This window comes from Erythrolamprus reginae, chromosome 3, assembly GCF_031021105.1.
Source record: "Erythrolamprus reginae isolate rEryReg1 chromosome 3, rEryReg1.hap1, whole genome shotgun sequence".
NCBI lineage: Eukaryota > Metazoa > Chordata > Lepidosauria > Squamata > Dipsadidae > Erythrolamprus > Erythrolamprus reginae.
In genome coordinates, this window is record NC_091952.1 from 156,455,424 (window position 1) to 156,743,781 (window position 288,358).

The following is a 288,358-nucleotide window of genomic DNA, read 5'->3' on the forward strand; positions in this document are numbered from 1 at the left end:
AATCAAATATGGACTTTTGATCTCTATTTGCTCTTGAATTTTAAAAATAAAATGCCTCTTGCTTCAACTCTAGTATTATAGTAGTATTCCATAAAGGTTCAGATTATTACTTTCCATTAAATATCTACCAAATCTTCCATATAGATTGGATGAATAAAGTCCTATTTTGTCTATTAAATTTGGCAAATCTCCTGTGTTATTTGAATTTTGTACACAAGCAAACAAGATGGCCTTTGTAGATATCTCCCTGGGAAATCTTTGTACATGAAGATAAAGTATGGCATCTAGGTTAACATGCCCTGACAAAATATCGCTGTAATAATGCCCCAGTGGCCTGTGTCAGATTTGTCTCTTTTCAAGAAATGACTTTTTGAGGAGACTAATACAGATGTCTATAAAGTTGTTTATGTCTAAAATAAATGAAAAAACTAAAGTTACCTCTCATGCTGTCAAAAACAGAGTAATATATGTTTTGATTGGTAAAATATATTGTAAAGATAATAATAAAATAATCACTAGGCAGATTTGCCCAAGGATAATATTATTTTCATAGATGGGGAGGAGATATTGCAAGACAGAGTTATTCTAAGTAGCTGCTCTCCCACCCAAAACATCTGAGGGACTTTGAGGCTTTGAAACCTGTTTCTCCAGGTGATTTTAGGCTTTGATTACATAGAAAGAGTACATGGACAGATTCCCTATGGCCTTAGCATTTATGGATGTTGGGAGGAAAACAACAGCATTTTGATCTGGATCCAAAGAGAATTGGTGCCAATAAAGATGGCTCTGCCACTAGACTTATCTGCCCAGAGCATTCAGATCTGCCATGTATTATGCTAATGGAAGTTTCTGGATAGTCATCAAAGGTGATAATGAAGAGAACATGATGGAATAATCTGAGTCTGCTCTAAAGTTGCAAGCAGTGAAGCAGTGCATTTCTTTTCAAAATCAAATTTCTTAAGACCAACAAAAATTAAATTATTTTCATACCAACCAGTTAAATTTACTGTTTGGTTTTGCTATTAGGTTGGAAACAAGGTATAAAATAGCCCCATTTGATGTAGGTGATGATCACCAGGTGCACTTAGTCAATTTTGAAGTGCTTCTTTGCAGTTTCTTTACATCAGTCATCCATTGTAATGGTTTTCTTAAGCATCTTTATAGTACTTAATTTATGATCTATGCTTATATATTCCATGGTAACCTTTTGTCAGTTCAGGAAGGTAAGTCTGTTATTACCTTTGAAATTGGTGGGTGTGGGAATGGCTGAGCTTGAAAGGAATAATTTTCAAGATATCCTGAAGAACAGAGGAAGTCATACTTATTACTTCAACTATCTAAATAGGGTTTTTTGTCAGGAAAGAATCCATAAAATGATATCATATCAATGAAATAACCAGTGTATTGTTATTTATTTATATTTCTGCAAGCTCTACAGATTTCGCAACAAAATAACCTATGATGCCAGCTCAAACAAAATCCAACAAGGCAACATGCCCAACTTGAGTATCTAGGGAGATTCTTAGTCATCCAGGTGAGGGTTGTCCCAGAGGTGCTTTTTCAAGATGCAACTGCACTTTTTTTGTTTTTCTTTGAAGATGTTTAACTTCTCATCCAAGAAATGTCTTCAGAGATGAATAAGCTTCTTGGATGAGAAGCAAAACATCTTCAGAACCAAGAAAGTCCAGCTGTCTCTTGAAGAAGCTCCTTTGGGATGCCCATCTTGAGCTACTCATATTTGCTATCATAACAAATATATGTTTACCTAGTATAAATAAGATCAAAACAATCATATCCCATCTCTCCCCATTTTGGGGGGAGTGGTGATGATAGTGATATGATTGTTACCTAAACATTCTTGATGGGATTGGATATGAAGCAGAATATTACATTTTCTGTGGATCACATTCTTGCAGTCATATTTTTTAGCAGTGATATTCACCAGCTGTGAATCAAGGCTATCGTGTAGCTCATTGCCTTATAATTTGAGAAACTGTCATGCTGAGGCTGCTCATATGGATTTTAATTCCATATCAAAGGTTGTATGTGTGTTATAAAAGCAGGTACCTACTATAATTCAGATTTCTGCATGCAATACAATTAGCTCTGATAAAAAGGCAATTCGCTCATACACAACAGAGAGCAAAGAGATAGTTCACCTTGGTTCAAAATGCAAATCATTATTGTAGTTATTGTTATTAGTCATTCTTCATCTTCAACCTGGTACCCCACAGATGTGTTAGGAATGCAATGAGCAGAGATATAGGAGTTGTAATCTGATTGGAACCAAATTAGGAAGATTTACAGGATAATCCCCGCTAATGAATCTTATTTCAGAACAGCACAAATTATCACTAAATTCTCAAGTCCAAATTTTTAAACTGTTAAACAAAACAAAATAAAATCACCATATAATTTTGTAGTCCCCAAAAATAATCCCCTATATTCTCCAAGGCAAGATTACTTTATGGCCTCTTTCACAATGTTTCTTGATTCTTTCTGTTCATTTCATTCAGATTTTAGGTGAACTTCATTCCATAATTTTATTGAAACTAAATAAATCAGGATACAGAACCTTTCCAACTACATCCCCCCTCCTCATCCTTTCAAAGAAATCCTCCATTCATTTTGTGAGTATCTCACTTATTGCTTCATCTCATAGCAAAACTACTCATAACATACAAGTTCTTGTAGAATCCCAAAACAGTAGATGCTTTAACCGGATAAACCAGTTCTGGAAGATGCTGGAATAAATAATTTGGAGCAAGAAAACAGCAAGAATATGAGTCTAAATGGTTTTCGCAATATTGATGACAGGCGTAATAACATCAAGCAATTTAAACTGATTTTTTTTCCCTCTTGAGAAAACCCAAAATCTGTTCATGTTACTTTGCAATTGAATTGGTTAAGAAAGCTTAACTTACTTTTTAAATCTGGGTTTTTGGGGTACATTTATATTCTCTTGTTAAACCTCCCTTGATCTGTTCTTTGTCTCAGTTATTTTATTTCTAAAGGTATAACATCTGATGAATTCTTAATTCAATGGATTCCATTTACTAGGTCAGAAGTACTTTGTAACAATGTTCTGCAGAAATCCTCTAGGCTGGAGCATGAAAGGAAAGTAGATTTTTGCAAGAATAATCTGGCCTTTGGATACTTTATTCTGATTTTTTCAAGTCATTATTTCTTTTTAACTAACCATATATTATCACTGAATATTCAGGATAACTTTCTGTATGTTAAATTTCTTGATAAAATTTTACATTTTCATTCAAGGGGCCTATCTGATTGAGATTCCATATCTGGACGGCCTGCCTGCTATAATGATATGGGGGCCCACTTCCATAATTACAATTATTCTTTCACATCAAAACCAGACATTGTAATTGTGTCATGGTAGGGGCAAGAAGTGACCAAAAAAACCCCTGGAATATGTACTGTATATAATCACTGAACATGATGAAAAGATTCTTGATGTTATTTCCATTGGGCATTTGTTTCAATCAGTTTTCACTATTTTTCCCCCTGTTGATGGTAAAGAAGGTACATTTTGTCCAATCCAAACTTTCTTTCTTTTCTTCTTTTTTTCTTTACTTAGTTACTTACCGTATTTTCCGGCGTATAAGACGACTGGGTGTATAAGACGACCCCCTAACTTTTCCAGTTAAAATATAGAATTTGAGATATACTCGCCGTATAAGACTACCCCTCTTCTGACTGTCAAAAACTGAGTCTAGGTCTATGATGTACTTGCATTGAGAAAAAAATCATTTCTGAACATGATAACACAATATTTTAATTACTAATGTTGAAGATCTTATTGTTAAAATTATGAATGAATTATTTAGAGAGAGAGAGCCAAGTGGGAGCACTCTTCTGTCTATCTCTCCATATGTCTCTGTCTATCTGTCTTGTCTGCATCTCATATTTCTCCTCACCACAATTAAGTTTATTATTATAACTCATCATAATTTGTCAACACAAAAAGGTGAACCTGGCTATTTTTCTTTCTCCTACCATCTATTCTGTAGGTATCTTTCAGTCTAACATGCAGCATGCTGACACCTATGGGAGAATCTATTATGGAATGAGAATCTGTATGTGATATCATGATATGGCAATCCAAACAGCCCATCCATTTTTTCCTCTTTCCGCACTTTCTGTCTTTATCCTCTTGCAATGTCACTTAAACAGATTTTAACTTGTCGGGTTTAATTAGTGACCCTGCCAATTTTCAGTACTGTGCAGTGTGCTATGATACAGAGCAGGGTGAATAATATGACCTCAGCTTTTAAAGTTATTTTAAAATGTTGCCTAAGAAATATGGAAAGATGATTCTTTTTGGAGGAAAAGTACATTTTCAATGGTTAAACATAAGAACAAATACAAACAGGCAGAAATAAATGCATCCAGTTTAACATTCAATCATTTCCCTGGCTCTTTTTATTGAAATGAACAAGTTCATACATTCAATTTTGCAACCACTAATAATGTTGGTCAAGTAGGTACAAAAATACCTGGGGAAATGATCAAAGTCTTTCTCTCTGCCCCTCTCTCTCCCTCTCTTTCTCTCTTGCTATCTCTCTTTCTCTCTCTTTTTTTTTGCTTTCTCTCTTTCTCTCCCCCTCTCTCTCCTTCTCTTACTATCTCTTTCTCTCTCTTTCTGTCTCCCCTCTCTCTCTCCCTCTCTCTCTCTCTCCCTCTCTCTCCCTCTCTTGCCATCTCTTTCTCTCCCTCTCTCTTTCTCTCTCTCCCTCTCTTGCTATCTCTTTCTCTCTTTCTTTCCCCCTCTCTCCCTCTCTCTTTCTCTCTCTCTCCCTCTGTTGCTATCCCCCTCTCTCTTTCTCTCTCTCCCTCTCTTGCTATCTCTTTCTCTCTTTCTTTCTTTCCCCCCTCTCTCCCTCTCTCTTTCTCTCTCTCCCTCTGTTGCTATCCCCCCTCTCTTTCTCTCTGTCCCTCTCTTGCTAAACCCCTGTCTCCCTCTCTTGCTATCTCTTTCTCTCCCCCCCTCTCCCTCTCTCTCCCTCTCTTGCTATCTCTTTCTCTCCCCCTCTCTCCATCTCTCTTTCTCTCTCTCCCTCTCTTGCTATCTCTTTCTTTCTCTTTCTGCCCCCCCTCTCCCTCTCTCTTTCTCTCTCTCTCCTTCTCTTTCTCCCTCTGTTGCTATCCCCCCTCTCTCTCCCTCTCTTGCTATCTCTTTCTCTCCCCCCCTCTCTCCCTCTCTTTTTCTCTCAGCAGCGGCAGCAGGGTGATCAGCTGTGAGGCGGAGCTACGTAACCGAGGCACAGACGGCGGCGGCTAGACATGTCGCGTGTGGGCGAGCCTGCGCTCTGCGCAGCCGCGCCCAGCTAGGAGGCGGTGTTCTCCCCCCCCCCCAGCTGAAACTGACGTCCGGACGGGGCGATTCTTCCCCGGCCGGACAGGCACGCTTGTGCTGCCAAAGGCAGCGTGTGGGTGAGCCTGCGCTCCGCTCAGGCTTGCCCAGCTGGGAGGCGGTGTTCTCGCCCCCCCCCCCAGCTGAAACTGATGTCCGGCCGGGGCGATTCTTCCCCGGCCGGACAGGCACGCTTGTGCTGCCAAAGGCAGCGTGTGGGCGAGCCTGCGCTCCGCTCAGGCTCACCCAGCTGGGAGGCGGTGTTCTCGCCCCTCCCAGCCATAGCAAATATCGGCGCCACTGTCCTATATCCGGCGTATAAGACGACCCCCCCACTTTGGAAAAGATTTTCAGGGGTTAAAAAGTCGTCTTATACGCCGGAAAATACGGTACTTACTTATTTGTCAAAATGTGTGCAAGATAATAGGTATGGTATAATTACAGGGGTGGGCTGCAGCCTGGACGGGTGGGGGGACACAGTGGGGTAGCGAAAATGGAGCTCCACACCAGAGCACCCATTTTGCACTAAAAGATGTTGAAAGAAAATGCAAGGCATCCTGCATAAGCCATGCCCACAGTGTGGTAATAAAAATTTTGGTAGCCCTTCACTGGGTATAAACATTAACAAAAGCAAAGTAGGTATAATTAAATTTGGACAGTAGGACAGGAAGGTAGGCACAGTGGTGCGTTTATGCACACCCCTTACAGACCTCTTAGGAATGGCGTGAGGTTGACTGTAGACAGTCTAAGCTTAAAGTTTTGGGGGTTTGGAGAAGAAACCAGAGTCAGGTAGTGCATTCCACGCATTGACCACTCAGTTGCTAAAGTCGTATTTTCTGCAGTTGAATTTAAAGTGGTTTACATTGATTTTGAATCTATGTTGTGCGTGTGTGTTGTTTTGGTTGAAGCTGAAGTATTCATTGACCAGTAGGACATTGTGATAGATGGTTTTATGAACTACATTTAGATCAGATAGAAGGCAACATAGCTCTAGGTTTTCTAAGCCCAACATTTCGTCTGGTGGAATAAGGTATTCTGTTGCAAGCAGAGGAGTGGAGGACTCTTCTTTTGAAATATTTCTGCACTCTCTCAATTGTATTAATGTCCAATATGCAGTATGGGTTCCAGACGGGTGAGCTATATTCGAGAATTGGTCTTGCAAATGTTTTGTATGCTCTGGTTAGAAGTTTAATATTGGCCAGAGAAGAAGCTATACAAGATTAAATTAACAACTTTTAGTACCTTTTTGGCAATGTTGTTACAATGGGTTCTGACACTTATGTCATTAGATAATAATTTATTAGATTTGTATGCCGCCCCTCTCCAAAGTCCTTAACAGAGTGAGAGTTGTCTACAGGATTGTGTCCTCCAAGTTTGTATTTTGTAAGGAAGAGCATTTATTGGTTGAAATTTGAAGTTGCCAGTTATTCTTCTTTTGATATTAACCCTTCCAGGTCTATCATCACTGAACAAAAACTGTGCCATAGATCTTTCCATAAAGTTTCTGATGTTTCTACTGACTGCTATTATTTTTAGGCACTTGGTTATGCAATCCTGGCTGGAGATAAAATGTTGTTTTATAATCTGGATAATCTGGATATAATCTCGATAATCAATCCACCTTTGAGTTGATCTTACTTCTCTTGCACTTTTCCAGAATCATTTTGTCAATTAGAAGCCATTTTTTATTTCTTTGTTGCTTGGGCAGTTTCCTTTCTGCTCAGGTGGAAAGAATTTGTTTTCAGTTAGATGCTGTTGGTCTGCATCAATTACCACATCAGTGATAATTTGAAAGCTGCTGGTAAGTATGGTGGTGGCACCCCTCTCGCTGGGTCTTTGCTGGCTTCAACTGACAGTTTCCCTTGGTTTGCCTCTAAAGTCTAAGTTACTTCTGGAAAGACTTTGATTTCTTTATCCTGGATAGACATTTGTAGTTCTTCCTATTCTACTTTTATGAATACTTTATTTCATATTTAAAATTGGCATTAATCTGCTCTTCTCGGTTTGGTTATTTCTGGATGCTGTTCTTTCCAGAACTGAAATATTCTCTTCAGTTAGCCCCTCCTACTTGGAGTTTATTTGTAGTAACAGTACAGTAAAATATTTATTTGTTTTTAATTTTTGATGAGTAACAACATTTCTTCCAGAAGTCTTGCATTGCTGGCTTTGGTTGGTCAGAAGAGCAGTCCTAAGTCCTATAGTTCATTTATCACCAGATGTTCAGGAACTCCAACATCTAGCATGCTTTTTGTTGACCTAGGCCAGGGGTCAGCAACCTGCAGCTCCAGAGCCATATGCAGCTCTTTGGGCCCTCTGCCACGGCTCCCCTTGTCATGCTGTCATGGCAGTGGCATGGTCAGAGCTTTAGTGCAGAAGCAAAACACCCCTGCACTTGCCTTTGCATGACAACAGATTTGACGTGGTACATCTGTTATTATCATGAGCAAAGATTGCTGGGAGAGAATGGCAGGAGTGGATCTTGCAGAGTGGGATTCATTCCCCAAGCCTGGCCTTCATCTTCCCTTGTTGGTGAGATCAAGAGAAAGAAGGGGGCGGCATGAGGAAGTGCTCTCCTGCCCTGCTGACCAAAACAGCCCAGCAGGGGGGAGATGGCCTGGCAGAAGTGCCCCCATTGGTGCGTTGGATGGCTGAGAGGTGTGGTCCGGCTCTCACAGCGTAACATACCGCTTTCTGTTTCCTGTGTCTTCCCCAATCTCAGCTCTTTCAGCAAGAGCTATCTTTCTGTTTGCTTTTGTTTCCCTGGGCAATGATGGCTGGAGTCATGGGGGAGAGCAGAGATATCAGGGCTGCTCCCACCCCCAGCAAGATGGGCCTGGAAGAGCATGGAGAGTTGCAGGTGAGTGCTGGAGGATCAGAAGATGCACTCTGATGTCACCCCAACATGCATTTCCAGCACATGTTCCTCTGTCTCAAGATCGGATTGAACAGGGAGAAGGAAGGACAAGTCCAGTTGGCTTTCCTTTGGTTTGGGGCGTGGGAGAGAGAGACTATGGCCTGCAGCGAAAGCATGCTTTACAATGTGGGAAACCTCCTCCTCCTGGTGCCCATTCCCTGCCCTATTCAGCCCTGGTAACATTCTCCTCCCCTATCTCTCCCTCCCTCTCTCTCTCTGTTCTCTCTCTCTGTCTCTCTCTCTCTCTCTCTCTCTCTGTCTCTCTCTCTCTCTGTCTCTCTCTCTCTCTCTGTCTCTCTCTCTGTCTCTGTCTCTCTGTCTCTCTCTCTGTCTCTCTCTCTCTGTCTCTCTCCTCTGTCTCTCTCTCTCTGTGTCTCTCTGTCTCTGTGTCTCTCTGTCTCTGTCTCTCTCTCTCTCTCTGTCTCTGTCTCTCTGTCTCTGTCTCTCTCTGTCTCTGTCTCTCTCTCTGTCTCTCTCTCTCTGTGTCTCTCTGTCTCTGTCTCTCTCTGTCTCTGTCTCTCTCTCTCTCTGTCTCTGTCTCTCTGTCTCTGTCTCTGTCTCTCTCTGTCTCTGTCTCTCTCTCTCTGTCTCTCTCTCAACAAAAAGCAAACCCAGAAATACCCACCTGTCATTTTCCTGCCAGTCAGGCAGAGAGAGAGAAGGAGAGAGAGAGGGAGAGAGAGAAGGGGCGGAAAGATTCAGCTCAATTCAGCCCTCACCAAAGACACTTACCCATCAGCCATTCTCCCTCACTGTGTGTCTCTCTGTCTGTGAGTGAATGAGTGTGTGTGTGTGTGTGTGTGTGTGTGTGTGTGTCACTCTGTCACTCCATGCCTCTGTGTCTCACTCTTGGAAAGCCCTGGATGCTCTCTGGGGCTTTCTGCCAGCTGTTTTTCTTTCTTCTTTTTGGAAAGCTAGGCTGGTGGAGGAATGTGTGGCAGAGGCTTTCCTCTCCCTCCCCCTCCTCCTCCTCTTCTGTGCACCCTCACAGCCCCACCACAGCTGGCCAGGGTGTCACAAGAGAAGGAGGGGGAGGGGGAGGAAAGTGTCTCCTCCCCCTCCTTCTCTCACAGATTGCCCTCTGTTAAATCCAGAAGTTTCTGTTACCAGGGAAATTAGTTAAAGAGTTATTGTTAAGCAAAAGTCATTAGAGTCAGACAGGACTGTTTACTTACCTCTGATTGCCCGCTAGGGTTTACCGACACCAGTTTTCCCGCACGGCCCAAGCCGAAGGGGAAACAATTAACCAGTTCGCAACTCGCCTCAGGACCATATTGGCAAAATGTCAATTTGATAACCCTGAGGCGAGGTTGACAGATGCCATTATCTTCGGAATGAAGAATGTCTCCATCCGAAATAAGCTATTAGCAACGGAAGATTCTACCCTGCAAGATGTGATCAAAGCTGCCCAGACGGCTGAAGTGGCAGAGTCTGCTGCCGCTGAATTGAAATCGAATGACAAGCTGTCAACGGTATGCAAACTCACTGCACATCCTCGCGCACAAGTCAACTCTTCGTTGGACTACTACACCGCTGATTTTGATGCCCAGGACGACGAGTGCTGCCTGATTCGGGGACCCCCTAACCGGCAACTCCGCCAAAACTTCCCTGCTTGTGCTGGCTGCCGAGGTCAACATGCACGTTCGAGATGTCCCTTCAAGGACGCCTTCTGCCGCCGCTGCGACAAACGAGGCCACATCGCTGCTGTATGCCGTGCCGCCCTGCCTGATGACAACTCAGGGAACCAAGACCTGCTGCCAACGTTCCCTGCCCAGCGTTCCTACCGGCCATTCCGACAACAAGGACGGGGAAATAGGAGACCGTGGTCCAACAGAGGTAACCTTGCAAGCCCTGCTTCTGCAGCTACTCCTTCTCCCCTTAATAAAATCGTTGTCCCTCTCCTATTAAATCAACATCCCTGCCACATGGAGCTGGATACGGGCTCCAAATATACTTTGATGCCGTGGCACAAACTAAGACTTTATTTACCTGATGTGTCTCGAGACTCTTTGCTGCCATCAGATATTGTTATCAAAGACTTTCAGGGACACCCAATTAGTGTGTTGGGTACTACTAGCGTCCCTATCACTTTTAAAAATGTGCACCATAGGTTGCCCCTATTAATCGTGGACGGGGCCAATCATTCTTTGTTGGGTTTGAATTGGATGGCTCCCCTAGGATTAGCCATCACCGGTGTCCACAAAATTTTTGCACCTAACACACCTGATTTTGTGAAGGAATTTCCAGATGTCTTTAAACCAGGGTTGGGAACATATAAGGGACCCCCAATCTCCTTCTCCTTAGACCCAGCCATTCCCCCCTTGAGATTGAAGCCTCGGAGGGTACCTCTGCCCTTGCTTGACAAATTAGATGCCCAATTGGACAAACTCCAATCCCAAGGCATTTTGGTTCCTATTGAGCACGCTCCCTGGGAGACACCTATTGTAACCCCCCTTAAACCTGATGGATCTCTGCGTGTGTGTGCTGATTACAAATCCACTTTGAATAAGGCATTACAGCACAACTCTTATCCAATTCCAGTTGTGCAGCACTTGCTGCACACTTTAGGGTCTGGGAAGGTCTTTGCAAGGCTGGACCTTGCCCAGGCATACCTACAGCTTCCTGTAGATGAAGCCACTTCTTTAGCCCAGACAATAGTTACCCACAGAGGTGCCTTCAGGTGCACACGCCTGCAATTTGGCATTAGTGTAGCCCCAGGTATTTTCCAGAGACTAATGGAACGCTTGTTATGGGGGCTTAAAGGGGTGGTCCCTTACTTCGATGATATTCTAATTTGTGGGGACACTAGGGACCAATTACACTCTAGAATCCGACAGGTGTTGACCAGGTTACAATCAAAAGGGCTGAGGCTGAACCCTGACAAGTGTGTATGGGGAACTCCATCTGTAGATTTCCTAGGATTCAAAATCGATGCAGCAGGAATTCATCCCACAGATGACAAAATTAGGGCCATTAGAGATGCACCTGCCCCCACTTGTAAAGCAGAGCTGCAAGCCTTTTTAGGGTTATTGAATTTCTACTCAGTTTTTCTGAAGCATAAAGCCTCTGCAGCTGAGCCGCTTCATAGACTTCTCCACAAGGGGGCGCAATGGCAATGGGGAGATACTGAACAGGCATCTTTCACTGCTGTCAAACAACTCCTGACTTCCCAAAGTGTAGTCGTGCAATATAGTCCCACATTACCCCTCAGACTCACATGCGACGCTTCGCCATACGGGGTGGGATCTGTCCTAGCCCATTTATTACCAAATGGTCAGGAGGCACCTATAGCTTACTTTTCAAGGACCTTATCCCAGGCTGAACGAAATTATGCCCAAATTGATAGAGAAGCTTTAGCTTTGGTTGCCGGCGTTAAAAAATTCCATAATTATTTGTTGGGCCGCCCTTTCCAATTGATTACTGACCACAAACCGTTGCTGGGATTATTAGCCACTGGGAAACCTACCCCTCCATTCATGTCCCCCCGCATGTCCAGGTGGGCTATATTTTTAGCTGGCTATGATTATATTCTAGTGCATAAAGGTGGCTCTCAAATTAATCATGCCGATGCCTTGAGCCGCTGCCCCTTGGGTCAGCAGGTGGTAGACCCAGCCCCTGCTGGAGATGTCCTCTTAATAGACTTAGGCAATCCATCCCTCGTGACAGCAGAAGAGGTAGCCAAAGAAACAAAACTTGACCCTGTCTTAGGAAGAGTCCTTCACTATATTCTAAAAGGATGGCCAGCCAATGGGGATGACCCAATAGTAGGTGAGTTTAAGACAAAATGGCTAGAACTGTCGGTTATGCATGAATGTGTGTTGTGGGGTGATAGGGTAGTCATCCCCCATTCCCTAAGGCCTCAAGTGATGCAGCTGCTGCATCAAGGACACCCCGGGGTGGTCAGGATGAAGGCCTTGGCTAGGGGGTATTTATGGTGGCCAGGGCTGGACAGGGCTATAGAGGACTGGGTTGCTACATGTAAGTCCTGTCAGGAGACCAGACCAAATCCTCCCAAAACCACCCCTGCACAGTGGGACACCCCTAGGGGCCCTTGGTCAAGGATACATATCGACCTAGCGGGGCCAGTGAACAATAACATGTTCTTAATAGTGGTGGATGCATACTCCAAGTGGTTGGAGATACTGTTACTAGGGTCCACTACAACAACATCAGTGTCAAAGGTGTTACGGAAATTGTTTGCGACACATGGGTGTCCAGATGTTCTGGTATCGGATAATGGGCCCCAATTTACTTCCAGGGAGTTTGAAATGTTCCTCGCCGGGTTGGGGGTGAAACATGCTTTGGTCTCAGTCCACGCAGCGTGGGCTAATGGGATGGCTGAAAGGTATGTCCGAGTGGCCAAAGAGGCCATCAAAAGATCATCCCCAGGGGAAATTCAAGGCAGACTGGACACTTTCCTTCTAATGCAACATATCACACCAAGTATGACTACAAATAGAAGCCCGGCTGAATTACTGATGGGGAGGAAGTTAAGGTCACCTTTGGATAGGCTGCACCCAGCCTATGTCCAGTTAAAAACGGTAAATGTCACCACTCCGGAACGCTCGGTATGTATCGGTCAAAATGTGTATGTTAAAAATTTTGATAAGGGCACATTGTGGGAGAGTGGAATAGTCACAGAACAAACCGGTCCAAAAACATATACAATTGCCCTAAGTGATGGCCGCCTCTGGAAGAGGCACATAGATCACATTAGAGGGAGATTGGCATCTGCCAGTATAAGGGACAATATGGCTGCCATAAGTAATGGGGCCTCTCCTCCTTCACACCCCACAGGAAATTACTCAAGACCTACTAGGAACCAGGAACAAATAGACTGGGACTTACCTGGATTTACTAGTCAAACCAGCGCAGCTGCAGCTCCGCAAGGCTCCAGCCATGGGGGTGCTGGACAGTCTCATCCGGAAGAGCCATCTTCATCGGTGGATACCCAGGTCCTCCAAGACCCACGAAGGTCTGAGCGGGCACCCAGAAGACCAGCCCGTTTGGACGAATTTATTACATATTTATCGGAGTGAACATCTGTAATAAATCAACCAGAAGGGGGAGGGATGTTAAATCCAGAAGTTTCTGTTACCAGGGAAATTAGTTAAAGAGTTATTGTTAAGCAAAAGTCATTAGAGTCAGACAGGACTGTTTACTTACCTCTGATTGGCCGCTGGGCTTTGGGCGCCAAACTAAAAGAGCTGTCAGGCGTCGCTTGTTGCCGGGCGAAAGTTTTCCTGTGCTACCGGGCTTACGCGTCTCCTGTCAGATTGCATTCGGCAGTGAAAGTAAGCCGCGGCTGTTGTTTCTCTGTGAAAGAATAAAGCCGTTTACTCGGATTATTTCACCCTCATTGCTCCACCAGCCCAGCTTTCCAAAAGGAAGGAAGAAAACAGTTGGTGAAAAGCCTGAAAGAGCACACACAAGGCTGTAGGGCTTTCTGAGAGTGGGAAGAGACAGAGAGGTAGGCAGTGAGAGAGAGCGATACACACACGCTCACTCACAGACATAGAGGGAGAGACACACACACACACACAGAGGGGGGGAGAGACAGAGAAGGAGTTGCCCATTCCCCATAGAAAACACTAAGCTGCACAACCTGGATAGGTGTGGCTGGAGGGTTTATGTCACTGTGTGGGAGTAAGTGACATCAAGTTGGCTATGCCCACCCAGGTTTTGTGGCTCTGGGTATTTTGTTTTCTCTGGGAAATGGGCCCAAGTGGCTCTTGGCATGTTAAAGGTTGCTGACCCCTGACTTGGGCAATGAGTGATCTGATATGGGTTTTTGTAAATTATATTTCACCATATTCTTTACAGGAGGGATATTCTTTAGCTGGCTCCTCTGATGAGATTATATTTGAACCTCTGTCTTCATCCTCAGAGTATGCTATCTCTACAACCACATCAAGGTAGTGCTTCATTGGGCATTGTTTTTAATTATTTCCCACCTTATTTTATACAACTCAAGGCAACATATATAAATGTAATCTGTGCACCTCCATTTTTTTTTTACAGATACACTAAACTAATTACACCAATTACAGATACAGACTTGTAAAGTGGATTGGGCCATGAGAGAGTGGTTGGCTCAAAATCACTCAGCTGGCTTTCATACTTAAGAGATGACGAACTCATAGTTTTCTGTAATTGGTGTAATTAGTTTAGTGTTTTAAACACATTGATCACTAAACCAGTCTAGCCTTTCAGAGATACAGTATTTGAATGCAAAGGTGCCTTGCATTTAACAAGCTTTTTCAGAAGAAATTTTGGAAGAGAGGGAAAGAGTCAGATCTATATTATAACCAATTGGCAATCTCAAAACCAGGATGCCATAATTAATGAAACGATGCTCCAAATATTTATTTTGTCCTCCATCAAGGACATTTTAACTCATATTTTAAATTATCAAATAGTTTCTCACAGCCAATATGGTTTGGGAAGCAAACCTACAAAGAAATTATTCAAGAATCAAGAGCTATAAAATTATTCGAGATAAAATATAGCCATTTGTCAATTGCACAAAAATCATGAATATTTATTCCATTAGTAAAAAATTGGATAGCACTTGTGTCACAATGGATCGTCAGATGCCAGTCGGTAACCATGGAAACCAATGGGCAGCATCAGTTAGTCACCTTTGTGTGCAACCTGAAACATTCTCAGGTGGAATCTAATGTGAAAATCTGTTTTCTGCTGTTCCAACAGGCTGTAAGCAAAGACGGTTTCTTAATTAGGATGTATGTTAAGAGCGGAATCATACCTTACTAGTTTCCATTCCTGGGCATTAGGTCACAAAGGCAAATTGCAAGAAGAATGGCCACTACAAAGGTGCAAAGCATAGCTTTGACATGACTCAAGCAATTCATCACCAAGTAATACGTAAACTAGTTAGTTGCGTTCCAATGACCAGTCTACAAATGATTCATATTGGTAATGTATCTTTCATTTCATATATAACTTTTATTAAAGAAGATTTTCCAGAGTGTAAAAACAATGCACATTTTAATTAAAGGTAACAGAAAAAGAGAAAATAGAAAAAGAAAAACAGAAAAACAGAAAGGGGGGGAGAATAAGAACAAATAATAAAGAAACAACTTACAACAGTTTATATTTTATCCCCTTTCTCTAGTTACATTGAAGTTTCCTTCTTTGCATAATGTACCCTATTTAATCACCAATTGACAATAAACCACAGTATTTTTCGGAGTATAGGACGCACCTTACCTCCACCACCCCAAAAAAGAGGGTGAGAATATTGGTGCGTCTTGTACACCAAATATAGCAATTTTTGGCCTCCTGAAGCCCCGGCACTACACCCCATTTTTGCGAAAAAGTGGGCCATTTTTTGCAAAAGTTGATCCCTTTTTGCCTTCCCCCAGTCCCCAGGACCTCTCTGCAGGCCTCCCAAACAACCCCAAAAAAACAACTTTTTTTCTTATTTATCTCCATGAAATCTTGGCACGTCTTACATACCAGAGAATCTTATAGTTTGAAAAATATGGTATATTTACACATCTTTCAAAAGAGGCAATGAAAGGTTAAGAAGGACACAAAAAGAACAAAGCACATCCTTTCCAGCAACCAACTCCCAGATAGGGATTAACACTTGTCCAAAAATTAAGCAAAAAATAATACTCTAATCAGGAAACTACCAAGAAGAAAACCACACCCATACTAACATGGATAAAGATGGGCAACCTTTATATAATTTCAATAACATTGATTTAAAAAATACATCTTTAAATTGTCTGTCATTATGATGTTTCCATTTTGTATTTCAAAGATGGGTTTTTTTCTTTTTCTTTCTTCAATTTATATGCCAATGTTATATTCATTTTTTTCATCTATCTAACCATAGTCTTTCTCATATACATCTTCATGATTAAATTTCAATAATAGTTTGTACATTTTTGCAATAAAATGATCACCATTGGTAGATAAGTTTTTTTTTCAAAGTCAGTCTGTTGATCTACAAAATCAAATTCCTTTTTATCTCACTTAAAATCTTTAAAATAATTGTACATGAGGAATACAGTGGCAAATATAACTCTCTTTTTCCAATTCCTCTCTTGTTTAAAGTCTAAAATCCTGTTTCACTAAACATCAATAAAATAGCATAAGTCAGCCAAGCTTGTTTGGTTGTCATTTTTCTTCTTTAAAAAAATGGAAATGATACCCATAAAATCAATTTAGAATAGAATAGAATATGTGTTTGATTTGTATTTCTTTCATATTTTCAGAATGTGTAACAAAATGATTCTTAAACTACATTAATTTTCATAGTCTCGTGCCATAAATAACAGTACTAATAACCTTTGATTTTATAGGTGTTTCATTACCCAAACTAGGTAACATCATAAGTGCCAGGCTACTCACATTGATAATGTTACCTAGTTTGAGTAATGAAACCTCTGCAAGAAAACAACGAAGCTCAGAGAGCACCAAGGACCCTTCCTTTCAACCTTCAGCTATAAATATTCACTGTTATTTTTTAGAGTTACCCACTGTTTCATCCACAAGCAACATGATTTAAAGTATAATTTCAAATCAAATCAGGCTAACCCAATCCTTTATTTAGTATCCTAAAATAATTCATATTTAATTCTTAGTTTTTGCTTTGGCACACAAATTTAGAAATATATTTTTGCATTTGTTTAAAAAATAAATTAGTTGCCATTATTAGTACAGTGGTACCTCGAGATACGAGTTTAATTCGTTCCAGACCTGGGCTCTTAAGTCGAGCAGCTCTTATCTCGAACGACTTTTCCCCATAGGAATTAATGTAAATAATTTTAATTGGTTCCAGCCCTCAAAAAACTCACAAAGTTAGTCTAAATTATGCAGAAAGACATGTTTTTAATGAAGAAATGTACATGTACATATAAATGAATAATGAAGTTTCTTTCACTTAACTTGTAAACTTTCTTAAACTTTTAAATTTACATATGTTCAACTTCTCTGCCACCCAATCCTGTAGGACAGAGGTCCCCAACCCTTTTTGCACCAGGGACCGGCTTTAAGCGATCAAGAGAGGAATGGGTGAATGAATGGACGGAGGGTGGGAAGGAAGGAAGGAAAGAGGGAAGGGACAGGAACAGAGGAAGGAAGCAAGGAAACTTATGAAAGGGGAGAGTAAGAGAGGAATGAGTGAAGGGAGGGAGGGAGGGAAGAAGGTGGGAAGGAGAAAGAAAAGAAGAAATAGAGGAAGGGAAGGTAAAAGAGAGAAAGAAAAAGAGCAAGAAAGAAAGAAAGAAAGAAAGAAAGAAAGAAAGAAAGGGGGAAGGGACAGGAACAGAGGAAGGAAGCAAGGAAACTTATGAAAGGGGAGAGTAAGAGAGGAATGAGTGGAGGGAGGGAGGGAGGGAAGAAGGTGGGAAGGAGAAAGAAAAGAAGAAATAGAGGAAGGGAAGGTAAAAGAGAGAAAGAAAAAGAGCAAGAAAGAAAGCTGCAAGCACCCCCCCGAGCCCCCCAGGCCGGCTGCAACCTTTTAAAACACGCGCGCCGCTTCGCAGCTGTCTCCTGAAGCCGAACGCGGAAGTTAGCGTTTGGCTTCAGGAGACAGCTCCTTGGCGCTTGTATCTCGAATTTGGGCTTGTAAGTAGAACAAAAATATCTCTCCCCTCCCAGCTCTTATCTCGAGTTGCTCTTAAGTAGAGCAGCTCTTATGTCGGGGTTCCACTGTATTGTTTAAAATAAATACATCCTTGATTTAAAAAAAGTCAATTTTATAACTGAAATTCTACTTAACAAGGACATTTTGATGTATTACAACTTGTTTTACATATAATTTTGATTGTTCAATGCTACTCCTAAACATTTAACCTTCTTTTCAATTTTAAAATCAATCTTTTCCATTAATTTATCTTGGTCTTGTGTATTCATATTTTAACCAAATTCTTTGGCTCCTGTTTATTAACCTTGAAAACCAGCTTTAAAAAACCTTTAACGTCTTCATCAAGCATTTTATATCATAGAAGTTTTTGCAAAGTCATAACTAAGTCAACTGCAAAAGGTGTCACATCTCAAGGTTTTAGAATTACAGTAGAACCTCTGGTCATGACTATAATTAATTCTATAACTGTGGTTACAAAACGATTTTATTGTGACCTGAACCTAATTTTGGAAATGTGCCACTTAGAAAAAAAAAAAATTGCATGGAAAGAGAAATTGGCCACAAAAAAGTGTGAATTTTTTGGTCAGAACCCAATTTGGTATTGGGCAGAAGTGTTTGTGACCAGGGGTTCTACTGTATCTCCATTTTGCAAACATGAGTAACCACATTCTTAGCTATCCAAAATATATCAATTCTTGGGGGTGGGGAATGTATGTCTTTTAGAAATGTAAGTGTATCTTTTTGCAAGTGCATTTTTATATCTCCATGCACCCATAGGCATTAAATTATCTATCATATTAAAGTAAATATTTTTGTAATCCACCTTGCATCATTTAGTTGTCTTTCTCAGAAACTCTATCCCTTTGAGGACAAATTATTCCAATCTTCCATGAAACACCAACTTTCATGCTATAAGTTAGTAATGTATCTTTTATTTATGAACAGTGTGTCATGTTAACACTGGATACAAAAGAGAAACCCAATTAAACACAAAATGAAACATTCGTCTCCCACTTTTTTTTTTAATGATGACACTTTAAATCCCCCTTGTCCAAGATGAGCACCTCTAATGCCTTCTTAAATGAGCAGATCCTGCTGAACGGCAACTAGAGCATAAAATGCTTCATGCTGAAAAAAACTTTGCAGCCATTGCTGTAATATAAAAATAGAGATGAAGTTTAAAAGAAAATAAGCCTATTAGTGGTGACCAGTCATGAAGGTTACCTCTAGAATAAGTGGTAATAAGTTTCTAAATGCAAACTTCTTGAAGAATATGTATGGCAGGGAACTATTATGATCATAACCTGCTGGTGGACATCTCAAAGGTTGAAATGTTGATTGAATAAGATCTAGATCTTTTACAAATACTTAGCTTTTCCTAGAGTACAGCACTTGCACATTTCCATGCATAAAGATGTTACTGCATATCAAAATGTTGTGTGTCAAAGGACCTTTAGATTATACTTTTTTCTGAAATTTATTTATTTATTTATTTATTTTGTCCAATACACAGTAATACACAATGAAGGTTATAGAGGATATACTCGAGTGAAATGTATTAGAGAAAGAATAGAAGAGAAAATATAAGAATAAAATCTATCTATGAGAAAATAGCAGAAAGGATATAGGGATAGAAGAGAAGATACATGAGATATAGGAGAGACTATAGGACAGGGGACGGAAGGCACTCTAGTGCACTTATGTACACCCCTTACTGACCTCTTAGGAATCTGGAGAGGTCAACCATGAATAGTCTAAGGGTAAAGTGTTGGGGGTTAGGGGATGATACTACGGAGTCCGGTAATGAGTTCCATGCTTTGACAACTCGATTACTAAAGTTGTATTTTTGTACAGTCAAGTTTGGAGCGGTTAATATTAAACTTGAATCTGTTGTGTGCTCTTGTGTTGTTGTGGTTGAAGCTGAAGTAGTCTTTGACAGGCAGGACATTGCAGCATATGATCTTGTGGGCAATATTTAGATCATATTTAAGGCATCGTAGTTTTAAGCTTTCTAGACCCAGGATTGTAAGTCTAGTTTCGTAGGGTATTCTGTTTTGGGTAGAGAAGTGAAGGGCTCTTCTGGTGAAGTATCTTTGGACATTTTTGAGGGTATTAATGTCAGAAATGTGGTATGGGTTCCAAACAGATGAGCTGTATTCTAGGATGGGTCTGGCAAAAGTTTTGTAAGCTCTGGTAAATAGTGTGAGATTTCCAGAGCAGTAGCTACGTAGGATTAGATTAACAAATCTTGAAGCCTTCTTGGCGATGTTGTTGCAGTAGGCTTTGGCACTTAGATCTTTAGTTATTAATACTCCAAGGTCCTTGACCAAGTGAGGATTATCTGTGTTTATTCAGTTTGTATTTCGAGTTCTGGTTCTTTTTGCCGATGTGTAGGACAGAGCATTTGCTGGTTGAGATTTGGAGTTGCCATGTGTTAGACCAGTCAGAAACTGAGTCTAGGTCTTTTTGGAGAGTAGTTGTGTTATCGGTGGTGTTGAAGAATTTTAAATCATCTGCAAAAAGAACACAGTTGCTTGTGATGAGATCACAAAGGTCATTGATGTAGAGAATGAAGAACGTTGGTCCTAGTACGCTACCTTGGGAGACACCACTTTTAACAGGGACAGGTGTTGATATGGAGCTTCCTATTTTGACCACTTGTCTGTTTGACAGGAATGCTGTAATCCAGCTGTGGAGGGATCCCGAGATGCCATAGGATTTGAGTTTTAAAAGTAGTTTGTCGTGGACCACTGAATCAAAGGCTTTGCAAAAGTCAATATAAATTGCATCTATAGATTTTCCTTGATCAAGATAAATTGTCCATATATTTTTGCAGTGGAGGGGCTTCAGGTTGCAGGATAGTTTTCTTTTGAATCCAAATTGTTTGTTAGAGAACAGATTAATAGTTTCTAGGTGGAGAGTAATTGATTGGTTTATAATTGATTTCATGACTTTGCATGGGACGCAGCATAGTGATATTGGTCTGTAGTTATTGACAAGAGAGGGCTCTCCTTTTTTGAGGATGGGGATGACCAAACATTTTCTGAAATATTTTCAGAAAATGATGATGATGATGATGATGATGATGATGATGATGATGAAAAAGAAAAGGAAGAGGAAGAAGAAGAAGTAGAAGGAGGAGGAGGAGGACACACTTCCCTCATTTTTAATAAGGTGTCAATCTTACTCTCAATGGAATTGATAGTTGGTAGCCTTGTCCACTGTCAATAAGAATATTGTTTTAGTCCTTACAAAGTAAGGACTCTGGTAATATAAACATCAGTGTTTGATAAAGTGGACTAAGAATTTTGGTTATAATATACAGATGGATCAAAATGTAGTTAAAAGAGTTGAGGTTTGTATTAATTATGATCTCAAAAAGTATTTTTATAAAATGGGTGCTCCATCACTGGAGGTTTTTGTTTAGCCATTTGTCCGGAATGGTACATGGTCTCCTACAAGAAAGAAAGAAAGAAAGAAAGAAAGAAAGAAAGAAAGAAAGAAAGAAAGAAAGAAAGAAAGAAAGAAAGAAAGAAAGAAAGAAAGAAAGAAAGAAAGAAAGAAAGAAAGAAAGAAAGAAAGAAGGATGGGAGGGAGGGAGGGAGGGAGGGAGGAAGCCAGCCAGCCAGCCAGCCAGCCAGCCAGCCAGCCAGCCAGCCAGCCAGCCAGCCAGCCAGCAAACAAGCAAGCAAGGACTCTATTGGTTTCCTTTGTAAAAACAGCTGCAGGATTCCAAGAACATGTCTTCTCAGTTGTGTTCTCCTTCATTGGAATAACATTTGTTCAGTGAAATTTCCTGATAATATTTTGAAAGCACACTAACATTGATAGTAGCTTTTCCAAAACACTTGTGGAGTGGAGGAAAGGGGAAGAAGGAGGCCTTCTGCTCTATGACATATGACGTTTATTTCATGCTCACATAAAAGCTTTTGAGATTTTGTTTTTGTTTTATTTCATTCATCCAGGACCATAGCAATCAGGTATTTGCAATTTTTTCAACATAATATTGGGCTATATTGCTATACAGTTTAAAATTCATAAAGAGCTTCATTAAATTATTTGGGCAGATGGAACTTCAGCTGTGACTAATGCAGAACTAACTGAACATTATATTGCTACAATCTTTGCAAAATATAATATCAACATAGCTTTTACAGTCTCCAGTATTTAAATACTGTTACTAGTGGACTTCTGTAAACATTTAATTGTAGATAAATTTCATTTTGTAAAACTTTGTATGTAAAATGTATCTCTTACTATTTATGGCTACAAATTGGATTCTTCTTGTGAGCATCGTATTTCATTTACACATAAGATGTTCATTTTTTCCTTTAAATTTATTTATATTCAATTTGTCTCTATATATTTTTTTCAAGATTAAAAATAATTAAGACATTGCCACTCAAAAATACACAAGCAGGGCATGAGAAGGGAGAGAAGAAATTCCTAACCTATTAAGTTCTTGACTTCCTCATTTGCAACCTCAAAATCTTTACAGTAGCTTTAAATTCCCCATGTAGTAATAGACAAGAAGGCCCTTTCACCTTCTGCCTATTGCTTCACCAGTCCAGTCAATAGCTGACATCCCTTTGCTTCTGCATTCTGGATACTGTAGCAGAGAAGGATATGAAGACAAAATGAACAGATGAGCCCCAGTTGTCTTGACTTACACTGTATTAAAAAATGTCGAAGTAGAGAAGAATTCCCAAGTCACAACCTGGCAACTTGCTAACTTGTTACAGAATTATTTAAAACATAATTGAAACAACATCATCATGATTAATTTGCTTAAAGGCCCTGCAATGCCAATATGAGCAGATGGAAGCTGATAAATATAAAGGTAAAACTGTCAAAAAGCTTTAACTAATAATTCCTTATTAATGGGGAATAACTACCTTGGTTCTCTTTTCCTTTCTTATTTAAACAGCTCTGCGGGCATTAAGTAACTCAAGGCCTAGAAACGATAGAATTAGATGCTGCTATAAGCCTAAAATAATTAGCAGGCATATACAGTGGAACTGTTCGTGCTTTGAAAATGATTCAGAAGTGCTTTGAAATGTCCACAAACATATCACTTCTCTGCTGGTTATTAAAGAACATGCTTTTTGTTCATGTTTAGCACAAGCACAAGGAAAAAAAGATGCATTTCCTTCAAGAGTTGCTTTAATGAGTCAGCATCCATTCTTAATATTTTGAAGAACTTAACAGTTGTCTCTAATGTACCCAATGCTGCCGAAAAACTGTTAATTAAATCCAATGAATTAAATCCAATAGAGCTGATACAATAAACACCCCCGAATTGGTGGTGGGGTATGAATGTTTGTCTGGTAGTGGGCACAATACAGAAAACACTTGTTTTATGTTGTGTGAGTCTTTATATTGTAAAAAAATCAATTCAAATGTTTTTTGTAAAAAAAGAGCTGACTTCTCAGGATGGTATCTAGCTGATGGACCCTATCTCTCTCTCTCTCTCTCTCTCTCTCCCCCTCTCCCTCTCTCCCTCTCTCTTTCTCTCTCCCTCCGTCCCTCCCTCCCACACACTTACACAGCTAACGGCAGTTAGGATGCTATGGAAGTCCAATACCGCTGGCTACTTAGGAGGGCAGAGAGTTTTATTTCAATTATGCCACTACATTCTCTGCACATTAATCATGATGACATCTACAAACAAATAAAGTCATGAAGCTACCTCACCATTTGTCTGAATTCCCTGGACCTAAGAATAAAGGAGAAATTTCCTTACTCTGAGAATCATCAACCAGTGGAAAGGTTTGCCTTCAGAAGTTGTGGAAGGATTTTCAGAAGTTGTGGGAGGATTTTCAGAAGAGATTGGGCAGCCACTTGTCTAGAATGGTATAGGGCCGTGATGGTGAACCTATGGCATGCATGCCATAGGTGGCACGCAGAGCATATCATAGGGCATGCGCCGTATTGCCCTAGGTCAGCTCCAGCACACATGCTCATGCTAGCTGGCTGATTTTTGGCCTTCGGGAAGGCTGTTTCACCCTCCAGGGCTTCAATTGGAAGTTTAGAAAATGAATTTCTGGTGTGCCTGTTTTCCCATTTTTTCACTGTCCCATGCTTCAGTGAGGCCTGTGTGCATGTGCAGGGATGGGAGGGATTGGCCACATGCACAGGGGCAGTACCAGGATGTGTGTGTGCATGTGTGAGAAGGGAGGCAATGGGTGTGCACATGTGTACGCATGCTAGCACACTCGCACGCCCCCTTTTGGCACACGAACCAAAAAAGGTTCACCATCACTGGTATAGGGTCTCCTGCTTGAGCAGAGAATTGGATTAGTAGACCTCCAAGGTCCCTTCCAACTCTGTTATTCTGTAAATGAGACCAAAACTGTATGAATCCAACAAAAAAGTTACCATAATCTGACATAACAATGTCTTCCAGATAAGAGGTGTCCAATAGCTAGCTTTGTAAAATTAAGTAATATAATTACTTCATACTTCATAGTCATAAAATGATAGTCAGAAGCAACCGCTTTACTGCTATTAAGTATTATTGATGCCTAAATTCATGAAGAGAATATTAAGAGTACACATACTGGTCCCTTATTTAGCCTTCAATAGTTTCTTAACCTAGTTGTAAAATGCTAGAACTATGGATTAACTAATTCCCTATAGTCCTTTTGGTCAGAAAAAATAATGAAGAAAATATCAGGGAAAGGTTATCAGACACTTGTTTGTCTTTCTGGTAGAAAATCAATGCCTCTTGTTCATCCCCTGAATTTGAGCCCTAAACATTATAAAGTGTATAGAAAAGTGTCTACTAGGTATTGTAAATTTCCAAATGTCCTTAACTGTTATCATGTGGCAATTCATATAACTGGAGCACAGCAGAGAAAAACCTTGATTAAACTTGCTTTTCATACATATTATTAATAATTTTGCCACCAAAGCTCACTTGTTTCAAAAAACAAAGCAACATCTAAGTGGGTGGCAGATCCTCTTTGCGAAATTAAGCAATTCTGTCTAAAGAGTCATTCACATTTTAGTGTTTTGTTTTTCCAAAATGTGTCCTTTCTAGTGGAACATATGGTTAGCTTTTCCCTAACCTTAATGGGTTGTTTATTTTGCTCTGTCTGAAAAGCTTCTTTTACTTTCTCTTCAAGCAATGTCATGCTCTGAGAGTTTAGTTTGCTGTGTCTGCTTTTTTATCCTTCTGCAATAGGGCTTTAAAAACAAAAGTTGTTGGCCAACAAACTATGTTTAAACCATCTTGGTTCCTTTTCATTGTGTCATACTCTACAATCAAAAGATACATTGATGCATAAAAACTATTAAATGCAACACATATGTTGGAATATTTTATGTGGCTACTAATTAAAATCCATAGTATTTGTGCTCTACATTCATTCCTTTATTTCTTCAAACCTGAAAAAAAGTACCATTGATAGTGGGAAGACTTTTTTGAAATCATGCGCTGCCTTATTCTGTCTTGCGCATGCATAAAATATGCAAGAATCACATTAAAGATTCCGTGTTCATGGTTTGTCCAGAAGTTTAAGTAGGTATATAAGAAGAATTTTCAAATAAGTTCAACAAGTCATTTTGATTTTGCATATGTTTCCATCGTTTATTAAAAATGAACAAGACTGGATTCTCCTGATGCTGCCTGAAGACATTAATACTACTGAGTAAAAGCTGTGAAAAGCTTATTATTGGGGAGTAATAGGTCAAAGCAGGGTTTTGATGAAGTCATATAAATTCTGAGGTTAGCTTTGTCCTTGGCCTGAGCAGTGAGAAACTCTGTCTGAGCCTTCTCAGATCTCTGCCTTGTTAAGCTTCAGTCTTTTTTCAAACAATCTTGTGGTAATGTAAGATTTAGGAATACATGTTAGAAGTTAGCAGAAGTTACAAGCAGTTTCTAGTTCAGAGCACACAGAGTATGGAGTGGGCTGAGCCACGCCCAGCCTTCTAGCTTAAGTTTCAGTTTAAATTTTCTGCACAGACTCAGATCTACGTTTAAACTCCCATTGGCTGACTTAGTTGAAATGATTATTCACTGGCTGACCTTGTTATCATGTCTCTCCCATTTCATGACTATTTTAACACATACAATGAACAACCATCAGTTCCCCTTTCCTGCCTGTGAAGTGATTTACTAAGACACCAAATTTGTTATTTCAATGTTCCTGGTTTTGTTTCTATTTTTAAAGAGATGATGAAAAATATAATTTCTTGGTTAGAATAACATTTTTGACCTATATCTAATGAAAAGTGAGCTTTTTAAACTTGGAATTGGAAGAAACCTGATGAAATTTAGAATTTCTTTAAAGATCATTGACCATCGGTACAGCTTTAAAAAGAAAAGTTGAATGATGTTAATGACACAGGAAAGATGGAAGTAGAAGGATCTTCTGTTCTACATTATTGTGCCATTCATCGAGTTAAACAATAGGTGAACATTTCCTGTCCATTTTGTCCATTACTCAGCATTTTGCATTCCTTGTACTATGAGAACCAGGCTTAGATCTTAAACAAAGGATAGTTGTTCCAATGGAAGTGCTAACAAGCACGTACAGAAATGAATATGCAAAGTACAATTGTGTTGGATTTATGTTTACTGACAAAGAAATTAAAGGGAGACTAGTCTAGATCTAGTTCAAGCTATTTAGCTCTCAAAAGCTAGTCATACCCTTCTGGTATTCTAATGTAAACTTAGGTATCAATAGTTGCTGATAATGGTGCTAATTTTGTTTTGCATAATGGTCAGAAAGCATGAGCCTTTTCATAATAGTATCTCTCTCATCTATCTTTCTGTGTTTCTTTATTGCACAGGATGAATTCCCACCTAATATTCCTAAGAGCTGTAGTAAGACTGTTGACCTAAGGTCTCCCCTTCAGAGAAATTGTTAGAGCATGACTTCATCTCACATTTTCTTCTTTTCTTTTTCACTTTTTTGAGCTGTACTTCTCATAAAATTGCAGATACAATGACCCGGTAGCCTTTCCTTTATCTTCATTGTCTTGTCAGGGTCAGCACTTGCTTTTGCAGCTTAGGGTAATTTACTACAGTTTAAAAACATAGCCGGTGCTACTCTCCACATTAAAGGTCAGGAAGTTCACATCACTTGGGAAACAACAACTTTTTCCTGTGTTATTAAAGGCCCATTGATGTTGGTAACCTTGATCAAGAAATTCTACTTTACCCTAAGCATGATACCTTTAATGCTAGATCATGGATGTCAAACTCGATAACGTCTTTTGCCTTTACAGAGCTGGGGTGTGCATGGCCTGTGCATGATGCATCCAGGTTGCTGGTTTGACAGGCCTGTGCTAGATTTCTATCATTTGCTCATTTCATGTTCTGTTTGCAATTTCTTTCTAAAGTCAACTTGAATAGCCATACTTGTTTCTTTTCATTCAAGTCTAGTTTTCTAATGATGCATTTTTGCAGCTGCTTTTAATATGATACATTGGAGTGCTTTTTCTGTTTATAGATTAACATAACCAACAAAAAGTAATGAAGCATTCTGGAACATTTGAATATGGAAGAATTTGTGTTTTAGTTTATACAGTATATTGATTCAGTTCTTCTTCTGCTGTCAGGTATTGTTGTGGCATGCCAGCAGCCCATGCAACTGATAGCAGATCCCGTTTGAGAGAAAAACAACCTGGTGATGCACCAGCAGTCTCTAGAGCTGGCATTTGAATCGGACAGTGAGGAGGCTGGTGAGGATTTGGTGCCAGAGGCAGAGGTTCAGCCAGGGCCTTTAGAACCTCTAGCACCACATATAAGTGATGAGAAAGAAGAGGCTTCTCCTCTTCTTAATTCACAATCACACAGAGCTGCCAAAAGGCAGGAATGGTTACTCCAGAGGAGGTCTTCCTGGGAGTAAGACTTGGGGGTAATTGATCACTCCCCTAGTCTACTTAAGGAAAGCCGGGGCAGTTGAATCTCTGCAGGAAACAATGTTTGAAATTTGTGTGTTTTGTCATGTCTGGAAAATCTCTGCTCTGCTTATTGTTTTATGAAGACAACTCCTGGGCATTTTGCCAAACTTCATGAGCTATCAAAGACTAATTGCTATTGTATGATTTAAGACTTTCTGGATTTATGCCAATTGTTAATGAGAAATTAACATTTGGATTTTTGCAAGAAAATACTGCTTTGAGGTTCATGTGTGTGAGAGATCTCTACTAAGACAATTATTAGTAGTTGGTTATTGATTAAAATAAATTTGAACAAACCGTGTGTTTGCTACATTCTTAGCTGGGGCAGAACAGGTACTGTATATGACATTCCATCATGTAGAAATGGGAATGCAAATATATTATGCTTTACATATGCTTTTTTCCAAGCCAGTGCTATTCACAGTATTACTAAATACTAGACAACCCATGATCCATTGGAATATTGTTTCTGAGATATTTCCTTAATGAAGCAGAGAAAAGCATATGGGCAGAAAAGCAGTGGGAACAGAAGCAACTTGAATTGTGTTTCTTTGTGGGAAGTTGCCAGGGAACATTATAATCCTTCCTTCATCTCTCTCTTTCTTTCTTTCTTTCTTTCTTTCTTTCCATCCATCCCTCCCTCCTTTCTTCACTCCCCACCCCACCCTAGAATTCCTGCAGGTTTCCCCATTTACTTTGCTTGTGAGAAGCTTGCAGGCAGAAAGTCACTGGGAAAGCCACCAGGAAGTTGCAAGCCCAACGTCAGTAGGCAGGTAAGTGGTTGTTGATGGGTCAGAAAGGGAGTGAATGTGTGTAAGATTGCAAAAGGATATGGATTGAATGGAGGTGCATGAGAGGTGCCACAGGAGTTGGGGAGGGTGTGTGGGATGTAACATCAGTTGAAAGGTACACAGGGGTATGGAGACGTATGTGAGTTGCAAAGGGTGTGCAGCAGAGGTGAAATTTGACCAGCTTGCTCCAGCTTCACTGAGCTGGTAAGGATGATTTAAATCCATTTGCTGAGCTGGTAAAAAAAAAACCCAGTTGGTCCCGCCCTTGGTCGCCCAGTTGCTCACCTGCTCACCACTCACCTATTCCAGCCAATACACCCAAATGTGGTGTATGTCCTGAAGTAGTACTGAGTGAGGGGAAGGGTAGGTGGGAAGGAGAAACCCAGCTGGCTTTCCTTTGATGGGATGGGGGGAGAACTAATACCCCCTCAATGGCCTGCCTGCTGCTCTGTCAGTGCCTTGCAGCACAGTGAAAGCACAATGAGGGAGACTGGTTCCCCTCCTCCTTCTGGAGCCCATTCCTTGCCCCTGTTTTATCCTGAGCTTTTCAGATTGAACAGCTTTGAACTACACTCTTGATTTGAAAAAGGAGCATTTACAGGCACAAAGCAGTTCTCAAATGTTCAGGGAATATTTTTTCTCTGCTGCGAGGTTATCAGATAAGCTTCCAGGAAAGGCACCAGTTTCAGGCCTAATTGCATTCCAGCAAAATAAGACAGGGAATGAATTATAGAGTATAAAATACAGTTCACCATTTCAGACAGACGTGCAGTTTCTAGCATAGGACTTTTGCAAAGCAGAATTCAGATCTTTAGGCAGTATTTTCTAGAACCCCAGCTCTAACACAGCATCCATGAAATTAAAATTAAAACTCCACCCAGAATTTCCCAAGATTCTTTGCTTTTATACCTGCTGGGAGTGATCAGAAACCCCCTAGAGTTAAAGCTACAAAATTACTTTCTTTTACCATACAAGTGTTATCTGCTTTGTAAGCTCCTGAATCTAACATCTAACAGTGGCTCATCCACTCTAACATCTCCTTCATCATCTGATTCAGACCAATCCCCCATTGACATATCTGCCACCTCTGGTGGTTCCTCTGGTTCATCCAGGTCTATTTCTCCATCACTCTCACTCTCTGCATCAGCTGGCAACCCCACTGGCCCAGGGTATCCAGAGGGGCCTGGCTCATCCACCTCAGAATCTAACATTACCAGAGATGGACGAGGAATGCTCACAACACTCCCCTCACCCCTAGAAATCCCCCCCGAGAGCAAACCTGGAAGTAGCCACCCCACCAATCAGACAGCAAGAGAGGGTGGAGACAAATTTGGTCAATTCAGCTCTTGCTAAGATGCTCAGCCATCAGCCGGTCTCCCTCTGGGTGTGTGTAAGTGTGTGTCTGAGAGAGAGTGTGTGTGTTTGTGTGTATGCGGATGTGTCTTTCTCTCTCTCTCTCTCACTCTCTCTGTGTGTATGTCACTCTCTCTTGCTCCCTGTTTCTGTGTCTTTTGTCACTCAATCAGAAAGCCCTGCAGCCCTGCATGCTCTCTTTGGGGCTACCCATTTTGCTACCCATTTTTCTTTCTTCCTTTTGGAAATCTGGACTGGTGGAGGAATGAGTGGTAGAGGGTTCCCTTCTCCCCCTCCCCCTCCTTCTCTCATGCACACCCACCAGGCCCTGCCACAGCCAGCCAGGGGATTGCAAGAGCAGGAGGGGGAGGGGAGGGAAACTTCCTCTGCAGGTTGCACTAACATGACCACCAAGCCATGCCCACCACAACATACCCAGAGAACCAGTAGGAGAAAATTTTGAATTTCACCTCTGCAGGTGGGCTTCATAGCTTGGGAAGGTTCACATGGATGTAAAAGAGGTGCCTTGTAGGTCAGATAATGCATACGGGGTGTTGCAAGTCATGTTGCATGAGTCAGGGAAAGTGTGTGCATGCTTCAAGGGTCAAGGAGGATGCATAAGAAGTGACATATGGGCCTGGAAGGGGCCATGTAGAGCAACATGGGTTAGGAAGTGTTTGCAGGGTATGCAAGAGCTGCCCTGTGGGTCAAGGAAAGTATATTGAAGTGTGGTGCATGGTGAGGTGAGACGGTTGGGGAGGCCATGCAGGAGATGGGTTGGGGAGGGGTGCATGGGGAGGCACAAGAGGTTCTGCAAAGATTTGAAGGAGTATGGGGGGATAATATGGTCAGTGGGGGGGGTGAGAGGTGCTATGCAGGACAGAAAAAGTGCAGGGGGAGGCATTGCAGGTCAGGTGACTCCAACATTGTGAGGATACCATATCAATTGGGAGGGATGCACAGAGTAAGAACATAAGAACCTAAGAAGGGCCATGCTGAATCAGGCCAAAGCCCATCGAGTCCAGCATTCTGTGTCACACAGTGGCCCACCAATTGTCCTTGTGGATCTTGAGCAGAAAGAGAAGGCAAGACCCTCCCTTTTCCCAGGGTGCATGAGAGGTGCCACATAAATCAGGTAAGACACCTGGGGTTCTATAGGAATGTGCCAGAATTACTGCATAAGTTGGGGAGGGTGCAGGGAAGACAGTGTGGCCTGGGAAAGATATATGAGTGCTTCTACTTTCCCTTCCGTTTCCAACAGGTAAGTAAGTGGCTCCTGCTGGGTGGGGGGTAGGGGTGGGCTACTGTCCGGATGGGGGGGAACGCAGTAAGTTAGCAAAAATGGAGCTCCACCCCAGAGCACCCAATTTGCACTGAAAGATTTTATTTATTTATTTATTTATTTATTTATTTATTTATTTATTTATTTTATTCATTTTTCCAATACACAATACATATGGGAGAGAATAGACATGAAGTAATATATATAAAGATAATATGTAAAAATAGAGGAGAAGATATATGAAAGGAAGAAAATATATATGATATATGAGATAAAAGGAAAGACAATTGGACAGGGGACGAAAGGCACACTAGTGCACTTATGTACGCCCCTTACTGACCTCTTAGGAACCTGGAGAGGTCAATCATGGACAGTCTAAGGGAGAAATGTTGGGGGTTAGGGGTTGACACTATTGAGTCCGGTAATGAGTTCCACGCTGTTGAAAGAAAATGCAGGGCGTCCTGCATAAAGCACGCCCACAGTGTGGTAGTAAAAATTTTGGTAGCCCTTCACTGGTGGGGTGTGAAAGTGAGGGATTGCTTGAGGGGCCAGGAAGTGGAAAGGGAATATTTAAAATGAAGATCATGTGACCACAGCTGCTAAAGGAGCACCAAAGCAATGGCAACCCAGCAACATTGAAAAAGACAGAACTTCTCAAAAACTTTATTTGCCTGGGTATGATGGGGCCTATTTGTCAAGGGTTACACTATCCTAGGTAATATTCCATTTAAGGTAAAAGGTTGTGAGTATGCAAAGCAGTCATACTGCTGAGTCATACTGACTAAGCTGTAAGACGATTGGACTAAAACGTTATAAGAAGCAATGCACCTTTGCAATGATTGTTTTGGTTGTTGTGGTTGCTTGCTTGGTTGCTTGGTTGGTTAGTTAGTTCTGGTGTGTGGTTAGTCTTGTGGGAGGATTGATTTTACTGTATTGTGGTTTATACTTGTAGTAAAGTACTTTCTGTAAATAAAAGAATAGGAGAGATTCTATTTTTGATACATTGAAGAGTAAAACGTCTTCAACCAGTTCCTGCTGAATTGTCTTCATTCTTCATCGGCTTAAGTTCCTGGGTTCCTGTGTCACACATCCCTGTGTGTTAGAAAATATTTTCTTACACTGTGCCTAGCCAGTAGCTTTCGAACACAACTCGGACACTATTATTCTATAAAATAGTCCAACTGAGTTCAATAATTATTGCCCTATACTTCCAATTTTGCTCAATTGAAGATTACAAAGCAGTTTTACTAGTATATAGATGTTATCATTTTTTTCAGTAAAGGTTCATTTTACACCTTACTGCAAGCTAAATAAATTATTATTTTATCTATATTTTAAAGTCCAAGTGTGATTTTTTTAAAAAATGACAATAGCTTCTATTGTCTGTAGAAAATTGAGTTTTGGAAGCAATAAAGGGGAAAAGGTAACTTTTCTATACGAGAAGTGCTTGCCATTGCTGTCTTAGTTAAATTTATGTTCTTTTTACTGCTGTTTAAATGTAGGAATCTGGAATGAAATAATAAAGCTTGCAGGTTAATCATTATAGTATATGATTAAATTATACTGAAGAAGACACAAAGCAGGCACAAAGGCAAAACACCCATTAGAAAGCCAAATCTTTCTCCAGTTAGGCTAAACTAAGAAGATATCGATACTGCTGAAAAGTTTCTACAAGGCTGAATCTGAAAAGGACTTAATTTTAGTCTTAGTCATGCAACAGTGGCAGGCTTGATACTGCTGCCACCAAGTGGTGAATTTACAAATTTTGTATACACACAATATGAAATCACAGCTGCTAATTCTTTAGCTACTGTTAGCTTTCATACCCAACTAGTTCTTTCCAAGAACCTAGGATATCGTAATGTATTGATGTAGTAATGTATTGATGTCATATATGTGCGGATCCAAGCACTGTGGCTTCTTGCAATTGTCAGATGGAAATTTTGTTAACCCACAGATTTTCTAACTCTGTCGAACATTTTTGGGTGTGGCACTCACTGAATACACCCCCTCACACACACACACACACACACACACACACAATGGTTGGTTTGAGCCATAATCTTTCAAGTTGTTTTCAGATCTTGACGTTTTGTGCTATTCTCCTACTCTTTTATCATCTATTCTATAATACCCTGGTATTGCAATTATCAGCATTTTCTTCTTTTCAATTGTTGTGTGTTATGAATAAAGATTGTATCTGTATTCAGAAATTCCACAATATTTTAATGTTTTCTATTTTTAAATTTTATATTCCACCAATCTTTATACAACAACAAGTATATGATTTTTTGCAAGATGTTATAGTGAATCCTTTTGGCAGTTCTGTTATGTCATTTATTATCAGTTTGGACAAACTTCTTGCAGTTTTTTCTGCTTCTTTTGCACAAGCTACATACTGCATTGTTTGATTTTTAAATTCTGGCTTTGATTACATTAGTATGAACAGTTCAAATCACTTGTTCTTGAGCAGCCCCTCCTTTTCTTTTCTTTTTTTAATGTTCCAGTTCTAGCCCATTGTCAGATATTATCTTTATCTACTTTTCCCTTGATCTTTTAAACTTCCTATTTTTTAACTTGCATCAATACTTGTTCTTGGCTATCTTTTATATATAATCAGCCAATGCACACTTTTCTACTTTGACAGTTCATTTGACCTGGACTAAATCTCTGCTCCCTTTTCTGCAGAGCAGGTATAATTTATCAATATCACTATAGGGATGCAATACATAATGAATAATCATGTTTTCTTGGTTTTTTTGGTTCAGACTTCTTAGTTCAGCTTGTGTCCAGGTAAATCCAGCAGTGTATCATACTGTATAAGGATATGGCCCAGTTCAAATGAGCACTTGAAACTATGAGCAAACTATTGCTTCTGTTAAACATTTCTTTTCTTCACTTCTGTTCAGTTTCTGTTTTCCATTCAATTAATTTAGATTCAATTAACCGAAAGGTATATTTCCAGGGAAATACCCAGAAGGAATCAGTGACAGGCAGCACAGTGGATTTTATAAGAACATTTTTAAAACCAAGAATGTTTATAAATAGTGGGTATATACTATATTATACGCCTTAGAATAATTTGGTTTCAGTATGTAGTCACAATTACCAACATGTTGGATGGAAATTAGCTATAATATGAAGCTAGTCTTTCATGTACTATGATTTGGAAAAAAATCTTTAGACTTCAACAAGTATAACACCCCTCTACTATTGGTGGGTCAGAAGCTTGTGAATAATGTGGAACAAATAAAAAGTATACTATCAATGGAGACCTGCACTCAAATCCTTCAAGTCTGATCAAGTCACCTGATCAAATGAGATTAAGTTGTTTAAATGATTCCTAAAGACGAATACATGTGGGCTAATAAACAATAGAATAGAATAGAATAGAATAGAATTCTTTATTGGCCAAGTGTGATTGGACACACAAGGAATTTGTCTTGGTTTCATTTTATTGTATTACAAAATATGGGAGAATTAATGCCAGCACATGTCATATTTAAAACCAATTGTCTTGATTTAGAATGCTAATTAATTGCTGCTAATTTTTATGTTGGCAATATAGGATCACCCATATAAGGTAGATGTCAGAAATTTCTGTGTTCTCTTGATGTTTGCAAAATGCATATTAAATTGATGGGGGGGAAATACTCACTGATATATGTATATCCACACCAGCCATAGGTGAGGAAGCTAACTTTGGAATGAAGATTGAAAATTAAGTGGATAGGAATAGATAATTTAGAGATGATTATCAAGAACACTGAACTGAAGAATTCCAATTTTGCAGCATCTTGTTCCAGGTCCTGCTTATATGTTATTATTTTAAACCATCATCACCACCATTCTCTGAAAATCTACTGACACTGAAGCTTCTTTAATCTGACAAGAAAAATATCTTCTTTGTAAATTAGGTAACAACTGTCTAGTCTCTGTAAATTTAAGGTAGAGCAAGGCACTTTTAAAGAGGGAATCATACAACCAGGTCTAAATTTATATTACATCAATTGATGAAGTACTCAATTAATGATCAACAGAACTTAAAAGTTGTAAAAGACGGTAGTAAAAACTACTCCCAATAGAAACCAAGAATTCCAATCTGGACTTAGCTCACAAAATGAGTTGTAGTTAGTAGTTGGGTAGTTAGAAATAACTCAAGGGGGTGAACATATCTAACACAACTTCCTCCTCATAATTTCCTCACAACAAGCCCGTGAGGTAATTGGGCTAAAAAAGAATGACTGGCCCAAAATCACCCATCTGGCTTTCATGGTTATGATGGGACTTGAATTCATAGTCTCCTGCTTTCTAGCCTGGTATCTTAACCACAAGACCAAATTGAATCAGGATATCCAATGGATACCAGTTCAATGAAAATTGCCTTTAAACACTAAGATTACAACCTACAATTATGTCTCACTAACAAAAACAACAAACATAATCAAACTAAGCCGTCACAATCCAAATGCCTGCTAGCTTGCAGGTACTACTCCTCTCTCTTTCTCTCCCTTCTCTCTCCCTTCTTTTCTTTCTTCCCTCTTTCCTTTTCTATCCCTTTTCTTTCCACGTTATTCTTGGACTATTAAATATTACAGCCATAAGATTATCCAAATAAGAATATTGAATACAAAATATTTACATATAGACAAATACTCGGAATGTGTATACAATAATATATATAAGCCATTGTATAATAATACTGTTTACCCCCTCCCCCTCCCACATCTCTTTTTTGTATTCCCATCTCCCCTTTCCCCTGTTTTCTTTCTTTTTTTATAAACTAATAAAGTATATTTAAAAAAGAAAAAGAAAAAAGAAAATTGCCTTTAATCTAAATTACCTGAATCCAAAAGTTCATGTTTGCTGCTACGTCTTTAGAGGGGAGGTGCTCCTTATCATTCTTGATATTGACGTGCAAACATATCTCTGAAATGCCTCTTCTTTTCTTGACTTCTTGGTTTCTTAGACCAGTGTTTCCCAACCTTGGCAACCTGAAGATATTTAGACTTCAACTCCCAGAATTCCCCAGCCAGCAAATGCTGGCTGGGGAATTCTGGGAGCTGAAGTCCAGATATCTTCAAGTTGCCAAGGTTGGGAAACACTGCCTTAGACACTTCTCCCAGCTACCTCTGTCAGTGGAAAATCTTGTAGTTGGAGACTTTTATTTCACAAACACATTTCTCTATCTTGGTTACTCCATATTATTTAAAGGAATCTATATCTTTCTTTGCCTTTCCTTTTCTTCTGCAGAATTATCATTGAAAGAAATGAAGGAATAACAAGAATAAGGAAACATTTACTGATCCAGACCATTTTTCTTTACCATAACCGCATGATGAGTGATTAAAACATTTTATTAACTTCTATATAGAGCAGAAATACAGTTGGAAGAAGGCAAGGACAGAAGTGTACAGTTAGCCTTTTCAAGATATCTTTGGGTAACAGGAGCAGTTATTTCTTTATTTCTTCTGGCCTTTAGAATCTCCTTTCATGTATACGCTAGCGCACCGCTGTAAAATTACCATGATAAACAAGATATTGTTCATAACTTGGAAATGAATTTTCCTCAATTCATACACAGTTAAATGACAACAATTCACGTGAAGTTAGCAGGCCTTGTGTTGTGGTTGGCTCTGGCCCAGCTCCTGCCCCAGGGAATGTGGAGGTGGATGCAGGGGAAACTTCAACATGTCATAGGCCTGTTTTATTGTCGACAGAGTCAGGTAGTTCAGTTTCCTAGGACGAAGAAGAAGGTGGGAGTGACTTGGAAGAGAGGGGCTTGGCACACAGCCCAGGAAGTCAATCTCCATTATCTTTGGTCGATTCGGATGCTGGAGTCTTCGACCCAAGCAGGCGCAGAGTTATGCGTAGAAGAGACTAATTGAGGTCACATTACAGGAGATAAGAGAGGCCACCGGTGTTTGGGTGGGGCTCAGTAATTAGTGCTGCTGATATAAATAGCAGCATGTGGGTTTGGCCGTTGTGGAAGATTATCTGTTCTTCAGCACTGCCTTGCTGTTTCCAGACTTTGTTTGTTGATTTTTCACGACTTTGAGAGCAAAGTGTGTGTGTTTCACTTCGTGGAAGAAGAAGGGCTGTGACGTTTCTTCACAGCTGCAAGCTAAGTACTTAAGGACTGATTAAGGGAATTGTACAGACTGCCAGGTTGTTCTGGGACGAGTGCTCTTTGTAATACAAAAAGAGTGCTTAGTTTATTTTGAATTTTGTGATAAAGAACATTGTTTTGAATTTTGAAACGGGTTTGTGTCTGAAATTTGTACCCTTGAATTTTCGGGAGCCTCATACCAGAGAGCCCGGCAGTACACCTTGAAACAAGTTATTTACTTTTTCCAGGTATTTACAAATCAAAACTAGCTGGCTGTTGTATGTATGATGCATGCAACAGTGTTTGTGATCACATGAACAAAATCTCACAAGTAGAGGTGGGTTCCTCCCTGTTTAGACCAATTCGCCTGAACCGGTAGCGATCCACTGGTGATGTCATAATGATGTCATGGAACTGGTTTGGCTGGTGCTGGTCTATGGGCACTGCCATCACTTTTAATTTATTTTTTTCTTCTGAGCATGTGCAGAAGCTGAGTTTCTGACACTGTGCATGCTGTCGCCATCTAGTTTTTGGCTTTTGGGGGGGGGGCTTGTGAGGGTTGGCACTGCACATCTGCATGTGCACAAAGCATGTGCGTGCCCACGAGGCATGACCATGCAGCGCAGGAGGAAGCAAACTGGCAGTGAGGTAAGTTAGAACCCACCCCGCTCACAAGACATATTTATGTAACAATCATTGAAGTAATTGAAACTGTGCAGGAAAGGGAACCTATTTACTACTCAATTAAGTGTTTGATGAAATAATACTCTGAAGAGAAAATTTAAGTAGGCAGAAAATTAAACTTTTCTTGGCCCATCTGATCTGGAGTTGGGGGGGGGGGATGTTTTATCCTGAAATGGTCGTTCAAGCAGTAATTTCTTCCATTACCATTTCCTTATTGTCTGAGTATTTGCACATTCTTCCCTCTTGAGATGTATTTTCCAGTATTATGCTAACCGGTGAAGTTTTGCACTCAGACCTAAGGAAAAAGAGAACTTGTGCTGAAACTATTTAAGATGGGAAATAAAGCCAAAAGAGGCAAAAGGGAGTAGGAAAAAAAGAGACCTTGTGGCTGCAATAATTCTGTTTGTAGATCTAAGTCTGTATAACTGACCATAAACTGTAGCTCTTTCCCATTGCTTACACTAACTTTGTAAATGGGGCTCTAAGGACAGTCATATTAAACTTAGTCCTAGGTTCCCAACCCTCCAGGGCAGAGGCATCAAACTGAAGACCTCTGCGCCAGATCCAGCCCATGGAGTGCTTAAATCTGGCCCATGGAGTCCACCTGGAAATAGCAAAGGAACAGTGCGTCTGCCAGCCAAAATGCAGCATGGGGTGTATGTGCACCCCCCCCCAGTGCCCCAATTTTGGGCTGGGTGGCCTCCTGTAACACTCTACTGGCCAGAACAAGGCATTGGGACTTTATGTGGTCCTCCCACACCCTATTTTGATTGGCAAAGTGCTGCAGAAAGCCATCCAGGCCAAAAATGGGACATGGGGTGGGGACTTGTACAGCTCCCTGTGCCCTGTTTTTTGTGGCAGAGTGCTGCTGGAGGTGTCTAGCCCATCTCCCAGCCCTCCCTCCCCCCGCCAGCCCATGGAGATCAGCTACAATGCTGATCCAGCCCTTGAAGAAATCCAGTTTGACATCCCTGCTCTAGGGTTACTCTAAATGTATATTCCCACATTTCCCCCTCCGCTAAAAAAGACATGTAAGGTAGGATTGTAGCATCAGAACAAACAATGAAGATATACACAGCTTTCAACAGATCTCCTTATCTTCAACAGGACAAAATGAAGTCTTAGCATTATGTCTGTCTATATTTGACTGAGATATTACTTTTATTCCAAAACCGCCAGGGGTTTTTATTTTTTCGAGATCAGATCTGAAAGAAAGGATTAATATTGAAATGCAACAATGTGGCTATGACATCATCATAAATGTGAGAAAAGCAATTCCAGTCAGGAAAGAAAAAGCTATTGTGGAAGGAATTAGTGACTTCACCCTGAAGAGTTTTGTTTGCAGACAGCCCACCCACATAGATGGATATCAGCCTTCTTTCTCTTTATCAGCAAAAGAAAAACACCATCTGGGTTCTGTTTTCTCACATTACTCACTGCTTACCATGATTCTGTGACTAGTCATGAATCTCATGAATAAAGAGTTAAAAACCAGAAGAAATATCAAGCAGCGTCTCATCCCTTTCCCTCCTCTGCCCCTTCCTTTGCCGGCTTTGGAAGAAGTGATGAATGCTCATTAAACTCATCTCCCTGTTTATGGACATATGAATAAATTAGTTGTTAGCAGAAGTGTTGCATTGCTACCTGGTCACTTATATAGACCCTTTGCTAATAAAAACATTCTCCTTTTTTGCTTCTTTTTGCACAGTATTACAGTGTTCCCTCGATTTTTGTGGGTGCAAACTTTGTGAAAAGTCTATACCACAGTTTTTCAAAAATATTAATTAAAAAATACTTCATGGGTTTTTTCCCTATGCCACGGTTTTTCCCGCCTGATGATGTCATATGTCATTGCCAAACTTTTGTTTGCCTTTAATAAACATTTTTTAAAATAAACTTTAATAAATAAACAGGGTGAGTAATAATCTAAATGGTTGCTAACGGAATGGGAAATTGCAATTTAGGGGTTTAAAGTGCTAATGGAAGGCTTGTGATACTGTTCATAGCCAAAAATAGTGTATTTACTTCCACATCTCTACTTCGCGGAAATTCGACTTTCGCGGGCGGTCTCGGAACGCATCCCCCTCGAAAATCGAGGGAACACTGTATTTGTTTTACGCTTGTCTTTTATGCTTTTCTGTGGGATATTTTTGTTTTGAGCGGAAGAATGATTAAATTCAGAAAATCAGTTTCAGTCAATTATTTAAGTAAACTGATTTACTTTGGATGCCTAAATCAAATTGATAAATCAATTTGAAGTCTTTTCATTTCCAATTGTATTCAGAAAGTCAATCAGGCTGTCTGTGAACTGACTCTGACTAGACGTTTTGTACACCACCTAGCAGAAATACATCCTGTAATTACTGTTCTATATGTGAATAACAGACAATGATAGTAGTTTAACAATTTTCACTGTGTAAATGCTGTTCATTTTACTATGAATGTTGTAGTGATAGACAGTGTACCTCACAAATATACTTTCAGTATGATTGAGAGGGGGTGGGGCCAACATTGCTACAGGTGTCTCCCACATCCCGCAGCAAACCCCAAATCCCAGCTGTTGGAGACCTGAAACCAGATTGGAACCAGGTCAGATCCACATTGGAGAGGCACCAGTTAGTGGTCTGGAGTGACTTGCAAACACACACACACACACACCAGGGAGCCGGTACCAGCCTCTCAGCTTGCAGCTGTGGATGATGACTCTGTTGCCATTAGCTGGAATGACCACCATTGGAACAATTGAAATGGAGAGATCATGGATTGCCTGGATGACAGTATCTACAAGTTTGTGCTGGAGAGAGACAAAGAAGTGCTAAATCTGGGTGAGTGTTTGGCCGATTTAATGATAAAAAGAAGAAATTTTAAATTTAAAAGGAGACGAGACTCTAAAATGGAGTAAGCAGCTATCTAGCAATTGGAAACACCACAGCGAGAGTTAAGGTAACAAGTATAAAAGCCCAAATTTGAGGATATCTTTATCACTGGACTTGATGGAAGTTAAAGAGACTGGAAAAAAATAAAGAATTTGAAGAATTCTATCTTATAAGTGCTAAGTGCATTTAAAATGCTTTGGAAACTTTTATAAAAGAGTTGTTTTGTTATATTGGGAAACTGGCAATGCCATCTGCTGGTTAAAAGAATATATTGCGACAGACTGTGGAAAGCTTGAATTTGCTGACATTGAAGACTGACCTTGCTTATAAGAAGATAATTAGGAATTTGAAAGGACTTGAAAGCAGTGTGTGTTTGATGATGCACTGTTTTGATGATAAGATGATAAGAGGTTTTTTAATTGGATTGGACTGGTCTACAAAAATAATATATGGACTGAAGTTGCAAATTTTGTGAATTGTGAACTTGATAATATGGAGGCGTGTATCTATGAAGAATTGACTTAGATGTTAAAATACATCTATGAAGATATAAAAACTTACCTTTTGGAAATCAGAGGTGAAAAGAAAATAGAAATGAAGCTGGATCATAAAGAATTTACAATGGTAAAAAAAGAAAATGAAGAAAAAGAAGAATCACACAGATGAAAAAGGGACTGAAAATAAAAAATAGATTGATGGGATTTACAGTGATACGAAAAGAGTAAGAATGGAGCATTGGTATCAGAAGAAGCAATTATAAAATAGGGGGTGTAATAGGGAGAAGAGAATTGAGAGCAGACGCTCAAAAGGAAAAGGATTTGGAAAAAAGAAGTTATTGGCATAAAAATAAAAGAAAAAGAAAAACGTGAGAAGGGGTTTGAAGGGAAAAACCTACAAGAAGTGGAATTTTTGAGATATCAAAAGAGAATGGATGAAAAGGGAAAGATCAATAAAAAGGAAAAGGGTTTAGATAATTGTGTATAATTAAGTAGGGTATAAAGATTGGTAGTGGAATCTTATATAAAAATTTAGAATTATTTTACATTTAATCATGTCAACATTAGTTGTGTATAAGCATGTATAATTAATCAGCATAATTACCTTATTAAAATATTTTTGATAAGTTAATAAATCTATTAGATTGGTACGTGATGATTTGAATTAAATTTTGATGATGAAAGGGAATAAAGAATAAAGTAAAGAAGGGAAATAATTTAGACTATAGTAGGTGAATGGTTGGAAGGTTGTAAAAATTGAGTAATTACTACTTTTCTTTATAAGATTTGTTTTTATATAAAATTTGTATAATTTATAAATTTGATTTAATGCTGAAAAAGATTTAGATAATTACTGAAATTGTTGGAATGTTATAAGATCTGTATGATTATCATTTTTAAAGGTCTATATATAAGATTATATAATTTAGAAATTGGATTTTTTTTTGTTGTAGAGGTTTTAGATAATTAGGGGTTTTTCCTTTAATATTGTATATTGGGAAGTTGGTAATGTTATTAATGGATAGAAGTGTAGTGATAAGATTAGAATTTGTTTAAATATGGAAAATAATTTAAAATAAAACATTGAGTTAATAAAGTTGAAAGGGAGATAGGAAATGGGAAAAGAGATCGGAAATTCAGGGGATTTAGAAATGACAGATTTAAAAAAATATATAAATTGAGGAAAGGGAAGAGTGTGGCCTAAAATTAAAAGGTACAAGAGACAATGAATATGTCTGGAAGATAAGCTATAATGATTAATCTGGAAGAACATTGACAAAGGTGGTAGACCCAGGCAACAAAAATAGAAAGCATGGAGACAGCATTAGAATAACAGTAGGTATACCTAGAAGAATACAATACAATATTATAATATAATATAATATAATTAACATAATATATAATATAGTATAGTATAATATAGTATAATATAATATAATATAATATAACATAATATAATATAATATGAATGTTTATATAAAGTTGGTGAAAAAAATAAAAAAATCTTCTTTAGAAAACATACTTTTAGCATCTTAGCATTCATACATTTTAGGACCATAATTGCTAAATGGCACTTAAACATTATTCACTCACCTGAATCTTAATCTGAGCCACTTGATAATCCAAATATTCTATTGCAAGAAATACAGTAGGTTGATTCTATTGTTACATTTTAACCTGTTTCCCATTGTGTGGTGTAAAAGTTCTATTAAAGTGACAGAATCTAAACCCCAATAGAAATAGGAAAGTATGGGAGAGCATGCATAAAGAAAAAGAGTTTCTTCTCAAAATGAAACATATGTTTTAACACAAAGGCCATGTTATGTTAATCTGAGTTGAGATAAAGTGGAGATTTTGAATCATGGGCAAATGTGTTTTCAGAAGGAATGAACATTCAATCTCCACAGGAAGGAACTCTTATTTAAACAAACTGAATATTAATGCATTAGATTGCAGGCATTGTCAAATATTTTATGAGCATTACTAAATTATTTAGTATCAACTACTGAATTATTACCTAATTGCGAAATATTTGATCCAAATGTCTGTTGCAGAGAGTGCTTTTGATAAATGTGGAAGTTCAAACGGCTATAGTATCTCACTTCATGTGCTTTTTAATGGCTGCTCTTTAATTCTGGAGGTTAAGTGATCACCAAGATTTTACTTACTTGAAAGAGATGTGCAAAATATTCCAAGCTTGAAACAATTCAGGCTTAAACTAACTGACTGAGCTTGGAAGCTCAAAACAGAACTTGGCCATTTTGAGTGGTATTTTAACTGGTCCAGATGCTGCAGTTAATTAGTATTATAGCTTGTGACTAGATTGAATAAATTTGGGCGCATCATTTCATTGGCAATTCTTGTGCAAATGGACTCAAAGTTTTATAAGACTTTGGAAACACAACTGTCCCCAGATTCTGAACACAAATAAGGAGGCCATTTTGACTCCTGCCAACAAGAATGGAGAATTTCTTATCAGGAAAGTCTCCCTCCCTGGATTCTCAAGATAGAAAATAAATTATTTCTCTTTTTTCTGAAATGAATAATCTCTCTCAAAATCCTAATAACAAATGAAAAAATATCTTTGGTTTTTTGTTCAGATGTGAGAAAGGTCCCTTCTAATAGATTCTAAATTTTTGGCTAAGTGATTTCCTACTTACTCCAGATGGTTAGTCAGCAAATATTGCCTTTCTCACAGTTTGAACTTCCAATATTCTATGTTTCTTCCAACAGGCCATAGAACACTTAAGCCATTTTGAATTTTCTCTCATAAGATCTCAGGCAACACAAAATGTTTTGCTGAAATACTTGTAGCAGGACTCTTTTTTTCCCCAGCTTCAAATTAAAACACATGTTCCATTTTACCCTTATTCCTCGGGGAATTAAATTACTGTTGATAATATCTGGTCATTCTTAAATTCTTGAAATTAATTTGGAGGGAGGGATTTCCATGGGATAAAACTAACCACAAATCATGGAAAACGTGGCAAACTAAATTAAACAAAAATATGGTTTATTTTAGACAAATGAATCAAGGTGATAAAACTGAGGAAAAGATGCAAAAAGGAAAGAAAGACGCTAATAAAGCAAATGCACTATGCAAATTATCTTCCTGTTTGAATGCAAGGTTTGTATTTATATATTGCATAAGAAAAGGAATAGTTTCTATAGATAGCTTTAAAAAGTTAATTTCCTCTTAATCGTTCAATACTATGAAGGAAGCGATATAAAAATGTAGAAATCATGAGTTCACTTTGTATCGTTCTGTTTTCATTTTGTATTATTTTCTTTACATTTAAAGCTGGGTGATTTTAATAAGGTTACAATTGATACTCAAAGCATCAAAAAGTTGAGGCCAACAAAATCATGTCAGACCTGCACGATGTTGATATGTAGTTAGGGTTTGGGATTAAATTATAAAATGGATTAGAGGTACTCAGGGAAGGATGAGGGAGGAAAAGGAAGGAGAAAGTAAGGGGAAGGAGGGAAGGAGGAAAGAGGGAGAAAGAAGGTGGAAGGAAGAGAGGGAGATTTATTTATTTGTTTTATTTTTATTTATTTATTTTGTCCAATACACAATGAGGGTTTTAGTGGGTATATATCTATATACACATAGTAAAATACATGATGACGGTTATAGAGGAGATACTCATAGTAAAATATATCTAAGAAATAATAGAAAAGAAGATATAGTAATAGAACATATCAATGAAAGAATAGAAGAAGAGATATAGGAATAGAAGAAAGGTATAGGAGATATAAGAGAGCAATAGGACAGGGGACGGAAGGCACTCTAGTGCACTTGTACTCGCCCCTTACTGACCTCTTAGGAATCTGGATAGGTCAACCGTAGATAATCTAAGGGTAAAATGTTGGGGGTTTGGGGATGAAACTATGGAGTCCAGTAATGAGTTCCACGCTTCGACAACTCGGTTACTGAAGTCATATTTTTTACAGTCAAGTTTGGAGCGGTTAATATTAAGTTTAAATCTGTTGTGTGCTCTTGTGTTGTTGTGGTTGAAGCTGCAGTAGTCGCTGACAGGCAGGACGTTGCAGCATATGATCTTGTGGGCAATACTTAGATCTTGTTTAAGGCGTCTTAGTTCTAAACTTTCTAGGCCCAGGATTGAAAGTCTAGTCTCGTAAGGTATTCTATTTCGAGTGGAGGAGTGAAGGGCTCTTCTGGTGAAGTATCTTTGGACATTTTCAAGGGTGTTAATATCTGAGATGCGATATGGGTTCCAAACAGATGAGCTGTATTCGAGGATGGGTCTGGCAGTTTAAATATAGAGCAGTTTAAATATAGAGGGAAAACAGAAATGTGCAAATTTAGGGTATTTATTTATGGCATTTTGGACAGAAGTATATAATTATGTTTGTTTTGATATTATGGTATATCTATGGATGTTTATGTAAAGATGATGAAAAGTAAATAATTCTTTAAAATTTGGAGGGAAGGAAAACTTTTAGAAATTATCAAATATTGGTATAGTTGGAAGTCATAAAATGCCAGTTATACAGTAATTCAATTACCATGATTGTTAAAATCATATTAAAATTACATAAAAATCACAATTATGTATACATACACATACAAATTAACCTATGCGACCCAGCTAGATTCTTATTATGCCTACATAAAAGTTATAACAAAAGGCTATTCTAAAAAAAAACTAGTAGGAAATTAAGCCAGCATGCAGGTATTCTCTAAGCATTACTTGACATCACATAATAAAGCAACGCCTCGTAATATCCAATGTTCAGGTGGTTGGGTAGTCCGTAGGTCCACTGCAGCAATGTAATTCAGATCTGTCCGAAGTGGTTTTTTGTAGATTGGACATGAGTACAGGCGCGGATCTTTCGAGGCTAACAAGAGGCAAACAAGAAAAAAATCATTTTTATAAGGTTATGAAGGACCTCAAATAAAATTTCAATCAATATAACTTAAGTTGAAATGTTAAACAAGAGTTTAATAAGGGTCCATGGTGGTGCAGTGGTTGTAGTATTATAGAGTAACTCTGCTGACTCCCAACTGCTAGCAGTTAGTTAGTTAGTTAGTTAGTTAGTTAGTTAGTTAGTTAGTTAGTTAGTTAGTTAGTTAGTTTGTTTGTTTGTTTGTTTGTTTGTTTTGTAAAGTCCGTATTGGTGGTATACAAAGATATAACAATATTTGTATACATGATACCAGTAAGAGAGAAACATTAGGACAGGGGAAGGAAGGCATGCTAGTACACTTATGCACGCCCCTTAGTTCAGCAAGCAGTTCCGATTCTCACAAGCTCAAACTTTATTCAGCCTTCCATCTTTCCGAGCTTGGTAAAACGAGGATCCAGATTGTTGGGGAAAATATGCTGACTTTGCAAGATGGCTAAACGGGGGCTCAGTGGTGGGTTGCTGGCAGTTCAGACCAGTTCTTTAGAACAGGTAGCGGGAATTTACCAACCCTCACCGAACCGGCAGCAACGCGGCAGTTCATGCTCCCAAACTGGGCCTCTGGTTGCTACAGCTTGCAAAAAAACCCCTCTGTGCATGTGCAAACCCTTCCATCACTATGCAATACGGAAGGTTAGTGGAACCCACTCTAGCAAGGGCTGTAAAGCACTTGAAGGAATATAAAGTCTCAGTGCTATTGCTAAGTTATGAAATCTTAGTTCAGCCAAGGATAGGTTGTGAAAACCACTTATGAAAAGACATTTGGGAAGAAAAAAGAAAGGGAAATTTTTGATCAATTGACAATACAGAATAAGGTGGGGAGAGCTTTCTGGAAGACTTGAAATGGAATATTGTATATAAGGAATCTTAATAAGCATTTTTACTGTGCCAAAAGTATAACATATAGCATTTTTGCATGTTACAAGCAAGTGAAAGGACATAGCAATGACAAAATGCTTTCCAACGTGCCAGTGGTGAAATCCAGCAGGTTCTGACAGGTTCTGGAAAACCAATAGCAGAAATGTTGAGTAGTTCAGAGAAACGGCAAATACCACCTCTGGCTAACCACAGAGTGGGGTGGGAATGGAGATTTTGCAATATCCTTCCCCCAGGAGTGGGGAGGGAATAGTAATTTTGCAGTATCCCTCCCCTGGAGTGTGGGGGAGATGGAGATTTTGCAGTATCCTTCCCCTGCCATGCCCACCAAGCTATGTCCACAGAACCAGTAGTAAAAAAATTGGATTTCACCACTGCAATATGCTGATGTCCTTAGTGAATAAGCAATAAAATATACATAAAAGTTTTTTAAAGTATTGCCTAACTAGATTTTAATCAAAAGATTTGTATGTTTGAGTGAATAAAAACCGTTTAAACCTCCATGTCACTCCCTCCATCACTTCAACAGTTTCACTTCACAAGGAAGAAAGCATCAGACAATAACCTTAACACTCCGGGGAGACAGACAGAGAAGCAGATGCTCCTCCAGGAAATTGTACATCAAAGCATATGGGAGTTTAAATATTAAAAGCAGCATGTTGAATTGAGTCCAGCATGTAATGCACAGGCATAATATGCTCTTCAAGTAGCTCAACTCTAGTCAACCTTTCAGGATAATTAAAATTTCTAGGCCATTTTAAAAAAGAAACATTTATACTGCGATACAGAAATTCAGTTGGGAGAGCACCAGAATGTATATATTGTCAGGATATCTTTGTCCAAGAAAGTTAATTATCAGTGCATCAGACCAAAGGCCCAGCCATACTGCAGTGATAATATAGAAACATAGAAGACTGACAGCAGAAAAAGACCTCATGGTCCATCTAGTCTGCCCTTATACTATTTCTTGTGCTTTATCTTAGGATGGATATATGTTTATCCCAGGCATGTTTAAATTCAGTTACTGTGGATTTACCAACCACGTCTGCTGGAAGTTTGTTCCAAGGATCTACTACTCTTTCAGTGAAATAATATTTTCTCACGTTGCTTTTGATCTTTCCCCCAACTAACTTCAGATTGTGTCCCCTTGTTCTTGTGTTCACTTTCCTATTAAAAACACTTCCCTCCTGAACCTTATTTAACCCCTTAACATATTTAAATGTTTCGATCATGTCCCCCCTTTTCCTTCTGTCCTCCAGACTATACAGATTGAGTTCATTAAGTCTTTCCTGATACATCTTATGCTTAAGACCTTCCACCATTCTTGTAGCCCATCTTTGGACCCGTTCAATTTTGTCAATATCTTTTTGTAGGTGAGGTCTCCAGAACTGAACACAGTATTCCAAATGTGGTCTCACCAGCACTCTATATAAGGGGATCACAATCTCCCTCTTCCTGCTTGTTATACCTCTAGCTATGCAGCCAAGCATCCTACTTGCTTTTCCTACTGCCCGACCACACTGCTCACCCATTTTGAGACTGTCAGAAATCACTACCCCTAAATCCTTCTCTTCTGAAGTTTTTGCTAACACAGAACTGCCAATGCAATACTCTTAATATGCTTCCAGCGATGGAAAAAAAAGAGTTCCAACGGGATGGGGGGGGATGCTATTTCCCAACCTATCTTTTATCACACCTCTAAGAGGACAATAAATATTGCTGTCTCCAAAGAAAGTTATATGTATTTCTTTCAGGACAGGAATTGGTTTTACTCTTCCAAGCCAGATAACTGACCTCCAGTGATTCCTTCTTAACACACCGGATTGTCAAGGCATGTGGTCTTCTGTCACAATAGCACAGGTGGGTCTCCGTCGGTTCAGAACAGATTTCCCGAACCAGTAGTGACCCATTGGTGATGTCACAATGGTGTCACAGATCCAATTCAGTCAGTGCCAGTCCATGAGTTCCGCGATCTTTTTTCAGATTTTTTTTGGGGGGAATATTTTTACTGTTTCGAGGTTTTTTCCTTTGCTGCTGCTTGAAAAAGGGCCTTCCTGCCCGCCCTCGGGTTTATACATACTGTTATTCCTTTGCCCGAAGCACAGCTGATCAGCTCCTCAGCTGTGTTTCAGGCTGATTATAGCTATTGAGCATTCGTGAAAGCAGAATTGCTTGAGAGGTTGTGTGAATGCACAAACCATCACGATGCAAATGGTGGCAAAGGTAAGTGGAACCCACTCCTGCACTATAGCTGGGAAAACACTACTTTCTGCCAAAACTCAATGAACTGATCTTTGGACCCAAATTGACAGAGTTGGAAGGGACCTTGCAGGTCATCTAGTCCAACCCCCTGCCCAAGCAGGAGACCCTACATCTGTCTCTACCTAGGATTGAACTCACAACCTCCTGATTATGAGGCAAGAACTCTACCTCTAGAGCTGGGTCTAGGAGATAGAAGCCACAGATAGAATCATTAAATAATTGACATGTGGTGTCTATGGAGAGTCTCAATTGTTCAGTTGTCCCAAGGGTGCTTTTCCAAAAGGCAATCAGACTTTCTTGGTATTTTCCTTGAAAACATTTCACTTCTCATCCAAGAAACGTCTGCAGTTCAGAAGTTGCCTTTTGGAAAAGCACCTCTGGAACAATTGACATACTGTGTCTATCCAGCTGGGGGAATAAGCTCCAAGTTGATAACAGATGTTGGAATCAGAATGCTCACTTGGGCCTGTAGTGGCAATGATGAAATACAAACCAACCAATGTTATTTGGAACAAATCTGGTTCCCTGAATCAAGAATGGACCCCACTCTCCCTATCAACGTTGCTGATAACCAAGTGTCATCAGCATAATCAGTGGCAATGAATACTGAAAGTTATAATCAGTATCTGAAGCGTCATGCATTACCCACCCCCAATTTAGAGAGAGGGCAGTTATGTTAAGACTAGAATATCATTGAACATGCCATAAGAACCAAGAAAACTGGAGGCAAGATGGGTGGCAACCAAATTTACTAAACAAATAAATAAATAAATAAAAACTTTTGCTTGACAGAGTTTCAGATTTCTCTCTCTCTCTCTCTCTCTTATCTTTTCTGTTAATGTTAATTTCACTTGGTAGAACAGACCAAGAAGCAACTTCACAGGAAGGCTAAGATTACTTTTATTAAGAGTGGTTTTAATAACAGAATTTTGCAAGTCTAATTGTGCCAGGAGTGGGCAGCAGGCAGGACGGGGTGGAACACAGTTCCACCGGCGGAAATGAAGCTGTGTGCCCAGCTCCCCTCCCATTCTCCTCCTCCTCCTCACAAAGGGGGCTGGGAGACCAGCACCGGCAGGCGTTGCAGGGGGGCCATTTGCTCCCCCCTTTTTTCTCAACAGCTGATCGGCACCCATTCACCTAACTACCCAGCCTAAGGCACGGGGTGACCCATGAAAGCGAGCACCGGAAACGCAAAGCAAATTGTCACCCCAGAGAGCGACACTAGTGAGGTTGTAAATCAAGGACTTAACAGTTCACTTGAATGATGATGATCGTTCAAGCCACTCCCACCTGGTCACATGGCCGGCAAGCCACTCCTACCCAGTCACATGACCATCAAGTCACACCCACAAAATAAGCTACACCCACAGTGTGGCAGTAAAATTTTGGCTGCCCATTACTGCGTACCACCACCACCCCTGCAAAAACCATATGAATGGGGGGGGGGGGGGTATTTGTTTGGGCCACTTCCGCATACTTTCTGCTTGCTTTGAACTTAACCTATGGGGTTTTTTCATCACTTTAGTAACAGATCTGGCCTATCCTGCAATAGTCATTTTTCTTACTCTCTACGATTACCTAATTTCAAGATGAGGTCCTTATCTGGATATTAGTGATATTTCAACCAATATTATTGGACATGCTATTCCTGCATTTTTACCTCAATTTTACAACAGAACCCATTTAGAGACTGTACACTCATCCCATAGAGATCCTTAGTATTAACACAAAAGCATTTCTCACAATTGACTTAAGTAGGAGCAAGACCGCGGCAGGTTTTCCTTAAAGTCTCTGACATGAATAGTCTTGTGGGAAGCAACACCTGTGCTCGTCTTAGTTCTTTCCTGGCACTGATCATCCATAGGATGGCAATTTTAAATGTCATCCTTAGAATCCAAGTAAAAAAGACCCCTTCATATTTGGGGCCATGCATGACATTCTCAACTGAGAATGACATTTATACAGGCCTACAATATTACTCCTTCATATATCTGCAAATCAGCTTGATAGGCACTGCATATAGGCAGTCCTCGACTAGCAACTAAATTGAGCCCAACATTTCTGATGTTAAGTGAAATGTTTGTTAAGTGAACTTTGCCCCATTTTATGACATTTCTTGCCATTGTTGTTAAGTGAATCACTGCAGTCAAGTTAGTGAATGAATCTAGCTTCCTCGCTGACTTTGCTTTGTAAGAAAGTTGCAAAAGGTCATTGCAGGATCTGGGGACATTGCAACCAACATAAATATGAATCAGTTGCCAAGCATCCAAATTTTGGTCACACGACTGTGAGGATGCTACAATGGTCATTAAATGTGAAAAACTGCCATAAGTCACTTTATGCGTGTCATTGTAACTTTGAATGGTAACTAAATGAACTGTTGTACTCTCTGCATAGCTATCCAGAAGAAGATGCTTTGCTTCTCATCCAAGAAGCTTGAAGAAGCTCTGAAGAAGCTTCTTGGTTGAGAAATGAAATGTCTTCAAAGAAAAAATCAGAAAGTCCAGTTGCCTCTTGAAGAAACATCTTTGGGACAACCTGGATGACTGAGAATCTCCATAGACATTTTCCTGTACAGCTATATCTTACCAAAAGGTAACCAAACAGATTTAACCAAGTAGCTTCACAAATTACTGAAAGAAAAAGGGAGGACTACAAAACTTTGGGTTTTATTGCAGTTGCGTTTATTTCTTATGGGATTTCGTTTCTTGAAAGAAAAAGCTGTCTATTTTCGGGCCAACATTCTGAACCAAATTTCAGAAAGCAGTCTGTCTCTCCAGCCCATGGTTGATTCTGACAGCTGTTTTCCCCCTTCACAGATCCCAGAGCTTCTTCCCTTCATTTTTGAAGTTGCACTTTCAGTCTTTTGACTTGTTTGCTCAAGCAGATCCAAACTCTATACATTCAGCTGTCAACAAGAGCACCTACATACCAAGTAACAATTGTAGCCTTGTTTAAAAAAATCCTCACAAGTGTAAAAAGCTGGGTTTAAGCTGTTTGATACTTTTAAAAACAACAACAATAATTTAAGTGGAAAGAAATCCTTTGCCACTGTGTTGATTTTTCCCAGATGAACAAATGTGTTTTTTATTCTCTTCACTCATAAGTTTCATTTGGTTTTACACAGCAGGTCTGATCTAGCTTAAATTGAAGTAGAAATTCATATTTTTTTACAGTCTTCTCTTTATTACTTCTGAGAATATAGTTAGGGAGGGGAGGAAGCAGCATTCTTCTTTTTTACATATTATTTAGCCACTTTTATTCTGCCTAGAATGTATCCATTGCAAACTCAATCCTAAACCTGGCAAATGGTAAAGTAGTTTCTATTGGTTTGTTTAAATATAGGCATTGTTTCTATTCAGAAAAGAAATAAAAATGTGGGATTCAGAAAGCTGAGTTCTATGTCTTGTGAAACTCTTTTTTCTCATTTTCCTTATTGTGCAAGTGCATTCTAAACCCAATCAACAACAATTCAAAGCACAAAGGGCACATAGATGTAGCAGAACCAGCTTAATTTAGAAGTTGGACCTGGTGAAGGTTTTTTTAACATGCTTTTTTCATAGAATAACTTAAGATCACATTGCAGAATCCAAGAACTGTGCCAAAAAACCTTGCTTCCTGTGTTTCCAAATGATGATCATGACTTAGCAGAGATCATTTCAAATTAAATTCACACCCTTTTTTGAACACAATTCATCATTCTCTAACACTTGTACTGTAGTGAATACACTTCATGTACTATTGAGTATACACATTCAGTAAGGAGTCTTTTAATATCTCTGCTCCCAAAAGAGCAACGAGGAATAAAGCTTTTCAGGACCCTATATAAAAAAATAGCAGTGTTTGCCTTCAGGGATTGACGAGCAAGCATTTTCATTTTATATCCAAACATTTTTTTTTCATGCCACAAAATGTGTAGAATCCATAGGCAATTTTAAACTGTGAAATACTCTCATTTAAGCAGTGAAATACTGCACCACAAATCGACAGAACATAAAACCCCTAAAAACGAACTCATACCTTCCTCAGAAATACCTAAAATGAATACAAATATAGTATTCAGAATTAAAGGAAATAAATAAACAATTCCACACCCTAGACATAAATACTCAACATCAGGTTGCTCGACAGTGATAGTCAACGACATGGTTGATGATTTATGCCTTTACTATTGAAACCTAATGTCTTATATGCTTTAAGCACATCTGTCTGTCCATTCTTCATTCTTTTTCCCTTTTTTTCTATGTATGTTTTGTTTGTTTTGACTGTTTTTATATGTAGAAAATTAATAAAGATTATTTTTTAAAAAAAATAAACTGTGAAATACTGTATTCATCAAAATCACATTCAATTTAATACTCACTGTTGTTTTCTGCATATATTCTTATCACAGGCATTGGTTCAAACAGCACTTTAGGTTTAGATTCAATAAGTTTCATGTTCCTTTTATCCCATCCAGCTCCTTCTAGATAGAGGCCATATACATAGACTCCTTCAGAAGGGGGAGTTGAGATGTCATCGTTCATCCACTTTGTGACCTCACTGCACAGAACTACACTGTCAAGTGCCCATCCTTTGTTTGCTCTTGTTATTTCCTGTTTCAAAGGAAAGGAACAGTTAGATCAGAATTTCTGCCACCAAAGAACCAATGTAAGAGGAAACGAACCAGCAGCGAGGTTAGTTAGAACCCTGGCTGTAAGGTATATTAAAGCACAGAAAGTCCAATATATGCTAGTTACCAAAAGTATCAAAAAGATGGGACTAATTTAGAAAGATATTTTAAAAAGGAGTCAAAAATTAATTCAAATTCAGAAGTCACAACTTTCTCTGAAAAACTACCAGTTAGAAGAGGTTTTAAAGTTTTGATTTCTAGAATATTTCCTTGTAATTTCTTTCACTCTCCTTGTGGCCACCTGTTAGCCAGTTAATGTCTACATCCTCTTGTTAGCAAATTCCCTTTTCCCTTCCTAGAAATAACAAATCAGCAGGTTCTCTGTTTCTTATTATTTTAATCTACCACAGAGGCAGCGAAAATACCATGCAAAGGAGACTTCTGAACAAAAGAAAGATTTACAACTTGGACAATATTTTTAGCAGTGGAGTCCTCCCTGCAGAATAGGAGTTAGGCCAGAGCCATGCACACAAAAACACACAGTTGAACAGAACAACTGGCTGACTGCTGGGAAGCACAGAATACCAAATTAGGGAAGCTCTCTTTCCCTAGCATGATAGGAGTCATTGGCAGCTGCCAGGAATCAGCTGGTTGCTGTGTTCCATTGTGAGCTATATAGACAGCTGGCGAGAGCTATGATAACCAGTTGCCCAAGTACAACAGGCAGTTTTATATATTTGATTTAGAAATGTCGGCTTGTCAAAATCACGGGTAGTAATAAATTCTGAAATTTAAGATTTACAGTGGAATATTTTCCCTAACAATTGTTCTAGGACTTCCAAAACTTTCTCAAGCCTAGTACAATATTTGCAGGGTAGGAGACTGGAACATCCTATGCCTTATCACAATCATGAAAATGAAACAAAAATAATTAAAGAAAAGTGAGGTCTAATTATACCAGCTCTAGTTTCTCCGAGAAGACAAAGGCAATTCCATTTCCTGAAAATAGATGATATCTCCACATGTATTCATTTCAGATAAAAAGCAAAACAAATGTATAGAATTGTAGAGCAATCAGATATTTTACCTGTCTCATTGCAGTTAAAAAGCCCTGGGGATTGAAGAATCCTGTCATCCAAAAGCAATTGGGTCGTTTCTCAAAAATCCATGAATGAAATTGTCGGTTTCTTTCAAGAAGTTCAGTAAACCAAAAACCAAGTGTGCTGGAAGCCCAAGATGCCTAGAAACAGAGAAATAATATGGTGCAAGAAACTAGGATGTACAATGCTTCAAAACCTGGGGGTTGAAGAAGTAAAAGTATCTGGGTTGTATACTGCATTTGTTTTGGAAGATTCATATGATGGACTACTCCTCTACGTTAAGGACAAGATGTCAAAGAAAAAGAGTAACCAGAATCATCCTCCTTGTATGAAGGAACATTCAATCAAGTTAGCTTCTAGTCCTTTCCCACCCAAATCTGTAGTAGTACATGGCAAGTGGATCAAGCTACTGTTATAAAACATTACCGTTTTAACCCAAGGTTAAAATGTGGATTCAAAGGCTGGCCTGACAGGATGCAGATAATTATGCTGCTCATGAGTAAATGGCTTTTTTTAAAAAAAAAAAGAGAAATCCCAGTAGACTGTGCAGTACAGTTAATCCTCAACTTACAACAGTTCATTTAGTGACTGTTCAAAGTTACTACAACACTGAAAAAGGGACTTATGATCGTTTCTCACACTTACGACCTTTGCAGCAGCCCCAAATCTGATCCAAATTCAGACACTTGGAAACTGATTCATATTTATGATGGTTGCAGCATCCCAGGATCAGGTAATCAGGTAATTGCAACCTTCTCACAAGCAAAGTCAATGGGGAAGTCAGATTCATTTAGCAACTGCGTTACTAACTTAACAACTGCAGTGATTCACTTAACAGCTGCAGCAAGACAGGTCGTAAAATGGGGCAAAATATATTTAACAAATGACTCACTTAGTAACAGAAATTTGGGGCTCTATTGTGGTCATAAATCGAGGACTACCTGTATTAAATTGATAAGACAGAAATGGCATGGAGAAATTACTACATGAAACATTCTTCCTTTGCATATGGGCTAGAAACTTCCCACTGGAATGGCATGTAATACAAACAGAACTTTCAACAACAACAACAACAACAACAACAACAATAATAATTTATTAGATTTGTATGCCGCCCCTCTCCGCAGACTCGGGGCGGCTCACAACAATAATAAAACAATGTACAATGTGACAAATCTAATGTTTAAAAGAAAACACATTAAAAATCCAACTTTTAAAAACCATGCAACACAAGCATACCATACATAAAACTATATAAGCCTGGGGGAGATGTCTCAATTCTCCCATGCCTGGCGATATAGGTGGGTCTTAAGCAATTTACGAAAGACAAGGAGGGTGGGGGCAGTTCTAATCTCTGGGGGGAGTTGATTCCAGAGGGCCGGGGCTGCCATAGAGAAGGCTCTTCCCCTGGGGCCCGCCAGACGACATTGTTTAGTCGACGGGACCCAGAGAAGGCCAACTCTGTGGGACCTTATCGGCCGTTGGGATTCAAGTAAATGAATGACAACAAGAATCACTTAATTAACAGTGACTATGTACGTGTGTTTAGAAGCTTTGAAAATGTCATAATTAGTTTGGGGGAGTTAATTCAGAAGAATGATGCTCTAACTTTATTTTCCTTCTAATGAAACAACAATACCAACCTTTCTCCAGCGCTCTGGGATCCGTGCATCATACATACAATCCAGAGCATCCCTGAGATTCTCATTCATGATTATGGTTCCATCAATGGCCAGTTTAAGATCTGTCAAAGTGTTTCGCAGCAGAGCAATAATCCTTTGCATTCTGTCAATTTCCTGTCGCAGAAAGATGTTCATTGGCTGAAATGGCCCCATCTGCTGAAGCCTTTCCTTTACCTAACATGAGACAGATAATATTTAAATACAATGCCAGTTAGTATGTTGACCGCTATGTCCACAATGCATTAGCTACTGACTTCTATAAAATTCTAAGCGGAGGAAATTAAATGGGAGGATATATATTTTTTTTTCAAAGAGGAATGGAGCATGAATTCCTTGAACACTAGAATTATGTACCAGAAGCTTGTCTTTAAAAAAATCTCTGAATCAGTTATTTCATAGGTGATAAAAGTATTTGAAAATAAATGCAAATATAAAAATGGTATTATATTTAGAGAGTTAATGTATCCATAATTCTCTATGGAAAAAGTAAAAACAAAAATGCAGAAAGCTTTGAAATGTAAAGATAGCATAAATCTAATTGTAAACATCAAGTTAAACCAAATAAGTGATCAAATATACATGAGTGTATTTGCATGCAAGAGCCAGATTGGTGTAGCTAGAAACTAGGAGAATGTGCGCTCAAGTTTTAGGTACAAAGCTAGTTGGGTAACCTTGGTCCAGGTTCTCCACTCTGTCCTAGGAAGAAGGCAGTGGCAAACCCCTTCTGAATAACCTTGCCATTAAAACTACAGGGACATGTCCAGGAAGCCTCCAAGAATCAGAAATGAATGGGGGAGAAATACTCCATATGCAGTAGATCATGTTAATCAGAAAGGTTGATCTAAGTGCTCATTTTGTTATTAATTTGAATTTATTTTTGTTTTATTCGCTGTGTAAAAATGTAGTCAACATGTATTTAGCTTAATTTTTGAATAATACTTATTTTTTTAATAAGGAAATATCTTTCATTTGCCCTTTTTTCTTGATTTTGTTATTTGGCTATCAATATACTTTATCATTTATGTCCGCCAATTAAAACAAATAACTGTAACGGGCTGTTTCTCTCCATTTTGTCATGCCTCTTTGTTATTTGGTTTTACACAGTTCATTTCTTAATATCTTGGTTATAAGTATACTGAAAATATTATTTTTTTTAAAGTGGGATCAAGATTTTTGCAGTTACACAACGTGAAAAACAATTCCATTGCAGCTGATTGTTCCTATCTCAAGATTTTGTGAACTTACTTCAAAAGGCACATAATCTGCAGGTAGTTTCTCCAGCATATCATCAGCTAGCCTGGCCACTACAGCTTCTCGAGTTTCACCACTTCCGCTAGAGCTATCTTTGGGCTGAATGCTGAGGATGGTGTCTAGCACATCTTTTGCCAGTTTGCTCTGGTAAGTAATATCAGCATTGGGATGCAGCCCAAAAACTTCTGGAGTATCATAAGCAGGCAAGCCCTGTACAAGCCAACATAAAGCAGATATAACAGATATCACCTTGTGGTCAGAGGGGCGGTCAGTATACTTTATTAATAAATCTAGCAGTGTTATATTTTCTAAAGTGCTGGTGGAAATGAATATTTAAAAAACTGAGTGGGAACAGCAAACATTAAAAAAAGAAATCAGCATCAGAGAGCGCAGCAAAAACTGAGAGGGATAAAAATCCCTGTTTTAATGCATTATTGATTGAGGGTTTAACATTAAAACACTAAAAAAAATAACAGCACACTGGAATCTAAAATTCACAGTACTGTATATGTGTCTATATGTGCATGCATGCATATAGTATGTGTGTCTGTGCGTATAGTATATGTAAATATAGTGTACACACACGTACACACACACACACACACACACAAATATATAAAATATTTATAAATGTGCCCATATATGTATATTTAAAGTATAATATCAACAAATAGTAAAATTTCAGAGATGTTTTCATTTACACAATACTTTTCAGGAAATTATTTCATAAGATGGAAGAATAATTACCTAACTTAATCCTTGTACAGTGCTTTGAAGTACAGATAATAGTTCAGTTTTATTGTAACCCTAATACAGTGATCCCTCTATTATCGCGAGGGTTCCGTTCCAGGACCCCTTGCGATAATCGATTTTTCGCGAAGTAGCGGTGTGGAAGTAAAAACACCATCTGCGCATGCGCAGATGGTGTTTTTACTTCCACCGCCGCCCGCCCTTCGCCCGCCCACCCCGTTGCTCGCGCCTGGGATTTCCCCGTGCGCGCACCGCCCGCCCGCCCACGCCATTGCTGGGGCCGCTTCCCAGCTGGGAAGCGGAGCTGGGGTTTCCCCAAGCGCGCGCGCACCGCCCGCCCACGCCATTGCTGGGGCCGCTTCCCAGCTGGGAAGCGGAGCTGGGATGTCCCCAAGCGTCCGCGCGTTGCTGGGGCCGCTTCCCAGCTGGGAAGCGGAGCTGGGGTTTCCCCAAGCGCGCACGCACCGCCCGCCTGCCCACGCCGTTGCTGGGGCCGCTTCCCAGCTGGGAAGCGGAGCTGGGGTGTCCCCGCGTGTGCCGCCCGCCTGCCCACGCCGTTGCTCGCGCCGCCGCTGGGGTCTTACCGGGGCAAGAGGGGGAAGACCCAGGGAAGCCGCCCAGCAGCTTATCTGCCCGGCGGGAAACTCCACCATCTACGCATGCGTGGCCATAGAAAAAAGGCACGCATGCGCAGATGGTGGAGTTTACTTCCGGGTTGAAAACTAGCGATATAGCCCTTTCGCGATGCTCGAGGACGCGAAACTCGAGGGATCACTGTATACCCATTATTATATATCTACATACATACATATATATATATATAACTGTTCATCAGCAATATTCTTCTTTGTCATGGTAACAGCATCATTCTCCCACCCACTTTACATTTTTATGATTTTAGTATTAAAAAGAAATTCATTGTTACTGACATCAAAACAAAGACAATTTTCAAATCAAGAATTTCTAGATGCTCACAAATACCTTAATCACTAGTATTTCTAAGGCAGTAGTTCCATCTACCTACTTAGCACAGTTCCTTCTATATTTTTGTATTAATTTCTTTACACTAAAAGTATCCTTCATATATATCTTTAGAGTTCTTGACAGCAAATTTTATACAGGAAGTTTGATTAAGGAGGAAGAATACTAGTACAATGACCTTGTAGATGAAGAAAGCTTTAGATTTATTAACTTCAGCCTAGCCTTAATTTTTCCTTTTATTTGCTTATGATAACCTACCTGTATGTAGTGCAGGTACTGATCCACTGCAGTACACTTGGGTATATTGTATCCTTTATAAAATGAAAAGTCTTGGCTGAACATGTTTTCACTGAACCACACTTTAGCAAATGTGTTAAGAAGCCTTTTGTCATAGTCATCTGTAACCCTTCCACCATACTGAATTTCCCCAATCATATAACGAACAGTGTTCCAGGACACACCCTGAAAAAGATTTTTAAAAATATGGTATGTTCATGCAACTGTGAACAAAAATAAATGTATGTCAATCAATCAATCTGAACAGAAGTGGAAGGGACCTTGGAGATCTTCTAGTCCAGAGGTCCCCAACCGCCGGTCCGCGGACCAGGACCGGGCCGTTGGGGGTTTTCAGCCGGTCCGCGGCGCCGCTGCCCTCCCGGCAGAGAACATGCAGGACGGGGTGGGGCGTCGGGCGGTGACGCAGCCCTCCACACTTCTCCACAGGGCGGGGAGAATCAGGAGGCTCCTTTGGCGGCTGGGGGCTGCCTGGCTTTGTGATTTTGGCTGGGGGGGGGGAGTTAGGAAGGTCCTACTTCTCCTCCCCCAGCCAAAAATTCAAAGCCTATCTGCTGGATACGGGCGATGAGTGGGACAGAGCGGCGCAGAAGCCTCTTGCAGCAGCTGCCACAGCCACTGGCTTCGGCGCCGCTCGTCCCGCCCATCGCCCGTATCCAGCAGAAGCTACTACCCGAGTGCTCTTGGCCGGCGGGATTCAAAGTGCTGGGGTGGGGGGTGTCCTGACAGCCCCCCCACCCCAGTGCTTCGCCTCCCGCTGGGCGGGCTAGAGGCGGGCAGCGGCGGGGGGCGCGATGGATGAAGGTGCGCCGCTCCCCCGAGAAGCGCATTCGGCAGAGGAAGACTCCGTGAATCCCTCGCGGCTCTGTCGCGAGCGCGTCCTCCTGAGGAGGAAATGGAAGCGAGGGCAACGGAACGGCTGTTCGTCGCGGCCCCTGGTGAGTTATGCAGGGCAGGTCAGGGGCGTCGTTTGCCCGCAGTAAAGATGGTGGTGTTTCCTGTTTCGGGTTTTTTCCCCTCACTCATGAGAGAGAGGAGTCCCACGATTCTGGCCGCTCTTTACTCGCCGGCTTTTTGCCTGTCCCTGATCTCTCTCTCTCTCACACACACACATACACCCCTTGCAGTGTCTTTGGGACACCTCCGTCTCTCCTTCCCCGAGCTGCTTCTCCTCCCCCCCCCAAACCTGCTGCGTCACTAAGCTCCACCCCTCCATAACCCCACCCCCATATGACCAAAGCCCCCCCCCCCCCCCCCCCCCACCGGGCCGTGGAAAACTGGTTTAACTTAAAGCCGGTCCCTGGTGTAAAAAAGGTTGGGGACCTCTGTTCTAGTCCATGTGCATATAAAAGAGCCGAAAATTCCTGTGCATATATTATCTTATTCTGAACTAGAGTGAGTCGAAAATAGTTCCATTATTAAACTGGAATCCTCCCACAATTTACTTTGCTATCTATCTCTCTTGTTTTAGCTATCTTCTTTCTATTCCAACAGCATATTATAGCCATCTAATATATATTACATCTGGTATCAGGACATCCATCCTCACCTCTAAATCTAATCTAGTTAATGTAATGTCTGTTTAACATTAAAGGTTAATTGAGTATATTACATTGAGTGAATACTGGTTGACAACATTGTAAATTATTTCAAGTTTCATATATGCTGCTAGAGATTTATTTCCAGCCAATTAATGCCAATTAACCTTTTTGATGTCCATGTCATCCAAATGGTTCTGAACAAACTGTACTGTGGCATTGAAATCAGCTTGGTTGAATTCATAGGGAATATTCCATCCTAGCGGTCCAAATTTCCTTCTCTCTTGAACAGTGGAGTGGAGGAAGGCCACAGCATACAACATTGGCTTCCACTGTACCATATTGCTGATGTCTAAAAGATCTTGATTCACACCTGCAACAAAGTCATTGACCATTATAAACAAACTTTCCTATAAAGCCCTTAATGAAAAGCTTTCTTCTTTTGTTTTGGCTTTCTGGAACTTCATTTTCCCTCTGCAAATTCTGTTTAATCATCACTTCTACAAGACAGTTGCTTACACAAGAACATAAGAAGAGCCATGCTGAATCAGGCCAAGGCCCATCGAGTCCAGCATTCTATGTCACACAATGGCCCACCAATTGTCCATGGGGATCTTGAACAGAAAGAGAAGGCAAGACCCTCCCTTTCCCCTGACCCCCAACAAATGGTACTCAAGGGAATCCTGCCTGCCTCAACCAACATAGAGGTGGCACATGGACATCCGTTTCAATAACCACCGATACACCTGGCGTCCATGAATCTGTCTAATCCTGCCTTGAAGTATCAAGGCTGACAGCTGTCACAACCTCTTCTGGAAGTGCATTCCATAAACCAACGACCCTCTGGGTGAAGAAATATTTCCCTTGATTTGTCCTCACTTTCTTAAGTTAAAAAGTTAGCCTATTTCTCTCTTATATGTTACACTTGAAAAAAATAACCATACATAAGTATCAAACCAAATTCTCGAAACCAATCACAAATCTTGAAGCAATAGAGATGTGGTGATGCAGTGGTTAGAATGAAGAATAGCAGTCTAATTCTGCTGATTGCCTAGCGTTCAATCCTGGCCAGCTCAAGATTGACTCATCAATCGATCCGTCCATAAAATGAAGACCCAGTATAAATTGACTTTTTAAAATTGCTTAGAGAGGGCTGTAAAGCACTGTGAAACAGTATATAAGTCTAAGTGCTATTGCTAATAATATACATGAATGAAAACACAGTGAAAAATCGTAATGTTCTCCTGGTAATCATTTTCAATAGTTGGTCAGACATGCCTGACTCAATAATTAGCAAATGATTATCCAGCTATTTATAGGCATGCCTAGAGCCATTTCTCTTATATTTAATATATGTTTAAAATTCATTATACCATATTGCTGAGAAAAACCAGTACAAACTGACTGATCAAAATACTCCAGGCACTGTTAAAGATCATTCAAGCTACATGATTTTGTGTTGCTCAAACTGAATAAAACATTCCATTTTATGCGGAAAAAAATTATCAAATGTTTGTATGACACCTGAGGTTAAGTCACTCACCTCCATATGTTCTCTTTAGGCCAGCTTTAAGTCCCTGGGGAGGTTCATTAGTGAATTTTATAGACATCTGTAGAAGGGTAATAGGAAAATTTTTGTGGACTTCTGTAGTCATCCACAAGCGAAAGGCCTCATGAACGATCTCTGTTTCCACAATAGTGTCCATCAGTTCATCCATAAAGTCAAGACCCAAGTGGCAATTCTGCAAAAGGGCCCATCCACCCTAAGAGAATAAGATGTTAAGAGACATATAGCTGGGTTTATTATTTGTTTTGGAAATTAACACCATGCATTCAATAATACTCAATTCACAACTCCTCAATGCTGACATAGTATTTCGCAAATACTGCACATCATAAGTAACTGAGATATAGCCAATAAAGTAAAAATATGAAAGAATTCCATAAATCCTATTTAGAACAGATTTGATTTTTAGTGGAAGGATGAACGCTTGTCCTTATCCAACTAGAATAATCTTTCACTCAAAATCACCAACAATGATCAATTTTATTTTGCAAATGAAATTCAACAAAGTAACAATTTAATTTATCTGCAATATAAATTTGTGTCACCCAAGCAATATATATATTCCTGTCTGCTCCCAAATATAAACATGTATTAGATTGTGCCTAGAATTTAGCAACATTTTTGAATCAAAATATATGGAGCAACTGATTTAAAAACATAATAGATTTTCATTTTCAGAACGCTACAGGCTGGAAATAATCCTATTTTGTTCTTTAGAAATAAAAAGAGAAATTCTATTCCATAAACAATATTAGTTATGCTATATTCATGCTTAGCTAAATCACACTAGTAATTTGTAATGTTCTATTTTTTAAAAAATAAATACTCTGTGCCAAATTAGCATGGAAAAGTTGCCTTACATGAGCCATAGTTTGTTGCAGGAGTTTACGTGCATGGACTTCTTGCCCCTGACCCATGGAAACGCAGCGTGTCTCAATTTTCAACCTTTTCCCCAAAGCAAAGATTGAATCAGTTGGATCAGAGCCCATTGACAGGAAGCAGATGAGAGGGGTTCGTGGATCAGATTCTTCCCAAGTCTTCTCCAAATCTAAAATGACCCCTTCCACATATTTTTCTCCCATGGTATCCATAATGTACTTCCTAGCCTATTTTTTTTAAAAAAGATATATATATATTAATGTTTCACTTGTATTTAATAGGAAAAATGCAGGGACTTTGGAGACAAAGAATTTAGGGATAGTTGATAAGGTCAAACATTGAGGTACAATCAAACCATTAGAACATTTCAGAAGTATGGTGTAAATCTTATTATACTGGGTGAGTGGTGGTATTTTGTATATCTAACTACTAAATGTTCCTATTATTTAAAATAATGTCTGTGGGATTCTTGCTAAACTTTAATAGGCACAAGTTGCCTATAGCAGTATTTGCATTTCAGCATTCTCATTGAAAACAACAGGACAAATATCCAATTTTGGGGGTTGAAGTCACTTGGTGATATTAGAAGAACAATTTCAATCCTTTCATCACAAATAACACTAAAGTTTACTAGAAAGCAATGTACAATTACTGCTTTCCCCAAAGCTAGCATTGTACAATGCCCTTTTAAGCCTTCCTCTTGGTTCATTCATTTCTTAGCAATTTTCCACGTGTATACACTACTGTAAGTTTAAGGAAAAGCCTAGACCAAAAATCCCCCATCCTTCCCATCCATAAAATCAAGAGCTGGTTTTTGAAATGCAGCCCTGGGGAAATATTAACACAGCTACTCTCCAAAAAGACCTTGATTTTGTGTCTGAATGGTCAAACATCTGGCAACTCCAAATCTCAACCAAAAATGCTCTGTCCTACACATTGGCAAAAAGAATCTGAACACCAAATACAAGTTGAACAAACAAGACCTTACAGACAATCCTCACTCCATAAAAGACCTTGCAATACTCATATCAAATGGTGTAAGTGCCAAAGCCTACTGCAGCAACGTTGCCAAAAAGGCTTCAAAAGTTGTTAATCTAATCCTACATAGCTTCTGCTCTGGTAATCTCACAATACTAACCAGAGTATACAAAACTTTCGCCAGACCAATCCAGCTCATCTGTCTGGAACCCACACCACATTTTGGACATAAACACTCTAGAAAATGTCCAGAGATACTTTACTGGAAGAGTGCTCCACTCCCCTACTCGCAACAGAATACCCTACACAAGTAGACTTAGAATCCTAGATTAGAAAGCTTAGAACTGTGTTGCCTTAAACACGACCTAAGCATAGACCACAAAATAATCTGCTACAACATCCTTCCTGTCAACAACTACTTCAGCTTCAACCACAGCAACACACAAGCACAGAACAGATACAAACTTAAAGTAAACCACTCTAAACTCGACTGCAGGAAATACGACTTTAGTAACCGAGTAGTTGATGCATGGAAATCACTAACAGACTCTGTAGTATCATCACCTAACCCCCAAAACTTTACCCTTAGACTACCCACTGTTGACCTTTCCCGATTCCTAAGAGGTCAGTAAGGGGCATGCATAAGTGCACCAGAGTGCCCTCCGTCCCCTGACCTAATGTTTCTCTTTTACTAGTATCATGTACTGTATATAAACATTATTATATCTTGTATACCATCAATACATACTTGACAAAATAAATAAATATATAAATAAATAAATATAAATAAATAAATATTAGATATCTCACCAGTATTCAATGCCATTGATTATAGAATCTTTCTGTACTCTGAACTGGTTGGGAGTTCAAAGAACCATTTTACAGTGATATCATCATAGTTAAAAGATGTAACTGATGTTAATGGGTGCTGAGCAATTGAACCCTTGATCACTTCTTTATGGGATGCCAGTAGTCTTCATATGTCCCTTCACTTCATTAAATGCCCATGTGAAATTTACGGGTGAGTCCAAGCATGAGACTGGGATGAGGTATCAACAATATCCTCATGATATCTACTTGTATGTCTCCCATCATGGAGTTGGCTAAGACTACAAGTTTATGATTGAGCTTGAAATTGAATCTTGGGTAAATTGAAATAGAATTGTAGTAGAGTAACAGAAACTATTAGATTGGGCAGAGACTCACCCACCCCAACATGCTGACTCTGGACAAGATTACAAGATTCTCACTGAAGAAGCAGATCTATTACTTGAGAATTATCCTGGATTCATGGGTTCTACTTGATTAGCGAATGGAGATTACAGCCGGGCAAAACTTTTTCTGCTCTTGGCTGCTGTACCAATTGTGACTCTTTTCTGGAATGGGAGCAGGGATGGGCTGCTGGGGTTTTGGGAGAACTTCTAGCTAAGATTCTGTGCAGTTTGAAGAACCCCCAAATCCCACTACTGATCCCACCCACCCCACTCCTCCCAAGAATTCCCCCGTGGCCCATTTGGGATGCAGGTAAATACAGGGCGCATGTGGAGGCTCGCGGAGGAAGAAAAATGGCCCTACTGGAAGTTCAGGAAGGGCCTCCAAACCCTAGGGAGGCCATTTTCGCCCTGCTGGAGGCTCAAGGAAAGCCTCCAGAGACCAGGGAGGGCAAAAATGCCCCTTCATGCCATGATGCAGGAAGCCAACTAGGCCATGCCCACTATGGCCACACCAACCTAGCAACTAGGCAGAGAACCCCCTACTAAAATTTTTGAAGTCCACCCTTGAATGGGAGGTACTCATATCTTCATTACCTTAAGATTGATTTATTGCCATATACTTTATTTGAAGCTACTTTTGAACTACTAGGAAAGTTTATTTTGTACACATTGCTACAGTCTATCGTATATACTGGTAGGTGAAAACCATTTCAACAATGCAACATCAATACTGTAGATACTGCATTGTTATCAGTGTGCTTCTAAATACAATCTGAAATCATGGCTTTGATCTCTAAAAGTTTGTATATTTTAGATCCATGTTGGTTTGTCTTCTCCAGAGTCTGGAAGAACTAAAATGTATTTTACAAAGTGCTGCTTCTGTGGTAATAGAAGAAGAATGAAATAAAATGATAGCCTCATGAATGTACATTTGAGAAACATGAAGCAGTTCTCCCTTCAAATGACTCAGCTAGAGATATTCTTGGAATTGTGTTAGTGTATGTGTAGAACTGTATATGTGATGCATAATGACAAAAATATTCTTCACCATATTCTATTATTAAAACTTTCATACATTACCTGAGCAATAGTTCTATCAGGACACCAAGATCTAATAAGGAGGAGACGTCTGAAGCAATCCAGAGCTTGACCATAGCCACTGGGAACAAGTTCTTCTTCTGGATTTTCCTTATCAAACCAAATTTTCCACTGTCTTTCTGTCTGTGATATCTGATAATGTAATATTGAGAGTATCATATTCCATAGGAGTCATCAATACAGTCCCCTTTTCCTCAAAGACAGACTGCTTAACATCTGTTGAGGACATCTCTCATGTTCGAGTGACCATCTTCAGGCCAGTCTTCTATTGAGTTGAATCAAGGTGATCTGACAATGTTTTCCATAGGAAAATGGAAGAAAACCACTACATGAACATTCTGTGCCACACAGAAGTGTCTTTGGATAGACAGTGATCTGTTAAGTTTCAACTAGCCAGTGAAGGACCACCCACTCCCACCAGTCAGAGACATCTGTGCTCCTTGGCTATATTAACAGTAGTTGCAAAACAAACTTGGCTTGTGTAGCATCTTTTCCTTTCATGGGCTGAGGGTGTTGGACTGTCAATATTAACTTAATGATAGACCAATATACACCTTCGAGGTTGCTATTCCTATCAGTAAACTCTGTCAGCTTAACGGTACTATGCAGGCCTTTATCACAAGACAAAGCCATCCCTTCTGCTGCCCTTGCATTAATTCTGTGCTTTATTAGAGAGCACCATCACCACCAGTACAGCAACAGCAGCCTCTCTCCTGTGAGGGCAACAGTTTTTGTGGCCTCCTGAGGAAAAATAAGAGGAACTCTGAGAGAGCAGCGATTTTGAGAATAGATTTTCTTCCCACCTTGAAGACTGGGAGAATAGCATAGTCTATATGGCTATATGGATGTACTTTCAAAGAATGTGACTTTAATTTCAGACAGCTTAATGAGTGATTCTGTGTGCCTTTCTGAAAGAACCACCATCTTTCTTAGTGGTACTGGTCCTTATTCACTACTATAGTTCTGAACTATAAGCATTAATATCCAGTGCAGTTTTATCTTCTCCAAAATGTAAATATGGAACTTTTATCCTAGGTATACTTCAACAAGAATTTTATCAGCAAGTTCTCACGCTGGATTTAAAGAACTGGTTTAACTTTAAAGCATTAGCTCCATGCAAATAGGTTATTTAAAGAAATATGCTTTATATGCCCTTATGCTTTTGGATTTGAACCAAGGCTGGCTGAATGGCTGGCTTGTTTATGGGTACTCTCACCACTAGAGAGGAACGTGAAATTGAATATGTAGTAAAGTGTGTTCCATAATGATCTCAGAACATTTGTTTCTGAAACATCAATGCTTCAAGTTTTACGTTTGCCACATAATATATAACTGAGGCAGATTAACACATTGAAATTGAAATCCATTAAACTGTCAATTGAAATAAACTGTAAAAACAAAATATACCAACTCCTACTGACACCTACTTGATCAAGAACATCTGAAAATTGTCTCAGCTTGCTGAGCTCCACCAAATTCAACCAAGTCATATCCAGAATCCATTTTGCTGGTTTAGGAGGACAAGCTTTCAGGTCCAAAGAAGCACCACCTGGAAATATATGTTTAAAAATTTAAAGCTTAAAAAATAAAGTTTTTTAAGAAGTAGAAAACATTACCAATACCTCCACACACATACACACGTATGCATACTCTTCCTTATTTAAAGGGGGTTCAAACACCTATGCTGGAATTTAAGAATACGTTGCCCACTCTACCTGAAGTTGAATATCATACGATAAATTTCAGTAAGAAACCTAAAACAGAAAGTCACAAAATTTGCAGATTGCAGTGTACAAGGCTTATCAGATCAATAGATTCGGCATTCAATCAAGTGATGGACAAGGCCCACCCCGTGAAGCACCAAGTTGGTTATCTCTAATTACTGTTTTCTACAGGCAAGGAGAAAAATGGCACAGGACCATACACTAAGGATGTGATGTAGTTGCTATGACCTTTAATCAGAGTTAGAAACTCCTCGTGTTTGACTTTGCCGCACTGCAAATCAATCTTCAAGGTAAGCAGCAACGTGAACAGAAACTTATGCTCCTCATAAAGCCCTCGTGCAGCATATTTATACACTTCATAGGTCATATGCTCAATGATATTTGCTATTCTTTTGCTTGTAATTGGGCTCTTGACAGACCTATTCAAAAGAAAGGGAGAGGATAAGAGAGCAATATAATGCCTTTAGGGCAAAGACTTTAGAAAGGGTAAAAGTATACACGAATAAAGCATTTTCAAAGCTGTACTTAATAATACCGAGTTAGTGCAAAAGCAAACAGAGTTGCTGAGGCAAATTCAACATGACATTAAATACTGTTCGATCAATATGAGCCAACTGGCTAGGACTGTTTGGACTGCTGAGAGTTCAGTCTTCTTTCAGACAGATTGAAAGGTGTTTTAGCTTCATACAATTGACTCCCTTGATCTTTATCCCTAATAGTTCTCCCTCCATCCCTCCCTTACTTTCATAATGCAGTGACCACTAAAGGGAGGCTCTACCCCAGACTGCCATCATTTCATATGAGGGTGGGATCTTCAGCAGACGCTTATTAAATGAACAGAGAGGATAGGCAGAATTGTTATAGATAAGGCATCCCTAAGATATTACTCTAAGCAATTTGAAAAGCCAGGGATCCATTGTCCCTGCTAGGACAGCAGATAGCAACTGTGGCTAGGAGAACTTTGCACAAAGTTTTGTGCACCAATTGCACACCTTCCATGATCTGGATGCTCAACTTGCTGCCATTCACATCTTAGCAACTTCTCAATTGGATTACTGCAATGTACTCTATACAGGACTGTCCTTGAAGATCATCCAGAAGCTACAATTGGTCCAGAAGGCATCAGTATAAGTTAGTTGGGGGATATAGTTTGGTATGTTTATGAACATAATTCTTTCCTGAGCTACTCTGCACCCCAAAAGTTTCTGATTGCAGTTCAAATTCTAGATGGCACAAAAATTGGGTTCTTTGCAGGATTGCCTGTCTCTAGTGCTATCTGCAATTTCACATCCTAGAGTACAATGGGCACGCTTAGGGTCATCTTGTGTCATTGGGTAGGCTTGTGTCATTGAGTGGACTTGATAACAGAATAACAGAGTTGTAAGGGACCTTGGAAGTCTTCTGGTCCAACCCCCTGTTCAAGCAGGAAAACCTATACCATTTCAGACATATGATTGTCCAATTCTTCTTAAAAAGCTCTTTTGTTGAAGCACCCACAACTTCTAGAGACAAGTTTTTCCACTGATTAATTGTCCTCACTGCCAAGAAATTAGATCTTACTCTTGCAGCCCCAAATGCATCAAGAAAACTCTTAAAGTGAATTGCAGAGGAATTCTGTTTGCAAGCATTAGCACAACTAGGAAGGTTTCAGAAAGCATTACATGTTACATAAATTAAATCTCTTTCTCCATAGGCTAAAGCTAGGATAGGAAGACAATTCATTCAATAATTGAAACTTGGAGTCTCTGTTGCTTACATTGCACAGCCACATAATTTTTCACAAATAAATAAAATCATACTAACACTAAAAGAGGTGTTTGCAATCTTAGAAATCAGATTGTTAGTAATTCCTGGTCTCTCACCCTTTCACTTACTTGCTTGTAAGTTACTGGAAATGTTATGCGAAGCACAGTTCTCTAATATACCACAGACAGACCTAGTGTCTATGTTCCAAGCCCACATTAAATGGGAATTTATGAGAATTGTAGTCCAAAGTATGGGGCAAGGCTATATGTCCAATACATTAGACTGCATGCTATGCATTAGACTGACACATCCTCTTCAGCTTTATTGGAGATATATGCCTCAAAGTGAAGGAAGTAACATGCTCAGCCTCAGCATCTAGACATCTCATTGCAAAGGCAAAAGCAGTTACTTCTGCCCGCTTTTGCATACAGGAAGAACTTGCTCTTTCTCCCGGGAAATTATTTCTGACTTGATGCTTTCCAAACTCTTTTAATGTCCAATCCCTCTAGAGTACTTATTAGATATTCCGCTTCCTCTGAATTATTCTCTCTTTCTCGGGCCCTTTTAGAGAATGCAAGCTGAAGTTTTTGAACGCAGATCAGTGCTCGCTATGTCAACACATAACAAAAGAGAGTATTTCAATTCTGCATAGGATTTTTATTTATTAAGCCTCCTCGTCTCTGAGAATAAATCCTTGGAGAGGCTTAAGAATGATAATCAGTAATATATTTAAAATGAGATCTCATTAGAAATCACGAAAGAAAAGGCTGCACTGTCTGGTACTTTTTTCTTCTCGTATTCCCCAGGGCCGGATATTCTTTCTTTCTCCATCAGATTTCTTAAGGCTATTGGAAGGCTATGTTCCTTAGCGCCAAGAAAGAAAGACTGAAATGGTGCTATGTGTGACATAGAAGAGCTTTAAGGCAGGGATAGGCAAAGTTGGCTCTTCTATGATATGTGAACTTCAACTCCCAGAATTCATGATTGGCTCAGGAATTCTGGAAGTTAAAGTCCGCAAGTCACAGAAGAGCCAACTTTGCCTATCCCTGCTTTAAGGCATCAGAAAGGAAAAATTAGACCCGAGACATGCATGATCCCATCGAGTGGGCAGAAAAGGAATTGCTGCTTCAATGTTTACTTTCTTCTTCGATATTCTTCCTTTCAGTTTCATTCAAAGCCAAGATTGTTACACTGGGAAGCTGCAAGGGACTTTACAATGTTTAGAAAAATTGAGGCAGTTATGAATATTAAATCATAAATAAAGAAATGAACCCATGGCTAAAAATTAAAATGAAGAAAGATGCTGGACGTATTTAAGGAAATTTGCTGTGTAGACCAATTTTGTGGAGCCAAAAATAAAGTAAGAGGCATTCTGGATCACCTTTTTTGCACATTCTTCCATTCCCACTGTCATTTATGATCAAACTTTTTTATGCCTTAAGTAATGTAGGACATGTTCTCAAACTATGATATTAATGACATGGGTTTGCAGATTCTACAGAAAGATGGCTATATCACATCTTTTCAGCTGTCTGAAAGCTGTGCCAATTTTTGTTAATCCAGAATGTGAAAAATGTGAGATAATCAAAGTTACCTTGCAAGCGAAAGATCAAACAGGCCCAAAAACTGTCGAAGTGAAGTTTGATACATGACATTTACCATACTCATCTCCGTTATCAGAAAATAGAGAATGCTGCCTCTGGTAGCAACTGAACAAAAGAAGATTGGATTGGATCAAGAGAAATCTAAAACCACAGCAATGATTATATCTGTAATTATAAATCCTCATAATGACAATTGATAATAAATAGTTAAACAGGTTTTGTGCAGTTGAACCATTTTCTACTTAAATAAGAAAAACAGGTATCTTCCTCCCCTTGTGTTTTTGTTTTTAACTACATCACTGTACTGTATACATCTGCATATTCAAAAAACTGCAATATCAGTTACAAATGACATCTCTTTCACTGTTATTATTTACTGCTCAATAATAGCCGTTCTTCACTTACAGAAGAACTTTCTTTTTTGGAAAATTTTAGATGTTTGAGATTTATTTCCCTGCACAGGTAGTTCTTGACCACAAATCTACCCAAAATTTCTGTTTCTAAGCAAGACAGTTCTTAAGTGAGTTTTGCCTCATTTTACAACTTTTCTTGACACAGTTGTTAAATGAAGCACTGCATTTGTTAAGTGAATCTTGCTTCCATCATTGACTTTGCTTGTCAAAGGAAGGCTGAGAAGGTTACAAATGATAATTACATGACCCTGGGACAGTGAACTATCATAAATGCATGCCAGTTGCCAAGTACCTGAATCTTGACCATGTCATCATGAGGATGCTGCAATGGTCATAAGTCACTTTTTTCAGTGTTTTTGTAACTTCAACAAGTCACTAAATGAAAGGTTGTAAGTTGAGGACTATCTATCTTTACTCTGCTAGTGACAACAGATGAATATTGAAGGTTAAGAGCTTCTATTCTCCTTGTCACTTAATTTCTGTGGATAAGGAAAGTTCCAAGGAAATTGTCATTAGCCCTTAAAACTCTCAAATCTTCCTCAATACAGTGGTACCTCGACATACGAGTCTAATTCGTTCCAGACCCGAGCTCGTATGTCGATCAACTCGCATCTCGAATGAATGCCTTTAGACTTTGTTTTTCGCGCCGAGATAACTGGAAGCAAGGAATTCTTGCGCCATCTAGTGGAAGCTCGGCTCATATCCTGAATTTGAGCTCGGGTGTCGAACAGAAATTTTGCTCGCGTCTCAGCTCGTAACTTGGAATACTCACATGTGGAGCAGCTCGTATCTAGAGGTACTACTGTATAGGTTTGAGGCCTGGCTAATTTTGACTTTAATATACTACAGTCCAAGCAATAACTACAATTTTGATCTTTAGTTCGGGAGAGGGAGAGTCATCGCACCTGGCCTGTATTCCTCCCGAGCTGAGTTAATCTGCACTTCAGTCTCAACTGATGTTTGAAGTTTCTGGGTCACCTCTTCTGCTGTTCTTTTTGTGTTACTAAGTACAACGATGAGACTCTCATCTTCCACCAGAGAGCCATGTGTGCTTGTCAGCCGATACAGCAAGTTATCTTCTAGTTCTTTCATCTTCCTTTTGTTAGCTGTCACATCTTCTATAAGATCAGTTCGCTCTTTCTCCAACTCCTGTTAAAGCATTTCATAAAGTCATACTTCAGTGTAATGTATCATTGAAAGCGGGCCAATACATGCATCTACAGTATAGTACCAATGCATTGCCAAATTGGTAGCCAAGGTATTATTACCAAGAGACATTCATTCATTCATTCATTCATTCATTATCGTATGTCAATTTCCTGTGCAGTTCTCTGCCCTTGATTGCTTATCCTGACCTCCACTCACAGGAGGGGAGAGAGGAAATCATTCTGAACTACACCCAACTACATTAAGATTATCCAAGGGAGCACAATTAGATTCTTCCTATTCAGACTGCAGCACCCAGGCTGTCATCACCATAACTTTGATGAAAGAGCTAGGATGGGTAGAAACCAGGGTGGGTAGAAAGATGTTTGGAATTAATTGATGAAATGGATTGAAAGCACACTCAGCATGGGGCCTGTAAGTATCCCATGGAACCCACTACCACATGAATTTTTCATTCCACATATACTGTAGATCACAGGATACAACATTGATTACTACATTAAGCGGATTTAAAGATGAATAATTCAACATTGTTCATGTTTAATGTTTTATACGTAGTGTCTCCCCAGATGGCATGCATAACACTGGTGCTATCATTAGGAAGAATAAGGTGAGAGCTTTAGCCAGGGATTGTGAATGTTTTAAAAGGTTGGGATTCAGCAACTTATATTATGCTGTATTTATGTCTATAAATACTGCAGGTAGTGTAGCCCGGATAAAAATAGTTAATTTATCCCAGGTTTTGCTATCAAAATTAACATTAGTTTATATCTAATTCTAAAGCTCTTCTATTGTGCAGAATATAAATTGAATATAAGCTAAAATGCCTTCTCTGTATAAAGAGTGATCCATGGCAGTCTGTAAAAACAAATGTAATTGGAGATTATGAAAGTAATTTAGAAGAAATGTGAGATTTTCTTTGGACAAGTAGTTATAAGAAAATTTGAGCATTAGCTTTGAAGCAAAAAAAAAAAAGCCCAGCAAACAATGAAAGAGCATTCTATTTGTTTTAATTGGTTTCTATTTCAAACTGGAATGAAAATAGTGGAGAAGAAGACATTTTCCACATATAAATACATATAATTACAAAGTTCCTCTATGTGATCTTATGTCTAAAAGTTTTTCCTCTCTGGACAATAGAAACTAATTTCACCTACAGTATGAACACTGAATACCACCATACTCATCTTATCTCACTATGTAATATTCCTTACTAAATGAGATACCTAAAGGAAGAATAAAAACTAGAAAAATGGATTTAGCCTTTTGCTGGCAGGAATGACATCCTGATAATTACCTAAACACATTATCACCTAGAATGTATTATTATATGTAGTCATTTGCTTTTAACTCACTGCAAAGTTCTTACACAATTTGAAGCTATTTAAATTTCTGTGAAAAAGAATCTGTCAACTTTACAGCCAATCTAAGCAAGACAATAAATAGATGTTATGTTTAACTTGCACATTTTTTTTTCAAGTAAAAACATCACTCGCTTGGGGAAATGTGATAATTTTGAGCTCTCAGCAGGCACCGAGAGAGAATTTAACTTCATCCTCATTGGCTAATAAAAATCACATTTTAAAGCAAACCTTCAAAGTTGCTGTTTACATTAGGAGGAAATAAGCCATTGGCAGAAACTGTTTTTACTTTACAAAATAGGAATTCGGATGAATTTAAAAAAAAAAAAATAGGAACATTACAGAGAAATAAATGATCAAGTTCTCCAGCTAGCTTTCCTCAAATGTTCATAAATTATCCTAGTTTTTCTCATGCCTTCTAAGTACCAAATTGAAATATCAGTTTGAAATCATGACAAATTTGTTCTCTAACAGCCTCAGGAAAGCAATTCAGATCAGACATATTAGTCTGATTTGCGCTAATAACTAAATATCATGTTATGTACGAGATTCAAAGCTCAAGGCAACATACTATCCTTTGACCTTCTGATTAGTGAATTCAACACAAATCACAAATACAAATGAGAAGAGTATAATCTGTTTTTATCTTCAAATCTGAATAATAAACTTTTTATGAATTAGATGGTTTGAGTTAGAGCGTCAGGATGATGTAAACAACCTCGGCTTATCATGTTTTTTTTAAAAAAATATAATTTTTATTGAACAACTTTTCAACAAGTTAAAACAATACAAATATTAGAAAAAAAGAAATAAAGAAAATAAGGAAGAATAGTGATGTGGCTTTTTTGCATCCATCATGAATGATAAAATGACCCTCCATGTAATCCACATCTGAGGCAATTTTATACATTCTAGACATTATGTTTGAAAGTCTTATACCATTTTATATAATATAACTTTTAAGTTATATTTTTTAAGTACATCATTTTATAAAATATACCTTTTAAGTTATAGCAATGCTTTTAACCACATCTTTTCCCATTGATCTATCAGTATAGTGTGTCCAAAGCTCTTAGCCCATTTTATCACATAATATTTCACTTGCTTTTCTTAGGTTTCAAATTTCAATAAAAGTTAAATGTCCATCATTTGTACTTAGTTCAAATACTGTCTTCTGCTTTTCAATTTCAAATGTCCTATCTATCTATCTTAAATATTTTTTTAAAAAAATTGTGCATTATAAATTAAATTATTCTGCAGTCAATTTCTCTTTTGATTTCCAGTTATATTCTCAATGTTCCTGTTCTAACAATTCTGAATAAGTTAACCATATTGCTTTATCTAGCTTTTCTTTCCTATAAAATGCTTCTGTGCTGAGAAACGTAAAGGCATTTTTGGGCAGTCTGGCTTTATATCTGTTCCATAGTCTCAATATGGCACTTGTGACATAATTCCTAAAATTTACATTACCCTTCATATTATCTACCATGAAAACTATGTCATCTGAACCTCAGATCATGCCCTTCTAAGATCTTTTTATTCCTCATCAGAATCTAGTTTACCCTCCAGACTATGTAGCAGGTTGCAGAGTGCAATCTCAAGTTAGGCAGATCTAATTCTTCTCATTCCTTTATATACTGCTCAAAAAAATAAAGGGAACACTAAAATAACACATCCTAGATCTGAATGAATGAAATTTTCTCATTGAATATTCCATTTGCACAACAGCATGTGAAATTGATTGTCAATCAGTGTTGCTTCCTAAGTGGACAGTTTGATTTCACAGACGTTTGATTTACTTGGAGTTATACTCTGTTGTTTAAGTGTTCCCTTTAATTTTTTTGAGCAGTGTATTTTGAAGTATTTTATATTTAAACCCTTGATTTTTTTCCCTTGCCATATAAACTTAGATATATTTTTCTCCTAATGTTTAAATGGTACATCATTCCATGTCTTTACATAATTATTTTAGTATAATATACAATTCATAATAATCATAATGATACACTTTTTTCTCAGTGTTCTTTCCATCAATTCAATTTATTTCTGATGTTAATCACTGTATAAGATGCACCTTTTTACTCCCCAAAACAGGGTGAAAACTTGGGTGAGTCTTATACACCGAATGTAGCCCCACCCAGCCACTCCCACCATTTGGTCTCACTCTTGCAAATTTACCTCCTTGCATTAAACAGCACAGCACAGAGTCTTATTAGCATAAGCAATTGACTATCAGCCTCTGACACACAGCTGATTCAGAAACAGGCACGCCACGTGATAGAATTGAATATGAAACTACCTGCAAGGAGTCAAATTGCTCAGAGGTGAACTACTGGCAATGTTGGGCTGCTGAAACTGCTAGGAGGTAAGTCAATAACTATAAATGTTGATAGAATGTTCAAATTGTTAGACTTAATTTTTAAAAACTGCTTTATTGCTGTCCCAGTCATAGAAACATAGAAACATAGAAGTCTGACGGCAGGAAAAGACCATCTAGTCTGCCCTTATACTATTTTCTGTATTTTATCTTAGGATGGATATATGTTTATCCCAGGCATGTTTAAATTCAGTTACTGTGGATTTATCTACCACGTCTGCTGGAAGTTTGTTCCAAGGATCTACTACTCTTTCAGTAGTATGCTTGATAAATGCTTGATCTGAAGAGGCCCAATGCTATGGTATCTTTTTTTTAATAGCAGAGAATAACTATACTTCCAGAAAGCCATATCAAATTTAAAGATTTGTTAGAAGTATAATATGAAATGTAACAGTGTCCCTTTTAGTATATTAAGAGAAGGCAGCTGAGTTAAACTCTGAGTTAGTCATGTTTGGAGTAAGGAGGAGTTAGTGCTATATATATTCCTTTCCCTTCCTTTTAATTATCAGAAAAATATGTTATATATATGTGCGTGTGTGTGTGTGTGTGTGTGTGTGTTATACATACATACATACATACATACATACATACATACATACATACATACATACATATATACATGCACACAACTTCTATGCTGCCCAGTGAAGGGCTACCAAAAGTTTTACTACCACACTGTGGGCGTGGCTTATGCAGCACGCCCTGCATTTTCTTTCAACATCTTTCAGTGCAAATTGGGTATTATGTGGTAGAGTTCCATTTTCGCTATCCCGCTGCGTTCCCCCCTGCCCCATCCAGGCAGTAGCCCACTCCTGATGCTGCCCTTCTCAACTCAGGGTGGCATATGACATATAAATGCAATACAATATAGTGTTATAAATCTAATTTTAAAAATGCTATAAAGCTAAAAAAATTCTTTTAAAACCCCATCTATCCAACAATCATCCAGTTCAGTCACTCATAACATTGGCTGGAGACAAACTCAACATTCACAACCCCCACGCCCACCGGCAAAGATAGGCCTTCAGAACTTTTTGAAAGACCAGGAGGGAGGGGGCGGTACACAGAGAAGGCTCTTTTCCTAGGTCCTGCCAGATGATATTGTCTGGTCGATAGGGCTTGAAAAAGGTCGACTCTGTGGGACCCTAAGCAGCCTCTGGGATGCATGAGGCAGAAGACGGTCCTGCAGGTAATCTGATCCTAAGCCATGTAGGGCTTTATAAGTCACAACCAATACTTTGAATTGTGCCTGGAGACCAATCAGCAACCAATGCAGCTCATGGAGTGATGTTGAAATGTGGGCAAATTTTGGGAGCCCCACAATGGTTCGAGCGGCTGCCTTTTGGACAATTTGCAGTCCTCGAACACTCTTCAAAGGCAGCCCCATGTGTTCTGGTTTCTGGTAGAACTTTAGCTATTACAAATAACTCTTACTAAATGCAGTATTTCATAAACAAAGAAACTCCATCTTTATTTCTCTTCCCTTCCGTATTCAAAATACAGTTCATACTAGCACATTCCTCTTCCTCCCGTTATCTTTCTTAATTGCATTCCTCATACATTCCTCCCAGCTTCTCCGTTTAACAAGATTTATGTACTCACAGCATGATTCAGAAACAGTAGAAATGACTATAAAATAACACAGAATGCATTTGCTTGCTTGGGAGCTGAACAAAATACCTTTCATTTTAGCCCTACAACATTGAAACTCCACCCTTCTTCCCCACTGACCCCCTGACATACCAAATACATCACTCCAGTATTTAACCCATTCCTCCCCTTAATATCTTCTTCCAAACACCTGTTCCTTACTTTTTTGGACCCTTCTGAATTTAGGATTGACCCAGCGAACGCCTGATTCTTCCTCGCTAGATTGTGGACTCACAGCCACATCCTGTGCTGGCCTTCCACCTGTTCTACTACCTGTAACCCCGGGCCCTCCACTAATTCATAAACACTATCTGTATCAGAGTCCTCAATTTCTTCATCATCCTCCAACAGACCAGAAGTATGTACAACACCATGTAGACAGCATTGAAGTTGTCAAACCTCGAGGTGATAAGGGTATGAGTGACTGTGAGAAGTGACTCCCTGTCCAAATAGGGCCGCCACTGGCACACCAGGCATACCCATCCAAACGCCACCCTTGTCACAGCTGAGAGATGGTCTTCTAAGCTCAGTGTGGATCAAGGAGAATGCCCAAGTTGCGGACCCTCTCTGAGGGGGAAAAAGACTCCCCTCCGAGGGTGATGGATGGACAGATGGGATTGTCCTTGGGAGGCAAAACCCACAGCCACTCCGTCTTGTCGGGGTTGACAGCTTATTAATGCCCATCCAAACCTTGACATCCTCCAGATACATTACTTCCACTGCTTCACTGAGTTGACATGGAGTGGAAATGTATGTATCGTCAGCATGCTGATGATAACTCACACCGTGCTGTTGGATAATCTCACCCAGGGGTTTCATGTAGATATTAAACAGCAGCAGTGAGGGGACCGACCCCTGAGGAACCCCACAAGGAAAGGACCTAGGAGTCGATGAAGTTTTAATGGCATGTGGAAGGAATAGTCCATAATCAGTCACACTAGTCCAATTGAGAATAATATGTATATTATTCCTGACATTTATATTCTGCATAGACGTTACTGGTTATTGGGGATCAAATATATTCAAGTATCTTTAATCACTTAGGAATATGGAAAAAACTTAACTTCATATTTGTAAATTCCTTTTATTGACTTGATTATATTTCTATACTGATTTTTCTTATACAAATATAAATATCAATAATGGGAGGGGGGAGAAAATAATCTGAGAGATCTTGGGGAGTAGGGTAGAGACGTTGATTATTCTATGCCTACAACAAGTGTAACAAAAATCTTTCCTCAGGGGTTTCCTATTTATTTTAAATGAATGGATGATTTCCCCTAAAAGCAAACAGCAGTTCTGAAGGTGTGCTTTTATTAGCTTTTTATTAGTTAAAATTCCCCTCAGAGTCCAATATGAATTTGTTAGCTGTCATCTCTTCCTACAATCTGTATTTAACAAGGAATGTGCCAGCTAAACATAAAAGTGCTTTTATTATTTAGCACCTATTGTTTATGTTTTATTTTTTCAGCAGATTTATATGGCCACCTATATGGAACTCTGGACAGTGAGCAGAAAATTTAAAAAGTAGTACAGTACACAAAATCAATTAAAAGAACTATTTGGAGATGTTGTAAGAAACACCTTTTAAATATATTGATTGCTTTTCTCATAGAAACATAAATGGTTTTAATTTGTAGGAAAAAATCGTTAGAGCTAAAAGAGAGAGAGGGAGAGAGGGGGAGAAAGAGAGAGAGAGAGAGATAACGTATCCACATAATTGCTTGTTTTATCCATCCCTGTAATAAAAGAGTCTGCGGAGAGGGGCGGCATACAAATCTAAATAAATAAAATAAATAAATAAAAAATAAAAATATACTTCAATAAACAGTCACAGATTTACTCACAAATTTCTTTCTATATACCTGTTTTTCTGTTAGAATGACTCTCCCTAGAAGCTGATCTTCTAGGCCTTTCATGGTGACAGTAAAATCAATTATTGAGGTGCGAGCACTAATCTCAGGGGTGTAAGCTGGATTTGGAATCTTGGTGGTGATATAAAGTCTGAAGCCATTCATTACATCCATTTCTTTATCCCCAACTTTTACCTAATTAAGAAAAAACAATTCCAAAATGGATGCATATAAGATGAATTGGATTCCTTCAAACAACTGGTAGCTATTCATTAAGTATTATTTTAATTTTGTATATGTAAAATACAATTAACATAATAAGTAAGTAAACTTGCACTTTAGCATAAAACACATAAAACCAATTCATTTTATATAAATTTCTGTATCTTTATCTGGTTTATAAATGGTAAGATTGTTGCTAATCTTTTTTTGTCTCTGCTGCTTATAGATTAAAGCTTAGAAAACTCTTAATAATCATACAGATTTAAGCTTAGATCCTACATCTTAAAGATGCCTTACTTTAAATTGTAACCATAAAAATTAATTGAAAAATAAGGTGATGAAGTACAAGTCAATGTATGGAAGAAAGATAAAAGGAAAATACTTATGTCTAGAATGAAAAGGCTGCAGGCATTTAAGATGTCTCACAAGCTTGTTTTACTATCCTTTTAGTATCCCACTAAAGAAGAGAAGGAAGAGAAATATTCTGCTAAAGTTCCAGAATAAAAAGTTTTTATCAAAATATTTTTTTCATTGCACTGTGTAGCAATCATAAAAAGTATAGTGGAGCACACAAAATAAATGTAACAGATCATTTATCAAGAGAGAATAAAAATTAAAGACCACTGCTATAATCTATTTTCTTGAAGACTTCTTGGTGACACCAGTCAAGAAAAAGAATTGTACTTAAAAATAGAAACTAGAATTATATATGCAACTAATTTTTTAACATTTGGAATATGTTATTTTTCTCACTTTGTATGTAGAACCTGTTTTGATGAAGTTTTTTTCCAATACATGGTCCAAAGCTGGATCCAACTCTTCACCAACGTCTTCAATCAAGAGTGGTCTTCCAAGAGAGAGACTATCCTCCAAGTGGTTTCTAAAATACTTGTGATTCAGAGAAGTGATCTTAAAAAGAAGAATCATAATGTTCATAAATTATGAAAATGGATCACCAGCTTGAAGGAAGGGGAATGGCATTGGACTTCAGTTGAAAGAAGTAGCTGCCGAGTCTGTGGAGAGGGGTGGCATACAAATCTAATAAATAAATAAAATAAATAAAACCTTTGTTTATTTACCAGGTTAAAAAGATGAGTTTTAATCTCCAGGATTCAATCATAGCTATATTACAACATTGTTTTTTTATGATGTGTTTAGGAAAGTTATATTCCCCATTATCGCTCTTTCTTAATAATTTCAAAGCAGAAATGTAATATAATTAGGTTTTAAAATATGGAGCTTTTTTAAAAGTTAGAAACAACAACAATTCCTATGCAAAAACCCAGTCTAAAAAAAAAATCAATATTTCTGGTTTCCAAATGAACCAAAGCTAATGTTGGCAAGTAAAGTCATCATTACAGTGTATTGTTCTGGAATATTTTCAAGTACTCCACTGTTTTGCTGCCATCCTGAACATGTTTACTTCCAAATATGAGTATAATGGACTAGAATTTAATTCACCTGCAGCTCATTCCGGGTTTCTTTGTTCTTAATCCAAATCTTGCCCTGAGTTTGTGGATCAATCAGGAGAGGGTAACGAGCTGCCTTTGTGACAATGATGCCATTCTGAATTGACAGATCATCATTTGGCAGCCCTTGAAGGTTCCATTCACTGACAGTTGGAGCATCAATCAGCATCTCTGTGAGATTGAGATGGTTTTCAAATGGGATTTTCCGAGTGCTCATTTCTTTTTGCCAGCTGGTTAACAAACGATTACGGAACTCTTGATTGAAAGGACCAGAATAGGACAGAAAGGCTGTGGCCAGAAGTACATCCCCTAAATTGATACAAAGAAAAACCACATTAGATGGTGGTTGAATACATTTGCAGTGAATATAAAAGCAAACATTCAAGCTAAGCTTAAAAGGTCTTATTTCAACATGAAACAGACTGCTGGGGAAAGTCTTGTTCTTTAAATATTTGATAACTGTTTATACAGAAGAGAAAGCAGAAGAGGGGTGTATATGATGTGGATATTCTGACCAGTGAATTATGACATGCTCTCTCCGTGAGCAACTTTCAGCTTAATGTGCTAAATCACACAGAGATTTCTTGCACCAGGACAAAGTGGGGCCAATTTCTTCTATCTTATTTTACTATAGCCATATTTTATGCAAGCAAGAGCATGCGTGCAACCAACAATCCCATTACTTGTATGCACCTCAAAGGGGGGGAAAGCTGTGGCATTGGGGAAGGTATTTGTTTTTGTTACAGAAAAGAAGAAAAGAGGCAAACTTCACCTGGATTAAAAAACTCAGGATTAAAAATAAAAAAGCAACACTAATAACAATAAAACAGAAACCAACTGAAAACTCCTTACTTCCCACCAAAGGAAAAACAAATACAACAAAAACATAGACCAAATACAAACTAGATTTTATGCCTGAGTTCAATTCTCCTGATTACTATCTATAAATTACTAACAATGCAACGTACAACTATTCTCAATATACTCACCCACTGCCATAACATAACACTATAATTTAACAATATGTCGTTAAACTACATATGCCTGCTATACTGCAGATACCACACCCTTCCTTTTCCTCACCCAAATCCCACCCTATCTTATCTAACCATACTAATATATTTTTAAGTAAATCTATAGATACGAAACCATAAAACGTTAATTATTAAGTATAACATGAAAATGCACAGTTGAATGTTTACAACTGATAAGTTATATATCTCATGTTGAAACATGTCTACTGCTTTGTATCCCCCTTACTTTTTGTATCCCTATTCCCCCCCTTTTTTTTTTTCTTTTTTCTTTTCTCAAAAAACCAATAAACTATTTATTTATTTATTTATTTTAAAAAGCAAACTAGCCTCTGGCTTAAATACACTTCCCTCTGGAATCTGCAATTTCCTACATAGGTGATTGTATATGACAGTGATGGTGAATCTTTGGCACATATGCCACAAATGGCTCGCAGCGTCATATCTAAGAGCACATGAGGCATTGCCCTATGCCAGCTCCAGTGTACACATGTCTTCTTTTTGGCCTTTTTTGCTCTCCCCAGGCTTCAGGAAAGCCTACTGAAGCCTGGGGATGGCGAAAAATGGCCCAACAGGCCAACCAGATGTACATTGATCCATTTGGTTGTTTTTTGCTCTCCCTAGGTTTCAGGAGGCTTCCCTGAACCTTGGGAATAGCTAAAATGGCCCTAAGACCCAACCAGAAGTTCATTTCCAAACTTCGAGTTAACCAGTTGGGCCATTTTTTGCTCTCTGCAGGCTTCATGAGTCTTTTCTGAACCCTGGGAAGAGCAAAAAACAGCCAACGGGCTTACTGGAAGTCCAGAGGCTTCAGTGAGGCCTATGCGCATGCACAGTCAGGGAAGCAGCATGGGGGTTGTGTGCATGCGCAGGGGGATAACAGGGTGGTTCTGCAGATGTGGGGGGAGAGGGCATCATATTATGGGTGTAGGCATGTACGTGCATGTTATCGCACACATGTGCTCCCTTTTGGGACCCAAGCCAAAAAAGGTTCGCCATCACTGGTCTATGGAGATTCTCAGTCATCCAGGTCATGGTTGTCCCAAAGATGTTTTTTCAAAAGGCAACTGAAGTTTCTTTATCTTTCCTTGAAGACTTTATTTTCTCATTCAAGAACCTTCTTCGGTTCTTACTAAAGAAGCTTTTCAGATGAGTAGGAAACATCTTCAAGGAAAAACCAAGTCCAATTGTCTTTTGAAAAAGCAACTCCATGTATAAAGCAAGATGCTTTATTTTTTTGTATGTTATATGTATATACTGTTGTTTTGTTGTCTCTTTGTTATCTTTGTTTTAATGTATATATTTAATAAAGTATTTTTTTAAAAGAAAAAGAAAAAGCAACTCTGATACATCAGTGATTCTTAGCGCTGATCAGTGATCATTGGTCAATGACACCCTTTCAGGGTTCTGCAAAATCAAAATTATTTGCCAGCCAATGTTGAAAAATAATACCACAATAAAATTCTATCAAAAAATGGTTAAATACAGTAGCAGCAGCAAATGCATAGGTTTCAATTTTTAATATGGTAAATATCAATAAATATAACCTATATAAATAAAAGCTTTTTGGGGACATTGTAAGTGTGAGTGTTGTAAGACAGGACTGAAACTACCTAGAACTTGTTAAAAACACAACCATTTTTAGAAAAACAATGTTTGATTTCTTACTTGTTTTACCATAATGTTGGCAAATTGATAGTGACATGTTATTTCACAACTTGGAGTAAATCTCACCCTTCAAGACCTAATTTTAGCAAACAAAAGTTCCTACCAACACAATGTCATTATTTATCAAAATAACAGAGGATTCCCTGCTGCTTTTAACACAAGGGAGTAAAAATAAACAGGAACACGATAAACAGGAACACGATTTACATGCATGCAGTCTATACTCAATGAAAAATACTCAATGTAGCTTATAGCTTTGTAGAAAGGACAGTCCCTTCAGCTTACCCACAAGCCTTTTTGTTTGGGCTGCAAACTCTTTACTTTGTTCAGTCCATCTCTCCTTTTCACCAGCCAACCCACTAATAAGACTGGAAGCGGTTTGCATTTTATGCCTGCAGCGTTCTGCATCTTCAAGCAATATCTGTTCAAAATAAAAATTCACATACACAAAAGCAACCTGAGCAAAAAACTATTGTTAATAGTGCTTGAAAAGATAAGTACAAACAATACCTATTGTACTTCCAGTAAATATAAATAACCTATTGTTTCTATTAACATTGTCAGTGCACCTGGACTTAAATAATTGGGACACAGATTTTATACTTTCAGAAGTGTGACTGACGAAAGACATATAAAATAGATCTATTATGAATCCATAATTGCATTAAGATAGTACAGTGATACCTTGTCTTACAAACTTAATTGGTTCCAGAGCAAGATTCTTAAGGTGAAAAGTTCGTAAGACGAAACAATGTTTCCCATAGGAATTAATGGAAAAGCGATTAATGCGTGCAAGCCCAAAATTCACCCCTTTTGCCAGCTGAAGCGCCCGTTTTCGTGCTGGTGGGATTCCCCTGCTGGGATTCCCCTGCAGCATCGCAAAATCCGGAGGTGGGGTTTCCCATGGAGGGGAGCCTCAGGGGAATCCCACCAGTGTGAAAGCGGGTGCTTTGGCTGGCAACGGAAGTCCGGAGGCATGGCATCCCAGCGGCGGCAGCAGGTTCGTAAGGTGAAAATAATTCGGAAGAAGAGGCAAAAAAATCTTAAGCCCTGGGTTCGTATCTCGAAAAGTTTGTATCATAAGATGAGGTGTCACTGTATTTGACCAAGATCCAGATCACCCCAATCCTATTAGTCTTTTGAGGCTTTTGTAAGGCTCTAAAAACCTGGGCATTCCCCCAGGAATTTGGGCGTGTTAAATGAGCTCTCTAAGTTACGTGTCTTTTTCTTTAGGGGGTGTTGTGTTGCTTTAACTAGGTAAATACAGTGTTCCCTCGATTTTTGCGGGGGATGCGTTCAGAGACCGCCCACAAAAGTCGAATTTCCGCAAAGTAGAGATGCAGAAGTAAAAACACCATTTTTGGCTGTGCACAGTATCACAAGCCATCCCTTAACACTTTAAACCCCTAAATTACCATTTCCCATTCCCTTACCATTATTACTGGTACTCACCATTGAATAAAACAGTGATCCTGCTATTTATAAACATAATTATTTATTAACAATAATTAATTTTTTGTTATTTATTTGCAAAAATTATTAACATAACTAAGGATCTTCTTCAATCACCACTTCATCGGGCACTTCTACAATGGACGCTGAAGGTGATGGCGTGACAGTCCTCTTGGTTTTCGTGATGAACATAGTTATGGGTAGTTATTGGCACAGTTTCTTTTTCTGGGCTAACATGGCTCTTTCTGGGCCTTAAAACCAGAGGCTTTGGCTTCGTCTTTCATTAAGAAAGTGCACGATGGCATCCTCTTCCAGAACAGGCCTGTTTCATCCATGTTGAACACCTGTTCTGGAAGGTAGGCCCCTTCTTCATTTATCTCCTTAAACGTGCCATGAACATACTCCTCGGCTGCACCTGTATCTGCTGAGGCAGCTTCTCCGTGCAATGACACATTCCTCAGGCCATAGCACTGTTGAAACTTATCAAACCAGCCCTTACTTGCCATGAATGTGAATGGGGTTAGAGAAGCAGTTGATGTTGATGGCTGGGGGTCTTCTAAGTCATCGGCACTTTCATCAACATCTTCTTCTCCCTCAGCTGCATCACCTCCTTCTTTGTTCGCCAGACGGGTGTAGAGTTGTTGTGCCTTTGTCTGTATCATATTGGTATCCAATGCAATGCTCTTCTTATGGCAGTCTTGTATTCACATGAACAAAGCAGCTTCCATTTTCATAAGCTGTTTATTTCTAGGCGTTACCATCCTTTTTGCTTCCTTGTTGAATGTAATCATAGCTGTTTGTCTTATCTTCTTTTCATCTTTTCGAATGTATCTCACACTCGATTTGTTTATTCCATAATGATGCCCAACTTCCGCATATGAGCGACCCCCTTTTAGCATATCTAACAGTTCAATCTTTCCTTTAATCATCAGCATCTTCCTATTCTTTTTACTATTGTTGCCGCCACTCCACATGGGACGTTTAGGAGGCATCTTGGGTATGTCTTCTAATAAGTTTTAATAATTGTAAAAGTACTAATGCATGCCAGGTTAATTCTGCTGATTGGCTGAGATTTCGGGCCATCAGCGATGACGGACAAAATTTTTGTGATAACAACGCTGACTGGCCATGATTTCAGCCAATGAGCAATGGTAGGCAAAAGTTTGGCGATGACATATGATGTCATCAGGTGGGAAAAACCGTGGTATAGAAAAAATCCGTGAAGTATTTTTTAATTAATATTTTTTGAAAAACCGTGGTATAGGCCATTCGCAAAGTTCGAACCTGCGAAAATCGAGGGAACACTGTAGGAAGAAGGAATAACCTCGAGGAACCAGAAGAAAAGCCACAACTAAGCCAAAAGTCAAATAACAGAAATCTGATTTCGAGTCAGAATTGCAACCCGAGAAAAAAAACTCAGATGACACCCTCTCTGTTTCTTATAATAAAATGAGGGAAGAGGAAAGAATACTCAGACTTGCAAAATGTTGTTACTATAACCTGATAAGAGCCGAAGTGGCGCAGCAGGTAGAGTGCAGTACTACAGGCCACTAAAACTGACTGTAGATCTGCAGGTCAGTGGTTCAAATCTCATCACCGGCTCAAGGTTGACTCAGCCTTCCATCCTTCCAAGTTGGGTAAAAGGAGGACCCAGATTGTGGGGGCAATATGCTGGCTCTGTTAAAAAGTGCCATTGCTAACATGTTGTAAGCCGCCCTGAGTCTAAGGAGAAGGGTGGCATAAAAAACATCAAATCAAATCAAAAGATAATAAAAGGAGTATTAACATGACTAGCTTTCGTTTCTTAGTTTGAAGAGTTGACATCAGGGTATCATAGATTATATACCATTACGGTGGTTTTTGTATGCCACCCAGATTCATTGCTGGGAATTGGGCAGATAAACACATAAATTATTAGAATATTCAGAAGCTAGATAGATGAACTACCGTATTTTCCCAAATTACCAGAAAATCAATTTCCTTGCACTCTTGAATAACAACATGAACTCATTGTGGTAATATTTTCTTTACTTTTTGACAAAATAGCCAAAGGGAATCTCTAAAGAAAAGAATTGCCTGTACCCTACAGGAATTTACCTGTTTTTCCAATGTGGCCTTTTCGTATTGAGCCTGCACAGTATCCAGCTCAGCTTGCTTGGCATCCAATTCAGCTTGGGCTGTCTCAAGATCTAACATGGCTGTAGTCAGACGATTCTCCTGAATGGCCAGATTTGCCTTAAAATATCAACCCACCAAGTTTAAATAAAGGAACTTTGATGCATATTGTGTATTTCTTCAATAACATCAACCAAAGAAATATGAACAACAGCTTGTAATGAAGTACATTAGTCATACAGAGAGTTGTTGAATTCGTATTGCTACAACAAAATATTTATCATTTTTATATGCCATACTAATGCAGACAAAGATATCGGGATCAGGGCTGTTATATGCCCGAAGATGGAAACAGGAAAATATACCCACAATGGAAGAATGGATTTTGAAACTAATGGAACTAGATGAGATGGCTAAATTTCTTGCAATTTGGAGCCCACTGCTTGATTTCTTTACGTGTGTGTGTGTGTGTGTGTGTGTGTGTGTGTGTGTGTGTATCAATATACAGTATATATCTCTATATCTACCTACCTACCTACCTACCTACCTATCTATCTATCTATCTATCTTTGTATCCAGCCATGCCTTGCTGTGGCTGAGTCTGGTTAAGTGTAAAAGAAAGTGCACGTTTAAATTTTTGAACTCTCTACTCAATTTATTCAGAATAACAAGTGATCTTGGAGGTGTTCTAGTCCAACCCCCTGCTCAATTATATCATACAGTTTGAAGGGATTAACATTAGAGAGCAGAGTGACATTTGGACATTTCTCTCTCCCTCCCTCCCTGCCCCCCCCCCACCCCGATTTAATAGATTGACCTGACCAATCTGCCCAAATATGATAAGACCGGCCCACCTTCCAGGGTTCTTAGTTCCACTCAAACATGGGTGGTAAACCCCACAGTTTGCAGCCACACCTGGTTCCTTTATTTTCTGAGGTTACTTTCCTGTGGCAGTTGATCAGCATGACAGTTGATCAGCAGCCTGTGGCAGTCTCCATGCAAAACAACTACCTGTCTTTTCACCAGCCAATCAAAACACCCCTCCTATGTTTTCACCAGGGAATTCTATGTTTTGGCCAGTTTTTACCTGTCACATATGCAATATATATATATATAACATAGGTATATCTTAAGGGCTGTGTTCAAATGGAACACTGTGTCAAAATTTCAAAGCAGTCGGTGAAGTACTTTTCAAGATTAGCCCTGCCTAACAAAGATACATTCATATATGTGTGTGTGTGTGTGTATTTACATAATCTACGAAAACAAATCTACGAAAACAAATACACACATACACACTTTAATATCTGTTAAAGTTAAGAGATGAATATTTTATGAATATTGTTATTTTAAATTGTTGACTAGTAGAATTTTAGGAGATTGGTATATCTGTTATAAAGGGTTTGTTCTATTTTCTTCAGATTAAAAGGGAGAGGGGAGAGAAGGAGAGAAGGAGAGAGAGGGGGAGTTTAACAATATAAACAGGATTGATAAATATGCTTCTCTTCCTGCAGACCAAATTTATAGTCCTTTTATTATAATTTAAATCCCTCTCTACTACATAAACAAAACAATTTCTAACATTATGGCAGGATTGCCTTATCAGTGGAAGCTAGAAAATCTAGACTTTTCAGTTGAAAATGCAGGCTTTTTGTTTATTTGATTTGCTCTCCAGGAAGTGGGGAAAGAAAAGACAGAGATCACAGAAGAATCATTTGGACATAAGTTTTAAGTGCCTCTTTCACCTATTAAAATATTCTCAAAAGCAAGACCAAACATGTTTATGGACTGCATTTGGCCAAAGGGGAGCACATCAAAACCAAACAAATCTCATTTCAGCTTAGTCCATCACATAATCCCCGTTTAAAATTGTAAATTTATTTGTTTGTTTGTTTATTTGTTTATTTATTTATTTAATTTATGCACGGGCCCTCTCCGAGGACTCAAATTGCTGTTGATATAATTTTACTCTGCCTTGCCAGCTAGATTGGACTTACCTTTAAAGGTAGAACTTCCTTATTTATAGCAAAGAACGAAGACATTGCTTTGGTCCATGAGCAAAGGCCAGCCACATTTCCACAAACTCTCTTAGCTGTCTCAATATTGTAATCTGCCATTTCAAAATAAGGACTCAAGAGCTCCACTGCTTCTTCATTAATTGTATCTTTTGGAAATTGCTAGAAATATCAAGAAAGATACATTTTTTCATTTAACCAAAATCAAATAAAATTAAAAATCCAGCTGTTTAATTTTACCCCTTCTTTTCTAAGCCACGTTTTCTACAGAATTTGCATTCAAAATGTTATTAATGTTTAATTAATAATTTTAACTCTGCTAAACAAGTAATTCCCACAACAGTTAAATAATTTGCTAAAACTGTATTACTACTATTCTTTTCATCCTTCCTAGTACCTATCTCTTTCCACTTATGACTATAATCATGTTGCTTGTATCTTTACAATTTACAGTGGTACCTCGGTTCTCGACCACAATTCGTTCCAGAAGTGTGGTCAAGAACCGATTTGGTCGAGTACCGAATTAATTTATCCCATAGGAAATAATGGAAATGTGTTTAATTGGTTTCCAGCCCCTATTTCCTTTATTTTTTGTGGGATAAAGATCTGAGGAGCTCTATAGTAAGCACTCCAAGCTGTAGGAAGGGTGAGGGCAGCTGCAATACCGGCAGTTTTGGGGGGGGGCTCCTTTCCTCAGTGGTTCGTCTTGTAGCTGTAGGCAGCTACACCAACTTTCTCCTTCCCGGCGGTGGCGACGGCAGCGGCGGCTTTCCCTCGAGCAGCAGCAGCGCCAGGAGCATCACATGAGAAAGGGAAGCCACTGACTTTCCCAGCGCTGCTGCTGCTTGAAGGAAAGCCGCCGCCACCGTCAGGAAGGAGAAAGTTGGTGTAGCTGCTTAAAGGGAACAAGACGAACCACTGAGGAAAGGAGGGCCCCCAAAGCTGCTGGTATTGCAGCCGCCCCCACCCTTCCTACAGCTTGGAGCGCTTAGACTAGAGACTGGGAGGCTTTTTAGTGCGCGGCCAGGATGGGTGTGTCGGATTCCGACTCCCATTCCATCTCACCCCATCCCCTCAGATCTTGTAGCATTTCAGATAATAAACAAAATTTTCTGTGGCTGTTCGGCATCCGAATTTTTGTTCATATACCGAAGCAAATTTTTGCCAAAAATTTTGTTCGGTATCCGAAATGTACGAGAACCAAAGCGTTCGAGAACCGAGGTACCACTGTATATTGTTTTATTTGTTCCCTGGTACGATTTGATTGATTATTAGTAACCTATGACTATCACTAAGTCAGTACTTCTCAATTATTTTCTGTTACACACACACACACACACACCAGGAAGAAGTAAACATTTGATGCCCCCTCCCAACTCTCCAATCTGGGCCCCAATGGAATTTTAGTGTTAATATTTATTATTTTGCTTATTATAAGCTGCAAGCAAACTACTGGCTGGGAAAGGCTGCACTACCCACTTACCTGGGAGTAAGTCCCATAGAATTCAGTGGAGCCTGTTTTCAGTCAGGGGAATCAATTTAGAGGGACCACACATATTCCCTGGGTACATACACGCCCCCCAGCATCACTCTATGCCACCCAGGGGATCCCACCCCACTATTTGGGAAGCACTGCACTAAGTGTTGTATCTTATGATTCTTGATGAATGTATTTTATTTTTCTTTATGTACACTGAGAACTGGTTTGCCCAGGTTCGCTTGGTGCACCAGTTGTGGTCCTATTTGGACAGGGAGTCACTACTCACAGTCACTCATACCCTCATCACCTTGAGGTTCGACTACTGCAATGCTCTCTACATGGGGCTACCTTTGAAAAGTGTTCAGAAACTTCAGATCATGCAGAATGCGGCTGCGAGAGCAATCATGGGCTTTCCCAGATATGCCCATGTCTCATCAACACTCCGCAGTCTGCACTGGCTGCCAATCAGTTTCCGGTCACAATTAAAAGTGTTGGTTATGACCTATAAAGCCCTATATGGCACCGGACCAGATTATCTCAGTGACCGCCTTCTGCCGCACGAATCCCAGCGACCGATTAGGTCCCATAGAGTTGGCCTTCTCCGGGTCCCGTCAACAAAACAATGTCATCTGGCGGGACCCACGGGAAGAGCCTTCTCTGCAGCCCTCTGGAATCAACTCCCCCCGGAGATTAGGACTGCCCCCACCCTCCTTGCTTTTCGTAAACTCTTGAAAGCCCACCTTTGTCGCCAGGCATAGGGAAATTGACATACCCCTTATCTGTCTCGGTTTATGTACGGTTTGTTTGGGTTGTATGATTGTTTTTTAATAAGGGTTTTTAAAATTGTTTTAATATTGGATTTGTGTATGATGTATTGCCTGTTGTGAGCCGCCCCGAGTCTTCAGAGAGGGGCGGCATACAAATCTAATAAATTATTATTATTATTATTATTATGTTATTATTATTCTATTATTATTACTATTTGTGCTTATAAATGCTTGTCTGTTTAATTTGTACTTTCCTGATCTTTACTGTGCCTGGATTTAAAGTGGTGCTTGTTTATACTACTGCCATTTTTATTAAGTGCTGGATTTTTCTACAAGAATTTTTGGTCAGCAAAATCTTTATGAACACTTACCCTGAAGGGACAGAGACAGAAATAAGAACAATCTTTGAATTTTTTTCTCTCTCTCAGAACTTCTCCAGGTCCTGTTGACCAGACAATGTCATCTGGCAGGGCCTAGGGGAAGAGCCTTCTCTGTGGTGGCCCCGGCCCTCTGGAATCAGCTCCCTCTGGAGATTTGCACTGCCCCCACCCTCCTCACTTTTCACAAGACTCTTAAGACCCATCTATGTCACCAGGCATGGGGCAGCTAGATCACACACCCTTCTTCTCTGACCGTTGAATGTTATGTGTGGATGTGATTGAATAGACTGTTTTTTACATAATGGGATTTCAGCTTACTGTTTTAACTATTAGATTTGTATACATATTGTTTGTATTGCATGTTGTGAGCCGCTCCGGGTCTGCGGCATACAAGTGTAAATAATAATAATAATAATAATAATAATAATAATAATAATAATAATAATAATAAATATCAACAACAACAAAACAATAATAATAATAATAATAATAATAATAATAATAATAATAATAATAATAATAATAATAATAAAAAAAAATAGGTAATCAGTCTGTTCTGTATAATTTCCAACTGCTAATTGTCAAGCTGCAGAAGGCAGCAGTGCAGTGTCTCAATCCTAAACATACTAAATCCAGACTAAAACTCTTTTGGTATACCTGCAAGTTCTGTAAGAAGTTTCCTGCTGTCATCAGTTTCAAGGACTCTTGCCACGATGGCATAATGCAGTTTTTCTCTGGGTCTACCTTAGTAACATTTACTTTCCTCTGGAATAGCAGCAACACACAGTCCATGATACGCATGATAAGGTGAGGTGGCCGACCCAGCGTACGGACAGTGGCAATGTCTGCCGGCTTGATTGTCTACATTATTGAAAGGATGGACAGCATTAGGAATTATAACAGCATTTTTTAAGTGACTGAATAAAATCAGCAGGCTTTTTATTTAAAGGCGTTCCACGGTGGGTTCAATATCAGTAGATTACTGTATACCAAATTACTGTATATTTAGAAATTAAAGTAATTAACATTTCATAGTTAAGTCAGGACCTCGATGAGCAGCATATTTTGGTATGCAGTTGTAGGTTAAACAGTGCAAATCATATTATTTGTTGCTTCCAATAACATTACCCATGTTATTGCATTACATGCCCATGTAATAAGGAAGTTTTTGCCTTATTAAAATTCCTTGTTTGTCAAATCACACTTGGCCAATGAAATTCTATTCTATTCTATTCTATTCTACAATAGTTAATATATGAACATGGGCATGTGCTTCTGCATAAGTGCGCACACAGAAAAACATTTGAAGTCTGCTTATGAGATTAGCTGTTACAAATTGATAAAATAGAATAATAGTTTCAACTTCTGCCTTCAGCCGCTCTGAAGTTAAGGGATTATTGTGGTTAATATGGTTGCTGGAGAACAAAACATATTTGGAATCGGTAAATAATGTTAGATGCTATTCCCCATACCACAATCATAATGTACGGTATGTATCACATCATTTCTCCATGTTTCTGCATCAGATAGTACTGTAGTTCTATTTCTGTCAAATTAAACAGGCAGTGGTTATTTGAATTGATGTGGCCTGCAGTTAATTCGTCTAATGCTTTCTGCCAAATGGTTGGCTCACATTGTAAATTGTGAATGCAAATCAGTCATTTTACCTATGTATTGACAGTGATTCCTTGGAAGTTTATATTTAATAACATTAATTGCATTGTAGGACCTACAGGAGACTGCCTGATATATGAAAATCCTGACAATCTTTAATATTGGCAGACCTTGAAAGAAGCAGACGATGCAGCATTTGGATTCAGAAGCATGTGATTAATTTCTTCTAATAAATGAAGTTCATTTGGTACTCTGTGTAGATTTTAGTAACTGTAAGGATGCTATGGCAGGAGGTGGGTTTTTTTTTTTAATTCTTTGACATGTTTTCACAAATAATAGATACCTTTCCTGTTAAATTGGAGATTGCAGGATTTATCACCAATGCTATGTGTTAGATATTTGCCTGGGTGACCTACCCAGATAGGGTAAAAGTCAAAAGTTCAGATTTGTTTATTGCATGTTGATTGCTTGCCTTCTTTTGGTGCTTAAAATGTATCTTTGTAAAACTGCCCTGTTGCTGGGCTAGATTGTATAAATAGGAGAACTGTCATTGTATAGAGCTCTCAATACTGTACTCCATTGCTTCTTGACTGAATTGACTTCCTTGTCCTGTTAGCGAAATAAACCTTGCTTGATTCAACCTTGCTTTGAGAGTTATTACACTATGTGTTGTCTTCTTTTTGTAAATTGTTTTCATACTCAAAGTTTATTCTCTGTGTGAAAAGTATGTTTTACACAAAGAGACTAAACCCCAAGTATGGGGTGGGGAACCTGAACTGCTATTGACATAATTTCACCCATGATGGGAAAGGGAAAGGAGGAAGCCCACACATTAATTTCCAATCTGGGGTATATTTCTGAGAGGATAGCATATCTGTGCGAGGCAGACAGTGGATTAGCCTTTCATTCTTCATTAACCTGTAAAGCAGCTTCAGCCTCTTCTAAGGCAGGTTTAGCAGCCTCTAATTTTCTCTCAGCTATAGCCTTGTCTGCTGAAATTATGTCTACAATAGCCTGGGCTTTGTCCTTCACTTTCTGAACTTCGGCTTTCACATTTTCAGCAGCCTGAGCTTTCACAGTGACTTCTTTTAACACCTATGGAGGACATTAAAAAAGAAAGGAAATAAATGAAAAAACAAGCAATTATGGTTGCAGAAAATATTTCTTTGCCAACAGTTTACGTTATACTCAAGAGTTAGCAAAGTGCTTTGGTTTTAGTAAACAAGCAAAGTGAGATCCCATAGGCCAGAGGCAACCTAATGTTTTGTTACCCAACATTTACACTTATTATTTCAGGCTGGCTGAACTCCATGTAAGCAAGGCTATGATTTTTTGTGGGTTCTTAATTTTTTAAAGAAATTATAGGACTTATAGTGCAATTTTCTTCTTGTTTCAAAATAGCCAGGTATTCTGGCATCCAGAGGCAGAAGAACTAAAGATGGAGGAGTCCTAATAGCTGCATGTTATATGATGTTGCCTTTTAATGACCAATACCAAGAATCTTCAGATTATCATAACTTAAATTTACATGTGTAGAAGGGCATCAATTAGGAGAAGTCCACTAACTAATTTTCTTCCAGGTTTTCCCATTGGTAAAAAAGTTGAAATAAACACACTGGACTTTACCATATCAGCTTTTTCATTGGCAATCTGAAGTTCTTTCTCTTTGGCTTCCAGCTCTTTACTCAAAGCTGCCACAGATTCAGAAGCTTCTTTCAGTTTCTCCAATCCAGTATTCATTCTGAAATGTATAAAATCATTATATTCATATAATATTTCACTTTGTGTAAAGTGAAGTTCTATGCTTTGAGATGTGTGTGTGCGTGTGTGTTTCTGTCGAATCACCCTGGTATACCCAAATATGGGAGGGAGCATACTAATTCCTTTTTGGCTCTCGGCCCCTCCAGGGGCCATATCCAAGGCAGTTAAATTTTTGTAGCCGACAAACTATATTCTATATGTGTAACATATTTTTGCTGATAATGAAAAGAAAGGAAGACTAGTATAGGTCTATTTCAAGCTGTTTTGCTCTCATCAGATGGCCATTCCCTTTCAGGATTTGAACCTGGGGAGTCTGCCTATAAGTCAGTAGCTTTAACCTCTAGACCAGTGATGGCGAACCTTTTTTTCCTCCAGTGCCGAAAGAGTGTGGGGTGTGTGCTATCACCCATGTGCAAGTGCCCAAACTCATAATTCAATGCCTGGGGAGGATGAAAACAGCTTCCCACACCCCACCCCTGGAGGCCCTCTGAAGGCCAAAAATGGCTTGTTTCCCGACTTCTGGTGGGCCCAGTAGGCTCGTGTATCACCCTCCCCAGGCTCCAAAGGCTTCCCTGGAGCTGGGGGAGGGTAAAAACACTCTCTCCCATCCCCTCTGAGACCCTTCAGAAGCTGAAAACGCCCTCCCAGAGCCTCTGTGTGAGCCAAAACTCAGCTGGCCAGCACATACATTCTTATTGGCGCTGAGCTAGGGCAATGGCTCGCGTGCCAGTACATATGGCTCCGTGTGCCACCTGTGGCACCTGTGCCATAGGCTCGCCATCACTGCTCTAGACCATGAGTTCTCCTCCTCTCAACTTATACCAGAGAAGAGTTATATGCTTTTTTCTGTTGAAACAGTTTTCTTTAAAGAAATTTTTTTTCGACATAATTATGTTTAAGACATAATTCAGATGTCTAAAACATATATCACTCCCTTAGTAGTACTAAGACTAGTTACTGAGTTTAGCTATAACTGACTATATAAGAGTATCAAAACACCTCACCTGTGGGCTAAGGTCTGCACCTCAGCATGTTTTTCTTTGTATATAGCTTTATATCCTTGAATAAAGGACAAATAAGACTTGGGAGTCACATGGGTGGATCGACGATATCTTTGAAAATAGTCAACACATTGTTCAGCAACTCCATCTTGGAAGGAGCCCATACACTGTACCATCTGTTTTTTGATATCTTCAGTGCAATCAATTTCATATGAAGACAAGAAATGCTCCGATACTAAAATGAGATTTAATGCCTATCAGTATACTGGCAGGAGAAATTTAAGATGTCTTCTGACCTATTTCTTATTCTTCTTCCCCACCCCTCCATCTCATTCATTGTCATGGACTTCTCCTCTTCCTTGAAAGAAGCAAAACCAACTTTCTAAGCTCCTCTGACATGCATAGTTGACAGGTAAGAATGAATTAGGTGATATTCAGAGGAATTCCAGTGGGCAGTAGGTTGACATGGTACTTATAACTTCATGACTTGAAACCTGCCCACTTTTTATATTTTGTGTTTATACAGAAGAAGCAGGCTTCAACTGCATGAGCATCTTGATTTTTTGGTGTGCCTCTTAACTGCAGATACCCTTGATGGTCTCAAATTTAGACCCATGACCTCAAACACTATAATATATTGATATATGCAATAACATTAAACTATTGCTAACTATCTGACTTTCAAGGCATGTAAATTATAGGCAAAGGAAGCTGTATGGTTTTAATTGCCAAAGTAATTGCAGTCTTGACATATTTTTCTTTTCTTTTGATGCAGGAGGTTTGACATTATTATTCCTGCTTTTTCTCATTTGTACATCACAGGATCTCTGCTTATCATCTCAGGAGTGAAATCAGCTTATTTCTTTTTACTGATGGGTAATCCTCCTCCTGTAATTATTGGGAGCAAAGCTGGTATTCTTGTCTTGATGGAATTAAGAATCCCCTTGCTTTAGGTATAAATAAATGGGCTTCATTTAATTTTGTCATTTGCATTTCTCACATCAAATTATCTGTTTCAAAGAAAGACATTCCACTGCAATATGTTTTCTCAATCACTAACGCTTCACATGTAGAGACAGAAAAGTCTCTATTAGCAACACTGAAATGCTGTCAACACAGTAATTTCCTTGTACTGCCTTATTCTAAGGCTACTTTAATTTATCCAAAACATTTCAAAGTCTTTCCAAAATGTAAAAATAATGCATTTAAATTTTGTAGATAATATTCTAAATTTATTTTTTTCTCTGGAATAGGAGAGGAAGATATAATCAATGAGTATGCATCAAAGCAACCCCCAAAATAGCTTTTGTTACCATTTTGAATTCAACAACGTTTCTATTCTACTCAAAGTTTTTATTTTTTTAAAAACTGACCCCAGAGTAAATGAGTACAGAAGAGATTTTCACCATGTTAAAATTACAATCGAGTTGTCGAAGCATGGAACTCATTACTGGACTCAATAGTGTCAACCCCTAACCCCCAACATTTCTCCCTTAGACTATCCATGATTGACCTCTCCAGGTTCCTAAGAGGTCAGTAAGGGGCGTACATAAGTGCACTAGTGTGCCTTTCGTCCCCTGTCCAACTGTCTTTTCTTTATCTCATATATCATATATATTTTCTTCCTTTCATATATCTTCTCCTCTATTTTTACATATTATCTTTATATATATTACTTCATGTCTATTCTCTTCCATATGTATTGTGTATTGGACAAATGAATAAATAAATAAAATAAAATAAATAAATACTGACAATATTATAAACATCAAACATGTCAAACCTGCAACTAGGGCATCTTTGGGCCAGCGGCTAAACCAGTCTATAGTGCAACCAGAAATGAGTGCAGGGAACTTCAAAGCTCTGTTTCGGAATTTTTCACCCACTGGTGAAAAACAAAGAACCACATGCAGGTTCTGGCGAACTCTAGTCATGAAGTAATCATATACATTCTCATTGGTGGGAGGACGTCGTGGATGCTCCCTCTTCATAACTGGAATGAGATCGCCAATGATTTCATCCATTTCATCACGAGCAAACAAGTTGGAAACCTAAACGGGAAGTACAGTTTTATTGTACCCCACATACAGTCAGCTGTTATTTTTTTAAAGCATTTAGCTACCTTTATATGAATAGTTCATTCATACATTACCAAAAGTTGATTGTATTCATTTGAAATGTTGAAGTTAAAGAGCTCATCGCTAGAGTGTTTCATGACTTTATAATTGATAATTAAAGTATGTTAATTATAATCCATTCATTGCAATTTTATTGTCAACTACTTTGAATAGTAGTTTATGGGGGAAAGTAGGATACGCCAATAAAATATTCACATTTAGTTTTCATTTCTCTTCCCTTTTTATTCCTGTGGCCATCCAGATGTTACTGAATTACAACTCCTAATCTGCCTTGCTAGCTAAGGCTTCTGGGAGATGATTATCAGTAATATTTGGAAAGTGACAACTGGCAAGCCCTGTGTTTTTGCCCTAGAAATAAAATATACTCAATCTGCGTGATTCTACTAAAGATTTTCTCTGTCGGTCTTTACCGATTTATTGTACTTCAGTAGTAAATTAACTAAATACTAAGAGCTTGATCTGCTCTATATTTAGACAAAAATCAGTATTCAGTGGTTAAATTTTTTCATCAGCCATAAACGCAAGTACAGAACTTTACAGAATCAGTCTGCCACTACAGCTTTATCAGCCAAACTCTCTTTTTCAGAAAACCCAGGGCTAACTCAATGCCAAGACAAAAAGCCTACTTCTCCTGATGATAACACATTGTTCATATACTCCAGGAAAGCTTCATCTTTTATTTCATTATCTGTAAAAATGAAACTGATTCCTTTTCCTTGCTGACCAGCAGTCTTATACAAATGTTTCAAGTCTTCCATCAAATTAGATGCACTGTAGGATCTAGAAAAAAGAAAAATAAAATTGTCACGAACATTCCAAGCTTCCTAGCCTACAAATAATTTTGATTGAAACTAGGTGCTTTAAAAATGAGAACAATTTGTTTTGACCTTTCTGCTCAGTGCCTGTTCTAATGGTTGTTTCTTTTAGAAATATGTAGTATATCTATAGATAGTTATATCTATGCATTTTAATTTTCTCCACTATTTAAATTTATTCCTACCCATTTTATCCTTCATTTTTGTTTCATTGTTCTAAGCTGTATAATATTTTGATAATATACAATGTAAACATAATTAACAACCCAAGCCAAACTGTTTTGATAAATAAAAGTCCTATCACTTACTCAAATACTATATTTACTTCTTTTAAATGGAATATACTTGAAACGCCAGAAGAGACGTCTAGAGAAATGATGGAGAAAGAGTAAGTCCGAATCCTATCGAACACTTGTAAGAGCTCATATGAAGACTTACAAAGTGGCGCTCAAGACGGCAAGATGCACGTATCATGCCGCCTTGATTTCATCAGCGGAATCCCGCCCGGCCACTCTGTTTAGGGTGACCCGCTCCTTTCTTAACCAGGGGGGAGTTGGGGAGCCCTTGCAGAATAGTGCCGAGGATTTTAACATGTTTTTCGCTGATAAAATCGCTCAGATCCGGGCGGACCTCGACTCCAATTGGATAACAGAGTCGACTGACAACGAGTCAGTTGAGGTGACTGGGGCCTGTACTTGTCCATCTGTCTGGGAAGAGTTTGATCTGGCGACACTTGATGAAGTGGACAAGGCCATTGGAGCTGTGAGTTCCGCCACCTGCTTACTGGATCTGTGTCCCTCCTGGCTGGTCTCGGCCAGCAGGGAGTTGACATGGAGCTGGGTCCAGGAGATTGTCAACGCATCTTTGGGGAGGGGGTCCTTTCCGGATCCCTACAAGGAGGCATTTGTGCGCCCCCTCCTCAAGAAGCCTTCCCTGGACCCAGCCATTCTCAACAACTATCAGGCAGACTCCAACCTTCCATTTATGGGGAAAGTTGTCGAGAAGGTGGTGGTGCTTCAGCTCCAACGGTCCTTGGAAGAAGCCAATTATCTAGGCCCTCAGCAGTCAGGATTCAGGCCCAGCTACAGCACGGAAACTGCTTTGGTTGCGTTGATGGATGATCTCTGGTGGGCCCAGGACAGGGATTTATCCTCTGTCCTGGTGCTTTTCAACCTCTCAGTGGCTTTCAATACCATCAACCATGGTATCCTTCTGCGCCAGCTGGAGTGGTTGGGAGTGGGAGGCACTGTTCTTCAGTGGTTCTCCTCCTACCTCTCCGGTCGGTCGCAGTCGGTGTTAGTGGGGGGTCAGAGGTCGACCTCAAGGCTTCTCCCTTGTGGGGTACCTCAGGGGTCAGCCCTCTCCCCCCTGCTATTTAATATCTACATGAAATCGCTGGGTGAGATCATCCAAGGGCGTGGGTTGAGATATCATCAGTACGTGGATGATACCCAGTTGTACATCTCCACCCCATGTCCAGTCAACGAAGCAGTGGATGTGATGTGCCAGTGCTTGGAGGCTGTTGGGGACTGGATGGGTGTCAACAGACTCAAAATCAACCCTGATAAGACGGAGTGGCTGTGGGTTATATAAATCTGCACTTCTTAACATTGGAACTAGCGCAATAATATGTTTTACATATTAATTATTTGATTAATTATTATTTTATAAAAGAAATTGTTTTATTGTTATATTTTTATTGCTTTTTACTGCTTTTGTATTTATGATTGCTGTTAGCCGCTCTGAGTCAGTTTTGGAGTGAGCAGCATATAAATTCAATCAATAAATAAATAAATAAAACATCCATTTTGATGCTGTGCTTTATTCAGCAGTTTACCTTGTTAATGTGATCTGGAATATAGCATAGCCTGCAATGAATGATGCCAGTTTTGTCAAGATTTGCTTTCCAGATCCTCCAACTCCAACAAGCAAGGCATTTCCCCGGGGAGTGCGAATCACACGAGAGATCTACAAAGCACAGCACAATTTCGTTGGCTGTATATTCATAACAACACAATATTAAGCAGATACTTGATAAGTTCCTGCATTGCACCACGTCTTTAACATTGGTGTTACAATGATGATCCCAGGCTTTGCATTAATCGTTCCATAAACTCTTTCCAACAACATAAACTCCAGGTTTGGCCACAGACAATTTGCTTCCTAGTATTCAAGGATGAAGTGGTGCTTGTCCTATTTATTAACAGAACTCTTATAGATTAGCATTTGAACCCGCAGCATCTTCTATCACATCCAACGTAGAGAGTCTAGTTTAAAATAATATGATCAAGTACCTGGTATAAGCTGGACTGATTAATTGCTAATGGGAATCTTTTCACAAAGCTCATCTGGGATAATTGTTCAGGCAACTAACACCAAAAAAATGTCACTACTAATGAGTCATTGCAACGATAGAGATACCAATTACTGCTTTAATACATTTTTCTGATAAGGAGGATCATTTGGGTTTGGAAGTATATTTTGAGTTTTTATTTGCATTCTCAGAAAAGTATCTTCTGTTCTATCGGGATTGCATTAATATACTCATATTCTGAGGACTCAGGCACCCGCCTGCTACCGCACGAATCCCAATGACCGATAAGGTCCCACAGAGTTGGCCTTCTTCGACTAAACAATGTCGTTTGGCAGGCGCCGGGGAAGAGCCTTCTTTGTGGCAGCCCCGGCCCTCTGGAATCAACTCCCCCCGGAGATTAGAACTGTCCCCACCCTCCCTGTCTTTCGTAAACTACTCAAGACTCACTTATACCGCCAGACATGGGGGAGTTGAGACACCTTTCCCCCAGGCTCTTTTATATTTTGTTTTATGTTTGGTATGAATGTGTTGTTTGGTTTTTTTTTTAATATGATAGGATTTTATATGCTTTTTAATATTAGATTTGTTCTACTATATTATTGTTTTTATTATTGTTGTGAGCTGCCCCGAGTCTTCGGAGAGGGGTGGCATACAAATCTAATAAATTATTATTATTATTATTATTATTATTATTATTATTATTATTATTATTTATCTCTTCAAAATGTTATAGTTTCTACACATTGATCATGCTGTACCGTCAAACAGAAGAAGCCTGATTAAATATAGTGCCAGTGGTAAGCTAAAGCATCACTAAAACAATATCACAATCTATTGGTTACTAAAACAATGATTTATTTCTACTTAACTGAGAAATCTCTTTTTTGACTACCTCACTCCAACTATCTTTAAAAGAAAAATAAAGCTCTGCCTCACAGAGATTAGACCAGGACCGCTGACTGAAGCAGAACCCTACAGGGATGACAGGTGAATAAGAGACAATACTGACTATTCTTGCCATCAAGATAGCTGTCATATGCCTGATAGTAGGGTTGGTGCTAGTTAACCTTCCTCCCCATCCTTAGTAGAATTAGTATTTGACACAAATGAATGAATCAATTTCTCACTGATATCACTTCTACGTAGTTATACCCACAATATTGTTATTCTCAAAAGCTGCCTTTAAAAAAAATGGCAGTCTCAGGTTACCAGCTCTTTTGTTTAGCATTTCTACAAAATCTAGAACAGTATCCAGCATCAGCCTTGCTCACTCCTGTAGGTGACTGAGTGCAGGATGGAATTTTTTTTAATTACAAATGAATTTACAATAATTTTGCAAGACATATTTTATTAGAAGAATGGGAATTAAATAATAGATAAAAATTTTGTTTCCTTTTATTGTCAAAAAAATATTATAGATGTTCATCTTTACAGTTTTTTATCATATAGAAACATCAAAACATAGAAGACTGACGGCAGAAAAAGACCTCATGGTCCATCGAGTCTGCCCTTATACTATTTCCTGTATTTTATCTTACAATGGATATATGTTTATCCCAGGCATGTCTAAATTCAGTTACTGTGGATTTACCAACCACGTCTGCTGGAAGTTTGTTCCAAGGATCTACTACTCTTTCAGTAAAATAATATTTTCTTATGTTGCCTTTGATCATTCCCCCAACTAACTTCAGATTGTGTTCCCTTGTTCTTGTGTTCACTTTCCTATTAAAAACACTTCCCTCCTGAACCTTATTTAACCCTTGAACATATTTAAATGTTTCGATCATGTCCCCCCTTTTCCTTCTGTCCTCCAGACTATACAGATTGAGTTCATTAAGTCTTTCCTGATACGTTTTATGCTTAAGACCTTCCACCATTCTTGTAGCCCGTCTTTGGACCCGTTCAATTTTGTCAATATCTTTTTGTAGGTGAGGTCTCCAGAACTGAACACAGTACTCCAAATGTGGTCTCACCAGCGCTCTATATAGCGGGATCACAATCTCCCTCTTCCTGCTTGGTCTCTAGTGCCAACACTCTGATCAGTATTTTCTGAAACTTTTTAGAGTACACATGGGTAAGTCTTCATTCAAGAAAGTTTCATTAAATACATCTGAATATTGTTAGAATTTGTGCAGATAAAATTAATGGATCATCAAAGGTTCAACTCATGCATCTGAAATCACCAAAACTCCACTGCTACCTTAATTAAGTGAATCATGGCATCAGTAAAAAACACCAAATCCATCCCTGCCCCACGGATACTCTCATTATATATTTGCAAAAACATGTTCAAACGGTCCTTCAGGATGCCAAAAGATTCAATGGGTTCATATATTTTAGGCATGTCAGCTTCCACTTCCTCTGGTTCCTCTCCTATAAGAAAATAACACTTCCAATTAGTATCAATTTGTGTATCATTCCTGTGTGTCTTTTAACTTTCGTCTACTTGCTCCTGAAAAATGAAGAAGGGCATTAAAATGCATGAATATTAATGACTACAAATGCAACAGGTGACAACAATGAGAAGCAGTGCAGAAGCAGGGATTTAGCAGACTTCCAACTTAATGGCCTACCTAATTAGTGAGAAGAAATAGAAATTTTAAAAGCTGTCATTTTGGCTGTTTGTGCAGTGATGTGGCTGGTGAGCTCCTAGGTACTTTGCTGACCCAATTGGATGAAGAAATATTCTTCCTCTTTTTCGGGGCTTTAAACAAATACACTGAAAATTTGTGTGATTTAACAAGGAATTGTGTTCTTAATTAAATACAGGCATCTCAAATTTTTCACATTTAAAATTTTTGAGTTCAGAACCTCCTAGACTGGTCCAGCCTTGAAATTAGCACTTTTTAAAGTCTGGGATTTTTCAGTAGTTGGAAAGAATGTCTGTTTTGAAATTGTAATGGAAATTTGTTTATTTCAACTCTGAAGCATTTTGAAGACTTGTATTAATTAGTTATACAAGTTTATAATACTGTACTTCCTGAAAAAATTTCCCCGCATCCAATCACTGAAGGTATACACATTCTTCTCCCAATCCAATTATGCATAGCAGTGCACAAACAAATTAACCAAACTATTTCTTCCTTGCAGTCTCTCCAATTTGTCCCAGTTGGATGCTTTCTCTAGAAAATATATAATTTAATATTATATGCTGAAATCTTAAATGCCAAAATATGTGTTCCAGAGTCCCAATTAATCACAACTCTTTTGTAATACAATTCTTTTCACAGCATGGTATTACTTCTCAGCTTAGAGTTTACTGAATTTACTGAGAAGAAATTATAAGAGGCTAAATATGAAGAGAAGAGATAAACTAAAGCTGGATAACATAATGCAGTAGGGAAACCAAGAACAGAAACAACAAGATGTGTAGATCAGTGATCCCCAACATTACTGGCTTTATAGATTGGGAGGGAGGAGAGAGGGATTGGGAGGGGAGGAGGAGAGGGAGAGGGAATGGATACGCGTGATCGCGAGCAAGCACATGTCTGTGCAGCTTCATTTGCATAAGTGGCGGACAGACGCACCTACTGCTTACACAAATGGAGCTGCAAGCACACACCCATTGCTCGCCCAAGTGGAGCTGCATGCACATGCCAGTTCCAAATGGGCTGCAGCCCGGTAGTGGCTTGTGGCCTGGGGATTGGGGATCTCTGGTATAGATGACTTGCTAGGAGTGGAAAAATACCTGCAGCACTTATGAAGAAACTGGAAACTACACATGCTGAGTTGTATATTGTAACCATTATGTCTATAAAAGTGGGCCATTAAAAAAACATAGAAAAAACATAGAAAGCAAGACTTTACATACAACAATTATTTCCATGCATTCAGATCATGTTCTTATAACTCCCTCTTAAAGTGAAGATTTGGCCAATTAATTTCCCGTCTTTATGAGAAAATGTCAATACATCTTGAACATTGATGTAACGCTTAGCAATATGAATGCTAGTGTAAGAAAAAAGCTTTCAAAGCATATTTGCAAGTTCAAAGAAGGATATCCCCAAGGTGACATTCAACCATTTTTTCAAAATGTCATACTTGCATATTACATCAACCAAAATTAATTTAAATAAAAGATACTTTGCACTAAAAGTTTTTGAACCATGCAAAACAAAATGCTAGTACTACAGTTAATTGCTCGAAGTAAATTCATCTCAAAAGCTGAATCGAGCATTAAAGCACCTTCAATAAAATTATGCAGTGCTTTTTCTGACAATGGAAAGGGTTTTTTTAAAAAAAAATGCCAGTTGTAGACCATTTCAAGTCTTTTAGGAATTTGTTTATGTATTATGACAACTGGCTTTACCAACTTTTTCATCATATGTTGAGAATATATTTTTCCTACATTGTTTATATGGCTGAAATATTTATATTTGCTCAACAACATGTCAATGCTTAGTTTCAGCTTTATCGGATTGCTGGCTCAACTATTGAGAAGCATGCTATATATCTAAGAAATAATTCCCCATTAGACTATGTATTAAAGCAAATTAGAAATAAAAATCATTATCTTGTCTACAACTAGCCGTGCTTGGTACGTCGACGTGTATGAAATCTAAGAGGAACTTCTAAGTGCAGAACTCAATTTTTTAGAAGAAATGAGGCAAATCTGACAAGATCAGAAGCCTCTAGCTTACCTTTCAGAGATTTTTCCTTCAGACCTAGCATGAAATAAAATGTGTTTCCATTTAAAGAAAATATATAACTTATTTCTTATAAAGGATTGTTTATTGGCTTTCCTACTTATTTCTTGAAGATACATATTTGTCACATGGTGTGGAAGACACTGTATCACAAATCTTTCTCATGATTCATATCAGCGAGAATCCATACATGCTCTCCTAGAAGTTACTTCCTTTCTATTTAATGGCAGCCATTTAAAAACATCATGTACAATTATTAAAATTCCAAGCATACTCTGATCACAAGTTTTGATTCGCTAGAAGTCTATTCTAAGTTAGTATCCTTGGAATTATACATTCTGAATTAAGTGGTGGTGATATCTTGCCTTCTGAAACTGGAATGTAAAATAGACTGAAGACAGACTTAGTTTGAAGCTCAAACTGTCAGCAACTCATGCAAATCAACCTGCTTTTACTTCTTCTGTCCCTTCTAATAATCTAACTGCCAGACATAACAATCATCCATAAAGTCTCTGGGCAAATGCTTCTTCTAATATTCACACTTTAAAGGTACTGAGGAAATGGGTATAATTAAGCAGATCTTTATGGAATGGTGCTTATCACATCAGTAAATAACTTCGGAGGATTTCTGAAAAATTGTATATAATTCCTTCATACTAACTGGGAGCTACCTGGGACTTCCTCTACTGAGAAAGTATTGGTTTATCCAGTCTTATGTGAACCAGGCTTGGAGAACACCTTAGCTTGTTCCTGTTTTGTAGGATCAGCAGTAGCTGTTTTCATGCCATGCATATGCAAGTAGATTCTACAGACATTAACAAAGACAATTTTAGAGCCTAGATTCTAGGCATGGAGATTACAAAATATTTGGTTGCAGCATGGAAGAAAGGATATACTTCCTGCTAAAGCTGCAACCTCTCCTGCAAACAATTCTCTCTCCTCCACCATCTCCTTAATTAAATTTTATAAATAGCTATGAGGTTTTGAAAGTATAATTGTTCAGCACTTCCAAGCCTAAATCTTTTATGGTATGGTACTAATATCAGGCATTTTTTTTTCATTTTAGATTAAGTTTACCTGTTGCTTCAGGTGCATCTCTTAAGAAATCAACAAAGAAAGCTTCCTTGTTAAGTGCCACTAGTGCTGCCTTATCACTGCCAAGTTCTCCCTCAATTAGCTTTGCCAATGCCAGATCAAACCACTTCACGTCCTCGGGAGTTGTGAAACGATCAGCGATAACACGCTTACATTCATGTTTCCATAGCTTAATGAGCACCTGTTCAGAGAGAGAAGAGAAAAACAACTGTGTGTAGCTTCACTACGTTGGAATTTGCAACATTCAAATTAGTTGATTCTCATACATATTTATTTTGAAGGAGATGCTGCATGTGATTATTTTGTTATTGAGTGCTGCCCATATTCGCCATTCATTATTAAATATGAGAAAGAACCTCAACTACATTATTTAGAACAGTAAACTCCACACTTAAAATGCTTTTTAAAATATATATGATATAGGCACAAGTCTTGCATCTAACTATGTTTCTATTTGCCTCTGCATGTGTATATTTTTTCAACTAAGAACTGGAGAAGGAAAAGAAGACAAGGGACTCCAGAATTTCTTTTTAATTGGTTTCTATTTGTTTTTCCCTAAAAAAAGTATGTTTATATTCTAAACTACCTGCTTTGAGGCTGAGCAAGGGCAATTCAGAATCAAGTTACAAATGATACCCACAGCTCACTAATGATCTAGCAAGTGTCTTTATGCAGCATGTCAAGCTTAGTCTTGTAGCTTGGTGAATTGTTCAAACCCAGCTCACTTCATTAGTTTACAATTCAATGTACTGTATGAATCCATTAACTGGAGTTAATTCCAGAGTCAATGTAAACAGATGAGAAAAGGGAACATAATCTTAGTGGTACAAAAATTCAACACATTCGCCTTTCTTTCCTTTCAAAAATCACTTATAGACTGCCTTTTGCAACAAAAAAAATTGTTGACAGTGTGCTTCTTTACATTTCAATTTACTTTGTTGCTCTCTCCTGCTCTGGTGAACTGTCACAAACACCTGTGAGAATATCTAAAAGCAGACCTCTGCTCAAGCTCCTCTCTGCTGCTAAATGCAGTACAATTGCATTTGCTCTGTGCCTCTCTAGTCTGAAATAAGGAAATAACCTCCCTAAAATGCTTGGCATATTTTCTATGTGTAAAAGCTTTCTGCAGGTAGTCCTCAGTTAACAATTACTGCTTGGATAAGGAATTGTTAGAAAAATCCATACTAAGATAAAAGTCAAACAATAATAATTTTAGAAGCAGCAAATTATTTCCAAATGTTGCCCCAAAATATTATGAAATAAGGAAATTGTGCCTTTAAAAAATTTAATCTATGAATTAAAAATGTAATTTAGTCTATGAACTAAAAAAGGACATTAATAAAGAAAAAGTAAATACTGTATATTAAATCAGCCTATGATAATAGTTTGCCCTGTTTCCTTCCTGGAGAATAGTATTTAACCTTTCTGTCAATTTTCATAACTCATCTCTTCTTCTGTTGGTTTCAATTCCATAAATATCTAGGCTTGGTCCAATAGTGATGAGATTATGACTAATAATCTAATTTTCTGGTAATTTTCAACGAGCATAGCTGGCTGGAGAATTCTAGGAGTTGAAGTCCACAAGTCTTAACTCTAGATGACTCTAAAGTGTGCAATAGGGTTGATATTCCTGGATGCGTCTATAATATGGCAAATAATTTAGCTTTACTAGATAAATGGTCAAAGCAATGGAAACTGCAATTTAATGTTTCCAAATGTAAAATAATGCACTTGGGGAAAAGGAATCCTCAATCTGACTATTGTATTGGCAGTTCTGTGCTAACAAAAACTTCAGACGAGAAGGATTTAGGGGTAGTGATTTCTGACAGTCTCAAAATGGGTGAACAGTGCAGTCAGGCGGTAGGGAAAGCAAGTAGAATGCTTGGCTGCATAGCTAGAGTATAACAAGCAGGAAGAGGGAGATTTTGATCCCGCTGTGTAGAGCGCTGGTGAGACCACATTTGGAATACTGTGCTCAGTTCTGGAGACCTCATCTACAAAACGATATTGAACGGGTCCAAAGACAGGCTACAAAAATGGTGGGTCTTAATCATAAATCTTATCAGGAAAGACTTTATGAACTCAATCTGTATAGTGTGGAGGACAGAAGGGAAAGGGGGGACATGATCGAAACATTTAAATATGTTAAACGGTTAAATAAGGTTCAGGAGAGAAGTGTTTTTAATAGGAAAGTGAACACAAGAACAAGGAGGCACAATCTGAGGTTAGTTGGGGGAAAGATTAGAAGTAACGTGAGAAAATATTATTTTACTGATAGAGTAGTAGATGCTTGGAACAAACTTCCAGCAGACGTGGTTGGTAAATCCACAGTAATGAAATTTAAATATGCTTGCGATAAACATATATCCATCCCAAGATAAAATACAAGAAATAGTATAAGGGCAGACTAGATGGACCATGAGGTCTATTTCTGCCGTCAATCTTCTATGTTTCTATGTTAAAGTTGCCAAGTTTGGGGAGCCCTGCTCTAATTGAACCAAATCACTAGAATTCTAGAAAGCCGGTTCTGATTGGCTCTGTCCAGGTGAATGTTTAATTAACCTAATTTGAAGAAGTTCCAATGAAGCTAATTTTTAATGGTCTGTCTTTGAAACATGCTATAGGTAGTCCTCAAATTATAACAGCAATTGAGTCCAGAATTTTCATTACTGAGTAACGTAGTTCCAATTACCACCGTTAACCAAATCCTATGGTTTTTAGGCAGACAATGTCAGTGGGGAAGACAACAAAAAATTGCAGATCTCAGGCCAGAGACAGGTAAGTGGCTTCTGCTAAGTGAGGGAGTGAGAAGGTGCAAGAGTTTGGGGGGAAGTCAGGGAGGGTGTTTAAGGGTGCACTAGACATACAACATACTGTATGTTGGAGAGGGTGGATAAAGTTGTAGTGTGGGTTGAGAAGAGAATATGGGCGTGTGTGGCGACTGAAAGTGCAGTAAAAGAGCAGAGACAAAAAGTGGATGGATGGGTGAGTGCGTGAGACTTATCCCAGTGACTTGCAATTTCTTTTGCAGGCTTTTCCTTTCTGGAGAAGCCAGCACCAAAGGCTGGAAATGGTGATCATGTGACTGTAAGGTGCTGCAACTGGTCGTAAGTGCGACTCAATTGATAATCTCCCAGGTAGCAATCACAAGATTGCAGGACTGCTGTGAAGGTCAGAACTCTGAGGATCAGTCATAAACACTATTTGTTCAGCACTACTATATCTTTAAGGCCTACTGTATTAATTTAAGGCCTGTATTATTTGATCTGATGTAGAACCAATCAGAAACTGGCTGTCTTAAATTCTAGTGACGTGGTGGTGTATGTATCTGCACTAATACATTTAGACTTAGTGTTTGTGATTAAATTGTGATTCTTATTTAGTAATTATGGGACTATCTATAATTCTGTTCCTGTAACTCTTACAGTATAATGTTTATAATCTAATATAAAAATGCATCCAATATTTTAAAAAATGTGAATTTAATATATGAAAATGACATACGCATTACTTACATTGGAATCATTGATTACTTCTGAAATAGTATTAAGCATTCCTTGCCAGATCCTGGAAAGGTCCCGGAGATTGAACACATAATGGAATTTGGCCGGAGTTGGTAGCATTTTGATCTTGGTCATTTGCCACAACCGTCGGGTCAATGGGACTAACTTAACAACTGTTGCTCTCACTTCTTCCAAAAAGCCTCTTTGGCTACAATAATGCCCTGTGCCAATCACACCTGGAGAATTCAAGTTAAATAATCTAAGAAATCCATCCATTTTCACAGTTTACCTATACCACTGTGAACAACGTCATCCAATCACATTAAGGTTTGTTAACTGAGCAGCGTAGAAACGTTTTAAGTAAAATTAATAAATACCAAAAAAAACCAACCCTAAAATATATTGTGATACCTAGTGAATGAATGCACATTTTAAAATGCCTGAAAATCATAGTTTGCCCAAACATACAAGCCAATACTAAGGTTAGGCATGGCATCGAGGAATTAAAAGGGGGGAAAAAACCAGTGAACTTCCTCATGAAATCTCCACCAATGTAGATGGTTAAAAGTAGAATATCCCAGGAAATATATTTTAATATACATTTCCCAAATCACTGATCTCCCATATAAACGAATTCCTTTTCTTTAACAGAGCTAACCTTTTTTGTTCAAACTTTTTAAAGTTACGTTTCTGTGGTTTTGTTGGGGGGGGATGTTTCTCTCTCTCTTGTTTTGGCACTGTTTTCAAAATAATAACAGACATTAGCAATTTAATACAAATGCATCTGCTTACGCAATGAAAGGTATTATTTACATCTCTCCTCAAATTTTTCATTTCTTTTAGCTTTTCAAAGCAAAACTATCACCAAGTGCTACCTAATGAGCAACAAGACTAAATAACCACTCTGTTTTACCAAAAATCTTGTCAATGGATGGGTTAGATGGCAAGGTGCAATTAAACACAGAAAACTGTCTCTTCAGTCTCTGAGGGATGTCATTTCGTCCTCCGCCAGGGTGTATCATGGCAGCCAAAAACTGGATATCGACAATGTTGGTGAACTCTCCAGGCTTCTCCAAATTATAAAACCCATTTTGCTCCATCAGTTGCCTAACAATCTCATTAGTGACCTGCAAGAAAGATTTCAGGATTTAAAACACCCAATCAACTATTTTTGCAATACAGCAGATTATATGCATAAAACAGCACAATTGATTTTAATGTCTCTTCTTTCCAACATAACTTTTCTCATTGATAGTCCTATAGTTTTCTCTATGAGTTTTTAAATCTCTGTGTCTAGACTCAGCAAGGAATATCTTTGCATCTTCCATCCTTTAATAAGCTGATGTAACCATGCCCCAGTTCCCAAAGAGATATAACAGATTCAGCTCTTTCTAATCCTGATTCGAAAGGTTCTGACCAGAAATTGGAGGCAAGAACATGGTTCTCAACTGGTCTAGTCACTAATAGTGTTGGGCGAACCGAACCCGCACAATTCAGGTCCATACCAAATTTTGTTGTGTTTGGCATGCCGGACCCGAACCCGAATTTTTTTTTAATTCATGCTTTAGTTTGGCATTCGTGCCGAACACCGTGAAAAGCCACCACCCGGCTGTCCTCTGCTGAGAAGAGGAGGAGGAGCCGGGTGCCGGTGGTGGCAGAGGAAGGCGAACACCAGGGAGCTGTCAGCCGGTCGGAGACTGGGAGGGAGGCACAAAAGGAGCTGGGGAATCCCATGAAGAGATTCCGGGGCCGTAGCTTTGACGTTACGTACACCAGCAGGTTGCTAAGGAATCCAGGAAGTGATCACTTTGGCATCCTTAGCAACCTGCCGGTATACATGATGTCAAAGCTCCGCCCCCGGAATCTCTTCATAGGAGGGATTCCCCAGCTTCTTCAAAGGGAGGTCTTTTCATGTAATTTTTTTTATTATTTTTTTAAAAGTTTTTATTTTCATGTGAAAGGACCTCCAGTTTGACATCCCTGTATTAGATGAATCAAGGAAGTTCTTAATGTATGAGCAGAGTAATCCTTGTTCACCAAGGTTGTGCACACATAGAAACTTTTAGATTGAGATTAGTTGTGAATAACTACTCAGACACACACAGATATATTAACTTGAATTAAAGTTTACTTTGAGAAATAACATATTCAGATAAACAGTCTAAAGTCATACATGTAATAAGTCAGAATAACAATCCAAATATTACATATTCTTTCTTGCCAGTTGTCTTTGTCATAATCAGTAAACAAAGATATCAAGCCTAAACACATTTTAGCTATACTGTAATAAATAACTACAATACAGAGAGATTTCAGAGAAAATGCAGAGTACAGTGGTACCTCTACCTAAGAACGCCTCTACTTATAAACATTTCTAGATAAGAACCGGGTGTTCAAGATTTTTTTGCCTCTTCTCGAGAACCATTTTCCACTTACAAACCTGAGCCTCCAAAACTGTAACCGGAAAAGGTGGGGACAAGCCTGTGCGGGGCCTCTCTAGGAATCTCCTGGAGAAAACAAGGCCGGAAAAGGCAAGAAGAAGCCTCCATGGGGCCTCTCTAGGAATCTCCTGGGAAGAAAAAGGGCCTCCACCCTCGCTGTGGTTTCCCCAATCGCACACATTATTTGCTTTTACATTGATTCCTATGGGAAAAATTGCTTCTTCTTACAAACCTTTCTACTTAAGAACCTGGTCACAGAATCAATTAAGTTCGTAAATAGAGGTACCACTGTATACCTAACAATGAGTAGCTTAGACAAAGAGAAACAGAGAGGGTGACTCAGAGAAATAAGCTATAAACTCTAGCTCCCTCTTGTGGCAGTCTGCAATAACTACAGTTAATATATTGTCAACCTGACAGTTATGGACAGAGTCCTAACAAAAGTTAGGTTATAAAACACTTTTTTTTATTTAGTTTTCACCGATTACAAAATACAATCTATTTTGACCAGATGTTATGTATCCATTTGGGTTTAAAAAGGAGTTCTGTTTAATGTAGTGCATATCCCTCATATACCATTCCTGGATGGCTCTACATCTTCATGAATACCTATTATTGTATTATTGACCCCATTAGGAAATAAAACTGAGGATTTGAGGGATGCAATTTCTCAGTGGCAGGACTCCCACCTCATCAAATATTTTTTGGCTGTCTCAATGTACCTGGTAAATTGCTATATTGCCACAATAGTTTCATATTAATCTTCTAAGATGGAGCAGAAAGGCAATTTTGATGCTTACCCTCATGTGGTTTTTTTTCTCATTTCAAATTTGCCACATAAAACTTCAAAATGAAGAAAGGATAGGATTAGAGCAGGCACTTGCTGGGTGTCTGTTTATGTTCTCCATCATTGGTTAGATAGAGGCAGTACTGGCTAGTTATAAAAGGCTTCAGGCATAAGAAGTTAGATCAAGCGCAACTCTTTCTGAAATTATTCTGAGGGTTTGCAAGTGAAAGATAGGTGTACATGTACTGAATAACTATGCCTATAAAAGCCCATGAGTGGTATTCTATTATCATAAAGGTAGAAACACAAGTCTCAGTGAGAAACTTTGTGATTCCTCTTAAGCCTTAGCAAACTATCCAAATTAATCCAAGATGTTTGTCATTCAGAATAAAATCAGAAATTATCCTCCACTGAAACATAAGGAACTCATGCATTAATGCATGTCCGGATAGATGCAATTTGCGTATGCGTGCTCTCCGGCTTCCAGCGGTGGCCAGAGGTTCGGTTTCTGGCAGCGCGCCAAGTAGGCATGCTGCCTCCTAGGCTCAGGAGGAGGTCCTGAGCTGCCCTATTTAAGGGCAGCTCAAAGCAACCTCCTCTTTTTCCCTCGGCTGTCCTGAATGCACAACCGCTTGCCCTCCTCTAATCATACACCCGCCTGCAGTGTGCCTGAACGGGGTCGCCTCGGGGCCGAATAGGAATTTTTTTGCGGTTTTTCCTACGGGTGCAGCTGTTTTTTCATCTATTCCACACTGACGTTAGGGATGGACTGGTTACGGGGTGGGGCATGATGTAGATACACATTCAATCAATTTGGCTTCCCTGTAGTCACTGGGGTTGGCATGTTAGGGGCGGAAATGGGCAGTAGAAGCAACTGTGCGTTCTCCTTTTGGGCATCTTTTCAAAGATGATGGGCCGCCTCTCCCCATGAACTATAGGTTGGTGCAACTTCAGGAATTGGAGAGGGGATGCCCATGGGACTCACCTTATCCAATTTCCTGTCGGGATTGGAGGGTGAGCTCCTCCCACACGCTTATGGGTGTGGCTCGGATCCTGGTTCAGCAAGGAGTTATGCCCAATAGTTGCCTATGAATGTTGTGACAGGTAATTTCTGCCCCATTAGTTTATTGGCCTCTGCAGGTCCTTTGGTTACACTTGTTATAATGTTTGCCTTATGTTATTTAAATTTACGTTATTTAAATTTATGCTAATTTAATAAAGTGACCCTATATTAAATTCCAGCTACTGTCTCTGCGTCGTTATTCTGCTTCCGGGGCAATTTAATTATTCTCTAATATTAACAAATCTGAACAAAACAGTAATCGTGATCTTAACTACTTCTCAAAGTCAAAATGTTTCATTGAGCAATGTAAAGAATTGATGCAAGTATCCTACCTGATCTCCCCATTCATTGATTACAGGCATATTCACATCATCTATGAAAACTGTCATTTTCTTTCCTGCGGGAGGACCATATGTTGTGCCCATGCGCTTGTCCACATAGCTTTCTATTGTGCGCTGCAAAACAACAACAACCATGAGTTTATAAAAGAACTTACTGTAAGCATCCTTTCATAATTACTAAAGGAAAAGTTGAGTGTTCTGCAAACTGTTTGCTTAGACCTGAAGAACTTCAAGCAACTGTAACAGATATAATATACAATTAAAAATCCTTAAGTCAGCAAGTCCTTCTATATTAAGATTCTAATAAAATATATATATTCCTGGCTAATTGGGATATTAAAAATAATCCTGCTTCAAAAGGTTGAACAGAACAATCCCATATTCCAAAAGTGAAGGGAATGAAAAGAAAGGAATTTTGCCATTACCTGCTCTGAAAGAAGAAAAGAAGACACAACACAAAATCTCAGTGCAGTGATAAATGATTCTCAAGTGCCACAGAAACATCAAGGAATACTAACTTATACCACATACTCCCCTCTTCTGGCGATTTTGGCAGAGTTATTAGTGTCAAGATATTTACTTAGAAAACAAATCATCCCATTTAAATCAATATTAGAAACATCTTACATAGGTCTATGCTATTCAATTCCAGGCATGATAAGGATCCTCATTAAAGAATCACTTAAGAAATTAAATTAATTAATTAAATTTCTTAATCTCACTTCATGATTGGATAACTGTGTTCCTGTCAAACAGACAACAAGTAGTTAAAATAGAGAGTTCTCTATCAAATCCTGCACCTATCAACAGTGGTGTCCCTCAAGGCAGCATTCTAGAACCAACACTCTTCATACTTTACATAAATGACCTTTATGATTACATTATCTTGTAATAATGAATTTATTATCAAAGTCAAAAGAGCCACCAGAAATAGTAAACCATAAACATTTGAATCTCTACTACTTATTCAAATATTTTTGATTAATTTTTATTCTGGTATATTTCCAATGAGTTACAAAGCTACCTTTGTTTCTGTAGAAAAGAAAAGAAATATATGCTAAGTTTCACCTGAAACATGAAAGGAGTGGTTGCTGATGAAAAGTTAAGGCTCTTAGCCATGTGATGTTCAGGATTATATTTTGACGTGTATCCTTTGATGATGACAGTTTTAGCAGTCCCTTGTTCACCAATTAGCAGAACAGCCTGAAGATGAAAAGAGAATTCAAATGATTTTAGGGATATTAGAATCAAAGGTAGTGATAAAGGCTCAGATCTTAAAATTGTTTCAAATAATGAATAGACCAGTCTTTGCAGCATGGTATATCCATAACCAAAATAAAATTAGTTCTACCAATAATAATAGTAATATAAAATAGGCTTGTGACTTTAATAAACAAACAATTTGTTTCTTTCTTCGCATGGAAAATGAAGGATAGAATATTTTCAGATTCTTATTGGTAGAACTGTTTTAATCTTGAAGTGAAGCAAGATATTCCAGACAATCTGGACAAACTTTAAAAATTAAAGAGAAAAACCAAATAATACCAGCATCCTAAAAGTTAAAAGATGGATTAGAGTGAGGGCAAATAGAATAATTCAGAAAAGTTGCAATAAGTGGGAACATTCAAATTGGTAGTGAGTTTCAAAGATTTCTTTGTGGCTTACCCAGTTCACAAGGACAATTAACAATTTAATAGCAATTCCAGAAATATTTAAAATGAAGTCACTGTCTCATTATAGCACTGCTGACAACTCAATATAACTGGAGAGTATTACCTTGCCTTGTTTTGCAATTGTATGAATAAGGAAATCAGTTCTCACGTTGTCAACATTTGGAACCAAAATAGAGCCATATTCTGGAGTACTGTTAGTAGGATACACATACTCTTCAACACATGTATTCCAGTGCATCCAATTACCTAACCAGGAAAAAAATATAGAAATTTGATAGCAATCTATCTGAACTTTAGTTTTAAGGGTCTTAGTGTGATTTTATGTCTTATTAAAAGGAAATAAAAAGGAAATACAACCAAGTTAAAGCACCATCTTAGTCCATAGTAAACCCTAACAAAATGCTTGAAATGTGTAATTATGGGACAAATAGCATAACTAAATATAAAGTTAAAAAAATAAAAGAAAATAATTGTATAAAATATAAATAGAATTTTCTCCGACATGTCTGCTATTTAATTAATGAACTGTGTTGATGTTTAATTAGCATGTAAGAAGACATTTAGGAATTAGCTTGATAGAACTTTTGAACATTTTCCTCATTTAAATCAAAATAAGTATAGAAGAAAAACCTAGTGCCAGTTTAGTTAATTGAGAAAAAAAGCAATGTAAAGCCATTCAGAGGCAAAGAAAAGGCATTTCACAGGTTGGCAGAGTTCCTATATTTCAAGTTTGGAAAAAGGTATTCCGAATAACTGATTATTTATATCATATAGAACATACTGCCCAAAGTATTCATTTGCCTCATCTGCCAAAGTGAAAAATGAAAAAAGCAACATTTAATGAGCATTGCTTATTAAATCTGTTTTTTCCTATCATAGCTGATTGCAGTTGCAGCACATTTATGCCACTTGTATTGAAATAATCTATTTCTCTTTCTCTCTCATGTAAAACAAATCAAAACAGCAGTCCTTATCACCCAAACCATAGCCTGCCCTCTCATGACTCACAGAAAACAGCAACTCTATTTATATGTTTGCCAGCCACTTTTCTTTGTTCCAATCAGAAACAGAAAGACAAAGCATTCTTCCCAGAGACTGGGAAGGCCTATTCATTCTTTCTTATTACTGTCTGAGATGCTATCACTGCCACCACTGTCAGAATCCTGGATTTCTGGATATTTTTTCCCCACCACGCCAGTGAAATTCAGCTGTAGAAATTGAGTTTATTAAAAACAAAAGCCCCTAGGAAATATAGCCTTTTGGTTTACCCAGCAGTAGGTCAAAGATGCCTTGTATCTCACCAATTTAGAACCAACTTAGCAAAACACAGGGCCAATGAAATAGAACTTAAAATGATTGACATTGGCTTATGTGGAATGTATACATTTTACATGTAGATAGGAAGAGGGAGGCTTTCACATTAACTTCCCCTCAATCTCAATAAACATTCATCACATCTCAGCACAGAGGACTATTAATTCTGGACAGCTGGACTGCTGGAGTGTATAGACATTCTCTTTGTGCCATAGTTTTAGATGTCATAGAAATATAGAAACATAGAAGACTGATGGCAGAAAAAGACCTCATCATCCATCTAGTCTGCCCTTATACTATTTTCTGTATTTTATCTTAGGATGGATACATGTTTATCCCAGGCATGTTTAAATTCAGTTACTGTGGATTTACCAACCACGTCTGCTGGAAGTTTGTTCCAAGGATCTACTACTCTTTCAGTAAAATAATATTTTCTCATGTTGCTTTTGATCTTTCCCCCAACTAACTTCAGATTGTGTCCCCTTATTCTTGTGTTCACTTTCCTATTAAAAACACTTCCTTCCTGAACCTTATTTAACCCTTTAACATATTTTAATGTTTCGATCATATCAGCCCTTTTCCTTCTGTCCTCCAGACTTTACAGATTGAGTTCATTAAGTCTTTCCTGATAAGTTTTATGATTAAGACCTTCTGCCATTTTTGTAGCCCGTCTTTGGACCCGTTCAATTTTGTCAATATCTTTTTGTAGTATTCCAAATGTGGTCTCACCAGCGCTCTATATAGCGGGATCACAATCTCCCTCTTCCTGCTTGTTATACCTCTAGCTATGCAGCCAAGCATCCTACTTGCTTTTCCTACTACCTGACCACACTGCTCACCCATTTTGAGACTGTCAGAAATCACTACCCCTAAATCTCTTCTGAAGTTTTTGCTAACACAGAACTGCCAATGCAATACTCCGATTGAGGATTCCTTTTCCCCAAGTGCATTATTTTACATTTGGAAACATTAAACTGCAGTTTCCATTGCTTTGACCATTTATCTAGTAAAGCTAAATCATTTACCATATTACAGACGCCTCCAGGAATATCAACCCTATTGCACCCTTTAGAGTCATGTGCACCTTTTATAAGCAGAAGGTTATGAAGAGGATAGAAACAGCAGTTACATAATCTCTACTTCTCCTTGCATAAACTTCTATATGTTTGGAATAATTGAAGGTTATAGAAGTATACAGCTGATATTTTAAATGCTGAAGCTTCTCTAGTTCAAGAAATGAAATCATTATTGAATAAACTGCAGTAGAAAATCTCAAATTATGAGATGTATCTACCTGCATTATATAATCTAGACCATTTTGACAATAAGCTATAGCAACTTTTTGAGAGTTCACAAACCATCATTGGTAACATAGTAGTCGAACATTGTGTCTTCACTTCCTTCTGGGATATTAGGAAGATCAAGATTGATAGTTTCATGACTTCGAAGCCAGTGCTCCAACTTCCAACGGTCTTCCAATTCCAGCAATGCCCCAACACTCCACATCAGGGAGAATATGTACAGTCTTTCCAAGTATTCTGCAGTGATTTCCATACCTTGGTCCTAAGTAAAGAAACACAATAGTTTTAAACACTGAACTATTCTGAATTCAGAAACATTTAGAAAATATACTTTTTCAAGGATTGGACACTTGGTATATTTTTTTTAAGTAGTAGACAACATTCAATGAAGAGAAGACAAGACTAAGCCACGCTATACCCTAATATGAATGCAGCAATCAGAATTCAATATGTAGCATACAGTAGATAGCAGAAGTTTCATAAATACATTAATAACATCTGCTTGTATAGAAGCAATATGTTATCCATATTTTATAACTTAAGAGCATAATTCGTATCAATTGATTCAGCCAATGTAAGATTAGGTTAATTTGAAGTTTTCTTAGCTTTTTTTTTCTTTTAAAATTCTATTGTATGATCAAATCTTTAATTGAAAAATAAAAACTTTAAAGTGAAACTTTCTTTGGGTGTTAAACATTAATGCAATGACTGTTTGCCACTACTTTAATCTCAAACATCTTTCTAGAAAAGGTTATTTATAGTTTCACAGGATATCAGGCACTAGAAACAATGCATAAAATTTAATATTCCTCACGGATGACAACTAAGAAATTGTTTGGTAGACGAAGTAATAGGATAAGGTGCATCAAACATGAAAAGCAGCACAACTGTTTCTCTCAGTCTAAAGGCACCTTTTCTGACAGCTCCAACTGGGAATTGCTATATTATAGTCTCCTTGCAATGAGGACACCATTAATTTTTATAAATTACAAATGCTATTATATTTCAGAGAGTTTTATCTGCCAATCATGGTAAAAAGGGATACATTAACAGCAAATCAAAGCTCATCAAATTCTTTTATTGGATCTGTGTTTTGCCAAGATTTTGAAAATCAACTTAAATATACTGCTGAAAAAAATAAAGGGAACACTTGAACAAAAGAATAGAACTCCAAATAAATCAAACTTCTGTGAAATCAAACTGTCCACTTAGGAAGCAACACTGATTGACAATCAATTTCATTTTGTTGTCAGCACATTCAATTTTGCACAGAACAAAGTATTCAATGAGAATATTTCATTCATTCAGATCTAGGATGTGCTATTTGAGTGTTCCCTTTATTTTTTTGAGCAGTGTATTTTGTGTTTTATATAATGCAGGGTGTCTAAAAATATTTTTTGTGACCTATAATTGATCACAATTATTTCAGGGGCCTGAAAACAGTACAAACTGTCACAATTTGAGAACTGTTTTTTCTAATACCATCTTAAAAACTTATGTAGACAAAAGATTCATTATATGAGACAATTACATAGGTTTGGAACAATAGTATGTAAAGACAAGCAATTATCTACAATTTGCTCAGCAAAATTTTCACCTTAGGACTTTTTTTTTAATAAGGAGATGCTGTAGTTGTGGTCTTGAAAATAAAAATACCAAGTCATAGACATAAATGAATTTACAATTACTTTAAACATCAATGTTCTTGGAAGATATTCCAATAATGTAATTATGCATTAAGTAACTCTCAAATTACTCTTGCAATCTATGAAACTATTCCACAAGAGCATATACTCATTATTCTGGAGAAAAACATAGATTTCAGACGTTTTTATAGAACTATGTACTAATGCAATGCAGCAATAAATCATCATAACCATGAGTCCAATGACAAGCTTTAGACTGATGTGAGCAAAATAATTGATGAATGAAGTGTCATGAATTCCATTAGACATTAACACAGCATTAACAAGATAAGGAGATTTCACCTGATAATTTAGTTTGATTTTGTAGATGCCTGTATCACTATGATTTCATACTGAACAGAAGAATTTGCTGCCATGTCATTGTGAATAAAAACATTCTGGTGCTATATTTATTCTAAATCTAATGGTATCTTTTAATCCCAAATTTGGCCAATAAATATAACTTTGTTTTGTTATGCATGCAGGCTGAATGTAATGAGATAACTGATTCAATACCAGGAATAAACTGAACAAATTATTTCATGTAAACTATCATATTGCTTTTAATATACATTGCCATGGTACACCCCAGATTTATCTATGAATATGATGTTGTTAAAACATATTAAGTTAGCTGTCTGTCTTAAAGATACTATGATGCATTGGTTTTCCCTAAGTATCTAATTTGGATGGGTCACTCTCAGCCTTAGACTGGAAAATCAAAAATCATCCATCCACAAATCCATACCAGGAAAATCTGTTACAATACATAGCCATCAATAAACTCACCTTCATCCTGTAGTTGGTGGATTCCAAATAATAATTTAAAAAATGGTTCCACAAGAAGGAAACAAATGCAAATAATTAATAGAGGCACTTGGCATATTACAAGAGCCACTTTAAAAAGAGAACTGACTCTAATTATAGAAAATTAATCAAAGAACTTTTGAAAAGAAAATTAAATGTAGGAACATAATTAAAGCCATAAACATTTGGACTGTTCCAATAATTCAATATATTACAGGTATAATTGATTAGGCACAAGCTCAATTAGATATTCTTCATAGGGAAACAAGAAAATTAATGACTATGAATCATGCTTTTCACCCAAGAAGCAATGTTGACAAACTCTATTATGCCACTGGGAGCGATTTGCTCCAAGTAAAACAAATACTGAAAGAAGAAAAACATTTCTTGAATGATTTTAACATGCACAGTAAGTAATATCTATTGGTAGAAATTTGTAAAGAAAAACTACTGAAGACTGCAAAATAAAAACAACACTATAAATAGGAATCAATTGGAAATAGAAATCTCTTAAGAGTGTGTCTGTCTGTCAGTTGGTCTGTCTTTCTGTCTGTCTGTGTGTAGAGAGAGAGAGAAATTGGTAAAAGAAACTCAGGTACAAGATGTGTTCACTATTAGTTTAAAGTAAAATTTGATAGAAAAGTTTAAAAAGAAGGGGGAAGGGGGGGAGAGAGAGAGAAGAGAGAGAGATTGAAGCAATGACCATGGCAGCAAAAGAACAAGTTACAAACATGATGCAGAATACCAATTACGGATAGCTCTACTTAAACCACTGCATTGGTCAGCAACTGCAAATGCAACAATAATAAATTCGTTTTCCTACCAATGAGCATACTGATCACAATAAAAGCCTTCAGTGTGAAACTGGTTAAGTCCTGGTCAGTTTCAGGCAACAGCTGAAAGCTGGCTGAAAGGTTCTAATCCAGGGGGGTCAAACTGGCAGCCTGCAGGCCACATGCATTATGCACACGCCCCACCCACCCCAATTCCACAAAGGCAAAAAAACATCACGATATGTGATGCAATGTCACATGACACGGTCGAGTTTGACACCCATGTTCTGATCAATTAATTAAGTCAAAGGGCTGAGTTTGTAAATTAGTAGTTAGCACATTTCACTCTATGTCAGGGGTCCTTAACCTCTGGGCCGTGGCCCACTAGTGGGCCGTGACTGTTTATAGAGGGCAGTGACTGTTTATAGTGGACACGCATATGTGAGTGTACCCACAGCCTCACTTGTGCAAGCAAGCCCATGCCCATGTGCTCCATTTGCTTGAGTGGCTGGTACACATCCATGTCACATGCATAAATGGGTCTTCCAGGGTGCATGCTTGCCGGCCACTTGTGCAAAACCAACCCGCCCCCACCCTACCAGTCTGCAAAGCCGGAAAGGTTAGGGAACTCTGCACTGCAGAGGAAACTGGCTCAGGAAGAGATTGCATTTAAACAATCCATCTCCCTTGTCAGAGGGCAACCCCCTTCCCTGGGGAAAATAAACAGGATCTTTATTAAAAATTATAAATGAAAAAAATGCAAGCATTAAAAAAAACCCCTATCTTGCTTCGACCTGAGTACTTACCGTTAGTTCCATGATTCCCATGCTTTTGATTAGAACTTGAGTCACTGGAAACTACCTGTAACCATCATCATAATCATCAATCTATCTGAGCAACATAAATGATTACCTTGCAAGGAATAAGGCCCTGAAGCATATTAATGCTCTGCATTATCACGAAGGCTTCTAGCATCTCAATCTTGTATTCCAAGGATTGAATACTAAACCGGTAAAGGTCTGGAAAGGATGCTGTGTACAACTGACGCAAAATCTCTGCTTCCTGTGGAGAACGCCTCTTCAGAAAACCCTGTTGTGATTGAAGCAAGTCACCATGATACTTTTGAAATTATTATCCAAATTTACCAGATTGAGCAACTAGACTTTAGTTTCAATCCTCTCATTTTTATTTTCTAGGAAAAATTACATTTTTCATCAAAACATTTTGTTGGGCAAGAGAATAATTGTCTATACTTGAGGCAGATTTTTTACCTCATCTGCTTCCCAGATAGGTGATAGTATGATGATGAAGATTAGTGCATCAGATGCAATTTTTATATTGGGAAGCATTTTATAAGAACATCAAATACTAAACAATGTCAATGGTGAATCTAAGTTGGAACACAGTAAATGAATCAATGTTGAACAATGTTGAACAATGGGAAAGAGCAAAAAGTTGTGTAGTCAATCTAAACCAGTGGTTTCCAACGACTACTTCACCTTCAACTGCAACACACGAGCACGAAATCGATTTAAACTAAATGTCAACCGCTCCAAACTTGACTGCAAAAAATACGACTTCAGCAACAGAGTAATCAACGGCTGGAATGCAGTACCTGATTCTGTGGTTTCTACTCCTAACCCCAAAACCTTTAACCTTAGACTATCTACAATTGATCTCTCCTCCTTTCTAAGAGGTCTGTAAGGGGCGTACATAAGCGCACTATTGCGCCTACTGTCCCTGTCCTATTGTCTACTTTTTATCATTACTTATCTAATGTTTTATATGTACAAATTATCACCCTATAATTGTTTGACAAATAAATAAATAAATTAAATTAAATAAATAAATAAATGGGGCCCACGCCCCACAGGGGGGCAATTTGATCTTTAATGGGGACAATTGGAACCTTGTTTAAAACAAGTTAATGGCCTTTTAAGCTTCCTCCACATGAATATGAGTTCACTTTTTGAATACTAAAAATTATATGTCACAGGGTGAGGGAATCAGGCTTAGGTGGGCCAGGGCCAAAAATGGTTGGCAACCACGGATCTAAAGTTTGAGAGAGGTATTTCTCTCATTCTGACTCCATTAAAGTGCTAACTGAATTTCTGTATGATTGTTCTTGAGTTCATTTCTATTGATTTTGTACTCTATTTTTCTAGTCAAAGTAGTCCTAGAGGCAGCTGAATACATTAAAAAATTCTGTATTTTCTGCCGGTCATCTAGTCACAATGCAGCCAACAAATGGACAACTGTGGTCCTATTTGGTTAACTAATTCCAACATAATAAACTTTTACTGGAGTCTTCACAGAAGCCATCAGAATCACTGCAGATAAGGGCAAATTTATTTTCAATTTTTTCCTTATGGGAGGGGGGGCGTAGAAACCAATTCCTATGGAGTTGTCAGAGACTCCAACCCTTGGCTGGCTAAGATTGATGAAACATAACACTAGATATCTGTCAGTGCCTTACAAAAATTTACTGCTTGGCAGCCTGATCTTTACACTCATTTAGCCGTCTCCTCTCCCTTGTATTTGCCATGAGACTCATCTCTCTTTTTTTTCTCTTTTCTTAATGTCTTGACCTTCCAAATTGATTTGCAGTTGTCCCTACCAGGTTCTTTTCCTCCCTTCTCATCTCCTCCTGCCTAGTCATTTATCATATTACTCATCCCAATAATTCAATACTCTCCTTTACTACATACAACTATTTCTGTTTCCAGCAGCCATATTTGCTGGTGAAAAAAATGTGATTAGATTGTCATGTTCTCTTGTTGTTCTGAATACTGTAGTCGCATCTCCTGGTGGTGAGGCATACTGTGTGCTAATGACAATTTCTACAATTTTGGCACTGGTTAAAATCCTTTAGTGTTTGCCTCATTGGTAAACATTAACTTACGGTAGGTACATAGCTCAATAATCATGGGGTAAGATTCCCTAACCCTAAACCTACATTCAGTTCCTTTTCAAGTTTGGAAATCTGTGGGCAAGCTTGTTGAGCATTCCTGTCTTTCCAGACGAATCTGGTGAAGGCAAAGCTGAGGTTATATCTTAGCCATATGCAGGAATACTATGAAAAGTGAAGAAAGGTTTGATTATTCAAACGTTTAGTCATCATGTCTAGTTCTGCACATTCTATAATTTTTTTTTAATACTTCAGCGTCTTTTGGTATTGTCTTTTCTTTCTATTTCTGTGCGAATACTATTCGGGCTGCAACCAGTATATATATTATTAAATAGTAGATTTCTTTTTTATACTTTGTGTTTGAAATACCCAATAAGAAAAATTCAAGATATTTTTTTAATCTTCTCCTTTGTTATTTCATTTATCCAATTCTCTACTTTGTTCCAAAATATTTTAGTCTCAGGACATGTCCACCATGTATGATAATATGTACCAATTTCTTTTTTACATTTCCAACAAATAAGTGATACAGACAGAAACATTTTGGAAATTCTATATGGTGGAAGGTGCCATCTGTAAAACATCTTGATTTGGTTTTCTTTAAAGGGAATTGATTTTGTTATTTTCCAATTATACATCCACATCTTTTCCCATGTATCTAAATTTATCTCTTTACCAAATTTTTTGCACCAACTGATCATGTTGTCTTTCAATATCCAACCTATCGTTCTATAATTTAATAAATATTTATACACACTTCCAATTGTCTTTGCTTGATTTTGAAATAATAATTTGCTCAATACATTATTTTCTTTTTAAAAAATATAAATCTTTACATATGTTTGATATGTGGAACTGATCTGCATGTATTGCCACCAGCCTAAATCAATACCTAACTGTAAAATATAGGAAATACAGTTATGCATTTGTGTTATAAGGGAGCAGAAAGATGTCCCTTCCCTTGCACAGCTGATATGGGGAGGAAGTGAACATGAGATAATATTTTACATGCCACCCGAACTCCTTGGTGGACTTCAGGGATCATCTGAAGACAGCAACTCAGAAGACGACTAGATGATCCTGTCAAGCTCTTCACAACAATTAAACCGGATTGAATGTCAGACCACAGATTAAATGAGTTCCCAGTAGCTCAAGAATCTAAAGAATCTAAGCTCAAGATTTAACCTCATTAGTACAGTCACCCTTCTAGGAAGAGACAATGGCACCAGACTGAAAACATGAAGATAGAAAACACAACCTTCAAAATTGATCATCAGTATTTTGATTTGGAAAATACCATAAACACTAGAATCCCTAATTGATTAAGAATAATCAGTTGTATAGCATGTTACAGTAATTCACCATAGATGTCACCCAAGTATAGATATGGTGATCATATTCCTATAGAACAGTCATGGCTAACTTTTTCTGAACCGAGTGTCCAAAGCAAGGGCACATGCATGTGCGCAAACCACATGTGCCCAAACCCTCAAAATACAATGCACATGCACCACCACATGGGTCCTGCCCCCCCCACATGCACACGTGCCCCCCACATGCACTCCACGTGCATTCAAAACCACAGCCCACATACTCCCTGTCCCCCACACATGCAGAGAGCCAACGATCAGCTGGCCGGCAGGAGATGCATACGGATACACAGCGGAGCTGAACTGGGATGACGGCTCGCGTGCCCACACAGAGGATGCTACGTGCCACCTGTGTCACCTATGCCATAGGTTCGCCATCATGGCTATAGAAGAATCTTGTACCAGAGCTGATAACTTAGAACATTATGGCTGTAATGTTAAATGTTACGATGGTTAATGTTTGTTTGTTTGTTTGTTTGTTTGTTTGTTTGTTTGTTTGTTTGTTTTGTCCAATACACAATAATACACAATGAAGGTAATAAAGGACACCTTCGAGAAAATAGAATTAGAGAAAGAATAGAAGAGAGAGTATAGGATAAAATAATCAATGAGAAAATAGAAGAAAGATATAGGGATAGAAGAGAAGATATATATATGGGATCTATGACAGGGGTCGGAAGGCACTCTAGTGCACTTATGCACGCCCCTTACTGATCTCTTAGGAATCTGGAGAAGTCAACCGTGGACAGTCTAAGGGTAAAATGTTGGGGGTTAGGGGATGATACTACGGAGTCCGGTAATGAGTTCCACACTTCAAACACACTATTACTAAAGTCGTATTTTTTACAGTCAAGTTTGGAGCGGTTAATATTGAGCTTGAATCTGTTATGTGCTCTTGTGTTGTTGTGGTTGAAGCTGAAGTAGTCGTTGACAGGCAGGACATTGCAGCATATAATCTTGTGGGCAATACTTAGATCATGTTTAAGGCGTCTTAGTTCTAAGCTTTCTAGGATTGTAAGTCTAGTTTCATACGATATTCTGTTACGGGAGGAGGAGTACATTATTGGTACTTAGTAGCTAAACCACTGAAAGTAAGGGCTGTGGAAGTACATACATCAATTAATTAGAAAGCTAAATGTATGTTCAGAGCACGTTACAGATTTTTCTATAATTGCATTCATAATCTAAGTTTTAACAGTCTGACAATGATCCATGGTACAACCAGTTTGAACTCATGAAAGCAAATATACCTCAAGGACAGGGCTCCAGTTGAGAACAGATGAGCTCATAAATACCATGCCATTCCTTGACACTGTTGCAGGAGAAGCATTGTCAATATTATGAGGCTCAAAAATAATTTTACAGTTTGGTGCCATAGGGATCCGATCTCCATTAGCCAGGGTCAATGTTTTGTTGTCATCAAGCACTGAGTTCAGATTTTCAATCCAAATGGCATCAACAGGACCATCGAGTACTATCCAGATGTGTTCCCCTATACCCAAAGGTGGGAAAACATTTCTTGTAAAGAAAGCAGTTTGTGATACAATCATTTTCCTCATTATAGAATAGATATAGATATGATTAAAAAGCAGAAACAAGAAAGATTATTTGCTGTGTGATATTTATAGTCAACTTCTCAAGTGGCTCTGAAGATCTAGTGGGTGACCTTAGACAAGTTCCTACTTAAACTTGCAGAAGTGAAATGCAGAAAAGCCTCATTTAAATCATTTCTTTCTTTGGCTCTCTACAGCAATTCTGAAAAGCACAAAAGGAATATTCTATTTAACAGGAATAGATTATATTTAGTAATAATAGATCTCAAAGCAAGTAATATGCTGGGGGAACATTACTTACAAGATACTTGACATTTTTATTTTACATGTAAAGCCCTTGACAGGTGGCACCTAAGCAATAAAAAGTGACCCTCCTATTCACTTTCCCCATCTGTCAAAGCTGCCATTCAGCAATTTTGATAAGAACTGCTTTTGCATTCTCTTTCCTAGTCTGAGAGGACAAAAAGTATCCATACATAGTGAGCAGGCTAAGGATGATTTTTAAAAAAATGTTTAAGCTTTGGGGTGGGGGGAATGCAGAGAAAAGCAACTAAGAGGATTAAAGGTCTGGAGACTAAAACTAAGGCTAAAAGGAAGGGTTAGGGGTGACATGATAGCAGTATTCCAGTACAGTGATACCTCGTCTTACGAACCCTTCTTCATACGAACTTTTCATGATACGAACCCAGTGTTTAAGATTTTTTTGCCTCTTATTCCGAACTATTTTCACCTTAGGAACCGGAGCAGCCGCCGGAATTTCCCTGAGGCTCCTCGATTCCCTTCATTTTTGCCAGCGATGCTTTGAATCCCAGTGACAAACTCCCCCCTTCCAAACTGAATGGGGAAAAGACTCATGGAGCTCAAGAGAGGAGAAAGGTGTGGGAGAAATGAGCAGAATGGGGTGGGCAAAAACGGGAGGGAAAGACTCATGGAGCTCAAGAGAGGAGAAAGGTGTGGGGAAAATGAGCAGGACAGGTGGGCAAAAACGGGAGGGACCCATGGAGCTCAAGAGAGGAGAAAGGTGTGGGGAAAATGAGCAGAACGGGTTGGGCAAAAACAGGAGGGAAAGACCCATGGAGCTCAAGAGAGGCTCTTTTCGCTTTGCTTCATTGGGACTGCCACCTCTTGCCACCTCTCGCTGTCCCTCCCCCCCTTTGTCTGCCCGCCGCTTTTTTTTAAAAAAAAGCCTTAATGTTTTGTGTCTTCCTAATGGGCTTGCACGCATTATTAGCTTTTCCATTGATTCCTATGGGAAACATTGTTTCATCTTACAAACTTTTCATCTTATGAACCTCGTCCTGGAACCAATTAAGTTCGTAAGACAAGGTATTACTGTATTTGAGGGGCTGCCACAAATAAGGGGGCTGTCTGTCAATCTATTTTCCAAAGCACCAGAAGGCAAGACCAGAAACAATGGAGGGAAACTAATCAAGGAGAGAAGAACCTGAAATTAAGGATAATCTTCCTAACAGTGAGGATAATTAGCCAGTAGAATAGCTTGTTTTTAGAAGTTGTAACCGCATTATCACTCGACATTTTTAAAAAGAGACTGGACAGCCACCTATCTGAAACGTCATAGGGTCTCCAGCTTAAGCAGGGGGTTGGACTAGAAGACTACCAAGGTCCCTTCCATATTCTATTCTATTTTATTCTATTCTATTTCCATCCCATCCTAGCTCATCCCATCTTGCTTGCAGCCCAGCCTTGCTACAAAGACTTGAGGCTTATCCATGAATTTAAGAATTCTATTTCTTGTCTGCACATTTATTGGCAATTCAGGGATCTAAAACAAGAGGGTCACATTAATGTAATACAGTGATCCCTCGAGTATCGCGAGGGTTACGTTCCAAGACCCCTCGCGATAATCGATTTTTCGCGATATAGTGGTGCGGAAGTAAAAACACCATCTGCGCATGCATGCCCTTTTTCCATGGCCGCGCATGCGCAGATGGTGGAGTTTGCGTGGGCGGCGGGGAAGACCCAGGGAAGGTTTCTTTGGCCGCCCAGCAGCTGATCTGCGCGGCAGCGCGGCAGTAGCGAGGAGCCGAAGATCGGGGTTTCCCCGCCGCCCACGCAAAGGGGAAACCCCGATCTTCGGCTCCTCGCTGCTGCCGCGCTGCCGAGCAGATCAGCTGCTGGGCGGCCGAAGAAACCTTCCCTGGGTCTCCCCTGCCGCCCACGCAAAGGGGAAACCCCGATCTTCGGCTCCTCGCTGCTGCCCGCCCGCCCGCCGCCCGCTGCTCGAGAGCAAGAGGGGGAGAGATAGAGAAAGAGAGAGAAGGAAAGAAAGAGATGAGAGAGGGAGGAAGAGAGTGTGAGAGAGGAAGAAGCAAGATAGAGAAAGAGAGAGAGAAAGAAAGATGAGAAAGGAAGAGAGTGACGTCATCGGGTGGAGCAAAAAAACCGTGGAGTATTTTTTAATTAATATTTTTTGAAAAATCGCGATATAGCGTTTCGCGAAGATCAAGATCGCGAAAATCGAGGGATCACTGTAATCAGATAAATACAACAACCAACTAGAATAAAAGTGTACTTTCCAGATCAGCAGGTCACTCTCCTCACAATAATCCAACTATGTGGTCTATTGAAAGTACAACTTTCTGTATTCTCAGCCATTACCAATTGTAGGAGATGACTATATTTATAGTAAAATTGGGGCAGCCGAAGGTGGTAACCTTTGCTCCAAACTCAACTCTGTCTGCCATTGCAACTTGTCCATTCTATAATATGCTCCCATGAGCCTCCTTAACTAGGATGGCTCGATTAATATTATAAACACATGAGAGGAATGAGGAGAATAACAAAATCTTATGACTTTTTTTCCTATGAAAGGAATAATCAAATATAACTCTAGCAATTGTAATATAAGTACCCTTTTTGGCTCTCAAAGTTTTCCTCCAAAGAGTGGAAAATATCCCATCTGTCCAATCATTGGTTGCAACATCAAGGCGGCCAAACATCTGAGGAGCAGTGATGGCCTTTGGGTTCATTCTCATTTCACGGTGGGGTTCGCCACAATCTGTACATGCCAAAGAGAAGATCAATGGGCAGTTTTTAGTCTTTTGACTTTGACAGTAAAAACATTCTGTGGGGTTGCAATGTTAAAATCATTCATGGTATATTACAGCCTTCTCTTAACTGAATAGTGTTCATTTAATTTCAGCTACGTTAAGAAGGGGGAAATGCAAACTGAAAATAAAGGAATCCTCAGATTTTTAACTTGTTGAATTTTTTTCTTCAATCTTAGATTTCCAGATGATATTAGATTACTATTTACGTTTTCTTTCATCAATATAAATGTCATGCATTATGGGAACTTTAGTCCAATAATATCTAAGATAAATTTGTTTTAGCTTTGTTCTTTAAATTCAAGAATTGTATTGGGAAATCAACATAAGGCAGAGGTCTTCAAACTTGGCAACTTGATTTGTGGACTTCAACTCCCAGAATTCTGGGAGTTGAAGTCCACAAGTCTTAAAGTTGCCAAGTTTGGGGATCCCTGACATAAGAAATGATTTATGCTTTACAACTTGTTTTAATTACAGATAGTGAAGGGCTACCAAAAGCTTTACTACCACACTGTGGGCATGGCCTATTTTGTGGGTGTGGCTTGATGGTCATGTGACCAGGTGGGAGTGGCTTGACAATTATGTGACTTGATCAAGAATTTTCCAAGAACCTCAAAACAATACCCATATCAATGGATTCAAAACAAGCGGGACCTCAAATTCACCCACATCCTAGAAGTGAGCAGCTATAGAACAGTGAAATGACAGAAACATCTCACTTAGCATTTTGAAAGCACATTTTGAGCATTGTCATAAAGATGCCTTCATGATCAAAATGGCCACTCACATAATAATCACTTACTCACAGGCAACAAAGTGTTCCTCGCTACTTTCACAGTCTAAGTGAACATACCAAAATGCACCATTCCACATAACAGTCTTAACCCTCCTTCCTGCAGACTACCAAACAAAATCAAGGTTTCTGGCAAAACATTAGGTTTCAAGCATTATTCATTTTATTTTCTAAAGCAGGTGTCCTCAAACTTGGTAACTTTAACTCTTGTGAATTTCAACTCCCAGAATTCTCCAGCCAGTTATGAAGACCTCTGTTCTATTTATTTTTTATTTATTTTATTTATTCATTTGTCCAATACACAAATGCATAGGAAGAAAAATAGACATGTGATAATATAAAAGAGGGTGAAAGTGAACTTAGAGGAGAGGATATATGAAAGGAAGAGAATATATAAGATAGGTGAAAGAAAGGAAAGACAATTGGACAGGGGACGAAAGGCACTCTGGTGCACTTATGTACGCCCCTTACTGGCCTCTTAGGAACCTGGAGAGGTCAATCGTGGAGAGTCTAAGGGAGAAGTGTTGGGGGTTAGGGGTTGACACAATTGAGTCAGGTAATGAGTTCCACGCTTCGATAACTCGATTGTTGAAATCATATTTTTTACAGTCAAGTTTGGCGCGGTTCGTATTAAGTTTGAATCTGTTGTGTGCTCTTGTGTTATTGCGGTTGAAGCTGAAGTAGTCATTGACTGGTAGGACGTTGCAGCATATGATCTTGTGGCAATACTCAAATCGTGTTTTAGGCGCTGTAGTTCTAGGCTTTCAAGGCCCAGGATTGTTAGTCTATTTTCGTAGGATATTCTGTTTCGAGTGGAGGAGTGAAGGGCTCTTCTGGTGAAATATCTTTGGACATTTGATGTCTGAGATGTGATATGGGTTCCAGACAGATGAGCAATAGTCTGGATGGGTTCTAGTGAATACTATAGCCATTCGGAAAGGAGGGGGAGGCAGAAACCCAGATCACATAGAATTAATTTCAGATCTTATCTCCTTATACTTTTCCTATACACTTTTGTTTGTAGCTTTGGGGGGGTTTAAATGCTTTCGGGAAGAACACAGAGGCTGCCCAAAGAGAACGCCCTGCATTTTCTTTCAACATCTTTCAGTGCAAATGGGTTGCTCTGAGATGAAGCTCCATTTTCGCAACCCCACTGTGTTCCCCCTCTGGCTGGGCAGCAGCCCACCCCTGCTTATAGAGATTCTTGAAGTTAACAAAACATGTTAAATAAGCATATACATTTACATACATTTGTGTGACTTTTATGAACATATACACTTTGGTGTTGAACATTATTAAAATAAGTGTGAAACTGCTTCAGGCATTATACACAGGTAGGCATCCACCAGACTTAATCTCTTCTTTGTTCATTTGAAGCAGGGAGACTTGCTGTCCCCTCCTCACCATAATATTACCTCTAGCAAATTTCACTGCAATTAAATTGGTTTTTAAAAAATATATTTCGATCTACGTTTACAGATTTTGTGCAGCAAAGACCCATTAGGTGGTAGTTATTACTAATTAACACTGGCTAGCTCTTTGGGTTTGAAGGAAATAATATGTTTGAAGCATGTGGCCCATTCTTGCTGCATCTGTTGGCAACTGATTAAAGCATTTTTGTCATTTCCTGAGATTGGGTGGTCGTTCCCTGCAGCTACAATACAATTTCAGGAAAAGACACATTTGGTTTAGCAAAAGGTGCTGCACATGCTCCAAACTGTCCTTATCCCTTTTAATCTGAAACACTGTATAACCCTTCTAACAAGTAAATGCCTAGGCTTTGAAGTCAGATGTTCAGCTAGCACACAAAACTGTTCGCTGAACCTTTGGCACTGTGAAGTCAGCAATGAAGTCACTGCAATCTATGGGGAGATAAAAAGATTTCTGATATCAGTGGTCTACTTCTTTCCATGGGTGGTAAGTTTTAAGAGAGGAAGGAGAGGGTTGGAAGCTGTCAGCCTTGCTGCGTTTCATCCTTCAACTGCGCTTCAGCTGTCATAGGGAACGGGAGGTTGGGGGAAGTGTTTGGGATTTGGGAGGGGGAAAGTTTTCTGGAGGGCCCTAGTAAGTTTTGTTTCTTCTGGTGAAGGCCAGGGGAGTTTCGTTTCTCCTGAGAAGAGGTGATAATCAGGTCTGTTAGTGGCATGCATTCCACCATTAGTGGCATCGGACCAGAATATCTCCGAGACCGCCTTCTGCTGCACGAATCCCAGCAACCGATTAGGTCCCACAGAGTGGGCCTTCTCCGGGTCCCGTCAACTAAACAATGTCGGTTGGCGGGCCCCAGGGGAAGAGCCTTCTCTGTGGCGGCCCCGACTCTCTGGAACCAGCTCCCCCCAGAGATTAGAACTGCCCCTACCCTCCTTGCCTTTCGTAAACTCCTCAAAACCCACCTTTGTCGTCAGGCATGGGGGAACTGAGATATCTCCCCCGGGCCTATACAATTTATGTATGGTATGTTTGTATGTATGTCAGCTTAATAATGGGGTTTTTAAAAATATTTTAAATTGTAAATTATTAGATTTGTCATGAACTGTTTTATTGTGTTGTGAGCCGCCCCAAGTCTACGGAGAGGGGCGGCATACAAATCTAATAAATAAATAAATAAATAAAAGCATGAAGCGATGTTGATGATGCGTCTACCTGACAAAGATGGACAATAAGGATTGGTTGTCTTACCAAAGGAGGCAAGTGTTATACTTTGATAGGGGCAACTATCGCGCCTTTTTCCTCAGAATTTGCTTTGCTTCCAATGCATTCACTTCTGGTTTAGTAAAATTTACTTTTGAAGTTCAAAATGGACTCTGAGTTTTACTTTTCTTAAATACTGAGTGGAGTTATCCTGACAGAAGCTGGGGGGGGGGGGGACCGTTTCAACAAATAACTGAACAGGGAAGGATTTAAACTGTTGCTAAAATAGTATTAATAAAAAGCCTGTCTATCTTAATATATGACAGTTCAGGGAAGAGAAAAAAGAAATCTTCCTTTGCTTTAGCAGTCATTTCCTAAACAGCTAAATGGCCTTTCTTTTTGCCATCAAACTTTCATTAAGTGTTTCTCACTTTGAAATCTCACTTGACTGCTGAACTCAGGACGTGCAAAACCAAGTATTACTCATAATATTCCTCTTTCAGCATGAGATTTCCAGTGCACCATGAACCACTCACTGTTCCAGATATACTTCCAAAAAATCATCCCCAGGATGGTTGGCTACACGCATTCTCGGAGAAAATGGCCCTATCTTTGGGTGTTGTATTTTGTATATTCCTATGCTTTGATCATACCTTTATTTTTATTTTTTTAAAAAAACTGAATTATTACTTAAATAATTGTATTTAATCCTGTCTATATAACTGCAAATTAGCAATTCAATGCATATAAAATGAGTGCAAGTGATTTCAAAAATTACCTCTGGATGACCAAGACATATGTTTAAATGTAGCTTATTTGATTAGACCAAGAATACAGATAGCAAAACCACTTGTGGAAGACGGCCTTTTTGCTAATTTTCTATTCTCCGTGGCATCGTGCTAATGAAACAGCTTTGCAATGAAACTCTCTTCGTGGTCAAGCTTTCCTCACACTACCACTCAGCAGTAATTTGGATAGCTTTTTCCTCTGCATACTTTTAAAAAATATTTTCATTAGAACATTGGCAAGAATCACATAAAGAATTCTGTGATCATAACTATGCTCACTGTCTGTGACCCATAACAATAATTTAAACAATTTAGTTTTGGGGCAATATTCTGCCATGGAGACAGAATTCATTCATTCAAAAATGTGGTGTATCTAAAACAAACTGTAGAAAAGTAAAAAAAATGTCTATTGACAGGTTTCATTTATTTATTTATTATTATTTAGATTTGTATGCCGCCACTCTCCGCAGACTCGGGGCGGCTCACAACAAAGTGAAAACAATTTACAACAAATCTAAATTACTGTTTAAAAATATTTAAAAGACCCCATTTTCTAAACACACATACAGTAATACCTCATGATACGAACTTAATTGGTGCAAGGAGGAGGTTCGTAAGACGAAAGGTTCGTAAGACGAAACATTGTTTCCCATAGGAAACAATGTAAAGTCAATTAATCCGTGCAACCAAAAAAACCCCCGCAAAAAAACGGCTTTCAGCAACTACTGGGAAGCCGCGCGGCTGTTTTAAAAGGTGACAGCCGGCCTGGGGGGCTTCCCAGCACCCCCCCGAACCCGGGTTCGGGGTTTGGGGGGGTGCTGGCAAGCCCCCCAGGCCGGCTGCGACCTAAAACACCCGCGCCGCTTCACAGCTGTCTCCTGAAGCCGAACGCTAAAGCCGAACTTCCGCGTTTGGCTTCGGGAGACAGCTGCGAAGCGGCGCGGGTGTTTTAAAAGGTCGCAGCTGGCCTGGGGGGCTTCCCAGCAACCTCCCGAACCGAACCCGGGGTTCAGCAAAATTTTGCCTCTTCTTACGAACTTTGTTCGAGTTACGAACCGGCGTTCGGGAGGCTTCTGGGAAGCCCCGGCGCCCGGCTGTTACCTTTTAAAACAGCCGCGCGGCTTCCCAGCAGTCTCCGAACGCCGGTTCGTAACTCGAAAAAAGTTCGTAAGAAGAGGCAAAATTTTTCTGAACCCCGGGTTCGTATCACGAGTTGTTCGTAAGACGAGGGGTTCGTATCTTGAGGTACCACTGTACATACAAACATACCATTCATAAATTGTATATGCCCGGGGGAGATGTCTCAGTTCCCCCATGCCTGACGACAAAGGTGGGTCTTAAGGAGCTTACGAAAGGCAAGGAGGGTAGGGGCAGTTCTAATCTCTGGGGGGAGTTGGTTCCAGAGGGCCGGGGCCGCCACAGAGAAGGCTCTTCCCCTGGGGCCCGCCAACCGACATTGTTTAGTTGACGGGACCCGGAGAAGGCCCACTCTGTGGGACCTAATCGGTCGCTGGGATTTGTGCGGCAGCAGGCGGTCTCGGAGATATTCTGGTCCAGTGCCAGTTCATAAGGTGCAGTATATTGTGATGCATGAATAAGCAACACATATTCTCTTATGCTTCTTAGAAATGGTGATATGCTTAAATTCTGCAATTGCCTGTGTAACTGGTTTCTCAACAATTTCAAGAACCTCACAATGGCTAAAAACAATGCTAATGTTTTCAGAAATAATCACATTGCCATTTGGGAAAAGCTATACTTTTTTTTTTACTATGTAGTACTTAAAAAGCTTCCTCTGACTATTGCTGGTAATTTATTAATTTATTTTACCAAAATGGCATTTTTTTTACTTATCCCCGGGTCAATTTTCCAGACCTGTCATAGATTTCATCAATGTGTGGATGCACGTTGTTTTTCCTGCTCCACTGGGACCTAGAGCCATCATGCCGTGTCTTACTCGTTGAGTTTCAAAAAGCTGGATAACTTTCAGTCTCCAAGGTGGGTGATTAATTAAGCCAGCCTCTTCAACCTGTCAAAAATTACAGCACTAATTACTTTATTTACATAGAATCCCTGCCAGAACTTTACCTGTGCTTTATTACAGGATTTCTCAACTTGGCAATATCCAGGTATTGTGACATCAACTTCCAGAATTCCACAGCCAGTGCAATTGTAATGTAGAGAATCCTGTGAGTTCAAGTCCACTCACCTTCAATTGGCAAGGTTGAAATACCTTCCAGATCTTCCCTTTGAATATGTCGGCATTAGGAGGTGTGCAGAGAGGACAGGTTTAGGTGAATATGTTGGCATTGGGACTGAAATGATGAAATTTGTTCCATAGGACTAATACGCTGACCAGTTAATAATAAAACATGTCTCCATTTATGCCAGTAGAGAGAAAAAAACTTGGGAGTAAAGTCACACCATTCATTCATTCATTCATTCATTCATTTATTGGATTTGTATGCCGCCCCTCTCCGGAGACTCGGGGCGGCTAACAGCGACAATAAAACAGTGTACAATAGTAATTTGGTATTAGAAATGATTAAAAATATATTAATATAAAAACCAAACATACATACATACATACCATGCATAGAATTGTAAAGGCCTAGGGGGAAAGAGGATCTCAATTCCCCCATGCCTGGCGGCAGAGGTGGATTTTAAATTGTTTACGAAAGGCAAGGAGGGTGGGGGCAGTTCTAATCTCTGGGGGGAGTTGGTTTCAGAGGGTCGGGGCCACCACAGAGAAGGCTCTTCCCCTGGGTCCCACCAGGCGACATTGCTTAGTTGACGGGACCCGGAGAAGATCCACTCTGTGGGACCTAACTGGTCGCTGGGATTCGTGCAGCAGAAGGCGGTCCCTGAGGTAATCTGGTCCGGTGCCATGAAGGGCTTTATAGGTCATAACCAACACTTTGAATTGTGACCGGAAACTGATCAGCAACCAATGCAGACCAATTTACCATTACTTGACCTAATTTTAACATATAGTAAAAGAAGGTTCCTTTCCTGTGCTGTCTACAGCCAATTCATTATAGATATTCCTGCCAAGACATTTTTACACCTAGTCAGTTCTACTAGGGTCTAGGTCCTAGGACTTTTCAGCTTGTACACTTCGCCATGCCTGTTTCTCCTCCAGGGTTTTGCCTCTGTGTTATTATCCAAAAGCTTTTCTCCTCAGCTGGTGCTCCCCTATGCTTTTGCCCCAGCACATGGACCACAATCCCTCCATCCCAGTCCCTTTGCCATGTCCCATTTGTCAAAGTACAGTTCGCATTGGGCGTTTGGCTGCCTGGGACAATTCACAACCAGCCAATCTGTGCAGGGGCCGGGGGGGGGGCTTTGGGAAAGGTGCACTTGTTAGGAGAAAAAAGGGGAGGTGGTGAAAGAGTGGAGGTGGGGGAGATGTAAATAAGTCACCTTCATCCAAAGGAGTATACAGAGGTGCCATGCTTGTTAGGAAAAGGAAGGTGTAAGGAGCACAGGCCTCACTGAAGCCTGTGGTGGTGAAAAAACAACCAAATGGGCAAACTGGAAGTTTAGAAAAACAGGCTTCCGGTTTGCTCGTTGGTCAGTTTTTTGTTGGCCCTGAAGACTCCAGAGGGCTAAACGGCCTTCTCCAAGGCCAAAAAATCAGTGGCCAGCGTGCGCATGTGCGCTAGAGCTGGCATAGGGTAATGCCTTGTGTGCCCTCCAATCTGGCTCCGCATCCCACCTGTGGCACGTGTGCCATAGACTCGCCATCCTGAATAATGTCACATTTGGGTCTGTTTAGCCTAGCTATATTGTGTTCCAACTTCCACCTACTGCTCCCAACCATTGGTAAAATTTATTCCATGTTTCATAGTCTTCTGTTTCCCCTTTGTTCTTTAGTTCTAGAGTTAATCTACCTACAGTAATTCTGCACAAAACAGTATTTTTTTACCTCTCTTTCTGAAGGTGTATTTTCATTCTTCCATTGCTGAGCGCATACCATTCTCGCTGCTATCAGAACGTGTAATATTAGCTACATTGACCCTTTGCTGTAGCCCTCTGTTTTAATTCCTAATAACAAATAATTCTGGCTTGAATTCCATATTATCCTTGTATTTCCAACACTTCGGTGATAAATTTCTAAATATTTTTCCCAGCCTTGACGGAGGGAGGTGTCACCTATACCATTTCCTCTGTATACGCAAGAAAGGTCCTAAAATGGGTCCAAACTCAGAGAACAGCTATCTCTCTTAGCAAAGGAGATATGGGGAAGCCCGAATGTGACTTAGCGACTGTGTGACTCGCTTAAGAGCTGCAACTACTTGCTTAACAACGATGGCAAGACTGGTTGTAAAGTGGGTCATAAAGTAGGTGCAATTGGTTTCTTAATGCTATCCCTCTGTTACTTTCTCATCACTTCTCATACATATCCATTATTCATTTACTTGTAAAGTATTTCATCTACTTGGCATCTTAAAACTCAGTCATATACCCTAACCTAAATAAAAGTCCCATTCCGGTTTACTAGCATCAATCTGCTATCTTATGAATTTCTGCCAAACTGAATTGTCTCTTAGCTGATAGAATTCAAGGTAGGACTGTGCCTTTAATTATGAATTGTGTCTTCACCACAAAATAAGATAGATAGCTAAGAATATGGGGAAAAACAATTGTTTTTACCAATATGAGATGTTTTTAGGGGGAAAAATACCGGTATATAAATGTTTATAAGCAGTACCTGTTTGCTGATGGCAGCTTCTAGCTCTGGATAACCTGCCTTATCAAGCTGTATACTTGGGAAAAGATCTTCTATCAAACTCAAAAATAAGGGTTCATCTTCATCTATCTGGCAATAAAAAGTAATAGGAAAATTAGTGCTTTATAATCAGAGGTCCCCAACCGCCGGTCCGCGGACCAGGACCGGGCCGTTGGGGTTTTCCAGCCGGTCCGCGGCGTCGGAGACCCAAAGCCCATCCTGCGTGGAGGGAGACGGAGCCAAGCGGGGCCACCCGGAGACCTTTTCCCGTCTTCTTCTCCTCGCTCGCTCCCCTCATAACCAGCAGCCCCGCTCGCGGGGGGATGCCCGTTCGTAGCTACGCCAGCCCGCCAAGCGTCGAGGGGGCTTCTGAGGCTGAAGGGAAGAGCCGGAATGCCCTTCCCACGTTTAGATTGCTTGCCGTTGGGGGAAACGGAGGAGGCGGCGGCGGCGGTGGGGCGCGATCGCCTAGTTTCTGGAGCGAGGAGAAAAGAACCGCCGCCTCCTCCGTTTCCCCCAACGGCAAGCAACCTAAACCCGGGAAGGGCATTCCGGCGCTTCCCTTCAGCCTCAGAAGCCCCCTCGACGCTGGAGGGATGGTTATGAGGGGAGCGAGCGAGGAGAAGAAGACGTCCCACTCATCGCTCCTGAGGGAACGGGCGAGGGCGTCGGAGACCCAAAGCCCATCCTGCGTGGAGGGAGACGGAGCCAAGCGGGGCCACCCGGAGACCTTTTCCCGTCTTCTTCTCCTCGCTCGCTCCCCTCATAACCAGCAGCCCCGCTCGCGGGGGGATGCCCGTTCGTAGCTACGCCAGCCCGCCAAGCGTCGAGGGGGCTTCTGAGGCTGAAGGGAAGAGCCGGAATGCCCTTCCCACGTTTAGATTGCTTGCCGTTGGGGGAAACGGAGGAGGCGGCGGCGGCGGTGGGGCGCGATCGCCTAGTTTCTGGAGCGAGGAGAAAAGAACCGCCGCCTCCTCCGTTTCCCCCAACGGCAAGCAATCTAAACCCGGGAAGGGCATTCCGGCGCTTCCCTTCAGCCTCAGAAGCCCCCTCGACGCTTGGCGGGCTGGTAGCTACGAACGGGCATCCCCCCGCGAGCGGGGCTGCTGGTTATGAGGGGAGCGAGCGAGGAGAAGAAGACGGGAAAAGGTCTCCGGGTGGCCCCGCTTGGCTCCGTTTCCCTCCACGCAGGATGGGCTTTGGGTCTCCGACGCCCTCGCCCGTTCCCTCAGGAGCGATGAGTGGGACGTCTTCTTCTCCTCGCTCGCTCCCCTCATAACCATCCCTCCAGCGTCGAGGGGGCTTCTGAGGCTGAAGGGAAGCGCCGGAATGCCCTTCCCGCGTTTAGATTGCTTGCCGTTGGGGGAAACGGAGGAGGCGGCGGCGGTGGGGCGCGATCGCCAAGTTTCTGGAGCAGATAGGCTTTGAGTTTTTGGCTGGGGGGGGGAGAAGTAGGACCTTCCTAAGTCCCCCCCCCAGTCAAAATCACAAAGCCAGGCAGCCCCCAGCCGCCAAAGGAGCCTCCTCATTCTCCCCGCCCTGTGGAGAAGTGTGGAAGGCTGCGTCACTAAGCTCCACCCCTCCATAACCCCACCCCCATATGACCAAAGCCCCCCCCCACCGGGCCGTAGAAAACTCGTCTAACTTAAAGCCGGTCCCTGGTGCTAAAAAGGTTGGGGACCTCTGCTTTATATCATGTAAAAATGCAAGTAACTAGTACCAAATTCACAATTTTATGCTATGCAGAAAAACCACACTTCACTAATCTTAATATATTTTCACTTCATTGCTGGTAAAAATAATGCCCATTTTACTCATCTGGGTCAGAGAAAAGACAGAGCAAATAAAACTGAAATGTTATCAAGGTAGGAATCATTAAAAAGAACAAACTGCAAATGATAAGGATTTACAAGGGCCCGGAAATTGGTGGAAAAAATTATAACATCTGAAAAAATGTTTTCAGAAAGAGTGCAAAATGAAAGGTAATTGGTTCAGACCCATCATCTTTCAGTGAGACAGGTATGCTGTGTGTGAAAAATTATGTTTCAGAAACTATTTGGAAAAATAACACCTGACAAACTAGGTGGCTTATAGAAAGTTAGAGTAAAAAAACACTAAATAATGCCAAAAGAAGGGACTTCAACAAAACTGGGGAACGAGAGAAAATGCTAGCTCTTCATCAAAACAAGGATTTAAATCAGCGTTTGCAGCAACGGAAGATAGGCAGTAATCTACCATATGTTATATTCCCAGCACAATGACAAAAGGATTGTCTTGAAAAGAAAACGAGTAACCTATAATATTCTAACCGATTTCTCCACTCAACCCTCAAAATATGAAAAATTGTTCATTCATTCAGTCACCCATTTGGAAGTTCAGTACACAGTATTGTTCTGCACAGAAATAAGCACAAAGCCAATAGATTTGGCAGGCTATTAAAATGATGGTGAAATACAGTAGGAAAATAAATGTGCAAACTAGAAATATCTTGGCTGAACATACACGACTGTCAGGCAAACAAGACAAGATGAACTACCGGTAATTCTATTTTCGTGTCAGAACCCATTAAGGACCTTGGAGTACTCATATCTAATGACTCTGTGGTTTCCTTCCCAAACCCCAAAAACTTTAACCTTAGACTGTCTACAGTCGACCTCATCCCATTCCTAAGAGGTCTGTAAGGGGTGTGCATAAGCGCACCATTGTGCCTTCTGTTTCTGTCCAACTATCCTATTATAGTCGGAGCCGCCCCGAGTCTACGGAGAGGGGCGGCATACAAATCTAATCAATCAATAAATAAAATAAAATAAATAAATAAATTATCCAAATTTACCTATACCTACTTGCTTTTGTTTATGTTTATATCATACCTATTATCTTGTACACGTTTTGACAAATAAATAAATGAATAAATAAATAAATGAATAAAATTAACAGAATCTTGCAACTCTAAAGGCACAAAGTTCCTGTCTCCACTTTTAACTACAGTACTTGATCCATTAGGGTACATCTTTCCTAAGTTTCTTCCTCTGACTGCTATGCCACTGGGAGCTCCTGCCTCTCTTGTATTGTTTCCTAGGGAGCATCTCCTTCCCCAAGGTCATTCATACATTCCATTTTGTTGAAAGAGGTAGAGCATGTAGCAATGAATCTTAATGAACCTAGCTATGGAATGCTCTATAGTTGGATTATTTAATAATGAAAGCCTTTTCCTTAGTGTCAAGGTTCTGGATGTGGACTCCTCAAAACGTATGTCCTTCATCACTTTTGAAAGACACAGCTCTTTCAAACCAATGTAAGCCTACTTCCTCGTACCATTTTTCTTTCATCTCCCACAAACTCAAGTAGGCTTTTTGTTGCTTATGCCTATTACAGGGGTACCTCTACTTAAGAACTTAATTCATTCCGTGACCAGGTTCTTATGTGGAAAAGTTTGTAAGTAGAAGCAATTTTTCCCATAGGAATTAATGTAAGAGCAAATAATGCATGCAAAACCATTAAGAAAGAAATTGTTAGTATGTCTCGGTGCACCTAGGCTGCGAGACCTTCGACATACGGAGAGCAGAGTTTAAGGTATGCTAAACAAGTATTTTTTGCATATATATGTATTTACAAGCACAAAACAGAAATAAACAACAAACCGCACATAGCAGCACGAAGCAGAATATACTCGCCCCACAAGGTAAAGGCAAAGAATGAATGAGCTATCCAGCATCATCATCAGGGGAGAGTGCTGGCGCCCTCTTATGGCAAACCAGCCAAAGACCTTAAAGGTATATTGCATCTATAAAGGTACAAACTACAATTGGTAGTTTACATACATGGCAACCCCAAACACTGGTGAGTACCATGTACTAACAGAAATAAAAGCTCGGAATTTGGGTGGGAGGAGGAGGAAGAAGAAGAGGAGGAGGACAGTCGCTGCCGAAGGAAAAAGGTGAGGTGAGGGGAATCAAAAAATCCAAAACTTTAAGGCTTAAAAAAACAAAAGAGGGACTCTGAGGCAGCGAGGAGGAGCACACGCCTCCCATATACCCGGCGCAAGGCTGCCTCCCATACATTGCGCCAGAGAGAAAAACTCAGGCAGGTGAGGGGAGGAGAACTACCGAAAGGCTCCTCTGGCAGCCCAGAAAAGCTCGAGATGGCTGGGATTAAAGAGGGAATGGCAGGAAACTGGCCGGGCCTTCGTGCCGCTCTCAAATTTCCTGGGAAATTTTTCCGGGCTCGGGTTCTTAAGTAGAAAATAGTTCTTAAGAAGAGGCAAAAAAATCTTGAACACCCGGTTCTTATCTAGAAAAGTTCTTAAGTAGAGGTAAGTGGAGTTTGGTAAAAAGAGAACACTACTTCTGCACACTCTGGGATCTCATAAGTTGCATTTATTCATCATTATTGAAGTGTTTAATACTCCATATTACAGATATTGTATTATTTATCTAAAATGGGAGTATAAAGACCATCACTGCTCTAATTCAGGGTTGACAACATACAACTGATGGCCAGAAGCAACTCACCACCTGAAACTGTCTGGCCAGTAATTTCAAAAACATGTATTATATTCATCTGGCCCATGATGATCCTAAAAAAGAATTCCTGTTTGTAATTCTTTATAAAGCTATTTGGTCAGCATTATAAATCTGAAACAAACAAACAAACAAATGTATGTGTAGTGTACTTTGGTTTCTGAGGTTTCTTTTTTCCTTCCGTTATAACCATTTCTTTCCTCAGTCACAAGAGGCAACTCAAGACTCTCATTTTCCCCTTGGCTGCACTTCTAGCTTTCTCTAGCATCTGGGAATTGGGTGTGCAGTTTACAGATTTAATAAATTATCATCTCTACTTAGTTTGGGATCTAGGCTTAAAAATCTGTGATTGCTTATTCTCCCCTTGTCAATCTAATGGTCCAAATAAGCTTCTAGTTTTGCTCACAGATTTCTGACACCTAATTAATATATAGATAGCTGGGTCAGCAGCCAGCCTAAGAAGAAGCAAAAGAGTATAACAAATCGATATTTGAATGGAAACCAAGGAATACCATTCAAATAAACCCAAGAGAGCAAATATCTGAATTCATGCTTACCAATTTAGAAAGATTCATATCTCTCAAGACACGCATTACAATAGTGGATTCAGTGTCACTGGGGTTTGATCTTTTAGCTGCACCCAAGGTCCGTAGTACTGACAATATATTTCTCAGACCAAAGTCATAATGTACCTACAAATAAGACAAAAGGTTCTGGATATAAAGGAACAAAATTGAAGCAAGAATGCAAACAGACATTCTGGGTTCCAACCCCTACTGGCTTAGAAATAAGGACATAGTTGAAGACTGCTACTGAACATGATAAAATGAACTCAAAGTTCCCAATAATAACAGTAAATTATCTTGCCCATAGTGTGACATAATATAGATGTGCAGTAGAACAAAATATATTTTCCACAACTAGTAACAGTAATCTGTAGAACAAATGTGGAGATATATAGTATGCATTTGTAACACTATTAAAATAAAGATTGTTGATTGAAATAGAATTGTTGAATAAACTGGAGACCGATATTACTCTCTATGACTAATACTATTCTCTCTTGGTTACTTGTAAATAGTTATTTGAAAGGTGCACACAATAGCCTTAATTCTTAATTCTAAAATACTAGGAACTTCTGGAGTCTTTGATTCAAGATAATAAACTGAGAGAAAAAATATAAAGCTCATTCCATGTACAAGACTGTACACTAGTTTCAAATATTTGGGAAACCAAATGATCTTTCTGATGCAAATGTTAAGAAAAAGAAAAAGGAAGGAAGGAAGGAAGGAAGGAAGGAAGGAAGGAAGGAAGGAAGGAAGGAAGGAAGGAAGGAAGGAAGGAAGGAAGGAAGGGGTAAATGAAAATATGATTCTTCTAATAAAATGTATCAATGCTTCAAGAAAAATATAAAAATAAAAAAGCATTCCTTTTTTTAAAAAGGAATTCATTGTTTAGAGAAAAATAATTATTTTTTGTTTATTTTGCCACGACATGTTTCTTCTACAAAAAGTCCCTACATCTAAAAAATATTCAAGTTATACAGGAGGATGCTCTTCCTGAGACCATTGTCTGCAAGCTGTCCTTAAATACCACATTTCAATTCTTACTATGCTACAGAGACCCTGACTACGACATTGAACATGCAAACAAATTAACTTCACTACTAACATGGACATCTTTCTGCCCACACCCTATAATCTTTCTTGATGACTTCAATCTACCTCTTATTAATTGGACCCTAAACAAATGTACAACTGAACCCATACATACAACCCTGTACAATGCTGTAACTAATCTGGGATTTGATCAACTAGTAACTAACAACACTAGATTCAACAACTGCCTTGATCTCATCTTCTGTAACAGCTTAAAGTCAAGTTATGGACAACAAATAAAAGAACCCTTTTCCAACAGTGACCACAGTATGATTAACTTTGGTCTCAACATACAACCTCACAAAAATCATCATAATGATGGGATAACCAGTTATAATTTTAAACAAGCCAATTGTGATCTCATAGACAATGAACTCTCATCTCTTGATTGGCAAATTCTATTCATTGGCTATAATATTTCTGAAGACCATTATAATATTTTTTTACTGAAAGTCAAAAGAATCATTAAACTTTATGTACCACTAGTAACTTTCAAAATCAGAAAAAAACAAATTACCCACATCAATAAGGAAGCTCCAATCTAAAAAAAACATTATATTTGGCAAAAAAAACCAAAACTAACTAACATAGCTAATTTTTAAAGCTGCTACAAAAACTTATGCCACCAAATAAAGACTGAATGCTGCAATTATCACATCAAACAAGAGAAAAATCTGTGCACAAAATCCAGCCATGCCATCTATAATTTTGTAAACAACAAACTTAAAAACGCGAGATCCATCCCATCCTGAAAAAGACCTAGCAATAAAGCCTGTAATGATGAAACTGTTAAAGCCAATCTCTAACAAATTATTCGGCTCAGTCTTTGTAAACAACATCAACTCATACTCAATATTTCCTAGTGGTGCCACAAATAATTACAATTACAATTTTACAGAAGACAACATTGAAAAGGCACCACACAATCTAAAACCATCTCTATCTATTGGACCTGATGGACTATGTGCCTACTTCTTTAAAAAGCTTTCCATAGCATTAGCAGAACCTCTAAGCATAATTTTTGAAAAATATTTCAGAACCAGCTCCTTGCCCAATTGATGGTCACTAGCCACAGTTATCCCAATCTTCAAAAAGGGTGACCCCAACTTAGTTGAAAATTATAGACCAATCTTTTTACACTGCGTCACCTGCAAAGTCATGGAATCAATCATTAACCAATCTATTACCCTCAACCTAGAAATAAACAACCTACTCTACAACAAACAATTTGGTTTCAGAAAAAAACTTATCCTGTAATCTGCAACTACTACACTGCAAAAACATATGGACTACATATCTCGACCCTGGCAAAGCAACAGACACAATTTCCATAGACTTCTATAAAGCCTTTGATTCAGTGGTACATGACAAACTACTTCCCAAACTAAAATCTTATGGCATTTCTGGACTCCTATATAAATGGATAGCAGCCTTCCTGTCAAACAGACAACAAGTGGCCAAAATAGGAAGCGTTCTATCAAATCTTGTACCTGTTTACAGTGGTGTTCCCCAAGGCAGCATTTTAGGACCAACTTTATACTTTATACATAAATGACCTTTGCAATAGTATTAAAAGCAACTGCGTTCTCTTCGCTGATGATGTAAAACTATTTAACACCATCAACAATGCTACTATCCTTCATATCCTTCACTATGTGTCAAATTGGTTAAACAAGTGGCAACTTCAAGTCTCAGCCAACAAATGCTCTCTTTTACACACTGACAAAAAAAGTCAGAACATAAAATACAAGCCGGATGGACATGATCTTGTAGATGACCCTCACTCTGTCAAAGACATTGGAATACTCATTTCTAAAGATCTAAGTACCAGAGCTCAGTGTAACAGCATTTCCAAAATGGAATTAAAAGTCGTTAACCTAATCTTGCATAGCTTTTTCTCTGGTAATATTGTACTACTAACTAGACTGGAGCATACAAAACATTAGCTAGACCAATTCTCAAATACAGCTCATCTGTCTGGGACCCTCACTACATATGAGATGTTAATACAATTGAGAGACTATAGAGATATTTCATGAGAAGAGTAATCCATTCCTTATATCCACAATAAAATAACTTATGCCATCAGACTTGAAATTTTGGGCTTAGACAACTTAGAACGTAGCTGCCTTCAATCTGACCTAGGTATAGTACATAAAATTGTCTGCTACAATGTCCTACCTGCCAATGACTATTTCTGTTTCAACCACAACAATACACGAGCAAACAACAGATACAAACTTAAGGTAAACTGTTCCAAACTCAACTGCAGAAAATTTGACTTCAGCAACAGTGGTCAATGCCTGGAATGCACTACTTGACTCTATGGTTTCTTCCCCTAATCCCCAAAACTTTAAACTTAGACTGTCTACTGTTGACCTCACCACATTCCTAAGAGGTCTGTAAGGGGCGTGCATAATTTTTACTCATATTCTTTTCATATATTCAAAATCATGTTTATACTTTTATCTGTTATCTTACATATGCTTGACAAATAAAATAATATTTTTTTAAAAAGAAAACCAGTAGTAAGGTGGCTGGAGTTAATTACAGCAGTGATAGATTCAATGTTGGTCAACCTGAAGAGTCCAGAATGTGGAGAGATCTTTCTGGAGAAAATCAATGTGGTCACTAAGAGTCAACACTAATTTGAAGTACATAATCAATCTTAGGCCAGGACAGCTCTTGCGCTGTTTCAGTTAACAAAACATTCATTAAATATTGTTTGGTATGATATTAAAATTAATGTAGTTATTTAAAAAAATATTTTCAAGGAAACAATGTCTTTTCCCCACTTTCCCCCCCTTGGCTTTGATGCACCATGCAAAGAAGTGATATTTAAACTTAAACCTCAAAGAAATGTTCTGAGGAATTACAATCTAGTTTTTTTGTTATTTTAGAGGGTTAAAATTGCAATGTGCCCGTGTACTACTACATTCCATTAAAAAAGAAAAAGAAATACACTACTGATGAGCTATTCCTTGCCCTATAAAATGACCATAAGTATTAAGGTTATTTTGTAACATTATCATTCCTAAGAACTTCATCACTATAGCTCCTGGGATCTACAGTATTTAAATTGTACTTCATGCCTGTTGTTTAGGCTATTTGCAGAAAAGAATTGTTCATAAAAGATAATTTCTCCTACCTGCTTAGATAATTGTTCTTCACAAAGTTTATATAAAGTGAAGAACTTCCTTGCAAGTACAATGTTATCAATGAAGCCACAGCTAGCCAATTTGACACGGATGATGATCTGGCGATCAGGAACCATCATTGCCACTGAGCGGAAGTTGATTTTCAGGTTTTCAGGTAACTCTTGACGACCAGCATACCCAGGGTTCTGATTTAAACATAGCATTATCAACTGAATTAGACTTCAAAAATATTTTTCAGAATTTCTTTTACTGTTCTACTTCACATACAAAGCTAACAAATATATTTGTAATTGGCATTCGATATGGTCTTCTTTTGTGGGAACTCTAAAATAGCCTGCCAGGCCCAATTAAAATACAAATGATCATGCTCGGATAATCATGCTGTACTTCAGACATAGGCCTAGCCCTATTTTGTAGACCTCACCCTATGAAGAAATCGACCGTGGTTGGAAAAGTGGAAGGAAAGAGAAATAGAAGATTACCAAATGTTCTCTGAGCTGTGGCTTCTGTCTTAAAACAAAATCATTCTTGATTTATGAAGTTAGAAAAATGGCAACAATTTGAAAATCTTATTATTTTGAGAAAAACTCAGAAGCATTGTATAGAAAGAATGTCTAATACCCAACTTCGAATGGTTCAAATGTCTTCAAAAACAGATATCACTCTCTGGGCAAGATGTGGCCTGCCCGCTGTCTGTGACCGGCCCGCAGAGGTCAGTCCAACTTTTCTACATAAGAACCGGGTGTTCAAGATATAATATGTAATATATAATTAAATATATAATATATAATGCATAATATATAATGCATGATATATAATGCATGATATATAATGCATAATATATAATGCATAATATACAATATACAATATATTATTATTATTATTTATTAGATTTGTATGCCGTCCCTCTCCAAAGACAATACACAATACACAATACACAATATATAATTATAATTTATAATTATAATATAATTAACACAGTTCTACTGACAAATATACAGTATTGGGTAGAACAGAGTTAATTATATTAATCCGGCCCTCTAAAACCATCCCAATTTCTCATGTGGCCCTATGGCAAAATTAATTTCCTGCCCCTGCTCTAGATAGTGTGTCCACAGCTTGAAAACTGGATCTCATGACTTATATGATTTTAGAGCATTTTCTGGATATGCACATTGAATATGGAAAATTATATAACCCCCAAAATATAGGCAGTCCTTGAGTTACAATCACAACTGAAACTGCTTTTTATAGTTCTAATATTAATTTCATCCTTTAAATGAATAACCTTCCCAATGCATTTGCTAATCAAATCATCAAGTTGTTAAGTGCACATTGTATTGGCTAATGCAGGGAAAGACGTCCTGCCTTTGGCCACTCAAGGTCTTCCCAAATCCACTGAAATATCTCATGCTCTCCTTCCCACCCCATAGGGTTTCAATAGCTGCTTTGGCCTTCTCCTCACTTAGCTTAGATTGGCAGAGCTCGTGTCCATATGGCAAGAAAGCATCTGTCTTCTCAGATGCAGGCAAAGGCTGTTTTCTCTAGATCTTGTGTTTTTCTGTCTCCTGTGGAAAAAGCTCATCCAGCGAATGAATGAGAGGCCTGCAATGGTGCAAGATTGCATCTCCAAAGCTTGTGTTTGCAAAAATCTTTTGGTGCAAAGGACAGAAGCCTGAAGTGGCGTGACATCACAACCATGAAGGTTTCCATCCCCTTTGCAGAAGCTTTTGGCACAGGGAATGGAGGCTCCATTCTCCGCACCAAAAGTTTTTGCAAAGGAGACAGAAGTTTTGGGATTGTGATCTCGTGCCCCTGCAGGCCTCCTTCCTCTACACCAGTGGTTCTCAACCTGGGGGTTGGGACCCCTTTGGGGGTTGAATGGCCATTTCACAGGGGTCGCCTAAGACCATGGGAAAAGACAAATTTCCCATGGTGTTAGGAACTAAAGCTTCTATTCTGGCGCCATGGAACATATTTTTGCAATCAGACCAATCAGGTGTTTACAGTGGGGGTATCCCTCTGACCTTCCTGCCAATCAGCTTAAATCTCTGTTGGGAGAATTGGGGCTAGACTTATGGTTGGGGGTAACCACAACATGAGGAACTGTATTAAGGGGTCACAGAATTCAAACTTAATATTAACCGCTCCAAACTTGATTCTAAAAAATATGACTTCAGCAACCGAGTTGTCGAAGCGTGGAACTCATTACCTGACTCAGTAGTGTCAACCCCTAATCCCCAACATTTTTCCCTTAGACTATCCACGATTGACCTCTCCAGGTTCCTTAGAGGTCAGTAAGGGGTGTGCATAAGTGCACCAGTGTGCCTTCCATCCCTTGTTCAATTGTCTCTCCTTATCTCATTTATCTTTTCTTCCTTTCAAATATGTTCACCTATACTTTTATATCTTTTCTTCTATTCTTTTCTTTATTTATATTATTACATATCTATTCTCTTCAATGTGTACAGTATTATGTATTGGACAAAATAAATAAATAAATAAATAAATAAATAAATAAATAAATAAATAAATAAATAAATAAATAAATAAATAAATAAATAAATAAATAAATGCATGCATGCATGCATGCATAAATAAATAAATAAATAAATAAATAAATAAATAAATAAATAAATAAATAAATAAATAAAATAAAGGTTGAGAACCACTGCTCTACACCAAAAGCTTTTGCGAATGGGATGGAAGAGTGTGTAAGAACACAAGATCAAACAAAATCATCTTCATCTGCATCTGAGAAGATGGTCACTTTTCTGTCATTTGGCCCTGAGCTCTGCCTATCTTTGAAAGGTAAGTGAGCAAACAGTGACAGGATGGGGAACAGCCGATAGGCTAGCATAGCAGGCCCAGTGCCTGTTAGAACCACGGAGGAGGAGGAAGCAGACGGCATGTTGCAGTGTCTCTGCAGTCAGTCATAAAAGTGAACAACTGCTGTAATGCTGCAATATTTGTAACTTGGGGACTGGGTCACAAGTACATTTGGGGATGGTGTCACAACTTTGAATTGTCACTAAGTTAACTGTCATAACTTAAGGATTACCTGTATTTTAGGTCAGAGTTGGAAGTTGTAGAAAAGTCTTAACTTTGCCCCATACTTCATATGTGATATTGCTAAACCACTATATTTGGAGTACTCACCATTGTCAAAAAAAGGCCAAATTCAGGATTCATTTCTACATTATCCCCATCAGTGAAAATGAAGTTCTTCTTGCGCTCTTTCTTACAGGTCAAAACAATTGCAATTTGCTGGGCAGCAACAGATAGCACTGGTAAATCAATGCGATTAAATTCATCAAAGCAGCCCCAGGATCCAGACTGAGCAAGACCTTAAATCAGAGAAAAGGTTGATATTAAAAGGAGTCAGCCCTGCACTCATTTTGCATAATTAATTATCAAATCACAGTGTTTTGTAAAAAAATTGTTAAAGTTTAAGCAAGTTTAGAGAAGGCTAGAGCTGAATTTATGATGTTTAATATGTGCTTCAAATGTTGGTACTTCTATCAGATAAAAGGATTAAAATCAAGGTGCCTGAAAGAAGCAAATGAATTGTCATTCTGGGCAAGCTGCTGAACTAGATAACATCCCCCCCCCCTCCACTTTTTGCTATAGAGTCTTGCATTTTTTCAAAGTTTGCTTTTACCCATTCCTGTGCTTTATTACAACGCGAACCTCCTATATAAGACGATAAACTATGATTAATCTGAAATGGATGCAATTAAGCACAATAGACACACTTGATAATAAGCATATCCTACACGTCATACAGTATCTTGGAGCATTGGTTTTGAATACATGCACTTTGGAAAGAAAATATTGTGGGACATTTTGTTCCTTCCCTTCCCAACATATTCAGGCCAATCTAGAATCAACATACTCCCATTTTCATCCCTATCCAAAAGTTGACCCATGCTGTTCATCCATTATTGATTTGCTACAAAATGTCACTTTCCATAATAAAAAATGTCCTGACCTTTGAAGATTCTTCCCAGACCTCGAAAATCCATCTGGTCAGAACAATTGAAAACCACAACATATTTTCCAAGGCACCTTCCCATATCTTTCGTGGTCTCTGTTTTGCCAGTCCCTGCAGGGCCTGCTGGTGCTCCTCCCATGCTCATGCCTAATGCTTGAGCCAAAGTAATGTAACACCTACAAAGAAATAAGGAACAGGAACATGTTCATCTTATGGACATTTGAAAATCTTAAAGGTTCTGAAAGGCGAGGATAAGATATGGAGTGATTGTGCAAAAGAGAACACTATTTCACTGTATCATCTCTTACTAGATATTTGAATGCCCATTTTAGTGCGTTACAGGCTGCATTCTGTTGCCTAATATGTTCAGTATGGTTTGGTTGGCCTTTCCTAGTGTTGTTTCTTGAGAACCAATTGTGGTAGACCCTTTTTTATACTCTGTTCTATAAATCCAGCTGTCAGGGTCTCGATGGGTGCCAACAGGCTCAGACTCAATCCAGACAAGACGGAATGGCTGTGGGTACTGCCTCCCAAAGACACGTCCATCTGTCTGTCCACCACCCTAGGGGGGGAATTATTGACCCCCTCAAAGAGGGTTCACAACTTGGGCGTCCTCGATCCACAGCTAACTTTAGAACACCATCTTTCAGCTGTGGTGAGGGGGGCGTTTGCCCGGGTTCGCCTGGTGCACCAGTTGCGACTCTATTTGGACAGGGAGTCTTTGCTCACGGTCACTCATGCCCTTATCATCTCGAGGTTTGACTACTGCAATGCTCTCTACATGGGGCTACCTCTGAAGAGTGTTCGGAAACTTCAACTTATCCAAAATACAGCCGTGCGAGCAATCTTGGGCCTTCCAAGAAATGCCCACATCTCACCATCACTCCGCGGACTGCATTGGCTATCAATCAGTTTCCGGGCACAATTCAAAGTGTTGGTTATGACCTATGAAGCCCTACATGGCACAGGGCCAGATTATCTCTGAGACCTGCCGCACGAATCCCAGCGACCGGTGAGATCCCACAGAGTTGGCCTCCTTAGGGTCCCGTCGACCAAACAATGTCGGTTGGCGGGACCTAGGGGAAGAGCCTTCTCTGTGGGAGCCCCGGCCCTCTGGAATTAACTCCCCCCAGAGATTCTCACTGCCCCCTCCCTCCTTGCCTTCCAAAAGAGCTTAAAAACTCATCTTTGCCGCCAGGCTTGGGACTCTTAGATCTTCCCCTGACCACTGAATGCCTTAAATATGATTGCTGAATGTTTGGTTAATAAGTTAATTTTTTAGGTTAATCTTCTCTTTCTAATTGTTTTTAATATTGTACTACTAATTGGATTATATTACTGTTCTTTTTTTATATATGCTGTGAGCCGCCCCAAGTCCTTGGAGAGAGGCGGCATACAAATACAATTAAATAAATAAATTTAAGTTGGGGAGGTAACATTATATAATGAGATATGAATATGCTGTATGTTGCCCTCATAGGCAAATAAACAAACAAACCCTATTCCCCCTTCCATGTAAAATTCAATACTATGCCTAATCTAAATGTATTCTTGCAAAGAACCATGGAGATAGAGTAATGCTTAGAAACTATTACAAAAATTAAAAGGACAGAAGAATGTGCAAGCCCTGGGAAAGGAGTCAGAATTCGGAAGACATTCAAGCAGACTCCTTCTTGATTGACTGGGGTATAAATAGGAGCATAGGAAAACACAGCCAAACTTACAAGATCGCATATCTCAATCAATTTTAATTTTAGATTCCTTGTACAGTCTATTTCCTAATCCTGACAAGTCCAGAGTCAAATGAGACTCCTTTATCTCCCACTGAATCTTCATTACAAACTCACGAGACATTCTCCATAGCCAATATTGGAAAATGACACTGCGGAGTGTCAGTGTTATCTTTTTCAACCTATAAATATTCATACGTGCCTCACCTGTCTGTGAGAGGTGTGATGACAAGACGGTCTGTACAGCCCAGAAATTCATTTTGATATATGAAGGCCACATCTGTGATGTTCACCATCATTTTATCTGCATCGTCTTTGAAATAAAATCTGCATTGTTTCAGCCACTCAAAATCTGTAGGGCTCTTGATATGCATGCGGCACTAGAAACAAAGGATTGTGCTATCATAGTTCAATATTGGGGTTAATATTAACTGTACAGACATGCTTTCTGTTTATTACTTAGGAACATATATTTTAGAATGCAAAGTTAGGTTATCCTTGTGGTAGCCACATAATGTAATGGAAGTACATAAAACTGATAAAACAATCCCTACACATACAGTAAATACATGGTGCAAGCTCTATATCTGACCCTACCCACAAATAGCATTTGACTATTGTTCTTTCTTCTGCCTTGAAAAAAACTGAATAATCAAGTGATTAATTTGATTTATAATGCATTAAATTTGAATAATGGATATTACTTTATGATTAAGAGCAAATATAACATGACTAGATTTAGAAAAGTAATGGTGAATTAACTTAAAAATAGACATGAACCAGTATCTTCCTCTAGTCGCAGTCACTTTTCTTTGAAGGTCCATCTATGAAGTAACCATTAGCCACAAAATTGTGTCTCCTTTTCTATGGGCTCTGAGTAGATCAAAAGAAGAGGAATCTGGGCTCACTGCATAGGGAAATCCCTAAAACTATTATATACAATGGAAAATAGGATTCTATTAGTAGATGTTGTTAAGCAAGAAGGTTCTGAAGCTGAATAGACTAAGGACGCTAGCCAGATGAATACTTGGTAGGTAGATTTCCCCCCCTATTTTCCTTCCCCAAAAGTAAGGTGCATCTTATACTCCGAAAAATACGGTAATATACTCTTGAATGACAATTTTAGGACTGAATAAAATGTTCTTAGACTATTGGACAAACATTGGGCTTTTTAAAACAAAATAAGATGCTTTATAAGGAAAAAATGAGTGGAACCTTGAAGAAGATGAAGTTGCTTTTTCAAAGCACAAGACATCATGGAAAAAGGATTTGAGGAAGCTATGGAAAAAAATGGAAAATACTATACGAGGAATGATGAGTAAAGACCGAGATACCCAGGAAAAGAAGGAGCCAACAGAAGAAATGGAGAAAAAAAATGAACTGGAACAACAGCTAATAAAAGAAGAAAACAAGGAGGAGATAATAATGAAAATATCAGTGACTGATGAATTAAGCAGGGGGAGATATTTTAAGAGGGTTGAAAAGAGAATTGGAGATACTGGAAGATCACTTTAGAAAAGGAGATAGGGGTTTGGGCAGAAATTTTGGAAACTAGGCAGTAGAAGAGGGTGGAGACAGGAGAAATATTTTGAACAGTAATGAAGTAGATGTAGAAAGAGATAAAGATCCAAGAGAGGAATATGGTAGGCAAAATCAAAAAAAGCTTAGCAACTAAAGCACTGAAGTAGACAAGAGATGATGAATAGATTATTTTTCTTTTTTGTTCTTCTAATTTGCTTTTCTCTCTCTCTCTCTCTCTTCCCTTTTCTAGGTAGGTGACACGATTAGAAACTAGGTAGGATAAAAAGAAAATGTCTTTTAAATAACGGTGACATAATTAAAAATTAGAATAAGAGATAGAAAGAGAAATATTAGTATTATATTGGTTGACTGTAATAATTATGATTAACTATACTAGTCTTATTTGCATTCAAATGTATGACACTCAGGTGCTACCTTGTTCATGTACTGATACAGAAATGTAAAACAAAATAAAAAACAAAAAAGCTACTAGATTATGTCAAAGAAGCTTTGTAACATTAATAAACTTGGTAACATTTTGTCCAAAATGACTGACTGCATTGATTACATTTACAAATTATAGACATACTGTATTTTATTCAGAAGAATTCAGACTTTCATTAGCAGTTATTTAAATAAGGTTTCTTTTTACCAGATCATCAAATATGTCTCTTTGGTGCACATGGATTGTGATCAGTGTCTCATATTTGATGCGTTCCACAGAACTCAGATCTTTGGTAGTCATTTCTATCAGAATATTCAAGAGTTCTAAGAAAAATTGATTTGTTTTCTGCATCACTTTTTTGTCGTATTTTGCATTGGTCAAAGCTTCTTCTGCTTCTCGTGTCCAGATCATTTGAATACCCAGCAAGCCAACCTTAAAAAATAATTTACATTAATTTTTAGAGAGTTCATTATTAAGCTTCCCAAATCCTTTTTATTCAGCCAACCATAACTGATCACTACACTTTTAAAAATTAAAATTTTGTATACACCAGTGAAAACTGAAACTAGATCTAATAATCTTCTCCCATCTCAAACTCCTAATCTACCCATTTATGTATCAGAAGAGAGAAGAGAAGGATCTGTATCTCCAATATTTACACAAGTCTTAATTGATATAATCAAAGGAATTGTGGAGTGTAAAATGATGCAGGGTTTTACAGCAATGCTACATCATAAGAACAGCTCATAGAACACTTTAGGCTGCACTTGGAATCAAATTAGTATTTCCTCAGAAGTAGAGGTAGGCAACAAAGAGCAAAGCAAATGAACTATCTCAGGGAAAACACACACCATCCTCTTTCCTCCTACAAATTTAGAAGTACCCAAAATCTGCTCTCGTTTCATTCCAAATTCTGAAAAGAAATGAGAGCAGTTGCTATAAGTCATGTTGAAGGGAACAGGTACAGGGTGCAGAAGACCCTCCTTACCAAATGCTCTCCTTCTCAAGCTATCCTGCACTTCAAGGATTGTCCTTCTCTCTACCATGCTTTCAGTCTCCCTCTTCAACAATAAAAGATATTGTATTGTATTTATTAGATTTGTAGGCCGCCCCTCTCCGCAGACTCGGGGCGGCTCACAACAGTGACAAAAACAATATATATTGACAAATCTATTAATTAAAATCTAAGATAACAATTACACATTTAAAAAAATCTAAAAGCAAGGAACCCCAATATAAAAAACATATACAGTCATATCATGCACTAGAACTACATAGGCAGGGGGAGATGTCTCAGTTCCCCCCTGCTTGATGACAGAGGTGGGTTTTAAGGAGTTTACAAAAGGCAAGTAAGGTAGGGGCAATTCTAATCTCCAGGGGGAGTTGGTTCCAGAGGCTCGGGGCCGCCACAGAGAAGGCTCTTCCCCTGGGCCCCACCAAACGACATTGTTTTGTTGACGGGACCCGGAGAAGGCCCACTCTGTGGGACCTAACCGATCGCTGGGATTCGTGTGGCAGAAGGCGATCTCATAGATACCCTGGTCCGGTGCCATGAAGGACTTTATAGGTGATAACCAACACTTTGAATTGTGACCAGAAACTGATCGGCAACCAATGCAGACTGCGGAATGTTGGTGTTACATGGGCATTTTGGGGAAAGCCCATGATTGCTCTCACAGCTGCATTCTGCACGATCTGAATTTTCCGAACCCTTTTCAAAGGTAGCCCCATGTAGAGAGCATTGCAGTAGTCGAGCCTCGAGGTGATGCTTTCACCCTGGGGTGGATTCTGGATCCTTTTGCTGCAGATTTGCTCAGGGTTGTGCTTCACATATGTGCGTGCTTTGTGCATGCATACATGACCACAGCAAATAAAAAGGATAGCTTTTGTGCACACAAGATGGGGGTGCCCACAGACCGGCACTGAACCAGCTCATCAATGTCGTCATCACTGTCATCACCAGTTTACTAATGGTCCTAAAGAACCTGTTAGCACCTCTGCTTTCATCATATGTCATCATATGGAAGAAGCAGAACTACTGTATCTCTGATTAGTTTCCCCGATCTTAATTTCAGTTTTTATTTATTTTTCTTTGATTTTTTTTAAAGACTGACATTATTAAAAGCAATCTATAGACACCATGTGGTGAAAGGCTTATACATTATTTAACACAGGCATCTTTTAGATACATTGGAAAATGTATCCCCAAAAGTCCATCCTACATTTTTCAAGACAGGGAACTAATACTATTTCATAAGAACTCCAAACCCAAGTTAAGAGCTAAAGATGAACCACATTAGCAAATTATTATCTATCCATTCTGAAGCTCTACTAAATTTAATAAGATTTCCTAAATACCAACTGTAGTAGTTATTAGAAATAATTCATAGTAAAGGTATTTCTGTTTGTATTGATCACAACCCTGGAGATGTAGATCACACCCTCCCTACTGAGAAGAAGGAAAGAGATAAATTTACCTGGGCAGGGAAGGTATTAAGAAACTCAATTAATTGGAAATCTGCTTCTTGAATATTTGCAGCTGCTTGTCGAATCACAAGGTGCAAAGAAGATTGGGATGCCTTTAAAAGTAAATTGAGCCAAACTTCTACATTGCCTTCTGCCATAACAGACTTTTCTAGTTCAATTGTCTCACCTTCCCGAGAAGAAATGGAAAGGATCTGATCATATACCTGTGAATCATACATACTTCATGAACATTTTATAGTAACAATAAATATGTTATGAGGACTACCAATATTTTTAAGGTGCTCTTTGTTGGAACTAATAGCAACTTTCCCTGTTGTTTACTTAATATTTAAAAAAACTAATTCTATAAAATATACAGAATACATACAATTCTATCACAGATCTCCCATGGACCTTGCAGCAAATCCTATACCAAGCCAGATATTTAATACCTCAAGTCATGTATTAATCTGACTGGCATTCACTCATCAAAGAGACAGATAAATATATTTTCAGGATCTAAGAACATTTTAGCTGACAATACTACAAATTAAATGTGCAATCTCATGCATTACTAGGCAATGGCTTCTCTGAAATGGGATAATAATACTGTGGTTTTTTACATTTTTAATTTAATATTAAATTAATAATGTAAAAAACAGAGTATTATTATCCCATCTGCAGAGGAAGCATTGCCTAGTAATGCATGAGATTGCACATTTAATTTGTAGTATTGTAGCATTTATTTTGTCAATCTTGTATTAGATAATACACATAAGTATACACATAATTTTAATACATGAAATGTAGGCAAACTGATGCACTTATGCATGCCCCTTACAGACCTCTAAGGAATGGGGTGAGGTCAATAGTAGACAGCCTAAGCTTAAAATTTTGCAGATTTGGAGATGAAACCACATAATCAAGTAGTTTATTCCAGGCATTGACCACTCTGCAGCTGAAGTCGTATTTTCTGCAATCAAGTTTGAAGTGGTTCACTTTAAGTTTGTATCTATTGTGTTCTCATGTATTGTTGTGGTTGAAGCTGAAGTAGTTACTGACAGGTAGGACATTGTAGTAGATAATTATATGAACTATGCTTAGGTCATTCCAAAAGTGGCGTAGTTCTATTCTATTCATTGTATGAATCTAGTAAAAAAAAATAGCTAACAGATAGCAAAAAAAAAAGAGGGGGGGGCAACAGGGAATGGATGAAACCAAGCAAATCAGGATATAATTCTCATCAGTTCCAATCAGCCTGTGTAATATTCTATAAATTGGGGCAATTCAGCCATGAACATATGGGATTGCCTACCTCTGGGTAACAACCTAAAAATAGAGGTGTGATGAATATGTTATCAATTATGTGAATAATTTCACTGGTTACTGAGAAGTCTTTGTGTTCTTGGGTACTTGGGAGGTTACACCAGAATTCAAGAGAGCTTGGCAGATCTCCAGCAATGATTATGCCCTTAGTAGTTAATCAAAAGCATAAAATATTACAATCCTACAAACCTTATCGTGGAATTTTACAGTTTTGATATTGTCAAAAACATTTAGCAAGTGAGCCTGTATAGTGTGAGAGTCTGAAGCTTGGCCTAGGATCTCCAGGAGAGCAGGGTCTGACACAAAGAAGAAGCGAGGAAACAAGAGCCTCTTTTTCTCCAGGTAACTGAAACCAAACGAAACCAAGAAGAACACGGTCACATGTGAAAAATTTAAAAACTATATTTGTCATTATCTTTCAATGACCAGATCTCCTCAGCTCCTCTCTACATAAAACACCATTAATGATAGAATCAGACTCTCATCTCGCAGCTGATATTTTAAATGATTTGATCATGTCACTGGCTGCCATGCATTAATTCATATATTGCATGAACTAATGAAGCTCACTTCATTCAGACATATTTACACAAAAATGTTAAGCAGTCCAAAAATATGCAGAGCAATGGCTTGAATAAGTAGAAAGTAGGATGAAGTAGTGATTAATTGCCTTGTCTTAACTGTATCCAGTCCAGCAATCACATGACTGTATCCAGTCCAGCAAGGAACAGACAGATTTTTTTTGGGGGGGGGGAGGGGGGGGAGGGAATCAGAGATTAACATTATGTGCAGATATTGAAAAACCTATCCCTCCCCATTCCCGTATTAGCATAGACATAAGTAGATTGTGTGCTTCCCAGTATTTATAAATGTCGGGAACTCTGATAAATTTAAACTAAAGTAATCTTAATTAAATTCACATGGGCTAGTATGAGTCCCATCCTTCATGCTAAATTAAAAACAAAACACAAAAATAGGATACAAAAGATTTTTATCTTCCAGCATTCTCTTAATGTCTTATATGTCTTATATGTCTTCAACATATTCTTTCTACCTGAACCAATTAATACAGAGCTGGGAGCAGTGAAGGCAAGATAGCATGAGTCAACTATCTTGAATTTCTTTTTCTCAACCATAAATCATATATAGATTAAATCTTAAATCAAGCCTATCCATGCTGTGAATTAATAATGCCATACAAAGCAGGATTATGTGTAGCCCAGAAGGCTTATATACATCATGTTGCATTATCCTAAGACGTAATTGTCAAACACAGTATGTGGTTTTATTCCTTTTAACCCCAACCTTTAAAAAAACATTTTATTGGCTGATTACATATTTACTCCTTCAAATATATGTTTTCAAAGATGAATTAACAAAATATTCATAATAGAAGTTATTGTTCCTATTAATTAATACATTAGGTTAAAATTCTTTTAATGGGTAAAAGCAGTGGTGAATCTGTTGATTTTATTTTTAAATTAAAAATAATTTCAAAGTAATTAAATAGTCCTCATAATTCAAAGGAATTAAATGGCTATCTTAACAGTGTTAGTGAAGTTTTTAAATAAGCAGAACTTACCCTGTGAGAGACTTTTGACACATTTCCAGCTGTTCCAATAAATGAGGCAATAACTGTCCCATGGTTTCATCCCCAACACAGCATTGGACAACATTTGGTATTTCATGGGCTCGGGTCATTATCTTTACCCATGATTTGTCAATATTAGAGAAACGCTTGGCTTCCTGTTTAGAGTACAAATAAGAATGGACATCATTCTGGGATATCATCAGTCCCTATACACATTTTGTTGATGTAAAGATTTATTTATTTATTTATTTATTTATTATTTATTTATTATTTAGATTTGTATGCCGCCCCTCTCCGCAGACTCAGATAGATTAATAGATTTCTTTCAGCAATCTTTCTCTTCTTGTGGTCTTCTGGATACATTAAGCTAACTTTCAGAAACCAGTTCTGATGTCTGTTGACTTATTAATCTAATTGTCTTATTATAAGATGGGGCTCTCTGGCCCTCAAAACCAGTCCTCTCCAACCTTTCTGGCTCCGTGAATCAGCATCAGCAGCAGAGGGGAGGGGATGGCTTCACATATGCACATTTACCACCTTGCAGAAAAGGAGCAGCTTCCCACACTCACCCATTGCTTCTGCAGCCCAGTTGTCAATGGACCATGGACCAGTAATGGTCTGCAAACCAGGGTTGGGGATCCCTGCTTTAAACTATAGCTTCCAACAGTGTAAGAATGGTCGTCACACTTTGAGCTATTGAAAGATGTAGTTCAACAGTATCCAGAGGTCAGAGCTGCATAAGTTACCTTTAATACATCTGCAGCTTCGTCTGCAGAACAAAAGAAGGATTCTTACCTTAGGAAGTTGTTTGGCAATATCTCCACCAACAAATACAGCTTCTAAGTATATCCACAAATTCTGCACCATCATCCAGTTCTCAATAATATCAGTTGTGTTAGAAAGATAGTGCACCCATTTTTGTATCTGAGCCTTGAATGGTGAGTTATATCTGCAATAATTGCATATATTCAAAAATGAGCAAATCTCTAATTTTTTTTAAAAAAAGAGAGATCTACATACTTACTACATATTACCTATTGCTCATTAGGGAACCCAGAACCATCAAGCTGTCCTCCATACTTGCAATAACTTCAGAAGTGCTGTCTCCCCTCAAGAGAAGTTCTCCACGGGTTTTAAAGTTAGCAAAGGTACACGTTTTATTATCCCATTCAGCAATCACTTGTTTTAGCTTCTGTTCAATGTCTCGCTCTTTCATTGCGCTGATGCAGATGTCCTACCCAAACCAATCAGTAGGTTAGTATGAAAAACTAAATCCAGAATATTGGGTTTATCCCACACCAAAGTTAAATGAATTGCTTCAATACATATTGTAGGTACAAAAAAAGTTTAATAAAATGTGAATGATTATTTACCCACTTGCTACAACCCAAAGTAATTTTCTATCCATGTACATAATATGTACTGTATTTCCCCAAAATAAATCCTGTCTTATATTTTTTTGAACCCTGAAATAAGTGCTTGCCCTTATTTTTAGGGAGGTCTTATTATTTTGGGGTGTATGGAACAAGACAGAGCTCCTCTTGCTGTCTTACCTTATTTCCAGCTCTATCTCCCTAACCAGAGGAAACTGCAGGGAACAGCTGCACATACGTTTAAGTATTTTCGGGAAGGGCTTATTTTGGGGGAAGACTTATTTTGGGGGGAGGACTTACTTTGGGGAAAGGCTTTATTTTCAGAGGAGGGCTTATTTTCAGGTGATGTGTTATTTTTGGGGAAACACAGTAGCTTCCTAAGGATGGCCATCAACCAATCAGCTAATTTTTTCAGTAACAGTAAATTCACAATCTAAATTTAGGACAATTGCAGACTAGTCCCAGAAAATAGTCTTAAGATTTCCTGATGAGTCACGATGCTGAAATTTATTTTAGTTTCACACTTGACCCAAATACCCTTGCACTGCATGGAAATCCCATATGTATTCCTGGAGCAAAAGCAGCACCAAGGCAGCAACTGCAAAATATTACTGTTGAGAGTTCTGCAATCATAAAATATATCAATGACCAACTGAACTAGTTTTGCAGCTGGAGGACTGGGAAGTCCCTCTCAATTAAATGTACCAGTGTATCTGCAGCTGTCAGCCCCAAGTCCTCCACTATGCCAAAGCAGTAGGTTACTATGGCAAGATTAGATTTTTATCCTGAGTCAAGGCAATGATTTTGATTTTTCAGACTTGTAGTGATCAAGATAGATTCAGCTATTTGTTAGAGCAAGAAGCAACATCTGTCAAACCTGTTAACATTTAAATAGGGCTGGGCTGGGATAGTACAAGTAGTCCTTGGCTTACAACAGTTTGTTTAGTGATTGTTCGAAGTTACAGCAGCACTGAAAAAGTGACTTCTGGCCATTTTTCACACTTGCTACCATTGCAGCATCCCCGTGGTCACGTGATCAATATTCAAAAACCTGACAACTGGTTCACATTTAGTAATAAGTTACAGTGTCCTGGGGTCATGTGTTCATCTTTTGCAATCTTCTGACAGGCAAAGTCAGTGGGGAAACCAGATTCAGTTAACAACTGCATTACTAAATTACCAGCTGCAGTGATTCACTTAACAACTGTGGCAAGGAAAAAATATCGTAAAATGCAGTGAAACTCACTTAATAAATTCCTCACTTATCAAGAGAAATTTTGGGCTCAATTGTAGACATAAGTTGAGGACTACCTGTAGTAGAATGAAACATTACTAGGGCTTATAGGAAAGAGATGGCAATGGCAAACAACATCCATATGGCTGGCATACTATGACATCACCAGGGTTGAGTTTGACTCGGAGACTCTACTCAAATAAAAAAGCAATGTCTCAAATAGGAAATAACAGATTTGCTTTCTTCAGGTTGTTGTTGTTCTTATACAAGGAATAAGAAACCTACTTTGGAAGTACAATAGTTAGATCATTCATTTCAATATCAAAGATCAGGTCCTACTACCTCTATCTCTTCTTTATATTTCAGCAAGGGTGCTTCCATAATATTTCTCATTTTGAAAGTTTCATTTTCAACATCAAAATTGTGGGCAGTGAGATCAGTGAGGCGTTTCCAGTGACGTGCCATCATGGCTTTATTGGACATCAATTCAAGCAAAGGACAGCATTCACTGAAGTCATCTATAGTTTTCTTAAGATCCAGAAAGGCCTGCCATTCTTTCAATGCTCGCGGTAGCTTACGACACCTGCAAGTACACATACAGTGGGCACAATTATTTTAATTGTAAAATTCCACTAGAGAAATATTTGAAAGCAACTACAATCTTAAGGATCTATATACTACTAAAACTTTCCTCTTTATCTGTATGTAAACTTTAACTGGGTGAAATGGTGTATTGTAGGGCAATAATTTTGAATCTCAAATGGGCTAACTTGCAGAATGTGTCCAAAATCCAGAATCTGTGACTCCTGTGAAATTTTATAAAACATTTTATGATAAAATGCCAAATGCCATCAAACTTTTCCTGATGTTTGACTGTGCTATACTGTTTAACACTGACTATTTTCAAGGCAGATGCATCTCTGAATATCTCCCTGAACTTTTAAGAACTTTTCCAGTGAAGGATGTCCATTAGAGGTTCTGTCACTGTTGAAGGTATTGAGAAATCTGGTAATGAAATGTCTCTGAAACGATGACACAACAGGTGACACATTGTCTAGTACTCATTAAAAGTCAAAATTCAAAGCAATTTTCTTCTGAGGTAAGTGTACACAGAATTGTAAGGGTCGTGACATAGTGGCATTTATTAGAGATACAGTACAGACAAATTAATCAGAAGAAATAAATTGAAATCAATTAACATTTCACCAAGCACCAACAAGTAACTAACAGGTCAATTTTCTTTCTATTTATGTTTCACAAGTCTGCTTTAAGCAGTATATTGTTAGTATCAACTTGAAAGAAACCAATTGTTCCCTCCATCTACCCTCAGTAATAGATCACAATAGCTGAGTTGAATAGAGACATGCAATTCTTATGTTTTTTCACCTGTTCTGAAACTCAAGAAGCTCATTATTAATCTTCTCAATGTTCATATCTGACCAGAGAATATCATGGTAGCCATTCACTGTATCAATGACATTGTTGTACAGGCTGTAAAGCTTCTGCAACAAGTTCAGCTGCTTCTTTATCTCAAGGAGTTGTGAGTACTGAGTGACAGGCAAACCAAAAAGCTCTTCACCTCCTGTGTAAGTAATGTATTTCCGGAAAAGATTGTCAAATCGGTTCTAGAGAGTAGAAAAAAAGTTTGAGAATACTTAGCAATATTCAAAATAAATACATAAATAACTACATTGAGTGGGTTTAATTTTTCCTAAAGCAGAAAACCCAGTAACAAAAGAAAATTAAGAACTTGAGAGTTAACAGCCAAATTAAAAAAAAACCCAGCCAAATATAGAATAACTTGTTTGTTAAGTTTTCCATTCTCAATTGTACAGCTTCTGAATTCTCACTTCTAGATAACAATTATTAAGAAACAAAAGAAACAATATAGTTACCAAGAATCTTGATATCCCCTATCTAAAAACTGGCACTCATAAACACATTACAATAATGATATATTAAACTAGATTATTGCTGCCTGCAGATGATGATTGGTGAAAACTGTCTCTGCAAATTCCATTTTTGGATCTTATCTTGATTCTCATTACCACATTGGGAAACATGCAACACGATACAATACAGTTACATACATTTAAAATATGCACCTGCACGTGCATACAATTCAGTCTCCTTGAAAATCTCCCTAATCTTCTGGACATAAATATGAGGTTTCTATTCCCAGCACATCCATGGAAGGAGAATACTAACATCAGTAAAGTCTGTCAGGGATTCTTTTAAACTCAAAAATAAAAATCCAATTTATATATTTGAAGATACACAAACAAACTCATGATCTTGCCTCCCTTTTAGGAATAGAACTGCCCCAAATACTTGGGACAAAGCAGGCACTACTTTGTTTTTACAAATTTCTCTGGAGTAACTACCGTGTTTCCCCGAAAATAAGACACTGTCTTATATTAATTTTTGCTCCAAAAGTTGTGCTACATCTTATTTTTGGGGGGTGCCTTATATTTCTCAAATAAGACAAATTCACAGGCAGAAAAGCTGACACACCCAAAGAAAGTGTACCGTACGGTACACTGATTACAGTACGGTACCTGTCAGTATGGCACACACACACACGAACGACGGCACTTATATGGTACAACAGTATACTTCCGCTATTGCAGCTTCCGACCACCAGAGGAACTACAGTCTACGCACTGTAGTGGAGACTGTAATGGCGGTGAGACAGCAGCAGACTGTGTCTGCTGTACTGGACGGTACAAAGCGATGGAAGGGGCCAGCAGGGGACGCCACATTATTACAATACCGCTATGAACAGCTTTGAATGGTACCATATATTTTTCCACCATACCGTATGTAAACTTGACTACGCCTTATTTTCAGGGGGTGCCTTATATTAGCAAATTCTGCAAAACCTCTGACATGCCTTACTTTCGGGGTACGTCTTATTTTCGGGGAAACAGGGTAGGAAAGGTCAGTCTGCAAAATACTGCAAAAATGAAGCAGCCTCTGGGAAATTGCACTCCCCCACCCCCAAGTTTTAGAAGTGTGCAGAGCATTTTTACTTTTCCAGCACCAGGCTAGAAATCAGATTGTGAATTCTAGTCCTGCCTTAGACATGAAAGCTGGCTCAATGATTTGGGCCGGTTACTCTTTCTAGGATAATCATTGTGTTGTACCTCATGATTCTTGGCAAATGTATATTTTCTTTTATGCACACTGAGAGCATATGCACAAATGACAAATTCCTTGTGTGTCCAATCATACTTGGCCAATAAAGAATTCTATTCTATTCTATTCTCACCCCAACTTGTAGGATTGCTTTGGGGAGTGGGGAAATAAGATGGATATATTACATTAGGTATTTTTAGGAAAGAGAGTCGGAGGGAGGGAGGGAAGGGAAGGGAGGGAAGGGAAGGGAGGGAAGGGAAGGGAGGGAAGGGAAGGGAGGGAGGGGGAGAGAGAGAAAATAAGAGACACAAAGTCTGAAATTAATTTTCTAAACTCCAATTACCCTCACTTCTTAATGCAGCAGAGGGGGGGGGGGCAAAGATAGATGTCAACACTGAAATCTGCCCTGCAAATTGAGCATTCGAAAGGGATCAAATGTTCAATGAACTAACAATTTATTTTATTAATATTAGTGATGCAGCCACCATCTAATTCAATTATTCACAGAAATTAAAAGCAGCAGCTATAAAAATCAAGCCCTTTCACTCCTGGTTGTTCCTCCAGCCTTGTTCCAGCTGGGTCATTTTTACCAAGAACAAAAGAAAAAGAAATTGGTCTCAGGTTAGGTGAACCAAATTACAAAATGCCAGGGCCAATACAGACATTTGCAGAGAACAAGCACTTGTAGCATGTGTGTGTTATCTTCAGCACAAATACTTTGGTCACTATAGAAACAGAAGACAGAATTGGTAATAGGGTCTCCTTGACTATTGCGGAACTCATTTTGCGATATAATTTTCTCTTGCTGGGTCAGGTACAAATTTAGTGACACATCAGGGTGATGCTATCTTCCAGTTTTTCTTTAAGCATTAGATATTTATATCAGTCTTTTCCAATCTGATTTCAGATTGGAAAGTAAAGTCCAGTGCAAGATTGTTGTGCTGGGAAGATACTTAACATTAATAAGCAAAACAGGAGGGGAAATACCTGGAAAATTATAAGCCTGTCACTAGCTTCTTGAGGTTCAAGTCCATCTACCATGGGACCATTCTGAAAGAGGAACAGATTGAAATATTAATTAAAAATCCACTTAAAAGCCTTTCAAGAGTATATGCTACTTTTGATTTTAGAGTGTCCATTGTCTCATCTCCAAAATGATTACCGGTACATTATTAAGGTAATGGTAATTAAAGTTGTACTTCCTTTTGCACATTTAATCCACAGCTTCAAAGCTTTCAACAGAACAAGTAATCAAACCATAATCAAATCATGTCTAAGCAGAAGGATAACAAAGTTTATGATCTGTGGATCAAGTATAGCTTTGCATAGAATGAAATATTCAATGTTTCTGCGGCCTCAAATCAAACTTTTCATACTGGGAAATCTCTTCACCATGGAGTGTTTCATACATTTAAAATGAAGTATGACCACAGTGATACAAATACAGCTCTTTTCAGTTGAGTTACTCCACACCATCTAAAGGTAGAATGCTATAGTTGCTTATGTAAAGAAAAGAAATAACTCTTTCTAAAATTTTAACGTTTCTTTGAAATTTAAGATATGGGAGAAATTTACTACATATAACACTATAATACTGGAATGCCATCTTTCAATAGAGAAATTTCCAGAGCCTGACTTGGGGATAAAATATAGGTATACTCTTCCATGTTGAATAATGTGTTTAGAGTTGCTGCTTTCTATATTTGACCACTAAGGAAAAGCACCTATAAAATTGATAGGAATAGCTTTTAAAAAACCCAACAACTAGCACTGTGCATTTAAAAAACTGCAATGGAACATAACCCTAATCTTTTTGTGGGGTTTTTTAATGTCATCCTGAGCTAACCAAGAATAAAGTCTATTTTAATGTCTAACCATCAACTTATTTTCAGATACAAGAAACAAGTTTGAAAATTATGTTTTCCCAATGTACTGTACTATTGTACCTTGTCATAATCCAAGTAATATTGATCACAGTCTTCAACAAACACTTCCACTGTGCTGATTAGTTCCCCTCTGAATTTGGGCTGCAAAGCCACTAATTCATTCTGCACTTCATTGCCTCGGACCAACAATTTCTCCCAGGTATACCGCAGAGTGTCTACTTTTTCCATCTGCTCCTTTGCCACCAGTAACTCATATTTGTTTAACATTGCATAAGATTCCTGCCAAGGCAACAGTTGTTATCTTTCATTATTAAAGTTTACACATGGCATACTAACCAAACATAGATTTGGGAATTCAAGATAAATATATCAGTAGAAGCATGCTAAAGATGAAAGAGAATTGTTTGTGCTAGTGCAAAACCCATCTTAAAAATCAGCAATATTGAATTTTAAATTCACTTATACCAGAGGATAGCCACCATTTCCATAAAGAATGAAATGAATAACTAAGTTTTTGTTTTTGAGAATAGATATATTTACAGTTACAGTATCTTACAACCAAATGCAGATGTAGTTAACACAATAACCAAATGTAGTTAACACAATAATTTTTCCAACTGCTATTTATGGCTGCAGAAAACAAACAGCTCTTAAAAAAGGCAGAGAAGAGGATGGGTGGATGCCTTTGAAATTGTGGTGCTAGAGGCGACTATTACATGTCCAATGGATTGCAAAAATAACAAAGTCCTAGACTGATCCTCACCAAAAGTATCACTTGAAGACAAGATCCCCAAACAGTTGATTAAAGTCAATCATGCTGTGAGTGATCAGTGGAAGAGGCCACCCTAGCACCCACTGGCTGGCTGGACACTATAAAAGATGACACTGAGATGACCAGGGCAGATCTGAAGGAGGAAGTGTGAGACAGAGGGGCATGGAGAGAGATATTCCCAGAAAGCCAAAGGATGGACATGACTGAATGGCTGATGTGATGATGATTATGATGATGACAGTATTCCAAACAGATTTCCTAAGAATTATCTTTAGTGCATCAATTATTATACAATTAAAGCTAGATTATTTAGTAATATCTAATGAGTCATAGAACAGTAAAAAAAAATTCTGGTTTTGAATTGTAATAGGAAATAGGAAATAAAATAAAACTATTTATCTCTGAACCCAGGTACATTAATTTAAAGAAAGATGCATGCTTCTATTATATATAAGATAGCTGTGTGTTTAAATGAAAAGCAGAGAAACTTTGGCATTGATAGAAATTGAATTAAGATAGAAATAAAAGCACTGTCTTTAGGAAAATGGCTGCTTTTTAGAAACAAACATGATATTATTTTTTTCAACAAAGCAGCATCACTCACAGAAACACAGAAATCTTTAACACATCTTTATATATTTCTGATGGTTAAGTGAACACCAAGAGCAATTGATATATTGTGGTACCCTCCAGGACTCAAATAATTTCAACATATTCTCTATTATTCACTGAAGCAACCAGAGGGGTCTGGATGAGTGTCAACAGACTCAAACTCAACTCGGATAAGACGGAGTGGCTGTGGGTTCTGCCTCCCAGGGACAATTCCATCTGTCCGTCCATAACCCTGGGGGGGGGGGAATTATTGACCCCCTCAGAGAGGGTCCACAACTTGGGCGTCCTCCTCGATCCACAGCTCACATTAGAGAAACATCTTTCAGCTGTGGCAAGGGGGGCGTTTGCCCAGGTTCGCCTGGTGCACCAGTTACAGCCCTATCTGGACCAGGACTCACTGCTCACAGTCACTCATGCCCTCATCACCTCAAGGTTCGACTACTGTAATGCTCTCTACATGGGGCTACCTTTGAAAAGTGTTCGGAAACTTCAGATCGTGCAGAATGCACCTGCGAGAGCAATCAGGGATAGGACAATAATGACTAACCTTTTCTGGACCGAGTGCCAAACCCCCAAAATGTAATGCACACATGGCCCTTGGATAGAAACTATGGCCCTATGCATGCATGAATGCATCTCCCATGCATGTACGCATCCCCGTGCATGCAAGACAGAGACCCAAAGGACAGCTGGGCAGCGGGAGGCATGCATTAAACAGCCTTGTACTGTCTCTACCAAAGCGTTTTTTTTAAATAACCAATCAACTTGCCACCAAACATGATGCTACCCAAGAATGATCCACTGTCAGTTTTTGTAGCTATTTTTACCTAGAAAGAAATGTTTTTGAACCACTGAACAGCAGATGAGTGCACAGGCTATTCTTTTGTATCCCACAATTAGTTTTAAGATAGAAGTCCTTTTCTCTTTAGAAGGCCTGTTCTGTCCTATGAAAAAGGGTTACATGATTGAAAAAAGGGTTGACGGGCAAGAGAAGTCAATAATTATGAGTGGTTTGTTCCTCCATTTTGAGGAAATAGTTTCTTCTGCTCTCCCCTTGTCCTGTAAACCAAGTTTGTAGATTTTTCATATTGTATCACTGGAACCATTAGGCAGAAAGCCACTCAGAGAAAAGCAAAATAAGTTTCATTCCCTCTTGAATGACACAATAAGAAATTAAATCTGTAAAGTGGGGTAAGGCAGAGGCAGGAAAGATACTAAAGCTGCTAAAAGCAAAAAAAAAAAAAGTTTTCATGTGAAAACAAAGTTGCAGTTAATAGGAGGACTTTAAAAACAGGCGCCTCTGAGTAGACCTCCCCATCATCTTGCCCTGCCTTCCTACGTGAAAAAGAAATTCGCCTCCTTTCAAAAAACTAGCAGTAGGCAGAGTTCAGTGCCAGATGACAGGACAAGCAATGGGGCTGGGTTTCCCTTCCCTGTTACCTCAATTGGCCCCACTTGGAAGTCTATGGAGATTTGTTGCTCTCGGATCTCTTTCAGGGCAGCCATGGCTATTCTTATGTCATCCAGGTCTTTAATCTGACGGTTCAGTTTCTTGCTGATTTCCTCTACAAAGGTGAAGATGTTTTCCATCTCTGTCCTGTATTTCTTATTACAGTAACGTCCAAACGCAGTCATCCAAGCTTTGGTTTCAGTTGTAAGGGCCAACTTTAAATCCGCTATAAAAAGTGAAACTTCAGTTAGGATCAAATTGTTGTACTGATACAGCCCATATTATTTATTTATTTATTATTTATTTATTCATTTGTTTTAATGCCGTCCTTCTCCTTAGACTCAGGACGGCTTACAACATGTTAGCAAAATAATATTAAATCTACTATCCCTTCTTCCATGCATTTGGTGACAAGAGATAAAACAGTAACAACTTTTTAATGTACTTCAGGGAAAGCAGCAAAAGAAGGGAGGTTTAGAACTTTATTTTATATACAGTATGCTATGTAGAAATACATTTCACTGAATCTAAAAGTAGATAAACTTTTTAGTGGAAGGTAACTGTATTTAACATTTTTTGGAAAGAGAAGAATTACACTATCTGGAGAATGGTTTGTTTATTTGTTTGTTTGTTTGTTTGTTTGTTTGTTTGTTTGTTTGATTGTTGGTTTATTTCTTTGTTTGTCCGTCCAATATGTATAGTATAGTAGTAGTTTGTATAAACATAAGTAAAAAGTAATGATAAAAGAGGACAATAGGACAGGGACGGGGGGCACAGTGGTTATCCACATTGTATGCTTCAAAGTAGCTAGCAAACTCTTTTTCTTTAAAATGTTGGTGTAAGAGTTTGGAATTTTTTCTTTTCTTGGTAATTATCTCAGATATTTAATCTAGTTGGGTTTTTTTGCCTTATAATGGCAAAACAAAGGATATGTTTAAGCTCTGATATTTCAGATTATCCAACTTTATTTTGGGACTGCAGTCTTAATGTTGCTTTGTAAAGCATTCTGGATGAAATTAAATAAAAGTTACTGCTAACTAAACATGAAATCACCATACCAGTATATAATGCAACAGTTCCCACGCATATGTATTCAGATTCTGAATTAATTTTTAATTCTAAGTCTCGGTAATAAAGGATTTGGGATTCAAAATCAGATAGCAAAGGACTTCCTTTGATGAAATTTTCAATGGTTTCTTCCTTCTCTCTCTGCCATATGTGATGGTAACATTTGAAACGCTCCAAAGCTGAGACAACTTCCTGAAACATTGATAAAAAACAATAGAAGGCAATTGTATACAAACAGTTCCACTGATAAATTTTGATATATATTGCTTCATGCAGTAATGACCCATGAGCTTTGGCATTAAAGGCTTTCATTCACATTTGGGAAATCATGGAGTGTGATTCATTAATTCATTAATTAATCATTTATATATTTATTAAGTTCACAGTATATCAGCAGCTGGTCAGGTCCCACAGAGGTGGCCTTCTCCAGGTCCCACCAGCTAGACAATGTTACCTAGCCTTCTCTATGGTGGCTCCGGCCCTATGGAATCAACTCCCTCCAGAGATTCATCCTGCCCCCACCCTCCCTACCCTTCCACAAGGTCTTAAAGACCCTTCTCTGCTGACAGGCCTGGGGCCACTAAGTTTAACATCTAGCCCCGGCCAATGAATTAATCTATATGTATGATTAGGTAAATGTGAACAACTGGTTTTTAAGATATTGGGGTTTTATGATGTTTTTAGATTAGATTTCTAAATGTTGTATTTTTTTATTGTTGTGAACCACCATGAGTCTATATTAAAAAAATAACATCAAAATTGACTTCAAATTAACAAAGATGGCAAGGAAGGTGTCATACCCGTGTCGGGGACTGAATCTACTGAGGAAGATTCTCTGTGGCGGCCCCGACCCTCTGGAACCAGCTCCCCCCAGATATCAGAGTTGCCCCCACCCTCCTTGCCTTTCGTAAGCTCCTTAAAACCCACCTCTGTCGTCAGGCATGCGGGAATTGAAATTTTCCCTTCCCCCTAGGCTTATAGAATTTATACATGGTATGCTTGTATGCATGATTGGTTCTTTAAATTGGGGTTTTTTAGATTATTTTTAATATTATATTTGTTACATTGTCTTTTTTATTGTTGTTAGCTGCCCTGAGTCTTCGGAGAGGGGCGGCATTCAAATCAAATCAAATCAATGGATGGATGGATGGATGGATGGATGGATGGATGGATGGATGGATGGATAGATGGATAGATGGATAGATGGATATGGATATGGATATGGATGGATGGATGGATGGATGGATGGATGGATGGATGGATGGATAGATAGATAGATAGATAGATAGATAGATAGATAGATAGATAGATAGATAGATAGATAGATAGAGATAGATAGATATATATAAATAGATATAAATATAAATAGATATAGATATAGATATAGATATAGATATAGATATAGATATAGATATAGATATAGATATAGATATAGATATAGATATAGATATAGATATAGATATAGATATAGATATAGATATAGATATAGATATAGATATAGATATAGATATAGATATAGATGAGCTGGAGTTGGAACCAAAGAATATCAAGGGGGCAGTTTTGTTGGCTTCAGGGGAATGTGGGGAGGAGCAGGCCAGGTCAGGATTGGGACAACTTGTACGAAGGGAGGGATGGGGCAGGATAACTAAGAGAGGCTAAGCAGTAAACATGAGAGACAGAACTCAGGCGAATGGGCAAGCACCACCACTCTCCAGATCCTTGAGCGCGGAGAGTGGAGAGAAGATGGGAACAGCACAGGCTTACCTGATGCCTTGGGAGGAGAGCACCCCGCTCCTCTTCACAATGCATACCTGGGACTGAGACTTAAAAAGACACTGTGGGCAAGGGCATTTGTCAGAAACAAATGCTGAATTCATGGAGTGTTGTGTGCCATTGCCAACATTTGAAGTTTCCTGGAACTTCTTGCTTTATTTCTTGCTTCCTGGATTAATTGCCTTGTTCCTTTGCTTCCCAGACTCATTGACCTTACCTTTGATTTCTTGCATTGCAGCCGTTGTGCTCATAGCATTGTGCTGGACTACTTGTAGCCAGAGGCTGCTCTGTGTGTTTGTGCGTGTGTGTGTGTGTGATCAAATCTGGGATTTGCCAGAAACACGGGAGAGTTTGGGGGTGAGTTGGAGCAATAAAGGGACGGTTTGAACTATCAGCTGACTGTGTCGTGCCCTGGGTCATCACAGAAGGGATCAAGAAATAAGAGGGTGACTTATATGTCAGTCCATTAAACATCTCTAATATGACATGCTCCCAACAGGGCCCCAGGGCCACCAAGAGCAGACATGGACTTTGTATAGCTTGTAAGTAAAACAAAATCATTTTGTTTTGTTTTGATAGCCCTCCTGGAGTAATTTGTACTGCTTGCTACTGTACGGTACAGGGGTAATTTATACTGCTGAGATGTTTCACTTTTTTTCTCAGTTTCTGCTGCCACCCTGTATACCCTTCATCTAGGAGTGAAATGCTACCGCTTCGGGCCAGTTTGCCTGAACTGTAAGGAACAAATACTTCCAATTCTCCAAACTGATAGTAAAAATACTTTTACATTTTTTTTTTAAGTTTACCAAGATCGCATGACACTGATTGTCACAGCTGATGAACTTTTTTAAAAAAACTTTTTAAAAAGCATTTTTACTACCTATTCCTCGGAGCTGGTAGTAAAAAATTGTTTAAAAAAGTTTTTCCCGATTCTCAGCTGTTTGACAATCAGCTAAGAGGGGGGGGGTCATAAGAACTTTAAAAAAAACTTTTAAAAAGCATTTTTGGAACTGTGACTCTGTGAGGTTCCTGCTTTGTTGCAGGGGCCACTTTGTGTGAAGTCCAGGTACTTCTGCATAGGAGTCAGTTGGGAAGCTTTTGTGTTATTATTGGGTAAAGTGTAAAAGTTGTTTTTTGAGCTCTTTGTGGCTCTGTGAGGTTGCTGCTTGTTGTTGCAGGGGCCATTTTGGGTGCTTTTGCATTGTGTGTCAGTTGTATGGCTTTTGTGTTATTTTTTGTGCAAAATGTGATAGTTGGTTTTTGAGCTCCCTGTGACTTTTTGAGGTTCCTGCTTGTTGAAGGGGCCATTTTGTGAGAAGTCAGTTGCTTTTGCATTGTGTGTGAGTCATTTGTGCGGCTTTCTGTGTTATTTGTGTGTGAAGTGTGAAACTTGGTTTTTGAGCTCTCCTGGTCACATGACCACACCCACCAAGCCACGCCCACAGAACTGGTAGGGAAAATTTTTAGATTTCATCACTACCTTCACCCATTCAACATCACTTTGTTCCCTGACATTGTTTCCTGCTTCCGGATCATTTCTCACTTTTGGGACAATTCCTGGACTACAACTTTCACTCATATGCTTTTGCTCACCCTTTTGGTGGAACTGATAGTTGTACTAAGCACAGACACCAATTTAATTATTTCCTTGTTCTCTGAAATGGCTTTGTAGTAGTTCTTTTTCTGGATAGGAGAGGGCAAGATCATAGAGGCTGTATTAAAAGCTGCATCTAGACAAAAACAAAACAAAACGAAAAACTCTACATCAGAGGACCAAAATTGGAATATTTTTCTAAAGCATATCTGTGATTAATCTGCAATATGTGGCTTCTTTGGGCTGAGATGGTATTTCGCCTTTTTTTGAGGCAAGAAAAGAATGATACTCCGAAAGGTACACTTGACCACAAAAAAAATTGAATTGAATTTATAATTGGTACAACTGAAAGTGAAATCTCTATGTCTGTCATGGCAAATCTTTTTTTCATTGGATTCCGAAAGAGTGTGTGCACGTGCTACCACACATGTATGAGTGCCCACACCCATAATTCAATGCCTGGGGAGGCCCTCTGGAGTCTGGAAATGGCCTGTTTCCCAACTTCTGATGGGTCCAGTAGGGTCGTGTTTCGCCTTCCCCAGGCTCCAAAGGCTTCTTTGGAGCTGGGGGAGGGTAAAATGCCTTCCTCTATACCCCCAGAGGCTCTCTGACAGCCAAAAACACTCTTCCGAAGCCTCTGTATGAGCCAAAAATCACCTGGCCATCACACCACACATGCATGTTGGAGCTGAGCTAGGGCAATGTTTCACATGCCAGCAGATATGGCTCCATGTGCCACCTGTGGCACCCATGCCACAGGTTTGCCATCACTGCTCTAGGCCAAGCTTTAAATGAGTTCCAGGTCAGTAGCAAGCATCTATCTGATATTTCCTTGGACTCTGGCGTTGAGACGGGTTCTATGTAGATATCTGACACTGGGAAAAGTCTGATCCTATTATTACTAATGAAGTTGGCAAGATTGTTGGAATTGCAAACTTGGCCCTTCATATTAGAGTCAGTCTCTCTCCACTGACTAAGGCTTCCTAGAGGTTCTTTGAAGGATACACCCAAGATTTCTGTGGGTCACCCAACATTTCTGTAGGTCACATGAAATCTTGCAGCCTTGAGTTGGACAGCTTATCTATAATTATTCTTTGATATGTCCTTCTCAAAAGGTGTGCAGTGAAAATGTCATTTGGTACAGGGGATTGGCAGTGAGTGAAATAAAAACTCTGGAATGCTTTTGTGAGAGTGAATTGAGTTTCTGCAAGTGATTAGCATGTCGCAACCCTCTTAGACCTTAAAAAGGAGCTTCATGGAGTAAGTAGCAAAAAGGAAATAAAAAGAAAAAATGGCACATACCAAGAATTTACAGGAAGAATTATGAAAAACTGGTCTATCTCTTTGGAATTCCAAGAACCAAAGGTGGATATTCCCTTTTAATTAGTAAATTATTTGTTTAGTAAATTGGTGTATCCACTGCTAATTTTAAGTGGTCCTTTTACGCATGAAAAAGTTTTGTGTTGCCAGTTCTCTTCTCTTACGTCTTATTTTGACAATCAATCTTTTTCCTCTTCTTTTTATTCTGAGGCTAACTCAATCCATTAATCTAGGCTGTTCTGATTTTGACATTCACATATACACAACTAATGGGATGAGAATATCTTTCCCACATTCTGAATACATGTGCTTAAAGTATGTTATTGCCACCACATTGTTTCATGATTAATTGTTGCGTCAATGAAATGCCACATAGAAGGCTAAAAGACTTTGTATTTAAATCTTAGGAAAGTCAAGAAACACAAATGAATACTACATTACCCTGGTTTCCAACTTCAGTCTCTTTCAATTCAGTCTCAGAGTCACTGCCTCCCTCATTTCGTAAAGCAAGTATTTTGCGTTCTAACAACTTTTTCTGTGCAGAATAGGGAAAAAAAATCCTTAGACTCCAATATCTCAAATTTCATACAGTTTATCAGTAGATCTCTTTGAAGTATATAAACACACCTTTGATAGTCTCTCCTTACTCCACTGACCAACTCCTTTCATGGTGCTTACAATACAATCCGCAGCTTTGTTGAGTGTTTGCTGAATTTCTTCAAGAGTTGGCATTATAGCAAAATTTGGAATAGAAAGGATAACACTAGCTTTAAAGATGGGCGCAGCATTTTGCTTCTGCTTTGAGATATTCTCCCTATCTATATGGAAATGAGAAACATAATCCTTATTAATCCACTCAGTTACAGAATAAAATCCACATCTTCTAAACAGCCAATGGTTAGATAATTCATTCAAGGCTTGTAGTTAAGATACATTGGAAAAACAATACAAGGCCAACTGGAAACAAGGAGGCTTGTTTCATTGCGTTCAAATTAAAAGATAAAACTTCCTTGAAAACTTGAACACAATAAAGCACAATATACTTGGGGCACAAAGACATTATGTGAACCATGTTGGTCAAGCAGTCATGAAAAGACCATCAATTTATTGATGAAACATGTATTCTTTGGAGATTGCATACATCTGCACTACTCACGGATTCCCTTCTGCCATAAATATTTTAAGATGTGCTTTCATTAGGACAAAAAAGAAGCTACACTGCTTTGAACTTTCAGCATTTTGTCCCATATAGTGGGAAGAATTCAGATCAATAATATTCACTTTGGGGCAGCTTCTGTTCACATGATGCATTGGAATTGAAGCCACAAGGGGCAAAACAAGCAGGCAAACAGTAGTATTTAGCCTACATTTTATTCCTCCTAAGTCTATTTCATGCTGCTCTGCAAAATGAACCAGCTTTCCAGAAAAATGTAAGAAAAAGGAGTTATCCCAAACTTTATTTCTCCATTTCCTTTTACCAGTATAGGTTTGCTATAATAATTATCTTGTACAGAATCATTTGACACGCAGACTTCCTTGGTTATAAATCTGGACAAGCAAATCTGCAACTTGGGAACTTTCCTGCTGGATTATCAACCGGAGATCAGACCAAGTTGGCCTCTGCCTAGGTTGCAACCATATGTAGAGCAAGACCACTGATAAGGATTAAGCATGTCATCATTTTATTTTATGTACGCTGAGAGCATATGCACCAAGACAAATTCCTTGTGTGTCCAATCACACTTGGCCAATAAAATTCTATTCTATTCTATTCTATCACCATTAGGCTAGATTATTGCAAGATGCTTTACATGGGATTATTTTTGGTGCAAAATGGAGCAGTGTACATGCTAGCATATGAGAGCCACAGTAGCCGTATAACTTTATGGGCTTCACATGGGTAAAATTCAAGATATTGTTTTTCATTTATATTTCCTCACATGGCTTGGCTCCCGAGTGATCTCAGGACTGTTTTCATGTGAAACTGGCCTAACATACACACTCACTTAGAATAGGGATGTTTTGGAGCATATGACAACAATACTTTTCTATGACATCACTTAGATAATGTCCTGGATATTTTGAGATTACAAAAAAGTTTGATCACAACATCTAGGCATCAACAGCACATTAAGCAATTAGTCCAAATATAATTTTGCTTTTAATATATCAATTCTGCTTAAACAGTAATATTATTTTCAATGCAGATATATCTTAACCAGTGATGGGCTCCTATGGGAACGGTCAGAAACACAGTTCCGGTAGCAAAATTTGGAGCTCCACTCCAGAGCACCCAATTTGCACTGAAAGATGTTGAAACAAAATGCATAAGCCACACCCACAGTGTGGTAGTAAAAATTTTGGTAACCCATCACTGATCTTAACTATAATATCAAGCTATTTTTAAAATGTTCTTGTATTTTTTAAGCTGACCGTCGACAAAGATATGTTCACATTATTGGTAGACCAATGTTCAGGAAGCACAAAACTCAAGTTGCAAAGCACTACCATCTTCATCACAGCAAATTATTACAATGGTGCTACAATGGTGCTGCGACATGTGCATTTCAGAACTTGAGTTGTTCTACTGATTTATTAATTCTAATTTGTCTCTAAGACTCCACTTAATCTATGTGGGGAAACAGACTAATTAGTGTTGTGGTTAGCTCTGGCCCAGCTCCTGCCCCAAGGAATGTGCAGGTGGATGTGGGGGAAACATCCACACACCGCAGGCCTGTTTTGCTCGCAGTAGAATCTGCCGACGAAGCCTCCTCTGACCAAGGAAGCGTGAGTGACAGAGAAGAGGGGAGTTTGGCAGACAGCCCAGGAGGAGATCAATCATCTGTATCATCCTTGGATTCTGAACAAGAATTAAGGACACATCCACGCATGCGTAGAGTGATGCATAGGAGACAAGAACTGAAGGATTATTACAAGAGAAAATGAGGCCACCTGTGGTTGGGTGGGGCTGCTATAATTAGTGCTACAGATAAAAGTGCAACCTGGTGTTTTAGCCTCATGGCAGTTTATCTGATTCATTGTTTCGTCAAGATTGTGGTTTTTGTGCTGTTCTAGATTGTGTGTGGACTCTATGGACTTTAGAATTGGACTCAATTTCCCAGTTATTGGGTGAGCAATTGGATTGCATTTAACCTGTGCCTTGTGTGTACTAGAAAATCCCTTTGACATTTAAAAAGGGAGCCGTTTCTGTTTTTCTGTTTATAAAAACTTTTGGATTTTCCTTTTATCGTGTGGTGTGTGTCTTCCTGGACTAATTACCCTGTAATTACGGGCGGTTGAAACACGCCGGCAGAACTATTAGGAGGAATGCTATAGAGGTGTGCTTCTTTCACATTACTCTCCTTCCTTGATACCACCACCTTCCTTAGTCCTTCATACCATACTCACAATGCAACTGTGTTCTCCATGCTATATACATGGCTTCCTTATAATAATAAACCTGTATTTCTTTTTTGGTGGAAAAAAGGTTACAAATAGAAAGCAATTACCTAAAAAACTGATCACAGAAGCGGCATGAATTTGCTTGCGTATGGCCTCCAGAGTGTTACGAATAACTTTCAGAAGAGCATCAACATTGCGATGACTGAAATGGGAAAGCAGTTCCTGAGCTGCTTCTTCAAGCATCTCCATTTCTTTCTTTTTTTTCTTGGTTAACGGAGAAGACAATCCTACTGAAAGCTGACTAGCCGTCTGTGAAGATGCTAAGACGTCCAATGGCCCTTCTTCTTCTATAGGTGGGAATGATCAACCAATAAATGAATCATCGGTACTATTTATAGATATAGGCAACTTTATGCAATTCCATATTTCTTTACAGCTTTGGGGTACTGTGATAACAATCAGCATTGAGTTTTAAACAGACAAAGGGAAATATATGAATAAGAATTGGTTGGGTCATCTCTATCATCTCTATCACTTTACAATAACATAGTCAGCATAGATCCCCATGGGGATTTCTACATAATATGACCATTTCAGTATTACATATGTTTTCTAAGTACTTTACTTTAAACTGTCCAATTTAGATTATTGTTTCAGCAGCTTGACAGATGAGTTAGTGACCAAAGCCTGCATATTGTAAATCTTTCAAGGTAGACAATAACAAACTTAGAGAACTAACAAAACTCGCATCGTCACAGTATTGTCAAGTGACATATCACAACTTCGCTAAACTGGGTGTGGGTGGGCGTGACCGCAGGTTTGACATCCCTGGGCTACAGTGACATAATTTTGCAAGTCTGAAAGCCATCTCCTCTCTTTTACTTTTACTCCCAAGAAAATCAAGGAGGGTCCCCTTCTAAAACACTTCCCATGCCCCTTTTCTTTGGGTAGCCTGAGATGCCTTTGAACAGGGATGGGCTACTGCCCGGATGGGTAGGAACACAGTGGGGTAGCGAAAATGGAGCTCTACCCCAAAGCACCCAATATGCAGTGAAAGATGTTGAAAGAAAATGCAGGGTGTCCTGCATAAGCCACGGCCACAGTGTGGTACTAAAATTTTGGTAGCCCTTCACTGCTTTTGAATGAATGCTGTCTAGATCTTCCTCCTGTTTGCAAAGGCCCTTTCCATATGCCATTACTTAACAATCCAGGATTCTTGTTGGTTTGATTCACATTTGTTTACTTGAAATTCACATTTACTTAAGTAAAATTAAATTAGAAAAGTTATAAAAGCTTATTATATAGGATGTGCTTACTTACTACCTACTGTTTTACAATAAGTTTTGCTCTTACTATTCAGGTGTTTCTCACATCACCTAAATGTTCTACTCCCCAAAGTTCTCTGGCATCACCAGGGTAAATATGCTTGTATAAGCATGGAAAATGTTTTAGCTGCAAAGTGTTCTATCTAGAATTGTGATCCTGTTCTTAGTCTTTAAATAACTTTCAGAAAGTGGGGGGGTGTCTTCTCACTGGCTCAATCTGCATTAGTTGATGGATCTGATTAGGTGGTAGATCTGATTTATGTTGTTGAAATACACTATTCCATTCATTTATCTGATTTTATTTACTTGTATTCTAACTTACAAGCCACAGATGTTTTAATGAAGAGCATAAACAAGTTATACAGTACTAGTGTACATATGGTAGCATATTTGCTCTTACCTTCATTAATCCCCTCAGCTTTGCTTCCCCTCGGAAAACTCTCACCCGCATCTTCTTTATGTTGAACATCCAGATCTAGCAACATGTTGATAAGCTCATTTGTTGCTTCTTCTGCTAATGAGCTTTTGAGATGCAGCGTGTATACTCCTTTAGTACAGAGCTCCTGGAAACAAAATATGGAGCAGTAGTTAAATCTAGTTAGCAATGCCAGCAATAGTATATGTTTAAAAACTCAGATCATTGCTATATTCTCCTCTACTTCATATCCACCAAAGAAGAGAAAAGTTCCACAGCCACAAAAGACAGTGGAGAACTCCTAACCAAATATTAAACATGTCTGATTCTAATGAGTTTACAAGGCTCATTGGAAGGAAAGCCAGCTATTCCCACCATCTGGGAATGTGAGATTAACATTCAAATTACAGATTAACAGAGTTAGAAGGGACCTTGCAGGTCATCTAGTTCAACCCACTGTCCAAGCAGGAGATCCTTACATCTACCTCTACCTAGGATCAAACTCACAACCTCCTGATTGTGAAGCAAGAGCTCCACCTCTAGGCCACAGCATATATAGTTCCTGATTCAAGAGTGGGTTCTTCAATTCATAAGATGCATATGGAACTGGTGACAACTAACAGAAAAGAAAATCAGCTATCAACTGACATTTCCATATTAAAAGACAAAAACAAATAGAGCCCAATTCAAAAGAAAAGAGAATAAAAGTTTTCCCAAATCTGAATCGAAGAAACAAAATCAAAACAGAAGTGTTACTATGATGTTTTGTGAAAGAGAAATGTTTTTCAAAAAAAATGAATCATAGGGTGAGCTGTTGCCCGGACGGGGAGGGGGGGGGGCAGTGGGGCAGCGAAAATGGAGTTCCACCCCAGAGCACCCAATTTGCACTGAAAGTTGAAAGAAAATGCAGGGCATCCTGCATAAGCCACGCCCACAGTGTGGTAGTAAAAAAGTTGGTAGCCCTTCACTGGTTACAATCATATAGTAGTATCCACTAAAAAAACGAGAGCAAATTGGCAGTCATTTCCAAGAAGGGGCACTGCTGATTCTACATGCAGAATAACTAGCAATTGCTTCTCAGCAGGATTTACTTTTGAAATCACTCCCATGTTTATTTTTATTTATTTTATTTTATTTATTCATTTGTCCAATACACAAATACATAGGAAGAAAAATAGACATGTAGTAATATATATAAGGGTAAAGTGAACTTAGAGGAGAGGATATATGAAAGAAAGAAAATATATATGATAAGTGAGAGAAAGGAAAGACAATTGGACAGGGGACGAAAGGCACACCAGTGCACTTATGTATGCCCCTTACTGGCCTCTTAAGAACCTGGAGAGGTCAATCGTGGAGAGTCTAAGGGAGAAATGTTGGGGGTTAGGGGTTGACACAATTGAGTCCGGTAATGAGTTCCACGCTTCAATAACTCGATTGTTGAAATCATATTTTTTACAGTCAAGTTTGGAGCGGTTCGTATTAAGTTTGAATCTGTTGCATGCTCTTGTGTTGTTGCGGTTGAAGCTGAAGTAGTCATTGACCGGTAGGACGTTGTTGCACACCCACACCTTCTGATGCATTGATTTCTATGTTTCATTCTTTTCTTTCAGAGTATATATACTGTATTCTCTTTCTTTCTTTGTAATTTTCTTTGCATTTTACTCAACTGATATACACCCTGGGCTCACACAACACATTCATCCATACTATACATTTGACATGTTTGGCTAAACCTCTGCAGGCCCACCCAAAGCATCTTATTGAACAAATCGTGGTTAAAAAGCGAAGAATGAGTTAGAATGATAAAGCAACTCAGCCTATTTCCCGAGCTTCTATTCTTCCTTGCAGTTTCTTAGCAGCCAGTATTCCTAAGGATTAACCTTTATTTCTAGGACTCCATATACATCCTTATATCTTGGAGAAAGTCAAGTCAAGGATAGAATTTCAGTTCTTCCCCCTTCTCTTCTTTTGTGCCTGATATTTTCTGGTAACATGCTGCTACTGATGCAATGGTGTACACTCTTCTGGTTTCCATTTCAACAGAGCCTGAATGTATGAACTCAATGAAACGGATCACGGCCACCTATTATTGCTTTTTAAAATAAAAAATGAAAACCTTTCTCCTTGAAAGAAATATTGTGGCCGCATGATGCCTACGCTGCCTACTTCAAACAAAGGCTGTCATGCCAACACTCCCTGCCTGAGCTGACTACTGTGATTCATAGCAATGCTTCATATCTGCCATCTTTAGTGACTGGGCATTGTGGCCTCACGTTAATGGTATCTGCCAAAAGAAAAGAGACACACTGACCCCTGCAGCTACCTTTGCCAATCATTTCAATAAAAAAAAGATGTCTTCTATTTGCTAGGTCAGATAGCAGTTTCTTATTTTCTTTTTCTTCTGTCTCTCAAATGCATAATTCAGCTCTATGCATACACATAGGCAATACCATCCATAAATTATTTAAAAGCCACTTATTTCATTTCTCTGTGTTATGCCTGCTTGGTGTCTGTCAGCCCTATTTTATAGCAGGAAATAAGAATTAGTAACTGGGAAGAGTGAGGATTGAAAAAAAGAAGAAAAAGATTAACTTTGAAAATGATCAGCAATATTCTTGGGTTGCAAAAGAAAACAAAACTATCATTTTAATCTTGATTTATGTCTTCCCCTTGCAAAAATTAAACAAAAAAACCCCACTGAAAATGTCAGATGACAAAAAGAATCCTAATCTTACCTCTTTCTTTGGAACATACTAATTTTTAAATTCCTTGCATGTCCAATCACACTTGACCAACAAAAAATTATGTTCTGTTCTGTTCTGTTCTGTTCTAGTCTAGTCTAGTCTAGTCTAGTCTAGTCTAGTCTAGTCTAGTCTAGTCTAGTCTAGTCTAGTCTAGTCTAGTCTAGTCGTCTAGTCTAGTCTAGTCTAGTCTAGTCTAGTCTAGTCTACTGTATTGTTCTCTTACTACACTACTGTACTATATGAGTCGAGGTGGCGCAATGGGTAGAGTGCAGAATTGCAGGTCACTGAAGCTGACTGTAGATCTGCAGGTCAGCAGTTCAAATCTCATCACCGGCTCAAGGTTGACTCAGCCCTCCATCCTTCCGAGGTGGGTAAAATGAGGACCCAGATTGTGGGGGCAATAGGCTGGCTCTGTTAAAAAGTGCAGTCCTGAGTCTAAAGAGAAGGGCAGCATAAAAATAATAATAATAATAATAATAATAATAATAATAATAATAATAATAATGAATGAATGAATGAATAAATGAATGAATGAATAAATAAATAAATAAATGAAATACTGTACTGTACTGAGCATGCCACAATGTGCAATAGAGGATTTTGGGTTAGTTTGTTGTTGTTGTTGTTGTTGTTGTTGTTTTGTGCCCTCAAGTCAATGTTGACTCCTGGATTTTCTTGACAAGATTTCTGAAGTGATTTGCCATAATCTTCTTTCAAGGGCTAAGAAAGAAGGACTGGCCCATGGTCTCATAGCTGACTTTGCACCTATAATGTATGGTGTCCTGATTTCCAGCCTGGTACCTGAACCCCTACATCAAACAGGCTCTCATCCAAAAGAGATCAGTCCCAAGAAATTTATTTATATTTCTTTGCAAAGAACTGTGTTTGTGTGCATGTAAGAGCATGCAATTGTCAGCTACTACTTTCACTCTGAAAATAGTGATGGATTACATAGACAAGTTTCCCATCCCATAAAATGAAACTATAAGATTGTACCTTTGTCATGTTAAGGAATTGCTCACAGGTCAGTGGATCATCTTCAGGAAGACTGCAGAGGGGCACAGTACTAATTTCTTGAAGAACAGCATTAATACGAAATTCTATTAAGTCATTCACTCGATCAAGTAGCAGCTCAAGGTTATCTTGAAAAGCAAAGAAGACATATTTCATTACCAAGACAATCTGTTTAATAGCAAAGCCTCTCTGTGAAAACATTTATGAAGAACATGGCAGTATTTCACACTAACTTTAAGTATCATGTTTTGAGGATAACAGAATTCATCCTCAAAATTGCCAAGGGAACAAAAGAAAACATTCCAATGGAATCAGTCTACAAGGTGCTCAAAACAGAGTGCAGCTTTTATATGCCCTTAAAGAAACGAGAAAAGTACCGGCATTGACACAGTGTCTTATTAGTATGAAGACTGACCAACGGTCTGTAGACTAATAGAGGAAAGCAGCAGATGAAGACTTCATATTTATTGATTTATTGGGTCATTCTTTCAGCCTTTCCTCCAAGAGCTCAAGGCTGTTTACATAAGGATCGTCTTCCAGTTTATCTCTTTCTGCCTTTCCAATAAAAGCAGGTTGCAAACACAAGTTTGTTACCCTAAGCTAAGCCCCCCCCCCTTTTTTTTTTTTACAAACCACAATGGCTGTGTTCTCACTACAGGCTAAGCCAAATTCAAAGAAACATAATCATAGATGCCTTTTTCTGCAACAGGGTGAGTACTTGAATGTACACTAAAGATAAAAAGGCCCCACAGGGCAAGGACTGAGCATCTGGAAAAGATACTTTTTCCGCCCATGTAAATAAAAAACTTTATATTTCTTCTGCTACACTCTCAACAGCAACACCATACTATATGAATTCTCGAACAAAAAAGATCAATGAATATCACAATAATACAGTAATAGAGTTGGAAGGAACCTTGGAGGTTTTCTCATCCAACCCTCTACTCAATCAGGAAACCCTGTAACATTTCAAACAGTTGTCCTATCTCTTCTTAAAGACATTCAGTGTTGGAGCACCCACAGTTTCTGGAGGCAAATCATCCCACTGATTAATTGTTCTGTCAGGAAATTTTTCCTAAAAACTGGGTTGGTTCTCTCCTTGATTAGCTACCATGCATAGCTTCTTGCCCTGCCTTCAGGTGCATTGAAGAATAGTTTGAGTCTCTCTTCTTTGTGGCAACCCCTTAGGTCTGTAGAAGGCATGCAGAACCATATCTGAGGGCATGTGAGGCGTTGCCCTGTCAGCTCCAGCATGCATGTGCGCTCCGGTCAGATGATTTGTGGCCTTCTGGGGGGTGGGGGGAGATTGTTTTCGCCCTCCCCAGGCTTCAGGAAAGCCTCTGGAGCCTAGGAATAGTGAAAAACAGATCCAAAGGGCCCACTGGAAGTTCTGGTTGGCTTGTTGAGCCATTTTCCACTGCAGAAAGCCTCCTGAAGTCTGAGGAGGGCAAAGAATGGCCCAATGGGACTACCAAGTCCGGAGGCTTCAGTGAGGCCTGCACGCATTCGTGGGCGGGGGGGTAGCATAGAGGAGATTGTGCACACACATGTGCAGGGGGAGGGCACTGCATTATGGGTATGGGCACGCATGAACTCCCTTTTGGCACCCAAGCAAAAAAAGGTTCACAATCACTGTTTTAGGTATGGGAGCACTGCTATTATGTCACCCATAGCCTTCGTTTTCATTAAACCAGACAATTTCTCTGTATTAGAAAAAATGAACCATAGGTGATAAATTGTCTACCGGCATGCCTACTTCCTGAAGATCCACATGTCTATCTCCACAGTCCAAACCAGTGTTCCCTCTAATTTCTTTTGGGGTGGGCGGAAAATATAGTGTCTGAGCAGCAGTCCCTTCGGGACTGGGCGGCACAGAAATAATAAATAAATAAATAACTAACTAACTAACTAACTAACTAACTAACTAACTAACTAACTAAATAAATAAATAAATAAATAAATAAACAAACAAACAAACAAACAAATAAAAAACCCACCCTGTTTTGCCTCAGAGAATTTCAAAATAAAATACTGTACTGTGTGTCTATAACAGTGAGCTCATAATAGGGCAACTCTATCAATATCAAAATGCCACTTAAATAGTTGAGCTAATTTCAAACTAGATTTTGATTTTCTTTCTCTCTTCCTTACTCCCATTCTTTTTCTTTCTCTTTTCCTTCCTCTCTTTTTTCTATCTGTTTCTCTCTCTTCCTCTCTTCCTCTCTCTCTCCTTCCCTCTCACTCTTTCCCTCTCGGCTTCTGGGCAGGTTTGGAAAACTCTGAGTTGATGATGATTTTTAAGTGAGCGATTGCTCACTGCTCAGCTTAGAGAGAACTATGGTCCAAACTAGGAAGAATTAAAAATAAATAAATAACAACTTTGGCAATGTTCATGAATTTCCATCATTACTGCAGGAACTATCTATATAGCATGAAGATTAGACAGATGCAGCATTTTTCAGCCTTGGAAAGATTTAAGATGTCTGCATTTTGACTCCCAGAATACCCCAGACCAGACAGTGTGATAGCTGAGGAATTCTAAGAGTAGAAGTCCAGATATCTCAAAGTTTGGGAAACACTGAGCTAGACTATACACAATGACTTACCAAGTTTACTGAAAATGTTCTCTAAATAGGTTTCAATATTCAGGGATGTCCAGGTCAGTGTAGTTATTCCTGGTTGGATCAACTCGTCCACTTTAGCCACATGAGGAGCCATTAGAGTAAGAAGTGGGATTTGGATTTTTGATTTTATTCTCTTATATTCTGCAAGTATCAGCTGAAAAAGAACCAACTAAAATTGTATCTGATAGTATAATTGCAGATTCACTTAACTGGTCATGATCTGTTGCATACATTTCAAAGTTTATTTGCATAATCTGTGTCTGAAAATAGAAATACTGAAAATAGGACAATAATCAAGTATTGCAATTGGAAATTAAGAGGAAGTAAAACAGGGTTATCGCGATTATTTTTCAGCACATTGAAGTATAAAGTGTGCAGACATGCTTTAATGACAACTAGACTGGGACCTGCAAACTTCCTCTTTTTTTTTGTTAGCTAATGAAACAAATTTAGCCATAATTTATTCATCTTTACATCTGAGTCATATCCCTGTTTCAGGGGTTAGAGAACCTGAATCCTTTTATGGGTATGTTTAACAGCAAATGTTATGCAACTATTTAAAGAAGTTGGGGGGGGGGGATCTTTTTTTTAAAAAAATAAATGAATAAAGCCTTTACCTGTAGTTTGCTGAAATTTTGTTTGTATGCATCCTGTTTGTCTTGAATAGCAATGGCCAGTGGTGGGATTTCTAGGCCCATGCGTGCCATGCACTTAACTTCCCTGATTAATGTGAAAATCTCGGGATCAAAATTCACAAATATTTCTCCAGTCTCTGGAGCTTTCACCAACAATGATGCCTGAAGTCCTACTTTAATTAGCTCAACCTAGAAATAACAAATATCCCACATATTAACCTCATGAAAAAGCAGATTATCACAGACAGATATCAAGAGTAGTGGAGAAGAACTAGTAAACAGGTTCAGCCACACATAAGGATTTGACATTTTCTGACCTAAACAGTGATAGATCCCCGCTCTTCTAGCTATAGTACGTAAAACTTTCCTTGACGGTTATATAAATGAAACTGAGGGACTAATTAATGTAGCAGAGCGCACTGATCATATTGGTTTATTATCTCAGAATAGAATAGAATAGAATAGAATAGAATAGAATAGAATAGAACAGAACAGAGTTTTTTATTGGCCCAAGTGTGACTGGACACACACAAGGAATTTGTCATTGTTGTATCTGCTCTCATAAAAGAAAAGATACATTTGTCAAGAATCATGAAGTACAACACTTAATGATTGTCATCGGGTACAAATAAGCAATCAGGAAACAATCAATATTAATATAAATCGTAAGGATACAAGCAACAAGTTACAGCCATTCAGTCATAAGTGGGAGGAGATGGATGATAGGAACAATGAGAAGACCAATAGCAATAGCAATGCAGCCTTAGCGAATAGTTTGACAGTGGTGAGGGAATTAATTGTTTAGAAGAGGGATAGCGTTCAGGGAAAAACTGTTCTTGTGTCTACTTGTCTTGGTGTGCAGTGCTCTATAGCATTGTTTTGACTGTAAGAATTGAAACAATTTATATCCAGGATGCAAGGGATCCGTAAATATTTTCACTGCCCTCTTTTTGACTCATGTAGCACACAGGTCCTCAATGGAAGGCAGGTTGGCAGTAATAGTTTTTTCTGCAGTTCTGATTAGCGTCTGAAGTCCGTGCCTGTCTTGTTGTCTCATATTTGCACTGTTGCTACAGTCCCAAGTGTAATTTTAAAAAACCACTGAATTTATATTAACATCTAAGTATATTAATAGCAAAAGATTCCATAATGTTCATTATAAAAACATGCAACCTGTTGCAGTACAATACCTGTTTAAGCCATCCTTTGTGGTAGACAATTTCAAACTCTAGGAGAACTTTAGCCACTCTATTGTAGTTGCGAATTATAGGCTTTGCCTCTTCTGTCTGCAGAACTGTGGAATGTTTTTGAAATAGATTCATGGGTTCCTGGATTCGGTGAAATAGCTGTCGAGCCCACAAGATCTTACCAGCCATGGGAGGAAGATTACGAGCCAGAGGAGGATCATTCTTGTGTTTTGAGTACAGCTTAGAGACCATCTCAATGTCACGATCGTAGTTTTGTAGGATGATCTGATATTTATTAGCAATGCCAAGATTAGGGATTCCAAGCCTATTAAAAAAACATCACCATAATCAAGAAGGTTCAGTACATTATTTATTTTTCAATGAATTATTCTGAATAAGATACCAAAGATTAGTTTAACTTTCTGAAACAGTATATTGACTCATTCATCAGTCCCACAGGATCACCAAATCATAGCACATTGGTAAGTCAAACACGAATGGACAAACGTACCTTACTGTATAACTAAGAAAAAAGTAGATTTATTTATTTGCATGATAAAATATGATATGTATTATTTTGTCCCATAAATTTTAAGTAGAAGTGTGCAAAAGATATCAAACTTAAAATACTTTCAAGCTCAAAAAGTCATATGAGTACAAAATGGTTCTGAATTTCTTAGGATTCTCTAACCATTTCAAAATATTGTATTGCATTGCACTGTATTGTACAGTGATACCTCATCTTACAAACGCCTCATCATACAAACTTTTCGAGATACAAACCCGGGGTTTAAGATTTTTTTGCCTCTTCTTACAAACTATTTTCACCTTACAAACCCACCGCCGCCGTTGGGATGCCCCGCTTCCAGACTTCCGTTGCCAGCGAAGCACCCGTATTTGCGCTGCTGGGATTACCCTGAGGCTCCCCTCCATGGGAAACTCCACCTCCGGACTTCCGTGTTTTTATTTATTTATTTATTTATTTATTTTATTATTTGGATTTGTATGCCGCCCCTCTCCGAAGACTCAGGGCGGCTCACAACAAGTGAAAAACAATCCAATACAATCCAATTAATTAAAATATTATAAATTTAAGAAAATCCCCTATACTAACATACACACATACAAGCATACCATATATAACTTCAACGTGCCCAGGGGGAGATGTTTAGTTTCCCCATGCCTGACGGCAAAGGTGGGTTTTGAGGAGTTTACGGAAGGCAGGAAGAGTAGGGGCAGTCCTGATCTCCGGGGGGAGTTGGTTCCAGAGGGCCGGTGCCGCCACAGAGAAGGCTCTCCCCCTGGGGCCCGCCAACCGGCATTGTTTAGTTGACGGGACCCGGAGGAGGCCCACTCTGTGGGACCTAATCGGTCGCTGGGATTCGTGCGGCAGAAGGCGGTCTCGGAGATATTCTGGTCCAGTGCCATGAAGGGCTTTAAAGGTCATAACCAACACTTTGAATTGTGACCGGAAACTGATCGGCAGCCAATGCAGACTGCGGAGTGATGGTGAAACATGGGCATACCTGGGTAAGCCCATGACTGCTCTCGCAGCTGCATTCTGCACGATCTGAAGTTTCCGAACACTTTTCAAAGGTAGCCCCATGTAGAGAGCATTACAGTAGTCGAACCTCGAGGTGATGAGGGCATGAGTGACTGTGATGCTTGTGATGCTGCAGGGGAATCCCAGCAGAGGAATCCCAGCAGCGCAAAAACGGGTGCTTTGCTGGCAACGGAAGTCCGGAGGTGGGGTTTCCCAGCGAGGGGAGCCTCAGTGAAATCACAGCATCGCAAAAACACAGAGGTCCAGAGGTGGGGTTTCGAGGACTTCGGTGTTTTTGCGATGCTGCGATTTCACTGATGCTCCCTTCGCTGGGAAACCCCACCTCCGGACTTCCATTGCCAGCAAAGCGTTTGTTTTTGCGATGCTGGGATTCCCCTGCTGTGATTTCCCTGCAGCATCGCAAAAACACAGAGGTCCGGAGGTGGGGATTCCCATGGAGGGGAGCCTCAGGGAAATCCCAGCAGCGCAAAAACGAGCGCTTCGGCTGGCAAAAGGGGTGAATTTTGGGCTTGCACGCATTAATTGCTTTTCCACTGATTCCTATGGGAAACATTGTTTTGTCTTACAAACTTTTCACCTTAAGAACCTCATCCCAGAACCAATTAAGTTTGTAAGACAAGGTATCACTGTATTTTCATTTCTGTAATGTATATTGCACTGAATTCCAAAAAGGCTTTGAGCAGCTTGCAGTCATATAAAAGGACAACAAAAAGAACTTAGAAAAAATAACAAAACTCCAAAACTCAACAAAAAATCCATCTCCTAGCCATTTATATTGCAGGAAAAATGGTCCTACCAGCAGCACTATAATCGTCTGTTTTACCCTTGAAAAAGTGATTCTTGGTTCCAATACTACCAGTAACATTGGAACATCTTTTTCAAACTGTAAAACAAAGTTTTAGATTCCAAATCTTTGGAATTCTAAATGATTTTTATAACAAGTCAAACCATCTTTTGTTTGTGGAAGTGTTCAGTTAACTTTTTTAAGGAAAGGTTTTGTTATTCTTCTCTGCTGTTATCTGTTAAATAAGCCATATATTTTATTTCAAAGAAACTATGGGAAGCATGGCAAGCTAGCTAAATTTACCAAGATTAGCAAGATAAACGTTTTTTTAAAAAAACATGTGTCACACTAGGATTTTAAGAATGGATGGACATTACGTATCTTATGCTGGGTATATAGGAAAGGTGAAGGTTCTTTAGGTTATACGGTTTGATTCTGTTCTCAATTTTTGTTTTGGTTTGATTAATTTCTCAAATTATATGAATGTATACATGATGCTGAATTGACAATTTTGGCATTATTTTGCTTGGTATACAGCATATGATAATCCTATATAACTAGAAAATAAGTGACTCTACTCTAGATCCAAGACATGATTTTGTTATCTACTTTTTAAAGTCTTTGCTCTCAAAAAAAGTGAAGTTGATGTTCTATATGGTCCAGATTTAATGATTAGTAGTGTTGGGCGATCTTCAAGAAGTTCGGGTTCGGCGAACTCACCCGAACTTTGCGCCAAAGTTCGGGTGAGTTCGCCAAACCCAAACTTTACCTGAACCCAAACCCAAACAGCAGCAGCGCATTTTACTAACTTTTTTAAAAGTTTGGGTAAAGTTCGGATTCGGTGTGAAGTTCGGGCAAAGTTCGGGTTCGGTGTTTGGCCAAACACCCCAAAACGCCACCACCCGGGAGGAGAGTGGGGAATCCCACGATGGGATTTCCCACCTCCTTTTACTTGTAGCGCTGCAAGCAAAAGGAGGTGGGAAATCCCACGATGGAATTCCGGGGGCGGGGCTTTGACGTCACAGAGACTCCTTCCTCCCCATTTTGGCCAGCCAGGAAGTAGTCTCTGTGACATCAAAGCCCTGCCCCCGGAATCCCGTTGTGGGATTTCCCACCTCCTCCCCGGTGGCGGCGTTTCGCGGTGTTTGGCCAAACGGCGAACCTGAACTTTACCTGAACTTTTTTAAAAGTTCGGGTTCGGGTTCGGCACAAGCCCAAACTTTGCAGGTTCGGTTCGCCCAACACTAATGATTAGGTCAACAAATGGTTTAATTTCATATAAGTATTTATTCTTATCATATGGATATTTTTTCTTAATTCTTCTTTTTGTCATTATTATGTGGAGATTTAATCATTATATGTTTAATTTTTCCACTGTACCATCATTATTCAATGAAGTCTTTTTCCTTTATATGTTACTAATTTAATAATTTTTTTTAAAAAAATACAGAACCCCTAGATTCACAGATGCTAGATTCATGTCTCAATTTTAAGAAATTGTGATAATTAGACTTTACTCATCCTGCTGCTAGGGGTTTTTTTTTCAACAATTAAAAAAATCCTTTCTATATGCTTTAAAGATATATGCTTTATAGACTAAAAGCAAAATTTTCCAAATGTGATTCAAAATCAAAAGTAATTATTCAAGTATATGGGTATTATTGGCATTATTTTTCCAGATAACTTCAAGTAAAAATGATCTTGTTTAAACCTTTCAAATTTTTTCAGCATATCAAGAGCTCTTTCAGTGTTCAAAATCTTTTCAAAGGTAGTATCCATAAACATCTGTAATTGGTGCTGTAGAAAGAAACAAAGAGATAGAGAATGTTCATAAGACAATCACTAAATTTATAAATCACATTAGCCATTTTTTACCCAGGACTGAATAATTGACAATTGGCAAAATTCACAAAAACGATGAAGTCTTAAATTATGGTGCAGAGAGCACAATGAACTTGGTATAAGCCAAACCCAAGCAACTATTATTGTTGCATTTATTTCCCATCTTCAGGAATTCAGTTGTTTACACCACGTTTGTTCTTTGAACACAGTTCCCAAGATTCCATTTCATTCTAGTCCAACTGTAACCAAGAAAGGGACTAGTCAAACTTGAGAACCCTTGTGGCATAGGCAAAGACACAATCTAGACACCATCAAACTTTTGTAATTACTGTTCGGAAGGCCACAAGCTGAAATTGATAGGATCACTCAAATACTGCTCAGCAACCAAGGTGAGCATTTTTCCCCACTTCATATGGAACATATGACATCATTAAGAATGAAGTTCCCTCATCATGTTCTATCTCCAGCTCTCCTCTCCCCATTTCTTCATATAAAATAGGGTTAAATTCTAGAGAAGAATGAAATGCTACTTTGGCAGCTTGAACAGAGAAGGATGAAGAAATAAGATACACCTTAACTCCAGTGTGAAATTTCATCTAGAAATTATACAGGAAATTACATTTCTATACCACTTGAAATTGTGCAAGATGCAATATTCATGCTAAGAATAGCAATACTGATCTGAGAGTTCAAACTCTCAGATATAAATTAATATTTGGTCTAAACCCACAATTTACATGATGTAGGAAATGCAACAAAACTTTCATTTAACATACCTTCATTTAATGGACTTCATAGGTGGACTAAATTTCTATTTAAACATTCCTCTAAAACAGGGGTGTCAAATTGGATTTCTTTGAGGGCCGAATCAGCATTATAGTTATCCTCTGTGGGCCGGTGGGGACAGGATGGATGTCTCCTGCAGCACCCTGCTGGCCAAAATGGGATATGGGGAGGCTGCCTTGTTTTTGGCTTCTATGCCTCCAAGAGCACTCTGCCAGCCAAAAACAGGACATGCAGAGGCCACACAAAGCCCCATGTGGCCCGTTTAAAGCTTCCCTGGCCTCCAGCAGCACTTTGCTAGCCAAAAATGAGACATGTAGCAACTCTTCAAGGCCCCCACGTGACATGTTTTTGGCTGGCATTGTTCCTGGAGGCTGGGGAGGTCAAAAACGGGCCACACAGGGGTCTTGCGAGGCCTCTGTATGCTGTCCTTTGATACCTCCAAACTGGCTCTTTAGGCAGATTTAAGCATCCTGTAGGCTGGGTCCGGCCCACAGGCCTTAAGTTTGACGCCCCTGATTTAAAACAAAGAACAGGTTTACTGTATTCCAAATTGTTTGGAGAAGTCAGTTAATGTATCTCACTTTTATTTTAGTTGTATGACATCCATGGTGATTTATATCATTTATATCATCTGCATAATTCATTATCCAAATAATCAAAATCACTGCAATATTGCTTATTATTTATACTTATTAGATCATTTCCTACCTGCCCCTATCCCTGCCCCTCAATGTGACCCATTAAAATGATATTTTGCTGTAAAGGTTTTAATGAATTGGCCTACCCAAATAGAATATTAATTATTAATAATTTTGAAAACTATGAAATTGGGAAGAACCAAACTTACATGTAGTTCATTTGTTTGCTTGCAAAACTCTTCATAGTCCTGGTCAAAATCAGTTTTCCTCTGATCTATGAAATTGTACTGTTTTTTCTTTATAATGGCAACAATACTCTAAATGCAATTGGAAATATAAATATCTGAAAGGTTATATTATTTTCATCATTTATTATGCTTATAATAAAGATACATAATGTGAAGACTATTTTACATACTTCCAAGGTAATGTTTTGCAAGCCAATCTTTTCTGAAACACAATGTATTTTTCTAAGGAAATGAAGCTTTGAAACATGCAAATTTGCACAGTATATCTCTCAGATCAGCTCTTACAATATCCATGTTACACAATCTGGTGCAATAAAAATGCTTTTTACAGAAAACATGCAGAAAAACCAGAAATCATTATCACCACTGCAAACCATAACTTTAAATAGACCTATCGTGAATTACCTCCCATTGCTCTTTCATTGCTGCAGTCTATACAAGTAAAAGTACAATAAGCTATTTTAGTACATTAATATATAGCAATTGTGTGAGAACTCAAAATCCCTTATAATATTAAAAAAAATAATTTCTACAATTCTTTGCGGAAAATGACGAAAGCTGAGTTGACAAAATGTCAATACTGTGGTGACACACCCTTTGAAAATGCCTTGGCTTAAGTGTTTTGGAACTCTCACAACAGCAGTTCCTCTAAATTATAAATTCAAACAGCAATACATATTTTTTTTCAGATTTACACATCGGTCTGAAAACAACACAACCACAGTCCTTTAAGAATCATATCAGATGACTCTTTAAAGAGCCATATCATTTTTCTAATTTCTGACGAAGATGAGAAAAAATGGCAGACATTTTTCAACATAACATTTCACACAGAAAAGTTATGTTTACATAAATCCAAAGCAATTTTTGACTCTCATTTTTGAATAGGCATAGTCTTAGTCAGTGAAGGGCTACCAAAATTTTTACTACCACACTGTGGGCATGGCTTAGGCATTTTCTTTCAACATCTTTCAGTGCAAATTGGGTGCTCTGGGGTGGAGATCCATTTTCGCTATCCCACTGTGTTCCCCCCTGTCTGGGCAGTAGCCCACCCCTGGTCTTAGTTAATGGAAGTTCATAGTAAACAAGTTAAGATCTTGAAGTTTCAGCCTCAATATTATTTTTATTGTGCACTAAATTGTGATTAGTGTTGGGCGAACCCAGCGAAGTTCCTTTTGGCGAACTCACCCGAACTTTGCCGTGAAGTTCGGGTGAGTTCGCCAAACCCGAACCCGAACAGCAGCAAGCCACTGCGGCGTCCTTTTCTGTAAAAATAAACAAGGAGGTGGAGAATTCCCTACCTCCTTTTGCTTCCTTTTATTTTTACAGAAAAGGATGCCGTAGCAGCGCTGCAAGCAAAAGTAGGTGGGGAATCCCACAATGGGATTCTGGGGGCGGGGCTTTGATGTCACGGAGACTCCTTCCTCCCTGTTTCGGCCGGCCAAGAAGTAGTCTCTGTGACGTCAAAGCCCCACCCCTGGAATCCCATTGTGGGATTTCCCACCTCCTTTTGCTTGCAGCGCCGCAAGCAAAAGGAGGTGGGGAATCCCATGATTGGATTCCCCACTCTTCTCCCGGGCAGCGGCGTTTTGTAGTGTTCCAGCAAACGCCAAACCCGAACCTGAACTTTACCCGAACTTTTAAAAAAGTTCAGGTTCGGTATGCCGAACACTGCAAAGTTCGGTACAAACCTGAACTTTGCAAATTTGGTTCGCCCAACACTAATTGTGATACAGTGGTCCCTCGACTTGCGCGTTCTCGATTAGCGCGAAACGCTGCAACGCGGTTTTTCAAAAAATATTATTTAAAAAAATAAAATATTAAAAAATAAATTTTTTTTTATTCTGTTCCCTGAATGGAGACCGCCGGCCGCTCAATCGGGCCGGCAGGGAACAGAATGGAGCCTTCCGCGGCGGGGCTGGTAAGGGGGGGAGCCGAGGGGGGAGCCGAGCCCAGCCCCGTGGCATTCGCTTTCCTCCCGCCGGCAGCCGACTGATCGTGGGCTCCTTCGCAACCTCGGAGAGCTTCCTGGTTTTCGTGAGCTTTCATGCCCCGGAAGCTCTCCGAGGTTGCGAAGGAGCCCACAATCAGTCTCGGCTGCGGGTGGGAGGAAGGCGAATCCCCCGTGGGCTCCGTTACATCTTCCGCTGCCAGCCAGGCCATGCTGGCGGCAGCAGAACAATCGCTGGCTGTCAACTTTTCTTTTTAAAACTGGGCAGGAGCTGACTTGCCTCCCCAGTGCTAAAAAGAAAAGTTGACAGCCAGCGCTACGACTGACTGAATGCTGAGCCTCCCGGTGGAAGGCTGCCTGTGGTCGGCGGGGATGAAAGGGCAGGACTCCCTGGGTGGAAGGCGTGCTCGGCTCTGCCGCTCCAGCCCCTTTCGGCCGAGCCTCCCCGGCCAAGCAGCCAGGGAAGTCGAGCCAGGCGTGGCGGCGGCAGCGCTGCTTCTCCGGTCGCCCGGTCCTCTCCTGCCTCCTGCGCCGATGTTCCCCGCTGCGACGGAAGGCAGTCGCTTGGCTAGGGAGGCTCGGCCGAAAACGGCTGGAGCGGCAGAGCCGAGCACGCCTTCCACCCAGGGAGTCCTGCCCTTTCATCCCCGCCGACCACAGGGGCGAGGGGTGGGGATGAAGGGGCAGGACTTCCCGGGCGGAAGGCGTGCTCGGCTCTGCCGCTCCAGCCCCTTTCGGCCGAGCCTCCCTAGCCAAGCGACTGCCTTCCGTCGCAGCGGGGAACATCGGCGCAGGAGGCAGGAGAGGACCGGGCGACCGGAGAAGCAGCGCTGCCGCCGCCACGCCTGGCTCGACTTCCCTGGCTGCTTGGCCGGGGAGGCTCGGCCGAAAGGGGCTGGAGCGGCAGAGCCGAGCATGCCTTCCGCCCGGGAAGTCCTGCCCCTTCATCCCCACCCCTCGCCCCTGTGGCCGGCTCATCCAGGGGGGCGTGTGTGGACTGGCAAGCGGCAAGCGGGAAGACCAAGGGAAGGTTCCTTCAGCCGCCCAACACCTGATCCGCTCTGCAGCGCGGCAGCAGCGAGGAGCCGAAGATGGGGTTTCCCCTTTGCCTTTACCCCATCTTCGGCTCCTCGCTGCTTCCGCGCTGCGGAGCAGATCAGCTGTTGGGCGGCTGAAGGAATCTTCCCTTGGTCTTCCCCACCGCCCACACGCAAACTCCACCATCTGCGCATGTGCGGCCATGAAAAAAATGGCGCACATGCGCAGATGGTGGTTTTACTTCCGCATCCAATATAACACGGAAATCGGTTAGCGCGGGAGGTCTTGGAACGTAACCCCCGCGCTAACCGAGGGATCACTGTATATGTTTTTTATTATTCTTATTATTGCATCTTTTTTTTAGTATCAACTTTATTGAAAAAAATTTTTACAAAGCAAAAATAACCAAAATTTAAAAGAAAGAGAAATAAAGAAAAGTAGCAAGTAAATAAATAAATAAGAAATAAAAAAGAAAAATAAATGGCTTTCAATCTTCTTTACAACAATCATAAATGCAGTTATGTTTTTATCCTTTCTCCCTCTAGCTATATGGTAGTTTCAGTGGTGGGATTTTTAAAAAATTACTACCAATTCTGTGGCTGTGGTTTGGTGGGTGTGGCTTGGTGGGCGTGGCAAGGAATGTTACTGTAAAATCCCAATTCCCTCCCCACTCCATGAGAAAGTTGCTGCAAAATCCCCATTTCCTCCCTATCACCTGGGACTCGGGAGGGAGAGAATAGAGGGGAGCGGGGCCAGTCAGAGGTGATATTTACCAGTTCTCTAAACTACTTAAAATTTCAGCTACCGGTTCTCCAGAACTGGTCAAAATCTGCTGAATCCCACCCTTGGGTAGCTTTCTTCTTTCCATATTCTATTCTTTCTAATTGTAAAACCCATAAATCACTCATTTAGTTTTCTCCATTTTCACCAAAAAAAAGTCCTGAAATGTTTGCAGCCTGACAAATATGGTTTTTGTTTCCCACCCCCAATCAAACAAGTCAATTTTGCCATCTCTGCAAATTGTTTTTCTGTATTACTTCTAATCCCTGAGACAGAATTATTTTCCCTCCAAAACAACCGACATTGATTCATATTACCATTGTCAATTTTGCATGTGAGCAATAATATGGGGTATGTCGCAAGATAAATTCTACCCAGAGTTCGATATCAATAAGCTCAAATTTGCCAGACAGGAAAATAGAAGTATTGTGTTGTCACTAGAAAGGCACAAGGAAGCAATTAGACCATTTGCCTCCTGGGGGAACTAAAGGAACAATAGGATAACATCAGCACTGATGAATTAAAGTGTACAGTTATCAGAACCACAGTTAATAATGATGTTTCTGTTTTCCTATAGCAGTGATGGCGAACCCATGGCACGCATGCCACAGGTGGCACATGGAGCAATGAGGGCACATGAGGTGTTGCCCTTTGTCAGCTCCAGTGCACATGCACGAACTGGGCAGCTGTTTTTCAGCCTTCTTTTCAGCCATTTTCGCTCTCCCCAGGGTTCAGGAAAGCCTTCTGAAGCTGGAGATGATGAAAGATGGGCCAATGGGCTAACAGACCAACCAGAAGTTCATTTCCAAACTTCTGGTTGGCCCTTTTGGCTGTTCTTCATTCTCCCCAGGCTTTAGGATGCTTTCCTGAACCCTGACGACAGCAAAAAACAGCCCAACAGGTCTAGTGGAAGTCCATGGGGGGGGCAGAACAGGGGTTGTGCATGGGGGAGGGCATTGCATTATGGGTATGGGCATGTGCACGCATGCTATTGCACACATGTGTACCCTTTTGGCACCGGAGTTAAAAAAGGTCCATCATCACTGTCCTATAGAAAGCATAGGAATTTTCTCAAAGGTGCTTTTTCCAAAAGGCTACTGGACTTACTTGTGGGGTTTGTTTTTCTCTTTGAAAATGTCTCACTTCTCATCCAAGAAACTTCTTCAGTTGAACTTCCTGGATGAGAAGCAACACATTTTCAAAGAGGAAAGGACAAAAGACCCAAGAAAGTCCAGTTGTCTTTTGAAAAAAGCACCTTTGGTTTGGGACAACACCCATGACCTGAATGAGTCTTCACAGGCACCGTAATGTTTTCTATGATATGGCCGTTAAAGCATCAGGCTAGAAATCTGAGGCTATAAATTCTACTCCTGCCTTAGATGTGAAGTTATCTGAATGACCTTGGGCCACTTACTCTCTCTCAGCCCTATAAAAGAAACCATAGCAAATTTCTTCTGAAAACTTGCCAAGAAAACTCTTCTGGGCGAAGTGGTTGTTACATTATGTGAAACATTAGGAGTCAACACTGACTTAGATAGCATATACAAACACACACATGAATTACTAAATTAACTAAAAACACAAGAACTTATATTGCAGGAAGCCATTAAGAGCTGCTTACGTACTGTAGGGCTACTAAAATTTGAAACCAATTCAGTAGGCCATCTGTTTACTTACTAACTCAGCATATTCAATGTGAACAAGTTGCTAGTTTTTGACATCCAACACAAACCGCCAGCTCAAGTGGTGATTTTAAAGTAGAGTAATGAGCAGGCCAACTCTACAAACAGCTGTCACAGTAGCTGGGTTCAGGCCTCACATTAAATCACAGTTTGTTTTAATACAGCTTGCTGAAAAGGTCAAAGTGGCTTGTTTCACAAGTGTTAAAACATTCATCATGCTTTACAAACAGTAGCTAACTTCACACCATGCTGGATAAGAATTAAAATATCATGGCTTGGTGGGATGTGCAGGCTCTGAGGTAGTCCATAGAATTTGGAGAATTCTCCATCCGGCATAGAAAAGAAAGAGTATTTTCTATCTACAATACTCTCTCTAGGCAATCATTCAGATACTTTGCATTTGAAATGTTATAGATTCCATTCCCACCATTGTTAGGTCCAATGTTTCCAAATGCAATGACGTACTTCAAAATATCTGGAGGCCAAAGAAATTGTATTTTTCTGTACCCAATGTTGGTTTTAAAAAAACACACACCACTGCATACCTGATACTTAGTTGCTATTAGTTCTAATCCTTCCATCTTCGACTCTTGTAAGACTGAGTAAGTTGTGATGGTATCAAAGATGTGGATAATTTTAAGTAGGCGGCGATGGAAAGTTTCAAATTTTCCAAAGATATACATTTCACTAAAATCAAACTGCCTTTCAGCTGGATTCTCTTCCAATTTCTGTTTGGTCTTGTGAAAACAGTTTTGGTACTCCTTAGCAACATAAACCAAGATAAAAATATATGGTAGTAAGTATTAACTGCAACACTGTTCATAATACTTTTAAGGACTCATATAGGCTCTTAAAAGTTTCCTTGTGAAATTCAGATCCAATTTTGTCCATTTTGTTTTAGGAAACCAAATCCTCCCCAACTGACACATGCCTGGAGGTTGTATTTACTGTTTTTGTCTTCTATCAACTATAAATATTACCTGCTTAAGTCTTATAGCAGCTTGTATTTTTTCCAAAACTACGTCTTGCGGTTGATCCCAGATGGTGGCAGTGTTGTTATTAGTAATATAAGCTTTGCAGGCTGTTATCATTTGATTTGTAACCTGTAAGTAGAATGACAGGCTTTGTCTCAAAAAATTTGTGTGGAGTGAAGAGATTTGAGGCCCATTTTCTTTCACAGCCAGCACTAAATCAGTGGTGGGTAACTTGCAATCTTTCTCATGTTGCTAAACTACAATCCCACATAACTCACTACTGGTTATACTGGATCAGTTGCTGAGTTTCACTATTTACTTTTCATTGTAGATTTTTCTTTCTAGGTTACAATTAACATGACCCAGCTGTTTAATATATGCAACTAAGTTCTTCTAAAGTAAGAACATTATGGGCAACCTCAGGTCAAATATATTTACATCATTATATTATGATGTAATGATAAATCAATTTCCTCTATCCTAATAATCAGTCCAAATGATTTATCAATAATCTCCCTTTCAGGGTTCAACAGTTTCTTTTTTTTAAATTATTTTTTAATCTTCTCTATATTTCAAAAAATATATTTAATTACTTAAGGAAAGTCTGTATTTCCTAAGATGGATAAGCATCCCGGGTTGTTGGGAATAGGGTGGCATATAAGTTTAATAAATTATTAATGAGTTGGGTGGTGTATAAATGTGATAAGTAAATAAACAGACAAGTTATTATTCTCTACAGCACAGTTTTCAATGGCCAATAGTAGCAGGATTCCAATTCTGAAGAAGAGTCAGCCAAACTTGCCTTTACAAAGAGGGACGTTATCTTCTCTGAAGTGTTATAATAGCGTGAGATGCTGTGGATCATTTTGATTGCATGAATGAGTCCTGGAATAGAATCTACCATGACCACCTGAAATGCCAACAAGATGAATCGTGATGTGAAGTATCATTTAATTTAACAACATTTATATCCAGTTAGCCTGAGGGCACAAGGGCTTCTGCCATCATCCCAAATAGAACTTGTAGTCCTTGCCTACATAATTAAAGTTGCAAAGGTTTGGGGCATTTATGAAATCTATATTGCCCAATACAGTGTAGGGTGTATTATTAAGTTATAACTTACTTAGCTGAGTTACAATTGCATGCACAACCATTAACTTGTGATCTGGATATTTCTGTGCTATCTACAAGTATGGCAGTTCAATGAGCAGACATGTTTAAACTTACAGCGGTGTTTCCCAACCAGTGTGCCGCGGCACACTAGTGTGCCGCGAGACATGGCCAGGTGTGCCGCGAGAAGCTCCAGCTGGGCGGGGCGCTGCTGGCGCCCCTGCCTGAGTGTCGTCCTGTGGATGGTCTTGGGCTTCACAGTCGCTTCCTGGTTCCCTCTCCTCCCACCGCCTGTGTCTCCCGCCGTCGCCTCCCACCAAGCCGGCGCCCGTTGCTGTGGGTTCCTCGAGTGGGAGCTGCCGCTTCCCTCCGTCCAGTTCAGCCACGCTGCCGTAGAAAGCACAGAGGTTATTGCCACCGCTTCTGCCTCCACACAGGGAGCCACCGTGGTCACCGCGCCTTTTCCTCTCGCTCAGCTCAACCACGGTGGCTCCCTGAGTGGAGGCAGAGGTGGCGGCAATAACCTCTGCACTTTCTACGGCAGCGTGGCTGGGTTGCCTGGAAGGAAGCGGCAGCTCCGAGGAATGAGGCGCTGGCGGTAGACACAGGCGGAGGGAGGAGAGGGAACCAGGAAGCAACCGTAAAGCCCAAGACCAGCCACAGGACGACCTTCAGCCAGGGGCACCGGGACCGCGCGCAGCCATGGTGGGAGCAGCATGAGAAAGAGAGGATTCTATCCCACGAGGAGACACCCACCGAGCTGCATGTCCCGCTGCCGTCGCCTTCTTTCCCTCCGCCTCTTTCTCCTCATGCAGCCTGAGCCCGCCTTTGCGAGTCCGCCCTGGCTTTCGCTTCGCCCCATGATTTCCCCGCAATTTCATCCAGGCCACCTCTTGCCTCCTTTTGAACTGCGGGGAAATCTGCGGGCGAAGCAAAAGCCAGGGCGGGATAGAAGCGCGGGGGTGGGGAAGGAGGAGAGCCCCTCAGCGCTTCCCCTCCACCAAGCTGCCTGCTTGTCCTCGCGCCTCATTGCTACCTCCTGCCTTTTTCCAGGGGCCTTTGGAAGGCACCCAGGGAAGGGGGGGGATTGGGGGTGGCTGCAGCAGCTTCTCGTCCTCCTCATCCGGCTGCTAGCGCCCGCCCGGCCCCTCTTGCAGTCCCTTCGCCGAGCGCTTTTGTCCCAGGCTGTCAGCGAAAGGGCTACAGGACAGGCGGGGCAGGCGTTCTTCTCACAGCTGAGGCAGGATTTGGAATGTCGGGGGTGTGTGCGTGCGGGCTCCGCATCCCCCTGCCACCCGGAACATTTAAAATAAGAAAAACCTTCGCCGGCCTCCACAGAGAAGAAAGGAAGAGAAAGAGAGAGAGAGCAAGAGAGACATAGCAAGAGAGGCAGAGAGAGAGAGAGAAAGAGAGAGAAAGAAAGAGAGCTAGCAAGAGAGAGAGAAAGAGAGACAGAGAAAGAGAGACAGAGAGAGAAAGAAAGAGAGAGAGAAAGAGAGAGAATGAAAGAGAGATAGCAAGAGAGGCAGAGAGAGCAAGGGAGAGAGAAAGACATATAGGGAGGGAAGGAGGGAGAGAGAAAGAGAGCAAAAAAGAGAGGAAGAAAGAAAGAGGGACGGAGAGAGAAAGAAGGGAAGGAAGGAAGAGAAAGAAAGAGTGAGGGAGAAATAGAGCGAAATGGAGGAAGATTTTTTTTTGTCAAAACTTTTCTTTAGCGCCGCCCCCCCCCCCCCCCCCCCCGTTCAGTGTTCCCCAGGATTTTGAAAATATGAATAATGTGCCGCGGCTCAAAAAAGGTTGGGAAACACTGACTTACAGGATCAGAGTTATACAGAGGGTCACAGCATTTTTCAAGGGTATACAGATATTTCACATTGTCTTTGGCTTCATTTGTTGCGTCAGTGATCCGGGTATCCAGTTCTCGCCAATTCTTGGAAAATGAAAATGAAACAAATGCAGTTTAAAAGGACATCTGGCTTTTTAGAAAAGAAATTTGCCCAGCAAACATGATAAGATAGTTAGCATGTTTCTTAAATCTCACAAGAATTAGAATACCAATTCAATGACAGCAATAAAATATTATTGCAGGCAATGCTTGGCAGCTTCTAAAAGATGTGGACTGAAACTTTATGCAATGAAATCATAGATCCTGGTGGTTAAAATTCACAAAACTCCAGAGTTTTACCAGCAGATTGTTTTCCTTAGTCAAATATCTGGCAAAATCATTTGTATTTTAGCATTTTTTAAAAGTAAGTTCAAAACTATGTTATGTTTCAATATATCAAGCTGCAGTTTCCCCCTGTGTGTTTGGAAGACGAAGAGAAAAGCCTTTTTGGAAGCATCATTTCCGCTGTCCCCTTTTTAAAACACACATTTTTTATTTTAATTCTGAAATGTGTTAGATTTCAGACTAAGTTGGTTGCAAGATTTTAAATATGTATGCACTCATATAAAAATGTTTTTAGGTAGACTATAAATTGTTCCTGAATCATCCAACTGACACACCTTCAAAAGTTTTGATTTAGCAACTGTAAGCACACCCAGTACAGCCTTTACATCTGCAGTCTTGAGCTGATCCAGTAAGTAGTTAAATTTGGATAGCCTCTTCTTCCAGTGATCCAGCTCAGCTCGTGGACCAAGGTCATCTGCTTCTTTCCGTAGCTGGTTATTTTCAGCAATAACCTAAAATGTACACCAAAATGGTAATTTGCCTAAAATAGAATCCTTTTGCAATGTTCTAAGAACATGATACTATGTGAGTTGAGCTTTTTCCCCTTCCTTCCTTCCTTCCTTCCTTCCTTCCTTCCTTCCTTCCTTCCTTCCTTCCTCTCTCTCTCTCCCTCCCTCCATAATGATCATAAATCAAGAACTACCTGTACACTAATTGGAAAAGCTGTCCAAAACACCAGTTGTATTAGAGAAACCTCACTTAAATAATTCAAAATATGACAGGGAATTATTGGCAATCTGTTTGCAATTTGCTCCAATTTTGGCAATACTACACTATAAACTCTCATAGTCTCATTCATCTAATTTTTTTTAAAAGGATGATGATTGGAGCATCAAGGAATTAGCATCTTTAATAAAGCCTCAAGTAGAAATGACAAGTTTTTTACTGACCCCTGAAATAAAAACTGGGTTGAACATAATGGAGGTACAGAGTTTCTACTCTGTCCCCCATTATGTTCCTAAAGTCTACCTAATCTGGCTGCAAAATTCTGCTCCACCTCTAAATGATAACAAAGAACTCTAGAAAACCATAAGTGTTAAACAATAATTGTTTTAAAGTGGCCTTCGATGGGTGGTGATTGTGGTTTTTGGTCTTCCTACTACTATAACACTGGTTTGGAGATCTGAGAGTACAGTAATGGGTTCATATTAGGATAGAAAAAAGTCTAATCTGTTTTATAGCGCTCACTCCCTGCTGCAAATCAACACGAGCATCTTTCAGCTACAAAGGGGGGAAAAGGGATTATCACAGTTAACAACTGCTCCAGAGACACTATTGAATAAGAATCTTGCATGTGAAAATAATGCGTTTGCCAATCCCTTTTCCGCCTCTGTCTCAGTGAGAAAGATAAGTAGCTACATATTGTATACGTAGCATTCCATATGCAATGGAATATTCCTCCAAATGTTACCTGTTCAATTTGCTTAATCCACACTTTCATGCAAGCTTCTATTCGCTCCACAGTCTCCATGCTATTTGCTGCCGTCAGAAAATCAGTTGGTCCTTTTAGCATTTTCAGATCATAGGTTTCACACTTCTTCAGGACCACCTAAATTATGTATTAGGCAATTACTCTATGCATTTCAATATCTGCCCAAGAAAGCATGGCTACATAATTTAGGCCAAGTTATTAGTATGAAGACCAATGGTTATTTACATATTATTCCATGCTATTTTGTTCTGCACAGCACTTGAACAGCTTGTTTGTTACAATTGAAAACCCAGAATAATATTATTGCCCTCGTGCCATTCTTGTGTCTGCTAGCCTTTGCGTTTTGATAGAAGTTCAAAAGAGTCTCCTCATCCATATTCTATTTATATTAAAAACCAATCTGCCACAAACAAAAAAGACATTTGTTATCATTGTTTCTCTTTTGTCTGTAGTCTCACCTAAAATAACTCCTGCCTGCAGGTAGGATTTATACAATTGAATGTGTCAATATAAAAGTTATTCTATGTAGCAACAAAAAAGAGGCTTTAGGAAGAAGGATTTAATCTTTTTTCCATATCCTGTTACATAATTTTGGGGTTCTGTTTGTTGTTTTGTTTGTTTGTTTGTTTGTTTGTTTGTTTATTATTTGCTTATTAATTGGATTTATATGCCGCTTCCTCCAAGATTTTGGTAGAATTATATTTGCTTTGTAACACATTTAAATCATGCAACCCCTGTTGCCATCTAAAGTGGTTCAACTCTGCTACTGAGAATACAGTTTAGAGCTATAATTTCTTGTGCTGATTGATTGATTGATTGATTGATTGATTGATTGATTGGACTTCTATGCTGCCCAATCCTGAATTACCTCTAGTAATTCTTGTTGCCATAATTCATAGAATAGAATTATTTTAAACATCAGATAGCAATAATATTTTATGGTGCTTGTTTGCTGCCCAACTCTCAAACAACACTTGATTATACTGACTGTGCATTGGGTCTACATTGTTCTACACACACACACACACACACATACACAAACACACTGTCTCTGTGCTAGCACGCTGGAAGATAAAATGTGAGCTTACCTTCTCCATCAGGCTCTGTTGAGCTCCTGAAAGGACACTAACAAATCCCTCTAGGGATGCAATGAAGTCCTGCTTGACGTTAGCCACCTTCTGGGAACTATTCATCTCTCCCCATCCATAGTTCATAGTATTCAAAGCTGGGATGAAGATATCGGAAAGCAAATGCTGAATACTGTTTAGCAAGCCACCATTTGTTGTATCCATCATATTGAAAACTACTTCCTGATGATGGAAAAGGAAAAAGCATTAAGTTGTTAGCTTTCTTCATCTTAATGTGATTAGACATCTGATATTACAACTCCTATTTCAATCTAATATGGCCAATGTTCAATTATCATTTTCAGGGGGCTGGGAGGAGGAAAGGAAAGAGAGAGAGAGAAAGAGAGAAAAGCTGACGTTGGCAAATCCAATTTATATGGTTGACAAGACAATGGATGACCACATCCATTGCTACAATTTCTTATAATCAAGTGACCAAATATATATATATATATATAATACTTACACGATGGATGTTATCTGCATTAATTGCTTTAGAAGGATTAGTTCTAATGAAGAACACACATATACCAGTTAAAGCGACATCATCTCCTTCGGTCACAAATAATTTGGTCTTTTTGCCTTTAGCAGAAGCAGTTCCAGCTGAATTTTCATGTCCTATAAAGGGGAGGGGAAAATATGAAGTTTATTTAGACAGAAGCAAAACATTTATCAGGAATTTGTACTAAGTTTCCTGTCCGAATCCTATTGTATTTCCTGTACTGTTAATGTCACATCATCTAATTCTCTCTATCTCTCATACCAGTTGGGAAGTGGTACTTATTTTACATTAGGGGGGGGCTCCAAAATAACATCTTTTTCTCTGCAGAATTGTCTTTGTAATCTGAATATTACTTTGGAATTTTCTATCCCATCTTTTTATGGAGATGTTGAGGCAGTGAGTATTCCACATCGCAGACAAGTGCATTTTGTGATGTGCTGAAAATATTGGATTTTCTTTTGGAAATGGTTATTTATTTATTTATCTATTTATTTATTTATTCGACTTCTATGCCGTCCAATCCCGAAGGACTCGGGGCATCTTACAATATAATAACAATACAAAAAGGTACAGCAACAAAAAGAAGTCGAATATAAACTCTAAAAAAGTAATCCCAATAAAACCCATTTATATAAAAACCAGTCAAATCGTATACATGCACACCATTCATAAAATAAAATTTGGCCATGAAAGATGGACAATTCATGGCCCCCAGGCCTGCCAGCAAAGCCAGGTCTTTGTGGCCTTGCATAAGGCCAGTAGGATGGGAGCAGTACGGACATTGGGGGGGTAGTTGGTTCCATAGAGCTGGGGCAGCCCCAGAGAAGGCCCTCCCCCGTGGTCCCGCCAATCTACATTGTTTAGTCGACGGGACCTGGAGGAGGCCAACTCTGTGAGCTCTTATTGGTCTCTGGGAGGTATGCGGCAGGAGATTGTACCGTAAATAGTCTGGCCCTGAGCCATGTAGGGCTTTATAGGTAATAACCAACACTTTGAATTGTGCCCGGAGACTAATAGGAAGCCAGTGCAGCTCACAGGGCATTATATGGGTGAACCGAGGTACACCCATGACAGCTCTCACAGCTGCATTATGGACTATTTGCAGTCTCCGAACACTTTTCAAGGGTAACCCCATGTAGAGCACATTGCAATAATCAAGACGGGAGGTTATGAGGGCCTGAGTGACTGTGCGGAGAGCCTCCTGGTCCAAGTAGGATCGCAACTGGTGTACCAGGCGAACCTGGGCGAAGGTCCCCCTGGTCACAGCCAAAATGTGAGGGTCAAAACTCAGCCATGGGTCCAGGAGGACACCCAAGTTGCGGCCTCTATCTGAGGGGGACAATATCTCCCCCCCCCCCCCCGAGCGATGGACGGACAGATCGAAAAGTTCTTGGGAGGGAAAGCCCACAGCCACTCAGTCTTGTCTGGGTTGAGTCTGAGCCTGTTGGCCCCCATCCAGATCCTCACAGCTTCCAGGCACCGGTACATCACATCCACCGCTTCACTGAATTGGCCAACATCTTCTTTAAAACTTCCAGTATTGGAGCATTCACAATTTCTAGAGGCAAGCTGTTACACGGATTAATTGTTCTGTCAGGAAATTTCTCTTTAGTTCTAAGTTGATTCTCTCCTTGATTAGTTTCTACCCATTGCTTCTTATTCTACCGTCAGGTGCTTTGGAGAATACTTTGACTCCCTCTTCTTTGTGGCAATCCCTGAGATATTAGAACACTGTTATCATGTCTCCCCTGATCCTTCTTTTCATTAAACTAGACATAGCCACTTCCTGCAACCATTCTCCATATGTTTTAACCTCCAGTCCCTAATCATCTTTGTTGCTCTTCTCTGCGCTCTTTTATTTTATTATTGCAAGGTACAATAATAGAACTTTAAAAGCCTGGCAAAGATTTTCTCTCTTCATCCTTCTCCCTTTTATATCAAAGAAATAAAGGCAGAGCAATTTTTTTCTTCATTCATTATTTTCTTTCAGGGTTAAGCTGGTGTCTGCCTTATGTTTTAAATGGTTTCGTTGGTTCATTTTATTGTATGTTTTGTCCTTCAGTTTTATCATGTTTTTTACTTTTTCTAAACTGCTGCCTCGCATGATCCAGCATTCTATAAATACACTAAGTCATCATCTTCACTATCTGAAAAAATAGTACTGCGGGCATCTCTTTGCATACCTATTTCTGGTCCCTCCATATCTTGATAATAAAACATGACATGACAAAAACCTCCAGCAGTGAAGAATTGATCAAGACGCTCAATCTGTTAAACATTAAGCAACAAAAAGTTAAAGGTTTATACACAGAATTTTAAAAAGAATAGATACAACAGAGTGCTTAAATAAAACCATTTAGTGATAATTTTATATAACAGGTAAAATATCCTCTTCACATTCAACATATATCCTTAGCAGATGCTTAATTGTGGCTGTGGCTGTTTAATGGGACCAAAAAATATGCATCTAAAATGTGAATCAGTGTTCCAATCTTGGATAGGGAGATTCAATAAAGGAATAAACAGTCCTAGTTGAGCCTGATGAGTTTAAGGTTGCCTCAATCTTCCATTTTTCTGAGGTCAGTAAAAAAAGGAGCCAGGTTGTTGGGAGCAATATGCTGATATTGTAAACCACTCAGAAAGTATTGTAAAACACTATGGGGCAGTATATGAGTGTAAGTGCTACTGCTATTTATCTGTAATCTAGCGGTCCAGATTTGTTTCAATTTCCCTGGAGAATAGACAAGTTATCAGTTTTTAGAAATGTTGCAGAGGTTGCTCTGGAAAAGCAGTAATAGCTTTCATCACATATTTCCCATGAAGAGAATGCTGCTTTCCTTCTCTAATAAAGCCACTTACCTTCTGTGATGTAATTGGAATATTGGATTGGAACCGTCGCCAACAAGGTACTATTCATAACCACCCACAACTGCACTGCCACAGTTCTTCTAGATCAGGGGTGTTAAACTCGTGGCCTGCGAGCCAGATGTGACACACACTGGCCACAGCCACACCCAATTTAGTGAAGGAGTGGGAATTGTTATTTATTTTATTTATTTTTTATTTTTATTTATTGGATTTGTTTGCCGCCCCTCTCCGAAGACTTGGGGCACCTAACAGCAATAATAAGACAGCATATAATAATAATCCAATACTATGTGAAAGGCTACCAAATTTTTTACTACCACACTGTGGCGTGGTTTATGCAGGAGGCCCTGCATTTTCTTTCAACATCTTTCAGTGCAAATTGGGTGCTCTGGGGTGGGGCTCCATTTTTGCTACCCCACTGCATCCCCCCCATCTGGGCAGTAGCCCACCCCTGGATACATCACATGATAATGCTGTGACGATGCGAGTTTGACACCCCTGTTCTAGATAATGATAAATGTCAAATTAGTGCCAGATTAAGGCCAACAGATTCTTAAACACAGCCAAACAAAAGTGCCCTTCAGCCCTTCTATTGTTTAAGAAGTAAGACATTAAGACTCAAGAAATGCTGCTAATTAAAGGTCAGTACAGCAGTGAAAGAGTTAAGGGCATGATAGAAGGGTGGGAACCTTTTTTGGTGCCCCTCTTCGCTTGGTGCTCTTAACACACTTATTTTGCTTGTATACAGAAACCAAACTATAGCAGGGAAGTGCTATGTAAACTAAAAAAAGAGCGTTTATATGGTGAATTTTTAGAAAGACTCTATTTGCTTCTGAAAATTGACATTCAAAAATAAAATCCTGCTTCTCCTTTCCATGCACAGCAACAGTCTACAAGGCACAGAATTATTTTTGTACTCAGTTGGAGTCTGACAAGTGAATTTACCCCCATCATACCTGATTTCCTTCAAGGACAGCATCTTCCACTTCATTTTTCTCTAGGTTCACACAAGCAGAAACAATTGACAGTATGTATTCATGTCTACCATCCAGATGAGCCCGCTTAGCTTCTTTCTCTTCTTTCAGTTTTTGCTGTAGAACCAAAGTTTCTATTATATCTATATAGGAAACTGAACGTGCTTCTTACACATACTATGTTCTAAGTTAAAATATACAGTATATCATCATATATGAATTCACGATTAAGTATCTCAATGTAGCATTATTTTGAGACCAAAACATGTGCTGATCCCTCTTTGTGGGACAAGAAAGATGAGACCACCTGGGGAAAACTGGCTGTTCAAAAGATGCAGTTGCAACTTTATGTATCGTATCATGGGGAAACCTCTTTGAATTAAGTGACTGCTTAATAAGGGATTTTAATATGCATGTGGTTACTTTGTGATTCAATGTGATGCATGAACTCAGTTTGTATGGTTATATTTTGGAAAAAAAGGATTGCAAAATCCATGCAGTTGATTAATTCAGTTAAGATGTGATTACTGTATTTTTCAGCATATAAGACCCACCTTTTCCCCCCCTAAAAAGGCTGAAAATTTGGGTGCGTCTTATACTCTAAATGTAGCTTTTTCAAAGCTTTTTTTTCCAGCCCTAACTAGGTGCTAACAATCTTCCCAGCTTCCTACTCCCTCCGAAGAAGGTTTTTTTCTTGCCCTAAGTCTTTACAGGCTTGTTTTCATTCCTACTCCCTCTGAAAAAGACTTTTTCAGCCTTAACCAGGGTTAAAGGAATGTGCTGAAACTGAACAGCCTAAGGACGCTAGCCAGATGAATACCTGGTAGGTGGATTTTTTTCCCTATTTTCCTGCCCCCAAAATAAGGTGCATCTTATACTCCTGTGCATGTTATACTCTGAAAAATACAGTAGGTACAGTACATCTGTATATAGTACAAATGTAATAAATCAGTATACAAGTTTCGGTCAAAAAACATTGAAGGGAGTTGTGTTGGGGAGAACAAGGGTAGTAAATTCTGTTAAGACTAGTAATTTCCAAGTTTAATGAACTCAACTATATGATTACAGGTAGTTCTCGACTTATGTCCACAACTGAGCCCAAAATGTCTGTTGTTAAGTGAGAATTTGTTAAGTGATTTGCCCCTTTTATGACATTTTTTGCCACAGTTGTTAATTGAATCACTGCAGTTGATAAGTTAGTAACCTGGTTGTTAAGTGAATCTAACTTCCGCATTGACTTTGCTCGTCCGAAGGTCACAAAAGGTGATGAGATGACCCTGGGATGCTGCAATGGCCATCGTTATGAACCAGTTGAGAAGCATCTGAATTTTGATCTATGATCATGGGGATGGCTACTAAGGTTGTAACTGGGAAAAATGATCATAAGTCACTTCTTTCAGTCCTGTTGTAACTTTAAACAGCTGCTAAACGAACTGTTGTAAGTCAAGGACTATCAGTATTAACTATGTTTCAAATTAAGCTTTCTTCTTTTCTGAACAGTATTACACATGATAGCTTTCCTTAAGCAAAGCTAATTATCAAATCTCTTGAAAGCTCCTTAAAATGCACTTTAAAATTACTTTAAAATGAATTTTTAAATCAATCCCATTCAAAGCACTGACAGATCAGTTTTATAAATTAGTCATTGATAAAATGAAAACACTTGCTATTCTTCCCATAGTTTAAACTATAGACTGAAAACAAATTTGAATGAATCTTAAATTGAAGTAGGCTGTTTTGGATCAAATATTTGGTTGTACAAATTGAAGTAAGGTGACCCTTCTCTCAAAATCTATCAGGATAGATTGGTGTGATGTATTAAACCACTTCTAACCATTTGATGACCATAGTATTGTATCCACTCGGCCCTATTTTGTCCAGTCGATCATGTGGATTGAATAAATAATGATTAAATTAAACAAGAATAAGTTTGTTGTGTGAAGATTAGCTTCTCAGTATCTAACAATTTAATAATTTGTAATTAGTGACTTTTATATTAGTGATTGTTTTAAGTACAGAGGTTAACACAGCAGTTATTAACAGCAAATATTATTTTCAAGAATACTTTATAGATGATAGTTCATTTCGTATGTCCATATGATATCTTTTGGATGATGAAGGATAGACAATTTAAGCCAATACGGAATAAGGAGTCTCCAGCGTTAAAAAGAAGGGTGACCTCATATATGTAGTTAGAACTTCATTTCCAAAAGATGTCACACCGTGGGGTTGAAAACAAAGCCAATTATTTGATAAAGCAGCCTGAAAGATGGAAAAGATCTCATTTCACTCTGGCAGCAAATTGCCTGCAACAACAGTTCAACCAAAAGCAGCAGTCGAAAGCTGCTAAGCAACCATGTTTCCAAAGCTACTGCAAACAAAACTTACTGAAGGGGTGTTCCAGTTCCTGATTCCAAGCAACCCATTTTAGTTGCGGCCAAAAATTAGCTCTGTTCGCTCATTCAAAGTGTAGTGTTTTTAAAAGTGGGTCTATTTTAAAGAATGAGGGCACAACAATACTACAATATTATAAGAAACTATAAAGGAAAGAAAGGTAAACAGTTGTCCCTTATTCTCCAAAGGGAGGGCTATTAGATCTAATTAGCTTAGATTTCAAGAGGATATCAATTCCAGTTACACATTAGAAACTTCTGAATAGAAGTAAATTAGAAGGAGTATGAATATAGTCTCTCTCCCCTGTCATTTGCCCCAGTAATTTGACCTAGAAGCACACCCTCTTTATATCCTACTTAACAGCCATTCAAACATCAGTTCCAGTATATCTATCTAATTATTTAACTGTATAAAGGCCAACAAAGAGATACCATTCACCTCTGAAGTTCAATGAGACTAAAACAGCATTCTCCATAAAATCACTAGTCCAAACATAAGATATATTCAAGATTTCCAATATTTGCAGATTGTGTCTATAATAGCAATCTGGATATGACTTCATATCAAAAGATCATGTCAAGAAATACATACTGTATAAAAGATAGGTTTATCATTAAAATACATATATTATTAGTCCTCAATGGAGGACTGGCTTATATAATAGTAACTCTCATTCATCATAATTTCTGCTACGTTTTATCAAATGGAAACATGGCAATTAAAATAAATTAAAAGTAATCTTTTATATTGTTACATCCCTGTGGAGGGACCTCAAAATTATCCTTTTCTCCAAGTTTTACAAATTATATGCTACCATTAATACACACAATCCGTTTACATTACAAGGCTATCTCAGTTTAAATATATATGTATAAAGTTCTAAGCAATACTACTTTTTTTCCTATATAGCCACATAGGGATTGACATATTTGGGTTTTACAGATTTCATTTCCATTCTTGCTCCTTCCTACATCTCCACCTCTCTTACCTTTAAAACTCTTGTAACACTTTGTTTCCAAAGCTGTCGCCTTCCAGTTCTGAACATTTTATTAGCTGATATTTACTAATGATGTTGTTAATGTTAAGTCATTTGTATCAGCATGTACTTTGCTACGCTGAATATAAAACTTCCCAATTTAGGGATTGCATAGAAAGTTCTTAACAGTACTCTAAGATCAATGTGAACAGAGTCAGACCTGCCCAAACCTCACCCAGCTTTTCCAAGCCTCAGAAATATGAGCAATGTTGACAAACCTACATAGCTCAGGTGTTGTTATGGTAGGTGTTGACTTATGGAGCTATTGTGTTAAATTTCCCTATCAAACCTGGCAGAAGTCAGTACTCCAATATCTTTTAAAATAAAGTTTGGGTTGATTGCAGATGAAGTTGCAGATGAATAAATAACTAGACATGGTGTATGGAAATTGAGTTATTCGAGAATAACAATGGTTGGGAAATGAAATCATTATGCATGTTATCAGAAAGTGCAGTTTGGCAATATAAAGCTCAATTTTGTGTGAATAAAATACATTTACAGTTTAGGTGAGTATGAATGTTTTAACAGCTAAGTGAAGTCTCTCCATGTTGAAATAATGCATTGCTCTGAACACCAAACATACTGTACAAGGGTGAGTCAAAAAGTAATGTCATTTTCTTTATTTCAGGTGAAGTTTTTGATTAAAACACCTGAAATTTTTCCCAGTTATATCATTTATATTCTGAAATATTTTGTTTGTTACTTTTCAGGTTTGTAGACTCACAAGGAAAATTCAAAATGACTGCCCCTTTAGAGTTGCATCAAAAACAAAGAGCAGTAATTAAATTCCTTGTTGCTGAGGAGGAAACCCCTGTGAACATTCACAGACAATTGCAAAATGTGTTTGGGAACAATACTTTATATTATAGCAATGTAGGTGGGTCTGTCATCTGAATGATGAAAAGGTGGGAACTGTGAGTGTAGCCCACAAACCCCGTTCTGGCTGACCAGCCACTTCTGTGAATCCTGTCAATAAAGCAAAAGTAGATGTTCTGATCAGAGAAGACAGGCGCATAACTCTTGATGAGTTGGCAGACAACTTTGGAGTGAGCCATGGAAGTGCTTACAACATTGTTGAATCACTTGGCTTTTCAAAAGTGTGTGCCCGTTGGGTACTTAGAAAGCTGACTACCGAAGTAGACTGACAGGGTCTACTTTGAACAAAGTCAGAGACAACACCTTGTTCTGAAGGCTTGTAACACACGATGAAACATGGGTATATCATTATGAACCAGAATCAAAAAGGCAGTCAATAGAATGGCGCCATTCTGCGTCACTAGAACTGAAAAAATTCAAGAAGCAAAAGTCAGCTAGAAAAAATATGGTAACTGTCTTTTGGGATGCTCAAGGTGTCATTCTGGTTGATTTCTTGCCAAGAGGAGAAACAATAAACTCTGAGGCCTACACTGTGACCCTGAGGAGGCTCAGAGCAAGAATCCAACCAGTGGGACCCAACTTGCCAATCGACAAAATCCTCCTGCATGACAATGCTTGACCACACACAAGCATCAGGACAAGGGAGACAATCGCCCCATCTGGGTGGACAACTTTACCGCATCCTCCATACCATGAGACTAGACTTTCAATCCTGGGCCTAGAAAGTTTAGAACTAAGACGCCTTAAACAAGATCTAAGTATTGCCCACAAGATCATATGCTGCAACGTCCTGCTACTTCAGCTTCAACCAGAACAACACAAGAGCATACAACAGATTTAAACTTAATATTAACCGCTCCAAACTTGACTGTAAAAAATATGACTTCAGTAACCGAGTTGTCGAAGCGTGGAACTCATTACCGGACTCCATAGTGTCATCCCCAAACCCCCAACACTTTAGGTCAGTAAGGGGCGAGTACAAGTGCACTACAGTGCCTTCCGTCCCCTGTCCTATTGCTCTCCTATATCTCCTATACCTTCTTCTATTCCTATATCTCTTCTTTTATTCTTTCATTGATATGTTCTATTACTATACCTTCTTTTCTATTATTTCTTAGATATATTTTACTAAGAGTATCTCCTCTATAACCTTCATCCTGTATTTTACTATGTGTATATAGATATATACCCACTAAAACCCTCATTGTGTATTGGACAAAATAAATAAATAAAATAAAATAAATACCAGATTTAGCGCCTTTAGACTATCATCTCTTCAACCCCATGAAAGAGGGTTTGAGAAGCAAACATTATTCCAGTGACAAGGAAGTGAAAACTGCATTGAAGAAGTGGCCCAAATAACATGCTCTCATTCAAAGACGGAACATTGCAATTGAGAGCAACGGTGACTATGTTGAAAAGTAGGGATGTGATCCACAGAGGACCAGCTTCATTTTGATGTATGCTACATGTTGCTGTGTTGGTAATTAGACCTGTCCTACATAAAATGGCATTACTTTTTGACTCATCCTCGTAAAAGGCTACTGCTATTATGTCCTCCCGTTGCTTTACTTTTAAAGACCAAGATAAAGCCTAGACTAATTACTATCTGATGCAATTGTTACAAAGTCTTTGTTATTAATGAAACCAGTAAGTATGCTGTCCTGAATGTATTTGCAATTTTAGAACAGCTTTCCTTGATGTGGAGATTTTCTAGGTGTGTTGGATCAACATTTCCTAGACAGCAAGGTTTTTGTAAGGTACTTCATTAATGAATAATAACTACTACCCCAATAATTATGTAGTCACACTTATTCCTGACTTGCTTTGTCACTATATTGTCTCTATTTTTCACTATCCTCTCAACTTCTCACTGTCTTTTGTCCAATTTCTAGGCCAGCCTCTTTCAAACATTTATTTTCCCACAAGCCACAGGTCCTCTTCACTTTAACTTCTGAATCTGTTTCTAACATCTCCCTGTTCCGTGATTGATTCTTAAATATTACAATTTTAGTGAAACCAATCATTTTGTTTTCCAAGCAGCAGGAATGCTCAAACATCTCATGCCATCCTACTACTCAGTGCCAAACACTATGCTTGATCCTGTAGCTGTTTTTATAAGAACACTTTAGGAGCAAGATAGTAATTCTGTTAGCATAGAAAGGGAAAGTTATTGTGTTCGGGTGTAAAATTAAACTGGCTCATGCTGTGCAGGGCAGGGCTAATATTGCAGCAGAGTCAATAGTTCAAAGCAGTTAAAAGCAGATACTGTTTTAAAAACATGATATCGCCTCCAAGGCTCAGGATAAGTTGCTTGGAAAGGAACACATTTCTTTTGCAATGCAGTTTCTTTTTAAAAATTTGGTGTTGGGGTGCCCTCAAGTGGAAAATATAAAATATGCTATACTAAATTTCATTTTATGAACATCATTTTTCAAGTAAGGATATGCAAATATATTAAAGTGTTGCTTGGACATCCCTGGAAAAAGCTCCACTGTTGATCAGTTCCATCATCTCAACAACAGACCTGACATTAGTAAGAGGCTACAGTTACTGGCCATTGATGAATCATTTTTTCTGATGAGTAATAGTGATTGGAAGTGGCATTTTGTTTGGCAGCAAAAGCTTGCCATTTGCACCAGGATGTCTGCTGTTGGAATGCAACCTTGCAGCCAGCTATGCAATTGGAATGGCATCTCTCTCCGTTCCATAGGATGGTAGCTAGACAATTGTAGGATGGCACACTCCTTTTTTTTCAGCAAAAGTTTTTTTTTCCACACTCCACATTTAAACATCCATATACTGTATATACCATTGTATCTCATTAACATAAATTATATATTATTCCTTAATAAACAAACATAATAATCTTATATAAATATTGTTAGCTAATTGCTCATCTGTTTCCCGATGCCATATCTTGTCCAGTTGACGAGGGTCAGATGTTGTATAACATGATTAAGTCGAATTAATTTAATCCTGTCAGGGTTTAGCTGAGTCCTTTAATTTTCTTGTTGACATACCGGTAGGTAGGTTGTGGGAATGTTATCAGTTTTACTACAAGGTTGTTCTATCTAATCTGAAAACTGAGACCGTACATATTTGGATAGTAGGTTTTCAGTCCAGAAAGGAACAGTATGAATATCTGTCAAGCTGCAGTAAACAATAATAGCCAGTTTTTTGTCCTAAGGATAAAGGAAGCTATCACAAAAATTAGTGTTGGTATTCAGTTGTGGTGTAAAAAAGAAATTTTTGAATAGAAGGAGTTGAATAACCATTTAAACTGTTCTTGTCTCCCTCGTTTTTACAAAGTATGTTTTTATGAATGTAACACCACTATATAAATAGGTCGTTATTGAAGTTAGAAGAATGTTCTCTCTACATTTTTCTATTACATAACAACCCATTGCTGTGCCACGCAGATTATGTTTTCCAATAAATATAAGGTTAGGTATATAATTGAGGATGACAATTACTAGTTCTATTCTTATGTAGCATAAAAACTATGCAACAACAAATATAATCAATTAAAAAGAAAATATTTTCAGAGCATTGCCAGCAATAAGTAGTTCTAGATATTCAACTTGTATTCAGAGCTAAACAAGAATAGTTAATGATTAGGCTTGAGTAATGTGCTATAATATTCAAGAAGCTCTAATAATGATCAGTTACTGCAGTATCTAGCAACCCACTTGTTTTCTTTACATACACACACACACACACACACACACACACAAAACTCCAGAGTTAACATTTTATATCTATTTTCCATGTTTTTACCCGGTGATGGATTTCTTACTGCTTGTTTCTTGCTGTTGCACTGCATTTTATTAGCAGTCCCGTCTACTTTCAGATTTTGTTCTCCTAATTGTGATGGCTTCAACCCTTACAAGTACCTTTCTATTTTCTTCTTCTCCCTCCGTGGAGCTGTAAATATCAGGAGCATTTTCCCTCCCTTCCAGAAATGTTTGTATTGCTCTCCCCATTATCATCTTTTCATTAAATGAAGTTTTTATAAGGAAGTACAGTGATCCCCCGATCATTGCGAGGGTTCCGTTCCAGCACCCCTAGCAATGATCGGGTTTTCGCGAAGTAGCGCTGCGGAAGTAAAAACACCATCTGCGCATGCGCAGATGGTGTTTTTACTTCCGCAGCAGCGAGGAGCCGAAGATTGGGGTTTCCCCACCGCCCACGCAAACTCCTCGCTGCCGCTCACCCCGCCCTTCGCCCGCCCACGCCGTTCGCTCACGCCGCTTCCCAGCTGAGTCCTGAAGCCAATTCGCTTCAGGACTCAGCTGGGAAGCGGCGAGAATGAACGGCGTGGGCGGGCGAAGGGCGCGCGGGCAGGCAGGCGGCGGACAAGCCGTTCGCTCGCGCCGCTCGCTCGCGCCGCTTCCCAGCTGAGTCCTGAAGCCAATTCGCTTCAGGACTCAGCTGGGAAGCGGCGAGAATGAACGGCGTGGGTGGGCGAAGGGCGTGCGGGCAGGCAGGCGGCGGACAAGCCGTTCGCTCGCGCCGCTCGCTCGCGCCGCTTCCCAGCTGAGTCCTGAAGCCAATTCGCTTCAGGACTCAGCTGGGAAGCGGCGAGAATGAACGGCGTGGGCGGGGCGAAGGGCGCGCGGGCAGGCAGGCGGCGGACAAGCCGTTCGCTCGTGCCGCTCGCTCGCGCCGCTTCCCGGCTGAGTCCTGAAGCGAATTGGCTTCAGGACTCAGCTGGGAAGCGGCGAGAATGAACGGCGTGGGCGGGGCGAAGGGCGCGCGGGCAGGCAGGCGGCGGACAAGCCGTTCGCTCGCGCCGCTTCCTAGCTGAGTCCTGAAGCCAATTCGCTTCAGGACTCAGCTGGGAAGCGGCGAGAATGAACGGCGTGGGCGGGCGAAGGGCGGGCGGGCGGCAGCGAGGAGTTTGCGTGGGCGGTGGGGAAACTCCTCGCTGATGCCCGCCGCTCGCCCTCCCGCCAGCAAGAAGGGGAAGACCTAGGGAAGCCGCCCAGCAGCTGATCTGGCCAGCGCCATCTACGCATGCGTGCCCATAGAAAAAGGGCGCGCATGCGCAGGTGGTGTTTTTACTTCCGGGTTGCAAAATCGCCATATAGCCGTTTCGCAATGATCGGGATCGCAATACCCGGGGGATCATTGTATTGCTATTTCTCTGGACATATAAGGGAAAAAAATATTCTTTTCCAGAGTTTCTATCTGGATCCATCAGGCATCTGGGGCAGAACAACCTAGTCGGTTCCGCCTCCCTGCGGGAAAGGATTGGAGCCAGGAAGTCAAGCCGCAGTAGAAAATGGTCCGACCATGACAAAGGCAACACTTCTAAGCCTCTTACACATGTCATAGGTTCACCATCACCATTTAGATACAGTCATTGATTCCCAGAAGTGTACCTTGTCTCTTTCCCAAGAGAGACAGTCCAGTATTAGAGAGTTAGTTATATGGATTCTCCATAATCCTTCAGTTTCCCTGGACATTCTTTTATCTCTCTTGAGTAAAATGATATCTTGTTTAGTTATTGTTCCATGGGCACGGTTACACTCCAGGGAATTACAATGGTTCTTACTCCAACATCAAAAAGCTGGGCAAGGATTTGCCTTGGACGGGAAATGAACACTCGGACACCAAGCTGGGTAAAATGGGTCACTTTATTAAATATTAACAGAAAGACCTGCAGGGGTCGCTGAATGGGGCGGAGTTTCCTGAACACAACATACTTGGGCAACTCAAATGGGCGTTACTCCATGCCTGGTCAGGGTGAGGCGTGCCCCGCCTACTCCCGACCCGAAAGCCATGCCCAGCATGTGGGAGGGCTCGCCTTGCATGACCCAGAACCGGAAATGACGTAGGTGAGCCCCAAGGGCACCCCCTTCACACCTCTCTGTCCGTGGAGGAAGCTTGAGTTGTGCAATGGGGCTGCCAATCATCTTACAAAAGATGCCCAAAGGAGAACACACAGTTGCTACTGATACCCTTTCCGCCCCGTTTCTGCCACAGCAGGGGGTCAGATCTCTATCTTGGCCCCCTGCTCCACACCTAAGCCTACCCCAGCTCACGCAGGCACCACTGCAGGTCTGTGTAAAAATTGCCACTCTTGACATCTTCCTAAATTGACCCAGTGAAAGCTAGGGGGGGGGTGGTTTAAAAACACATGCCGGGTGTCTGATCACTTTGCCTCCCCCTGCCATGTTAACCCATATCCTGGTCCCGTCAACTGCTGTTGGTATGACGATTTACATTGCACTGATCTCACTCACCCCATTCTAAGACAAGTTGCATTGTTTAATCGATTTCATACAAGAAGAAGAATATCAGTCCCATGGAGAATTAGTTCATTAAAACAAGTCTTCTTGCCCTAGTCCAAAGTCTTCTTGCCCTAGTCCATTTAACTTGTGCAGAAGATATATTTTCATAAAAGCACCCACATCTTCCTGCCAATCTCCTGTTGAGTCAAGTTTGAATCCAATCTAAGATGTCCTCCCTAGACAGCAATATTTTATTTATGCAATTTACATAGCTGCCCATCTCAGCAAGTAATCTGGTGGCATACAATCTTAAAATAAAGCAAAAACAAATCCAAAGGTACAAAAAATAAAATACATAAGAGGCAAGAAAGATGCCAAAATCTGTGATGGCTATCACAATCAAGAGACAGAACTCTTCACAACCTTGGGGATCCCGGGCCTCAGGCCCAAAGCCATGACTTTAGGGTCTTGCAAAAGGCAGCAATGTCTGGAGGAGGAATGTTATAGGTCACAAAAACCTCAGAAGAGAAGGATAGAAGAAGAACACAGGCTACAAGAATGATGGAAGGTCTTAAGCATAAAATGTATCAGGAAAGACTTAATGAACTCAATCTGTATAGTCTGGAGGACAGAAGGAAAAGGGGGGACATGATCGAAACATTTAAATATGTTAAAGGGTTAAATAAGGTTCAGGAGGGAAGTGTTTTTAATAGGAAAGTGAACACAAGAACAAGGGGACACAATCTGAAGTTAGTTGGGGGAAAGATGAAAAGCAACGTGAGAAAATATTATTTTACTCAAAGAGTAGTAGATCCTTGGAACAAACTTCCAGCAGACGTGGTTGGTAAATCCACAGTAACTGAATTTAAACATGCCTGGGATAAACATATATCCATTGTAAGATAAAATACAGGAAATAGTATAAGGGCAGACTAGATGGACCATGAGGTCTTTTTCTGCCGTCAGTCTTCTATGTTTCTATGTTTCATAGGGCCATCATGCTGGACTGGATCTTATGGATGGAAACAACTGAGGAAAATACTGTTACCTCAGCAATTTTTTCCCCTTTGCAAAGCATTATAGGTCACATGAAGGAGCTCCATTTTCACTACCCCACTGTGTTCCCCCCCTGTCCAGGCAGTAGCCCACCCCTGCAATAGCCTCACTTCTGTCATATACGTACCCTTTAGTAACCACAACTGAGACCAGCAAGTTGGTCACTAAGCAAAGTGAAGCTGTGATTGCGCTTAGAATCTTGCTTCAGCTTTCTTTTATTTTAAGGTACATACAATAAATACGTGGTCATAAAGTTTCATTTTATGTAACTTTATATTAAAGTTTATTGCAGAAAAATCAATTTCCAGAAGCACACTCAGATGACTTATTCAGCTAGAGTCATAAACGTCTTTATAACTGCCTGCTACCGCACAAATCCCAGCAACCTATAAGGTCCCACAGAGTTGGCCTTCTCCGGGTCCCGTCGACTAAACAATGTCGTTTGGCGGGCCCCAGGGGAAGAGCCTTCTCTGTGGCAGCCCCGGCCCTCTGGAACCAACTCCCCCCAGAGATCAGAACTGCCCCCACCCTCCCTGTCTTTCGTAAACTACTCAAGACTCATTTATGCCGCCAGGCATGGGGGAGTTAAGATATTCCTTCCCCCTAGGCCATTACAAGTTATGCATGGTATGTTTGTGTGTATGTTTGGTTTTATTATAAGGGTTTTTAGTTGTTTTATTAATTGGATTTCTACATGCTGTTTTTATCATTGTTGTTAGCCGCCCCGAGTCTGCGGAGAGGGGCGGCATACAAATCCAATAAATAAATAAAATAAATATAAACATAGTAACAGATGAATTTAAATACCATTAGCAGAATTCTTCTTCAATGTAAGTAAATACAAGCAGAATGTTAGTTTCATTTCAGCAGAGCAGACAAGTAACAGAGAGTAGAGCGGAAGTGAACTGAGCCACACCAAGCCTTAAGCTGAAGCTTTAAGTTTCGATTCTCTGCACAGACCCAGAAGTAGTTAGCTCCCATTGACTGAATTAGTTGCTATGCCTATTGATTGACTGACCTTGTTAACACTGGCTCTCCCAGTCATGCATATTCTAACACTTTATATGATTATTATACTTTCATCACACCATAACTATGAATAATAGCTAAATGGGTTAGTCATTGAATGAGGATTACCTGTACAGGCAGTCCTCAATTTACAACAGTTTATTTAGTGACTATCTAAAGTTATAATGGCATTGAAAAAAGTGGCTTAAGACCATCTCCCATACTTACGACCATTGCAATATCCTCATGGTTATTTATGTATTTATTTATTCATTCATTCATTCATTCATTCGATTTTTATGCCGCCCTTCTCCTTAGACTCAGGGTGGCTTACATCATGTTAGCAATAGCACTTGTTAACAGAGCCAGCCTATTGCACCCACAATCCGGGTCCTCATTTTACCCACCCTGGAAGGATGGAAGGCTGAGTCAACCTTGAGCCGATGGTGACATTTGAACTGCTGACCTACAGATCTATAGTCAGCTTCAGTGGCCTGCAGTACAGCAGTCTACCTGCTGCACACACACCCCGCACCCCCCCCCCCGTCAGCTCCTTATGAGATTTACATTCAGGTACTTGACAACTGGTTCATATTTATGACAATTGCAGTGTTCCAGGGTCATGTGATCCCCTTTTGTGATCTTCTGATAAGCAAAGTCAAGGGGGAAGCCATATTTATTTAACAGCCATGTTGGCAACTTAACAGCTGCAGTGGTTCACTTAACAACTGTGGCAAGAAAGGTTGTAAAACGGGATAAAACTGAACAAATTTCTCACTTGAGGACAATCTGCATATATTGAAAGAGAAAAAGGGAACTTCTTCCTCTCAAAAGTGGGAGGAAATAATATCAACAGGGCATAGGAGAACCTTTGGGGTACTCAATCTCTCCTCCCATCATTTCTTTTTTTAAAAAAATATTTTTTTATTATTTTTCAAAAAACAGACAAAATCAATCAACATTAAATATTTAAGGAGCTACCATTGCTCCGCTTGTCATAGAAGTCTAACTAATACAGAAAAAAAACCCCTAACTATAAGTCAGATCAATACAGAAATGTCACACGTGCACATTACATTCTTATTAAGTTTAACTCTATGTTCTTTATGTTAATTAAATTTCTTTATCTATAAAATATCATATCCTTATTTAAAAAAAGATATAAAAAAATATAAAAAATAACACTTCTAACTTTATCATACTATAAAATTGTTTTTAAACTATTTCGCTCTATCTTATAAACCTTCAGAATAATAAATTCAAATAGTTATAAATTCTTGCTTGTTTAATTTTTAATACTATTTTTAAAATTCCACCATTCATATACTTTATCCCATATTTTATAAAATTCTGTTTCAGCTTGATTTTTCAAACGTTTTGTCATCATGTCTAGCTCTGCACATTATTATAGAATGTGTATTTCTTTTTTTTTATTGCATCCCCATCAGACAATTCCTACCACTGCACATATTGACAGGCAAAGATCTGCAGAATAAATATTTCTGAGCTGATTAAACTACAGGTTTTATTTAGTATTTCTGAATTTAATGAAGCATATGGACAAATGCTTCAAGGTTTTCACTGAACCTTTCATTTCTCCCTTATTGAGTTGGAGTGAAATTGCCAATAGTACGGAAGCAATAGTAGTTGTAGGTCTTTCTAGCATGACTTTATAGAAACTGGAATAAATTGATACCATCACAGAAAAGAAAACACCTGGCGCCACAAAACTCTTCCCGTGCCTATTTCCTGAGTGGCCACAAAAGTAGCAAATATAGTAGAATTAAAGATTCTGTTTTGTTCTGAAACTTTTCTTTTCTTGGATTTATCCATGGTTGGCCTATTGGGGGTTAAAAACCTCAATAAATTGCGTGCTGGTGGGTGTCGCACATTGGCAGTGGTGACATATATTTTGAGCAACAGGGAGCCTCAGCAGAGGGTAAAAAGAGCCACGTGTGGCTCCAGAGCCGCAGGTTGCTGACCCCTGTTTTAGGGGATCACACATTTTAGAATGGAATTCTAAAATTCTTTCATCCTTTGAAAATGCTGCCAATGAAATCTTGCTGTTTAGATCTTTTTAATAGTATTTGTGTTTTTAAAATATGTACAGTGAATCCTGTACTGATCCAACTCATTCTGCTTTCTTCTCATTAAAATAAATTAAATTTGAAGCTAATGATGAAATACTGTACTCTGACTACTTAAGGGAAAGTTTTGGTGTTTAACAGTCTGTTTTATGAACAAAAGGCAATATTAGTTCACCTGGGGTTAAAAACCCCAGATGTTAGACAGTTTAAATTTCATTTTAATTTTGAAAACAAATATCCAGTTTCCACTCTTTATTACTGGTAGCAAGATCTATTGTCATCCCAGACACTTATATTTCAAGCGAGCTTAAGATTAACCTGTCATTAGAAACTTCCATAAAACAGCAAGGATTTATCATCATTTCTATAGCCATCTTCTTCTCAGGGGGTTACATAAACAGATATAAATCTCCATTTGTGACTTCTTTGCATGTTTTTTTTAACTCCAAATCTGTGTATACCAAATATGCATCATCATCAAATAATTATAGAAGTACTAAACTTTAGTCAACTAAAATGACAAGAGGAAACAGCATACAAATAATTATTAATGTATTAATTAACTAAAACAGCCCATTGGAAAACAGATCAGAATTCGAGTGCTTTTGCAAATTATTCTTTGAAGCATTCTCTTCAAACTGATCTATTCCAGGGATCTCCAGCCTTGGCAACTTTTAAGCCTGGCAGACTTCAATTCCCAGCATTCCCCCAGCCAGCCAAGCTAGCTGGGGAATGCTGGGAGCTGAAGTCCCCCAAACTTTAAAGTTACTGGGTTTGAAAAGCCCTAATCTTTTGTGTTTCACTTGCTTCTACAACTATACTGCTCAAAAAAATAAAGGGAACACTTAAACAACACAATATAGCTCCAAATAAATCAAACTTCTGTGAAATCAAACTGTCCACTTAGGAAGCAACACTGATTGACAATCAATTTCACATGTTGTCAGCACATTCAACTTTGTACAGAGCAAAGTATTCAATGAGAATATTTCATTCATTCAGATCCAGGATGTGTTTTAGTTAGTTAGTTAGTCAGTCAGTCAGTCAAACAATAATAGGATGGTAATTTGTACAAATAAACATTATGTGGGTAATGGTGTTCTTTAATGTTCCTTTTATTTCTTTGAGTAGTGTATATACTGCTCATCGAGTTTTATTGAAGTTTTTAAAGTCTGAATTTGTTCAGACGTAGACCCCGTCGGTATAGTAAGCACCGCAAGTAAAAGGAACATAACCAAAATATTCACCACCCTCGCGCTATTCAGAAGGGAGAACTTTGTAAAGCAATTACCGAGCAATTACCGATACTCATTCCCATAAAGAGTGACAAGCTGCACCTGTTTGCCTTATTGCTCTTCCTGGGCAATCCGGCGCAGAGTAGATCAGATCTTCGGTTTTTTTCCCCTTAGAAGGGAACAACAACAACAACAAGAGTAGCGAACTTTCTCGCCCGCCAAAGAGAGAAACCGAAGGACCTAAGTAAACATTCTCTGCCTGCTTACTTGCATTTCCTTGATATTCTCCATCGGGGCGATGGGTTGAGCCGGTCTGGGATGGGGTGGGTAGGAAATGGATTTGCTCAGGCGAGCAGTCAGCGCCTGCGACGTCCTCTCTTTTTGCTCCATGTCCCGTAACGGCCGGGCGGGGAAAGCAAAGCGGCTGCTCCTGCCGCCCACTGCTCTTCGGTGCAAGACACCATGCACGCTCCGGCGGGCCTATTTGCTGCTGCTGCTGTTCTCGCCGTTGCCATGGGGAGCCTAAATCCTCAGGCGCTTCAATAAGGTTGCAGCTACTGCTGCTCGCCCCACTTTGCCTCCCTCCTCTCCCCTTGCTTTTCCTCAGATAGCGACAGAAAAGACCCCCGGCTCACCAATAGAAAGTTAAAAAAAAGAATAGAATTCTGAATAGAATAGAATTATTTATTGGCCAAGTATTATTAGACACACAAGGAATTTGTCTTGGGTGCATATGCTCTCTGTGCATAAAAGAAAAGATACATTTGCCAAGGTGAGCTACAACAATTTTAATGATTAACTTAACGTATCTTCTTTGCAAGAGACCTAAAGGTGATTTTTTTTTTCAAGAGGCAACTGGGTTTTCCTTTGAAGCGTCTTCAAAGGAAAAAAAAACCAGAAAGTCCAGTTGCCTCTTGAAATAAAAAGCACCGTTGGGACAACCTTGACCAGGATGATTGAGAATCTCCATAGACATTATTTTGTAGAGACTTCAAGAATGTTAATATCTGCATTTCTGCTTCCACCAACAATGCTTCCACCAACAATTTCTGCCCAGTTCTTAGCAGGGGAAAATTAAGAAAAAACAGTTTGTAAAATAATAAAACTGCTCTGGCTGCTTTTTCTAACTAAGTGTAACTAAACTCATGAACTGCCTCATATTTACTTACTTACTTACTTACTTACTTACTTACTTACTTACTTACTTACTTACTTACTTACTTATTTTGTCAAGTACATATTGGTAGTATACAAAGATATAACAATGTTTATATACGCTGCTCAAAAAAATAAAGGAAACACGTAAACAACAGAATATAACTCCAAGTAAATCAAACTTCTGTGAAATCAAACTGTCCACTTAGGAAGCAACGCTGATTGACAATCAATTTCACATGCTGTTGTGCACATTCAACTTTGTATACAGAACAAAGTATTCAATGAGAATATTTCATTCATTCACACCTAGGATGTGTCGTTTGAGTGTTCCCTTTATTATTTTTGTTTGAGCAGTATACATAATAGTAAGAGAGAAACATTTGGACAGAAGACAGTAGAAACGTTGGTGCACTTATGCACGCCCCTTATTGACCTCTTAGGAAATGGGTGAGATCAAATAGTCTAAGGGTAAAGTTTTTGGGGTTAGGTGATGATACTACAGTCAGGTAGTGAATTCCATGCATTAACTATTTGGTTACTAAAATCATATTTCCTGCAGTCGAGTTTGGAGCGGTTTACTTTAAGTTTGTATCTGTTGTGTGCTCGAGTGTTGTTCTGGTTGAAGCTGAAGTAGTCATTGACAGGAAGAACATTGAAGCAGATGATTTTATGGGCTATGCTTAGGTCCTGTTTAAGGCAATTTTCTAAGCTTTCTAAACCTAGGATTAATTACGTAGGGTATTCTGTTGCAAGTGGAGGAGTGGAGGGCTCTTCTAGTAAAATATCCCTGGACATTTTCTAAAGTATTTATGTCCAAAATGAGGTGTCGGTTCCAAACAGATGAGCTGTATTCAAGGATTGGTCTGGCAAAAGTTTTGTATGCTCTGGTTTTAGTAGTGTGAGATTGTCGGAGCAGAAGCTCCGTAGGATTAGGTTAACAACTCTTGAAGCCTTTTTGGTGATGTTGTTGCAGTGGACTTTGGCACTTAGGTAATTTGATATGAGTATTCCAAGGTCTTTTACGGAGTGAGAGTTGTCTGTAAGGTCCATAACTGAAAGGTTCCGCTCTTCAAGATTTCCCATAACAAAAGTGATTGTTTTTCTGAAATGTCTCATCAGCCCATTTAATCATGAAAAATAAAGATAAATGTTGCAATGCAAAATTAGTCTTGACTCATCCATAATTGCATGCCTATTTGCTAGAATTAGTACAAATGAGAAATTGGACCTCTGGTTATGAATTCAAAATTCTTGAGGCAAAAATAACCAGGCTCAAATTATCTATCTTTAAATATATTGCATAAAGACCTAGCTGTCAGGAGAAGACTCCAATGCTGGGAAAAGTGGGAGGAAAGAGAAATAGAGGACAACTAAGTGAACAGAGTCAATTATAGCAGCAATAAGTGCACTGTTGGGAAACCTGGAAGATCAGTTGAAGGACCAGATCACCATGGATAAAATCTTAAGAGATCATTTAGAGTTAGAAACATAGAAGATTGACGGCAGAAAAAGACCTCATGGTCCATCTAGTCTGCCCTTATACTATTTCCTGTATTTATCTTAGGATGGATATATGTTTATCCCAGGCATGTTTAAATTCAGTTACTGTGGATTTACCAACCACGTCTGCTGGACGTTTGTTCCAAGGATCTACTATTTCAGTAAAATAATATTCTCTCATGTTGCTTTTGATCTTTCCCCCAATTAACTTCAGATTGTGTCCCCTTGTTCTTGTGTTCACTTTCCTATTAAAAACACTTCCCTCCTGAACCTTATTTAACCCTTTAACATATTTAAATGGTTTGATCATGTCCCCCCTTTTCCTTCTGTCCTCCAGACTATACAGATTGAGTTCATTAAGTCTTTCCTGATACGTTTTATGCTGAAGACCTTCCACCATTTTTGTAGCCCGTCTTTGGACCTGTTCAATTTTTTCAATATATTTTTGTAGGTGAGGTCTCTGCCTTGTTAGTAATAATGCCTTGTTAGTAATAATCAATCAATTATTAAATTGTCAGCTTTATATAGTCAAAAACTCATGTGGGTGTATGCATTGTTCCCTCCATCTTTCCTCCACAACAATCAATTAAAGCAACTGAAAAGTTTTTCTCAGACTCCAGCAGTTACAAATATATAATAATTAACACTGGGGAAAAACTGCATTGGTTGTCCTTTACAATATAAATATCCTTATCTTTCATTATTTTATCAGACATTGCCATTTTTCTCAGGGTTAATTTCCTTTTTATTTCTCCATCAAGCTCTCACACTTCATCTATTCCTCAGGTCAAGAAAATAGACCAATCTACCACCTTCCCCATTTGCTATCAATTGTGAGTTCACTAAGCACATGATTGACATTTCTTTTATTATTCTTAATGTTTAACATTAACCTAGATTGGTTACTTTCCAGTTTTTGCTATAACAATCATTTTTTAAGTCTTCTTTCATCTGACAAAGTGGTATTACAGGCAAATCTAAAAACAAAAAAAACCCTTGTTTTGTGGTTAATATATGGATACATATTGAGTAAACCTGGGCCTTGAGCCCCTGTTATGAAAAGTGTAATATAAATCTAACAAATAAATAAAAGCATATTGATTTGATGAACAGCAGTTTGTACCAATGCCTGTGAATAGAAGTATTGAAATTAGAACCTAGAACTAAGGAGAACTTTCAAGACAGAACAATTAAACAGTGGAACAACTTGCCTCCAGAAACTGTAAATGCTCCAACACTGGAAATTTTTAAGAAGAGATGGAACAACCATTTGTCTGAAATGTTTCTTGCCTGAACAGAGGGTTGGACTGCATGACATACATGGTCCCTTCCAATTCTGTTATTCTGTTAAATTAAGAATATCTTTTTGTTATTTTAGACAGATTTTAGACCTGAGACATACTGTATTTAGTAAGTTTAGTATTTTAGACCTGAGACTTACTAAGTATAAGATGCACCGGAATATAAGACGGACCTTAGCTTTTGGGGAGGAAAATAGGGGTGGGGGGGATCTGCCTATCAGATATTCATCTGGTAGGGGCCTTAGTATAGTCAGCTTCAGCACATTATTTTATCCCCTGATTAGGGCTTTAAAAAAACCTAATTCAGAGAGAGTAACAATGAAGTGCAAGCAGGTAAAAGCTGGGAAATCATTAGCATCTAGTTAGGGCTGGAAAGAAACATTTGGAGCAATTAGAGCAATGAAAAAAACCTGCAAAGACTTAGGACATGGAAAACATTCTTTGCAGAGAGTAACAATGAAAGAGCCTGCAAGGTAAGATCTGGGAAGATCGTTAGCAACTAGTTAGGGCTGGAAAAAAAAGCTTTTAAAAAAGCTACATTCATAAGACACACCCACATTTTCAGCCTCTTTTAGGGAGGAAAAAGGTGTGTCTTACACTCTGAAAAACACAATAATTTTAAATCATTAAATCGTAAATCTTACTGACTTTAGGTGAAGCTACTATCTTTCACTATCACTCTGGCTCTTACAAGGAATTCTGATTAATCAGAGTTAATCAGGGCTAGATATAGAGTCCTTCATTCTGGCTGGTGATGATACATCAGCAGTTATGACTGTTGACGTTCCATAGTTCCAAAGTTCCATAGAGAATCTTGATGGACTTTTGTTTCCATCTTCAAAAAGCAAGGAGTGCCTACACTTTAGCTGAATGTGAGAAATTGAGGTAATGCTGCCTACAGCCTCCCCAATCTCAGATAAGAATATCTTCTGACTTTACAGTTTACCATTGGTCTGCTAGAGCATGATTGCTTTTTCTTTATACAGTACTGTATTTAAAAATACAGTACCTATTAAAATGTTCTTCACAGACAAGCCACTAGAGGGGGCAAGAACTCTCACTAGGAACATCTCTGTAATCTCATGATGTAAATCAGCTAGCCTTATACAGTACTGTATATAGTTCCAGAAAGAAAAAAGCTTACCTACTTTGTTATTTATTGTATCATGGTAGAATGCAAAGTTTTTTCAGATCTTTTTCCAAAGGGTGGGAAGAGTAGAAGAATCATACATGCTGTTCCCACTGTCAGTCATACCAAGAGATTATTCTCTGCAGATTACAAATGAGACATACTACAAGCACTTTGTCAATTAACCATTGTAACATGTTAGAAACTCATTATATTTGTTGAGTCGTGTTGATATGCAAAAGTTTAACAATCTCTCAGTTGCTCATGCTGTTAAAGTTTCATATGTTCAGAATGAACTTAGAGATCCACAACAGAAGTCTGCAAAAGTGACCTGTCTTTCATTTCAGTGCTGATGGCATACTAGGGTTTAATCATTTTTTGTGCGAAATTTGTCCCATTTGTCCTATGTAGAATCCAAAGGGCACTGCTTGTAAATTAGATCAGGGGTGTCAAACTCAAGATCCGTGGGCCAGATTCGGCCCAGGGGGTGCTTATATCTGGCCACCCTGATAACAGCAAAGGACCAGCCCACAGACCTTCTGCCAGCAGAAACAGAGTTTGATGGGGTCACCCGCAGCCTTCCAGAGATCTGTTTTCGCTGGCAGAGGGTTGCAGGAGGCCATTGCAGCTCAGAAGCTCAGGAGCCTATTTTCACTGCCAGAGCACTCAGGCCAACACATGTGCCCGCCAATATGAGTGATATCAAGCTGCCACATCCACCCTGGACAGCCCCCCCTCCCACTACCCCCAAGGTCAAACACAACCTTGATGTGGCCCTCAATGAAATGAAGTTTGATAACCCTGCCTTAGATGAAAAGCATACATCAGTGCCTCAGTTCTGGCTTTCCTTGATCTTTTAGCAGCATCTGATAACTACTAATCATGGATTATTCTGGATTAATTTGGGGGATAGGACTGCAAAACAAAGTGGTGGTGTAGTAGATGATTTCCTTCCTTCAGGACCAGTTCCATTGATGTTGATGGGTGTTAGTACAGGGTACATGTGTGTTAGGGATTGCCATTATAAACTGCATATTGTAAACTGTACCAAACTTGTACTTAAAGGGTTAATGTGCACTCAAAGAGTTAACATTTACTTGAAGAGTTAATGTTCAAGGCTATTTCGTCATTGAAGCTATAAAAGCTCATGATTCTGCCCAGTCACTTCCTTGTTACTTTACTTTTGCCTGAGACGGGGTAGTCGTGTCTAAGCTCTGTGCTTGTATAAGCTGCGTGCTTTATCTGTATTGTATAAGCTTTGTGTTTTATCTATATTATATTTTAGCTTTGTGCTTGTTATCTATATTCTGTTTTGATCTGTATTTGCTAAGTGCATATTCTGGATTGTTTATATTTTGTTTATATGTAAATAATACTTATTTAACTAAGTCTGTGTCTTGGCTTTATCACACATCCACGCTCTGTTAAAATTCTCTGCTCGGTGTTGTCGAAGGTTTCATAGCCTAGCTAACCGAGACAAGCCAACAATGGGTGAGGTAGAAAGGAGAACAGGTCCTGCCCTCAAACTCTAGAGGCATATCTTATTTTGTTTGCACAGGTAGTCCTCGAGTTACGACCAGGTGAGGGTTGCTACTTACTGCCGCTATTGGTGCAATGCATGCGCAGCTTCAGGTCGCCAGCATGCACGCGGCATATCCCGGCGAGATTTTGCTTCTGCATATGCACAGGAAGCAAAATTTTGCAAGAAGGCGCACATGAGAGAGAGATTCGGGTAATTTGTTTTGTTTCCGGCATGCGCATAAGCAAAAAAATTGCTGAAATCTCACACACATGCATCCCCTTGTGAGATTTCCTGCACATGAGCAGAAGCAAAATCTTGCTGGGATGCACACACGCGCATGCTGGAAACAGAGCTGCGCACGCAGCTCCATTTTCACTACCGGTGTGCAGTGTGTCCCATATTGGTTAGCAACCCAATATTGGTTACGACCACAATTGAAATCAAATTTACATTAAGTGAAGCATTTGTTAAATGAGTTTGTCCCATCTAAAGACTTTTCTTGCCACAATTGTTAAGTGAATCATTGCATTTGTTAAGTTACTAACACAGTTGTTAAGTGACTCAGGCTTCCCCATTGACTTTGCTTGTCAGGAGGTTACAAAAGGTGATCACATGACCCCAAGAAAATTGCAGCCATCATAACTATGAACCAGTTGCCAAGCATCTGAATTTTGATCATGTGACCATTGGGAACTGCCAATGATCGTAGTGTGAAAAATGGTCATCAGTCTCTTTTTTCAGTGCTATTGTAACTTTGAATGGTCACAATGAACTCTTGTAAGTCAAGAACTACCTATATATTTGTCAAGGCCTGTGATGATGCTGTTAGTTTAGTTCCGATAAGATCAACAGATAAATCTCAATAAGCCAGACTGATTACATGAAACATCTTTTAAAACAGTGTTTCCCAACCTTGGCAACTTGGAGATATCTGGACTTCAATTCCCAGAATTCCCCAGCCAGAAAATGCTGGCTGGGTAATTCTGGGAGTTGAAGTCCAGATATCTCCAAGTTGCCAAGGTTGGGAAACACTGTTTTAAAAGATAGACTATCAAAACAGAACAACAATTATCATTATACCTCACAGTTCTGACCACTGAAACAAAGTCTTAAGCTGCTGGTCATACTGGACAATGACACTGCACTTTCTGAGGCATTGGCTTGCAGTCCTATATTTGCATACCTAGACAAATGAAATAGATTTTCACAAGCAAGAAGAGACAACAGAACTATATTGAGAAGCAAGCTCTGCAATAATACTAGATTCTATGTTGCCAGACAGGTACCATGTTCTGCCATAAATCATTCACAACACTGTTCAGTTCTATCTAACTACTGTGCCTAGGCCTAGGCCTAAAATCTGAGAGAAAATAGTCCACATAATCCATTTCTTCCAGGATCCTCTGAAGTTGTTGGCCTCATTCTCCACATCCTTCACCAAAAATGAAAAGTTGGAGCTGGGTCAGAAATTATCTCACAGCATCAGATTCAGAAGTTGCTTCTTTTGAATATAAATACATTTCCTCTTTGGCGAAGCCTACAATGCAGGGGTGAAAGGTTCCTCAAATTATTTTCCATTTGGAGTTTTTCAGAATTTCTGCACATAAAATGAAATGTTCCTTTTTTTAAAAACTGTTTTTCTGCTGCCATTGTAGACAGTAATCTTGTATATGACTAGTCACCATTTTTACTACTTATCATTTACTACTTATTTTACTACATCATTTCCGGAGTTAGGAAGAAAACCTCTTCCTAAGATGTCCTTGTGGCATGACATACTGCAAAATTCTTTAGTAGCTGATTGCCAAAATATTATAGTTTATGCAGATATCTGTCATAAATTAATGCACCCCATTAACAATAAAAAGGAGTACCCTAAGAGTCGCAATAGACAAATACTGGAAGTCTAACATAATGTTTTATGCACAAAGCAATCTTGACTTTGTCTGAATGGCTGAACAATTGGCAACTCCAAATCTCAACCAACAAATGCTCTGTCTTACACATTGGCAACAAAACTCAGAACTCCAAATACAAGCTGGGTGGATACAACCTCATAGATGACCCTCACTCTGTCAAGGACAGAGTGTATGCTGCCCTGATTCTTCGGAGAGGGGCGGCATACAAGTCTAATAAATTATTATAAATTATTATTATTAAGGGCCTTGGAGTACTCATCTCAAATTATATAAGTGCAAGAGCTCATTGTAACAGCATTGTCAAAAAGACATTAAATGTTGTTAACTTAATTTTGTGAAGCTTCTTCTCTGGTAATATTGTATTGCAAACTAGGGCATATGAAACCTTTGCCAGACCAGTTCTCAAATACAGCTCATCTGGCTGGAATCCACACTGTATATTGGATACTAACACAGTTGAATGAGTCCAGAGGTATTTCAGGAAAAGAGTACACCACTCCTCTGCTTACAACAGAATACCTTATGCCACCAGCTTGAAATGTTGGGCCTGGACAACCTACAACTATGCTCCCTATGGTCTGACCTAAGTGTAGTACACAAAATTGTCTGCTACAATGTCCTTCCTGTCTGTTCTGTCGGGCTCTCTGGTAGACTCCTCCCAAAAATTCACAGGTACAAATTTCAGACACACACACGTTTGAAAATTCAAAACAAAGTTCTTTATAATGAAAATTCACTTAAACTAAGCCCTCTTTTGATATAGCAAAGAGCACCCGTCTCCAAACAAACTGGTAATTTGTACAAGTCCCTTATCAGTTCTGTGATACTTAGCTTGCAGCTGTGAGGCAATTCATAGTCCTTCTTCTTTCACAAAGTGAAGCGGGGAAAAATCAGCACACAAAAGGTCAAAGTCAGTAAAGCAGTCACGAAACACAACAATCAGATAATCCTCCACAATGGCCAAACCCACAGGCTGCTATTTATAGCAGCCTCACTAATTACCACAGCCCCACCCAACCACAGGTGGCCTCATTTTCTTTGATAATAATCTCTCAGTTGTTGTTGCCTATGCATCGCTCTCCACATGTGTGGCAGTATCATTAACTCTTGTTCTGAATCCAAGGAGGAGCTAGATAATTGATCTCCTTCTGACCTGTCTGCCCCACTCTCCTCCTCCCTGTCACTCATGTCTTCTTGGTCAGAGGAGCCTTCATCAGCAGATTCCACCGGGGGCAAAACAGGCCTGCAGCATGTGGATGTCTCCCCCACATCCACAGTCCTTGGGGCAGGAGCTGGGCCAGAGCTAACCACAACACTGTCAATGACTTCTTTAGCTTCAATCTCAATAATATACAGGCAAACAATAGATACAAACTCAAGGTAAACCACTCCAAACTCGATTGCAGAAAATATGACTTCAGCAACAGAATGGTCAAAGCCTGAAATTTTTTATCTGACTCCATTGTTATATCATCTAACGTCTAGCCCCCACAACTGCAACCTTAAACTGTCTACCATGGACCTCACCCCATTCCTAAGAGGTCCGTAAAAGGGAGCATGCATAAGCGCCTACATCATGCCTACAATCCCTTACTGTCCCCATTTACTTTTATCATTCCTTGTTCATGTCCATGTTTACACTTGTTACCTATTACATGTTCAGCAAATTAAATAAATAGTCACAATGGCACATAATAAACTCCAATACATCATCAATGAATCATAATTAACCCTTCCATTGATGCTCTCCTGATGTCTTTTGATAAAGCATTTTGTTAGAGGCAATCTTATTAAGCAGGAACTGGTTTGAAGATGATGGAACTAAGAGGAGCTATCTGAAACAGAGCTTATAAACTGATGTTGCTAATGTGCTTTATATCATTTACACATTCTGCATGACATTCATCCTAGAAATAGCTGCCAAGAGAAAACACCACTCTGCAGGTGTTTTTGAATAATAAATAATATTCATCCAATTTTCAAGGTAGATTGAGCTCCTCCAACAGGAATTTGACTGTATTCTTTATACAGGATGGCCCTCAATTGGTTTTCCATTATTCCTAGACAATTTGAAAGTTAAAACAGTTCCATCCAGGCACAGTAAGGGGCGAGTACAAGTGCATTAGACTGCCTTCCGTCCCCTGTCCTATTGCTCTCCTATGCCTCCTATTCCTTTCTTCTATTCCTATATCTCTTCTTCTATTCTTTCATTGATATGTTCTAATACTATATCTTCTTTTCTATTCTTTCATAGATATATTTTACTATAAGTATCTCCTCTATAACCTTCATCATGTATTTTACTATGTGCATATATATGTGTGTGTGTGTGTGTGTCACATGTTTTTTTGCTGAATTTGAAAATTAAGGGAGACTAGGATAGATCTATTTCGGCCTTATTTTGGTCTCATCAGCTAGCCATACCCTCACACTGGGACTTGAACCTGCAACCTTTGCCTTGTAAGACAGAGAATTAACCTCTAGGATACAGTATCCAATCCCTTCAGCTCTGCACCAGGGAAGGGTTACATATTTTTGTGTCGAATCACCCTGGTGTATTGAAGGAACATCACAGCTCCTTGTTTGCCTCTCGGCCCAACCCAGGGCCATTTCCAAGGCAGTTAATTTTATTGATAGTTGATAATTCTATCTGTATGTGTCACATGTTTTTTTTGCTGAATTTAAAAATTAAGGGAGACTAGGATAGATCTATTTCGGCCTTATTTTGGCCTCATCAGCTAGCCATACCCTCACACTGGGACTTGAACCTGCAACCTTTGCCTTGTAAGGCAGAGAATTAACCTCTAGGATACAGTATCCAATCCCTTCAGCTCTGCACATATATACCCACATATACTGTATACCCACTAAAACTCTCATTGTGTATTGGACAAAATAAATAAATAAATAAATTTTGAGTTTAAGTAGTTTGATGCAGGTAGATGCAGGATGAGGAGATGATATTCTTAATAACTAAAAAGCATTTTTGTGATTCATGCTAATAAAGCTATCTAGCTAATAACATATAATGGAAGGATTCATTTGAAAGATAATTTGGCCCTATTCATTCAACAACTAAATTAATAGAGTTTTCTGGGATTACGCCATGTAATGAAACATAAACTAACTACTAGATTGTGTTATAGAATGTGCTAGGCTAAAATATATGCTTGGCTACTTTGTGCTTTGCTGTGTATCACAAACGCAGTCTGCCACAAATTAGACAACCCACATTTTAGCTTTGCATGTTGTGCAAAGTCAATTGCTATAGTGCCACTTATATCTTTTGGATAAAGCCAAAAATCTAAAGCATCATATTCCTATACTTTATTTTTTAATACTGTAGTTTATTAAAAATTATGAATTAGTTTATTTAATATGTATCCCACCTTTCTGCCTAGGGGGACTCCAAAGTCATGATTAGACAAATGGACAAAGCAAAATGAAATCCATTCATTTGTACACATTGCAAAAGAATATATGGTAAGTGCATAATTGATTTGATTGTTTATTATAAAGAATGAGAATTACAGAAGGATATCAGAATAAGAGGTATTGAATATGCAACACATTTGATAATGTCAAGAGTATGTATGTATGAATGAATATCTTTATTATGGTCACTGACTAGGGTTAAAAATACAATACCCTAAAAATAAAGTAAAACAAACCAAGATCATCTGTTAACCCATTTTTGCTGGGTTTTTCAGAGGATAAAGTCTGCTTAATTTCACAAGCAGCATAATAAAACTTTGTTCAGAAAGATTGAATTATACTCATCTGATAATTCTACATAAAACAAACATTAAAATTTCCCAGATGTTTTGCCAGATAAGAGTTATAAGGTAAAAATCCTTGATGGTACAGTATTGCAGGCCACAGGGGCACAATCCCTTGCTCAAATGTGGTGGACATGTCCCATGACACAAAAATTATGGTACAAAATAAAAATTTGGCTAGAAGAAATAACTATAATTTTTTTAAAAAACAAAAACACCAGAAACATTTCTCCTTGAGATACGAAATGAAATATCCAAAATAATCATTACATAATTTTTCACATCCTCACAACCGTAAGAATAGCACTAGCACAATACTGGAAATGAGGGATACAAACTGAAAACATAATAATTAAAAAGATTTTGGATTGTGCAAAATTGGACAAATTGATTACTGAATTAAAAGAAAAGAAGATTTGGAATATTATAAAGCATGAAATGTATTATACAAGTGGCTTGAGAAAAAATAAACTAAATGTATTAAATAATAGGATAAATTTATAAAATAGTACAGATAAATGAATAAGATATAGCATATACTAATACTTAGACATAAATATACAGTATATGAACGGTAGGTGTTATAATTAAGTCCTTAATAAATAAATGATAATAAAAATAAGAGTACAAATAAATGGATAAATTTATAAGAATAAGAAAGAGCCTATATGTGTACCATAAAATGACCATAAAGGTATTAATGTAATGTATGTTTTGTTTTTGTTTTTTTTATTTGTTTTGTATATTGTACTTTTTGTATGTATTTTCTTTTTTGCATTTTGTTTTTAAAGTTTATATATCAATTATTATTATTTTTTTAAAAAAGAGAAATATATGAATATAAGAAAAACATAGTGTATGTTGGTTGAACCCAAGAAAGCAGATGATATAGAACATTTTACACAAATATGTTGTAGGTTGATTCCTGGACATAGAATGGTAATATCTGACTGAAATCCTACATGTATTACAATAAAGAGAATCCTTATAAATAGTTCAGCATTGAACTGGGGGAAGCACAAAGGGTGTGTGGGACCTCCTTCTTTGTTTAATCCAGTGATTCTCAATGTCCTAAATGCCTGACTAAGGGGACATGTTTACTTTTTGTTCCCATGTATGACTATGAACAGGGTAGAATCAGAGAGGTAAATGAGGCTTAGGAGACTATGAACAAAAAAACCCTGGTTTATTTTATTTGTGAATAAAGTACAAGGAATGCTTGTGAGGAGATATACTGGAAGGAAACATAAATGCACATGTATTTTGTAAGGACTTAATGCTAAATATTTTGTTGCAAATATTGGATAAATTATATGAAACAATGAGAAGCCTGGATGTGAACATGAATTTATCAGAGACAGTCATTCATGTTTGACATAGAAATAAATGGAACAATGGCAAGTTATATCAATACTGAAAAACTAGGTCAGTGGATGAATCTATGTATCTTGATGTAATGTTTGCTAAAGATAGGAAAACAGATGGAGAAATTTTAATTCAGGCACATATTGGAAGAGAAATCAGTATGCAAGAGTATTGGCAGGAACAAAATATTTGTCAAAAGAAGCTGAAATGGCTGTGTATAAAGAGATATTTGTGCCTGCTTTTGATATGGATGTGAGAGCTGAATATGTCAAGAGAAACAAAAATAAATGATGTTCAATGATAATGAAGTACTGATGAAACATTTGTGGGTTTTTTAAAAAAAAGAAGAGATCGGCTTAATAGGACTACCAAATGAATGTGGACTGAATATTTAAGTGATTGGTATAAAAGAAGTACCTTTAGGTGGTTTAGTCATTTAAAGAGAATAAACGAGGATCATATTGCAAAACTAACTTAAGATGGAAAAACGAGTGGACTCAAAGGAAGAAGAAGACCCACAATAATGTAATTGGATGGAATTCATGAAGCCTTCAGAACCCAAGGAAGTGAAAAGTTTAAAAAGCAAAAGGCAATTAATAAATCACTGTATGGATATAGAAGAGGATGTTTTTAAAGAATAATAAACATTTGTGCTGTAGTGTCAGGTACATATTCTTTTACTTTTTAATTGCCTACATATGCCTTTAAATTATTAACTTACTATTTTTATTTATTTTTTGCTCATTTTCTGCACACTGCATCACCTCGAGGCTCGACTACTGTAACGCTCTCTACATGGGGCTACCTTTGAAAAGTGTTCGGAAACTTCAGATCGTGCAGAATGCAGCTGCGAGAGCAATCATGGGCTTCCCTAAATATGCCCATGTCACACCAACACTCCGCAGTCTGCATTGGTTGCTGATCAGTTTCCGGTCACAATTCAAAGTGTTGGTTATGACCTATAAAGCCCTTCATGGCATCGGACCAGAATATCTCCAGGACTGCCTTCTGCCGCACGAATCCCAGCGACCAGTTAGGTCTCACAGAGTTGGCCTTCTCTGGGTCCCGTCAACTAAACAATGTCGTTTGGCAGGACCCAGGGAAGAGCCTTCTCTGTGGCGGCCCTGGCCCTCTGGAACCAGCTCCCCCCCAGAGATCAGAATTGCCCCCACCCTCCTTGCCTTTCATAAGCTCCTTAAAACCCACCTCTGTCGTCAGGCATTGAATTGTAAGGCCTTGCAGTAAGATATATTTTTTTCTTTATCTAAGCTCTTCTAAGCAACTTTTTCATTGTGGAAGAAAGCTACCACATCTAAAAAATAAATCCCATACAAAATACTGACTGGGGATTATAGGACACTTTGGAGATGATTAAGTCACAGTAAAACTAGCTTGAAGTACTTATGACAACTTGTTACCTATTCTGCCTTAGTCATTCTGAATAAAAAGCCATATTTCTTATCACATCACATTGTGCAACATACATTTTCTGTTGGAATGATAAATTCAGTAGCCTGGATTAAGTGTCCAGTTTCTTCTTAAAGACCTTCAGTGATGAAGCACTCATAACTTCAAAAGGCAGGTTGTTCCACTGGTTGATTATTCCCATTGTTAACTTCCTATTTGTATTACACATCTATACACACAAACTAATATGCACACTTTCCGGTTCAGAAGCAATTTTGGAAAAGAAGTGTTCCATTGTTTTGTTTTTCGCTTTACAATTGCCAGATACTAATGGTATTTTTAAAATTAAAATATACATATCCATGAATATGATAGATGCCCATGGCACAATATTAGGAACCTCAATAAAGTAGCTGATTATTATATAGTTTACATAGTCACAATATGTTGCTTGAATAAGTTGAAATAAACTTCTTTAGCCATCTCCCTGCTTTTTCTGGTGCAAGGAATCATTAACAGAGATGAGCTCTTCTTGCATGAAATTAGAAATCATACAATCAGTTCACCACCTTTGATCATTATTCCTTCATTTTCACATTTCTATGCTGCATGTGTGCCATTTATTTTATCTTGTAGACTAGGACCTACCATGGCCTTTAGCACTGAATACTCTCAAAGGAGCAATGAGCATCTCTGATTTTATTGTAAAAACTGAACATGAAATGCAATGAACATTCTTTCCAAACCATGTTTTGAGAATCTTAGCAACTCAATTCCACTTTAAGCTATGGGCTAGCATGAAAACAAGTCTGAACAACCACTGGCACCAGACTGTTAAAAAAGTATTCCTCACTAGATCAACACTCATTACATAGAGGTTTATTCATTTTTCCACTTGAATTCACCTGGGGCAGCTACAGAGGAAGGGAACTGAAAGCTCCAATTCATTTTTTAAAAAAATTCCTGTATACTTATATATTCTTACACTGGAATGCAACAGTGAATCAGTCAGAAAGTTAGGATTTATGAATATAATCTTTGATTAAGGAAAATCAGAGCACTCACATTTTGATTTTGCTAACTGTCCATTTATAATGAACATGAATCACTTTTTCAAAGGTTCAATGCTGCAGAAAAAATCTTTCCCATGGTTTTGCCATGGAATATTCTCATTTAAGTAACATGGAGCTTAAGGAAGCTTAGTCATCCAACTATCAACTTGGTCTGTAGCTTATCATAAGAGAATGCTACTTACTAGAAGAGCATGATACTATGGTCTTTCAAGACTGAAGGATGCCAATGCAAGAAAAATGGGTTTAATCTAGTATAGCAATATTATTGTTTATCCAAAGCAATAGTATCAAGAGTATATGTACTTGGATATACTATATGTTTGGAGCATAAGACACTTTGGAGTATTTGGAGTTTAAGATGCTTTGAAGTATAAGACACATGTTCATTTTTGGGGAGGAAAAAAATCTGCCTCTGCCTACCAGCATCCATTTGTATTCATCTGGCTAGCGTCCTTGCAGCAAACAGCAAACAACCTTGCCAGCTTCAGCACATTATCACAGCCCTATTCAACATGAGCAGTTGATTAGCAATTGGATCGGCCTCCCAGAACGCCACCAAACAGCTGTTCCAGGTTGCAGAGATCACCGCAAACCATTAGCGCCTCTGCACAATGGGGCTTTGGCCTCCGTGAATCCCATTTTCAGCCTCCACATGCTCCATTTTAATCCCATTCCAGACTGCAGGGATTGCCAAAGCATATCGCAATCAATCGCCACCTCTACAGATCATGTTTTTGGCCTCCGCATGTCCCATTTTCAGCTTCTGCACATCTGGCCAAAATGTGGTACATGGAGGCCAAAAACAGGTGTGTGTCAAAGCCAAAAATGCAAAGCACAGAGGCAGCGATTGGTGACAATGTGCTTTGATGATCTCCGCAGCTGAAGGGTTGGGCTGGCGGGTGGGCAGGGCTTTGGCAACATTCGCTGTATAAGACACACAGACATTTCCACCCACTTTTTATTGAGGGGGGGGAAGTGTGTCTTATACTTTGAAAAATACAGTATGTGTTTGTGTGTAAATGGTTAACTAAGTAAACAGACAAAAAACTACTATGCTGTTTATTGCATGGCTCTTTTACAGTTGATTCATTTACAGTGGTATCTCTACTTAAGAACGCCTCTACTTAAGAACTTTTCTAGATAAGAACTGGATGTTTAAGACTTTTTAGCCTCTTCTTAAGAACCATTTTCTACATAAGAACCTTACTTAAGAAATTTGAGAACGGCATGAAGGCCTGGCCAGTTTCCTGCCATTCCCCCTTTAATCCGGGCCATCTCGGGCTTTCTGGGCTGCCAGAGGAGTCTTTCGGTGGTGCTTAAGGAGTCTTTGGTAGTCCAGAGTGAACGAAGTATTTTTCTTTCTCTGGGTGCTTGGACAGGCAATAAACTTCTAACAGCGCCCAGAGAAAAGAAACGCTCCCTTCGCTCTGGGCAGCCCAGAGAAAACGGAGCGTTTTCCTTTCTCCTGGTGCTTGGAGAGGGAATAAACCATTTCGCTGTGGTGACTCCCCTGTATTGCCTCCCACCCATCCGGTGTGAGGTTGCCTCCCAGAGCATCTGGGCGCGGGAAGGCAAAAGGGGGTGCTTTGCCCTGGCCGAATCAACTCAGGTTCAGCCAAACCGAGGAGTCACCACAGTGAAGGAAAGGCGCCAGCTACGAATCAATTAAACGAGAGAAGAGGGGAGCCCTACAGCATGGGAAGGAAGAGGAAGCAGAGAGCAGCAGCAGCCGCCTTTCAGTCAAAGGAGCGGGAGGTTCCCCCCTCTTGCCCGCCTGGGTTTCTCTCTCTGGCACAGTGTATGGGAGGCAGCCTTGCACCGGGGGTATGGGAGGCATGTGCTCCTCCTTGCCACCTCAGAGTCCCTCTCTTTTGTTTTAAGCCTTAAAGTTTTGGATTTTTTTGATTCCCCTCACCTCACCTTCTTCCTTCAGCAGCAACTGTCCTCTTCTTCCTCCTCTTCCTCGCACCAAAATTCCAAGCTTTTATTTCTTTCCTAATGAGTTTGCATGCATTATTTGCTTTTACATTGATTCCTATGGGGAAAATTGCTTCTACAGTACTTACAAACTTTTCTACTTAAGAACCTGATCACAGAACGAATTAAGTTCTTAAGTAGAGGTACTGCTGTACTGCATATCCAAATACATATTTTATATAAATCAAAGTTTATCTATCTAACATCCACATGGGTATCTGTGTGGGTTAATTCAAAATGCAGAAATCCTGCATTTATCATCTATATTTGATTCATACACAAGCTCAAGAATATCGCTAGACCAGCCCATCTGTAACAAAGGCATGATTTCTAAATATAAGTTGATCAACTCAGTTCTCTGGGGGTAAACTGGCATTTTATGCCCTGAAAGAACTTGTACTATACATGTTGGCTGGGAAATGCTTTTTCATATGCAATTTACACAGTCACCACTGCCTAATGTCTGTGTCACAGAATGATAGTACATTATGCCTCAAAATGAAGGTTCCAGCTGTATAAAAAAAGAAAGATGAAAAGTGAAATGTGGCTCTGTAAATCTATTTTTTGGAATTAATGCTGACATTAATATATGTATATCAAGAGGAGTGTGACTTAACCATTTTTGAAATTTATCTACTGATCAAAACGTGACCTTGTATGTTTTTCTGTAGCATAGATTTTATACTATTTGGTGATGTTAGACAATCAATATTTTCCAAGGTCAATTTAAAAATCTGTTTGACATTTAAATAATATGTGACATATATTGATAATTTCTCCCTTTTTTTGTTTGTTCAGTTTTTTATCTATTTCCTTTTGTGTGTGTGTATTTTGTAATGTTTTATTTCTTTTTGCAACAGTGGTTAAGAAATGAATAATAAAAATGCATAAATAAATAAATAAATAAAAAGAGTGTTGACATTCTAGTAAATCAAAATCACTTATTCAGATTGATTATGTTGTTTTGAATGAACCAAATGAAGGCCGAATCAAAACCAGAGTTGTATTTTTTTCTTTTGACTGGAAAATATGTTTGCAATACTCCATAGTATTTCCCTAAATCACTGTTGAACTGTAGACAAGATTTTACAGCTGATCTCAATTTCAACTTAATAGCAAACATTTCCCTATGTATTCAAACAATACATTTTCTCAAACTACCCATAAGTCCTTTTAAAGGACAAGGCAAGTCTAAAAAATCTGATGAGGTAGGTCTATTGAAATAAAATTGACAGGCATAGGCTAGGTTTCCCTGTAGGAAAAGATTCTTTCGAAGTCATAAGCCTACTGGGAAGGAAGGCATTGCCTGGAAATAGAGGTTTCTTGCAAATCAGTCTTTGATATCTCAAAACTACAGCTAGATGGGGCTCCAAAGGCAGAAGTATAACAGTTTTCAGTTTACAAGGGAAAATGTTATTTTTGTTTTGCTCATTATCTAGCTAATTATGAAAAAGAAGAGAGAAAGGTTGTCCTGCTGGGGATTTAAACTTATTATAGTCTGCTAAATCCTTAGCGAGTTGTGCAGCATAGAGATTAGATAGATAGATAGATAGACAGACAGACAGACAGACAGACAGACAGACAGACAGACAGACAGACAGACAGACAGACAGACAGACAGACAGACAGCTATATACATTTATTTTATAAGATACTTTTTCTTTCTACTCTTCTAAGATGTATGATCCAAGAATGCATGCTATTCTATTGGAAAGAATTGGTTACTGACCAGCAGAATACCAAGATTACCCCTATAAATCTACAGAAAACATTAGGATATTTTAACAACTTCCCAATTAAGAAGGAGCTTCCACTAATTAGAACAGCTAATTCTTGTTATAAAATTTCTTTGAAAAAATTAATTGAATTAACAATTGCAGAAATACTTGATATCCCACTTTGATGATTTTTGTGACTTAAGTTTTATAGTCAATGTTCTTGCCATAACATGATGTTTGCTTTGAAGTGTATTGTGATGAATCATTCTTGCTCAGCAAGATTGAAGAAAATATAATATTTTGTTATTTCTTTCAAAAACAGTTCACACAAGCTATGTTTTTCATTCAGAATGGTAATGATGGTGGCTGGGTGCTCCCCCAAATACAGAGAGGGAATGATCAGGCACCCTGTCTGTCATCATGGAAAAAAAAGAACTGTTGTTTTGAAGCCATATCTTTCTGCCTCTTCCATTCACCCTATTTAACAATGGCCTTTACTAAAAGCTCTGCTCATAGTATCTCAATGGATATAATATAGAGCAAGTAACTAAGTATCTAAGTGTTGTCATACAAGCTACTAGCTCAAGAAAAGCATATTGTGACTATGCAGCTGCCACTAGCCAAAAGTCAGCCTATGGGTTCTTGCTCAGGTGCTTCTTCTTGGGCCACCCTGGTTAGTTAGGAAGGCAGTTTATTAAAGCACAGCATTTATGGAAGGATGATAAATCACCAATCACAAATGAAATGGTTTGTCAGACTCCATTGTGGATTTTGTGTGTACATTTACATTGGAGTTGAATGTAACAAAAGCCCAAGGAACTTCTGACATGTATAATGCTAAAAGCCTTTATATATCCTGCATTATTGAATTGCAAGGAAATCACTTGAACCTCTGTGCCTATGAAGTAGCTAGATAAATATCTGGAATAGGGAAGATCCATATATCTAATCCTGAACCACTCTTTTCTGCCAAATAGAGAGGTTCTTCTCTCTAAAGAAGAATCTTGTAAAAAATAGAGTGAAAAGCAACCTAAACAAAAAATAAAGTTCAGTTGTCCAGGCTAGCAAAGTTCTTCGTGGCCATGTCAAAATATGAAGTAATGGCCAAAGGCCCTTTTGTGTTGAAGGCTTCTTGGATCAATCAACCATAACCTGATTTATTGAATAAAACTTCCAAATCTCTCATCCATCTGCTGCCAAATCCACTTAATTTGGAGTAATTGGAATTGTTTATATTGCTTGTCCTGTTTTGCACCTTTTCCATCTATGGAACCTTGATTTTGAAATAGATGGTTAAATGACAACTGCTAAAATGGAGGAGATGCATCTTATGGTAAAATTAATGTAAATCCATCTTCTTTGAAAATTGCATATTTATTTGTTTGTTTATTAATAAATATTTATTTGACAACTTAACCATGTAGAATTGTTTTTACTTAAATAATATTTTATGCTTATGTATACCATCTTGTAAGATAAGTAATACTTTTTTAAAGAATTATTTGTAATTTGTGGTTCAGAAGAGTTATTCTATTTATTTGATATGATTTCCAATGCATAGGGCTATCAGTACCTGACAGTTCTTCGCTCTATCATAGGTACCTGTGAACATCAGATCACGGGTCCAAAATTTGTTTCTTGGACATTCTATCTTCAAATACATTTTCTGACATCTTTAAGTCTACATAAGCAAGTAAAAACACATTTCCTCAGAATCTGCTTATTCAGACCAGCTATGAGTCTTTTGGTATAATCTATTAATTACTTTCCTTTTTTATCCTATCCATTTCCCCAAAGGTTGTTCTCCTGTCTGGGTAAATAAATGTTTTTTAAAATAAAATTTCTCATTAAAACTTCCTGAATGTGATTCACTGCACTGTTCCTAAGTTGCCTTTAATATTCTTAGACTTTTACATGAGCTTTTCTTAACTGTAATGTTAGGAAACCTTGAACCTTGCTTATCATTCGTTGCCTTTGTGTTTATGTAGAACTGGTATGAGGGGCCCTTTAGTAGTAATTCTTTGATCAGATGAGTACAGTAAATAAGAATGTGTTCAAGAATTTACTCTGGATTATGGCAGCCTCTGAAAATTGAGTTGCTGTTCATTTTTTAAAACAGGAGGGGGATTTTGATAAAGAAAAATAATTGTTCAAACAGTGAAGTTCTTTCCATTATCCTTTAGCAGTTTGGGGCATATCTTCCAGATAATTATATAACTTACTAACAAATCTGACAATTTTGAATTCCCAGCTCAACCTTTTCATTATACTATACAGTATATCTATTTTGCCATCCATTCTAAGCTATTTATCATGGAGGACAAATTAGTATTGGGTATTTTCAAACCTTCATTTTTATTACTTGATGATGTAGCATTTCTAACCTTTTCCAATTGAACTATCCAGGGACTTAATCCCTGGATAGTTCAATGGATTTGCAGCTGGCTGAAGCGTAGACATCAGAGAGTTATTGTTAATGGCGAGTATTCTGAGCAGAGTCAGGTTACAAGCGGTGTGCCACAAGGGTCTGTTCTGGGTCCTATTCTTTTTAATATATTTGTGAGTGACATAGGTGAAGGTTTGGTAGGGAAGGTTTGCCTATTTGCCGATGACTCTAAAGTGTGCAATAGGGTTGATATTCCTGGAGGTGTCTGTAATATGGTAAATGATTTAGCTTTACTAGATAAATGGTCAAAGCAATGGAAACTGCAGTTTAATGTTTCCAAATGTAAAATAATGCACTTGGGGAAAAGGAATCCTCAATCTGAGTATTGTATTGGCAGTTCTGTGTTGGCAAATACTTCAAAAGAAAAGGATTTAGGGGTAGTGATTTCTGGCAGTCTCAAAATGGGTGAACAGTGCAGTCAGGCGGTAGGGAAAGCAAGTAGGATGCTTGGCTGCATAGCTAGAGGTATAACAAGCAGGAAGAGGGAGATTATGATACCACTATATAGAATGCTGGTGAGACCACATTTGGAATACTGTGTTCAGTTCTGGAGACCTCACCTACAAAAAGATATTGACAAAATTGAACGGGTCCAAAGACGGGCTACAAGAATGGTGGAAGGTCTTAAGCATAAAACGTATCAGGAAAGACTTAATGAACTCAATCTGTATAGTCTGGAGGACAGAAGGAAAAGGGGGGACATGATCGAAACATTTAAATATATTAAAGGGTTAAATAAGGTCCAGGAGGGAAGTGTTTTTAATAGGAAAGTGAACACAAGAACAAGGGGACACAATCTGTAGTTAGTTGGGGGAAAGATCAAAAGCAACATGAGAAAATATTATTTTACTGAAAGAGTAGTAGATCCTTGGAACAAACTTCCAGCAGACGTGGTAGATAAATCCACAGTAACTGAATTTAAACATGCCTGGGATAAACATATATCCATCCTAAGATAAAATACAGAAAATAGTATAAGGGCAGACTAGATGGACCATGAGGTCTTTTTCTGCCGTCAGACTTCTATGTTTCTATGTTTCTATGTTTCAATTGTAGACAAGGCCAAAAGAATTTGCCTGTAAACTTTTTTTTTTTGGCAGGTTTCTTTTCTTCATACTGGAAGCAGTCCTATAATATATTAAAAGAAATTAAATTAAACTGGTAATCATAATTGTACAATTATATTTTTAAAGGTCAGTAAGTAGCATATTATTACAGTGCCATCAAAAATAAAATTATTACCAGACTTGTCTTCTGTGATTTAATGAACTTATCTGGAAGGTGAGTATAGATGAATATTTTATTATGCTTGGTAGACATTGGTTTGACATTGGTTTGTTAATTTGTATGTTCTTTGTATAACTTTTAATAAAAATATTTTTTTTTAAAAAAACAAAACCCAGCTTCGCTGGCTACTCATAATCCCAAATGTGGTTTACTTGTGATTTAGCATATTATACAAATCCAGATATCATGGTTCATGGCTTACAATGGAATATGAATTCAGCTAAATCACACTGTCAGTTGTGAACCCATCCTGTGTAGATAATGCTTTTACTACATTTGTGACTTAGGTCATTCAAGAACTATTAAGACATCATAGTATCTGCTATCAGAGGAGACAACAAGAATGATTCCCACAAATTTGCCTCTGTTTGCTAAAGGAGACTCCTCAGTATTAAGGAAATACTGAATTTCTTCTGAAATCAGAATTATTTTGTATTAAGACTAGCTACCAGTATATTAAAATTATTTCTTTTAACAAATTAAGTTTTTAACAGGGCTGTGTAATGTTTTGAATTTTGTTTTAAAGAGATGCACCAAAGAATATGGAAGACCTTCTGCAACTCTTTAAAGCATCCATATTGTTTCATACTGTGTAGCAGCTGTTTTAAAGATTTGAAGAGATGTAATCATTGCACCCCTCCACATTCCTAAGCATTTTTGTAGAAGCAAATATGAAACATTACAAAACTGCAGTATCTTGCTATATTTATACAAATATTGCCCTTGAAAAATTTGGCAATGTTTTTTTTAAACAAGAGTTATAGATGGATTTACAAGGACTAGATTTATCAAGTATTAACCAGACAGCTGAATGAGAAGCCAAATACATCGAAATTATGCCTCTGAATATCTGCTATTTGGAGAAAATAAGAAGAGTTGTCCTGGTGCCAGTGCTGTAACACAGTTCATAAATTACATTAAGCCATTTTGTGATTTGTCTATTTGATTTGATTAAAGGCTGTAGTCCCCGACTGGTTTATTCCCTAAACCATGATTAATGAAAAATGATTTTATGTGAATTAAGTAGTAGTTCTATGATCAAATATGTTTCTAGCCTGGCTTAGTATAAAACTCCCCAGAGTCCTATTAAATATTAGTGGCTTGAGTGTTGTCACTACTGAGTGACAATGTCCTTCAATGGCATCAATGTCCAATGATGCCAGCATCCTGGAGACATTCTTGCATTCATTCCAGTTACAGTATTCTCAAAATTGAATAGGATTTTTTATTGGCCAAGTGTTATTGAATACAGAAGGAATTTGTCTTGGTGCATAATGAATATATCATTAAAGTTCCTGGTTTCCATACAAGCTATTACAGTGGTACCTCTACTTAAGAACGCCTCTACTTAAGAACTTTTCTAGATAAGAACCGGGTGTTCAAGATTTTTTTGCCTCTTCTTAAGAACCATTTTCTACTTAAGAACCTGAGCCCGGAAAAATTTCCCAGGAAATTTGAGAGCGGCACCAAGGCCCAGCCAGTTTCCTGCCATTCCCACTTTAATCCCGGACATCATCTCAGGCTTTTCTAGGCTGCCGGAGGAGCCTTTTGGTGGCGCTTAAGGAGGCTTTGGCAGTCTAGAGCGAACAATGCATTTTCCTTTCTCTGGATGCTTGGACAGGGAATAAACCTCTGACAGTGCCCAGAGAAAAGAAATGCTCTCTTCGCTCTGGGCAGCCGAGGAGTCACCACAGCGAAGGAAAAGTGCAGGCTACAAAGTGAGCGAGAGGAGAGGGGAGCCTGGGAAGGAAGAGGCGGCAGATAGTAGCAGCAGCAGCCAGTGTATGGGAGGCAGCATCGCACCGGGCGTATTGGAGGCGCGTACTCTTCCTTGCTGCCTCAAAGTCCCTCTTTTTTTTTTAAGCCTTAAAGTTTTGGATTTTTTAAAATTCTCCTCGCCTCACCTTCTTCCTTTAGCAGCGACTGTCCTCCTCCTCCTCCCACCCAAATTCTGAGCTTTTATTTCTTTCCTAATAGGTTTGTATGCATTATTTGCTTTTACATTGATTCCTATGGGAAAAATTGTTTCTACTTAAGAACGTTTCTACTTAAGAACCTGGTCACGGAATGAATTAAGTTCTTAAGTAGAGATACTGTATATTACTTTATGGTACCTCATCATTTTATAATGTTGAGGGAGCTTTGTAATTGTTCTCCTTAAGTGACACCTAATCAAAAGATATGTTTCTTTTATATTTTTAAGCAGTGTGGCTGCATTTTAAACTGTACAACTGAAAAACAATTATTTAAATAGACTTTTATTTTCTTATTGATTGAATTTCCTTGTTTTGTCAATGGATACCATTATTTTGAAAAAAACCTTACACATCAGTCTGCTATTGCTGCTATTACTTTAGGTAGCCATCTCATTTACTTTTCTGCTCATATCTAACAGATAAATCAGGGGTGCAAAAAAAAATGAGGCAGAAGCAAGAATGTTGAGATCTTTTTCCTGCTTTTGCCCATTACTGGTGATAAAATATTATGTTTAAGTGTTTTTGTCATCTGCAGATAAATTTGCACAGGTAGGTTCTACAATCTTTTAAAATAATTCAGTTACATAAATATTGAAGATACATGTAGGATACATTCAAAGATATCCTTGTCATTATGGAACTCACTAGCAGGCACAAACATGTGGGCAAGAATTGTTTTTTGCAGAACTTCTACCAAATTAGGGCCTTATCTACATTTGGAATGTATATGTTACATAAACCCTAATATGACCCTTAAATTGTGCATAATCAGTTATAGCTGCTTAAAATGTAATTAGGCATTTTCTGCTTAGGCATGCTGGCATCATCCATCGTCAAATATGGTGCCGTCTTTTTTTTAAAAGCATCTAAATTTCCCTTTGTCAGCATTAGCCAAAAATTGGTGACTATTTTCTCCCATTTGAGGCAGGAAATCAACAATTTGTCTATTTATTTATTTATTTATTAGATTTGTATGCTGCCCCTCTCCGTAGACTCAGGGCAGCTCACAGCAATAATAAAAACAATGTACAATAACAAATCTAATATTTACAAATATCTAAAACCCCCATTATTTAAAAAAGACATACACACAAACATACCATACATAAACTATATAGGCCAGGGTTTTAAGGAGTTTACGAAAGGCAAGGAGGGTGGGAGTGATCCTAATCTCTGGGGGGGAGCTGGTTCCAGACGGTCGGGGCTGCCACAGAGAAGGCTCTTCCCCTGGGTCCTGCCAGACAACATTGTTTAGTCGACGGGACCCAGAGAAGGCCAACTCTGTGGGACCTAACTGGTTGCTGGGATTCGTGCGGTAGAATGCTAAGACAAATTTGATACATTAAGAAAAACCCATATCTTCCTCATTCTAAATTCCCAAAAGAAATAGAAATTCTTGAATCTGAGTATGCCACAAATTTGTTTATTGATAGATTCATTTAGTTTCACTAGCAAAATAAGCATTGTCCGTGAAGCAAAAAATGTTGGCAGATGTCTTCTCGAATGTCACACTGAAACAACTGTTTAAAAATCACCAAGGACATTTGTTGATCAAGAATTCTAGTAGAAGTTTCTGAATGCTATGGGGTTAGAAATTGAGTGGATCTCCAACCCAATGAAACCCACTTTTAGATATTGTCATATCCCCTTCCTTTTGGAGCTGGCTGTGTGAGATCAGTTTCACTTAGCATAGCAAATGGGACTCCAAGTGGTAACCCACATTACTTACCCCTTTCCTGAATATTAGAACTTGCATTGCTGCTGTATTTACATTATTGCATGCACATTTCAGTAATGCATGGAGCAGCACCTAATGGATCTCTAGAACCCCAATTAACTGGGGATCAGATTCTCTGTTATCATTGCAATAAAGAGCGCAACCTTCAGCATATCATAATATCAGTGGGCAAGTTTTATTTTGAATAATTAATGTTCATTATATCACAGGTCACCAACTAGTAGTCTAGGAGAAAATGTTGGTGGTCTGTGGAGAAATCTTGCTCCCTGGGTCAGATATGACTGAGACCAATTAATCCATCCTGCGCATTACAATTATACAACCTTTAAAGATTTTATGATTAAATAATCATTTATGATTTTGTTATAATTAAGTAAGCATTTATAATTTTGTTATATTAAATAGGTGCATTTCATATTAATAAAATGGAAGTTTTCTGATGATTTAAAAAATCATATTAGTAGTCTGCGGGACTTAAAATTATGAATTAGGGTCTGTGGGATTTAAAATTATGAATTTGGTGGTCTGCGGGATTTAAATTATGACCTTAGTGGTCCCTGAGGTCCAAGGGTTTGGGGGCCCCTCCTGCTTTATATCCTAAAGAAAAATGCCATTTTTAAAAATTGAGCCCATAGATCGAAAACTGGAGAATACAGTAAGGAAAAGAAATCAAAAGATGATAAAATATAATTATAGCATTTTCACAGTTGAACAAACTGTTGACAGATTACAGGAAGGCTCCAGAAAGACAAGATGAAACTCCTTCCAAGATCTATATCTGAATTATCACATTAATATCAGGAAGAAGACTAGAATACAGGATGCTGATTGAGTTCATCTCAGTTCTTATTTAAAGACTTAGCATTGAACCATTGAAAGTTGTCCTCCCTCTTCCTTCCCCTTATAGCTGCACCCAAATTTTGACATTGCATGAGATCATCTTCAAATAAAAAATGTAGAAATGCGGCCATATGGACTGTCTCTAGACAGGCAACGTAATGAATTAGCAGAAGGGAGGAGAATACATATTTTATAGCTGAAAGAAAGGAAGAGGAGAGAGCTCTTAATAAGGAAAATCGAAATCGAGCTGCAAAAACCCCCAACAACTAAATATGTGTATTTCTGACAAATAAGGGCAGCAATCGTGAAAGGGCTAAATTTAGGAACAATTCCTATTCAAACTCAAATGAACTTGTTTGGCTGTTATCATTGTCGCGTCAAACGCCCAGTCTTTGACGAGGACAGATTATAAAAAATCACCCCATCCCTATTACAAGCTTGTTCTTCCGAATCTTGCTCGTTGGAAAGCTGAGCTGGGAGCGGAGAAGGCTTTCCGATCGAACAATCGGGCGGCTATCTCCACCCATATAAACTTCACCGGGTAAGATATTGATCATGGTTGCCTCGTGAAAGCCTTCCCCATTGTCAGAATAAAAATGGCTCGTCCCAACTATTGCGCGCACGAGATTTAGAGATCCCTTTTAAACATACATTCCCTTTTTTTCCCCCCCGATGCCAAAAAAATCCGAACGCCACTTTTCGAGCTATTGTTATTGATTGTAGAGAGGAAAGATCAGATTGGGGGCATTTCTTTAAGAACAACAGATACAGGACGTCACAAATCACAATTGCAGACACCACGCCTTAGGTTGGCCTCCCGCAGAAAGAGGGCGCTCTTTCCTCCTCTTGGTTTAACGAGGCGCACAAACTAACGAAGGTATCTATGTTATCAAAAGGGGATTCCCAGCTTGGATTTCGGCCGGCGCTGCTAAAGCGCTCTCAGCCAATAGCAAACCGTTCTTTTCTTCAGCGGCGCTCTCGACTGCTTCTTCCTGTGCAAACCTGCCGAACGCTGACGGAATCGTCCGGACCTTCCCGACTGGCTGCCCTCCTTTCATCCCAATGCTGCTCTCTTTCTCTCTCTCTCTCTCTCTCCCTTCCCCCCCCCCCTTGTCCCTTGACTTCCCTGGGCGGGGATAGGAGCCTCTTCCTTCCTTCTCTGTTCCCACCCACCTTTGCAATTGCAATCAAGATGGAGGAGCGGGGCGGCTTCAGTTCGCCTCCAGAGCGCTGCTGCTAAACGCAGCTGCTCCCGCCCGGGCTCCCCAAAGACTGCAATACCCTGCCACCATCCTGCACGCCCGCCGCCACCTGCTTCCATTCCCTTTCCCTCCCACCGGCTTGCTCTGCTGCTGCATTGATTGCAGCCCCTTCCTCCCATCAACATCCATGCGCCCTCCCTTCCCCCTCTTGCGATTGTCTCTCCCCCGCTTTTGCTCCCGCATGCATCCGTTGCTTATGCATGCGGCGCACACCCTGCCTCTCCGGAGGGGCTGCCGGGGGCTCCTGGAACGGTAATCGCTGAGCTCACACCTTCCCGTCGGGTCCTCTGCCTATTATTATAACCGTTTGCTGCTGCTGCTGCTGCTGCCTGAGCCATTCAACCATTCAGCCACCTCTTTCTCTCTCACCTCACCCCCCCCCCCTCATCCCACCACCTTTGCACCATCGCCTCTCTGGATGGATTTCTTCTTCGTTTTGCTTTTTTGTTTTTGCTAGAAGGTGAAAACCGGGGATCCGGGGGAGGGAGGAAGAAAAGGGGGGGGGAGGAATAAGGTTTCGTTTTCCCGTCATCCTGCTGTCAGGATCTAGGAAGGAGGCTGATCATCGTGGCGGTAGCCGAGGGATCAGATCCGGAGGAGCCACCGACCTCAGTCAGTAGCCATGAGCGGCTCCACGACCGCCTCCTCCAACAGCGGCAACGCGGCTGGCGAAGGGACGGAGGACGCGGCCAAGGATTCCGCGGACATCGCGGCTTTCTTTCGTTCGGGTAAGTTGGCGGACCCGAAGGAAAATGTGCTCTTTCAGGGTGAGGTGGGAAGGATGATGATGATGATGATAAGAGTTCGGGAAAGAAGAGGGGAGATTTCCCTAATAATTCTCTTCCCGTCCCTTCTCCCAACGGGTCCGGAATTGATGCTGTGTCTACATCCATGTTCAAAGGAGTGATTCATGTCTGGTGATTCAAACGTGCCTTAGGAGGTGCTTCCCTTTCTAATACTTACGGAAATGAAGAAATGCTGTTTTGCCCCCTCTCAGTAAATATAATCTTTAACTAGCTCTGGTATCTTGTTGCAAAAATCCCTCCCCCCTTTTAAAAAATAAATAAAAGTCGAGCTGTAAAAGTGAAGATATATTTTTTTTTAAGGCTTGGTTTTCTGTAGGTTGTAAAGATAGAAGGTGGGTCAAGCTTACTTGTATATCTTTAAAGATGATCCAGAGTTGATTGCCAACAAAAATGAGATTAAAAAAACAACACACACACCCTCAAAAATTGTACATTTGAAAAAGCAGTGGGGAATCAGAAGTGGGCTTCTGATGAACAGATAATGGGCTCAATCTGAATGTAAATTGATAATAACAAGGCCGGCTTAGAAGGAACACTTTTCCAAACATTTGAAATCCCCCTCTGACACTTGACTTTGATGGATGAATCTTGGAAGATGTAATAAACACAGTGGAATCTGATAAGCCAGAAGTCTCTTTATCCCTGCTGTGCTCTAAGTGTGCCTTAATGTCATAACCATGGCCTTGTTCAGCAGCCACAGTTCCTGATCATTGATGTTGGTCGAAATGGCAACAAATGCAACTCCTTTTATTTTATTTTCCAGAAAAAAAAGCATCTTGTTTTGCAGTCTTTGCAGGGTGCTTGTTAGGGGTTTTTATTATTAAAATGGTAACATAGTACAGTTTAAAATGGTAACAGTATAGCGTTCTGGACAGTTTACTTGCATTTTGCTGTCTATTCTCATATTGATTACATGAACTGAAAAGTTCTGATTGGGTTCAATTTCAGGGAGAACCTATTAGGAATTTGGTGGAAAATGGACATCAAAACACTTCATATTTATTGTAATGTAGGATTTTAAGAGGACCTGATGGCAAAGTATCTTTGAGACTTAAGCTGTTAAAAAAAATACTTCAACTGGAAGCAAATGCCAGAAGCCTTTCCTTACATGGTCACTCCAGCTGTTGTGGTAACCTTCTTGTATCCAGTTACAGTGGTGGTAAACTTTTTTCCTTTTTCTAAAGCTTGTTGATGGCCTACTAGCTAGAAATGGAAACAAAACTAATAAAAGCAAACAATAATTTCCTCAGACTTTATCCAGGAAGGTACAAGCAAAAAGGGAATCTGTATTGTTCAAACTGTCAATCAGCTTCCACTTTTGGGGGGACTTCAGTGTTTGGAGCATAAGTCAGGGAAATATTCTAAAAGTTGTGGAGAGAGAGAAAGCAAGCAGTCACAGGGATTGCCTTGGGGTATGTGCTTTGCATGAGTGACATAGAAATGCTGTGTTATTTTTGAAAGTATGTATGTGTGTGCTGTTCCTGGGATATAAGTAGCAAGTTGTGGGTTTCTCTTTTGTTGCCTTAAGTGAAACTGACAGTACAGTATTTAGAACCAAAGGAAGAATCACTGATGGTGTTAGACAAATTCAGCCAAAGCAGTGGGTCTGGCTTCATATTGTGGAGGTAAGGCCTGTCTCATTACAATCTCTGCCTGTTGCAAAGTATGCAGAAAGAAAAGCATGTCAGAAAACTACTACTACTTGGAATAGTTTTCTGAACACTTTTTTTCTTAACCAGTAATAGACAAAAAGTCAAAAAGTGCATTTCCCTCTTTTTTGTGGCATTCTTGTGTTCTTGATTAACGCCACCTATATGTTGCTTGTCATCTTTTCTATGGAAGCCTGCTAATGTATCAATCTGAATGCCATTTAACAGACTAAGCCTGCTGAGATCTAGAGAGTTTCATTTCTTGAAAAATGAAATGCAGGGCGGTTGAGTGAAGGTTGCATGTTAGCCTCCCTTTGCGATAGGCATGGAGACGGAAAACCGGGTATAACTTGTTCATCCATCATCATTTTGGCTTGCTTGGATTGTTTATACTTTCTTGGACAAAAAACAATGGGGGCAAATGAAAACTCAAGGTATTATGTTAGAGGCTTGTATTCATACCTGATCAGAAATGGATATGCTCAGGCTACTTTATTGTATGTATAGTAGAGTACTGTAATGAATAATGTAGATTATGTAGATTATTTTAATGTAGATACATGAATAATATAGAATAATGAATAATGTAGATACAGTATATGGATCCTGTTCTTCAGAAAGCCTCAGTCTTGTTTATTATTACCGTCACTGGACAGTGCTCAGGCCAGAAGCTTCTTACTCTTTCCAGCTTTAAAAAATCACTCAATATACAGCATTGTTTACAATATAATTTGCATTTCAGATCATTTGAATATCACAGTGTTTCATAGTCTCACAAGGTCAGCATTATTCCAATTGGAATTGTCTAATTCGCTTTGCCTTGCATTTCAAAGATGTTTTGAGATTATGTGTGAATAGTAAATTGTTATCTTGTTTTTGCATTTGGGGCTACCTTTTGTCACTGGGGTAGCTTTGATATAGTGTGGACTTACCTATGAAGTCTAAATTGTAACACCAGTTTTAATCAGCGAAGTTTAGGAAATGGGTGGCTTCCCTTCCTGGTTAAAATAAAGATGTCTTCCTCTTCCTCTTCCTCTTTGAATTCCATTGTAAAACATATTCCCCATGGATTGTTCTCTTTCAGAAATTATTTTATTCAGTATGTTGGTACCCATTAGACTACTGGGAATCTTTCAATAAAAGCATTAACATTTCTTGTTAGCACTGATGGAAAAGGTGAAAACCTGTTAAATTCATAGTGATGGGCAAATATTTCCTTCCTGTAAGAAGTGATTTAAAGAGCTGTAGAATGAGTCATGACCTGGCATATTCTAGGAGATGATGGGATTTCTTTTTTTACTTGTCATAGTTAAATCCTAGGCTATCTAATATTTTCAATATATTATAATACCCCAAGACTTGAAAATAGCTTTTTGTATTAGTTGATCAATGATTTTATGTTATGAAAAGCATCCTAATAAGTACTTGTATAGAGAAAACCTGGAATGGGAGCATAAGGAGGAGAGATAATAGGAGAGATAAGAAATACAATAACTGGAAACTGGCAGAAAGGGGTGATTTACACAGATTTGAGGGGGAAGGGGGAGATTAAGCCAAAGAGCAGCATTCCAAGCATTTAAGTAGGAGTATATAGTTAGAGAGTAACAGTGACTGGTCTTTTAGGATTGCAAAGGAGGGAGTGGGCTTTGAATTTAAATTGATGCTGCAGCTGTTAAAAGAGAGTTATTAGTCATTGGGAAGGATGAACTTTTTATGGCATGGAATGTATTGACTGGGCTGCCAGTTGTTTCCACTGGGCTAGTTAGTCTAAATCAGTCTTAAATTTTGCTTGTTAGAGTCTGGGGTGTTGAGTAGGGGTGATCACCGATTAGAAGGAAAGAAAAGATATAGGAAGACTAGTATGCGATGCTTTGTAATTACAATTAGTGCTGCATTTTTCTGAAAAGATCTAAGAGACAGTGAGATTATGCTTACAGTTGGATAGGTCTAGCCAAGCTGAATATAAGTCTGGATTGTCAAAGTAGTATAGTATAGAAATAATACTTCTTTCTGTTTGTAAAATGCTAATCTTCACCCCATGTAGTCTGAAGATTGACTATAAACTTTGATTCTAAGCTAAACTACAATCATTGATTAGATTTCTTGATCCTTTCTGAAGAAGATCCTATGGGATCTTCAAACTGAACTGTGGTGAAGCCTACTTCTATCTTCTTTCATAAAGCTATTCTTTCTTAAAAAAAAAGTTAATAGAGTTTATTAATTTCCAGACTCCTTTGCAAAAACAATAATACAATAAATACAATAAGTGATTCTGCATTGTTAGCAGAAAGCTTTTCTTTCTATATAAGGTTTATGAGAATTCACTTCCCCCTGCCACCCTTCAACAGCTGTCTATTTTTTTTTCCTGAGTCCAGGGCTACTCACAATTATTTTATATTGTTTGGATACATGATTTAGTTTGGATAGCCGACTTACGTCTTAAGGACATTTCTTTAAAAAAAAAAAAAACCTGCAGCACATTTTTATTTCCTAAGAATCAGTAGATAGATACTGTATCTCAGCATGCTATGGGAATATTCCTATATATTTAAGGTAATAGATAAAACAGTATTTGTCACCAGATCCAATATGCATCTTTTGAAAGAATGGTGTATCAAGCCTGTGACCATAATACTTTAATATACTGGTATATAGAATTCTGCCAATTTTTTTAAATTGGCAAAATTAACATTAGTGGCACTATAGAACTTGCATATTAAAAAGCATCACAAAGGCATTATTCATTGTGTAAAAATATCTCTGGTTGTACTATATATGAAGTCTGAGAAAGAATTCTTGCCATGTTCTTCACCTCTCATTCTTTCCTGTTCCCTGCAATTATATAATTTGACCCACTAGATCTGATGTGCTGCTTAGCACTTCATGGTCTACATTTTTAAAATGCTTTCTAAAAATAGATGAAGGAGTGACTTTGAACAAACTAGATCAAGAAAAGTTTTAGAAGTTATGTAATGTTCAAAGGTATTTTTGTCTATCTTTTGAACTACTTTACATGGAATTAGTGTCTTTTTGTTCAGTAGTTTTTACAGAATCCGTAAGAGTCCATTTGAGTTGGTGGTTAAAGCATCAGGCTAGAAACTAGAATGCTATTACAGGCATTCTTTGACTTACAATAGTTCATTTAGTGACCGTTCAAAGTTACAATGACACTGAAAAAAATGACTTATGACCATTTTCACACTTACAGCCGATGCAGCATTGCCATGGTCAAGTGATCAAAATTCAGATTATTAGCAACTGGTTCATATTTATGACAATTGGTTTGTCCTGGAGTTATTTGTTCAGCTTTTGCGACCTTCTGGCAAGCAAAGCCAATTGAGAAACCAGATTCACTTAACAACCATGTGACTAACTTAACAATTTCAATGATTCACGTAAAAACTGTGGCAAGAAAGGTCATAAAATGGGACAAAATTCACTTAACAAATGTTTCATTTGTTTTTGGGCTCAATTGTGGTCATAAGTTGAGGACTACCTGTATTTTTGATCCTGCCTTAGGCATAAAATGTGGCTGGGTGACTTTGGGCCAGTCACTCTTAGTCCACAATGTCAGGCTTATACAACAAGTAAGTACTTGATTGATCCCCCCAAAATGGACCCTACACCTGCAGAAAATTAGGTTAAACTTTTTTTTTTACAATATCCCAAATAATGAAATCCAAACTTTTAATTTTAACCACTTCCTGGTAATTAAATGCACTGCATAGATATTTAAACCATGTCAATTGTTCCTAAAGAACATTTTTTCACTGCTGAGTTTACCTCTTTATTAGTGCTGTCATTGTTTCCTGTGGTGGCTGTTTTATTTATAAGGAGAGGGGGCCAGGGAAAAATAACAAGAAAGTTTTCTGTAGTGGACAGCTACAATAATTTTAATATAGACAATGCTACATATACACCAATATAAATAAAAATAGCTCTAAAGAACATAAGATATGCCAAAGAAGACATATAACAGTCCTTTGAGACTGCCTCATAAAGCAGAAGATGAATACTGGGAAATGATGTTCTGAGAGAAATTTGTCATTTATGGTTATAATTACCTTTGATTGTGTATGTGATGAATTTCTATTGATTATAACTTAAAAAGTATTTCTCTAAACGGAACCAATATTTTAATATTATCCTAAGGAACGGTAATCTTTCATTACATGTATCATGATCTATTCTTTCTCCATGAAATCAAGTTGTGTGACATCTTACAATTTTTGAAAAAAATATCTGTATACTACTAAATCTTTGGTGACTGTAACTTTTAACTGAGCAAAATGGTATCTCATAGGGCAAAATGTATTGTACTATGGTACTGCAAATGAGCTAACTTATAGAATACATCCAAAATCGAAGACCCATTTGGCAAATTTTATTACACATTTTATTACATATGACAACATGTCATAAAATATTTCTGTGGTCAATTGTTGATGTTTTATTGTGCTATATAGCTTGACATGGACTAATTTCAAGCAGATATATCTCTGAATATCCCTGAATTTTTAAGAACTTATCCAAGTACATTAGAAACTCTGCCATTGCTGAAGGCATTGAGAAATCTAGTAGGGAAATATTACTGAAATTATGATCCAAGGTGTTATGGGTTATAGAGTTATTGCTAAAACTCATGTTTAGTTTAACATTTTTCTTCATATCCTTTTGAAGCAAAATGATGCTTTTCTGGTGATTTTCTTTTTGCAATTTTCTCCAACACTTTTTGATTACTAATATTTTTACAAAATCATGAGGGCTGCTCCTCTAGTGGTTTATGGCCTAGTTGTTTTTTTTTGGATGAAATTTCAAGTGGGATATTTATTAAATTTGTATGCCGCCCCTCTTTGCAGACTCCTGAGAGGCTTCAAGTGAAACACACATTCAGCCAAATATTATGCAAATCAGATTCCTGGGTAGAGCAAATGATAGGATAAGATATAGATAGATGATAATTGTTCTTCTATGACATGACAAATATGAATTAACATCAACTTTACTTGCTTGAACTTAAAGGAAAGGCCATTTCCCCCCTTTTATTGCAATTCATATCAAAGGATGTTTACTTTACGGGCTTGATTGTCTTGTCTTGTCCTGTCTTGTCTTTCATAAGCATGGTTAAATTGTATTTTTAATATATTTTATAGATTGACTTAAATGGCTGCTTTTGAAATAGAACAAATAGGATGTAATAGTAAAAAATGGCTTTGTTGTGTGTATTGTGTGGCGATATCTTTGAATCAAAGTATCTAGAAAGAATGTAGATATCATGGTAGCTGAGATAAATAAAAAATAGACGTTTGGCTCATATGAATGCTTATTGGTAAGGTACCAGGGATTGCTTTAAGGTCATCTAAATTGTTTTCAACTGTAGTTGACTGCAGAAGCTTAGTTTTTCAGCTTAATTTGTATCATTTTGTAACGGAGGAGTCATAATAAGAACTAAATTATATGGAAATGGAGTGAGCAGAGTATAGTTTCATAGGAATGCAATATGAGGATATGAGCAAGGAGGTTCGATAAAGGCGGCTTGGGTTTAACTCCACATCAGACATGGAAGCTGACTGAGTTATATTCTCAATATACCTGACAAATTGTTACTGTGATGAAAAATGGGAGGTGGGAGTGGTGTTTATAGTGCTTTGAGGGCCTGAAGGGATGTATATCTAGCAACTAAGCAAAGAAACAATAGCCTTTCTGGTTTGTCATGGAGCAACAGTAGGCTTGACCCCAGGCTGATGAAGATGTCAAACCAGCTCTTCCAGAAGCCCTCTAAGTCTACATGACTTTTTTTCTACCTCCTGTCTTCCTGGAAGACAGTGTGAGGGAGATCAGTCTCACAAAGGTATGAATTCTACCATACTTCTGTTTTTTTTTAAAAAAAAAACAACACAACAAGAAAAAGGAGAATGTTAAAAATTATTTTTAACTTTTAAGTTGTCACATGTAATGAATGCCAAAGGGCATAAAAATAGAGCTGCTAAAAATCTTCACAAAGGGATATGCCTTTAACACAGTACTTAGTTAACTTTTCCCCATTCCTCTGTTTGGAGACTAGATTAATTTTGGAATGGATACAATCTCTTCCCCAAAAATTTCAACTTTCAGAGTTTGGAGGCTTCAAGATACAACATTTCAAGAAAATGTTGACTGAAATGTCTAAGCTGGCAACTTATTATCTAAGATGAGAGGCTGGCAGGGATGTTGAGAGTTTTGTAGCATGACCATATCCTACACATGGAATCTTCTTTTATGGAACTAGAATGTGAATAAAAGCTTTTTGGATTATGCTGGTAGAAATGATCAGTTTGTAGTTTGGGGAACATGAATGACACTGTTTCTCCTTTTCATTAATTCCTGCCTTTCTTCACGTGAAATGGGTCAAGATGCTTGTTTAATATCAGAATTCTCAAGCTGATGTTAAATGTTGGCAGACCACATGTCTACATTCAGTTCTCCTTCGTGTGATGGAATCAGCCTTCGCAATGGGGAGTTCCTTGACCAATCATCTTGAGGATTGAGTCAGTCATTTGATTACTTGCTTGGATGCACCTTGAGATCCCAGATCTGACTTGATCCTTCAAGGAGATCCCTCCTGGGATTATAGATTTTTGTTTTTATTTTGTCCCTTTCTAATCTGTCCTAACCTTTTCTTGCTCTGCTTTAGTTCCTAATCGGTTTAATCCTATGCTATCTTAAATTAGATTTAAATTATTTCAACTTTTCCTGCTTCAACAGCCCTTATTAGGGCTCACCTCACCAGCTCTTGTTAGGGCTGGGGACTTGCAGCTCCAGACTAAACCATTGGATTTAAGTTTTCAGAGGAGGAGAAATTAGCGAACTCAACCGACTTCATAGGCAAGTGGCTGGCTACAGGAACTCCCTCCCCAGTACTACCTTGGCCAGTTAACGAGCCATGGGCTCTCCTTAAGCCAATTTACGGTGCCTTCCTATTCTCCAGGTCACCACACCAGTTAAAGAGCCATGCATTCAATTTTATTTGAGGCTTCAGTAATCAAATGGCAAAAAAATGGTTTTCCAACTGTTCTGTTTCTTAATAAAATGATTTGCGGAATCTGGAAAAATATGAATCTTGATTGAATACAGGCAGTATTTAGCTTGCTTTGACAATGGCCTAGAATTATGACAACCTCAGAAAGGGTCTTTCTCCCGCAGCGCACAGAGGATTAAGGTAAGCCAACGTTCCTTTACAGCCTGTTCTGTCGAGCTCTCTGGTAGAATCCTCCCGAAAATGCACAGATACAATTTCAGACACACACGTTTGAAAATTCAAAACAATGTTCTTTATACCGAAAATGCAAATAAACGAAGCACTCTTTTTGTATAGCAAAGAGCACTTGTCTCCAAACAAACTGGTAATTAGTACAAGTCCCTTATCAGTTCTGTGATACTTAGCTTGCAGCTGTGAGGCAATTCACAGTCCTTCTTCTTTCACAAAGTGAAACACACTTTGCTCTGGTTTAGTTTCAAAGCAGGAAAAAATCAGCACACAAAGGTCAAAGTCAGCAAAGCAGGCACAAAGCACAAGGATCAGATAATCCTCCACAATGGCCAATCCTCACTAATTACCACAGCCCCACCCAACCACAGGTGGCCTCATTTTCTTTGATAATAATCTCTCAGCTGTTGCTGCCTATGCATCGCTCTCCTCGTGCGTGGCTGCATCATTAACTCTTGTTCGAATCCAAGGAGGAGCTAGATAATTGATCTCCTTCTGAGCTGTCTGCCACACTCTCCTCCTCCCTGTCACTCATGTCTTCTTGGACAGAACAGGGGAAACAGAAGAACAAAATAGGCCTGCAGCATGTGGATGTCTCCCCCACATCCACAATCCTTGAGGCAGGAGCTGGGCCAGAGCTAACCATAACACAGCCCATGTAACACCATTGGGCATTGCAAAATGTTACAGCACTACCTTTGTAGAGTCACCTGATCATACCTTTGCAACCTTTTTGCACTTACAACTGGTCAGTGTTCCCTCTAATTTTTTGGGGGGGTGGGCGGAAAAGTATAGTGTCTGAGCGGCAGTCCCTTTGGGACTGGGCGGCACAGAAATAAATAAATAAACAAACAAACAAACAAATAAATAATAGGGCAGCTCTATCAATATCAAAATGCCACTTAAATAGTTGAGCTAGTTTCAAACTAGATTTTGATTTTCTTTCTCTCTTCTTTACTCCCATTCTTTTTCTTTCTCTTTTCCTTCCTCTCTTTTTTCTATCTGTTTCTCTCTCTTCCTCTCTTCTTCTCTCTCTCCTTCCCTCTCACTCTTTCCCTCTCGGCTTCTGGGCAGGTTTGGAAAACTCTGAGTTGATGATGATTTTTAAGTGAGCGATTGCTCACTGCTCAGCTTAGAGGGAACTATGCAACTGGTTCCCGAGAACTCTACAATCATATGATCACTATTTGCAATTTTCTCTACCAGCTTCCCCAGAAGTCAGTAGGGAAGCCAGCAGGAAAGATTGCAAGCTACTGCTGCTGGCTGAGAGAACTCCCTTTCTTCTCTAGGGACTGCTGGAAATCCTGAAGATTTCAATCTTGTTCCTGAACTCTGCTGAATGAGTTTCCTTCTGTGCCACAAGGGGAACTCCTTTGGCAAGCAAGTCTTTCAGCCTCAGAGACAAGAAGGAGCTGAAATCCAAGCAGAGATCAGAGAGTCAGGGCAGAAAGATAAAGTTGGTGTGTGTGGGGGAACTCTGCAGGGTGGGGGAAGCCAGGCACAGACCTTGCACAAGTATCTCTGTGTTCATGGACCAAAACCTTAGATTTCAAAAGGGAGGATTTTCAGTTCCTGAGTGGAGGTCTTCCCAATTCTCCTGAGGTTCTGTCTGCTTAACAACCATAACCAGTAATGCTGTGATTTCAGTTGAACAGTCATACGGGCAGTCACTTAACAGTTTGTTTAATGATCATTTCTCTCAACCCCCAAGATCTTGGTCCTAATTGTGGTCATAAGGATCAGATTATGTGCGCGGACATCACTTTCTTAGGTTATTTACCTGTCTCGCTTGACCGGATAAAACAGGTCAGTTCCTGATTTCTTTCTCCACATATTCCTGTAGACATAGACACCATAAGGCTAGAGAGTAGGAGACCATGAGTTCCAAGACCTGTCATGAAAGCCAGCTGGGTAACTTTGCCTAGTTACTCTCGGCCCACCCCAATCCACAGGATGGTTGTAGGGAAAGGAAAATAGGAGGAGAAAAGTGTGTTGGATATATTTGTCGCCTTGAGTTATTTGTAAAAATAAAGGTGGGGTAATACATACATACATACACGCACACACACATACATAACACATCTACATACATACATACATAATCAATCAATCTAGTAGGAACTCTGATGTACTTTTCTTTAATGGCTCCTCCATTATGGAACACCGTATCCTCTAAAACTGGCAGGTTCCAACCCTCTTACCGTTCAGAAAGCCATTAGAAGCTAGCATTACCTGCAGGTGCTCAGATTGTAAAATTAGAGTGAATTGGATTGTATAGCTGGATGGATGTAACACAGTTGTTGGATTGAAAGCCTGCATTTTGCTCTACAGGTCATCCTTGACTTACGATCACAATTGAGCCCAAAATTTATGTTGCTGAAACAGTTTTTAAAGTTAATTTTGCCCTATTTTGCCCTTTCTTGCCACAGTTGTTAAGTGAATCATTGCTGTGGTTAAGTCAGTGATACGGTTGTTAAGTGAATCTAGGTTCCTCATTGACTTTGCTTTTCAGAAGATCACAAAGGGTGATAACGTGACCCTGAGATACTGCAGCCATCATACATGTGAACCAGTTATCAAGAATCAGAATTTTGTTCACATGATCAGGGTGATCAATGTTCCTAAATGTGAAAAATATTTTTTCAGTACCATTGTAACTTCAGACAGTCACTAAATGAACTATTGAAGCCGAGAGCTACAATACCTATGTTTTTCTCACAGTGTTTTGTATTACTGATTTTTGCTGGCCAAAGGTGTATCTCACAAGGTGGATGGGCATATTTTTTCCCACACCACAAAGATCCAAAGTTCAACAATAATCATCTCCAGAGATAAGAATAGGAAAAATTCATGCCAAAATCTTAGAAATGGATCAGAATTGTAGCTTTTTTCTTTAGTTGTAGTACTAGTTCAAGCAATAGTTCTAGAAAGTCAAAGTCAAAATCCTCAATATTGAGAGGTAATGCTTAGCATCTGATAGAGTAATACTGTATATTGCTTTAAAAAAAAGAATATATATATATATATATATATATATATATATATATATATATATATATATATATATATAAACTTGTTCAAAGAGTCAAACTTATTGCTTGATCCATTGGATAGTTCTTAAGTTGTAATCAAGACATAACTCAAAAGGATTTTAAATTGGCCATTTTCTAATATTTGTGTAACTTTCTACTGTTTTGAAAGTTTGAGATGATTTCTCTCTTGTCATACAGGAAAAATGTCTAATATAGAATGCATGTCCCCACATGTAGAGAGAAATAACTATTGCCCATATGGTTAATGCTTCTCAATATAAGCTTTGCTTCCTTAGAAACCACACTAGGGAATTATTAGCACTTTGTGTTATAATTCTGGGAAACATATCTATATGGATCTTTTCCAATAACATTAACATTAAAAGTACTGTATTTCCAATAACAATGTCTTATATACTAATGTCACAAAATGTATTCAGACTTTGAAATATAGCTTAGTTTTCTTACTCTGAAGTTAATCCTTGCTTGAACAAACTTACTTAGCTAGTCCAAACAAAACAAAAATGCACCCTTGCTTTAAAAAATGTGCAAAGCTAATATAGCCAATGTAGGAGCTTATCGCTCATTGTGAATTTTCAGTTCAATTCTAGTGCCAATAAGGTTTTAAAAGTGGGAAACAGGCAGCTTGGAAAACATGAAAACACTATGTTATGCTAGTTGGACAAATAATTCTGTAGTTACCTAGTTTAACATTCCAGTGCTTAAGGCCCCATAGATTCAGTCTGACCAACTCTGATACCTGATTTGCCTTATTCATCTAGGTCAGAGGTCTTCAAACTTGGCAACTTTAAGACTTGTGGACTTCCACTCCCAGAATCCAGCATAGCTAGCTGGAGAATTCTGGGAGTTGAAAGTCTTAAAGTTGCCAAGTTTGGGGACCCTGACCTGGGTAGTCCTTGGTTGGTTAATGACAATAATTGGTACTATAATTTCTGTTGCTAAGCCACATAGATGCAAAGCACAACACATGTGACCATACTTCTTAGCAATGGCATTTCCAGCAGTTTCTGGTTGCCATTGTTAAAGAGAGTTATATATCTTCTTTTTGGCTTCTCCATTTTGACTTTGCTTGTTGGATGTCAACAGTGAAGATTGCGTATGGTGATCATGTGACGCTGTGATCATGTAATGAACTAGCGGCTGAGCATCTGGGCTGCAATTATTTAACAGTAGGGATGCTGTGATGGACAGAACTTTGAGAACCAGTTATAAGTACCACTTGCTCGGTGCCATTGTCGTCAATGAGTCAGTGAGTAAGTGACTGGTAAGCAAGGATCACCTGAAGTTTAAATTGTAGCATGGTAGTTGAAGTTCCAAACCTACAATTCAGAACTGCTTATCAATTAGAATGGTTATTAGAGAGAAAGCAAGAGTGGTAATAAAAACAAAGAGTTCAAACACAATACTAATTCTTAATATGTTCAAATCATGGTTTGCTAATAAACTTCTGGTCATATTTTTGAATCATGGCTTGATCATGACATCAATATTGCAGCCCCAAAGTTCTATAAAACCACTCTGCTAAAATGCAGCAGTAATATTTCTGATTTGGGTGAAAAAAAAAGGATAAAATAAAAGTTTATCCTGCTTATTCCATGACATCATTGCATTCCTAGAGATCTCCTCCCTGTGGCATAAGAGACAAAAATATGTGTTGTAAAAGTGTGTTTCCCTCCTACCAAGCCAAAAAAGTTGCCTGCCTCTGCCCATAGTTAAGTTCCTTATTGTTGCATTGGTTCGATATCTAGACTGAATTGTAGTCCCTTTGTTGACATTTGTGGGTCATCTGATATATAGTTCAAACTACTGCAAATTTTGATTTGAGAAATTGTCTATTAGGCTGCATTTCAAGGGTGTCCCAGGGAAAAATTACAATACTATAATAAGGCAGTATGTGATGCAGTTGTTAATAAGTAAAATCAATTTCTACTTACTCTTATTTACCACCGCATTCTCCTCAACCCTATCCCTTTTCCTTGCAAATAAAATTATGATTTCTGATACTTAAATTTCAGTTAGGAAAGAAGTGTGGCCTGTATGATCACAGATCATCTCCTTGGAGTCTCATCTAGCCATGTAATATTGTCTCCTTTTCTTACAAAGCTATGGCTTTCCATGACACTGTTATCACCATTTTGCCTGCTTGAGATTCCAAGCGAACTAAGAATAGAAAATAATATTTCAGCTGCAATTATATATATGGGAATCCTGCTTAATAGTACCAAAAATAACTGTTAACCATAATTGTGAAGACAGGGAGAAGAATTTATCCTAATGATGGAAGTGTACAATTTGTTCTTGGGTTCCGATTTTTAAATTACTGTTCTTTTCACAATAAACAGAGAAGATTGTTACAGTAAAACAATAATATGTAATCAATGTAGAATAAAGTGCATTTTACATTTCTTTATATGTAATATTAAGAATTAACAGACTTAACAGAGTTGGGAAAGATCTAAGAGATCTTCTGGTCCAAACTTCTGCTCAAGCTAGGTTTGATCTCTCCTTGATAAGTTTCCATTTGTTTCCTCTTGTCCCACCTTCAGGTTCTTTTGAGAATAAGTTGACCCCCTCTTCGTTGTGGCAGCCCCTTAGATATTGGACCGAATGGGACTTTTTGTCTCCTACCCTTGGCTGCACCAATTTTGCCTCCAGAGTTCCGCCTCTGGCCATTCTCCGCTAAATTTTCTCCTCAGCTGATATGCCCTGGGCAGTGGGCCACAGTCCTGGACCTTCCATCCTACACACTTGGGCACGGCCAATTCACAGAAGGATGGTTCCTCCTGAATTTTTTGTCTCCCCGGGATAGTTATTGCCTGTGGCAAATAGCTAAAGGCATGTCAGGAGACAGTTTAGTGGTGAATGGCCAGAGGTAGAACTCTGGAAGCGAAATAGGCGTGGCCAAGGATAGGAGGCAAAAAGTCCTAAACCCAATAATAGAACACTGCTGTCATGTCATCCCAGTATGCCTCTTTATTATACTAGATATATCCAATTTCTGCAACCATTTTTAATATGTTTTAGCCTCCACACCCCAAATCATCTTTGTTACTCTTCTCTGAACACTTTCTAGGGGCCTCTTTGTTGCAGCCAAACTTGGAAGTTTTAGTGATCTTGGGTAGAAAGTAGGACACTGATTCAGTTAGGTACTAAATTCTGAAAAGCTGAATCACTTTGTTCAGGAAAAATATGCGTGACTAGGGAGTGATTCATGTGCTGGTGATTCCTACACTACTTTTGTTATGCTACTCACTGGGGCTGGGGAAATAAAATGAGAAAACTGCTAGAAAATAAACTTTTTGCTGCTTGAAACTAATTTTCCAGTGACTTTGATGAAGGTAAATAAGTGTCCTCAATTCTCCCAACAGAATTGTAGTGCTACAAGTAAATAGGCTTCCAAGATCATATTTCAATTCTAGTAAATGCAGTGAATGAAACCTGAAAACAACAATTGTGTTCTCTGGAAAGGGGGGAGGAGTGTATTCATTTTCTGCGTGAGTAGGAAATGGAGTCATAAAGCATTGTGGAAGAAAAGGAATTGAGCCTTCAAAGCAGAACACATGTTTAGGAGTCTCAGACAGAAGGATGAAACTGTATTTGTTTATGTAGATACACAAGTGAGGCTCATTGAATGGAAGAGTCAATGCTAGCTCTGCTTGATGGACTATTTTTACAGAAACAACTGCTCCTTGTCAGTTCCTCATCTTACTTTCTGGAGGAAACGGACCTTCCCTTATACAGGATAAGAAATTAATTCAGTGCATCCAGTTAAAGAAGATGCAACTTTATTTTGACAAGTTATTATTTTTCCATAAGAGCCTCAAAATATTGGTTTATTCATGATTTCTTTTTTTAAAAAAATGGGGTGGCTTTATGCATTGTTATGTTAAGGCAGGGATAGGGAATTGTGAGTTGCATGAAAAACAGTACAAAACAGTAACTATGGCCACAGGAAATTTGCCTCGCCCAGTTTTGTACAGTGTCTTTCCTTACTTAAAAGCTAATTAAGCTGAACGCCTGCTTAACTTTATTTATGTCTATTTTATTCAATTTAGAGGATGCCTGACTCCAAACAACTTTGACCAGCCCACATTTTAAAAAGTTTTAAAAAACAACTACCCCACCATGAAGTGGGGGTGAAGGGAAGACCACATATAACATACTAAAGAAAAAGCTACAGTTTTCAATGTCCTTATCCAAAGGCCAGGTAAAAAGAACTGAAATATTTCAAGTATTTTCAGAACATTATCACGGTGGGAGCCTTACAGAAGTCTTACAGGAGGGATTTTGTTCTAGAGAGTAGGCACCGCAATAGAGAAGTGTTTGCTAGGTGGGTCCCAATAGATGTCAGTGTTTAATTAATTCCCCAGCGTATTTTATGACTCACACACCAAATTTTTTAAAAAGGCAAACCACATTATGGTTTGATATGAAAGGTGAGCTAGGTTATAATGTCCTGTACAGTAGCATTCCTTTGGAGTATCACTGGGACTGCAATAGAGACCCAGAATGTGTAGCAGTGTCAGCCCGATGTCACCACCTCTGGGCCATTACTTCACTCCCAGTACCACCACTGCCAAGGAGTGCCTTCCCAAACTTTTTGCCATTGGCAGCCACCCCAGTTCTACATCCCAAAGCTTCAGGCATCACTGCCACCCTGCACTTTGCTAGACCCGCACTCCATTTATTTATTTATTTATTTGATTATTTATTTATTTAATTAATTGATTAATTTGTATGCCGCCCCTCTCCGTAGACTCGGGGCGGCTCACAACAGTAATAGAAAAAAACAATGTACAATACAAATCTAATAATTAAAACTAAAAACCCATAATTTAAGAAAACATACACACAACATACTATACATAAACAGTATAGGTCTGGGGAAGTTATCTCAGTTCCCCCATGCCTGACGCCAGATGTGGGTTTTAAGGAGCTTACGAAAGACCAGGAGGGTGGGGGCAGTTCTAATCTCAGGGGAGAGCTGGTTCCAGAGTGTCGGGGCCGCCACAGAGAAGGCTCTTCCCCTGGGCCCCGCCAAATGACACTGTTTAGTCGACGGGACCCGGAGAAGGCCAACTCTGTGGGACCTAATCGGTCGCTGGGATTCGTGCGGCAGAAGGCAGTCCTGGAGATATTCTGGTCCGATGCCATGAAGAGCTTTATAGGTCATAACCAACACTTTGAATTGTGACCGGAAATTGATCGGCAACCAATGCAGACTGTGGAGTGTTGGAGTAACATGGGCATACCTTGGGAAGTCCATGATTGCTCTCACAGCTGCATTCTGCACGATCTGAAGTTTCCGAACACTTTTCAAAAGTAGCTCCAGGTAGAGAGCATTACAGTAGTCGAATCTTGAGGTGATGAGGGCATGAGTGACTGTGAGCAGTGAGTCCCGATCCAAATTGGTCTTGCTGCTAAGCTTTTCACTTAATAGCCCTGCCACTCTGGGCTTGCTGCCTTCTCTTCTGAATTTGCTGGCCCTGTCAGCTTTGCTGCCTTGCCATCCTCATTTGACTTTCACTATCTTTCTTCCGCTGCTGAAAAAATGCTCCATCCTGGCCTCATACAAGGCAACTGATGGCTGCCCCCAGGTTGCTTTCTGTAGTGTCCGAAAATGGTCCATGCTGTGCATGGAGAATTGTCTTGGGAAAAAAGGCCTGGTCTATCCAGCAGCTGCTTCACATTGGGTTAGGTGGGTAAAGATGAAGAAGGCAAAGGTCACCAGGAGTGGCAGGACCAAAGAGTGCGGGGCCAGAGAGTATGGAGCAAAAAGACCACCAAAGGCAGCAGAATACAAAGCAGGCAAAAAGGCAGGTGAGGAAGTTGAAAAGGAGGCAGACCCTTTACCTCATTGAGGCTCAGGATTGGGCGGGAGCAAGCCAACCATGGCCTGGGTGGGCCCTTGCCTAATGATCAGTGGTATTCAATTAATAATGGCAATAGGAATGGCTAGGATTGCTGTTACTAGGCAATGTGGTGTTACTAAGCAGCATGTAACATGATGCTTTATGATCACATTACTTAGCGACAGAAATTTTGATGAGACTTAGCCTCCTATCTCTAAGATAAGATGCTGTATCTGAATTTGTACCTGTATCTGAATGTCAGGTGTGATACTGTTTCCAGTTTGGGAAGAAGGAGGTGGTGAAGAAGGAACAATTTTGGTGTTAAACTTAAATGTACTGGTATTTACTGATGTCTACCAAATTTCAGTACAAATATAATTAAGTTAAATTGAAGTTGACTTGACCCAGGGAGGTTTTACACTTGAGATACAGTGAGACCCTGGAAGATTTTAGGTTCTGCAACAGCTGATTGAACTTCATGAATAACAAAAAGAAGCATACCAGGTAAGACCAGCACCCCTTTTGTTTTATGACTACTTAGGCATTGAGTTAATCAAACATACTACTTAACCTTGCTTGAATGAAAAAAAAAATAGATCTAAAAAAGGAGATGGGTTTATTTGACTTCAGCTCTTTCGGTGGCGTAGTGGTTACAGTGCAGTATTGCAGGCCACATCTGCTGACTACCAGCTGTCTGCAATTTTGCAGTTCAAATCCCCCCAGGCTCAGGGTTGACTCAGCTTTCCATCCTTCCAACCAGAAGTGGGCTGCTGCCGGAACGTCTAATTGTGCGCAACTCTGCGGCTCTGGAATGTGAGTACGGGATTGAGCACAATTATGTTTCTTGTACCTGTGCAGGTAGCAAAATCACGTACAGGGACGCGTTTGGGGAGTTTTTTTGCTACCCTGCATTCTCATTTTATCGTGGGTAAAATGAGAGCCCAGAATGTTGGGAGAAATATGCTGATTGTGTAAAACTGCTTAGAGGGGGCTTTAAAGCACTTTAAAGCTGTATATAAGTCTAAGCATTATTGCTATTGCCAATTCTTCTTTTCTTATGATGTGGTTCAGTACCCCAAAATAAAGCAGGTTGTGAACCATTTAATCATTGAAAACCACACTGTAATGGGGAAAGACTTGTAACATTACTCTTTCTTATTCCTCCCCTCCCCCCCCAAACATACCTGCATCAAGTGAACAGATTATGAGAGATGGATAGTGGCTTTCTTTACAAAAAAGAAAAGAAAGCTCGAAAGAGATAACATTCTAAAGCTACCAGTCTGTTTATCCAAGCTAATCCTTATTAAGTTGCAAGCTCATCCATTAGTGAGTTATGTCCAGTAAAGACAACTGTATGAGAAAAATATCTCAGATGCTTACAGTGCAGTTTGGTAGACAATATAGCTTTTGTGTGTTAATGGCTTTTGAAAATTGCCTGCCAAATCACTGCATGGCTGAAGATGGAGGAGTTGAGGGAATAAAACAGGAAGAATACAAGGACGTACATGCATACCTAATCTATTTTCCCCAATTACTTTTCTCTGTGGACCAATGTTGGTATTTATCATTTCAGATTATTTCTCTCTTCAGATACAAGATTTTTTTTTAAAAAAACCTAAGCCTTCCCTCTTAGGATTAAAGCTAGTATAACTAATTTTATAATTAATTTTTCTAAATTGTTTTCCTCCCACTTCAGTCAGTGTTGAAATTTTGAAACCATATTCCTTTCATTCTGCAGATTATTTGTTTTACTTTGCTTTTTAAGTGCCATACCATGTCCAAACTGTACCTTTAGATTTATCTGGAAAAGGGGACCATGTACTACTGTACATTGTATACATTTATTTATTATTAGATTTTTTTTAAAAAAAAATCTGCCTTTATCATTTTTATAAATAATTCAAGGTGGTGAACATACTGGTACATTCCTCCTCTTATTTCCCCAGTGATGACTCTGTGAGATGAGCAATTGCCTCTCCTGATATGCCCACTTTTGCTTCGTTTTTTCCTAGAGTTTGAGTAAATTTTAATACTAGTTTATTATAACAAGCCAATTTCAAGCGTGTTTTGTTTGAACAAACTGTAGTTAAGATTGACTCCCGTCAAAATTACACCAATATGCAGTTAACTAAAAAAGATAAGAATAAATCATATTCTTCCCACTCATCAAAACACAGAGAGAGAATCTCTGTCTGCATTTAGATGATACAGGAAAGAAAATGTCTGATTATACTAGCTGTGATGCACTATACATGCATCATAGAATAGTTTAAAGCTGATTAAATCAGTAGTTTATAAGCCACTTGCTTATTTCATGCTTAATAGGTTGTCTGCTTGCCACTTTGGTCGGTTGTGTTTATTTTAGATTTGCTTTTCTGATTAGCAAGAATGGAAGTTACGCTATTTCTTCCGTTCGTTTGTACTCAACTCTGCCTGAACAAATCCCTGAATTTTTCTTGACAAGATGTTTTCAGAAGCAGTTTTCTGTTGCCACCTTCCTAGGGCTGAGAAAAAGTGATTAGCCCAAGATCACCCAGCTGGCATTGTGTTTAAGGTGGGTCCTAAACTCACATTCTCCCAGTTTCTAACCTGAGGCCTTAATTACTACACTAAACTGACTCCCAAACAAATAGAAATGATCATAGCCCCCTAGAGTTAGACAGACTTCACCATAGCATTCTATAGTATTATTTATTCTGTGGGATATGTGATTGGGATTCTGCAGAGCAATATGAAACAAAAATGCCCCTGCCCCAATATATTTTTTAATCTACCTGGGGGAGTTGCATAAAATTGAGGAAAAGAGATGTGAGCAATGTGAACAAAAAACTGTGATTATTCTTTCCTAGGCTTTCCTTGAGGAAAAATGCTCTAGAATAAAGCTATAGGCTTAGTATGAGGGTGGGTGGGGATTTTAAGTTGGAATCTCACCTAGAATAGGAAACTTTGTAAAGAAACTTCGATAAATTAATTCTTAACTAAACGGCTGTTCTTATGCACCAAAAAGCAGTTTTGGAAAAGGAGGCAAATTTCAAGCTGTTTCATGTTTTGACTTAAAGCAAGAGTATCATGAATTTCTATCACAGGTTTCTGAACAGCATTTGAAGATGTCCACAATTGTATGCATGAAAACAAGGCTACAACTCCCATACTATTTGACAAGGGCAAAGCATTTTGATTCCCATCCTTTTTGAGCGCATTTCATCTCAGCCATAGATGAAGAAATACCTTTTCCTTCATGGACTTTGCAATGATACTATCTCATCTTCATGGAATTTTTGGGCATTTCTAGTTACAATTTAATACACATTTAAGAGTAGTCAGAATTCATTATATTGACTTTTACAACAATAGCTGAATCAAACTGAACATCCTGATCTTAGTCTGGGCCTTGGAAGGCAATGTTTCATAAACATTAATGTGAATCTAACGGTTCTATTTTATTTAATAATACTAATTTGTTTTATGACAGTTGCCAATTGTGCTACAGTCTTTCAATTACTGTATTTTTCGGAGTATAAGAGCCCCCCCCCCCCCAAAAAAGAAGGTGAAATGTCAGAGAGAATAGGCAAAAAAATTGCCCATTTTTTGCAAAAGCGGCATTTTTGCCACTCCCCCAGTACCCAGGAGCTCCCTGCAGGCTTCCCAGACCCTTTTGCCACCCCATTTTTGCAAAAAAACAGGCAAAAATGACCTCCCTCCTTTTTTTTTGTTGCAAAAACTGGGGTGTTTTTGCCTTCTAATTATCCAATCTAGCATGACTGGAGGAGGAATTCTGGGAGTTGAAGTCTACTAGTCTTGGGTTAGGAGTTAGGAGGGCAAGGGTCTTCAAACTTGGCAAATTTAAGATTTGTGGACTTCAACTCCGATTACTGAGCTAGCATGACTGGAGGAAGAATTCTGGGAGTTGAAGTCCACAAGTCTTAAAACTGTCAAGTTTGAAGTTTGTAAAAAGTGTACATGGTTGTAAAATGTATACATGTTTGTAAAAAGTATTCTGCTATACTGGTATTTTATTAAATAATATATTACTACACCATTTGGATCAGGTGTGTCTTATACTCTAGTGCATCTTATACTCTGAAAAATACGGTACCTTCAGGCATTAGAGACATTACAAATCCAGAGCTGCCCAAACAAACCTGAGTTGCTAAAAATAGAAGTGGTATCCTAGTGCTAACTTTCACTTTGGATCATGTCTTACATAGACTATTCAAAAGAGGGTTGGGTAAGTGTATGATGTAAAGAAAGAGAGAAATTTTAACTACGTATTTACAAACTCTTAACATCATTCTTGCTACAATCCTCTTACTTATTAGAAATATGTTTGATATATTTAAACATGGCAATTCCTTTGGAAATTTGAGGAGTTTGATATTTTGCAACAATTAGTACCAAATAATCACCACAAAGAAACAGAACAAAGAACAGATGACATATGAACGACTCTTACTTCAGTGTCCTTTTCTCTATTTATTATTTAAGCATCCGTATGAAATCTTTGCAAAGGAATATTTGTTGAGATGAGCAATGTCATTGGTCAGTTGTCTCTATTTGCTCGTACATTTTCGTGGAAACAGATTCAATGAAACCTATTAGGATTTATTTCTGAGAAAGTATTATACCGTAAGAATAAATATGAAGCTGTAAATGTACTGCATAAAGTAATGTAATATTTGACCAGTGGCTGTACGTTGCTATAGTTTTGACAAAGTTGTACATGTATTCTCAAAAATCAATTGTTAATCCATATCCACTTCTTTAGAGAGTTTTGAGTTGAATCTACAATATTGTTTTAATGCTAATGGTTCTTTTTTTAGTTGATGGTAATACAGGTATGGGTACACTCTATATGTTTATTAGATAATCATATGCTTCCATGGTAGCATTGATAGATAACACACAAAGGTATCTGCCTGATAGTTACCATAATGATACTTATATATTCTGTTAGCAAACAGTTCATTTTGTAAAGGAAATACTTTGTTTCACAATTAATTTTAATTAATGAATTATTTAATTGACTCATTTGCCCTTTTGTTGTTTGAGTTAAATGCACAAACATCAAACATACAAAAGCAATTAATGTTTATTGGCTGGCTGAATAGGTATAGCCACAATTAGTTTCAGCTGGAATTGACAAGATAAGGGAGCTAGGAATCGTCCAGGATTTTGTCATATGTTTTTCTTTTCTGTGTACTGTTCTTTTTTGGAGGAAATCACACACTTCCCAACCATAGTGTATTTTGGAACATCTTACATGTTTTGCCCTTCAGCTAATTTAAAATGAGGTCATGTAAACTTTGTAAAATAAATAGAACTGTGAATAGGTTTGGATGTGAGGGGTTCTGTACTATAAAACCATAGCTGTTTAATTAGATTGACAAGCCTTGAGTATTCAACTAAGATAATTTTATTTACTTTTCATTTTTCCGTGTATAAAGCTGCTTAGCTATTCCCTTATCATGAATGTTCTGAGAGAATGGGTCTCTTTTGACCTGTTTATTTATCTTCCTAAATCTAGTTTTAGTCTAATAACTTCTCCATGGCATCCTCTGGAGAGGCCAGGGTGGGTAGCTCTAGTCCTCCAGCTCTATGATTGAGTTGTAACATTTAGGATAGCCTTCCTGCTAACAGTCCAGTTCTTCACCTCAGTCCTAGCTCGGAAAGAGATTTCTTGAGATTTCTCCTTAGCTTAATTTCAGTTAGGATTGTTAGTAAAGAAAACACCAGGCAATTCTTAGCTTCTCTTTCCATGGAGAACTGCTTTCAATTCGATCAGTGTTTGGCACTGCTCTCCATGGCTATGGATCGAGAGGAATGGCTGCCCTCACTATTTGGATCTGACTCCACCATTGGATGATCTGGCTCCGCCATTGGTAAATGAGTATGAAAAACAAATGGAAGTTGACAGCAGCCCCATTTGAAGGGGAGGCCTTGTTTGGCCAATCTCTTGAGCCCTTCCTCCTTGAGACAAGGGAGAAGGGGAAGGTCTTGCCATCTTTAAGTAAACACACTGATTTCAGGTCTGCATCCTATTATAGACAGTTTACCCTTCAGGTTGGGGGAGGCCTGGGCTAGCTTCCCCCATCAGCAGAGGCCCTTCTTTTACAGATCTAGGTTCCATGGAAATTGCTTTGGTCTCTCCAGCAGAAGCAGACAACAACTTCCAAGAATGAGCGCCTTCAGAGACAATTCCCACACTTTCCGATGCAGAAAATAATGGGACCCCCCTTCCCCTCACTGGAGGTCCCCTTATGTTGTTTGCAGGCCACTGGAAGAACACTACACTGGATGCCTGGGTCCGGGAAACCATAACTCATGGGGTCTCCCTGGGATTTTTTTCCCATCCCCCTAAAGTTTTCCCTCTGCTGTCCCATTTCCAGGAACCCCGCTTGGCGGGCTCTCACGGAATTGGTTGTCTAGCATTTGCTGGATATTCATTCCATTCAGAGGTTCTGCTGGATCAGGGAGGGATGGGGTTCTATTCAATATTATTCATAGTATTCAAAACCTCAGGGGGATGGAGAGCAGTTCTGAATCTCTAAGGCCTCAACAGATATCTGGTGTACTGGACGTTTAAAATGTACTACCTCCATCCCATCCTGGTGGCCATTTGGGAGGGGGATTTCTTAGCCTCAGTAGACCTTACAGAGGCCTATCTGCATGTTCCAATTCACCCAGCCCATAGGACAGTGGTTCTCAACCTTTCTAATGCTGCAACCCCTTAATACAGTTCCTCATGTTATGGTGACTCCCAGCCATAGGTCTAGCACCAATTCTCCCAACAGAGCTTTAAGCTGATTGACAGGAAGGTCAGAGGGACACCCCCGCTGTAAATGCCTGATTGGTCGGATTGTAAAAATATGTTCCAAGGTGCCAGAATAGAAGCTTTAGCTCCTAACACCGTGGGAAATTTGTCTTTTCTCATGGTCTTACGTGACCCATGTGAAATGGTCATTCAACCCCCAAAGAGGTCCCGACCCCCAGGTTGAGAACGCCATAGGAGATTCCTGAAGTTCTGCTATAATAGCGAGCATTTCCAGTATTTGGTCCTCCTGTTCAGGCTGTCTTCAGCCCCC

At 38.9% G+C, this 288,358-nt stretch overlaps 2 protein-coding genes across 5 annotated transcripts in view; one reads left to right on the forward strand and one right to left on the reverse strand.

Moving 5' to 3' along the window:
- Positions 1–44,407: 44,407 nt before the first annotated feature.
- Positions 44,408–233,719, reverse strand: DNAH5 (dynein axonemal heavy chain 5). Of its 3 annotated transcripts, none has more exons than XM_070747103.1 (79): positions 233,541–233,719; positions 217,325–217,459; positions 215,684–215,768; positions 213,465–213,616; positions 212,960–213,181; positions 211,851–211,988; positions 210,715–210,891; positions 210,026–210,139; positions 207,902–208,009; positions 207,106–207,228; positions 206,671–206,886; positions 200,636–200,743; positions 198,872–198,957; positions 194,816–195,137; positions 193,608–193,814; positions 192,973–193,144; positions 190,349–190,494; positions 186,591–186,753; positions 184,973–185,212; positions 182,091–182,281; positions 181,905–181,998; positions 180,143–180,279; positions 176,767–176,968; positions 175,699–175,934; positions 172,935–173,153; positions 171,976–172,038; positions 169,237–169,475; positions 168,193–168,433; positions 166,278–166,477; positions 166,039–166,192; positions 165,235–165,398; positions 163,842–163,998; positions 162,338–162,550; positions 160,068–160,292; positions 158,102–158,274; positions 156,162–156,340; positions 155,330–155,517; positions 152,161–152,355; positions 147,912–148,046; positions 142,817–142,924; positions 139,978–140,131; positions 133,695–133,841; positions 130,520–130,761; positions 125,904–126,080; positions 121,784–121,988; positions 119,215–119,357; positions 118,507–118,641; positions 117,430–117,552; positions 113,720–113,933; positions 112,819–113,042; positions 109,286–109,484; positions 105,763–105,935; positions 103,086–103,216; positions 101,060–101,213; positions 100,079–100,346; positions 98,299–98,530; positions 97,160–97,274; positions 96,452–96,628; positions 94,577–94,780; positions 91,275–91,454; positions 89,260–89,397; positions 85,996–86,131; positions 83,004–83,320; positions 82,296–82,451; positions 81,333–81,515; positions 73,818–74,061; positions 72,490–72,604; positions 69,378–69,568; positions 68,853–68,974; positions 67,408–67,557; positions 64,117–64,362; positions 63,233–63,452; positions 61,857–62,062; positions 60,116–60,319; positions 58,121–58,336; positions 56,837–57,049; positions 55,181–55,333; positions 53,845–54,076; positions 44,408–46,277 (listed from the first exon to the last, which is right to left on the reverse strand). In XM_070747103.1, exons 1-79 carry the CDS (start codon positions 233,661–233,663, stop codon positions 46,126–46,128), a joined length of 13,941 nt encoding a protein of 4,646 aa, XP_070603204.1. In that variant the 5' UTR covers positions 233,664–233,719; the 3' UTR covers positions 44,408–46,125. The 3 variants fall into 3 exon arrangements, with proteins under 3 accessions (XP_070603204.1, XP_070603205.1, XP_070603207.1); XM_070747104.1 differs by lacking the exon at positions 233,541–233,719 and adding an exon at positions 220,725–220,980; XM_070747106.1 differs by lacking the exons at positions 192,973–193,144; positions 193,608–193,814; positions 194,816–195,137; ... (11 more) ...; positions 217,325–217,459; positions 233,541–233,719 and adding an exon at positions 191,478–191,543.
- Positions 233,720–263,208: 29,489 nt separating this feature from the next.
- Positions 263,209–288,358, forward strand: part of TRIO (trio Rho guanine nucleotide exchange factor) — a 304,905-nt gene continuing 279,755 nt past the window's right edge. The window contains exon 1 of one of the 2 annotated variants that reach the window (XM_070747107.1): positions 263,209–263,398. In XM_070747107.1, the coding sequence (XP_070603208.1) occupies positions 263,293–263,398 (106 nt within the window). In that variant the 5' untranslated portion in view covers positions 263,209–263,292. Of the gene's footprint in view, positions 263,399–285,480; positions 285,505–288,358 lie in introns of those variants that run through there. The other variant, XM_070747108.1, reaches the window with a different exon arrangement.

Coding starts and splice junctions, on each gene's coding strand:
- DNAH5 (XM_070747103.1), bottom strand. CDS start 233,663: ATGGAGCAAAAAGAGAGGACGTCGCAGGCGCTGACTGCTCGCCTGAGC. Junction 72,605..73,817: donor TCGGGAGGAATACAGGCCAG/GTGCGATGACTC, acceptor TCTTTTGTTCAG/TTGCTACCAGAGGCAGCATT. Junction 63,453..64,116: donor TGCAACAAACTATGGCTCAT/GTAAGGCAACTT, acceptor TTATTCTCTTAG/GGTGGATGGGCCCTTTTGCA.